Source organism: Acanthopagrus latus, chromosome 20 (genome assembly GCF_904848185.1).
Source record: "Acanthopagrus latus isolate v.2019 chromosome 20, fAcaLat1.1, whole genome shotgun sequence".
Taxonomy (NCBI): domain Eukaryota; kingdom Metazoa; phylum Chordata; class Actinopteri; order Spariformes; family Sparidae; genus Acanthopagrus; species Acanthopagrus latus.
The window spans coordinates 1,889,724-2,178,081 of record NC_051058.1 but is presented as its reverse complement, the minus strand read 5'-3'; the positions used below and the strand labels follow the sequence as shown (position 1 = coordinate 2,178,081).

The following is a 288,358-nucleotide window of genomic DNA, read 5'->3' as shown; positions in this document are numbered from 1 at the left end:
CACCTGGGAAACACCTCGAAAACACACAGACGTCATCATCATGACATCTGCCGTCATGCCTCTCCAGCTTTCTGTGTGAACTACACAGCGGTTCGACTTTAAGGCGGAGATGCTTCGCTCTGTGTGACCGACCATCGGCGGAAAATTGCCGAACCACTGCTGAGGTGTTAATGCGGCTTCGCTGTGTGAAAAGGGTGAGTGTCTCAGAGGGTGATGGTGAATCAGTTGCAGTGTAATTGATGTGCACTCTGTTAGTGAGGATCTTTTTCTTTTTTATTTAACTCTTGATCACCTGAAATTTGTGGGCACACACTACTGACCTAATTGTAGGGCGGAACAGTCTATCCACAGCTGCGATACTGATAAGTCTCCTCTCCTTTTCTGTCTCATTTAGCTCCAGTTCTCCTTTATTTTACAACCAGAGTCAGAAAGTATAGATGAATTAATAATACTGAGCCTCCTCCTGCTTCATCTCTATTTTATTGCAATCAGAGCTCAGAGTCTGTATGTTGATTTAAAGCAAAGTGATCTTAAGCTTAACAACTTAACTGAACATTAACACTTAGTGGAAATTTGCTTTATTTTTATAAGACCTCAGACAATCAGATGATGAATGAAATGTTGAATATGAAATAAATGCCTAAAGCAGTGGTTTAACACGTTTTGGGTAATCACATTTTTACAGGATAGACACCAGTGGATGGTAGCAAAATATCTGAAACACGATTATGTTCCTTCAAAGTGAATGTCTCACCTGTTTCGCTTCAGCATTCTGAGTGAATAATGGCATCCTTTGAATCCAGTTCATCTTGCAAGATGAGCCCTTTCAGACTCCCCAGCGAATATATGCTCCCGGACATTCTGAGACAAGTCTACTATAAAAAAGCAAGACAGCAAGCAGACTCTGGCTCTGAAGATCCCTAAATTATTCAACAATCAAATAATCAAGGAGGTGGGAAACTGTTTATTTTGATGTTCACAGTTGTAAAAGATATTGCCAAAGGTGCAGCAAGTGCCTAGTGCAAGAAAAGCATTTCTTTTTTCTTGCAATTAAATAATACATTAACAGGTAAAGCTATCTACAAATGTTACTATGAAAGGATATAGTGATTATCTGTGCACTGAGTTTTAAGCGCCACAATATGAAGCTCTGCCTTTCAGCGCCCTCCAAGACATCCAACCTGTCCAGTTTCCCCTGACTTCACACATGTCAACACGTTAACAAACTGTTAAAAATGAATCCAGGTTTCCTAGGCAAGAACTTTCAAGGACCTTGAACTTTTCAAACACAACTCGGTCGATTCATTGATTGTTTGCAAACCACATCTTAAAATGCAGTTGTGTTTGAGGTGTTGCCCCTATGATTCTGAGTGACATCAGACCCATTACACAGCAGGTATGAACACAGCAACATCGGATGGAAAGGTACGCACTGAACACTCGGGCTTTGGTACATTCTCACTGACCTCGTACATTCAGATGGCCACAGCACTTGACGTGCTGAAGGGGGATCGGGGTGATCCCCGGTGATGTCAATCCCAAACACATAATGGTGATGAATTTGTGACAGGGTCAGTTTTAGCGTTGCAGGCTTTGTTATTTTGTTCACTTTACTGTGATTTAATGATGTTTATGGAATATCGCATGTCATGTTGTTTTGTGTTTTTACAGGGTTTGATTACTTATTTGAGATTTGTGTTGAATTGCATGTAGTGTTTATTTTTTACGAACTGACCTTGAACTATGGACTCGCCATCCACAGACTAATAAGCACAATGAGATCAACAACATCAATAACTTACTCATTACATTGATAACATCAATGTAATGAGTAAAATGTAGTGAGTGGTTATAAAACTCATCCTTCAGTTCGGAGGGAGACATTTCGTTGTGGACATCAAGACAAAAATACCAAAATGACCCTGTTTGTGTGTTTGTTTAGGTTGCAGGTGAATGGCGAGTCAGTCTTCTTCACTCTATCTACCAAAATGATACCATCAGGTGGTGGTTCTGCCTGCCTCAGCTGTGAACACACTGGTGCTTGAAGATCTGCAGTCAGGTGACAGTCTTTTCTCAAATGGGAAAAATAGTTCAGCTCGATTCTTTGTATGCCGTGACAATAACAGGATAATACTGTGTGTGTGTGTGTGTGTGTGGGTGTGGGTGTGTGCGTGTGCGTGTACGTGTACGTGTACGTGTACGTGTACGTGTACGTGTACGTGTACGTGTACGTGCGTGCATGTTAAGTGTCCCAACTGACGTTATCAAGAGGTGTTCAATAACAGGAATAGCTTGTTTTGTGTGTAAGTTTAAAATCTGGGCCGAGCAAGACGTCCTCGGTGAGCAACGCTGAAAGAAACACCAAGACTTACATATCTGAGGACCCATGTGGTAAGTAACAGTCACCTTCCATTTTCAGACGACATAGCTACAGAATTACTTCCGACGGGTCTTCACTTGGATGAAGAAGACCTTCAACTGAAGTGTTACCTGCAGGGATGAGAGGTAGGGATGAGTGAAGTGAAGATCTTTGTAGGGTTGTTTTTAGCATGGTTTTCTGAACTTCTGGGGGGGGGGGTTATGATATCAAAACCCTCACAGATCTCCTGAAGGTAGGACAATGGTTCAGTGGTTAACGCTGTGGCTTCACAGCAGAGGGCACTAACTTTCTCTGCCCTCTTTCTGTCTGTGTAATCACACCCAATATTTGCCTGGAGAAGCCCCCATATTGTCTGAATGCCTTCAGCTCATTCCTTCCCATCAGCTTAATTCCTCTGGTTATAAATCTCATCCCTCCCGCAGAAGGTGAACTTCAACTGTCGTCAAGTGATGAAGCTTTTAGAGACAACTTTGTCAACAAGCCAGTCTAATGGAATTCGTCCTTGTGTCAGTGTGGGTTTCCTCCAGGTGCTCCGGCTTCATCCCACACTCATGAAATAAAAAAAAATTGACTGAAGTTTAGGGAACTGTCTCATGAATTTCAACCCTAGGCTAAGTTTTAACACTAGTATTAAGTATTTCCTCAGTGTTTGTTTGTGACAAGTTCTGTAGGTGGAACTAGACTACTCAGGACTTTTATATGAATGATGGATCAAATCATGTTAATTCCAGCACATCCATATTAAGTGTTAAGGCTTCACCTTATATGAATACAGACAAGATGGATTCACAAATGCAGACACAACCTCATCAAAGTAATTATCCATCCTTGGAAATGGAAATGCATTTGGCTTGGTGACACTGTTGACCTTACTAAAATCAGAACAAAATCTAAGGACGTTTTCAGACTTGGGGACAAACAGACATTGGGAAGCCCAGCTAGAAGATGATGGATCAGCAATATTGTTTTCAAGGATGTATTTAATCTCTGCATCTAAATATTTATCAGCAGACACACGATAAAAACACTACTTGATTGGTTTTGCCTCCCCCACCTCTATGTCATGCTCCAACAGATGAGCCTGCGAAATTATATCACCAAACAAACTTGGAAAACTGCTCAGCCACCTCTGTATGCTTTGATTCATGCAGATGGCCTAACATATTGTCCAAGTAGCTAAGCGCTTCAGTGTTGTTATGTCGACCACACAACATTGCCTGATCAAAACTGTGAGTGTCTTCTATCTCTGTCGCTGCCACTGACTGACTGGAGGAATTCATCACCATGGTTGAAAAAGCTGCTGACTGAACATGCACACAACTACTCACATTTCCCACACCTAGGTCAACCACACATCACATTAGGAAAACCAGCAATCTCATCACTGTAAGGAAATTGAATGTATTGACAAGAAAGGGACTTGATAGCTGCTAACACTGCTGGCATCATTCTGCTAATGGTTGGCTGTGACATACCGGACCTATCCCCGATCTCCCACTGAAAGGTCCCCGTAGCCAAAAGCCCCAGTGTGGAGAACACCTGCACTGGCACAGGTATGGCATTCAAGCATCGGGTTTCTCTCCTTAACTGAGGCTCCAAATTGTGGAATAATTCCAAAAAGGGATGCCTTGGGAGAAGAAAGCGACTTAAGAGCCACTCATCACTCTCCATAAAAAAGAACTTTCTCAAAATGAAAGAGAGATTAATATTACAGCAGTAAACTGTTAACCCCATTAATGTCAGGGATATATGGTCTGATTACAATTCTCGGACCCCGCCAGATTTACTATGCTGACTTGAAAACTTGCGTACACAAGTCAAGACTTGACATGAGATTTGATCGTAGCCTCTGTTCACGTCCAAATTTATAAATGCCGAGTTTTGCGTGGAAATGACTGTGCGCCAGTTTTCTGTTGTACGTTTGTTTGATAAATGAAGGCCAGAGTGAGGACCTGTCAACCTAGCTTGACAGGGTGATTGTGAGAGTGCTGTAACGACAGACCTGGTCGTGATTGAGTGCAGGGGATACACAGCTGGATACCTGGTGGCTTGACACATGGCAGTAAGTAGATGCTTGGCTCCTGAGCTAGTAGATGTCCATCACAGTCAATGATACTGTGCTCGAAAGGCTCACAAACGGCAGGCGGTGGTTGCAATGGGACAGGCTTAATAACCTGGTCTGGTTTGCAGGGTTACTTGACATCCTTTTTCAGCCGAGGCTAAAAAGTAGCGTAGAATGCTGTGCTATGTCTTCCCGATGCCCAGATTGGTCTTGGGATACCTGCAGAACTGAGCCACGGAATTTAGCTGGTACTAAAACATTAAACACTAGGTTTCCCACACCAACCTCATTACAACTTACACCCATTTCTTCACCAGCACACCACTGTACAGGAAATAGCCATGTGCCCTGTCCTTCACTTCTGTCATAGTGCTTGCGCCCTCCCACAGCTCCTAAATGAAAGGATCTGACTGCTGCTCTGCATGTGAAACAGACAATGGAAAGTTCACACATTGTTCCTCCATCCCACTCACTTTGTCAGGATCACCACCCTCATGGTGACCATCTGGTCCATCACTAGCAGCAGAGACTGGATAAACTACAGGAAGTGGAGGAACATCAGGCCACACACGTCCATCAGCCAACCCATCCCCAAAAATGAGATGACTCCTTTCACTGGCGATGCAAGGCGCACACCAGTGGACACCTCCCCTTGCACCAAATCTGAAAAGAGATGGAGTCTGTGAAGTGGAACAAACAAAACAACCAATCACATTCCCCGAACTAGCACAGAATCTCAGTATCCGTCTCCTCTGCAAAAGGGAGAACAGACGTCAAGATTAATCAAGACAATGCACCGGTGTCTCTTATAAATCTTCAAAGGTTCCAACCCCAGAGGCAGTTCACCAATGATTCAAAGTATTCACTTAATCCAGGAAAACTCAAGGTAGGACTGTTTGTCCTCTTTTCTACCCTTCCCGAATCTCTGGTGATAAGCCTCAGGAACTATCTCATAGACTGAAAGAAAGGCAGCTTTCACTGAGCCATAACACAAGCTGTCTGTCAAAGAGGTGTGCCTCCTGTGCCTTCCCAGTCAACGCACACTCCAACATGGTTGTGTGATCAACATCAGGCCAGCGCCTATTGCAGCCACTCTTTCAAAGAAATACAATGTCTCAGGGTCCCTTTCATTGAACCTTGGAACAAAACGCAGGTTACGAACAAGATCAAAACGTGAGGAGGAGCAAACAAACAGTATCTCCAGCCAACCCCTAGACCAGCTTCCAGGTTCAACTTATCCTCTCTGATCACATTTAACTTACCGAGCTCCTGATCCCGGCTTGCTCTATTTGCAGCATCACACCTCAAATTTTCCAAGGCCAATTCTCGGTCAACTGTCAGATCTCCTCTTCTCAGACTTCTCAACCTCCATCCTATGCTTCAACTTCTCATGCCCCATTTGTAACAGCAGCAACGCCTCCTGCTGTTCAAAGGACAAAGCAGTGCTCTGAGCTACTGGTGAAGACGAACCGGCAGCCTCAGCAACACCTCCCATTTCACCAGGTCTCCATCTCATACAAGTTGTTCCTTGAGTCTTTTGTCACCAATGTCAACCCTGTAGTGGTCTGCAATTTAACAACTGCTCTTTGTATAGATGTATATACAATCTATTCTATTTTGTACCTTTTTGTTATATTGTTTAATTTTTATTGTTTATTGTAATATTACTGTCCTTTGACTACTGTGACAAAGAGATTTCCCTGTTTGTGGGACAAATAAAGGGATCCTGATTTGTGCAGCCATCCATTTTAGAGCCATTTTACCAACCCAGCCCAAAGGGGAGTAATCATCAACACACTGGCTATAACAAAAGCAAACAGGAGCATCCCCTCTATCAGCCTGAACAAAATTAAAGTAACTCACCCCTAGTCTTCATGTGGTTAGTTGCGGCAGGTATCTATGCACTTATGACCACTGGTATGAAGAAGCGACCAGAATCTGGCACCTGGAGGCCTTCAACACCAAACGAGAACAGCTGATTAAATGCTCACAAACCATGACAAATAATGGGCGATGACATAAGAAGTTAAATCAAGGAAATCATAATTAACTTGAACTAACTCAAAAGCAACATAAAAAAAAAAATGGTATGAGGCGTGGCAGTCAGTGAATCAGTAGTAATAATGCATTTATTTAAAGGCGCCTTTCAAAGCACTCATGGACATCGCACATAAGAGCTACAGTACAACAAAAACAGGAGAAAATTTAGTGCAAATGAGGATAAACTCGTGTACACACTACAAGTGTGTATGCGTGATTTTCAAAATAGTGAGTGGTGCGTTGTATGGTGGAAACAGAAACAAATACACAAAATAAGGTGTGTAGAGAGCAGAGTTTCCCCTTTTGTCCTCTCTCTCTCTCATTCTAAAGCTAAAGTGAGGCGTGATGTTGCTGGGAACACCAGGTCCAGGTGTTCCCGGCAACCAGCCACAACCACAACCCATTCTGCTGGGCATCTGCAATACAGAAAGAAAGAAAGGCAAACAGTCCAACGGCCACAAGAGGCATGGCCGGCACACCTTTTATATTTTCATTGCTATATGGATGTTCAGAGATTGTATGCAAACATAATAAAAATGTTTCAGAACAGAATTACCAACTCCATTCTAAGTAGGGCAGTTCATGATAAAATATGAGGTAACAATTTAAATGTATGTAAGAGCTCTGACTCAGAGTAAAGTTCTGGGGTTTTATGATTGATGTGAGTCGGCTGCTACTCATATTAAGAGCGTATGAACCGTAAAAGGAGTAGCGGATGATAAATGTAATCTCAGGCAAATATGTCTCATTAAGACAGCTGAGCCCTGCTGTGACTGGAGGGCTTGAAAATGAACTCCACCTGATCGGGTCTGCATGTCAACAGTCATATCACAAATTAGCAATCGGGGCGCAATGAAATCAGGCAGCAACACAGTTTGGGGACATTCAAGTTTTTTTTTTTTTTTTTTGCGAGAGAAGAACTGATTCTGTTTCAACTCATCATTATGCAGTCAGCAACTGGGCTTCTGGCTGGATCGCGCCCTACTTTTTGGAAATCTCATGGTTTTGACAATTTAGCCGTTAAACCCTTGAGAAACACAGCAGGTCTCAGTGCAACTTTGTATTCTGGTCTTTTAGGCTCCTTTGGGTGAAGATGTTGGGATTTCTTCTATGGTAGTTTTCTGCCCATGTGTGCATGAGCCTTACTGGTACAAAGTGACAGGAACAAAGGCATCACATGGTTCTCAAAGGCTGGCACTGAAACCTTATGTTGTACACACATCATAATCCAATTATGTCTGCTAAAATGCATTTATATGTCACCAATTTGGCTTTGGTGTATTGATACATTTCTGAGGAAATGCCTGGTTGCCTGGATCACATTTACTGGCTAGTTTTTTGGGTTTTTTTCCAGTCTGAGGTGGATTTGAGGCGGATAGTTAACTATACAAAGACAGAGAAACCAGAGACCGGGGTCCTTTTCCATGTGCTGCAAGGTTTAGGAATTATAGCTCTTGGTCATGATGTGAACAATAAAAATGTTAATAATCCTTAAGTGGTAGACACATTTACATTTTCTGTTCTAAATGAATGTGCTGCAGACTGTATCTACAAATGAGCTGCATCAGCTGGCTGCAGACACCGAAAAGCTTGAAATTAAATGTAAAAAGAAACAAATTAAATCAAAATAAATCTGAATATCTTGAAGAGTGCACTGGCTGAACTGTCCATAACGAATAATGGGTTATTTACGAAAAGGAGAGTAACCCTGTTTCAATTTAAAAAGCTGGGTGTTATAGTTGAGATTATATTCTAGGAACCAAATGCAGACAACAGAGACAGAAAGTAGTGCAGAGAAGATTTAATTAACAAACGGAGGGTGATGTGGACGAGATGACGGGGGTTGGGGGTTGCAGGTAGGCAGGCAGGCAAGGAAGGAGGGTTAAATAGAGCCAGCGTGGAGGGACTCAGGTGAACAAAAGTGGTGGGCACCACTAAACCACTGAGGAAGAGGAGGGTGCCATGAGATGATGCAGTTAAAAGGGAACCAGTCAAACATTAAGCCCTGCAAAACCTTGTAGAAAACATGGTAGAAATATGGGATTTATATTTGTTCATAGTCCTATAGTCTCCTTATTATCACATAAGTGATATTGACACTTTTACTCCACTCTGGGGTTTAGCTTCTACAGCTGAGACGAGAATGGGGCTAAAGTCAGCTACCTGAGACTTTTGGGTTGTTTTCGATTTTGACTGATGTAAAATGAATAAAATAAACGTCTGACCGAAACATCTGATCTGCAGGGTAATACAATGGAATAGGAAGGCAGATGTGTACAGTTTGGGGGAATGTTGTCCCAAACTAAATGAGCATACACTGCAAAGATGTTTAAGAGAAATAGCATTCATTTAAATGGATATATATTTTTTCAGGTGTGCCCTCTTTTAGGTGGCTACAACATGTCTTGCTTTCAGTCCTATTTGGCAGCACAATGCTCTGCATTGGCCTCGCGACACCAGTTGTCCAACAGTAACTGCGCCATGGCCGACTCAAAACACAACCGGTGGGTGTTGCCGGATGGCGGATGGCGGGGCAAAACAGGACCGGAGTGCAGCAGACACAAGTCTAGTGGAATTTCAGGGTTAGTCCCTCATACAACCCCACATCAAAAGTCCTCAGCTATCACTTTGCGGCCATATCGCTAAAGATTTTTGAAACTAGAAAGCTCTGAACTTGGACTATTTGTCTAAATACTTGTAGTAAGTAAGCCACAGTCAGCCAGTCTTTGTAAAACCAGTCGCAAGTGTGTTCGTGTGTATGTGTGTGTGTGTGTTGTACACATCCAGCTTTCTTGTGTCTGTAGTGGACAATAAGGCTTTATCTCAGTTACACACAAACACACTTACCTGCCACGTGGCACCGAAAACAATAAGACGTATCAAAGCATGTCCTCAAATGTAACAGCTCAATTCCATTCTTCATTCACAAAAAAATATGCCAAACATCAGAAGTCTGTTTTTTAATGAGGTAGCACGGCACGGAGAAGAAATCACTGAAGTTGTTTACTGTGTTCCCATTTTTAATTAAGCGAGCCAGGCGCAGTGTAGGGTGGAGAATGCGCTCTATTCAGTGGAACGGATACCTCGGCCATGATGAATGAGCTGTCATCTCCAATTGTTGCTGAACCTCTGTCTCCTTGACATCCGGCGATTCCCACTGCAGCTAGTCTGTGCTACAGCTCCACACGGTCGGGAGGTCAAAGGGCACAGCGTCATGCTAATGTGGCACAGGCGCAAAGCCAGGGAACTTCAAGTGTATGTTAAGCTGCGGCATATAGAAAACGCTTATTCTGTAATCAGTGCTATCAAATACAGAGTGAACAAAGCAGGGGAAGCTCTGCATTTGAATTAATATCAAAGCAGCGCTGACACCCAGCTGCTTCTACAAGAGCAAAGTCAAGGAGAGACGCTGCTGCACAGGTCACTCAGAAAGCAGGCTAACAGCCTGGAGTGCGTGGCCATTTCTGGAACATAGCGCACTGAGGACAGCCACTGAGGAACAGAGTTCTTCAGAGCTGTGACAGGTGACATTACTGTGACACTGGCCACTTTCTCTGCGGGGAGCGATCCGTCTTCTCCCACAATGGACATCAAACAGTGTGTCGCTTGAATCTCACGGTGAAAAATGACAACTTGAATCTTAGATCTGACAAGCCTCTGACGAGCAACAGCCTGAAAATCTACGATAACTGCCCCCACATCTTAACATCGCACTTTAGCACAGACGATGTGGTTTTCAGTGGAAGTACATTTTTTAAACAGCGCAATTCTCTTACTTCAGACAGAAGCAGCCTTCTTATTTCTAACTAGCAACTCTTGACAACTGAAAACTTGTAAGTAGTTCTAAGCAGGCTTGGTGAAACGAGCTGTGTAATCAGCATTAACCATGACTTAGTAGAAGACTTTGACTCCTGATGACACCTTTTAACCCTCCACTGAATGGCTACATATATACCATGCAAACACACTGCTGCTTATGCTACATGTCCTTCGCATAAAGTTGGTCTCCTCCAACCATCTCAACACTGAGTGTCCTTCCTATCAGCCTCCCTGGTTCCATTTATATATAATTCCTCAGTGAGACGTCATCCCTGAGCGTTTTTGTCCGCCACTCTGTTTAATCCTGTCTTTGTACCCTGACTGACAACATCCGTCTGTGACTGGCTCATCGACTTTCAAGGGGCTGCTGCAGATTTCCCAGTGTTTTGTTTTCAGATTTCTGACTTTATTTGTTTTTACTTTGTTTAATTGATTCATTTTCATCAAATATATCACCATTAAACAGAAGTTTTGTGTCTGTTATGGCACAAGCGCTGGGAACAGCCAGAAAGGACAAAAGATGAACATTGCAGCAATCGTTTCTCCAGTTATATTTCACATCATGAGTTTTTGAGGCCTTCCTGGATGTGACGGAGCCAAATCAGTCAGAATGTGACATAGACTGCTTCACTAGCAGACCAGGGAAGGCAGCTGAAAATTACTCCATTCTTTACTTCCTCATATTTGTTCTGTCAAATTGATTTTCTTTAAGAGGTTTGCTAAAAATTTCGCTCCTGTCCTCTTCAGAAGGATTCTGTCTATCAGCATGATATGTTTTACTGTGCAACAATTATAATCGCATTATTACTTAACTGTAGTGAAAAGTAATCCTTAAGAGGTTTGCAGGAATTCAATGGATTCCTGCAAACGTCTCTTCTCGCTCACACGTTACTACTGAGCTTGTTAGCTGGGAGTGCTAGTCTTTGCAGTTTACATTAAGCAAAAGCAATCACTGTTGGTAGGATGGTTTTGTCACGATGGGGTAAAAGGGAAAACTATGGAAGGGAAGGTGGACCCAAATGCAGTTACTGGAGGCAAGATAAGGAGAACAAAAAGCGAGCTTTATTGAAAAGCTGTATACAAAAACCAAAAGCGGACGAGCAGGGATGGAAAAACAAAGTAACAACTAAGAACGAGTCAAAGTAGCAAAGCAAAAAAAATCAAAGTCCAACTCAATCATAGAAAACTCAAAACCAAAAACATACCAAACGGACATGGAGCATGGAGCATGGAGCATGGAGCATGGAGCAAGCACAAGACAAAATCCACAAGACAGAATCCAAAAAGCACAAGACAGAATCCAAAAAGCACAAGACAGAATCCACAAGACAGAATCCACAAGACAGAATACAAAAAGCACAAGACAAAAAGCACAAGACAAAATCCACAAGACAAAATCCACAAGACAGAATACAATGACTGGGCGAGGAGTGAAGGAAACACAGAGACTAAATACACACACACTAACGACATGACGAGGCACAGGTGAGGAGAGAGGAGGAAGGAAACCAGGTGTGATAATGAGGGGGAGGAGCACAGAGGAACAGACCAGGAGGGAACAAGACAACAGACAGAGGGAGCCAGAGGGGAGAACTTAAAGGACACATGAGGGCATGGAAGATCAAAACAAGAGACACAAGACATGAGAAGGCAAAACATAACACAAGACAAGATACAAGGATGAAAATCAAATACAAGAAACCAAAAACCAGAAACAAGAACAAAACAAACAGGAGACATGACAGAACCCCCCCCTTAAGGGACAGCTCCCAGATGTCCCTCAATACTAGGGTTCAAAGTCCAAATGAAGCCGGGAGGGTGGAGGGGGTCAGGAGGAGGGCCAGAGTCAAAGCCGGGAGGGTGGAGGGGGTCAGGAGGAGGGCCAGAGTCAAAACCGGGAGGATGGAGGGGGTCAAGGGGAGGACCAAGGTCCAAACAAACATGAGGGTGGAGGCGAGGACTGGAGCCCACTGGAGTCCAGGGACAAAGGCAAAGGCGCAGGCTTGAACCTGCTGGAGGGCGATGACGAAGACGTAGGCGCGGCCTTGAACTCGCCGGAGGGCGACGACGAAGGCGTAGGCGCGGCCTGGAACTTGCCGGAGGGCGGCGACGAAGGCGTAGGCGCGGCCTGGAACTCGCCGGAGGGCGGCGACGAAGGCGTAGGCGCGGCCTGGAACTCGCCGGAGGGCGGCGACGAAGGCGTAGGCGCGGCCTGGAACTCGCCGGAGGGCGGCGACGAAGACATAGGAGCGGCCTGGAACTCACTGGAATCCGACGGCGAAGACATAGGAGCGGCCTGGAACTCACTGGAATCCGACGGCGAAGGTGAAGGTGCGGGCTGGAACCCGCTGGAGGCTGGCGACGTAGACGAAGGCGAAGGCGAAGGCGCGGGCTGGAACCCCCTGGAGGCTGGTAACGAAGGCGAAGATGCGGGCTGGAACCCACTGGAGGCTGATGACCTAGACGAAGGCGAAGGCGAAAGTGTAGGTGCGGGCTGGGACCCCCTGGAGGCTGGTAACGAAGGCGAAGGCGAAGGCAAAGGCGTAGGTGCGGGCTGGGACCCCCTGGAGGCTGGCGACGAAGGCGTGGGCTGAGACCCACTGAAAGCTGGTGGCGAAGGTGTGGGTGCTGCCTGGAACTCGCTGGAGGCTGATGGCGAGGACGTAAGCGCTGGAGGCTGGTGACTGGGGACCACAGGCGTAGGCGAGGGCTGGAACCCGCTGGAGGCTGGCGGCAAAAGCGTGGGCTGAGACCCACAGGTGACCAGACCACTGGCTGGGAAACCCTCCAGGGCCTGGGCCAGACCACCGACGGAGTTTTGCCGGGAGCTGGTGGCCTGGGAGCCGATGAAGGGTCTCTGGCAATAAATGACCTCGGCCGGACCCCTGACCGAGGAGCGGGCACTGGACTTGACGTAGGACTCGGCCAGGCCTCCGACCGAGGTGCAGACACAAGACTTGGCATGGGACTCGGCCGGGCCTCCGACCGAGGTGCAGGAGCAGGCGCAGGACCTGGCGTGGGACTCGGCCGGGCCTCCGACCGAGGTGCAGGAGCAGGCGCAGGACCTGGCGTGGGACTCGGCCGGGCCTCCGACCGAGGTGCAGGAGCAGGCGCAGGACCTGGCGTGGGACTCGGCCGGGCCTCCGACCGAGGTGCAGGAGCAGGCGCAGGACCTGGCGTGGGACTCGGCCGGGCCTCCGACCGAGGTGCAGGAGCAGGCGCAGGACCTGGCGTGGGACTCGGCCGGGCCTCCGACCGAGGTGCAGGAGCAGGCGCTGGACCTGGCGTGGGACTCGGCCGGGCCTCCGACCGAGGTGCAGGAGCAGGCGCAGGACCTGGCGTGGGACTCGGCCGGGCCTCCGACCGAGGTGCAGGAGCAGGCGCAGGACCTGGCGTGGGACTCGGCCGGGCCTCCGACCGAGGTGCAGGAGCAGGCGCAGGACCTGGCGTGGGACTCGGCCGGGCCTCCGACCGAGGTGCAGGAGCAGGCGCAGGACCTGGCGTGGGACTCGGCCGGGCCTCCGACCGAGGTGCAGGAGCAGGCGCAGGACCTGGCGTGGGACTCGGCCGGGCCTCCGACCGAGGTGCAGGAGCAGGCGCAGGACCTGGCGTGGGACTCGGCCGGGCCTCCGACCGAGGTGCAGGAGCAGGCGCAGGACCTGGCGTGGGACTCGGCCGGGCCTCCGACCGAGGTGCAGGAGCAGGCGCAGGACCTGGCGTGGGACTCGGCCGGGCCTCCGACCGAGGTGCAGGAGCAGGCGCAGGACCTGGCGTGGGACTCGGCCGGGCCTCCGACCGAGGTGCAGGAGCAGGCGCAGGACCTGGCGTGGGACTCGGCCGGGCCTCCGACCGAGGTGCAGGAGCAGGCGCAGGACGTGGCGTGGGCCTCGGCCGGGCCTCCGCCCGAGGCGCCGGAGCAGGCGCAGGACCTGGCGTGGGACTCGGCCGGTCCTCCGACCGAGGAGCAGGAGCAGGCGCTGGACCTGGCGTGGGCCTCGGCCGGTCCTCCGACCGAGGAGCAGGACCAGGCGCTGGACCAGGCGGGGGCCTCGTCCGGTCCTCCGACCGAGGAGCAGGAACAGGGGCTGGACCTGTCGTGGGCCTCGGCCGGTCCTCCGACCGAGGTGCAGGAACAGGCGCTGGACCTGCGTGGGCCTCGGCCGGTCCTCCGACCGAGGTGCAGGAACAGGCGCTGGACCTGACGTGGGCCTCGGCCGGTCCTCCGACCGAGGTGCAGGATCAGGCCTCGGACCTGCGAGAGAGGTGCAGGTTCAGGCCTCGGCCGGTCCTCCGACCGAGGTGCAAGAACAAGACGTGGCGTGGGCCTCGGCCGGTCCTCCGACCGAGGTGCAAGAACAAGACGTGGCGTGGGCCTCGGCCGGTCCTCCGACCGAGGTGCAAGAACAAGACGTGGCGTGGGCCTCGGCCGGTCCTCCGACCGAGGTGCAGGAACAAGACGTGGCGTGGGCCTCGGCCGGTCCTCCGACCGAGGTGCAGGAACAAGACGTGGCGTGGGCCTCGGCCGGTCCTCCGACCGAGGTGCATGAACAAGACGTGGCGTGGGCCTCGGCCGGTCCTCCGACCGAGGTGCAGGAACTGGCCTCGGCCGGTCCTCCGACCGAGGTGCAGGTACAGGCCTCATCTGGACCGCCGACTGAAAACCACTGGCTGGTGTCGACTGGGGGCCACTGGCTGGTGTCGACCGGACCGCCGACTGGGGGCCACTGGCTGGTGTCGACCGGACCGCCGACTGGGGGCCACTGGCTGGTGTCGACCGGACCGCCGACTGGGGGCCACTGGCTGGTGTCGACGGGGTTGAGACTGAGGCCTGGACTGGGAGCTCGGCTGTGGCTGAGGCTGAGGCCTGGGCTGAGAGCTCGGCTGTGGCTGAGGCTGCGGCCTGGGCAGGAAGCTCGGCTGTGGCTGAAGCTGCGGCCTGGGCAGGAAGCTCGGCTGTGGCTGCGACCCGGGCTGGAAGCTCGGCTGTGGCTGTGGCCTGGACTGGAAGCATTGCTGTGGCTGTGGCTGTGGCTGAGGCCCCTGAGCCTGACTTCAGGGAGCCAGGACGTGGACGGGTTCGTCGCTTTCTCGGTGGGGGCACTTTGAAGGCAAGCCGGGTTCCCCAAAAAGGAGATACTTCGGCTGTGGCATGGACTGAGGCTGGAGCTGTGGCATGGGCTGAGGCTGGAGCTGAGGCATGGGCTGAGGCTGGAGCTGAGGCATGGCCTTGGGCTGGTAGCTTGGCTGTGACTGAGGCATGGGCTGAGTCGTAGGCTTGAAAGAAAAGTTTGCTAGCCGCTATCTGCCGAGCCCTGCTGATGGGGTTATTAACAAAGTCCTGGTACCAACGGATTATCTCAATGCCATTAACTGCTGGGTCCATTTTATAAGGCCCAGTCATTCTGTCACGATGGGGTAAAAGGGAAAACTATGGAAGGGAAGGTGGACCCAAATGCAGTTACTGGAGGCAAGATAAGGAGAACAAAAAGCGAGCTTTATTGAAAAGCTGTATACAAAAACCAAAAGCGGACGAGCAGGGATGGAAAAACAAAGTAACAACTAAGAACGAGTCAAAGTAGCAAAGCAAAAAAAATCAAAGTCCAACTCAATCATAGAAAACTCAAAACCAAAAACATACCAAACGGGCATGGAGCATGGAGCATGGAGCAAGCACAAGACAAAATCCACAAGACAGAATCCAAAAAGCACAAGACAGAATCCAAAAAGCACAAGACAGAATCCACAAGACAGAATCCACAAGACAGAATACAAAAAGCACAAGACAAAATCCACAAGACAAAATCCACAAGACAGAATACAATGACTGGGCGAGGAGTGAAGGAAACACAGAGACTAAATACACACACACTAACGTCATGACGAGGCACAGGTGAGGAGAGAGGAGGAAGGAAACCAGGTGTGATAATGAGGGGGAGGAGCACAGAGGAACAGACCAGGAGGGAACAAGACAACAGACAGAGGGAGCCAGAGGGGAGAACTTAAAGGACACATGAGGGCATGGAAGATCAAAACAAGAGACACAAGACATGAGAAGGCAAAACATAACACAAGACAAGATACAAGGATGAAAATCAAATACAAGAAACCAAAAACCAGAAACAAGAACAAAACAAACAGGAGACATGACAGGTTTCAGCAAACAGCCCACAATAAAGTCATTGACGTCTCAAAAAAGGAAGCATTGGCACTCTAAAGCAGCTGCAATTGATACCTTTAAATACCAAATGGCGATGTGTGAACAATGTGAAGGTTGATCAGAGTGATACAGATATTTATCACCGACCTGAAAATGCTTTAAGCAGCCTCACAGTGAGTTTCAACCTGTTCCTTCCTCTTTCAGAGCAGATCAGTCACACTGTGGCATGCTCTCATTAAGGTCAGCCTGCAGTGCGTGTGTTCATATGTGCCAGAGGCTTCAACAGTTCTCCATTTCTGCAGTATAAGGTTGAGTTACATCAGTTCTTCATTCAAAACACCTGCTTGATTTGACTCATGACAAACACATTTACCGGTGCAAGTACAAGTCAAGTGGTGTCTGCAGAATACCTGCTGGAGCTCTGACATCGTTTTTGCTGTGCGACCTCTGTGTGGAGAGGAGCAGCACGACCGAGTCTCTTCCCGCTGTTCAATTTATCTGACTGGCTGCTGACTGATTGAGGTCTCAGTCTTAAGAGAAGCTTGGGCATCTTTCCCCACTCCTATCTGTCCTTTGATATTTATCATCTCTTCAAATCTGTGTTATGAAGAGCAGACACTGCTGGTAAACAGACCTTTTCTTGATCGGAACAGAGCATCCGCTGTTACCATGTCATGTCTCACACGGCTGCGTGAGTGTAAGGACTCCGTTTCACTGAAGTGATCCAAGAGCTCACACTGTGTGAATGTAAATCATGAGCAAGTACAGCTGTGTGTGTGTTATCACATTGCAACTACGAAACACTGGCGCGATTAGCTACTCTGCTAAGGCTTATGTACAAAGTGAGCAAAATATGTTCATATATAAAATAACTTATATATTAACTAATAAATGGACATTGCTCGTAAGGGGACTCTCCTGCTGGCTAATGAGCCCATAACCACCAAGTTTTAACAATATAAAATTAGAAACAGAAACACAACGCTTCGACACATACGTGTGAAATCAAATGTATAAATGTAACTTGTGAAATGTAAGAACTGGACTTTATTGTTGTGTACAGAAATGTATAATGCCAACATTCATTCTAGCAATTGGGTTCTATTACATGTAGACCATACAGGTGTGAGGATGCTCATATGAAAAGTTTTTATACATTATTTTCAAGAGGCTATGTCCTCTAGCCTGTGTTGGTGAGCAGCAGATGCTAATGCCTATAAATAGACATGATACACAGTGTGCTCACAGCACAATACAGCAGGACCTTGGCCGACTTGAGTGTAATGGGACGGATCTTTTTTCTCAGCTAGCAGCGTTTGAGCATTTTCTCACATCTCTCTTTCAGTGGACGGCCCCATTAGCACTCAGAGGGCAGACTGCCATTTTAGACTTATCTTGATTGACCTCTAAGATTGGCCCTGTATTTGTCCTCCCTCCCAAGATGAATTTTCCTTTGCCAGAGTGCACGTCATTAAAATGCATCAGGACAGCTTCATTTGCGGACTTTAGCGGAGCGACTTGGGAGCTGGAGCGGTGCCAAAGCCCTTACAATACAGATTCGATCATCGCACCTCAAGTTAACCTCCTTCAGATTGGCCTCCGGCTAACTATGCAGACATACGTGGGGACAGGCGTGAGGTGAAGGCGCCTGGTTGTTCTGCTCTGAGGGGGAGATTTTCTCCTTTGTCTTGACAATCCCTCCTCGTGAGTTTAGCCTCTTCATCTCAGTGACACAGCGGCACAGAAGCAGGCAGGTGGCAGCTGCAGCTTAATTTCAGCCCTTATTCCCCATGATTACACTATATTTAACTACTGTAATAACCACACAGGAACAATAATGGATGTTATACTGGAGGAAAAAGAACTAGTTAGAGCATGAAGCAGAGGTTTTTTTTTTAAAGTAATTTAACAGGGAAAGGGAGCACAATGGACTAACATGGTGTGTGTCTTCATAATGCCCTGAAATGTGGATGATGTATTCAGTATACTTTGAAGCTACAGAGAGGAAAGGTCATCCCACGTGACAGCAGTCAGCTCAGCGATGTCGTTTATTAGATAGCTAAGCATAATGCATATGCAAGAGTTAAATAAGAAATCGCCTCATGCTAATCCAACACCCTCCCTTAGGATGATGAAAGATACGCACTATAAAGCAAACTGGCCAGTACTTATCACCTAATGAATCCAGGGTGCACAAACCCACAGTCTGTTTTTCCCCATCTCCTCAATAATTCATTGCACGAAAGCCTGGAGAAATACCAGGAAGTCAGCTTATTTCCTCTCCTTATCTTCAAAGACTCATGGGAAATAAATGTTTGTCTATTAATATTATGAGGTAATAACCGTGTGTGTGCGCGTGTGTGTGTGTATATGTGGTTAATCTTAACGGCTGAGGCTCAGTGTTGCCCATGGGAAAAATGTGCTGAGTGGACACTGACACCATTACACACACACACACACCTGATTACATCACGCAGCCGTCTTGTTATGTCTCATGGCAAGAAGATCGAGGCAAGGACAGGATCCAGTTCAGGTCAGTCACGGCACATCGGCCAATCAGAACATTCCACCTCCCTTTGACGGAGCACCAGTGATCATGCTTATCTGACAGAATGTGCTCGTCGAGGAAATGAGTGTAAATAATCCCCGCAGAATATTATTTTCCCATCTGTCAGAGCAGTGAAAACCTGCAGAGGTTTTATGGTTTTTTTTTTACCGATTCAATTTGGTGCACTGCTATTGAAGTGAACTCACTCCTGGAAAATAACGTGATTAAAATGAAAATTGGAAATAAAAAAATAATAAAAATAAAAAACTTGCCAGTACTTGGTCATAATGCATAATGCAGACATTTTAATAGTGTCATGTAGAGCTGCAACTCACAATTATTTCCATTGCTGATTATACTGCCAGTTATTTTCGTGATTAATCATTTAGGAAGTATTAGAAAGATTGTGAAAAATGCTCGTCTCAATTTCATAGACCCAAAAATGATGCCTTTCAAATTTCTTATTTTGCCCAGCAGCCAGTCCAGAGACTCTTTCCTTACTGTCACAAAGAAAAGCAGATATTTCTTTCTTTCAAAGTTTCTTTGTGGAATGTCTTTGCTGTGCTTGAATCGTTTAAGTTTGTGGATTCCATTTCAAAAGTAACGTTAGCTACAGCTGATCTCTGTTAGCAGAGATAGGCACTTCACAAAGAAATCCACAGTTCAGCAGCATCAAACAACTTCTATAAATCGTTCACAGGCTTTTATAGACAACAGAGACAGACGTCACATTACAATCTGCTCACATATGGACAATAAAAAGTGATTAATACATATAAATCACTTCACATTGTTACACAGAACCCTCTTAAGAACCTGGAACCAGGTCTTTTTGCTCTACAAGTGGCTGTAATGATATCACAATATCTATCGGAATGGATTTTCATTTGATCAACCAATCAATTCATGTAAAGTGTAAAGATGACTCATCTGTCAGTGATGTTACTGCAGCGATCCAAAACAAAACACTCTAACAGAAATTCATGTGTGTGTGATGAAGTGAGGCACACTGGACTCCAAGATAACGAGCTACGTTCAGCAGTCACATAACTGGCTAGTTTGAGTTTGAAATAATTCCCCACATATAAATGCATCTCAGTCTTTTCCGTGTCCAACTCTGCCTGAATCTGTGACGCCTCCTTTTGAGGAGGTCACCTGAAAACACAAAATCATAATTGTTCCGCTGGCACCATAAAGAAAGGGACTTGGACAATGAAACTGATGCTGGTGGCAGAAGCATTGTCAACTGAAGCAAGTAACGTACTGTAAGCCAACTGAACTTCCAAAGCAGACCAGTCCTGAACTACCCAATGAAGTGAATAACTGAAGATGAAGTTGTTCTACTTAGAGGGACACTTGCTGTTATAACATGGCCGAACCGAGGTGCAGTCAGTGCCTTTGTCCTTCTTGGGAAGTGGCAAAACTGTTCACTGTTAATCACTGCTCCTGTTAACTGTTGTTTGTGTGTCCATGTCTGGGACTAATTTGACCAAGACAAAACTGAGGAACCATGATGTTTCTCTCCATATTAATACACTTAAAGCATCATTATGTAGGAATTGGTATTTAGTGCAATTTGGTGCCGCCACAGTTTCTGAGTGCTACACCACTGCTGTAAATACAAACCCAGCTGAGGAGGAACAGCCATCACAGGGAAAACCAGAAGACATTTTCTCTAGGAATATGATCCACATTCACAAACATGGTACACATATATGTTTAGTTCAACATACAAGTTTCCAACGCGTAACATTGTTATGATGTCATGAGTTTTGTTTGTAGCTAGCACCTTTATTACATCTGACAAACTTTTACAGAACTGGGATTTGGATTTTCTATAGTGGCGTTGAACTCTGTACCTGTAGGGGGAGCATGTTAAATCTCACAAATGAGAGTTTCTACATAATGCTGCTCTAACAGCCATGTATGAGTGAGAAAATGCACCAAACTAAGGGGACAGATTACAATCTGTAAGCCAACATGCCCCACACTGATGCAAATATGTGTTTGCCGGTGATTATCCTCACTGCATATGACTCCATGTCATAACCATAGTAATCTAAATCTCTATACTTCCTGAATTCCAGATCATGTCCTATGGCACTTACAAACCCCATTTGTTCAATCTTTAAAAAGAGTTAAATTTTTACATTGGCATACATAGAAAGATTTTCAAAGACAAAGATTTTCTTATTGCTCTGCTGAAACAGGAGTAAATCATGCATTTACTGCAGAATATTCTCAGTTGCAGATAACATTAAATACTAATGTCATATGTTTTTCTTTTCTGTTAGTAGGATTGATTCATTGTTGTTTTGGCCTCTAATGGAAGGAGTTCATCATCCAAAAAACATGGAATACAGGAGAGCCGGATCCCACCTCAGTGCTGCTGACGACATGATGAACTTCATTTTGGAGAACAAAAGTTGGCTGAGAGAGTGGCGAATTGCTTAGACTCATACGGATAGTATGTCCCACTCATAAAGAAGACCAGTAACGATAAAGTCACTCGGTGGCTCAGTTGCATTGTGGGCAATGAAGGCACCAGGTTTTAAAAAGGGAACATCATGATATCTCTACTCTGCTGTATCCACTCTGACCATTTGTTTTAAAAGCTTATCAGATGGTACGCAGCTTCGTCAGAAGCCACAAAAGGACTTTATATTACTGTGTTCACATAGGCAGTAGAACTCCCGAACACCTGTAAACACTTTCAGGTATGTGCCCTGAGATCTCATATTAGGTTATTTGGGCCCTGTCATTCAGCCCTAAATACCTTATATGGTGCTTCTCTGATGATGATAATGTTGCCAAATGTTCAAATGAGGACGAACAAGATGTAATACTAAATGACCAACATACAAATAGCAATAACACAATGTAAACTGTGAAAGTCTTTCATTCAGAATTTTAAAGCTTTATTATGTGGAAACTGGCATTTTGTGCAATGTGGCGCCCCCTACAGTTACAGAGTGCAACACCGCTGTGGAAAACACAAATCCCAGGCGTGTAACAGTTTGTCAGATGTAATGTAGGTGCTGACTGCAAACAAATCTCGTGACATCAGAACAATGTTACGTGTTGAAAACTTGTATGTTGAGGTGAACGTGTATGTAACACTGTGATCCTACCCTCTCACTGAAGATACACACAGCAGAAACAAGCGACAGAGACAACGTTCATCCTGTCACAACACACTGTATCATCAACATGACTCTGCAGCTGTTATTATGAAGTCAAAACGTTACATAGTGGTGATTTAACTTGTTCATTCTCTTAATAGGAGATAATAAAGCTGCCACAATTAACATCACTGCAGTCTGTCACGCCCTGGGTTGTTTGCTACTTGTGACGTCAGTCCAGTGCCATACGGCTGTCTGAAGGGCATGTTGTTCTATCGCCTACTCCTCCTAGAACAGGATGACACCGTTCCAGTCAGAGGTGTCCGATATCTTCTCTCTAGAACAAGGAAATCAATATGTGTGCACCAGCGGAACAAGAATACTACACCTGCGTTCAGGTGCGTTTGCGTATGTATAATGTGTGAGGGGCTTTTAACAAACAACACAGATTGTGCTCCGATTAATCCGTCATTCATCTCAAATATGATGAACACATTTGGTGCAGTATTGATTGGTGTGTACTAATTAATATTTTATCTAAGCAACAGCAGAGTATGCCGGTCATCTCTACAACCCCTTAAAGCTGCGATGTTTTAACATGAGCAAAAGGCTAAAATGATTCAGTTCAAAAGTGGACCCATATATGAGGCAGGCAGATTGAAGAGCAAAACGCGTGTCTTTAATAATACAAAGCTGATTTCAGTCGACCAAAACAAGCGGGCAACTAAAACTTAGGGAGCAGGCTGAGCCTCGCATATCAGATGAACCATTATACAAGCGCCTGTTTGTCGCTGGTGCCGGGCTGCTTTTTGTCACCTACAACAAGGAGATAACGTGAGGGATGGAGCTGGCCGCGGGTTCCTCTACCTCCGGAGGATCTGTGTATAATCAGTGTAAGAGCCCGGGCTTGTCTACAGATAAGTTTGGAGGACAGACATCCCTCCAGAATGACAATGAGGCAGCAACAGAGAGTCACAGCTGGATGTGACAGAGAGAGATGAATGAGGCCAGAGAGGGAGAGATCAAACCCCTTCAGCACACCTGCTAACACCTGTTCGCCGCTTCCACTGATCCTCCTCCAGAAGCGAGACGCAGGAGGAGAAGTGGACGGAAAGTGTGGGAGTAACAAGAACTGTTTTCATTGACACTTCTTTTTATATATGGATACATTAATGAAATTATAACTGACATAAACTTAGAATGCAGGAGGCTTATTGGCTTATCACTCATATCGTTCAGCTATATCTAAAAGGTTCCTGCGAAATATTTCAATATCATAGTGAAATTCTTCCCTGTGTTTTCAGTGTACCAGTTTACATGGAGAGCTACAGGAAGCAGAGGACTTTGTTATGATAAGGCAGCTGGAGAAGATTATTGATTTGTGATGTCACTGTGTAAACCGTAATGAACGGTCAAACTTCCAAACTCAGCACGTCACTTCTAAAGGTAGTTCAAACCCTTTCGGCTTGCATCCAACAATAGCTACACAAAACATCTAAAGCAACTCTAAACAACACCTCGGTGAGACAGTGTCAGCTGCCGCTCACTACACTATCCAAGATGGTCATTCACATCATTTTAGAATGAATACTAACAGGATAAGTGTATGAATCAGAATGTACGTTGTTCCAAATCTAAGAAGTACATCTGTGGGTGCAGTGTTGGATATGATGTGTGGTTCTAGCCTGCAGCCCGCTCTCGCGTCAGCGTTTGGGATGCTGATTGTCCTTAGCTTGATAGAGGAGTCCCCAAAAATAATGAGAGAAAAGAAAAAAATTGAGGGGGGGCTGCTGGAAACCTTTAAAGGAGTACGCCACCCCCAGGTGAAATTGAGTCACTCCCCGCAGTCCCTAGAGTTGGATGAGTGAGCCAAAGCGTTTTTTAGCCGACCCAGCCATTGTCCTAATCTAGAAACGCCACGGTTAGCTTTAGCTTAGCGTAGTCGCTCTAATCCGGAGTGTCCAGCTAGCATGTTGTTGCAAAAGTGAATCAAATAACTCAAGATTTTTTGTAATTATTTCTCGTGACCTATACATTCATATCGAGTACACATATAAATGCAAATTAACACGAAGGGATTTACTAGACCAATTTATATCTGGAACTATTTGCGGCCACAACACAGGCAAAGCACCGCTACTGGTGGCAATGGCTTGGTCGGCTAAAAAACGCTTTGGCTCACTCATCCAACTCTAGGGACTGCGGGGAGTGACTCAATTTCACCTAGGGGTGGCATACTCCTTTAACATCCAGTGCAGACCAACAGAGGGCGATAGACTGCCACCCTACCCGAGCCATGAAAAAAGGAAAATAACAAATGTATTATTATTATTATTATTATTATTAGTATTATTAGTATTATTATTATTATTATTATTAATTTTGTTTTTGTTATTTTCTTCCTTCTCATAATTTTGTTTCTCACATATTTTTAACAGCGTGCCCCGTTTTCTGACTCAAATAACCTAATGCTGTTTTTCCGACTCTTTTGGCCGCACTGAGTCAAACTGAGCTGCGCTGATTTGCTTTTCAATCATCAGTTTTACTGCGCCGAGTTGAGTCAAGCCAAGCCAAGATGAGCTGCGCCTGCAGTGGACCTGCTCTGGAGTAGGGCAAAGTCGCAGCACGAGTTCGTCTTTGGTTAAAGACACACCTTCAAGCAGGCAGCCAAGCTGTGGTGGAAATACAAATCCCTGCCGCACCGAGTCAAACCGAGTAAAGCCAGGCTGACGGATGTAATAGAAAAACGGCATAAGTAACAGCAGTAGGCCACGTTTGTCCCTTTCCAGCGATTTCAATCTGGCTTAAATCACCCAGACTGCTCTGATACACTTCCATAGAGAGGCTTTGTTCTAACTTCAGGCACAGCGGTGTAATCTGTGTGTGTTCTGGAGGGCTGGCACCAACATGTTTTCATCATATATATAGCGTGGCGTGGTGAGCTCAGGGCGAGGCCGGTAGAGGTGCGGACAGCTGGGTTTGAGAACAGAGGGAAGTTAGATCTCTGAGAGAAAGCAAATTAAATGTGTCTCGCTAAAATGAACTGTCAGTCATTCCTGTCAGCGTAACAATGCATCATATTCTACGAGAATTTTTTGACTGAAGAAGGAGACAAAATGTTTTCTGCACGCGGACGAAAACTTCATCCATCAGTTTATCGTGAACATTCAACATCAAAACATCTGGAGATACATGGTTTTCACTGGACAGGAAGGTGATGAGAATCTGTTATCTGGAAAGTAACAAGAAACTAAAGATGTCAGAAAAGTCAAATGTCTTCCTCTGAGGAGCAGTTAAGCAGAAGCGTGAAGTAGGTTCAAATAGAAGCACTCAAGTAAAGTGAGTACATTCAATTTGAACGCTAGCGGAAGTGTCGTTCTTTTTATTAAACTTCTAAATTCTCAATGCAGAGTCATCATTTGTACAACTAAAATAAGCAGCAGCGGTCCCAGCCAGAGCTTTACACACAGACATCCCCCAAAAAAAAAAAAGTCATTCAACAGGGACACACCCAAATGACAGAACAGACTGCTGAACTTACTTGAATACAGCTAGAAAAAAAAACATCTCGGAAGTTGACAACTTGAGATGTTGCCTCACTGAACCCAGATTCCACTGGCCGCGTCTCTGTTACCTGCTGTGTGTGCTGCTGCTTTGTTCTGTCTTCCACTGGGAGTGTTTCAGAGCAGAGCGTCGTGCCTGGCTTGACTCGCTGAGACTGTGTTCGTTTCATCATTTCTCCTTCCTCCACTTTTGTGCTTCTGCTGTGGTTGAGTAGGTTACAAAGTGAAATCATTTAGTTACTTGTCTGTTTAAAATACGCTTATTGTTATTATTTCCTTGAGCTGGCACATTGCGTCTTATTTTGAAAACTGAGCCGATGCGCTATGCCTTTCTGCTGTCCGACTTCCCTTTCTGGCTTGAATCTGCTTCTGTAGACGTAGCAGAGCATATTCTCTGCGGATCAGAACCACTTCTGGACCTCTGGACCACCGCTGAAACATGCTATGCTAGCAATAATGTGGGCATGACAGGCACGGTGGAAATGGCGGGTAAGATGTTCTGCAGTGCCGTCCAATGCTGCTCTTTCTGTGGTGAGCACAGACCTGCCAGTGATGTACAGAGACAAACCCTGTTTGTTCCTCTCCATCAAACCACACAGCAGCACACTCACATAAACCTGGTTCCTTCATTACTGTCTGTCTGGGATTGATTGCATGGATTGTTGCCACAGCATTATGGCTCATATGAAGGAAGCTAGTACAATGGGATGATTGACTGTAGCTGGTAGAAGCAACCATCTTGACCTACTTCCAGCTCACACAAATACGTGTTGCTCAGCTCGTGTGATTTTTCAAAAATGTTCTTTAAAAAAAAAAAAGGCAGGCATCAAGGGATGCGCAAAACACAGAAGTAATCCATTTTGAATAGCTCAGAGTAACAGGGGTCAGGGGTATTCATGGGCAAATATAAGCTGCATCACACAGGTGTAATTCAATAAAGTATATGAAGTCAGATCACTTCTTGTTCTAGTGAAAGTTTATGTAATACAACAAACAGTTTCTCCCATGACAGCTTCGCCTTCTTCTCACAGCTTTTAATCTTTCCCCTTTTCCTGCTCCTTTTCCAAGCCAATTCTCTATTCTGATTAATTTCACCAGTCGGCGGTTAAAACCGCATGTCTAATTAAGGCATTGTGCCTGTGGAATCTTCTTTTCAGTAATTGCCCCAGTGCTCCCGAGCTTAAGTTGTGTATCTAGGTCAGAGCAGCAGTGAACCCTGTGGTACAGGGAGCTGTATGGTTTCAGGGTGTATGATACTGTGATTCCCTAGATCTTTCCGCCTCTCTATCTCCGCCGCTCCACACCAGTCGATGGGAACGTGCTCTGCTGTTAAACACCATGCTGGGCAATCATCTACAAAGCTGCGCTGTGCCGGAGATGTTCAGAACAAAACATGTGGATCACAGCAGTCCTCTGGGATGCACTACAGGCTCCCGCTAATATGTGTTTGCTTATATTCTAAGAGCTGTAATGAGCTACACCTTTACATTATGTCAGCTATTAAAAGTGTAGGCAATGTATCATCAGACACTCCTTTTCTCCCCCTCGTTCCCATGGGAGCAGGTGTGAAGGGAGGTAAATTGAAAGGTCCCAGGCAGTCATCCAGGCAGCCCACTCGGCTCAGTCGGCTGGGGAATTCAGTGTTGGCCAAGATGAAGAACCAGCCAGCCTAACTAATGTAGCTCAGCCTGCCAAGCCTATACTGTAGCCATAAAAGCCCCTGCTGCTCACATACATAGCAAAATGTTGTTGTTTATTCACAAATCTCTGTGCAAACATTCATTTATCTGCCTGCAATGATGTCATCCACACTGAGTATGAGTACCTGACAGCCATGTATCGTTCATACAGATTGGTAAGATTGAAGAAGAACAGAACAGATTTTGTTTTATCCCCATTATTCCTAGTTCCCATGCCAAGCTCGACGTTAGAACAACCTGAAGACACTCAGATGGACACCATAATAACATTTCAATACACTTTTAATGTCTGAATGTGTAAAGAGAACACACCTAGCGACTGAAGGGCAGTTTCTTCCTTTCACCTTTCTTTCACTTTCTCTCCCTTCCTCTCCCCCTCGAGCTTTCTCACTCATTCAAAGTAGGTGAGGGAACGTCATCACATTTATCGAAAATTACCAAAGGCAAATTCCATGTAAACAGATAGAGAAAGGCAGCACACCGGCATCCAATGTGTCCAGCCTGCTAGCATTCATCAGTGAAGATCTAGGTTAGCAACTTTATGGAGTGAAGACTACTAACATAATCAATTCCCCAGTAACCTCCCCAGGAAGTTCTGAGCCTGGATCAAATGCTACCAGTGTGATCATAAAACATTTGATTCTGGGCAATAAATGCAAAGAATACAAGACACGAAGGTCTACTCATGCCATATACCAGACAACGATTACTTTCCAACAACTTCCTAGTCACAAACAGCAGAAGACAGTCCGACTTATGACTCGTGTCTTGTCACCTTTCTGAAATTTCTTCTACTCTAAAAACTACAGCATGTTAGAGAGAGACATCACTGTCCCTCTGAAGTGAATATAACATAGCAACCCACATGGTAAACATTTCCATGGTAACTGCAAACTCCAATAATCACAGATGTCATTGGTACACTGCAAGATTGTACGATATTGCAAATAAAACATGCTTGTCTTAAAACAATGTTGATACAAGGACTTGTCTCCACAGGAGAATATACCATGGTTTCACAATCTCGGATGGTTATGACATTGTGGTTAATTATCATCACCCTCGTTTCAGAATATAATAGGGATTAACACGCTGCTCAGCTCTATACCTGTACAGCTCACTGTTCTGTTCTGGCACACAGGGCTGCCAACATTACTAAAATCAGCTAGCCTATGCTGCCCCTCATACCAGACGAAGTACAGCCACAGCTGAAAAACTACTGAGAGTATTGAACGGAGTAAGGTTATGTTTTATTCTTTATGAAACTTGTCATTTGGAAGAGGAAACATGAGTTATATTTGGGGTAACAGTTAGCTTTAGGGTGATGCATTGTGAGGTAGCCAGCCACCTCCTTCATCAGCGTGGATTACAGGATGACGAGCTTTCACAAGGATCCCACAGTCAGTCTTTCTCCAAGGTTCTGTCTTTACTGTTTTGCATTCATCTTGAAAAACATTGGCTGCTGTCTCTTACTGAGATGGGATAATATTCAAGGTGAACAAATTCACCCTTAAAGGTCAACTGTGTGGGATGTATGGAGCTTTATTCGCCCAAATGAAAATCGTACTCATAATTAAGTTTTGATTGGTATTATAATCATCTGAATTTAAGAGTTGTTGCCCTAAAGCTGTTTTTTATCTACAGAAAGATTGAGTTCACTTTCACAGAGGCTGCTAATGTATGTTTCTACAGTAGCCCACAACAGACAAACCAAACACTGCGCAAACAGAGGACCTTTGCAGTGTGAGGTGAGGGGTATTCAGTTGGTTGCAAGCTGCAGCCTCAACACTAGACCCCACTAAATCCCACAGAGTGGACCTTCTGTTGAACTGAGTTGGGGGCAGTACAGAGTTTGGATGTTTTCACAGTGCTGTCGTGGGTTTCCTCCAGCTCATCTGGTTTCAGCCCACATTCAGCTCATTCATGAGCTCCAAATTGTCAACAAATTGACATTTCATTTGCAATTCAATTTAATCAGTGATATTTATTTTTGTTGAACCTTAATTTTACCAGGAATATTCCCACTGAGATTCAGAATCCCTTTTACAACAAAGACCTGGCCAAGACAGCAAGTTTCACAGAAAAGAACTGAGCAACTGACTTGAAATTATCAGCAAATGACATCAAGACAATGGATTTGCAGTGTTAGCAGTACATTACTGATTACACATAAGTAATGCCTGTGCATTTCTTTTGTCACCATTTCCTGTCATACAGTAGAATAAGAGTCAGAGACTGAACACATTGTCTCTAGAAAGGTTGGTTTAGTTGAAGGTAAACAAGTCAGTTGGTCATCAGCAAATCTAATCACACAGAAGACACATTCCATCATTGCTGGTTATAGACAGACACCAGGAAAACATAAATGACTAAATATGGGCCAACCATGAGAAAATAACAGAGTTGAAAAATGCCATGAGTTTGTTAAATAAAAATGTGACAGTGTGAAATAAATGACTTTTTATTTGTTGTTGTTCAGTCTTTTTTTATGTGCTTTATACCGTACCAAAGGTACATATAAAATTGCAAGGCAATCTTTCCACAGTGTGTTGATAAAGTGATCGTCATCCATTCGTCTCTTGGTACAGACTGTACTGGCAAGTACTAAAGTTGGTATTAAACATCCTGTCTGATTGTTAATCTTGTTAACCAACTGCAGTGTAATTTCTGGGATTCAGCATGTATCAATGATTCAGGACATTGTCATCATCATCATCATCATCATCATCACAACAATGAAAATCTGTGAACTCTGACATAAGAGTGTTTGGTTGTCATTGTGCATTTTTCGCAGTGAAGGATGAAAGTTAACGACTCAGTTGAAAGTTCAAAATTAAAATCATGTGAACTGATGAACCAGCAAAGTATTGTATGTATATGGTATTTGCTATCTCATCAGCACATATATTGGTTAGAGAATGTTACAGGTACCACTATAAAAGATCTTTTTTTTAAACAATCAGTCCTTGATTTCAGGCAGGGTTAGACAAAAGCAGCTTTGCATTTCTTGCCAACTGAAACAACAACAAATGCCTCCAGTAGATTTAATCAGCTGTGGCTGGCTACGCTGTGTTCACTGCTTCCAGCTGACTTGGTCTGAAGTGGTAATCATGCAATAAGGTCTTAAATATGAATCTGAGGTTTTGGAAAGCATCATGCTAAAAGACTGAGGCTAATGCTAACACGTCCCAGGCCAAACATCCCCACATCCACCAAGTGATGGTCCAAGGAGATGACATGGAAATAAAGAACAGCAATGTCCTAGTGTTGCATTGCAGAGAGGAGTATTTTACACTTAAACTTGTTCAAACATAACCATCTTTGGCTGCTTAGTTTAGTGATGCCTCGCATATTTCAAACAGTGTGTATTCTCTTTCACTTTACAAGACAAAAGGCTTTTAGGATGAGGACTGACCACCTTTTGACAAACATGCTGTTACCTCAGTTAAAGTTGGCTGGAGTAAAATACAATGAGAGACAGACAGAGCTAATACAGTTAGCTTGGTTGATTAGCATGCAGGACAGGCTTCCACACATTGAAGAAAAACAACACACTGGATGTGCTATCCATGAATATTTACCCAGCTATCCATGTCTTACACTTTTCACACCACTCCCCAAGCCCTTTAAATTCTGAGTGTGTCTCTTATTAGAGCCTCATGCAGACAGCTTCAACATGGAGATCTTTTGACAGACGTGCCCAGCCTAGTCATAATTGTTAAGCCATGACTGGACGATCGTTGGACAGGGTTTAGTGGAAGGTCATATCCCAGGTTCACACACACTGAGGCAGCAGTCCCAGATTGCTTCAGTAAACAACTTAAAGACTGACATCCTCCTATAGGATCAGCATGCTCATTGCATCCAGACACCCTTCGTGTCCCCACACGGTCACTGAGCTTTCACCTTGTCGTCTACAGAGTTTGATTGCTTTCTTGCCATTGTCTAGACTACATAATCTTGGCTCAGCCATCCCTTGCCACTCCCACCAGGTTGATGAAAAATCTGGCGGTGCTGAGTTCTTTACACTTTTCATTTCTCATCAACTGGATCATTTCGTTTTGTGCAGCGGAAACTTTGTTTGGGAATTTTTGAGGATGACATTTTAGTTACCATTACCATTTTTTCAGTTTCTACATCAGACTTTCTTCAATGAAGTGATGAAGTGAAAGTCGAAGAAACCAGACAATTAATGGTGGTTTTAAACTACCTTTGCCAGAACGTGAGAAACACCTGTGGAACTGTGGAATATTTCACTAATCTGAGATTTAACATTATAAACCATTATAATGATGTAACCTGATTTCCAATACCAAAATATGCATAGAGGTTTTTTCAGTGCGTTTTTCACCAAATGTCTACCTCCTAAAAGTAAAAACTGATGGAGTGACTTGTAGAGCTGATGGTCACACTAAAAGGAGGTAAGAAGGGCTGAGAAACAATAGGTGTCAGACAATCACATAGGCTCAGGTCAGCCCACACTTACCTGTTGTACCATAGCTGTGCTTACTGTGCTGTGTGAAGAATTATTAAAGGTAGGGTATGTCGGGAATGCTTATTTTAATGTTTATCTCAAAAGAGTTCTTGGACAGAGGGGAGGGAAACTCCGATGACCCTCTCAGCTCCTCTAACAATTCTCTGCAGAGCTTTTTTCTCTGACATACTGCAGTACCATGTTGAGATACAATACGTCAGAACGCTCTCCACCACACCACTGTAGAAAGTCTTAAAGGGACATTCTGGTGTAAGTTTAATCCATGGTCTAACAAACCTTGACATCCAGTATGAACCCCCCTCGAGAGATAAAGTTTGCAGACCGCTAGCTTACGTAGTTTTAGCATCCTCAGAAACGACCGCACAACAACAATACGCTACTGTAAATGGATCGAAGTGTAAATCGCCATCAAAAAGCCACAAATAATGCTCAGAGCAGCATCAAACTTCAGCAACATTAGAAACAGGGTCCCAGCACATATTTCAAGGCAACAAACATTTGATATCGTTGCCGGCTTTGTCGGAAAAGATAGACAAAACTCACCACCCGAGAAGCGTCCTTGTTGTGGGGAAGCGCTGCGAGTCAGTTACCAAGTGCAGTAGAGTCCTGCAGTAATGGTATTCACTGAGCTGCAGAACTCTACTGCACTCTACCCGGTCCAGCATGTTCTCTCTTCTGGTTTTAAAGTCCACAACTCGCTTGAACTTGGGGAAGAGAGCCTTTAAACTGATGTGGTTATAATCCCCTGCCACCTCTACAAAGCTGTCCAGGTGTTTAGTCAGGAGCTCACTGATGGCATCGTGTAGCCTTCCAAGTGCCTCGTTAGTATTAGCTTTAGCATCCGTGCTAGGAGCTGTGTAAACAACGGCTACAATCACTGTGCTGAAATCCCTCAGCAGATAGAATGGCCGGCATTTCACGATGAGGAACTCCACCAGCTGAGAGCAGTGTTTAGTGGCTAACGTAGTTTACACACCAATATTTGTTGATATACCGGAGGTAGCTCATCATCTGAGAGTAGGAATGACAGTACTGCTGATCTGGAGAGGTTAGCCTTTAGCCTAGCATGGATCCCGGCTCCCTTCCCCCTCTTTTGTTTAAGTTTGTACCGCTTCCACCTTCTTTTCTTATGGTTGGCTCCAATAAAATCCCATGCTGGCAGAATATGTCCAAATCACAACCATTCATCACAGTTTTAGCAGCCTGCGTTACCCCGTTTCTTAGTAAAGAGGCTCTGCTGTAAATTTTGCCGACCGAACGTCGTGGATAGTAGGACCTCCAAAACTTTCACTCTCGCTGATCCCTAGAGGGGCCACTGCATCCATGCGCACCGCCATCACCATAACACTTCAATTTAATGTATATTATAAAAATCTGGCTGGCCAAATTAAATCTTATTGAGGACCAAATTGGTCCCACAGGCTCAACTTTGGGCAGCCTTGCTCTATAAGCTAGCTGCATGACACCCCTACAAAACATTGAAAGCCTTTCAAGACGGGTTTTGTAACTTCTCTACCGAGGAGGATAAAGTGAAGTAAAGGTGCTGTTACTGTGTCAGTAGAAGTAGTCATCAATACAACTGAGTTAAGTATAGAAGCCTGAGAAAGAAGCCTGTCAGACCAAGGCAAGTGTTTGAAATGATTGATTGAAAGGCTATAGAAGGACCATGCTGTGTACTCTGATAGCCAATACGTGGTTTTTACTGCAGTCAGCACTGGCAGGTACAGTGTTAGCATGCCTCACAGACAGAACATTCAGGAGTTTAGATCATGTGGATAACTGCTGACATATTTTCTACTTTTTTTGCAGTGTACTTGCAGTTGGTCAGTACAGTTTTATGGTAACTGATTAAAAACGATGAGTACTGTAAGTCCCTTGTTGTAATAAAACAGAATCATCCTTTAAAGGCCAGAAAATTGAAGGGAAGAAACAGTTTGTTTCCTTTGGAAATGTAGACCTATGAGGTAAAGAGACATATATCAAATTATGTGAGTAATTTATAACATGACAATACTTAAGATTCCAACAAACATACAAATGAGACAAGAGTAGTTGATAAGTGCTGTGCTTTAATTGGAAAAGTTATTTGTTTGTTATCTATACACTTTCCATTCTTTACAGTCATGGCTGCACAGAGCCTCCACCTGCATCATCACCCATCATTTGACTGACACAGTTTCCACACCCATGTTCATGTCCAACAGAGGAAGTCATCTGTCAGCGACCGTTGCCTCATTACATAACGCCGCCAATCACAGCAGTGTGCCACATTAACTCTAAATCCCTCTCACTTGATCAGCTTTTCTCTTGTCACTGAAACACTCTTATCAGGAAGCCGTCCTGCCGGGGCGGATCCCAGGCCATTTCTGCCTGATATGCAGCAGCGCTTCATTAAACCGAGAGATTTCAGACCTGATACGAACTCTCAGCCTCTCTGACGGATGAGTCAAGCAGCCAGCACCGGACGGTGTCAGCCCAGTTATGTAGTATCAAAGATTAAGATGGACTGATGTGGGTTTTTTTGAGGTCAGATAAGAGTCTTCACATTTCATCATTTTCAGGCATTCGGCTGAGAAGCCTTCAGTCTGCAGCCATTTCTAGTCTTGTTAGGACTGAAAATAGCTTGACAAGCCAAATGGATGCATGCAAAATGCTCGACTTGATCACACCACTGTGTACTGACACACAGACATAGTTGTTTTTTTTTCCCTCATGTAATGTGCATATTAAGATTTTTTATATATATTTTTTAATTTTTCTATGGAAACATAACACACCAGGTCAACATTTGATAAAACACACTTAAGGAGATCATTACCACTTTCATGTCTGTGCTAAATATGAAGCTATAGAGCCAGGAGATGTAGTTTAGCTTAGCATGAATGGCTCTGTCCCAGTCAGAAGTTACCGCACCTGACAGTTTTGGATGATCAAAGTTTTTAGCTGGTGGTGATCCCAGATCAAGAAATCACGAAAGAACATGCGCATGTACAAGTCCCTTCAGGCAAGTCTTGCCACTCAGCAGTCATCTAAATAACAGTCCTAGGAAGTCATCTCTGGTTAACGAGACCAGGCTCTGTCTAAATGAACAGGCAGAGAGCCAGAACTTGACTTTAATGGTCACCCTGACATAAAAGCTGCATGTATAAAATCACCAGTCGATTCTGAAAAAAATGGCAGATGCACACCATTTAAAGACCCCCGTCTTCCTTTACGGCTCGATCGAGAGAGGGACGTGATGTGTTCTTTCTTGGTAATCCTGTGTGCTAGAGAGATATTCTCCTCTATCAGCCTTCTATTTAAAAGTTTGCAGATCGTCTGAAACTGTTGAGAATCTCAACTGCATAATCACAATTCCATCAAATATGTGTTGAGATATTTCAGCGTGAACCGACCAACACTTAAATCCCTGAAGTCACACCACTAGAATGGTTCAACACATTTTATAGATGATTTTATATTTACTTCCTCATAGTTTTTGTTAACCGTCTTGGGTAGATTGACTGTCTCTGCTCTGGCTGCACAAATAGAACATAAAATGAACTGAACTGCAGAAAAAGAAATCGCTTGTGTTGTTTGCTACAGCCTGTTTAGTCAGGTGTTCCACACAGGGAAGAACCTGGAAGACAGAGGTGTATTTCAGGTATTTTTGTTATTCCACAGTTATGTCCCTCTACAGTGCCCAGCTTGGTTATCGGATGGCTCTTGCATCTCGGCTAGCAACAGTGTCTTATCAGTGTCAGAAACACTTTGTCATCCTGTCAGAACTCACTTCATATTTCTCCTGAGCCCTTGTTAAAATCTTTCACCCTTAAAGCACATTTGTGATTACGCTTCGTTCATATCAGCCTGTCCCTGGAGATGAATCAGGCCTATCTTCATTATGCTGATATTTCTAGAGCTTAAGAGGAGCTTAGCTGCTGATGAGTCGCCCTGTCACAATCCAACAAGGTGTCCCCTCCTGCTCGTACTGTCTTCTCTTATACTTTCCAGTAGTCTCTGCTCTCTCACTTCATTGCTTGTGTCTCCTCCAGTCTCTGTCACTTCTCTTACTTGAGTGTCCAGACAGCCATCCATTCTTTACTAACAATCCTCCTCTTTCCTTCTATTTACACAGCTCTGTGTTGTCCTCTCCTCGCAGCACAGTAATTTCCTTTTTCTCGAGCTCAGACGTATCAGCCCACTCTGCGACACAATATCACACCCACCTTTGAAATTCAGGGTGACTTACAGGCCCGCGTATTATTTGTCCTGAAAGCCGTCCGCAGCCACTTTGTTTATTTCCAGGTGAGACGCGGTGTTTTGTGAGGGGTGTGATAGACAACCGACACACACGCTTCTTTGCTGTCCTTGTTTGGCGACGTGCAGACAGTGTCTGTAAATCCGCGGGCAATTAGGAAGAGTCGATGTGAGACACAGTGAGACACATGCGGGTGATGTGGGAGAGTTATTGAGAGCTGCAGGTGGAGAGAGGCAGCCAACAAAGTCTCACCTTCATGAAGTGTGTGCCTGATGGCTGTGACTGTATCGTATCTAAAATCTCTGAGAATCATTCACGTGTTCAATGGACTGGAACTCTCATCTAAGGGGGCATTTCACCGATTTTCCGCATCATGAATGGTTTACTTGTTGTAGGCAGTGTTAATGCGCTCCACTTTACCGTGCACATCAACGATTGGTTAAGCTATTCATTGAAGCATGGTGTTGCTAATTGGATAAACAGATGACCAGAAACAGATGTAGCAGGATTAAAGGTTAGGTTTAAGTATGTCAGGTGCCTCTTGTGTACAATGAAACAGCTGTAATCATTTGTCAGTAACAGGATGCACCAGCAGTGACACATATCTCACACATATGTAAGTGGGTGTTGTCCTCAGTCATAGAATTTTTAGCGATTCTGTTTAAGATGAAGTGAAGGGATTTTACTAAAAAGGGGGAATGTCATACTCAAAACTGTACTTTGGAAGATGTCTGCTTTATTTGTCTAAGACAGACTGCTGAAGCCACATGTGAGCCTCTGAAAAATGACAGAATGTTTTTTTTTCACTGTGGCTTTTGCTCCTCGTCATACACAACATGCAAGCCGGATAAACTGGTGTTGCGACCCATGCATCAAACATCTTTCATCAATTTGCTAGAAACAATTACTTGTAAAATGGAATGCTATAGGTTAAGGTTCTCATTTGTGATCTGAATGTAAACAGTGCTTGAAAATGCCTCACGTGAGTCCAGCAGCCCTGGCCTGGTATAACCAAATGGCATCAGAATAACATGACAATTTCATAAGCAATTTCACATTATCACAATGCATTTTACTTTTAAGCATCATTTCACACCATTTAGTCTGAACACAGGACCATGTCTCATGTAGAACCAGAACTCAATGGGGATATTTTCTAGTTAACATTCACATTCACACATTAAAAGGCCTTTAATTCATGTGTGACTACGACATAAGTTATGTCTGCAACCTTTTTGACTTGGATCACATATTTAACATAACTTAACTTACTAGGCTAATGAAGTTACTTAACCCAAACCATGACCTTGTCCTAAACCCAACCAAACGTCAACCATTTCACAATGTTAGCATGGTGTTTATTAGGTTTGGGGAGGTTAGAGCCGAATCCGAGAGCGGCAGTCTCAACAAATGGCATGATAGCAGGTCAATTTGACTTGCACAGAGAAACAAGACAGGGCTTTCCCCTTCCCCCCTTCACTATGCACTAACCCTTGGAACCTGCAGTGCTAGCTATATGCCAGAAGCTGTCATTCCCCGGTGTTCAGATTGGCTAGGAGCCACATAAATTGCTGCTATATGCTGATGACATTTTATTTTTTGTAGCACAACCCCATTGCTCTTTACCTGCACTTCTGGGTCAAGTGGAGTCCCTCTCCAGGGTTTCAGATATATATTTATATAAAAAAAAAACTGGATGAATTCAGAGGCCCTCCTGCTTGCACCTCTTTCATCCTGGAAATGTTCAATAGCCTGCCAAAGGAATTACATACTTTTGCATCATTTTCCCTCTAATCTCAACTGTTAGGATTTCATTTTAACAGGCTCATGGAGGATTGAAAGATGGACCCACCTCTACTTCTCTTTGTGGGGGAAGGTGAATGTTGTCAAAAATGTTGTGTTCTTGAATTCCAGTACTTGCTTCAGACCGTCCCAGTAGATATTCCGTGGACATATTAATCAAACAATTTAATCAGTTATGAAGGAAAGGAAATTATGAAGGAAACACTGGTCATTCCCACCGGAGAGGGCACCACCCTGGTTATCAGTTGAGAGCTCCCTTCTCAACTCACTCTGTGTTTACATCTTTCACCATGTTAAAGGCACAATATGATATACCTCAGAATTAATTAGGGAATGGCTCCAATTTAGACATTTACTGAACCAGGCTATTCCAAATCCTCAAGATACAGATCTTACCAGATCTGACCCCCTTGTTGAAATACGTAATGTATTTGAAAAGGGCAAGGAAGCTTCAATATTTTACTTGGCACTACAGGATAGACTATGTGATCAGACAAGATGGTCTCAAACATGGGAGGCAGACCTGAATCAGTCATTCAGCGATGAGGAGTGGAGTGCCATGGTGTGAAACCCTAAAACATCCTCTTGATAAATTGGGACCAAATTATTGCAATTCAAAAAGGCTTTATTGGACCACTGCAAAATGATATGGGGTTGGATTAAGGGGGAATCAGCATATTAATTAACTATGGTCTTGTCCCAGTGTTCAGAGATGGGGGCAAGCAATTCATGACAACATTGTTTTGGTTGTTCTGCGGATCCACTGGATTGAAAGCTCCTTGTTAGAGAATGGAAATTGGTGACTCTTCCTCAGTCCAGTCAATGGTTTATCTGATTAAGTGTAGTGGCAGCCTACGAGTAGTTGACATACAGGATGGTGTATAGGCTAGACCTGTACCACACTGAATGGGGGAGCTTTATTGATCTAATCCCAGGAACATAATTCATTCCGTTTGGAGTGGAGTGACTCGCTGTGAGCTGCTGATGTTGGTATGGAACCCCTGCGGTTCAGTGTTGGTATTTAACGATAGTAGACGATTAAGCTCTCAATCACAGTGTAGTGTAATTGTGTATTATTATTGTTCTTAATTTTACATATAGTTTGTCTTTTTTTCTCTGTTTTTGTTTATGTGGTCTGTCCATTATTGTTTGTTTTGCAGAGCAGAAATCTCTAGTATCATATAAAGAACTTCATGCACATATTAGGGTTATTTGTCACTCGTCATTTTTCCACCTGTGCTCACACATCGTGATCTCACCCAGTGCTTTTCAAAATGTACTTAAACACATTCTAGAAGACCTTTCTTTAATCTGCATACAGTAATTTATCTGCATTCACCATGGAGCTGTCACCACATGTACATTACTTCCTTGGAGTTTAATGTTGTCCACAATGACAGTAATGACCTACCTGATGCAAGGTTAAAGAATTTAAATGAAATGCTCCAACATTTTCAGGCAGCTCAGCATCTGTGTCTCTGAAATCCTGCCTTTACTGTCCTTAGTGGCACAGTAAAATATAGTAAAAACTGACTTCACTACACTAGAGTTTTATTGACAGTAAACATGCTGAAGCGATCACCTCGACAGCATCAATGCTGAATTGCTGCCATAGGAGTGGGAGTATTAAAGCGGCAGCTCCTTACACTTCTGGGGCCTCCGTGACTTAATGTGCTGACGGCTGCTTTTTGCTGCTGGGAGAACAACGAAGCGTTGACTGCCACACAGCTACAGCTGCTAGCATGGAGAGGCGCTGATATAGCTGTCACATGAAGAGGGAACACTGAAACATTAACGGGGTCTCAAGTACCTTCCTGTGGGAAATAACAAAATATACTGCAGAGAAGGATGCAAAGTAGGAAAGTGATGACCTGTGTGGGAAAAGTAACTTACTTGGTTAAGTTCTGTGTGTGTGTGTGTGTGTGTGTGTGTGTGTGTGTGTGTGTGTGTGTGTGTGTGTGTGTGTGTGTGTTTCAGTCTGTCACTCTGTGTGTACAGGCACAGAGCAGACATGGACATTAGCCTGGTTATCTCTGCCAAACACTGAACTGATGGCCTTAAAGCTGGAGCTTTTCTGCCCGCACTCACACTCCCAGAGGAGGAAACCTATTGATTCTGACCCTGTGACCTTTTCTCATGACCTTTACTCTGGTGCCATTGTTTCAGCTCACACATTGGATCTTCCAGTGAGCAGGTCCTGCCCTGTTGCTCAAACACAAAATCACTACTGGGCACATTCATATTGGTATCTGGATTATTCTTGATTGATTTTCCCTTTAAAAGATGCAGTAGTTTTTTTCATTTTGGAAAATCTGCTGATTGACTATATTTCTGTGAGTCACAAACACAATCAATATCACTAACATGTCTGTGTAACAAGTAAATTCATTCATGAACTGGGGCAGGCTTGGTGTTTTACCTCTTGCTGCTAATATGCTCCATCTGATGAATGTAAGCCCCATATACACTCTCCTTTTAGCTCCCTTTTAGCTCTGTTTTAGTCTCCACCAACTCTTGTATTCTTTCCTCACACTGGCAGATAGCTAACAAAAAGAGAATGCTGCACACGCTTGGCTGCTAGCTCATCAACTGAGCACATGGTGAGAAAACCAAATCAATCGTACCAATAACCACCAGCAGGCAGCGACAAACAGTTCAGAGATCAGCGCATCCTGAGACATGCATCTGTTCAGCAGATAAACACTCAAATATGTTCACCAGCTAGCGGCTAACATTATCTGACTGCTCTTTGCTGCTGGCAAGGTTCATCTCAGCTACAACATCAGCTGCCGGCCCCTAAACCGAGAACACTAAGCTCCACAGAGCTGCTAGGAAACTGCAACTGTTGTTACACCCAATTTATTCTACACTACACTTGGTGACTTCTCGGACTGAGGTTACCCATTACTTTTTTATTCTGTGATCATTGCATTTGCGTCCATGATGTGTAGTACATTCAATAACAGGAGCAAGCTGTCCATAACAGCTAACTTAAAGTGTCATTAGCTGCAGACAAGTGCGTTTAACACTTGTACAAGGCTGAATGTGTTCTCTTCTTCCTTTACTCTTATTATTTTTTCTTTTATGTTTTTTTCTGATTGCTCAAGACATTATATTGTAATAATCACAAAATCCCCCAGAATCCTCAGCATTAGTTGATTACCTAACTGCATGGAGACAGATATTCATCAGCCCTGCTCTAATGTCCTCTGAGGCCTGATTGGATCCCACTGAATTTCCACCCAAAACAATCACACAATGAAGCCAAGTGCTCTGCTTTCACAAAGAAATACCACTATTTGCAATTCCAATCAAGTTAAAGCATTCATTATTTTCATCAGCTTCTTACTCCCCAAAGGGGAAATGCAGCAGGCTCGCTTTAATTGAATTAGCTTGCAGCAGCACCAAGCAGCAGTGAGATTGATACAGCAGTCCCTGTGTTACTTGGTCATACATCTCAAGCTGGTGCCAGGGTCCAAGCCAACCGTAACTAAGAGCTTATTGACCCTCTATAGCTGCCATATTGGCTAATATCTCATCTGCTGCATAAAAGAGACTAAATGGAGCTCATGGATGATGCAACTGAGACATATGGAGCATATAAACAGACCGTGTGCTCATGTATGAAAGGAGTTATATAACACTGAGAGATCTTACAGAACACATACAGACTTTCTCTCAGCTGCTGTATTCCTTCTTTAGTCCCATAGGACATTTTTTTTTTCTTGGCGTGTATATGGTAAGTATGTCTTTCCCTTATAGGCTGTTTGTTTTGAGGGAATTCAGACCTGCTAATATTAGTCCTGAGTGATCTGATCACAAGTAGACAGCTCTAAGTCATCAGTTCACAGCCACACTGACCTACATTTGAGTGGCCACCTGTGACCTGATGTAACTTCCTGCTCTTCATGAAATAAAGTCATTTACGTTTACATTATGCATTTTACAATTAGGGCATTTATCAGATGCTTTTGTCAAAAGTGTCTTACAGTAATTCATACATTCACACACTGATGGGGGTGGCTGCCATGCAAGGTGCTGACCAGCACATCAAGAGCAGTTTGGGGTTCAGTATCTTGTCCAAGGACACTTTGACATGCAGACTAGGGGAATAGAACCAGCAAACTTCTGCTGGCTTTACCCCTGAGCCACAGGTGCCCATCATCCATCACTGGGGCAAACCGACACCATGTTTTTTTTTTTTATTCAAAGAAAGAAAGAAGTTCACGTAGAACATTTGCTGAATGCACACATAATGAAGAATTAGTCAGAGGCAGAGTTTCACAGAGTTTATAAAGTGTCTCCTGACTCATCAACTCACTAAACTGACACATTTGTTCAGGGAGTCTGGGGACTTTCTCTATGGGGACAAAGAAGTAGCCTATATTGTTACTGTTTAGTGTCAATGTAAAATGTGATGTGTTTAGATCAATAAAGTGTCGTGTTATTTCATAAATGGAGTGTATATGGTGAAATCAGTGTAGACAGTCTGTTCAAACAGCTGCTAAATGTTGGCAGGTAAGACTTAGCACTTTAGACACAGAAGAAGACAGGCTGGTACAGACATGCTGCCACAAACTGACACTTTTTACAAGGAGAGAAACAACTTCAGCTTCTGATTTAACGCTCAATTTACAAGAAGGAGACGGTGATTTAGAATTTGTCGTAGCTGTTTTGGCATTGGCAAACTCACTGCGAAAAGAATGCGGTCACATTCGGCCCAGCCACCTCTGAATGTGGTGTCCACACATGGACTTAGAACTGTCCACTTGTGATCATATTACTCAGGAGAGATGTGAATACTAAGTATAAGTGGGTACATTTATATTTACCGAGTGGAGTCTAGAGGCAGTTCACTCATACATACAAACATACATATTTTGTCGCCACCACATATGTCTATCCATTTGGGGAGGCATTTTATTGAGTCTGAATGCAGTATCGATCTGTTTATGAAATTAAGGCTTAGCATTCTACATCTACAAGTGACTACAATGATGCATCCATCCATCCATCCATCCATTATCCTTATCCACGGTTGCGTCATGGTGGCAGCAGGCTAAGCAGAGTGCTCAAGATGTCCGTTACCCCAGCAACAGTTTCCAGTTCCTCCTGGGGGATCCAGAGGCACTCCCAATCCAGATGAAAAGTAATCCCTCCAGTGAGCTCTGGGTCTGCCCAAGAATCTCATCCCAACTGGACATGCTTAGAAAACCTCCATAGAGGAGGCATCCTAATCAAATGCCTGCAACACTCAGCTGGCTCTTTTGTACGTGAAGGAGCAACAGCTGTGGCCGAGAGGCAGAAACGCAACCGATCAGAAGTTTTCTCTCAGGAAGTCTTCCCAACCTCCAGCTCCATTCCTCATGCTGCCACCAGTGTTTGGGCTCCAGCGGGAGTGTCCTTCTTAATAGAAGCACCTAATTCATTCCGCTTCCCATGGTGATTTACCTCCTGTCGGGACTGGAGTATGAAAGTCAGGACTGGAGTATTTTACAAAAAATTGTAAACTTCTTTCAAATGTTCTGGGTCTCTTTTGTTCCTCTTGTAAGCCTCTTCTCATTGAACTGCAGACTGGAAAATTTACGGTATTTAAAATGTTGATTAAATTAAACAAGGGTCAAATGACTGTTTGTACTGTGAAAGGGTTGTTAATAGTGACCAACCCACAGAGAATTATCACCCAACTCTGCTGTGCCCCTCACTTATTACAAGTAATTGAATATCTTTCAGATCACCAGTTTGCTTTTATGGCCGACAGCAAACCTCTGTTTGGGTTCAGTGCCACTGCTTTCATCAGCCAGCAGCCAGCAGCCGTTGTCAGTGAAAAAGCACTGATAAAGCCATAGTACGCAATGTGTTGGGTGGAAAGAAACAAGACTCCAAATGAATCCTAATGTGTCTGACAGATGAGACAACTGTTTGCAATCACATTCACAAAAGCAACATCATTATGAGGAGAGAATATGTCACTGATGTGTTTACAGCAAGTTATCCCCATACTGATTTAATATTCATACAAGTGGGGCGCTCTCTCTGCTGACAGGTGAGGCCGATCAACTATCTCGTCCCCAGTTCGTGTCCGATTGTGGACCGTTGTTGCTCCTCTCTGTAAATGTAATAGATCACATCAGTTGAGAGGACTGAATTTGTCTCTTTGTTGTTGGGCTGCAAAACCATACTCGGAGCCCGCTGACCGAAACCAGAACCAAAATGGAACCATCTACCAAAACCCAATCTTACTAGCCACTAAATGCTTCTGGTTCAACAGGTTTTATTCTCTGAGATTTCTGTTCACAGAATATAGAATTACATATATTAACAATCCAATTTATGCAGTTGGATTTTTTTCTGTCTGTCTGTTTTTTTCAAACACAAAGTTTGATATGCTGACAGAGTAGGTTGTGATAGTCATTACAATACATTAGACAGAATGTGTGTAATTTTCCAGTCCTGGTTATCTGGCAGTATTCTTGGCCTTCTGCCTATTATCTGTATCATTTTCTCATCTTTTAGTCATGTCAAAAATCAGTACACCCTTGATCTCTATATGAGCAACCACAGCTGTGCAGCTTCATGTATTCAATCATCAATCATTTGTTACACTGTGTGACTGTGTGACTATTCATAACTCGACAGCCATTTTCATTAAGCAGCCAAGCAGGTGTTCCGATCTCGTAAGAAATCCGTCTGCCGAGGCTGCAGGTCGACACATCCTGTCCCTCCAGTTGCGGCTTCACTCGGGGCTGAAATGTTGTATACTGCTGGTAAAAAAAAAGAGGCTCTCAGAGGCATAATCCCTGTCTGTTCCATCTGGCTTTGTAACAGTAACAGCCTGGCTTTGATTTTTCCTCCCAGTCCTATGACTGTCCTTGCTCTCCTGTTATACTCCTATCTGCTGTGTAATTGGCAAGTGTGCCCTGCCACCTGAGACTCCCGTTAACCTCCCTAAAAAAAAAAACAAGAGGAGAGTGAAAAGAAGGGGGATGAGATTCTTTCTCCACAAAATCAGCTCATGGAAAAGTAGGCCACCGAGCCGACTGGCACTATGATGTCGGCTGCAGTCTGATACAGCTGTTTTATTATTCATTGCACACTTCGCTTTCGTTCTATTGACGATATGTATTGTTGTACAATTTAAGACAGACTTTTTGTTTCCTTGTCATGTAAGGTCTTAGGACATATATCAGATTGCATATTAACTGAAAATATAATGTCAGTCTTTGTGTATGTATGTATGTATGTATGTATGTATGGCAAAATTTGTCAACTAAAGCATGATTCAAATTTTATGGTTGTGCCCTCAAGCTTGGGAAGCTGAAAGTGAACTAAAGCACAACATTTTATTGGAACCCCATTATTTTCATAGCAAAATCCACAAGAGCATCATCTGCCGTTAGAACAGAAAGGATGTTGGACTGAGGTCTGATTCATATGTTAAGTGGAGCATTATCTCAGGTGACTGGAGTGTAAACAGAGTTTCTAACGTTAGCCTGAACACTGTTCGCATCCATGAACAGCTCTCTAGTACACAATGTGCTACTTGTAAACTGAGCTGGGTTTTTTTGTCTAACCCGTAACCCCACAAACTAGTTGAACATACAGTATGTAACTTCTGTCACAGGGGTTTAGTTTGATGACATAGTGCAGCAGCGTGGGATCTGCTTGGGAAAATGTTAAGTACACAACAGTTTAATCGAGAAATGTTACATGTGACATCTTCAATGATGTGCTCTTCGAAGAAACAGACCAGAAGCGGTTAAATCCATTCGTTACGTGTTTGCCGTTGTGTTGACAGGCCTGCCATGCTCAGTTTGTAGATGTCATTTCTAGAACACAGGCTTTTTGTTTGTTCCTCAGTGTTCCCGGGAATATGTAGATTGTAGCTGCTGGGTATTTGCCTGCCTCAAAGGAACAATTATAGGTAACATTTCTAAAGCCTATAAAGTCATCAAATGGGCGCTGATTTCTTCACTATTTCCACTCCTGTGAGAGGCTGCAGAGCAGTGAATACAGCATGTTTAGGATTGATAAATGGTACGGGTTGAACTGGAGCTGGAAGAGCCTGAGCTAGGGCGTAAGGACTAATGACTCCCTCAAAACTAGCTCAGAGGAAGACAGCTGCAACCGCCTCCATTAGCTGGGGAGGTAACGAGTCAGTGATGCACTTTGGACATTATTGTCGGCGGTAAATCACATTTAAGAGACGATGACTTTCAACCTCAGGTGGGATTAGTTTATTAGGGAGAGGAGATCTGACATTCAGCAATGACAGAGTGAGAGACAGACACACATCTGAGGATGCTCCCCGTTCCAACTCATACAGTCCTGCTGACAATTATGGAACATAGACATGCGCGCACACACACAAACACACACACACACACACACACACACACACACACACACACACACACACACATGCATACCCCAGACACTCACAAACAAGCCTTAGTGGAAATGCGCTTTCTCAACCTTGAAAACGATTGTTCATTTCACCAAATGAGGTGCATTAGAGCTGTGAGTCATTACAGGCACTCATAATCAGCCGGAGTGAGCCGACATCATCAGTGGTGGGAAACGTGTAGGAGAAGAGATAACGAGGGTCCGGAGCACAGTGATGATAAGAGGGGACCTCAGTGGCAGTGGTCAACCAACACAGCGCATAGCAGAGGGCTGAAGGTGGACAGGATGTGATGAGCCGTTTCCTCTTCAATGAGCTGGATGGCAGAGGCAGAGGACTACTATGTGTGTGTGTGTGTGTGTGTGTGTGTGTGTGTGTGTGTGTGTGTGTGTGTGTGTGTGTGTGTGTGAGGGAGCTGTATGTCCATGGTGTGTCCACAAACCAGATAATTGAGGTTGATGGAACACACAGGTCAAAGTGGGAAACACAGAAAAGTGAGACTTCATGTGCCTGGAAACATAATGTGTATGTTTGGTGGCATGAAATGTATCATTTGCACAAACAAATTGTGGCTACCAAATGTCATTTTGAACAGTACAGAATGCATATGAACAAAAAACTACAGGCACTGAAGCGAGGCTTTGTGAGCCATGATGTACTCGAATTTCTCCTATATTTGTCACTGAGATCTCAATATTCAGCTCTGTTTACAGATTTCTTGACAGCTTCACTTAACTGCTGTTTACTTTTTTACAAAGCACAGTCATGCCTGTCGTGTGTAAAATGTAATATAAGACATAACATAAAAATTCTGCATTAAAATGGCTAAAATGGCTAAACCTTTGTCATGTTGAGATGTGTACTTACATTACCCCAACTGTTTTTAACAATGTTCAGACTACCTTGTGAGTGGACACTTGTGACAGAGTCACATCAGACACATTTCCGTCAGCCGTGGTGGTTGTTTAATGGTACATTAAATCACCAGAAGGATCGTTTGTGTTTATTTGTCTTACACGTGCACTGTTTATCCGCCAGAGCCAGATTACTTCACTACATTAGCCATTAGGTAACATTAGCCAGCAACAGCATTAAAGGAGAGTGTGCGTGTGTGTTAATGAAATAAAATACATTTCCCCTCAAGCTCCAGTCAGCTGTCAACATTAAAATGTGCTGCGGTCAGGTTGATAAACGGGAGAGAAGATTTTTAATCCCGAAATTCAAAAGTAATCTCTGAGCTTTCCTTCTGTCAGTAAAGGCTACAGATCAGATCAGCATATGATGTGACGTTTCATTCCTCAGGTCTGACTTAGTTCGCAAGACTCCAAGCTGAGCGTGACTCCTCCCAACAAAAACTGCGTACATGTCTGTTTTGTGTTCACTGGGCAGAGACTACATATTGTACATTTAAAAATATTGTAAATGTTGCCATAGCTTGAGATTCTCTATTTTGTGTTAATTACTCAGTTGTTGTCTTCATTTTGTGTGGCCTGAACACAGTCAATGACATTTAAATCGACGCTCTAAAAGCACCGGTGCATATTGTGCTCATGCATTTTATCCCACAAAACATGCAGTGCAGATATTAAATCCTCTTCATGCATGAAATAAGCATGTGGCACTTTGCGTCCCATATTGCCACAGGGAAAATTCATCTGGAACAAAGAAAATGATGTATTTTATTTGGACACTTTTTGTGTGACTACAGCATTTTCCAAGTCAATCTGTATATGTATCTGTATATGTATTGAAAAATGACCCTTTCCTGCTGAGAGTTGGTACAGTCTATATATCGCCCTGATTGATTACAAGCATATCGCTCCATCAAACTCAAATCAGGTGGATGACCAAAAGATCTGTGACCTAAGCACCTCCTGTGTCCCCAGTTCGGATCCACTGGAGGAGTGATGTATCATATTGGTAAAAATGGATGTCTACTACATTGTGTGTTTTGATACTAAGAAGAAGTCACATTTTTTTCAAATCCTATAAATAGGGACTGTTAATTCTGGTTTGGCAAAATATGACATATGAACATCTGACTTGTGATTGACTGTGAAGTTGGGGCTTAATTGCCCTTAACTGAGACTGCAAGGCAGTGCTTCTTCATAGGCTGTGGTTTGCCCACCAATGGCTCCCTCAGTCAAATGCTTAAAGGTCTGATATTATGAAAAACACGTTTTCTCTGATGACTACATATACAAAGTGGTCCTCCCTGAGCCTACCAACTCCCAGAAAAAGGAAAGGGAACTATTCCTGCGTGGTCTCTGCAGCCCACCCACTGGTAATATGGCACTCCTACATACAGATTCAGCTCCTGTCATTACATAATGAAAGCAGAGATGCTTATAGGCCGGCCTCCTCTGCGCAGTTATAGGAGATATCGGAGAGGGTGGTGTCCATCCCCGAGATGAAGTTCGGTGTGTCCAGCAGTAACAGAGCAGTGTTTCGCAATGTCATCGCTCAGAGTTAGACATGCAAATTGTTCTGTTGCTGGTTGTACAAATCAACATGACGTCATGTGTGCGCCCTATCTGCGCCATATTTGTTGTTTTGAAAGGAACAGGAAGTTGCTCATGTTATTTGTTGTTGTCAATTCTGAGGATTCTGATTGGCTTGCATGGCTTTATCCTTCTCCCTACACTGACGCCCACAGGTTTCGCATAGTTATAATGGTGCTCGACGGCATATTTATGCGGGTTGATGTAAATGACAACTTTTTTGAAAACGTTGTGTGCAAGATGTTACTACTGAAAACGGAGGGGGGGAAATATTTGTTTCTGTAAATACCTAGCTGTGTGTGTAAATGTAGCCTGTGTTGGAGACACCACAGCTTTCGCTAGCTGTTAGCCATTAGCTACATGGTAGTAACTGTAACAACACATACAAACATACTAAGTAACATATTCAGACACACTAACCATTCTGAAATGTCCTGCTGTAGCCACAGAGTCAGGACCCTCTCCTTCTAGATCCGTTTCTGGGTCAAACTGGTACTGTTGAACGACAGCATCTCGGAGAGCCATAGCGATACATATATACACATCCACTGTGAACATTAGCGCATGCTACCACTAGCGTAAGCAGCCTCCACTCCCTGAGATGGGTGTGTAGCAGGCAAGGCAGGCATTGACAGACGGAGCTCTTTAGCATGACCTCTGACAGCTGTGTGAAATTGATTAAAAAAAAAAAAAAACAGTAAAATATGTGACCTTTAAGATCGGGGTCTGCTTGGCCCAGTATCCCTGAGAACTGCAATCATATTTGAAAATATCCCACATTCAATTGTATGTATATTACCAATATGCGATAACTAACATGGCTTTTAGGGTGGTGGGTGGGCCTGTACCACTTCTCACTATTGTCACTATTGTCACAGTAACAAGTTGTCATTTCTCATGTCTTCGGCTGCCAAGCGTGAAGAGGGCAATTCTTAACATAACACGTGCTGACCTGAGAGCAGAGTGAGAAGATAAGACGTTCGACATGAATGATGAATGTGGAGAGCATTGATGTGGAGAGCATGATGAAATATGATAATATCGCTCATCCCTGAAGGATTTTGTTTTGTCTGTTATCTAAAAACTGAAACACTCATGCCAAGCTCAGTGCACAGTTGTCAGCACAGGAAGAGAACTGGACCTGACTGAAAGTGACTGATTGCAGTCAATTGAGCAACACTGCTGGGAGTTTGTGGTGTGAATCGGCAAGGTTAGCTGTGTTCAAAGAAGGTCAGGTTAGGCCTGGAAAATGAAGTAATTTATCCTATGTTTAGACTTTAAACATTATGAGGCTTAAACCAAATGTTTAATTGAATATCGTCTGCATAACAATGGAAGGAGATACCTTTAACATGACTTATAGACAGCAAAACAGCACTGGTCATAATCATGATGATGTTGTAAATGATCATTAAAGATGTCTGTCACTGAAAAATCCAAGGTTTTGCAAATACTGTCCAGCGTCAGTGTTATTGTCAGACACAGGGTTCAGTCTAAAAGGCACATGGTCAAACAAACAAGTGCCTATCGCACTGTCTATCACACACTGAAGGTGTCTGTGTCTTTGAGTTTGAATTCAGCTGATCCTCTGACTGAACTCAGCACTCAGCAGAGAGTCTGGATTGCTCTCTTATTTTTCCTCGCTCCTCTCTGTAATGTTGCGCTCATGAGGTATGTTTCCCCTCCAGCTGCAGTCAGCAGTCAACAATACAGACCACATACACCTGACAATGGAGGTCAACTCCATGTATCACTACCTTAGTCAGGTTGATGAACAGTCAGGAAGATAAACCCACTTTTTAATTCCAAAAGTTTAAGTAATCTGAGCTCTCCTCCTGTCACAGCTCCAGGTCATAACGGACTGTGATGTGATTCCAAGTGGATCTGCACCAACTGTCGCCCCCAGAGTTGAGCCCCATCTCTGCCTGACTGGCCCTGCACAACATGAAGCAATAATAAATATTTCAATTAAGCAAATTTTGTGTATCGACAGCCAATGAATAATCTTGCTGCGTAAAAAAAACAAAGCATGGTAATGTACCACCAAAGTATCCACCTTCTCAAACGTAAACTTCTCAACTGAAAGAGCCACCAAACATTGACCCTCAAGTGTTTTAACTCCTCAGCTTTACAACATGACAACATCTGTGATTGTGCAGCTTCAGCACAAGGTGCATGACAGCACTGCCTTCTCCACACATTCTTGGTACTTCACTGTTCTGCATATGAACCATGTATATGAGAGGCATATGTTGATATACGAACCCTACGTGTATGTATATGGGCTCTGTCGGTGGTGAGAGAGTCATTATGTAAATGAATGCATTTCAAGAGTGAGCGGGATGAGCTGGCTGCCAGCATCTGTCACAGTCTGCCTGTTAGTTACAGCTGAGACTCATTCAATACAGACATGAATCAACAATGGCTGAGGGGGGCAAGGACTGCAGGGAGGGGGGAATAGAAGGAGAGAGGAAGAAAGGGAAGGAGGAAGTGTCTCACCTGTAAATTCCTCTTGCATACACACTCAGGGGTATATTTCACTGTCTATGAGGCCTGTCACACACTTTTAATCAAACAAAAACAGCACATTAGACTTCTTTGTATTTATAGAAGAAATCTGTTTGGCAGATCACGGCACAGCATGAAGATCAGTGAATAATGCATGTAAAATTCAATCAGCTAAATGAACCTAAAGGTATTTAACAGCCACATAAAGTGCGAGTATTTATTCAAATGAGCCTATTAGATAATTAAAGAAAAAATGTATCCAGAATGCTGCCATGCTTCTGACTATAAAACATTACTGCTGTCACTGTTATTACCTTCATTATGTAAATCTGTCTGCCTCAATTATGACGTGTGTGAGAATTAACCATTCAGGCTCAGCAATAAAAGAGATCTGTAAAATTGCAATTAACGGTCAATAAAATAAAACCTGTCTCATTACACGGTAATTTCCATTCTTCCATCTTCATCACCCTACATAAACATGTGGAGGTTCCACAGTAAAGGATGCAGATTCAGATGAGCAGAGCAGATCACATGAGAGACACTTTATGTTGCATCCTTCAGCAGTACTGCTTCAGTGCTTTTAGCCAAAACACCTCTGATCCCCACATGAGACGCTCTAGCTTCAGACAAACCAAAATGAAAATGGATGCATTCAGGAACTACAGGTCAAATCATACAGGCAAAAATGTATATTTACGTATAACCAGGAAGTTGCTCAGATGTTGCTGCAAAACAAATGCTATCCAAGATGAACTATTCTTTAAATATAGCTAGAATGCTGGTTGTCCTAGCGTTATGGAAATGTAGGTTTAGACTGGTACATAAAGAAACAATGGACAACACTGAATAAAACTTTGTGTTGACTTATTGACTGATTGCCCTGCTCAGGCAATTTTTTGAAGATAAATGTTCACAGTCTGAGTATAGCTTACTTGATGCGATGAGTGTGTTGTTTATGTGAAAAAAAACACAATTATTAATTATTATTAATTATTATTAATTATTATTAATTATTTCATGCCAGATGAAATGACAAAACATGTAATGACAATATGCTATGCAGTAGCAATGGCATTTAGAGTTCAATGTGAAATAAACAGGGGTATCACTGGGACAGATCCAGGGAAGGCTGGAGCTCCCAGGAAACCTAAATTTCTTGTCAGCACTTGAATTGAGATAGGACCTCACCTCAATCACTCCCCTTCCTGTCATGTGCCGATATAAAACTCAGTTAAAAAAAAAAACTTGGACTCACCCATTGTTTGGTCCAACATAGATGCCCTCCAATGAGGTCCTCTTCAGCTCAGCTCCATGCTCCTTAAATCTCAGCATGCTGCAAGGCCCCGAAGTCAATGGTACCATGGTCTCTCTGGGAACCCCATTCACCATGTCCTCAAGCCCAGAAAACTGGACTTCTGAATGTCTGCATATATACGTTCCACTCAAGGAAGACCTACTGGAAGAAAAGAATGATCATCCATCACATCTCCGGTAACTAAGCAAAACTTTTCCAACTCCTTCCACACAACAAAAGTTGTTACTCATGACAACCCTCACTCCGGTAGACGCTGCAGGAGTGCACTCATGTGTGAAGTCATCATGCCAGCTCTCCTCCATACTACTCCCCATTCCCTCCAATGAATTATTCTGAGTCACACCACATCAGATGCGATGGCGCCGGGTTCCCAAGTTCTCACAACATGTCTCATCCTTTCAACAACCTCTCCTTCACACTACTGGCACTGGGTTGCCAGTTCCTGTCCCCACCACATCTTCTTTGCAACAACCTCTATCTCTCCCCTACAATGTACGTACTGTTGTATGCAGCATGCATACAACTGGGACATACAATTTTGTCATGACGGGGTGGCTCAAACTTTGACTCCCTTGCCCCAATATCCATCACAGCCGTAGCATAAAATTTTATGAAGAACGTACAAAGAATGTGATACTGACACTTGAATGTTTTCATCTGTCCTTTCTAGTGTCCGTCATTCTGTCAAATGAAAGTCATCTGTCAGGGAGTCGTCAAATGTTTGTGCTCTCTTGGCTTTATTCATATTTGCGTCACATGCTGAGATGTATGTGACATATCTTTTGCTGTGCAGAGGATTGTGGGTCAGAATAGCCAGAAAAGCATGCATAGGGCTTGCATACTGCAAAATGTGACCAGATATAGATGAACATCATAGTATTTTTGCATACTACATTACATATACTTCATACTGGAACATTTACATTTACATTTACATTTACATTTAGGGCATTTATCAGAGCCTTTTGTCCACAGCAACTCACAGTAAGTACATTTGTCACAAGAAACAACAACATATCATTGTTAATAAAGTAAAAAAAGGCAAAATACAAAAATTCTAAAGCCCTCATCTGAGCATATCTTAAGTGCGTAAGTGCTATGATTTAAGTGCAAAGGGTAAGAACATAGAAGGGCAAATATGTTATGGTTTTTTGGGGGGTTTTTTTGGAGGGGGTCATGCTATGTCATGCTATGTAGGGTCGAGGTAAAGTCTGAACCAGTGAGTCTTGAGTCTTTTGCGGAAGATGCCAAGTGATTCTGCTGTCCTGACATTAGGCAGGAGTTCATTCCCCTGCTGCGGCATCAGAACAGAGAACAGTTGTGACTCGCTGAGTGACCTTTGTTTGCTCTCAGCGATGGGAGTAACAGACAGCCAGCTGATGTAGTAGAGCAGAGTACTTGCACTGGGGCTTGAGTTCTGTGCAGTGTTTGGAGGTAGATGGGTGCAGTTACATTGGCGGCCTTGAAGGCCAGCACCATCACCTGGAATCAGATGTGGGCCACAACAGGAAGCCAGTGGAAGTCACAGAGGAGGGGGGTTATATGGGAAAATTTGGAAAGATTGAAAACGAGGCGGACTGCAGTAGAGGTTAGGAGTCCAACCAAGAGCGAACTGCAATAGTCCTGGTGGAAGATGACCAGCACTTGGACCAGGAGATGCCTTGTGTCCTTTGTGAGGAAAGACCAGATCCTGCAGATGTTGTAGAGGGCAAATCTGCAGGATCGGGTCACAGCAGTGATGTTGGGGATGCAGAAGAGTCTGTCATTGAGGATTCCGCACAGGTTCCTCACAGACAACAAAGGTGATACTGACATCCTCAACAGTGACCGACAGGTCCATACAAGGGCAGTCTTTCACTGGGATGAAGAAGAGTTCAGCTTTACTAAGGTTGAGCTTAAGGTGATACACAGCTGTCCAAGTGGAGATATCTGCCAGACATTCCGAGACGCATGTGGGTATCAGAGGATGGGGGAAAGAAAGGAACAGTTGGGTGTCATCTGCATAACAGTGGTAAGAGAATCCATACAGATGTGGTCCTAATAGTGAGCCTTGAGGGACATCAGTTTCCAGAAAGCAGGGTGTGGACAAGGAGTCATTCCATGTGACTTGAAAGGTACGATTTGTCAGGTATGATGTGAACCACGTTAGAGCAGAGTCAGCAATGCCAAGTTCAACCAGCTCCCCCAGCTTATTCCCTGCTACACCTTCTGTAGTGGAGCAGCCTCGATGGCCTCCAGTCGAAGGGTCCCAGAACACATGATTAGCCTTCCCATTTCCGAAATCTGCACAATGCCCAGTCTTAACTCTGTCTTTTCGGGATCTGCCGGCCCCAGAGCTGATGTTTAAAGACGCCTTCTCCACACCACAGCTGCTCAACATTTAATCACCATCGTGCTTATACTCAATTGCCCTCTTCAACACCGTACATATATTTGGCCTTAATAATGTATCATACACATCTTATTAATGTTTTTTCCTTGCTCGTGATCAACATCTTCAATTGAATTTTTTGTTCACTTAACCCTCCTGGGTCAACGGACCTGCTGGTGCGTCAAAATATTGTAACCGATTGAAGATGATTATGCAGCAAGACGCAGCATCAGTGAGTCTTGGTTTCAATTTATGTGACGGTGCGACCTAAAATTAAAGACGTTAAATAATGTACGCCACGCTATTTCGCGAATATTGCCGTCACGTTTTGTGTGTGTTTGGAGCAGGAAGAAACAGTCGAAACGGGCTTTTCTCATGAAAGTGGCAAAAGAGTGAAAGTGACAGAGATAGAGACAGATTTAGAGATAGCATGTTTTGAGAGTTGAGAGATTTGTGACATTTAGCAAGTTTGGAATGTATAATTAGTGTGTTGTGTAGAGTTTAGTGTAGTCGCTTTTTTGTTCTGTGTGTCAAAACAATGAGTGTGGAGCAGGCAGTGCAGCTCTTCATTTAGTGGGAAGGAGCTGAGAGAGACCTGACCCTGAGGCATTGCCTGCATTTAATTGTAAATAGTTGTATATAGCTAAAACATATGTACAAATTCAGCAAACAGCAATTTATATTTGCATACTGATTAATAAAAATGGTTTGTTAAACCATTTGCTTGTGGTTTTAAAAAAAATTGGTTTCTAATCTAACTTTTTCTAATGTTTTTTGTGTGATGTTAGTTCCATTGTGTTAATGCAGTATGTCAAAATGAAAATAAAAACTGTACAGTCACACAGGTGAGGTTGTGCTGAAAAAAATCACACCAAATTATGGTCTTCCAGCCTTCCAAGGTGCATGGTTCAGCAGTGAGAGCAAAAGCTTTTTTAACAACTACAAATGTGTGCTCTGCAACTGTGTCAGCAACACAGTATTATATCAAAATCACAGTATCCCAAATTATCCCCAAGAATAATTCAGTCAAATACTTCCAAAAGTCTTCTTTTCAATAGATTTACTGAGTCTGTGCTTTACAGCATTCACATTTAATCAGCCAATGACACCACATGATGCTTACCGTTGATGTGGCAACAAATGGCAACTTTATTAGCATATATGAGCTCGTTAAGCCCCATTGTCTGAAGATCTGATTTATTGTCACGCCTAAAATTACAATCTGGCATATTAAAACAAAATCAACAACAGCTAACAGCCATAGTCCTTACAACTAATAACTAATGTGTTGTCACATGTTGGGTTGGCAAAATAAAAAAAAATAAAAACATTTACCTTACATTGCGCCCACAAATATGCAGTTACCTACAGTTCCCTCAGATATGTAACGAAGATGTATGCCAGAGGGGCTTTAGAAGTGGGTATACGCAATGCTGACTGAAAATTATGTAGTTATATGCTGTATACCTGCACCGCTGGTTACACTCTGCCATAGCTAATTAACAGCAATATCCACACTGCCTTTAAGCTGGTTGTAAACGTATACATCAGACTGTATATTTAATTTATAGGCTTATGCTTATGCAAATACAAACAGTAACATTATTGAACTTAGTTCACAGAAGAGCTGTTAAAGTTAATTACCAGCCTAGGCAGTCGTATTAGCATAACTTCAGGCTATATATATATATATATATATCTGCTTCCTGTTGAGTCAACAAGCTGAAAAGTTGAACGCACGGCAGTAACGCAGCAGCAAACAGGTCATATGAAAGTAGACACATATGTATGCTATCAGACTATCAGACATACTTGATTTCTTTAGATTCTGTAGATAATTTTAGTCACATTTTGTAAGTTTAAATGTTATAATTGTGTAAATGTGTTTTGCATCTTTAATAAGAGTCAGAGACTGGGAATGGTGATAGTTAATAAAGATAAAAAATAAAGATAAAAAGTAAGAGCATAAGCTGTTGGCAGTGACTAAAAAGCACTGAACTGGTTGATGTGATTCATGATTTAAACCCTCTTGATGTGTGTTCAAGGTAAATAAATCTGTATACAACAAACGCGCCACAGTGTCTCTTCTTCTATTATTTCTTCGCTGTAGCAGATATTATGGACTCCAGTTGATCTAGTTTCCTGCGATGTATAGTAGTGGCAGTAGTGTCAGTAGCATGTAAACCATGACTGATGACCACTGAACACAAATTTGACGCGTTCACTTGAGACCTCCAGACGTAACGAGCTGAGTAGCGTCAGCTGAATGCTCCATGAAACAACTGATCTGCAGTCTGTCACTCACACGGGTTTACAACATGTGAGCGTGCACACCATCAACATCGGCTGTAGAAGGTTGTATGATCAGAGGCTGAAAACTGCTGACAGGATATCACTGGACGCCTTACATTTAATCTGCTGGCCAAATTTTTATAACACAAATTAAAATGTTATCCCATATAAAAAGATGTATGTAAATTCATCAAGTTCACCTAAACTCTACAGTTATTTAGTGCAGGCAGACTGGCGATTCTGTTATTCATCATGTTTATGGTATGGAGTATAATAAAGCTGCTCATGTATGTGATTGCATGACTCATCTGGTCACCTGTGATCTGATCACCTGCGTCTTTTACTCCCCATGTCTCTGTCTCACTTTTACTTACTGTCCTGAACACAGTTAATAATCCAGTATGTATTTCAATTCTATTTTTTATATGATAACAGCTTCCATTGCACACATCCTGCTGTAAGTATGCAGTAAAATTAATGAAGCAAGTGAAATATGTTTTGTGATTAATTCTGCGTTAAAAATGTAAACCTGCTTTTTTTAAACTTCAGTATTAACCCCATAAGATATCCACGTTTTTGTGGGCCGCCTGCATAATGTAAATGAGCCACTAACTGTCAGCTCTGCTAGCATCGCTCTTTACTGCAGCACGATCTACCGACTTCTGTTTGTCTATATTTTGCAGCTCAACAACTCACGTTCCCACAGCACAAGTCACAATAGAGCACAATGGGATGTTTTTGACAGCCGTCATTCCATCTGGATTTATAGCTGATACTTATTAGTCAAACATGCTGAAGGTCAGATGGGAATCATTTACTTCCATTCTAATCTAAGAGTGCTGGTCACAACAACATTTTTCTTATAATGATCTTTGATCAAGTAATCTGACAGGCAGCAGGTTCTTTTTACTGATATGACAGTGATGTCAACCTTCAGTGCAGTGTCACATAGACTTTGCCTCCAGGCTCAGCACCATGAAGGCTGTAGTGCAGAGGGATCAGTGTGCAAATGTGATGTCACTTAAGTAAACTAACATACTAACATGACATAATTGACATGACTGAACTGAGTTGTCTTAATGCAAAGTAACATCTTTTCTTAATCAAACCACGACTGACAACAAAAATAGTCACATTATGCTGTAATATGTGAACAGTTAATCAGCAAGCTTTATTTTGAAAGTTGTTTTTCTTTGCATTATAACTAACTTGACATTATAGCCACGCACATGAAAAACTAAGGAGTGTATAGTCATATGGTCTCTGTCACCTGAGTGTAATTATATGATTTTTTTTTTTTTTGCTGGAGGACAGTTCCCCATGTTTGCAGCAGGGTGCAGCTGGAAATCTGCTCTGCGCTGTCTCACCTTGCTATGAAAAATATAAGAATTTTAAAACAAATGAATAAATCACATTTATGAATAAGTGCAAATGATATACGGAAAAAAAGAAATGCTTGACTTTCCCACTAAGCATTCTTTGACCTCCCCTACAAACAGCAGCAGCTCCTCTGATAGTCCATCACCTGAGCGACTATGCCGACCGGCTGTCCTGCGAACATGAAACATCTCCAGTATTTATCCCTCTGCCTCTGTGGCTCCCGCAAGGTCAGCACATATGACAAGGATCTATCTCTCTGGCTGTCCTTGGAGTCTTTCTTCTCATGCTTTCAGGCAGAAAAGAAGTAAAGCATTAGCAGTGGCCTTCAGCAAGATATTCCAGTCAGGGTGAGTCCTCCCTCCTCTACAGTAACAGTATAGATCAACCTGAAGGTGACAGAGAGCAGGAGGCTTCTCAGCCTGCCTCAAATCATGATAATAGGCCTGAGGACACAGGATCAAACAGTGTGTGTGTCATATCCATGCACTGTAACCCACTATTGATTCTCCCCGGTGCCCCATGGGAGTGACATCCACACACACACACACGCAGTGTGGATATGTTGGATGTGATGGGAAGCAGAGGCAGTGCATACATCACTGATATTAATTACGATTCTGGGTCGACGCTGGGAAGAATGCGAAGGGAGCTGAAATTGAACGACAGTATTTGTATCGCTTCTGGGGGTACAGCAGCATGAAACGGCTGCAATGATTCTGTGTGTGTGTGTGTGTGTGTGTGTGTGTGTGTGTGTGTGTGTGTGTGTGTGTGTGTGTGTGTGTGTGTGTGTGTGTCCATGCAATGGGGTTGCGTAGGTCAGAAGAAGGGGGAGGGTAGCAAGAAAAGAATGATGACTTTTAATCTCAGGGGACAAACATTCGCAGTTCTTCGACAGCCTCCTTCTAACACACACACACACACACAATTTTTCTCACCCTTTTTCATATCTACAGCATGTAGTCAGAGGAAATTACTGATGGACATCATACTGCACTGAATATCCCCAGAAAAGTCCGTATACGCACTGAAATAAGCAGAATATTAGCCTGCAGATAAACTGCCGATATTAGCGAAGTATTAGTTTAACGCCCTGATAGATTTCTGGGCCTCTGTCCTGATTGAAGGCCGCCCTGCCCATACTGACCCAACACCAGGAGATCTGTTCCCCTGGTAGCAGTTACATAAATGATAAACTGACTTCTGTGCTCTCGGGGGGCGGGGGGGGTCCCCCTGCTGTTACAGCCCAAAACAATAAGCCAAGTCTGTATGCAGGAAATGCTGATATGTGTACGACTGCTCCACCGTTTGGATTTTTTGGGTTCACACTCAAAAAAAAATTATTTACATACGCGGAAAAAAAACAGTTGGATTGACTCAGTTTGACAGTGGACGGTGGCTGCACGCAGATCATTTGGTTTGGCAGAAACTCGCGAAATTGTGTGAGCGCAACACAAACTGCGTGTGTTCAGTCAACACAAGTAATTAAAAAAAGTGACTGAAATGAGATTCAGCAGAGTAAATCAAACTGAACATTGGATGTTTTATTCCTTCATAACTGCATCACTTTATTCCAACACAACTGAATCCCTTTTATTGCAACACTATTTGTTCACTTTATTCAAACAACATTTGTTATTTAAATATTGTAATGTCAAATACATTTTCATATATGTAATAGTTAAATTACAATTAATCAATTTTGTTAATACACAGTATTTATGCTAAAATTAATTTGAATTCAGTTTAATTTAATTCAAATTAATTTTGAAACAATTGAAATGTAACTAATCAATAATTGTCTTGTTGTCTTATACTATTCAATTTGATTATGGAGTGAAAATATGGAACAGTTACAAACTTTATTCCAGAACCTGGAAAAACAGCAAATATTCACAACAAGGATAAAAAAAAAAAATCAAATATCCTCAGCCAAGAAAAATACAACCCTTCAGATGTGAGTGCCTTAACCTGGTGACACCAGTTCTCTACGTCACCAAACGTTTTACATCTTACAGCTATATCAACCAATGCTGCCTCATAAGGAATACAGTATGTCCTCTGTCAGATGCCGACAGTCAGCCTGGTTGAGGTGGACGCTGGTATCTTTGTCTTTTATAACATATATCTCCACTGTGGGCTGCTCAGTAGACCCCTGGAGGAGAGCGTCAGGATCTGTGACCTGCAAAATCCAAATTCACAAAATACATATATAGAAAAATGTGATTAAATGTCTGCATTCAATAATACTTACATAACATAACCACACTCACAGGCCATATTCAGGCTGAACGAGTTGTTGGGCTTTGAATTCCTCCTTTATCCATACAGTCATAACATGACCACAGTGACACACACGACCCATCCGCCTCGTCCGAAACAGTGTTAACCTGGTCGGGACAGAGATGAACAAAACATGAATCAAAATCAGCAGGTTATAATTCTCGTGTCTCGGCCATGTTTGCAGGATGTGTGCAGCAACATCACAGTGTTGTTTTGTTTTGTTTTTTTCAGAATGTACTCTTACAATAGCGGTGGCTGCCAAAACGCTCTCTAGTGTTTTGGCTTCTGTCCTCTCTTTACAAATGTTTCCAGTCGCCTGTGAGGTTGTACATGTTGAATTCAGTCGATGGCGGTCATACACAAATTCAGCCTTTATCTGAAAAATAGCAATAACAACGGTCATAAAAATACCCTACAGCAAACGTTTAATACAATTTGGCTACTTTTGTCATTGTGACCAAATGGCAGTAACTAAAGTTGTGTTCCCAGTTAACTGGTGAAGATAATTAATTATCATCAACCACCTTAGAATGCAGTCATGAATCAAAAGAAGAGAAAAGGAGTAGTTTGAAACTGTTGCATGAACTTAACAGTACATCTTTTCCATGAAACACACATTACAGATAAGGTTTTGAAAGATACTTTTAAGGGTAAATGTTAGTTTGACTAGTGAATAACATTAACAGGCTCAAGCTGCTCACTCACATGCCTTGTATGATATGGATTTATTATATACATTTTCCAAATATGAGCTTTTCTTAACAAAATACAGCTGTGAGAAGAAAATCTTCCTCTGCATGTTTCATTTTTTATTTTTTTTTTTTAATTTCCTTCACAGATTGACTCTAATTCAATCAGACGCTCATCAAGACTTCATTTTCCTGAACATCTCACCAGCCAGAGTTCATCTTCAGCCCAGACTGTTTCTCAGTAACTGTGTTTGCACGCTGCTCATTACAAACAGCAAATATATTATGAGACAAACATAATACTGCCGGAATCACAATTCTATCACCATGATGAAGGAACATTTTAATGAATGTATTTGCCAAATATTTCAAGATGACATTATTTTTAATTTGTTTTCCCGGCAGCATCCACTTTTTTTAATCTAATATAGTAGCAACTAAAGCATGCATGCTTGCCTTGTTGCATTATTTATGTAGCTTTTATATATTAAACTTTAGATCTTTTCTGACTACTGTTTTGTATAAGGCCCTTTCTTTTTCCTGTGCCTGACGTCACTTCTTGCTGTCGTTTCTATGTAATGGATTTCAGACAGTCATTAGATCAAGCTTCAATACCTACAGCCTAAAGAAGAAACAGAGTTAAAAGTGGCAGCACCAGCAGAACAGAAGTCACTCTCTCCTGATAATTTGAGGAGTTCACTGTTATAACAAGACATTGAAGACATTAGGACAACTAACAACTAACTTCTCTTGTTATATATAACAGTGTCCTATTAATCATGTTAAAACGTGATGGCTTATTGTTATAACATCAAAGATTTCATATTATAGTGAAAAGCGTTTTAAAGCAACTTTAAGTTGAAACAGTTGTATTAATTATCATACACAATGAATAACTTTTACAACTCACATTAGAACAAAAATATATTCATGTTATGACGTGAAACCTTTCATAACTAGTTTTTCTTAATTCTAAAAAGTTCCTTGTGATAATGTGACAGTGTGTTTGTGTGCTGTGATTGTGTGATTGGTCTGTGATGAAATGCTTTGTTATAACTTAACTAACTAGTGAATGGAAACTTTGGAAACTTTGATGGAGATGGAGATGTTGTGGCTGCATTAATGGAAGCAGGATGTCTTAGTTCACAGCTGCTGTGAATGTCATTGTTTCCTATGAGTCCCTCCTGCTCCATATGATCATAGTGAATCGTTGCGGTGGCACATTAAAAAGCCCAAAGAGGGCTGAATACCTGCACATTTGCTCGTGTAGTCGAGGGAGCAGTCTGGAAAGTGAAACCTTTTATATATATATATATATATATATATATATATATATATATATATATATATATATATATATATATATATATATATATATATATATATAAAGTGTCCCCCTGGAGTAAATCATTTATAATGACTGTCAAACAAATCTGAATAAAGTGTAGTGGGAGGCCACCTGAGCTGACTGGAGCGTGTCTGGCTCCTGATCACTGTCAGTGAGTCATGGGTGCATCATCCTGCGTTGTTACAGACACTGAGGCAGAAACTGCGCGCACCGTGACACAACTTGGTGAAAGCAAAGCAGGATTTCATTTAATCCTGAGTGTGTTAGATGTGACGACTTTTACCGCGAGAAAATCCACGAGGAGCCCTGACAGGAGTGTGTGTGTGTGTGTGTGTGTGTGTGTGTGTGTGTGTGTGTGTGTCAGGTGTGGGGGGGTGGCAGCCCTACAAAATGAGAGTGCGCCTCAGTGGAGGAGCAGATGTGAGAGGCGCGCTGTCGGGGCCAGACGTACCGCGATAATTAGCCGCGGGTATATTACCGGGAATAACCGGATTATGAGGATTTGAGCGGAGACATCGCAGGAATCCGGTGTCATACAAGGCGAGGGGATTAAGTCAAGCGCCTCCACTCCTCCGGTCGCCGTCATGGGGATAGACCGGCGGCGGAGAGCGTCTCTGGCTCTCACCTTGAACTTCCTCGCCCTGTTCCTGGCCGTGTCGGCTCTCACCACCAGCTACTGGTGCGAGGGCACTCGGAAGGTGGTGAAGCCGTTCTGCACCGGACCGGTCACCACCAAGCAGTCGTTCTGCATCCGGTTCAACAGCTCCAACATCAACGACACGCGGCTGGTGCAGTACATCTGGGAGACCGGGGAGGACAAGTACGTGATGAGGAAGTTCCACACCGGCATCTGGTTCTCCTGCGAGCAGAACATCAACATGACCGGTGAGTTGGGGAGGACGGGCGCCGGCGCCGGAGCGCGCAGCGGGCTGTGCGCCACGGAGAGGCACGGACGCCCCGCCGCTGCTTCTAGAAACCATTACCATAAAGGACAAACATTCCCGCTTTACCACAGACTAGATCTGACGATTCATCTCAGAAAAGAATTTAAAAGTTAGATTTACAAAAAAAAAAAACACCTGTTCATAGAGACAGGAGGAGTTGATGCAGGACTTTCATGAAAGGTCTCATCAGGTCCAAATATTCAGATCTCTTGTTTTGTCACGACAACGATCCCAACGTGCGGAGATATTCAGCTCAGAGTGAGGCGAGAGAAGCAGCTCGAGTTCGCATGTGACTGTACACAGGTGGTTCTGATGGATCACAGCAGCTGCTGGTGAACTTTCTGTCAGCTGATTAACCCGCTCATCATGCGGATTCTTTTTTAAATGCCAGACTAAAGGCTCATTATTCCCACTCCAGATGTTAATGTTGAATTCAGTGACATATGTGTGATGATATGAAAGTGAATTCTTATGATATTCCCCGTCAAACTGACTGTGATTCTCTCTTAACTAAAACTACACCGCAGCACAGTGTAACTGAAACTCTGTGGCAGTTCAGAGTAGATCAGAACACTGTTTCCTTGTCACTCACTGACAGGATTACCCCGATAATGAAATCCACTACCATCAACTCGCGTGTCTGAATTGCCACAAAACCTTTAATTGCCCGTGTCTACTAACACACAGCATTTACTACAGTGTGTGAGAGCTGGGCCAGCTCCAGATTAACCAGCTGCATCCTCCCCCCCAACTGTGAATCGAGGAAAATGTGTGTACATTATCTGTCTGTCTCCAGACTGCCGTACAGGCTTTTGTTCCGCTGGCAGTGAAAGCCCAGAGAATACTTGGCCAGCACGCTGCTACACGCTGGGCTTGAGGCAGGAGACTCTCCTGACATGTCGGGGGAAGTGGCAGAGAGCTTGTTATTGCACAAACACAGCGAGGAAATCCCTTCACAGATGGCATCAAACAGGGATTTTGTTTTTTTTTTTCTTCCCCCAGATCACAGCTTTCTCTTTGTCACAGAGTGAGATAACTACCTGTGATTCTCTATCTCAGTCTGGAGAATTGATGGAAGTCCCTGTCCCACTTATCAGCATGCTGCAGTAGTGAATGTACTGTCACTGAGTGCCAATGAAGTGTCCAATGTGTCATGTTTTCCAGGTGAAAAATGCAGAAGTTTCCTTTATGTTGCGCCGTCAAACGAACGAGGTAAGAGCACCCGACTCCTCACAGCACTATCACACTGATGCTAAATGGACAAGGAATAACAGCTTGTTGCAAGTATGTAAGTAAGAAAGTAAGACAGGAAGAAAATATGTTTTTTAAGATCCGGCAAGAAATCCGGTGAAAAGTTCTCTGTGCTGCTGTGAGAGTGATGACGGCAGAGAGCTCTCCTCTGAGCACCAAAACAAACCTTTATGAGTCTGAAATCTTTCACCCCTCTCAACGTTCAGGGCTGTTTTCTGATCGCGCCGAGTTAGCCGCTTCCCCCCGCGGAGACCATTTTGGCTGAAGTGGACATTTTGGAAAAGGAATCGAAGACCTTTTGTCAGGGTGATGAAACACTGGCACCGTCTGTGTACCGAGCAGACACTTGTTAGAACGTCTGTCAGCCTCCAAACGCTGCATGGTTTCACTCGTTTTATCCGTAAGCCTCTAATTATAAGAGATATATATATATATATATATATATATATATATATATATATATATATATATATATATATATATGTATATATATATATATATATATATATATATATATATATATATATGTGTGTATATGTGATTTGAACAGGCTTACTGCTGGTTACTTGTCAGGAAAGTTTGACTATCATGTCGTTCCGAGGCAGCTTACAGCTTCCCTGCTTCAAATGAATAAATCTTCGCTTTTCTACACCTAAAGTAATCAAGTCAGCAACATAAAACCAAGGCTGAGCCATCCCCATTACACTGTTTTGGCAAAATCTGTAATTACTGGGCTGCAGTGCCACAGAGCAGTGGGACTCTGTTCCCTAAGTAAAGTGGTTTCCAACAAATCGACTGCTTCCTTTATTCAGGCTGACATTGTGCTCAAGTTAGCAGTTCTCTGTTGGGGAGGGATTGCTTTTTGCCTGAATCAATGACATAAACAACCACACAGTGATTTTCAGAAGACATGGAGGCTGCAGTCGAGGCGTCCAAGAGCAGCGCGTTGATAAAAGTATTGTCTTCATTTAAAAAGTGGTTATTTCTGTAACTTAACTTGCAGCAAGCCTCATTGTGTTCTGTTGCTCTGTCTGAAACACTCTTTTTTAGCTCCTGTCTCTTTAAGGCCCCCTCCCAAATACCCTGCTCTGATTGGTCAGCTCACACACGCCTGAGCCAGCTCCGCTCACCCAGTCTCTGATTGACTCTGTGGTGATTTCAGTTTCAAGTTGGCTTCACTGCTACCATGAATAAAGATGTCAGTTATTCGATGCAATGTGTGACGCGAAGGTGTAGTGTGATGTCACAAAGTCACATATTAGAGGCGGGGCTGTTGATGAGGCGTTTCAGGCACTCTAGGAGCAGTGAGGAGGTGATGCTGACATTGGGCCTTGTAACTTTAAAGACATTTTACGTGAGCAAGAGCCTCCATGAGACACTGAAGGAGAGGAATGAAATGAAATGAAAATTGATTCAGTGACGAAATCACCCTTCCTGCTTTGTAGGGCTGCACAATCAATCGCAAAATACTCGAAATCTCGATATGACTACGCGCAATATCCAACTGCAATTATGTTAGAAAGTTAAAATGTGTCAGAAACAGTGTTTTAATGAGATGTGACAGTGCTGCAGGGATGCTCTGGCCTACAGAGCTTCTTCTCCAGATGTAATAAGACATGTTTGTTCGGCAGAGACTGGAGAAATGCCACATCATCCTGATTTTACTTAGTCTTTCAATGACACTGAAAATTGCAATTTCAAATGTAATCATCCATAGTTATCATGAATTACATCGCAATCAGCTTAATCTGTCAAAATAATCGCAATGTCCCTTTTTGACCGTATCGTGCGGCTGTACTTCTTTGTACGGTCCCTCGGGCTCGGTGCCACCAGGACAAATGCGAGTCGCAGTCTCTTCCTTCATAGCAGACTGATAAAGTCAGACCTTTCTCTAGCACTGACCACTGCTGGGGAGATGAGAGGCTATGTTTGTTAGAAAACACCAGCGGGAACATAATGAGCCTTTTTAGATAATGAAACTTTGCGAGGTATTTTTTAAAGGCCACTGAGAGAAAGAGATCTTCAAACGCCGATATGACGGCTTGGTTGCCAGCTCGTTTCAACAGCGCGATGTTTCCCCCCGTTACACAACCTCAGTCACTCTATATTCTCTTCCAAGCATCCGTCGCGTTCGCTGCGCTCTCCCACATGCTGGTAGCAGATTAAGATATTAGATATATCAAAGCAAAATGAGAGGGGGGGACGCTCACAAAGTGCTCGTAATTGCAGCCACTTTGAAGACTCTGAATGTCCTCTAATGACATTTTCCTGAGTCCTCTCCATTCTCCTACAATATGTTTAATTGGAGATATCTCTTACCGACATGTGGGATTCAATTTGGAGCAGGTAGGAAATACTTTGTTACCTGAAGGACGTAACTCTATTCATAATTCATTAATAGGACCGGATGAATGGAATATTTAGGCATCCGGCGTATCACTTTAGTGATTAATTAACCACACAAAAGCTCCCTGCCCTTGGGTGATATATGTAATTACGCCACAGCTTACATTTCCAGGATTTCAAATCCTCTGATATTTCGCTCCACCACGCACACCGACCTGAGCCCAGGATGCTGGTCATCTCCTGGTGGATCATGTATCCTTCCTCTGACTGTGAAGGTTAATGATATGGGTGACGGGGTCAATAGTCCACCTTTCCCCACTCGATCTCCTCCCATTCCTCCATCCTTTCCTCTCCCTTCGCCCTTGCTTATCCATATTCTTCCTCAATGCCCCATCCCCCCATCTCTCTCTCCTCCAATTCCTATCACTACACCCACTCCATCATTCACTCGAGCGTGGTCACCCCCACCCCCGCAACATGAAGACAGTGTTTTTTTTTTTTTCCTTCCTCGTTGCTATTCCTTTGTCATAACCACCTCTCTCCATAGGAGTGCTGTGGCTGTGCATTGTTGCGGAGTGCCTGTACATCCTCCTGCTGGCCACCGGAGGCATCCTCATGTCCATAGAGGTGTGTCACTTCGGCAACGTCATCGACGGCCTGAAACTCAACGCCTTCGCCGCCATATTCACCGTGCTGTCAGGTGAGTGACGTCGTGATGTTTTTTTTTTTTGCATCTTTGACATCAATTGCAGTCCATTATGACGACGTGAAATCCGAATATTAAATTATCACCGCTTTTTGTGAGCGAAAGTTTGAAGAATTCCCCTCCCAGCGTGTCCCAGTGTCGCAAAGACAGCTTTCGCAACACGACTGAAGCTCAAAACAATATGAATCCCAGTTTGAGCTATTCCAGCCGTCCCACTGTTACCTGGGGATTGTGACCATCAGAAAAATGTACCCATCATTTTACAGCCACTTCTTCCACAGTGTAAACTTTGATGGCCCGTGTGCATCACTTGGTGTTGTAATTCCTTGGTAAACAGCTTTAAAGCCGGCAGTCTTCCTGCAGGCGCGGTTAACTGGCTTCCACCAAACAAGCGGGGCTTTCTCTGCTTTTTGTTCATTACATCTAAACTCCCGCTGAGTCAAATGCAGTTCCTTCTGATTTGTCTCACAGTAATCATCTTATTTCAGCCCCCATAATATCCTGTTACTGAACATGAACCAACGTCTTCCATGTTAATGGGACACTCTGACATTGTTTCCAATGTAATCCAGTGAATACTAATATCATGGCGTATCGCACTGATCTGAAGCTCCTATGGACTTGAATGTGCCGCCGATATCTCTGCCGTTAAGATACTTAGTTACTTGCACTAGTTAGCTGAGCAGCCTCCCTTTTTTCTCAAGTAACCTCCCCAGGAACCTTGTAGAATGAAGGATTCTAGCGATCATCAGCTGACTTTGGGTGACTATGGGTCCACATATAGTGGCAGACAACTGTCAGCTCTCACAGCAAGGAGTAGATGTCAGCATCCCGTCTGTTACCGTGTGCAGAGTCTGCTGTTGGATATGAAGTGGTATTAAGAACTGATTTGATCTTCACAAACAGCATAGTTTTACTGAAAAGCAGATCATAGTGTGTTTGGGGTGGACGGGTCCTGTGAGGTGCTGATGGACAGAGACAGCTCCTCCCCCGGTAGTCTTTTTGCTCGGCCTCTGTCGCTGAAGCAACAGTTGGGGGAGCTTGCGGTGGATGGATTTGTCACCCTGACACTCAGTATCCAAAGATGACGCAGGTAAAGTGTCACTGTTTTCACTCAGAACTTTTAGAAATCGTTGCACATCACAGCATTTATCACAGTAACCCCGGCAGCACATGATCCATATGCAGGTGCAGACTGATAAATAAACGCACCCACTATGTTAGAGAGCAATTGCAAGGACATTAGAATGGCCCTTCCCGGGGTGACAACGAGTGGCACCAGATGACAAAGCCCTGCAGCTGTGCCTGATACACCCTCACTTATTCATTCAGAGCGGCTGATAATAACTCTTCCTTATATTTGTTCTAAAAAATGTATTTTACTTATTGTGTGCTTTGGTGTCTTTTTTGATCCCTGATGATTTTTTATTGAACTCACTGTTTCATCAAGATATCATCATATTTAATTAGCTGTTGAATCAGATTATGAGGCTAGGAAATATTCTTCCATGTCATTATAATCCAAATGTTGATCTGACCAAGTACACGAGGCCAAAACAAATGATGGATATAAACCGATTTTTTGGAAAACATGTATTTTTATTTCCATTAGACCTTAGAATAATTGAGTCCTACTTTTGTTTCCACGCTGGCTTTGGGCCAGTCACATATTTAGGCCAGTCGCAGCCTCTCTGCCCCTGAGAAGATTTCCAGCCGGTTTGTAGCCTGCCTCCCTCTCTCGGCGGAGGACTTAACAATGACCTTCTCTCTAATCCACTCTGTGAAAATGATCCTGACCACCGCACTCCAGGCAGTGAATCAGCAGTGAAAGTTACTCCGCTCAACAGCAATGACTCGCAGCATTTTGCTGGCTTGACAGGCCAGGACCAAGAAATGTTTAAATGAGCCACAGGCTGAAGAGCCGGTACACCCTGGGTCTGCGGGTATGCGCATTATTTTACACATAGAAACATCCAAAAAGTTCTAGTAAGGCTGTCTTTTCATGCTAGAATAGCCGAAAATTCTGGGATGCATGGAGTGATGGAGGAGTCTCTGTGCAGCTGTCAAACTTCAGCCTTAAAACAACCAGAGCAGAGCATCATTTATGGAGCCAATAACATTTTAAGAGGTGCAACAGCAAAAGTTTATTATGTACAGTGTTCTCTAAGGTGAAGACGGCCTTCGAGTCAAAACGCTCGTGCAACTTTAGTGTGTGCTCCAGACTCCATCCCTGTCCTCAGCTGGTGCTGTAACGCTTCCAGGTTGTCGGCTTTGGTGGCGTTATAAACACTCAACATTTTGGCACGTTGACATTATTGCGTGGCGACTGAGAACATCAGTTGCCACACACTTCTGGGAGCTTTCCTGGTGTATAGCACTGGTGTCAGTGAGTACAGGTTCTGGTGCAGGTTTCTGTACAGGCAGGAGTTTACCAAACCTGGCAACTTCAACCTGACCTCACTGTGTTGGGAGATGTATTTTATACCTTTACTAGAACCACACGAGTAGTTTCCCCCACCTCACCCCAGCTTGGCAGTCAGCTCGTAAACAGGAATAGAACTGATTTTTCTCAGTTGTTCAGTCTGTTAAACATTATTATAGATTCCAATACTTTTCTTACTAAGACCTGCTGTAGTACTCCGCCTCTGATTGGTTGCCTTTGTTGGTCAAGTTGGTTTGGTTTCAGAAGCAGAGCATCTTAGCAAGAAAAGCAATGTGATGCATAACAAGACGTCTGTTAGCTCTGTCAGTTTCCATGGGACCACTCTGTATGCCCGCTTATCAGATGAGTAAACAAGTGTGTGTTTTTTATTAAATGATTTTGTGACCAGAAGTCACTTATGTCACCGATGACAGAAGATACTGAAGAGTGATGGTGATGTTAAGTCCAGGGTTGAAAATCGTCAAAATGTCCGTTTCTGTCTGAACTGGATTTAGTAAAGTCATATTCTTGCATCTTTCTTGAGATCAACACGCCTTACCCTCCCTGAAGCATCCAGCATGGTCTCTGTAAAGAAAGGCCCCTGATCAGCAAACAAAGTTTAGGTTGTCTAGTGTGCAACACTTCAGACTCCACCGACACAGATCTGGAGAGACTCTTTTCAGAAACATGGGGTATTTAAACCTTGCTGAGCCTGAGACTGCGTGTAGATCAGTCTGGAGTTAGAGATGGGAGTCTCCCAGTCTGACTAATTCTTTGATTTCAGACTACATACGGAGTCGGCTAAGTCCCCTTTGATCTAAACGGCATGTGGAGAAACGAACAGGCTGCGTAGAAATCCTTCAAACTTGGTAACAGTTGCTCTGTGCCTCGTCAGTGTCCTGTGACATTCATCTGTTGTAAAGTTAACCGAAAACCACATCCCTACTTTTTTTTTTTAAATGTCATCCCACCAAACAAGCGCCTCCCAAGTTACACACATTTACATATTTTACTATAAGCTACAACAGTCTGATTGTAGCTCATTAGAAAACATAGTCTGTTATTATTGTAAGGCATACAGTATCTTCCGCTTTATGATTGGCCAAGATTGACACCAGTAAATGTGTTGCCTCTTGTCGATGGACATGAGTGCATGTGTGTGTTGTGAATGTGAGGTATTACTAAGTGTTCTGCTCAAATGTGATACATAGAATTACCATGTGTCATTTAACAGCTTATTCAGGAACAATGCTCATAGATAATCATTCCTGTCTGGCTCATTAGTATATACATCCATCTCTGTTCTGCTAAGCTACCATTACACTTGTTCATTCATTATATTTTATCATTCCCTGGCTGCTGCTCAAGAATGTGTGTACAGCATTGTGACCCCCTCAGAGTCGAGGCAGAAGTTGATGCTGCTTTGCGTCAGCAGCTGCTGGGGAAGATTTCGGCTTGCGAAAGGTGTAAATGGCGTCTTTGCGAATCAATTTTTGGATCTCAGATATTTCAGAGGCTTGGATTGCGCCGGGAAAGCTGTGTGGAGCCGTTTTGTTGTCGTGCGTCAAGTCCCCGGCCGCTTCAGTCGTTCAGGAGAGTGATGCAATGCTGTTTTGCAACTCCAGAAATGTTTCTGAACTTCACCTGACTTTCCGGGTGGCACACCACCTCAAATTCAGAAACGCACAGTAACGCTCCGACGGCGATGTCATTGCGCATCACGATTGATCCCTGTGTAATATGGCAGTTCAGTGGACGACTCTACCTTAAAGCTGCATTACGTGTTGTCTCTGGGCCCTTGTGGGCAGAGTGTAACCAGCAGCTAACGCCACAGTGACATATTGTCACCTGGGTTGGCGAAGCTGTTGGCAAACAGTTGCTTGTTTACGTATCAAGCAGAGACAAGAGCCGCATCAGTATTCATCTGGGGTCGTTTCTCGGCTCACTCTGCAAATCTCAGTCCCAATATTTACAATTCTTTAAGCTCTGTTTTGGTCTCGATCACCTCCTGAGGGAAATGTCTCACTCTTTAAATGCTCCACTGATTTCACTGACTGGTGCTGGGCTGTGTAGAAGCACAGGCCCGCCGCTGCTGTTTTTGAGATTGAACCAACACAGTGAAGTTGGGGCTGTTAGGACAAAACAAAGGAACTGAAAGATGCTAAAACGCTCTGTAGATTTGAAGCTACCTGCAGAGTTGTGAAGTAATTTCTCTTTGTCTTTGTTACAGCGAGTTACCTTTTCACATTTCGTTCATCATGCTCATTTGGAAATGGATTGGTGCAGCTTTGATATAAAGTTTTCACACGGGCTGAATCGGGCTTTTGTACAGAAGCCAAAATATTGTTGGCGTCCAAACAGACGCAGGCTACAATGCGAACTGTTCCCTAACTAGCTCCCGCTTGCCACTTCTGTACTGGCAGACGATTTCTGGAAACCTTACAAGGTCCTGAGTAAACTCTTAAAAATTCCCTCGATACAAAATCAGGTGCATTTTGCATCCAACAGAGGCAGTCCTCAGATACATATGGGCCATCCTCAGTGTCACATCAGAACAGAAAGCTTATCTTGCAGTGATCCACTGCTGGTGTCCTCATCTTTTCATTTATAGCTGACAGGAGCTGAGCCCAGCACGCGCCTCGCTAACTCAAGCTCGAGCGAGTCGTGTTTTCACGGACCTTCCCTGGTGTTTTGCCCATTCTGACTTTCAGTCAAACAGTAAGTGAACCCGTCAACCCCGTCTGTATGTGTTATGTTTTATTTAATACAGACTCACTGTCTGCACAAAGGGAGCTGTCTGCATAAACGGATAGCTGAAGCCTGTTACTGTAAGTCCAAACTCAGTGTAGGTTTCATCCTCTTTTTTAGCATCATGCTGGCTTTCTAACTGCTTCCCAAGCTTCTCACAAACAGTTTAGTGTGCTTGTAAAACGCGTGAGTTTAGGAAGACATTTAAAAGATGTTTCTGTTTTTTAATGGGGTGAATAGATTGAGAGTGGTTATGGTAATGAGGTGCAGGGGAACAATAGACAAGAGCAGATTAACCTTTATTAGAGCTGCCAATCATCCGGGGACGGTGAGAATGTATGGAGAGGAAGCCCAGGAGTACATGACAGAAGATGAGTGTGTGGGAGAAAGACGAAGAGATCGTTCCCGTCGTCCAGGGTGGGTGATTAACTGACCATTTCTGTTTGGGAGAGAAAATAGCCACTCAAGCTGGAACGTATTTGCATGTTGTATACTTTAATAACAAAGACAATGAACTATGTTATGCCAAGTGGAAGTGTTTCCCAACAGTTTGGGCTTGTGTTCCCTTACAGTCCCTACACTGAGTGATTTCTACGTACATCCTCATACCTTAGTCGTACAGTTGCAGTTTGGTTGGGTTCAGCCACTACGGTTTATGGAAAGATTGTGGCTTGGGTTGAAATGAAGTACTCTGTGTTACGCCACCTTATGCACGAGCATAATGTAACAGAGTAAGTGCAATACATTAAAAAGTTGACTTTCTTATAATGGACACAAACAGCAGTGAATGTCCATCCATCACCCCTGACTTCCTCCTTTGCTGCTGTGATATCTGTTATGGCCACTCGGGGTCACTATCTAGCAATAAATGTAACTACGAGTCGTGATAAGCTGCTCGCACATGGTGGTTTTCTGATGAGGGCGAGCGGGATTTCGCCTGTCCCTGAAGTTAGTTATCGGTCAAGAGAGGATTTGGGTGTAATCTTTGGTTGACAACCCAAAAACAGCGCTGCTGGATCATTCTTCGACAGCTGACTGCGGCGCGTGGTTTAGGAACAAAAATCTCACAGTGTGATTGCTGATGCAGTGGTATCTACAAACCACTTTTCACCGGGCTCTTTGTTCATTCAGCATTTCATAGATAAGAACGTTCTGTTGTGTGTGTCCATAGGTAAATAGTGATGTCGGCAGTCTCGTAGGTGTTTCGTTAATCATTTTGTTTTATTGATGCTGTGTCTGTATACCTGGTCAGGTGGGAGGTTCATTTTAGGTGCGGCTGAGAGGGTCACATAAACTGGAGCAGTGAAGAGGAAGGAGGTGGCAGCTGGGCTGTGAGGCTGCAGCTTTCACTCATATTTTTCATCATGCTTCAGCTTTTTATTTCTTTTTTTTTTCAGTGTAACTTTGCCTCCGTTTCAGTATCTTGCATCTATGCATTTTTTTTTATTTATTTTTTTTTTTTAACCACATTACTCCTGCTCAGTCAGCCTTTTGAACTTTTCTGGTGCCAAGCAACATCATCTGCCCTTTATATGAGGTGGCATCCTGATGCCAGCCAATCCAAACACAACACGAGTTGATGCTGACTGCACTGGCAAAAGTGCACACTGAGAGCACCATTTGTGATTTCACAGAGACACGGGAGTCAGAGCGTCCGCATCATCCTTAAAGTGATGTGTTTTTTCCTGAGGTAAACAAATGCGGGCGGGCTACAATTACAAGAGGGATTTGAATCAAATCCGTCTAAAGTGGCATGGCTTAGTAAATGCAGCACGACAAGGAGCTGTGGACTCCACCCACAGTAGTACACCAGCAGCAGTAGCAGTAGCAGCAGGAGGAGGAGGAGGAGGAGGGGGAAGTAATGAGAGCACAAGCACATCTCTTTTGGACTTTTTTTGCCAACTGACTCATATCACTCTGCTAGCTGTTAAGAGCCCATGAGCTGACAGTAAAATGTAGTTTAATATGCCGGACGGTTTTCGCTAATCACCCTAAATCAACCTGACAGGATAAACAGATGCACTGTGTATTTCTCTGAATTCAGTCTGAGTCATCGGCAGCACTTTATAGGCAGACACAGGAGAGGGACGTTCATGTAAAAACGATCCAACATTATTTTTCTTGCATACCTTCAGCATGATTTAGGAGATAAATTAAATTGTCCACAAGCTTAGGAACATCCATAAAGTGTTTTCTGTAAAAAGTGTTTTTCTGTTTCTGTAAAATAGAAACGCAACATTGCCACACTTGAGTTTGTTTTGACGTTGTAGTATTAGATGCAGTCACCACACAATCTGACATGCCTAAGCACTGGTATCATACAGTCTGACACGGATTATGATTGTGTTAAACTGTAACATGTAGCCATGAATCTGCATCTCTTTCTGATGGCTTGTTACCGTGCAGTTGTGACCAGGTCATGATTCCTTTAGCTTTCTTTTACCTGTCATTGATCCCGTTTGCTTTTATGTTGGAGTCCAAATGTGTCTGTATCCAAATGAGGGAGAATACCATCCCAACTGAGTTTAGTACTCCTAGTGAATCTATTTTTTTTCCCCCGAATAAATACAATCACATAGCACTTCTAAACATCATGATAATGAGGACATAACATTTATCAGAAAGCTTTTCTTGGGGCCTGTGCACAGCATGTCTCCATAAAACAGAACAGAGAGTAAACGGACCAGATGGACAGGGGATTCTGTGGTATATGTTTATTACTATATATATCATTATTATATTTATTCACCGATCAAAATGTCCTTCTAGAGCCTTGTTCTTGTTCATCCATTGATTCATTCCGTCGTTCATGGTTAACCTTGCTGCCCTCTAGTGGCTGTCGTTGGGCATGTAACTTTTAGTGAAAACACTAAAGTGCATTGTCTGTGTAATACATGGGAACAGCGAGAGGAGCGTCTCACCTGTGATCCTAACGTTAAACAACCTGGATTGACACGTATTGACTTCGCTGGATTAATCTGACCTTGTGTGAGCCCAGCACGCATCATTTCCACGTGACACAACGTGCCATGACTCCGGTGTCAGGTTTGTTCCTCTCATCCTGACACAGAGCTGCCTGTGATCTGCATAACATTATGATAATACTGCACTGGGATCTCTGTAGGAATAAACATGAGCACTGATAGGGATGAGATGGGAATTTAGGTGTTTGGCGCTGAATCTGGTGCGCTCTTGTTCAGTCCGAGGATTTGAGGGGCTTATGTGGTAATCGGATTGGTGGCTACACATGCTGGTTTTGATTCCTGCTCTGTTTTATAGGCATTGAGAAATCCAGAGTGAGTAGAGCTGCTTCAGCTGACAAAATCTGGGACGTAACTGTGAAAATAAAAAAATAAAAATTAAGAAACAGTAAATGAAGGGGCAGTGGAGAAAACCAGACAAAGGCTTGAAAAGTAGAAAAGATGTGGAGAAAGGGACTTGATGAAAAGGACAGTGAGTAGCAGTGATTGTGGAGTGGAAGATAAATAATCAGTGACTGAACTCTTAATCTGCGCTGTCATTTCTTCACTGTGTTTGGGTCTGTAGGGAGAGTGATGCTTCCCACTAATAAAGTTTAAAGAGAAGGGTTTTTTATCCTCAAAAAGAACAAAATGGTAATGAACTAATTAAACAATGTCTTTGCACGTCCAGCTTACCAGCTCACTACAGCACCACTACAGTAAGAAATCTTGCATGAATTCCCAAGTCAAAGGCCATTATTGGTTAAATACTTTACAGGTTACGTGAGAAAGAATCCCTCTGAGGAAGCCAAAATGCTACTGTAACAGAGTTTAGGCTAACGTTAGCAGCTCTGCCCTGCACTATCATGGATTTGGTTGAGTTCACAGGAACCCGAACTAACATTATACAAGATACTGGGTCTGTTAGTAAATCCAACCCAATGCATTAAAAGTTTTAAAAAAAAAAAAAAAAAAAGTAGAGCATTGCCATTTAAAGTAGCAGTGTGTGTGCGTCTATATGAATTAGTGAGTGGGTAAAAACAGTGAGAAAGAGGATGAAAGACAAACTTTCTTTCCCAAAATGTCCACTGGTCTGAAGGCTCATTGCTCCGAACATACACACTGTCCCTGTAGTTGTTAGGTCCAAACCCCTGCTCTCCCAAGATTCATTCTCTGATAGGTTAGAGTTCATCGTGACTCCTTCAGAGCCTGAACCGGAGCCATACCGTCTGGCGAGCCACAGAGCAGGATGAGCGTATAAGATGTTTGATATGAAAAATGTTTTTACACAGCATTATACAGAGAAGATGCTTGGGGTCATTTAAAAATGATTACATTCATAGTGTTTTAGTGCACTGATGTTGTTTTGGGTGATGCTCTTGGATTAACTTTTAAACTGTGAAATATACTGCCCCCATTACATACGTGTCTTTGTTGGGTGTTTCTAAGAGATCAATACAAAAGATTCTAGACCAACATATCTATGTCATAATTTCCTTTTTACTTCCTAATATCTACCTAATTACTAATTACTACCTAATATTGGTCAGGCTCTAGATTCCACTAGTGTGTTACTTCGGTGTTTTCAGATCTAACGACTCTGGTGACGCACCAAATGGGGTAAAAACCCATCTAAGTTTTAGATCTGAAACTTGTGACGCTTGCTATCACTTTTGATCCCGAAGTAAATCCTGAGGTCAGCAATGTGATTCCACAGTGTAACGGCTGGGGAAGAATGACAGCAGCCATGTTCCCTGTCAACCTCCAGTTTACTGCGATACTCTGCCTGCCACCAGGCTGGATTTTCATGGTACAATCGAGGTTGAAATACAGCATGAAGGAACCAGCGCCTGTCGTCGCTCAACCAAAGCAGGGATAGGCATCGATTTCCCCGGTCACTATCCACAGGTAACTGTGGCATAACTGTGGAAACTCTACACTGCAAAAGAAAAGTAAGCGAGCGATAGAAACAGAGGTAAAGCCAGAGTTAACAGACGGGCATTCAGTGGATCGAGAGCGCTCTGATGTTGTGTCAAAGTCTGTTCCCTCGCTGATACATGTCTCGTCTTACAACTGACGGTTCAAAACTGGCATTCTTTCTGCAGCTTCAGGAGGAACCAAAACCTGCCTACTTATTTAAACAACCAGTAAAGCATCCATATCTACTCATGATGAGGAAAATCCTCATTGTGCAGCTGGCTGAAGTTTCCATTCCAGTGTATGAAAACTGTTGAATAGCTAGTCAGAGTATAGATCGCTAACCTTGTGATCATTGATCTGAAGCTCAACTCTGAGGCTGTTCTGTCAACAGTTTTTTTGAAAAACAAAAACAAAAAACCAAATATTACAACGGCGGCGCCTGGAGATGCAGCAGCCTGTATTTTATAGACGACACAGAGTTAGCATTACGAAACATCACAAAACTAGTGAACATCTGCTGGCGACAGCCGTCACTGCCTAGAAATAAGGAGCCTTTTTTTAGTCTTCCTCTTTCTGCAATCAAGGACTCATTGTTTGAAAATGACCGAATTTAGAGTGATAAATCCACCCGTGTTATCTTATAAACTGCATGTACGCCCTGTGAGAATAGCTTTGCATGCATTGCAGCAGTGAATGCAGGGGACGGGGCTGAGCGAGCAGTCGATTCTGTCTCTCCTTCACTCTTTTTGTCTCACAGATGTAACACTTAGAGATTGGATGATTAGTATATTCATCCCCTCAGTATATTCCATCGCACCAGTTGATCCTGTTAGTAAGTCATGGGCTGAGGCCTGTGAATCATGCATGAATAAATCATTTATCCACATTGTTCCCCAACCACCAAAGAAAGACGAACGTTGTTTGCTTGTTTGGCTGCTGGCGATCTGTGTTTCTGCTGCAATAACATTCACTGTTATGATAAAATGTTGACTAGTCGTTCTGTTTTGTTGATATGGATGTGAAATATTTCAGCACATCATACAGCTCATTTGTGCGCTTTATACTACGGCCTGTAGTAATCAGTGCTAAGATGTCAAACTACCCCATTACAGGTAAAGGTCTTTTTCTCTGTGGAAGTTAGCATGCTAACCAGCTAGCACCGGTCCATCCTGGCTCTTTATACCACTTAGTACCACAACAGGTGACTGTAGCTGCAAAAGAAGTTTAAAGTGATCGAAATTGCATTTCCCCTTCACTCACATAGAGTACTTAGTCAAATGTATTGCTTTCCATTGCTGCGAGGAAGCTCATATTTAAGGTTGGAATTTGAAATGGTAAGCAGCGGCCAAACAAAACAGAGACACTGATTATAAAAGCTGTCAGAAAATCAAAAAGTGGCTTGACTCTTGTATATGAGAGTAAATGTGCTTTATGACAGATTTAGATGTGTTGATTAGTTTATTTCTCACATCACACACGCACACACACAGGATTGAGCTTCACAGGGTGTATTCAGCTCAGTAAAGTGTAACACTGCCACCAAGTGGTGCCTAGGGAGGAGTGTGATTGGTGTGTGAGGCGGATGTCAGGATCGGTGTCACCTCTCCTCCCCTGAGTGTGTGTGTCTCTGTGTGCTGCAGGTCTGTTGGGTATGGTGGCCCACATGATGTTCACCACAGCCTTCCAGCTCACCGTCAGTCTGGGCCCCGAGGACTGGAAACCTCAGACATGGGACTACAGCTGGTCATACATGTGAGTTCACATACAGCACTCTGCACACACACACATACAAGGCGAGTCTGTGTTACCAGTGATGACACAATGTATCCTTATTCATTTATTTAATACCTGGTGCATTTGATTGGAACAACAACCTCAGAGCAAAAGCACACAATCTTATACTATGTGTATGAATTAACAACTTTTACAAGTTTGATGTACAAGTTGTCAGAAACAGGCATGCTTCTGATCATCACAACAAGCATTGTTTCCCTGTCACACAGTAATTATTACTTGATCAGGACCAAAATGGTTCCAACAGCTTGTTGGGTCTAGAAGTAGTGGTCCATTATCTAGTTCATTCTATTGAAATGAATACATTATCCATATGTATATTTCTCCATTATTAGCTGATACATCAGAATCAATGATGCCCTGGTGAATACAGTGAGAACAAACTGCTTCTCTTTCCTTTAGCTTGGCGTGGAGCTCCTTCACGGCCTGCATGGCGTCCTCGGTCACTACCATCAACCGCTACACCAAAACCATCCTGGAGTTCAAGCACAAGCGCAGGAACATTGAGAAGAACCTGAAGATCAAGCAGAAGCTGCTGGAGCTGGACTCTCCCGAGCAGGTGTGGGACATGTACATCAGCTCGGTGCCGAGCACTGCCGAGGAGCTGCTGGATCTGTCGTCCAACGGCCGCAAACTCTCCAACACCTCCATTTTCCTGGACCTCAACGACCTGCCCGACCCGCAGGGAGAGGAGTACTGCTAGAGGAGCTGCCTGTAGCATTTTCAGACATCAGCAGGTCATTGTCACGTTCACTGTGGGACAATGATATAATTACTGTTAACAAAGTGAGACCATGTTTGGAGGCTCTGGTGTTTCATTATAAGCTTAACAAGACACCGTTATGGTGATGTGGCTAGCGTGATAGCAGACACCTCCGACATCTGGCAAATATGGAGCAACACTACCATTCATCGAGAAGTGTGTCTCTGGACAGCTATATATTGATTCGTTACTCATTTTATCTTTAGCTCAACCAGCTAGCTTGACCACTGTTGTGGGCCTGAACACCAAAACAATGAGCTGAAAGATGCTAAAACACATTGTAGATCTTAGTTGGGATAACCACGTGTGGGTTCGACGCTACCAGCAGCACATTTTACATTACACATCTGTCTGTGCCTGCAAGGATGTCTGTTCTTTAGTGAGTATCAGGGAAGTAGCAATCAGTTCTTCAACAGGTCCTCCAGAGTAATGATCGGTGACTAATAACACAGGACCAATAGTCTTGTATAATGTACCTCCTCAACATCAACATAGTTTTAGGATAAGCGTTCCCAGCTTCTTTGGCACCACATAACATCTGCATAGTGACAGCGTTGTTGCAAACACGGTTCATGGATTCGGCTCCATAAATGCAAAACGTATGGATGTTATGATGCGCATGTAACCTCGTTAAATAAGACCTTCATGTTATGTCAAACATTCGATGCGTCTTCTTTGGAATCGTGTTAGTTAGCTTGGTTACAACAGTCCAACAGCACGGGCGGATTTAGTGGGTGGCAACAGACTAATAACCCACCAGAGTTCAGAATTAGAAACTTGTGACTGTGGACTACTGAAGGAGTTCTGAAATACAGGACAACTGTCCTGAACCGAAGTTCAAGGACTTTCAGATCATAGGCCTGTTGGTTCCTGGCAATTGCCGTCTGCCAGATGGCTGGGAACAAATGCTTAAGTGGGCCTGTCTTTGCAAACATAAAGCCTCCATAAATGTTTTACACAATCAACATTTAATCATGATCAAATAGTTTGAACACAGTACTTCTGCTCAGGCATTATTGAAGCCAAAACAAGCAGTAATAGTTCTTGACCTCTGTGTTTCTGCTCATAGCTCTGCGGAGGGTTGATGACGAATCTTTCCAGCAGCCTCAGACTCATCATCAGAGCCAATCCAGTGAAGTGTGGTCTCAGTTGTTTGCAGAAACTGTATTAGTGTCTCAGAACTGACGAGGTGATGACATATTGATGCTCAAATGTTACATGTAGAACCTTTAAGGACCAGTGCTGAACCACACACCGTATCTTTGAACCACCACATCGACCCTACAGCTGTGTTAGTGGGTGTAACTTACAGTGTACCTCTGCTTAAGCAATACTGCTGTGAATCCAGGAATCCTCGGTGTACAGATGAAGCCCGCTGTGTGGAGAGGACGCTGACCTCGGACAACACTCTTCCATCCAAAAGTAGCACACTCTGACGTCTGCCGCGCCTCTCGGCTCACCGGCCGTCTTTTTTTTTTTTTATTCGCTGTGGAAAACAAAGTTGCTAAAGCTGTGTGTCCGTGACTCTGTGACTCACTCAGCTGTACATACACGTTGCTGGACAGCCCAGTGATAAGAGGCCCCACGCATCGCTTCTAATATGGTGCACATACTGTATATTGTGCCCCAAAACGTGAACCACACAGCGTTAAGTAGTTTAAGAAGCACTCCTCATCAGGTGTTAACCCCCTCTACTACAGTACTGACAGAGTGTCTGTCTCGCCAGGGAACAAGGGTGGGGGTGACAGAGGGTGGACCTGGGAGAATGACATGGATGGAGGATGCCTGCAGGCGATGCTGAGTGCCTTTACCTCCAGCAGCATGCCTCTGACCGAACAGCATGCTCATTTTAACCAGGGCGATGCTGTTTCTGATAACCAATAACTGCTTTAGAGGAAACATGTAGCTGTCTGTGCAAAACTGCCAAAAGTCGTCAGCGAGAGGAGCGCACCTCTTTTGAAGCTCTCTGTGTAACATTTACTTGATAACTTTTCTTATGTATTCTCAGAATTGTATTGATGGAGGAACAGATCGGGATTGTTGTTCTTTACATTTTAAGTGCATTTGAATCTGTACATTATATATATGTGTGTGTGTGTGTTTTGTTTATTTGGTCAATGGAAAGTGAACTGTAATGTAAACAAGATAAAGATTCATTCTGGCTCAGCTTGAATTCTATTCCATCAGCCTGGGTTGCACTACAAGCCGGAGCATGGATCGTGGTGGCGTCTCTCTGTGTAGTGTGCTTTAGTTACTTTCTTGTGGAAAATTAATTGCAACCTTATGTATTGATATGAATACATTTCTATGAGAAGTTATTATTTAAAGATAAATGGGGGGGGAGGGAACAGCATAATAAAGAATGAACTTGTTTTTACCACGTGCTCTGCTTTCCTTTATTGACCACGAGATGGCAGTGTTCTCTCACATGTGCACGCAGGTACGCCTGCGCTTTAAAACCCATTTACTTTCAATGGGATGATTAAGTTTGCTTTTTTTTGTTCATCTTTCAGTGCACACATGCAGGACTGGAATAGCAGACTGGGTTCTGTTACAGACATCAGCTGTTCACTTTGAAATCAGAATCACACACACACACCAACAACATCAGCAATCACAGAAATTCATTCAAATTCAACCCATTTAATTCTTTTCATTCAGATTGTGACAGGGACCACCAGGCCTTCTCTAGCAGGAGCTAGATCACTGGGCGTTGCAGATTTACATTTTGCAAAGAGGGCTTCACATTCAACACAAATCCAATGCTGATTCATTAAGGCTCAATGAGACGGTGGCGCTTTACATTAGGCTCCTCGGAATAAGCATTAGTCAATAAGTAATAAGGCCCTTATAAACACAATAAGCATGATTATTGTTAGATTATTAAATTAAAATCATTTTTTAGAATGCTTAAGAATGAAAAAAAAAATTATGACTCTTTTGAAACATTCATTGTAACATTAAAAATGCATTTGTTTAATCAACTTATCTTCTGCGTCCTCCTTAACATTTTATCATGGTTTTATAGAATTAATACATATGTTATTAGACATGCATTACCAATTAGTTCTGCATTTATTAACATTTAACTATGCTTTTTGTAAATATGCCTTATTAAGGTTGATAAGTCATTTATTGTACATTTATCAGCAGTAAACTATGCACTTATCAGCTAACATTTCCATTGTAAAGCATCTAGAAATTTTAACCAAGTCAAGTGTTATGATGCTGTTATAAATTCTTATAGATTCTTATTAATATTAATAGGCATCACTTTTAAGGACTTTATTCCTCACTAACCAATGCTTATTAAAGGAACCTTAAAGGGGCTCTATGTGAGTCACTGTCATTTACATGTATTAAAATTGTTTTAATGTCCATGTGTGAGTGGATTGTAACGTATCTCTTGGCTACAAGCCTGTGGATGATATGTTGGTGAAGTTTAATGCTGCTGGCCTGTGGATTTCTTTATGAAGGATTCTTTGTGACTGCACGTTCTCAAGTGCCTCGTCCATGTCCTCTCTCCGCTTCACCAACAGAGAGTAACAGTAGTTCACGTTACCTACAAATGTAGTCCGCTTATGTAAACCAAGCACAACAAAGAAGTTCCACAGAGCCCCTTTATTATAATGTTACCAAGACTGGGGAGAGAGATTGGCACAAAAATCCATTGCAAGTCCTTTTCTTAAAAATCGTTTTATTTTTGATGCTTCCAAACTAGTGCAAATACATGCAAACTGAAAAGAGACAACCCTGTCAGCACGCCCTCTCACAGTAACACAATGAAACCCCGACCAGCGATAGGTCGACCTCCGCTCACGGATGTGACCTGGTCTTGTTTTGGTTGTCCTTCAGTGGTCCTTTTACTTCTCTCAGGGTATAGCAGGGTGCTTCTGCAGTCGGATGCTAACCTAAGCCGAGCACATAAATGTGCCAATAGGCAGAGAGGCGAGTGATGCGCACCAATTCCCCTACACCCATTTATCCACATTCATTATTCAGGAATACAAAACCACTCAGTCAAATCTGAGCTCATATAAAGATTCTCTCGCTCATGCCTCTGCTGCTCGCCACATAAAAGATTCATCCCCCCCCCCCCCTTTTCAGGAACGATGCTTGGAGGACAATACGCAATACGAATGCATTGATCGGTTTGAAATTCGTAACTGGTGAGACTTTAGAACAAACAGGTAGAAAGAGAAAGTCATGGAAATTGGGGAATGTGAAGGAAGATGTGTCTGTTCATCGTGCCACTACAGCCTACCAACTAGAGCATCGGGATTACACTGCCGACAAGAGACACTAAAAGCTACACTGCGTATTTCACCATTCAACTTTTTACAGCAGTAACCTATAGCAACCACAGCCACAGGACAGACTGTGCACACGAATGCTTCAATTAACCACCATGCGTAGGAGGAAGTATCCTACCAAACGAGAAAGGTGCACGGGGGACTCCCTTGTTTCGGACCTCAAAAGCACCTTTTATTGAACATCTACGACAGATAAAATGACTGCGTCCTGTCTTTCAAACTCTAGAACAAGACGACTGATTGATAGAGGCGGATGTATTGACGCTGGGCTCTCATCATTAGGTGACATGTCCGTCCGCTGGTCAGAAGCAGCTCTGTTCTCTGAATCTTCTGCGGTCCGACTCTTTGCATCTGTTTCAGTCAGATGGAAAATTCGCACAAAGCAGCGTGACGCTAATCACGGGGTCACTGCCATCCAAAGTCCTGGCCCACCATCTGATAGAAGCGCTGGTTATGTGGCTTATAGAAATCCCTCAGTCTTTGCATCACCTCCGGGTCAATGAAGGCGTGCATCCTCCCTTTGGTCTTCCCCAGGCAGTGAGGTTTACTGCTGCCCTCCGGCTTCTTCAGGCAGGGGAAGCCTTTCGTTTTGTTGAAGTAGAAGTGCTTGTCCGTGACGATCCTCTGGAGACCCAGGAAGTCCTGGACTTTGCCCAGCTCTCCGGCCGGGTCGGATATGAGCCTCTCCCCGCTGACCAGATGGATCTGAGTCCTGGGGAACCAGGCCAGCCATCGCTCTAGGTGCTGGGCATACAGGCCGATCCACAGTGGGCTCCACAGAGAGTCAATCTGACCTGGAGACAAGACAGAGATATCTTTATTCAAACTCACCAGACCTACTGGCACCAAATATCTCATCCAACCTTGACATTTGATACTTTACCCTTTAGCTAGGGGCCTTGTCCAAGGGCTTCCTAAGTCAAAAGACTTTTTTTTTATATTCCAGGAATATATGAACTAATTTTAGACTGTAAACAGGAAGGATAATGTTAGAGAGTCAGATTGTTGTGAGTGTGGGGGACAACATAAGTCGTCTTTGTCTATATTCGTTTACATTTAGGCGAAGTGGTATGCAGACTTTTTTTGTGACATGTTCAGACTGCAGACTGACAGTGGATTACTTTAGTTCTCAGGCAGGTTTTGCAGTTACAATGATGTGAGAGATAAGAGGACGTTAAGATTGGCCTGTCATCCATATAAAGGACACATATGTAAAGACAGAGTTCGACAGATCGCATCAGAAGAAAAAGCATCTTCAAACATAGTAAAAAAGTTAACAGTGATAGGAAAATGTTGAGAAAACTGTTAAATAAAGATCTCAGAAAGTCAGTCTGTATGTCAAACCGTGTTTATCATTTCAACGTGCTAACACTGTTAGCTTTGCAGCTACAGTGGAGATTCTAGATTAACAAAGGGTGTCATTTTTTCTGCAGACTTGGATTACAGCAGACAAGCTGTATGGAGCCATTTCATGTTTTGTTTTTTGTTTTTTTGTTTTTTTTTTCGTTTTAGAACAAGTCTCAAGCTCATTTGGTTGTTTAGGAGAATACCAAACTTCACCCGACAGTCCATCAGCATGGAGGGAGGAGATGATGACTGGGCTTTACTTTTTGGGTGAATTATTTCTGTGAAGGCTTTCAACCAACTGTACACTTTTTTTTCATCAAATAACACCAATAAAGCTGCATCTTCATTGTCCTTACTAATTCTCCTTATACTTTCTCTGATGTCCCAGCAGCAGAATTACTTTCCTTTGTTTTGCCATATGAAAACAATTTCCTATTTAAATATTCATACATTAAAACTACATAAGATATTGTTAATTTCAAATATCTGTTTTAATCTAAACTGATACTAAAGATATCAAGGATTTCACACTAATAGAACTGATTGTGTGGAGCTGATTCTTCTATCCAAAACACCTCCGTTCCCTTTGTCGCGCTTGAGGCTTCACCTGTGATCATGAAACTTAGTCTCACGCTGCCTGTAGATATGTGTTTGGGATTTACTGTTTGATGGTGAGTTACAGTATATGTCTTAATCTGCCTTCACTTGCTGGTACACAGTAAAGAAAAATAAAAGATCATACTGATAAAGAATCGTACCTGTGGTGCGGTTCTTGAAGGCGAGGCTCTCGAAGGGAGGGATGTCGGGGGTCTTGGAGATGATCTGTGTGTAGTCAGATATGGCTCTGGTCACGGGGTCACGGACGACCACGATCAGCTTCACGTCCTGCGACATAGCATGGACTCGTGCTGGTGTTTCCACAGTAACAAAGTAACGAGGCGTCTTCTCCATGACGATCTGTCCGTCCAGGGCTTTGGGCATCATACTTCTGGAAGTGCAGGAAAAATGTACTGTTAAGACAAATTACTGGCAAAACTGTCATGTGTCTCCATTTGGTTTTCATCAGACTGCACCGCAGTTACTTCAGGCTGCCATGCACCGATCTCACAGATTGTTTCATTAGTGTTTCACTGGTGCACTGCACCATCAAATGGAAATATTCTCAATAGACTGTGTTTTATTTTATTTTATATTATCTGCATAATTCAATGAAATGTATGGAATACTGAAGGGGAAGAAAAAAAATCAATATTCCGGCACACCAGAACGGATCGACTCCATTTAATTAGCAGTTCCATTAAAAAGCTTCGTCAGATTCCCTTTTGGAGATGGGATATTGCATCTGTATAGCATTGCAATACAGTATTCATAAACTAAACTTAAAGGAATAGTAACACTTTCGGAAATACTACTGCATATTACGTTGCATTCTTACTCAGAGTAAGATGAGAATATGGAGGGATTAGCTTAGTTTAGCATGGAGACTGGAACAAGGGCAAAACAGCTACATCACTGAGGTCATTGGTGAAGTTCAGAAGTGTAATCAGGCAGATATTAACTGTGGACAGAACCCGGTTAGCTGTTTACACCTGCTTACAGTCTTTATGCTAGGCTAGGCTAACTGTTCCCTGAATCTGGTCCATATGTAGGCAGATATGAGAGTGATATTGACCTGAGTGTGTTTCAAACATTGTCAAACCACTGCTTTAACACTTTGCAAGGTGCGGACCAGCACATCAGGAGCAGTTTGAGGTTCAGTATCCTGCCCAAGGACACTTTGACATGCAGACCCGTGGAATCAAACCAGCAACCTTCTGATAACAAGACACTGGCTCTACCCCTGAGCCACAGCCGCCCACAGCCTTTCACTGAGGTTATCGATGCCTTTGCAGTGTGTTCAGCATTCAGAAAGACACACACACACTCACACACAAACACATTAGTCATTCTCACAAACGTACTGTTACAGGCTGAGCAGTGACAGAGTGTATACACAGTAGATCTCCAGTGATCCAGACACGCAGGCCGCTGACAGCCGTGCTCCAGAAACACAGGAGTCTGGCTCTGCTCACCTCCACCTCCAGCAGAAGCACAGCAGATGGGACTCATTTAGAGATAAATGACTCCAGAGGGCCCACAGGACCGGCTGGGGACTCAGGGACATCTGCCAACACACCTGCCACACACCTGACCGTCTGACCAAACACACACGGCCTCAGCAGCATGGTCACACACAGCCCTGAATCAGCATCTCAGCTTGTTTAAAGTACAAAGATGGACAGCAGTGTTTTTATCTCCTTTACTCTCCTTTAAGTCATTTATACCTGAGATTTTCTGACCACTATCAAATGCATGAGGTACACGTTCAGATTTTCAGATTCCATTTCCCTTTCTGTTCCAGGAATCTGTTAGTTTGCATTCATTTCTGCACAGTCAAAACAACTAGATTTTAAATATGTTTGACGGTGAATATCATGGGGGAATTATCTGTTGTCAATTTTATAATATAACTCTGCAATAATGCATTTATTGCAGAGTTGCAATAAAAAACTGCAGATGTTGCATTTTGACTAAATTCATATTCTGTGAAAACGGCAATGGATTTCACAATATCTCCAAGTTTCTAAAGCGCTACTGCTCAGCCATCAGTCGCCATCTATTTAGTTCAGGTATGACTGGAGGTCAATTGTTGTCTTAAAAAGCCTCAAAATATGTATAAAAACGTATACAAAACCAACCGAGGACTGTTTCTTGTCTGATCCGAAGCTTTTTTTAAATATAAGATTAAAAAAAAAAAAAATCATATTCAACAATGACATCGCAAAAATGATTCAACTCTTAACCTGTTCTCACATTTTTATGTACGTAACAAGTCATTAGAACCAAGACCTTGATCTTTCCTCAGCCTAACCAAGTAGTTTTTTTTGCCTAAACCTAACCAAAGTGCACAACGTATGTCAGTCAAACCGAATATTGAATCAAACATATTATTACTAACTTTGACGCGGAGCCCTTCAGGTGCAGAACTGACACTAAAGTATAGGTAGAGGTCGTGGTTTGACGTAAGAAAGTGTCAGCTCTTCACGAGATGGCATCAGCTCACCAAAACATTAAAGCTGCGTCAGTTCTTCTTTTTATTTTTGATTGTTGTTTTTGGGCACTTTACACATCACAGAGTAACACTAGCATTCATTAGGAAGTTTCGATTGCTGTCACCGGATGAATGTGGGTCAAATATCATCCAACTTTTGTCTCTGGTCAGTACAAACATTAGTAGGGGTTTATCAGAGCCTTTTCAAAGAAAGAGAGATGGAGCAGAAACACTAAAGTTGTCGCCTGATAACCAAAACAATAAGCTGAAAGACACCGAAGCGCTGAGGGGACTGCTGAGTCAGTGATGATTCTCTGTGTGAGCATCACTTTGAGAGATGACCTTCACATTAGGCATTGTCAGCTAACCTGTTGCTAATATTACATTATCCGTTAAAGCCACTTTCAGTTGTTCATTGTTGCTATCACCGTTTTAGATGAGTGCAATGTGTTCATCATTTGATCTTTTCAATGTCTTTTCTGGGTCTTATTGAGAAGAGAGAAAGAACTGCAGTGGCCGCGTCATTTGCGTCCTGTTTGATAGATGTATCAAAAAACAAACAGAGTCAATAAAAAATGTTCCCCATGAGTTATGAATGAGACGTTAATAAGAGACGGACAACAGAAAGAGACAATACATGAGACACAGTGAGAGTGAGGACAGGACGCTCTGACTGTCCTCTGATCTCTGCTCAGGTTTCAGAGGAACCTGCAACATGACCTCCTGTCAATACATCCACCTACCCACCTTACCACCCCCCACCCCCACACACACACACACACACACACGCACATGCACAGTGATTTCATTTGATCTGATCGGTGTGAGGCAGCGCTTACCACCACTTAGCCTGAAGACTTCCCTTTTAACTCCAATACCCCGAGCTGGAGGTGCCACACTGTCTGTTACACACACACACACACACACACACACACACACAGACACACTGCAAACGCACAAATATACACCCATTATTCACTCATTACTAAAGCATTCTCCATCATGCTTCTGGCCTCCCACTGGATCCACACACGCACGCACCCACCCACGCACACACACACACACACACACACACACACACACACACACACACACACACACACACACACACACACACACACACACACACACACACACACACATACACACACACACATAAAAGAAAAAGACACATTCTGAAAATTACAAAACTACACACAAACATTCTGCAGACAAAAAGGGTGGGTGTGGTGGATTTTCCCTTCAAAGATTGTCTGTGTGTGTGTGTGTGTGTGTGTGTGTAAGAGAGGGACAGAGAGAGACAGAGAGAACATTTGCTGGAGTGTTTTAAATGAGAGGGGTGTGACTGATGAGGGAATGATGGGATGGATACAAACGTGCCTCCATTAGCAATCTGTCTGTGAATGGCCTCAGAGCCAAGAGCCCCACACACACACCATTACCTGAGCACAATGAGCTAATCACTGCCCTCCAGAACACCATGAGGACAAAACACAGCTATTATAAATATGCTCCTGCCATAAGATCTGCACACACTCACTAATCAACAGACAGAATAGCCAATAACTAAATATGCCCTCATGCTACTTTTGTCATGAGGAAGGATGAAATGACAGATATTCAGTCATTTGTGACACTGGATGTAACTGAATCCTACACAAGTGACTGTGACTGTGAGTTTTGGTGCTGAGGATGTACTCAATCACCAAACCTTCAGTGTTGCACTGGGCAGGTTAATATATTTCATAGTGGTTTTCTGTTGGTGTTACATACATGTATATTTTAGTTCACAAAAGTCATTTCTGCCTGCTGCTAGCTGACTTTGTGTCCTCCATTATGACTCACAAGACTGTTCTACGAACAAACCTTGATCTGATCTGATCTGATCTGATCTGATCTGATCTGATCTGATCTGTGACTGTGATTGATCCGGAAGGCCTAGAGTGATGTAGCCAAGTAGATAACTACTCTGATTGGACAAGGACTTCACATGGCTCTTCCTTAAGTGGCACGCTGTAGATAATGTTTCATGAGTTACAGCTAGCAACATGGTCAATGAGGAGCTTGTGCAAAAAATAACTATCGTTAATGCAAGGTTGTGTTTTAATGGTGCAGTTGAAGAAACTGAGTCTGAGTGAGCCACGTGAGTCTGGTCACAGTCTGTAGAGCAGAATGATGATCATGGATCATCACTGTGATTAAATAGATTTGTGAAATTATTTCTTAGACTGCTCACCTGCCTCTATATGTAAACAAACATCATTTTCCTCCCATGCAACTTATCACAACATGATTAACACAGATGGGAAGCCAGTGAGGGAGCGTCTCCTCGTTACCCCGCTAGTGACTCCTGCTGGCTGGCCTGCATGCTTGCACGCTGCTGGAGTGGAAAGTGGACCGGGGGTTGTCACAGCCCGTCCCCCGGCAGGTGAACAGAAGCAGCTGGTGACACAATGTGTTCCAGAGGAAATCCCAGCAACAAAACAAGGTGGCTCAATTAATTGGCAGTTTAAAGCCCTGTTTTACCAACATCCTTACATTGCTCATTTGCTATTGAGAGTGAGATCAAACATCCAGTATGGTGAGCGCGGGGATTATCCAGCAGCTTATAATAAGCCTCTGTTTGCCTTTGAGGAACCTGACTTTTGTCGTCCATTTCCCAATATTTCAGGAACCCTCCCTGGTGAATTAACCCGGGCCAGCCAAGGCCACTGGCTATTGATCCTGTGGGGGCTTAGTTTAAGTATGCGTAGGAGGGTGTGGATGGAGTACAACTGGGAACAGTAGGGATTTGTGTATTAAGATGAGTGTGGTATGATGGGGTGTATGAAGCGGGAAGGTGCTGGTGTGAATGTGGAGGGGACGGGCTGAGAATGGTAATGCAGCACGGGGCCTCAGCTGGGACCAAGAGTGGCAGGTGGAGACTGGGGGAGCCAGGACCCTCTGGAGCCCCATCAGTAGCATGCTGTGTCATGTGGTGTGTGTGTGTGTGTGTGTGTGTGTGTGTGTGTGTGTGTGTGTGTGTGTGTGTGTGTGTGTGTGTGTGTGCGAAACAAATGTGAAGCAATTGCAATGAGTGTCACACAGCACAGGAAATATGCAGCAAAGGATTGTGGGATATGAGGGAGAGCTGGATCAAAGATGTCAAAATCTGGTTTGTTTATATTTGATGTTTGATCCAAGGTGGAGACAACAACCAATCAGAAAGCAGAGTACTGACTGTGTTTATTACACACACTCAACTGCTTATTTATGCATCAGATATCTGGGTGCGTCTGTGTTCGTCCTTATGAATGCATGAAAGTGTGTTTTGTGTGTATTATTGGGGGATTGCTCATCCATTTCCTCTGTATGGGGGACCATTAGGGCTCGGTCCATTGTGGCTGTGCCCTGTCCACTTCCAGGAGACATCCATCATAGAGAGGCCCCAGACCCCCCCCCCACCCCCACTTCCCAATCCCCAGAGGAAGGCCTTAATGAGAGCCAGATCGCCTCACCCGTCTGGGCCTTATGGTGATCACAGCCAGTACAGTACAGGGACTGGACCGACCACACCTGAACCCCGGTTACACACACACACACACACACACACACACAAAAACCCAGTGTGGCATCCAAACTTGAATCTCACCACGCGTTAACATTTGATTCCCCTGCTGCAGATCAATACATCTGATTCATCTGTGCCCGCTGCCGATTCCCGCCCACTCAATCCTGCTGGACATCAAATGTTTTGGCAGCCATTCTTCTGTCATTTGCATGGCAATTATATCCCATTGTACAAACACAAAAACACAAGTAGAACCATGTGCTGTGTCACGGCAGGACAAAGCCACCAATGTATGGGTATGAATATAAAAGCCTCCCTTAATGAGGTCAATATGAATTGCAAATTAATCTGTGCCATCAGAGCAGCTGATTCTGAAAGGACGGAGGGATTCTGTCCCTGCCTCCGAGGCATGGTGCCTCCCAAATTAATTCAAACTGAGGTCTCACACATAGGATTTATAAGACAGTTTGGAATTACAGGATAAAGTAACGTTTTAACAATCTCCCAAATATCCAAAAATATATACATATTGCCCAATTTGCCCAGTTGCCACTCATGATACTTCAGCCAAACATTCGCCTACACCTGCACCAGTGTTCTCAATACAGCCCCGTGATAAAAGCGACATCTGTAAAAATGGGCAGGACTCCTCGACCTGCAACCTCTCTATTCTTCTTATACATCTTTGCACTTCTCTTTGTATTGAAGAGGAGTCAAACTGAAGATCCTCAGGGAATTTAAATAGTTTGGACAGTACAACAAACAGAGGAAGAGAAACATTATGGATGGTTTCATTACCTCCACCATTGAGCGTATGTTTTCACACATGTCCATTTGGTGTTGGTTGGTTGGTTAGTCAGCAGGATTAATCAAACACTACTGAACAGATTTCCATGAAGCTTGGATGGAGGATTGGTCTCAGACCAGAACAGACCACATTAACTTTTGGTGTGGATCCAGATAAAGACACAGATCCTGGGATTTTCTCCCACTTTCTTTGACATTGCAAGATACAGTGTTTTCAACTTATTCATGAATTCCTCAAGGAAATACGCATGGATCCTGATCCAGAAAAACAGGCATATTAAGGCAGCTGGTATCTATGAATGAGTACAATGTGATGTCGATCCAAAGCAAATCTGGATCTAGTTGATTTAAATATGTACTGTTTGATCCTAGATTAAGATTGATTAAATTAAAGTGGGCTGTTAGGCCTTGGCAGAGGAATATGATTTTTTAGCTTCTACAAAACAACAACAAAAAAAACATGCTAAAGCATAAATGTAGCTAGCTACAAAGGTTAGCATCTCCAGCTAAACTTGGTTACCACTATAGTTAGCATTAGCATTAGCTAGCAAATGTAAGGCCTATGTTCTACATTACTACATTATATTGTCAGTTTTCAGGAAAAAAAAAAAAAATGTACTGGACCGAAACATCGAGCTAGCAGCTCTGTCCTGGTCCACATTTGTCTTTTTGGAAGTTGACACTCATGCAGGAACAGCCAAACATCATTAGATGACATCGTGTTGGCTAAAATCATTGCTTATTCCTCACTCAGCAGTTAGCTTTTGCTCTGTTCTCTTGGCATATTTTCATGTAGCCCACGCATTTTCAACAAACTTACACACATTACATTGCATTAGCATAATGTCAAACCAGCTAGTTATAGTCGATTAAATCTGCTCGCTGGATGCAGTCTTCATTTCAACCAGCAAAGTTGGCGGTTGGCAGCTCGAAATGCGAGGCTGTTTTGTCTTATCTCTTTGTGAAAATCAAAAATAGATTTTTAAAAATTACAGAAAGCATTGTTCATCCTATTAATTGAATTATATCCTCTGAAATGATGACAAATGAGGATTTGTCCAAAGAAAATTGACAGTCGTCCACCAAAGAACACAACGGTGCTCCGTTCCCTATGCTGTTTTTAAATATGACTTCTTGGAAATGAACACGAGCAGCAAACATTGACAATGTAACCTATCAGGTTAAAGCTGTGCCAGTAACTCAGAGTCAATAATACATCGATGAATGTCGCTGTAAAGAGCAAGAACAAAATAAGACCTGAAGAAGTCAGCCTGACACACAAACACACACACACCAGCCCATCTCTGGTGACAGTCCCCGGGGCTGAGGCAAAGGTCAGCGGGGATGTGTGATGTTGCGGTGACACTGACTTCACCCTTTAACCTCCAGCTCACCCGAGCCTTATCTCTTCACCTTCTGTGTTACCCCCCTGTTCTCACCGTCCACCTGTCATGCCATCTTTCAGCAGCAAACCATCACGAGTGAGATGCGAATTTCCAGCCGAGCAGTTTTAATGGATTCCTCCAGCTCCAGAGAGAGGAAAGGCTGTGTGTAACATGACCCCTGTGTGCGTATGGGGGGGGGGGGTTATGCCAATGTAGGATAAAGCTTCCTGCTAATTGTAACAGAAGCCGAGCTGACCAACGCTAACCGCTCTAATGCTGGAGTCAACCCAAGGTCAGAGCGAAGAGATAGAGCTATCGATCCCAGACAACACAGTGAGGAGGAAACTTCCAGGCCATCTCGGGGCTCATCGCAGCCTTGCTTCAGATCCAATCTCCGCTCGCAGCACCATTAGTGGATCTTTGTCAGGGGCCCTGATCTCAATTGCCCTGGCGAGAGTAAATGTTATTTTACTCTGAGAGAGACGAGGAGTGATTCTGAGGAAGATACGCCATATCTCCTCCTCTTTGGCTGTCCTTGATGGGGTTTGAGAGAAAAGGCATCTACACAGAGGAGTGATGTTACTGCTGCAGCTGACCCTCCGTCTGCTGTGTGGCATCAAAGTGTCGGCAGGTTGCTTTCAGTCACCTTACTAGCTAGTCTACTGTTACTGAAAAAATGGATGAAGAAGCACAGCCGGACACGGCAGCACAGCTCCTCTCTATATATACTGTAAATATGTATAATATTCTTTAATTCACATCAGCGCAGCAAAACTCTGTACACCCGACTTTCCTTACTTGAGATAACAGCTGATCAATCACTCTACTGCAGCGCATGTTACCTCAAGTTGGTTCCCTCCTGAAACAATGGCAGGTAGGAACTAAAACAACTCTTAGTCAAAGGAGACATGAAATAACAACGTAAAGGCTACATGGATGAATAAATACATAAAATAATTGTTAAAGTGCTATGAAAAAATGTGATTGTTATGTGTAACAATAAAACTTAAAGGAAAAGTTCTCCCAAAATGTTGTGTACAGTAACAAAGGTTACACTAATGTAATCAGAGGAAAACGTGTTTTTTGTATAAATAACTTCCTGTGCAGTGTTTCCGATGAGACACACTCAGTGTGGTCTATAAGAAGACAGTGTAGCTGCAGTGGTCCGTCACAAGTAAACGTGCTAGCAGATTAGCTCACTAGCATCAGGCCAGCTCAACCAATGACATAATATACGTAGACACTTCATGGCGTGCTGGAACGTAATCCCGCGTCGCCGCCATCTTGGTTGGGTCTCCTCACTGTAGGCTAGCACCAGAATCCGAATCAACGAAGAGTGAGCAACTATGTGCAGTTTATGCTTGCAATCACCAGCAGAGTATTGTTACCAGATCGCAGGGGATTACCTTTTACAAGTAAATTTTTTTTTTTTTTAATAATTTTTCTGACAGCGCCCTGTATCATAACTAAATCTCTGCCGTTTGTAACCGTGTGAAAATCCAGTAAAAATTCGGGAGGTTATGATTATTGTAGTTGTGGATACACCTTCCTCAGTAGAAATAAATGCAGGGGGGTCACATTGGAGACCCATCCAAGATGGTGGCCGCACTGATACTGATAAGCTCCAATAGGCAACGTCAGTCTATGAGGCGTCTACGTATATTATGTCTATGAGCTCAACTAGCAGGTTGTAGCGTTATGACAGATGAGCCTCCCATTACAGTTTCCAGGGGCGGGATCATCCTCAGTGGACCAGGAGTTTTCCCTCCACATGTGCTTCAGTAAGTTCTGGCTGATGTCATCATGATCACAGCAGTTACATAACAGAAAGAATAGACCCAACTACAAAAATAACACCCAAGTAAATAAGGCAGAATTATCCTCAAAGACAGAACAGTGTGTGTGTGTGTGTGTGGGTGTGTGCGTGTGTGTGTGTGTGTGTGTGTTTGTGTGTTTGTTATGAAGTGGTGTGAACACATCATTAACTCCCAACGAGTGACCTGCAGTCAGAGGTCAACTGGCAAAGCTGACACTGATGTCAAGTGTCTCGACATGCAGCGAGCCCCATCTGGTCCGAGGGGAGGACGTGACAATCTGGTGTCACATTCACATCACCTGGTGCGACACACACTCACACACATGCTGGCAGAACACAGAAGCTGCAGGAGCTTTTCCAGAACCTCCCGATTTTACAAATTCTCTGCCTCTGTGTACATCAGATTATAGGGTACTTCTGTCTGTCTGTCTGTCTGTCTAGTCACATTAACCTAAAAACAGAAATTCATCCCCTCACTTTATCTCATAGGTTGCATTTTTGCTGACACGCCACAGAGGCTCCCAGAGCTGAGCCACTGACACTATTGAGCCCCAGTAATATACTGTAAGCTGTTAGCAGGCCGCCCTGTAGGCCAGATTTGGATGCATTTTTAATCTGCCCCAGTTTGGAGCAGTGTGTGGGTCTATAGGTGCATTCACTCACAGAGAAAGCTAAATGAGGGCCAGACATCTGATACATCTTTCCTCAAGCACTGTGACTGACTTGAATCCGGTTCCCCTGGATCTCACTGGTGTGTGTGTGTGTGTGTGTGTGTGTGTGTGTGTGTGTGTGTGTGTGTGTGTGTGTGTGTGTGTGTGTGTGTGTGTGTGTGTGTGCTCTGAGCACATCCAAGTTTTCGGGGAACAGGCTGAGAACAAAGCCACATGACAACAGTAACATCTGGCTCAGGCTCCAGAGATGATTACTCTGCTGCTCTGTGACAACTCATCCTGCAAGGCCTCCCTCTCTCCCTACTGTACACACACACACACACACACACACACACACACACACACACACACACACACACACACACACACACACACACACGCACAAAACACACACAGACGCAGCGAGCACCGCGGGCACACGCATGCACACATGCACAGATTGGCATAGCCAGATGGCAGAGTCTCTTTGACTGTCACCTAACCCTCCGCGGAATAACTGTGGTTGTGTCTGGGTATGCAAAAAATAAATAAATAAAAATAAAACACAAAGAGATTGATTTGTTGTGTTGTCCTGCACTCTGACGCACACTTCAAAATCTTAACTGCACAAACACACAAGTCAAAGTCATTTATTCTCATTTGTTCTCATTGAGTTTTAGTCGGGCGTTGTTTTGCACCTAAGACAAACTTCCGGCGAGAAAAAAAGTGTCTCCTTTTACATAAGGCAGGAGGAATAATCATACAGATGATCAGATTTGGCCATTCGTTGGGACATTAAGTGACTTTGCTGAGATAGAATCTCTGCGCAATGTGTGCGTACCTGTACCAGTCCAGTCCTCGTGCGTAATGCCGGTCGAAGAAGTGCGGCTCCGACCCCAGGGCGCGGATGTCCGGGTGGAGCCGCAGAAACTCCAGCAGAGCCCTGGTGCCTCCCTTTTTAACCCCTATGATGAGAGCCTGGGGCAATCTTCGCGTGGCGGTCCATTCTTTCCCCGAGCTGTTCGCCTCCAGCCCGGGATGAGGGCTGGACGCGCCCTCGCCAGCCGGGGCGGTCACCTCCCTGGTTCCGTTTCTGTCGTACGGCCATCCTGACCCTGCTACGAGGAACTCGCGCGAGGGCGCCTTGATCTCAAAGTTTTCCGTCAGCTCCGACTCGCAGCATCCGGTGAGGAGGTAGACCAGGGAGAAGCAGAGGATGCTCAGAGAGGTGGCGATGGTGAGCCGGTGGAAGAGCCGCCGCAGGTCCGCGCTCTGGTGGTGGTGGTGGTGGTAGTGGTGGTGGTGATGGTGGTGAGAAGCGGCCATCCCTCAGAGGTCCATGTGGGATGGGGTGCCATTCTACCACAAGTTCAGCTCACATCCCTTCATACTCTGACGCCCGGCGGTACACTCTTGGAGAGTCTCTCTCAGCGCGCTCCGCTGCCCTCCTCCTCCTTCATGCTGCGCGTCCGGAGCGCATAGGGACCTCTCTCTCTCTCTCTCTCTCTCTCTCTCTCTCTCTCTCTCTCTCTCTCTCTCTCTCTCTCTCTCTCTCCCGAATCCAGCAATCAGGGGAACTAGTTTTTTTTGCGTGACATCCAGAGTGTGAACCCACTTACTCACCCTCCCTAATGACGAGAGAGAATAAAGCTGTAATATCCGAGCCGAGCTTTCTCGCTTTCCACGCCACACGATTACTCTGCGTGTCTCCAGCACCACGGCTCATCCCACGGGGATTCTCTCTCTCTCTCTCTCTCTCTCTCTCTCCCTCTCTCTCTCTCTCTCTCTATGTCTCTCTCTCTTCCTGTCTGTCTGTCTCTCCTTCTCTGTGTCTCTCTCTGTAGATTGGAGGGTCATGGCCTGAGGCTGCTATAACTCCAGTATCATTTACTGGGGGAACCCCTGATGGGATGGATCCAGTGGCGGACCATGGTCTTGCCCCTTACCTCACCTGTGCCCCTCTCATCCAATTTCATTGACCGACTAAGATTCTTTCACATACTGTGCTGTGTCCTCCTCAGCTTCTGTGCCACTAGAATCTGTGGGTAAACAAGTGAACTGGGTTATCACACCAGGACCGAGCGCATAATTGGCTTAGCGGTCAGACAGTGTTAGTCTATGTAGTGCAGCTGCCAGAAGTCTGATCCTGACCCGGGAGAAGGGCCTGCGTGACCCCACATCCAGACACCACGTCTCATATGTGACAGTCACACCAACAGCACAATTAACTAATTAAACTAAAAACGAATTTACAATAGAGTACAACTAACTTGCGAGCTACCATTAGTGCTATCTAGCAAACATTAACGTGATATCTGAGCCAAATTTTGACTATTCCAGAATATAACTTTTCCAGCTCCTTTAGACGTACTGTTAATAAAACAGTTGCTTTATTATTGATTGATTTCCACTGTATTGTTTCCTTACCACAAATGAAATGCTGACACCTGCAAACAATGGCCGCCGAGAGAGGTTGGTTGGGAGATCAAAATCCCATAATGCAATTCGGGATGCAAATTTACAGAAGTAAACCTGTGAATCCCATTTATGGATCCAAGACGAGGTGTGCGGATGCTTTATCACGCACATTATCAGAGGCGCGCGTCGTGCGGCAGCCTCCTGTTAGGGAGCTCTGCAATGTTGGCTTTTGTTATTGCAGAGTGCGGCGCTAAGGTACGGATAATAGCTCATGGGAGACTCATTAGTTCCCCCCCCCCTCCACCCACACGTGCACACGCCGGCCCGTACAGACTCGCCAATAACGCACATACTTCATGTTCCATTTGGCTTACCCCTGTCATTATCCCGCAGCAGATGTGACCCGTGCCTTTAAACCACTGCATTGTCCTGCCGCGAGAGACTACACTGATCTGCCAACAGCAAGATTAAACTTCGTGGTCCAGAGAGAGAAAACACAAGCAGTCACCAGAGAAGACAGGATTTACTGTGTACAGAACCTGCGATGTAAGGTGTGAGCTGTATGTGATGTGTACATGGTAATTCATTTGCATGTCTTTACCTTAAAAAGTTTGAGTATGAAATCGTAATTTCTTTCATATTGCTCCTTCAATATTCAGTGAAAGTATGGTAGGCCCAACGATCCCCAGGTTGCACTGTCAGGTGGAGGAGTTACAGTGGCGGAGGAAAGGCTGCTCTTGGCTCGTGGTCGTTTTATTGAGTTTTGTGTCAGAGGTCTTACTGAACCGAATCACGTGTATACCCACAAACGTCTCATCAATACATACTTTCTCAAAGGTCCATTGCAGAGGACTTAATGGCATTTATCAGTGATGTTGCAGATTGGAATGAACAAAACAGCTCTTGTTTCATTGGTGGCTGCTAAAAATGGGAAGAATGTGTAAGCCCCCCCCCCCCCCTTGGGTGAGTGTTTGGTTTATTCTTTCTGGGCAACTGTAGAAACCAAATTCCTATTTTCAGGTGATTAAATAGTGATGAGAACAGAATTATAAATATATTATTCCATTCCATGGACCTCCAGTCCCAAGACAGTTGACACGCTGGACAATATAGGTCTAATCTAATGTCATTCCACTGTATATTTGTTCAAGTCTTTTATCAGTAAGATTTTTCAGTTATTGTATGAATGCTGTCAATACAAATACAGCGATCAATCAGGTAAATTCATGTTGATAGTGTGTCCATAATCCAAGTCAAATATAAATAGAGTAACAGTGACACACTCATACCAGAGGATGGTACGATTCCTTCATGCAGGCCATCTCCGGTGGTGTCAGTTACCAGTGTTTTGTCATTTTGGGATGTTTAAAATTAGTTTAAATTATGTGCTCTGCAATATTGCACACTTAAGCTGGTTGAGTCTTATGGGTAAGACTAGTGTAAGCTAACTTCTCCCAAAATATGATACAGTGAGGCGTTTCCCATCAGGTAACACTGATCACAAGGGTGTGATCAGAATGCCTTTGTAATATCTGGTTAATGGTAATTAATGGTCATAAAAACTACTTGGTTAGGTTTGGGAAAAGATAATGGTTTGGGCTCAGATTAGTGGATAGTAATATTACAACCTGGCGTGGCATTGCGTGGCGTGGTGTGGCGTTATGATGTACACCTATGCTGCAAGTGCATTATATAAGTATGTGTGTATGTAACATGAAGTAAGTCATGGTAACGACAGCAGTCTGAAGTCAGTGCTGTGCTCCACTGACCCTGAAATGATAATCATTATGTGCCCTAATTACTCAGTAAGACTAACCACCAAAGTCACCCTCAAGCATCTCCTTATTGCGACATGTCATGACATTATGAAGTGAAAGATGAAGTGTCTGCATATTAATCTACATCTTTCCGATTATTTCCTGTTTATTTTATCCTCTAACCTCCCTTCATGGATCACGAGGCAAGGTCATCAGGAGAGCTCGTGGGTCTTTTGTCTGCAGTCGGCCAGCAGATTGTTCTGTGATGAAGTGGTCGTCTATAAAAGCGTGACCCCGGGGTCAGGGCCGGAGCCCAGGCAGTGGTCCATTATCCCACACAGGGCCAGAGCAGGCTGATTAATATGCTCCTGCGTCACTGTGTCTGAAATGAAGAGGTCTCAGGTACGTGTATATTTCTAAACTCACCATGAGTCACTGCGTCAGTCACCTGCCGTCCATCCTGATCATGTTGTTGATGTCTGTGGCTTCACATTTCCGGTCTGTGTTGGAGCGTACTGCATTGAGATCCTCTTCGAAATCAACATATTTGTCATCAGCGTGCACCTATGAGTCCTTTACAGGGAAGCTGTCTGCATCCTTCATCCCCTCCCTGAGTGACAGTCTAATTAGAGTTAAAGTAATGGTGTTTATAATCAAGGCTAAATTACGGCCATAACTCACTCTGCGGAGAGCGTCGTACCTTCAAGCCGATCACAGGCACAAACTAATGAAGCGCACTCACTGACCACTGACCCCATCATCCATTTCAAAAATAAGGACCTGGTATTAACTCACCACCGCAGGCTAGGTCAAAGTGGGGTTGTGGTGCTCTTAAAGGGTCAGTTTCCAAATTACAAAGAAAGCATATTTTCCCGCTTACGCCGCGTGGCATGGTGCCATGTAGATATAGTAAATTGAGAGGAAATGTTGTGATTTGAGTGAACTGACCTTTTAAAACCAGCCTGTCACTAGTGGCATACGTCCTGGTGTTCTTTTTATGCGTTATGGCCTACTTTGAAGTACACATAATCGTTCTGTGAAGCCGTCAGAGCAGAAATGATCAATAAGTCACCATAAGACTGTGAGTAAAGAACAGTCCAGCGGGGCAGGTACTGTGAACGTATCATCAGGTTTCTGAGATACATGCGTAAAGGTTAGAAAACAAACCGAGGTGACGTGAACATTAGGGTTTCTTTTGTGCCATAAACTGCAAGAAAAGGAGAAGAATCAGGTGGCATCATCCAGCAAGGAGAAAAGTAGTCTGGCTCGCCGGCTGCAGACTTGTTGTCCTAAGTCACCATTGGCCGATTATTTCAGCTGATATTCTTTTCTCTTTCATTTCTGCAGGAGACAACAACCTCAGAGCTAACAACCTAAATGATAGTGAATGGAAAATTAATTATTAAAACCCAAACCCTGGTCATTAATGGTACTAACTTATGCAAGCCAGCAGCTCTTACCTTTTCTATGCAGGGATTTGGCCATTTTAATGCCTGAACGTGACCAAAACGTTTCCCCCAGCACTACTTGAGGGCCACCGTGGTTGAAATCGGGCTTCACGTGGCTACAACAAGTTGTGTAAGGATATAAAAAAAATACAAGCCTGAGTGTTTTCCCCTGTACTAGAATGATAGTGGCTGCAGCCAGAACTTTGATTAATTATACCTATATGTAATTCAATCCTGGATGGCACAGGTTTGCCTGTGTAGTGTACATTGCAGTCATTTGATATAATTTATGTGACACAGCTGGTATATCGATGGTAAACAGCAGGGTTTTCATGCAACTTGATGTTACTAGTATAACATCCAGACTGAGCGGGTTCTAAGGTCTGAACTCAGGAAGACTTCACAAATTTCACATATGCTAATGTCATTTTTTTTATGCTAACGTTAAGCGCCAGATGGGGCTCCCATGCTTTAAGCTCATGTTGTCTATAGTTACATACAGACACACGTAGGTTTGTTTTCCTGATCACTTTGTGTATTCTCTGAGTCGACAGGGTTAGCAATCCAACCCATGTCTCACTAATCTGCACAGCTATACACTTTCAAACTGCAGGCAGGACGTAACATCAATCCTTCCATTCAGTTTATGTGGAGAGCTGATCCACAGTCAGGTGACCTTCGTCTTCATGGTCACAAAAGGTTTAGGCAACAAGACTACTTGGTAAGATTTAGGATAAGATAGCATTACATATATAAACACCAGTCTCGTGTTGTGCTGGAGCCATCCATCAGCCCCAACCTGCACGCAAAAAAACAGGACTTCAGTGTTTGTACTGCATTCCAAAGTCCTGGTTTTTGAAGTAACTGGGCTGAGCATTTATGGTGTGTAGAAAGTTTCAGTAACGGAACGATGGGTGCCTTCTAAAAATGTCCTAACAACCATGTTACTAGCGAGCTCCTGTGTGTACATAGGCTATTATGACAATGACTTATATATAACCGCAAGCAAAATGTTAATTAAATGTAAATGGGAAACTAATCTTCAACAGTCTCTTTTTCACCCTTCAAACAAATGTTCAATATTGTTTCTTTGCTGAATCGTGTCAACATGCTCTGAATCTAAGTATTATTGGAACATTTTGATTTTTTTTTTTTTAGGGCGTGAAAGAGACAGTGAGTTGTTTTTCATAGGTCACTTCACTGACGTTTCTGTCCACTGGATCTGGAATGAATAGGTGATGTAGTAGTGGCCTAATTACTGTCTACAGCCTTGATGTCCTGCTTGTGTCCCTGAATCGAGGCCTGTAGGGTCACTGAGTGTTGCCAGAGCCACACCCAGATCAGAGGCCTGCACCTCCTGCTCCCCCAGCACCTTCTCCACCTGTCATTGATCCACACGCTGGCAAAGAACCCACACAGTGCCCCGATGAAGAGTGAGCGTGTGTGTGTGAGTGTGTGTTTGACCCATAGGGTGAACAGGGATGAGAGGTGCCAGATCAGATCAGAGCACTCCAAGAAGGGATAAGCTCTACTTATGCTGCTTTGGGGAGGGCTTTCTGTATGCGTGTGTGTGTGTGTGTGTGTGTGTGTGTGTGTGTGTGTGTGTGTGTGTGTGTGTGTGCGTGCCCCCAGGTCTTTTCATGTGTATATAGTTTTAGCTTTAATGAGCACGCTGCTTCTTTGACCCCTCCTTGTCGTGGCTGCAGTGAGGTCATCGTGCGGTTGTAAAACACAGGTCGCGGCCCGCTGATCCACCGAGCTGTTTCAATGAAGTCAGCTGTAGGCCGTGGTCAGGTGCTGTTTGTGTGCTGCTTTTCTTTTTGTACAGTCAGTAATTACATTTATTTCTCATCAGTGAAAAGTGAATACTTCAGCCACTTGGATTTCAGCACTTCTGACAGCAGCTACTCCTTTTTTTTTTTTTGCTGAAAGATGAAGATTCCTCTGTGTCCACAGCTGAGTCTTCTACTTATTCACATTTATTTCCAAATCTGAAAGAATTGGACTGTGTTACACCAATCACTGTAAAAAAAAAACTGAACACACTTAAAGTTGTTTATCATAAAAAGGTGGCCATTACTGTTATCAAGAGGCGCCCATCAGCTCAGTTGGTAGAGCAGGAGCCCCATGTACAGAGGCTTTGTCCCCACTGCAGCCTCCCGGATTCGAGTCCCGGCCTGGGGCCCTCCGCTCCCACCTCCCCACCCCCCAATCCTGTTTCCTGCCATCTCTAAAGCTGCGCTCCTATCAATAATGCCATACAAAGGCCAGAAAGAAAAAAAAAAATCCTGTTCTTGAAGTGCCACAATTTCTAAAGATGAATGAGTAAAATTAGAACTGTTTTGTTCTGGTGGTTTTCTCAAGTACAAGTCCTCTTCATTCTCTGCTCAGGAAATATTGGTGACTTGGCAGTTGGAGGAACTCCAAAGCTTGAATGGGCTTGAAACTCTGCCAGTTGTGTAAAAAAAAGAGTGCAAAACAGCTTATTACAACCCCATATTTACATTTGTCCCCACGTAGCGCCCTCTATTGGCTGTAGTAACACTTTTTTGTGTCAAGCACGAAACCAGAGTGAACTGGGGTAAAATGATATAACTTAAGTTACATATGCAATATATGTACAAACATGACTTTGTTGCAGTGGTAACAGTTATTCTAATTCATAAGTCAATGTTTTCCTGAACCTGACCATGTAGTTATACCACCTAAACCTGACCATCCACGAGCACAGACATGTCATACATAACATTGAAAAATAACCTAAAGAAACGTAAAGTTGCAACAAAATTAAATGTAGTTTCAACTTATCTGCATTTTTTTACCCTGACGACTGTGAGATCATCAAACACCACGAACACTTGCGTCTTTCCACGTAGATGGCAAGCTTTACAACCTTGTTCCTTTGAAGCATATTGCGACCTTTGCACTAAACACTGTTTACCTCACTGTATCTAGACTTTCCAGTGCCTTGCTCAGGGGTCGTGGTTTGTCATGCCCTCTCCAGAGCTCAAGACGAGGCAGGAGGGTTTAATAAGCTTGCTCCGTCGACCCTAATCTGCCCTAATGCCCTGCTGCTGGTGCCAGAGCCACTATCAGTGTGACTACATCTCCACAGTGCAGCAGAGTGGGGCTAATCAGCTGAGCCACACCTTCTAACCCCTTTAAGTTACAAGATTAACACTGTTGAAGGGATGAAGGATTTTTCACATGGAAGACTGGACTACATTTACGCGTTGTTGAGCTGGAGTTGCTGCGCGACTCTCTGTATCAACAGAAGTGTTTTCTCCATGGATCCTAATGGAATAATAATGAATTGTAATTGCAAAGAGCCTCTCTCTGCGTCTCCATGCATTTTTTGGTATTGACCCGTCTGCAGTCAGCTGAAGCATGAACACCTCTCATTCCGTATTGATTCAGCTTTTACAAGGAGTGCCGGCGGCGTGATGTATTTTTCCGCACTGTTTTCTGCCATTAAAATGTATTATCGGGGGCAATTGTAGGCACATGCATGAGCGCTCATCGACACACGCACGCACACACACACAGCTGATAGCACCCAACCTCAGCGAGCCGCGCCCGCCGACTCTAACCGCTAGAGACAACAGGTTAATGTCCCGGCACTCAGAGGCAGAGTGTGCAGAGAGAGACAGGGGAGGGAGAGAGAGACAAATCAGGAAAAAGAGATTAAGACTACCTGCTGGAAAGCCTGTCCTCATTTCTGCAGGCTTCGAGACACATCTGCTAGCATTGTTTAACATCCCTGTCGTAAAGAGAGACGGATTATTGCTCCCCATGGCCTCTGAGAGGAGGGAGACTGTGTAACGACATGGACGTTATCCCAGATAAATCTGTTATCCAGGGTTTGTACAGGGATACTCGGTGCACGGAGATTAAAGACAGAGAAAGAGAGGATAGTAATATGGGAGTAATCCCATCCCGATTTCTGTTTCACCTTTTGTAAGAACCTGCTCTTGTGGAAACAGCCTCTCCTCACGAGAGCAAGCCCACGAAGGTGTGTTTAGAAAAGCTCATTTTGAGGCCCATTGACATTCTGTACAGCTAAAGGATGTGACATCGATGCACGTCCTCTTTACTTTTCTCATTCCATGGAGAAAAATTAATCCTGAGAACCACTCGTATGGATTTGTTGGAATAATTATGTGCTTTGTCTCCAGGCTTTCACTAGATTACAATTAAAAAAAAAATACTTTATTTTGGGTATGAAGTGATTTAACATGTTGTGCTGTTTGGATCTCTAAGATTTGAACAATAGGACTTTTGTTCACACTCATTATCATTCATTTATTTTGCTTCTTGTGACCCATTAATGTTCCATCTGACAGTGTTTTTCTAACACAAACCGCATTGCAGGGCGCAGGCTGTATATTAGCCCATATTCAGTTGTCAGATCACGGAAGTGGGGCATGTTTAACCACCATTTATAGTGCATGGCTGAACTGGGGATTAAGTTTTCCCTTTTGCATCCTCTACTGCTAGATTAGCACCCCCTTTGACCCCTAATCTAAGAGGGATTACACTCCTGATGTATTTACGTACCTTTCATCACATGTGATCCTTCCCACAACTGTTGATGAGTGAAATATTTGGAGAGATTCTCCTCACACCTCTTTGAAATCCACTCTTATCAGGATATTGGGGCGAGTCATTTCAGGACAGGGTATGATTTCTGATTATTCCACAAAATTTGACTCAAATCCGGATCATTTTTTTTATCAGCTAGTTCTCATCAAGATTCTTTAATCTGCCTCCAGAGGCTGTTTTTCTGATGCTATAATGTAATTACCAGTCTAGGTGTTGAGGGTTGGTGTTCAGCACAGTCCTTCTCTTTTTCTTTCCCCTGACTGTGTCCTGACAGCAGCAAGTAGCCACAGACTGATGACCCTGTCCGTTCAGCCAGCCCCCGGGGCCTTCATCTCACTGGCTCTTAATAGAACACACACATGGACACAGTACACACAAGTGAACACACACACAGTGACACATTCGGCCCTATGGCGGTGGAGGAAGCGGATGTTAGAGGCACAACATGGCTGTAGGTCTACAGTGCGCTGTCATACCCTCCTGCTGCATTTATTAAAACATGGTTTTCAGGTCTGCTCACAGCACAAAACATCACAGCAGTCACATATCTCTGTCGAATATTGGACTGGAGAAGTGAGAGGTGAGGACTAGCCAGCCATCCTACTAACACATTAGCCGTCCAGAACATGCTCGCACTGTGATGGTCACAATCATGGAGCTATAAGTAGTGGACACAGCTCTCGAGGCGGAGCCCTGGTCATTCCTATGGAAGCTGCTCAGCGGCGCATGAAGCCAACAAAGCTAGACTTCCTGAGTTCTTCTGCTGAGTCTCCACACTGTGTGGTCCACAGGGCGCGAGCACTAGAGGCCTCTGCCGACCGAGCTGACTAACTCCCGGTTTGGCACCCAGCTAACCAGAATGAGGATAGAATTATTTATTCATGTGGCTCTTCTAGCCTTTCCAAATGTTATCAGACCAGGTGGCTCAAATTATGACAGGGAGATGAGTCATTTCACGGGGGCTGTGACGCTCAAAATAATGCATCCATCGTTTACAGCCCCTTCTTTCACAGTGTTAGCCATTAGCAAAAAGTATTTTTTGGGCCGCAAGGCATCACATGACGCTGTAGTTTCACAGGTCGGCCACTACGAAAATTTGCTTCAAACCCCGACCCACTTCTTTGGGGCTTGGTTACAATTCCTCTATGAGCTTCTTTCTGTGTGTGGACTGAGCAGTTTAACCTGCCCCAGCATTTTATTCTGCAGATCCTACATTATGTAAAGGCAACATGTAAGAATATTAGTTATTTAGCACACGCTGGAATCAAATGGAAATGTATTGTGTTGCAGATACATCTACCGAAGTGGCACTGTTAGCAGCAGTAGGTGGTCGCCCCAAAGTGATTGCTGGCTCTGTTTATCTTGGGTATGAATTTGACAGGTGGCCACTTCATGCGTATTGCACCTTTAATTTGGTAAAGCGTTTTATTGACTAGAGAGAAAAGATGTCGAGATAATATGTTTACTGTCAGTTAATAAGCTTTTAAGCTGAGTTGCTAACTCATTTTTGGGCTCATTTAAAGTGTATGTAAATGATGGAACTGTACAATTGACTTCTCTTTGCAAACCAATCCTCATTTGTGAGGCAGACAGAGGCAGGTTAAATAAAAGCGGATGGTCGGTTTGAAGCTATGACAGCTTGTTCCATTTAAGGTTCTTCAGGCTCACTGTTCACTGCTGCTGAGTGTTTTGTTGGTGATAAGCAACTCACATTTGTGGGTCAAAGAAGTCAATCATAATATTAATCATAAGAATAAGAATAATAATAATACTTATTATGTGCTGCTTTTGAGTCAGTTGCACTGTAACTATGTGATCAGCACAAGACGACGTGAAAACACCATGAACTGTTTTTTTTTTGTTGTTGTTACTAAATGGCCTCAATCCCACCGGCACACCACAGTTCCTAATTATGCAGTGAAAATAATCCATCTTGTAAAGAGGTTAAGCATGGAGGACAGCGTTACACATTTTTTTCCTTGTGTTGTCTGTATGTGTGTATGTGTGTGTGCGTGTATTCCCCTGTGAATGCCAACTGTAGGGAGTGTATTCCCACTGAGACAGAGGCCCATCTGACTGAGCTGTGACATATGCTACTCTCACCTAATAGACCCCCACAGAGACTCTGTTTACATGTATCTACACAGACACCAGCAGCTGATGGCGCTCTCAGTTGCCCTTATGAGGAACCATGTACAGTCAGTGGCAGAATGTTGTGTGGATGTGTTTACTACTGCTGACTCTATCTCTGTTTCTGCAGTGCAGCCCCACACACAAAGAGTTTTAAAGATGATCCCTTCCTTTAATCATGGAACTCAATTTGTACTTTTACTGAGATTTGAGATTGAGTCGGTGTCTTTCTAGACACAAGTTGATCTGAAGTCGAGGCAACTTTTTGCCATTTTGCCACCTGAGGACCAGAGCTGTGGGTTGTGCACTCTAGTCACACTGCACTGATTGCTTTTTAGACTCTTATTTTCTGTAGGCCACATGGGGGCAGTAGAAAAAAGTTGTAAACAAATACCGGCATATTATCACCTTACAAAGCTGCTATGGTGAGTGTGTTAGCAAGCCAGCTGACAGAGCGACATTAGCATTCATTTGGTGTTCATGGCCACCTGATCCAGATCATAACTATGTGGCTCTCTGGCAGCTAAATGCTCAAGTCTCTGCTCCGGAGCAGGTCCATCGCCAGGTCCATGAAACCGGTGATGGAAAAGCAAATCGGCGCAGCTCAGTCTGAATCGATGCGGCCAAACAGCATAGTTGGAAAATGGCATGAGAGCTGATAGGAAGATGAAACACTTGACAGAGCTGAGAGAACTGCAGTCAGCTGATAATTATATATAGCTTCCCCACTGCATATAGCCATCAGACATTATTAATATACAAATATAAGTTTTAGCATCACATTGGCTAAAAACGAAAGAGACCTTTGCTCTGTGTTGATGAATTGTGTACTTACATCATTCCAAGTCTTTCCAACAGTGTTCAAACCAGAGAAATCAGTCATTTCCATTATGAATTGTGGTTATTTAACAATGGAGACAACATCGTTATGATCCCTCACTGATCCATGAAGACACAATCATCTGTTATTTCATTGTTGCATGGAAGACCCGAGGGGGCAGAAATGTGCCATTCTGTGCCTTTAAGGATGTGAGAATTTAAATGGATTGCAGCAAAAGAATAAAAAAAACTACTGCTCTGGGAAACAGTATAATCACAATACTGGCATTATTAGTCTATAATGAACAATGTGTCGGATATGAGTACATGATCAGTAGATGGACTTATAGACTTAAATTTCTTTCGCGCTTTTCCAGTCTACAGACCGCTCAGTGCTTTACAACACTTGTCACATTCACCCACTCACACACACACATTCATACACTGATGGCAGACGCTTCTTACAAGCGTTAAATGAAGCTGAGTCATATTGATGTGCATGTTTTTTTAATGCCATAAAAGCATTTACACTTGTAAATGTCAGCTATAAAAAAAGGTCTGTTACTGAGGGTGGGGCCTAAATGCTGCTCTTTGGGATTCAGGTCCTCATGAGGGGGTGCACAGGCCGAAGGTTCTTGGGTTGAACATGAATAAAACCTCTCAGGTGTTCAGCAGAGAGAATTCAGTTTTTTTGATATCTTCTGGTCTGTGAGCTCACATCACTTCTATTCTGCTCAGAAGACTCACTACATTCAGATCTCCTTCTGGTTGCTTCCTTTGATTGTATTGAAAACTATAAGAAGCAAACACTGCATGTGAACACTCAGCTCAAGTCAATCAAGATTATTCCTGTATCCAGCTTTGCCCCTAAGATATGTTTGCACAGCTAAAATCCCAATCTGCCAGTATTTGCCCTCGTCCATGTTGAGGAAATGAGAAAACAATATCACATGATTCTAGTCCAAGAATATGCCTTATTATTATCATACACACCAAACCCACATGTTTTTAATATATGAAAACTGTTGTTGTAAAATCAAAATGACAAAGTTTGCACAATTTTCTGCAAGCGTTGCTTTTTTTTTTATTAAGACACGTGTAAGCTGCTCAGAGCTCGGCTTGCCATTATCTACATACTCTAATACTCCCACAGAGACCAGAGTGGTTTGCCATTATTTCAGCTAAGCAGAGGAGATCCCAGCCAGCAGTCTCGCCATCGATCCCCAAATCCCCTGAGTCCAGCACAGCTTCTACCACAGTCCCGGTGGTGACCACTATTGCCAGGCCTCGTTCAGGACTAATAACAATCCCAGATTTATCAAATGCTGATACAGTAATATCAAGCTCCCTGCACTGCAACACCAAACACAGTAACTACATATGTAGTCAGCAGTCGGTTAAAACCGAAATTTGACTTAAGTTGACTCTGACATCAGCAAAAATGTGTCACTTGTTATGTGTCACTTGCACATGAAAACAACATGACATTTTTGAAGTAACTAGACTCCAAAACAGAGCTTTAAACCATAGAACCTGCACTCTAGAACATGTCAAACAGCCTCACTCAATGAGGCAAAAGTTAAAGCCATTTATGATGGAGAAGAGAAGCTCCTTAATCTCCTGCTAAAGCTAACGCAATTCACATTATTACTTCATGCAAAACCCACCTTACTCCACATCTGATTGGCTGCTTTTTGTGTTTGTTTTCTCTGCACTTGCCTCAAACTGTTTACTCATAGTGTTGGACTGATTTTTCTTGTGGTTCTTATACAGTGGTTACAGAGCTATGGTTTCCCCCGTAAACACAGCGACCTCTTCAGACTCGAGCTTCTCGAACATACAGTTAGGAAATGGCATGCTAGCAAGCAATCATGCAACAATTCTCTTCAGAGCCACAGCAGAGGCAGGCCAGCATCTGTGTGAATGGAAAAGCCAGAACTTGTATGAGGAAAACTGTCATCCTGTCTGTCCTACCGACTGTTCATCACATTTCTGCCCAAAAAGGAATGGCGCTGATCATGTGACGCAATTGTGTTGTTGCGGTTACTGTCTCTGGCAACTTGAAAAAATGACGGTGACGGTCAGCCCTGCTGACAGAGACTTTGGTGAACTTTCCCACAGAAAACATCCGCCCTCGCCGAGAGTGACAGAGTCAGACAGCATCCTGCTTACTGATGGCGATTATGTACATAAGTAATTTAGAGCGCAACACGTAAGTTTGTCACTTTCCAGGATGTTTGATGGGTCAGGATCTCAATCACAACACATTATAATATCATCCATATGATTATAAACACTCAGCCGGTACATGTTTAGATTAACAGGAGGACACCAGAGGAAACATCACAATGTGTACCGTCATGCCTCTTTTGATTCCGCTACACCTGAGTGCTGTATGAAATGACACACTGAAGCTGCTTTACACCAGAGCTGTTTGCTCTACTGTGATCAAAAACATAGGCGGAGAAATGGCGAGCCTTCACAGCGCTGATGACGCAGAGTCTCTGTGTGAAAAGGGCTAGTAAGTTCAAACTGGCCTACTGATCTCCCTCTGATTCTCCGGTGGACTACCAGGGCACCCATGACTGTGTGGACATGGGAGGACGGCCAGGCCAGGCACTTGGCAGTGGGCAAGGATCCCAGCGATCTGCCTCCCTCCTGTTATGGGCTTCCAAGGCCACGAGGAGGATTTTTCTGTAATAAAATGCCTTGCCTGGTTTGAACCTCAGTGTGTAATAATGCAATGCAGCTGAAATGACGGAGAGCTCCTTAATTTATATTCAGTGGTAATGGTGTTTTTGCGTAATATAATCAGTTTAAAGAAATAATGATGTTTTAACCATTTACCTATATTACCTGTTACACAGTGTGCCAGTCTATCAGAAAAACACATGTTCACACATGATCACACTGTGATCATGGCTGTCGGCCAATTTATGTTCGCCAGCTGATTGAGCTATTTTATGTTTAAAAGTATGGGAAAACATGTTGAAATGTACCTTTAATCATCTGTAAACATCTTCTCATGCCAAAAAGAAATCTGCTGAATTATAGCTGAGTGAATTGAAGCACATGTACAAAGCAGAAGCCAGATTCTTTGGTCCATTATACAGTTGGGTTCCAGTAACTTGTCAAAAAGATTATCCACCTGGCCACATGGCCTCCATTCACAAATCCAAAAGAACCCTTCCTGCCTGCAGCGGCAGCGCTGCCCCGGTCAGCCAATCAAACGGCACAGTTCTACTGGCAGAAACACAACGGTTACCAGCCGCTCTTTTCATAACCACTGATCCGAGACCTGTTAGTGGCCACGTTAAAGACACACACAGACATGCTGGACCTTTCAGTGTGTGCATAAAGAAACATGCTGTCAGCCCTGTGCAAGAGAACAAAAACAGATGATTAGAAATCCTGCCTCTACGTCCATGCATGCCTTCCCTCTTTATCCCATGTTCCCTGTATTCCCACTCTGACCCCCCCCACCCCCCATCCCCACCCCACACCCGCCACCCCCCACCCCACACCCGCCACCCCCACCCATGTCCCCCTCTTCCATCCATGTCCCTCTCTGCACCCCCTGAGCTGAACCTCCTTCAAGCCTGTCTACACTAACTGTCAGCTCCAGCTAGGCCCAGAGCAGAAGAGTGGGAAAGAGACGGGACAACATAACAAACCATGGGGAGCATAAAGTGATGTGACTGACTGCAACACTTTAGGATTGCCAGGGCAAACAGATCTGTCTCACATGTGGAGGTTAAGCAGCTTGCAGCGTGTAAATGCTCTTTGACAGGCAGTCTGGACTGTTGGTATTGACATGTTGGTATTTTGTGAAACAGTATGTTGGTTCAGGTTTGTGATTTTAGTTTAGGCCCACATTTTGGAGGGTATAACAAGACTGTACCGGACCTTCATCGCACACCCACAGTTTGGTAAGGATTTAATCAGCAAAGCTACAGGGTTATGTTGAGGAAAACATTGTGGTTTGGGTTAAAAAAAAGTTATTTCTTCTTCTTACAAACATACCTCCGTTGCATAAGTAACTTATGTTACATTATGTGTGTGACCTAAGTTCACTATGTTAGTACATTTAAAGAGACAAAGAGCCTCCAGTCTCCTGAATCAAAGTCCTGTCCTTCCCCGACTTCCTCTCTCTCTCTTTGTGGAATTTTCACTACATTTATAATAACTAGAGGTTCCCCGAACTGCAAATGTTAAGAAGGGGCTAAATAATTGGATTTCATAGTTGACCAATACAGTTGTTTCTCTGATGAGGACATGCTGGATACAAACTTAAATCTCATAACTTCTGTTAAAAATGTACAAAATAAAGTATGAATAAATGAAAAGAGGGATATCTGTTCCATTCATGTGAAGGAGATCTTTACCCAATAAAATAATCATGTTGATAAGAGCTAACAAGTTATACTACATACAGTACATACATAATATTATTCTTTATTCCCCCTTTTTACAGTAAGTGTTAGCTATCTGCGGATGATCGATTAAATTCAACTTTTATTCTTCTGCTGTGTGCTGGTTCAAATCCTACCTTGAAAACAGAAATCAGTGCGTAAGGATTAAGGATGTGGTGTCACCTATTCTTAGCTGCAATGTTGGAGTGCCTCAGGGCTCTATTTTAGGTCCATTCCTCTTCAGGTTATACATCAATGATCTGCCTTCAGCATGTGGTGGAGCTGACGTCCAAATGTATGCAGATGATACAGTAACATGGAAAAAACTATGAAGAAGCTACTCATAAACTCACACAGGTAATGGAAGCGTCACAAAGTGGCTTGCAGATTCTTGCGTGCATCTTAATCTTAAAAAAACAGTCTGTACGATTTTCACAAAAAGAGCTGAAAGTGATGTATCTCAACAAGATTCAATCTTTGTATAAGAGGAGAAGTTACAAGTGGTTTCCAGCTTTAAATATCTTGGTGTCATCATAGACTCAACTCTCAGCTTCAAAAAACAAGTTAAACAAGTTGTTGCAAAAACAAAATTTCACAATTTTGATTTATCAAAACTTGGTTAAAAAGCAATCAGACCTGCCATCATACCTAGCCACTGTGTGCTTACCATGTCTGCCCTCATCTGCTTGTCTTCTGTCTATCTGTCGGATTGGGCTCCTTCAGGTTTTATCCCTGTCTTTTGTAATGTGATTCATGTTTTAATGTATTAACTGTCTGTGTTGACTATCGGCCTATCATTGTTTTGAATTACTTTTCTGCTTTGTATATGTCCTATTTTGCATGATGGCACCATATTCCTTCCTGTCTTTTTTACTGTGGTCTGTGTTGTCATGTTTTAGCTATCTGCGCTGACTGTCTGTCTAACATTGTGGGGGTTTTGTTTTGTTTTGGTTTGGTTTTTTTTCAACTTTCTGCTTGTTTATGTCCTACTTTGCATGACACTGCCGTATTTGTCTAAGGTTTTTACTGGTTCAGCTACTCCTGTTCATATTTTACTTGTATGTTTTACTGTTGGTGTTTTTTAATGGCTAACTTAACTTCTGGCCAAGGGACAAAAGTTGAAAATTAGCCTTCTGGCTAACATTGGTACATTTACAGTGATGTTCATTAATGTGCACTGTCCCTGCAAAATAAATAAGCTATAATAAAAAATAAAAATAAAAACTTTTTAAAAAAACTATTGAAGCCATCTATCCTTTTACAACATCAAGCATTTCTCACATGGAGGCTAGTTAGCCTGGCTTGCTAACACCTTTTGTTCAGGCTATTTGAACATGTCTGCAGTATGGCTAAGAACGAGGCTTTCTACCTTGTGTTGATTTGTTGATGGCCAATGAGCAGACTGCAACAGTAACAGGTGCTCCTGTGACCCCCGATGTCAACCCATTCAGACTGCTGGATGTGATGTAACACACTATTTTAGGGTGACCAAATGAGAATGGGTGACATTCAGGACAGTAGAGTTGGGGGGTGAACGTGGTCACGTGGACTCTATTACAGTAGAAGACTGCAGTCAAAACTCAACGCTGACATTAACTATGTTTGTTCAGTCAACTGTCAGTCATTAGGAAAAAGAGGCACAATGACTGTGTTGTATACAACAGTGTTTAAATCATTATCTGTTACATAATATCCATTTTTACCTCAGCCAAGGAGGTTGTGTTTTCACCCGTGTCCGTTGGTTTGTTTGTTTGTTTGGTGTTCAATGATTTCAATGAAACTGGGAGGGAGGATGGGTCTCGACCCAGAAGGGACACCATTAACTTTCTCTGCTGATCCAAGTAAAGGGATAGATCCAGGAACTTTTCCTGACAGGATTTAACATTAAAAGGCTTTTTTTTATTACATTGTGGTTAATTTCTCAGGGTATAATGCGTGGATCCTGATGAAAGAAAGCAGGTGTATTTAGGTGGCTGGTATATGAGTGAGTGCAATTTGATGCAGAGCCTACATCTGGTGATCTTAGATGTTGGTCAAACAGCTATTGTTGGTTTGAAATCTAGAAGGATACAGGGCTGTCTAGTCTGATACTGGATAGAACTGTTTTGGTAACTGTTGGCCCTTGGCAGAAGTTTGCTGTCTATTGAGTGCTATTCTAGTGTTTTATTCACATTATCACTGTGTGGTGTGTTAGATGACACCTTCTTTGTGGCTATCTGCCTGCAGCTCAACTGCACATGGCTTAGAAACACCACAACAGCCATGATTCAATGCAGATGGCTTAGCTCTCAGACTTCTGAATTTTAGCCAGTGAGAGGCAGAGTAGTGCCCGTCTGTGAGCAACAGAATGTTTATTTAATTTAATGTTTTCTTAGGTTATAGCGAATCAAACTTGGGTTTAGTCAAATTTTCAGGACAAACAGGACAGGCTTCAGGATTAGCAGCAACTGCCTGAATTTATGAGTGTGCTGGGACTTCTGGTCACCCTATGCTCGCTGTATGTGGTGACATTAACAAAGATATATATATAATTTGCTCAAAAAATAAATGAATATGTTGGCATTTATATATTTATAAAATGTGACATTTTTATGACAAACACGAGACATTTTAAATGGGACAGTAAATAAATAACTGAATTAGTACAACAGAAATAAGGAGGTGAATTTAAGCACAATATCTACCTATATCAAATTTTATAAATGTATTAATGACTACATATACCGCAGACAGATATTGCACTGATCAAATTACAGTACTGACATCATCAGTCAGTAGCAAAAACATACATGACTAGAGAACATATGAAGGTCACCGTCACAAATAAAGAGCATGAACACTGAGGAGACTGTACACATATTTATTATCAAAATATAGATTTAATTTCAGTTCAACATAAATAAAGTTGTTCAGTGGAGATAAGACTTAAAAACCAGCGGCTCAAGGAGACCAAATCAAATCTACATCGTGTGACAGGGCACTACATATTGAAATTTCAGTGATCGTGTGTGTGTGCACAAGTACGTTTTTTCTTGGCGCGCAGCTTATGTCAGGCATCACTGGTTCATCCAGGGGTCACTCAGATATGATCCTCCAGAAGTTGATAGCTATGCTGAAGCACACACGCAAGCTTCTTCATCATTGTGAGGGGAGGCACTGAGAGGCACGTTGATGTTTTCTCCTTTCACAGAAAAATCCAATCAAGTCATCTGAAAGGCTTCTGCTTCTCCTTGAGCCTTGTTGGGTCAGAATATGGTGGCTCAAGGAGGCCAAGGAGGTGAGGCTCTGAGCCGGGGTCAAGGCATCCAGAGACGGCAGGCTTTAGAAATCCCTGCTCGCTCGGTGCCCCTTCTGTTTCATTAGCCACCCCCTCCCCCCCATTATCACCCCCTTCTAATTTAGATGAGGAGCGGGTGTCAGCGTGTGTGCATGTGTGTGTGCGCGTGTGTGCCTGTGTGTGTGTGTGTGTGTGTGTGTGTGTGTGTGTGTGTGTGTGTGTGTGTGTGTGTGTGTGCGTCGTGTGGGGGTGGGGGATGGTAGTGTTGGGACTGTTTGCCTGTGTGAGTCAGGCAGATTCCAGTGATGCAACTCCTCCTTTTCTTGCTCTGAAATAGCAGCAGAGCTAATGAGCCCACTCTAATTGCACAGTGTCAATATTGTTGCATTTGGATTCCCATAGCTCTCATATAATATGCACAAAGAGGGATGGCTCATCAGAACTCAATATGCTGGAGCTTCACAACTTAGCCAGGGCGCATGAACACTGATATCATGTTGCAGTCGGTCACTGTCTGTATTATTCTGCCATTCTGTTCAAATACATGTGTCAGATTAAATGTCCATCTCAGGAGAGCTCTGCTTTTGAAGTTGCTGCCACGGTGACTGTCCACTATTTAGGTTTATTTGAAATATTTCATAAATCCAGGGATACGGTTAAAACTTGGTTTTACTTGGTTTTCTGACAAAAGATAGAAAAAAACAGTCCCTGCATGATTTCCTGAGGTTCTATTGGAATTGTTTCTGCCTAAAATGCCTGATTTTACAGCAAACTGCAGTCCATGATACAATGTTATTAGCTGTTTTATTGCAATTAAATTGCGGGAGCAAGTGGAGACACACACATACACACACACACTAATACTTTGTCAGGCAAGGCCAGGCAAGCTGAGAGACTGTTATGTGAGAATCTCATGGAAAAGTGAAGGGCTTTTTCTGTCATAACTTTGACATAGATATGATACTTAATGCAATGGCCTCCTTTGTTAATTGATTGTCCTGACTGGTAGCAATCCCAAAGTAATCAAGTTACATTACCTTCACATTGTTTTAATTGGATTATGTTACTGACTACATTTTTGAAGAGATAATTAGTAACTGTTCCTCTGTCAGTTAGGTAATGTACATAAGTGAAAATGAGTCACAGCTGACTGTCTCTCACACCCTCCACATGGAGAACAGCATCTCCATCCAGCCCTGAGCTCATTTGACCCAACAACCTGTCAATGACTTCCTCCCTTTGCAGACTTACTTTGCTGCCATAACATTTACTATGGCCACTAGAGGTCGCTACCTAACAATACCTGTAAATATGGTGTGTTCCCAGTGTTCCCAGTGTTTCACAGTGTTTCACAGTGTTCTCAGTGTTCACAGTGTTTCACAGTATTCACAGTGTTCACAGTGTTTCACAGTATTCTCAGTGTTCACAGTGTTTCACAGTACTCTGTGTTCACAGTGTTTCACAGTGTTTTCTGTGTTCACAGTGTTTCACAGTGTTCACAGTGTTTCAATGTTCTCATTGTTTGACAGTGTTTGACAGTGTTCACAGTATTCCCAGTGTTTCACAGTGTTCACAGTGTTCCTAGTGTTCACAGTGTTTCACAGTGTTTCAGTGTTCACAGTGTTTCACAGTGTTTCAGTGTTCACAGTGTTCACAGTGTTTCCAGTGTTTCACAGTGTTCTCAGTGTTCACAGTGTTCTCAGTGTTCTCAGTGTTCACAGTGTTCACAGTGTTGCCAGTGTTTCACAGTGTTTCACAGTGTTCACAGTGTTCACAGTATTCTCAGTGTTCACAGTGTTTTACAGTGTTCTCAGTGTTCACAATGTTCGCAGTGTTTCACAGTACTCTGTGTTCACAGTGTTCACAGTATTCTCAGTGTTCACAGTGTTCACAGTGTTCTCAGTGTTTACAGTGTTTCACAGTGTTCACAGTGTTCTCAGTGTTTACAGTGTTTCACAGTGTTCACAGTGTTCTCAGTGTTTACAGTGTTTCACAGTGTTCACAGTGTTCTCAGTGTTTACAGTGTTTCACAGTGTTCACAGTGTTCACAGTGTTCACAGTGTTTCACAGTATTCTCAGTGTTCACAGGGGTTCACAGTTTTCTCAGTGTTTACAGCGTTTCACAGTGTTCACAGTGTTCACAGTGTTTCACAGTATTCTCAGTGTTTCACAGTAACAGCCCAGATAACACACTTTTGTCAATGGACAGTAAAGTAACACATGAAGTTATTTGTGTGTGTGATGGACAGTAAGATTTGGTTATTTACAAGAGCAGCAGTAAAGTCAAGCCATCAGTCCAGCACCTGACATTGAACACTGAGTTACCACCCGATACATTGACTGATTATAGGCAGACAATCAATAGAGAGACTGGAGCTTTATTAACATCTGCAGTTAGACCCAGTCAGATCAATAATACTCTGACACGTTGACATTCCAACAAGGGCTGCTCTTGAGTCAAAATCAAACTCCAAAAGGAGGTGACAAGCTCTGCGCTCATCAGATGAATCCAGTTCTATTTTCAGTACAACAATGCAAGCTTCAGTTCGGCTTTTATTGCATTTGCACATAAAGGATTTCCGGGCCAACTGTAATGCTTATTCCCTGAAGTTTGGACTGATTTGAATCTCACTCCGACAGCCGCCGGTCACATAATTATATCCATGATCCCTCTTGATTTGAGGGTCATGAGAAACATTATAATGCTTTTCAGTCCAAAAGCAAGAAAATTGAAGGATTATGGTAACCAACATTAAAAGTCTCTAATCCGTGACTGGCAGTGCAGTCTTATTCTTTGTGGAGACTGGTGTGTGTCTGTGAGAAAGTGTTGCAAAGAGAAGAGACATGAGAAGCAGTGCATGCTGGGATTTATAAGAGATTAAGGCAAACTTTCCCTTAAAGATTAAATATGTGTAATCTTTATACCAAACAAGACTGAGGGATTAGGAAGACTTCTATGACTAAAAGAATGCCTTTCTCAAGATGACGCCTGATGCTGAGATTATACCTTGAAAAAATGGTTTAATCCTGTACAGGTTGCTCGCTCAGGCTGACACGTTGGCTCTGTCAAAAGTCTTCCTCAGTGTGTGGTGGAGGCAACTTGTAAAAGCTTTTTCAGAGAGCAACTTACGTGAGTCTGTCCTCCTCAAAGAGTTTGAATGTTTACTGAATCAGCAGATGTTGTCACTTGATTCCATAAATGGATCGATGTTTTACCTCACTCCAATCAAGGGGTGAGGACAGAGTGTGTGAGGACAGAGTGTGTGAGGACAGAGTGTGTGAGGACAGAAGGTGTGAGGACAGAGGGTCTGAGGATAGAGGGTGTGAGGACAGAGGGTCTGAGGACTGAGTGTGTGAGGACAGAGTGTGTGAGGACAGAGTGTGAGAGGACAGAGGGTCTGAGGACTGAGTGTGTGAGGACAGAGTGTGTGAGAACAGAGTGTGTGAGGACAGATTGTCTGAGGACAGAGGGTGTGAGGACAAAGTGTGTGAGGACAGAGGGTCTGAGGACAGAGGGTGTGAGTACAGAGGGTCTGAGGACAGAGGGTCTGAGTACAGAGTGTGTGAGGACAGAGGGTCTGAAGACAGAGTGTCTGAAGACAGAGGGTCTGAAGACAGAGTGTGTGAGGACAGAGTGTGTGAGGACAGAGGGTCTGAGTACAGAGTGTGTGAGGACAGAGGGTCTGAGGACAGAGGGTCTGAGTACAGAGTGTGTGAGGACAGAGGGTCTGAAGACAGAGTGTGTGAGGACAGAGGGTCTGAAGACAGAGTGTGTGAGGACAGAGGGTCTGAGTACAGAGTGTGTGAGGACAGAGGGTCTGAGGACAGAGGGTCTGAGTACAGAGTGTGTGAGGACAGAGGGTCTGAAGACAGAGTGTGTGAGGACAGAGGGTCTGAAGACAGAGTGTGTGAGGACAGAGGGTCTGAGGACAGAGAGTCTGAGTACAGAGTGTGTGAGGACAGAGGGTCTGAGGACAGAGTGTGTGAGGACAGAGGGTCTGAGGACAGAGTGTGTGAGGACAGAGGGTCTTAAGACAGAGTGTGTGAGGACAGAGGGTCTGAGGACAGAGGGTCTGAGTACAGAGTGTGTGAGGACAGAGGGTTTGAAGACAGAGTGTGTGAGGACAGAGGGTCTGAGGACAGAGTGTGTGAGGACAGAGGGTGTGGAGTGCAAAAGAGTCAGAACAGGTGCATTCTTGGAACCCATACGTTGTCAGTTGATCGTGATTTTGCTTTTCATCACACAATTTTTAAACCAGCATGAGTTCGTACATGCAGGTTTTTTACAGCCAGGAGACTTTCCTGTCTTTCCATTTATTTTTCCTGTCTCATTCAGAATGTTATATAAGTCCTCTGCATGTAGTCGGATGAGGTTTATGATCGCTGCCTGCTGTTTCCTGCTTTTGCGCTGTATTTGTTTCTAAACCCTGTTGAGAGCTGCACATGCTCAGTACTGCTGACGCAGATCTGGAAGTGACGCAGAGGGAACAACCACTGGTTACTTTCTTTTGAACTTCGGCAATTTGCTTGACAGAGAAAGATGGGAAAAGTATGGACAAGCCAGCATCCTTAAAGGTACAGTGTGTAGGGAGTATTTTGCTGCATCTAGCAGTGAGGTTCTAGATTATAGCTAATATAAGAAGTGCACGGTTAGCTGACCACTTTCTTTGAGTCTCTGGTTGAAAGTGACTACTTTTAATACCTTTTTCATGCTTGTTTGGGTGAGCCTTGACGTTGTCGCGGTTGAGACTGATAGATCGGCTGTGCTTCCAAGAACGACTGATCTGCAAAGAAAGTGAGAAACGATGAAATAGACGTTGGCGTTGATTTTTGATGGGAGGAGAAGTGGACAGTGACTGTTTAGTACAGCCCAGATTTGCATGCTGATTGCTTTTAGTCATTTTGGACATGTGTGACTTTACAGTTACATCACTGTGCAGAATACAAACACCCCGAGCAACGACAGATGGACAGAGAGAAGCCCACTGTCCAGACATTACCTTAACACTCACTGGAGCAATAATGTCTGCTATCAACCAATATTTTAAAGTAAGAGCTGGCCCCTCTGGTGGTGTATGTGAAAGCTTAGGGAATCATTACCATGGCCTCTCCATAACCTCCATAAGTCAGGTTAGTGTCAATAACCTGAGCTTTAAAAATTGATAAGGGTGATCACCTCGCTCATGGAAAGCCCATTTGTGAGCAGCAGACGTCCCTGTGAGGTGCTTCTCATATATAAGTCATGGCTCACATTCAGGATGCATCAGTCTGATTATTGCTCCAGGACAATCATCCTCGCCGTGTTTGGGCCTTATCAACATATTGCTCACCAGACAGATGATTGAGAGAAACTATTAGGCTCAGATCATTCTCAGATATTACTGCACACCTCGATGCTTTCTGTCTGATTTACCTTTAAGCTGAAATGAATCGGACAAATTTCATGGCTGATATAATACAACAATCTCTCCGGAAAGCTCCCGTCAAACCATCATTCACGTGTGGGGCTGACCTCCAATTGCACGCAGTGAAACATACACGATCCGGCGATGCTGTGTGACATATGTAAATGCATTAGATCAAAATGCCAATTTGGAGAGTCCAGCTGAGTGCTCTGAAGATCTCCTTCCTGTCTGACATGTGGAAATGTCATCGTGCTGCATTTATTCATGTGAACATTAGAGACACATTCCTGTCCGCCGGGCCCCGGAGACAAAAGATGTTGAACTCCCCCGAGGAGAGTGACCTGGAGGACAGGCTCACGCATACCAGCTGGACTTTGACGGCAGTAGTGCACCCACCCTGCTGGAGCCGCCTCTCTCTCAATGTACTCCTCATTTACATCACAGTTGTTAAAATAATGGGCTTTTGTCCTGTGACATTTAATGTGTGATTGAATGTAATATGAATCTGGGAAACGTGTTACTTTATACACCCAGTAATCACCAAATGAAATACCCATCGTGGTCAGAGCACATGCAGCAGCATTGATCCCTCCATGTAATCCTTGCAGGATAATGCCAGCCTGTCCTCCGGCCCTGAACTGATTAGAGCAATAAATCTATGAGTGACATGGAAAACACTGACGCGGCCCGAAGAAAGGGCTTTGTTATACATGAAAACAATTCTATGTTAATTTTCGAATTGTTTCTGTTTTTCTTTGCAGTGCGTGAGAAAATATTGCAACGTCATGAGAAAAGTTCTGAATTTGATGACTATCAATCAGTAACTGCATCGGTGACAAAACAGTGTGAGGTATAATTTATGTCTCCAAAGAGCAAAGACCATGCCCGGCACAAGAAACTGACTGTGAAAGGATATCTGCAAAGGCTGATCCCTCCAGCCAACCAGAATTCTTTATACCTATGTGATGCTGCCATCTGGAGGACACATTCAGCCAGTCAGCCTCCTGACATTGTAGAAAATAATGCATATGGATTCAATCAAGTCCACATTTGTCTTAAATGGGAGTATTGAGACTCTGTATTTGTGTAAAAGTAATAAAACCACGATGAAAAAATGATTCCATTACAAATAAGGCCTGCTCTCAAACAATGTAACTCGTGAAGTATTATGAGCTAAATATGTAAGACTTATTACACATGTTGCTTCTGAAGTGCATTTTAATGTTGCAGCTGGTTAGAGTGGGTCTGTGAACCTCTTTACATATTGTGTCATTTGTAAGGCTGAGGCTTGTGATATATGTGAAACAACAATCTTACAGATTATTACAGACTGTGACTGTATTGTAACTTGTAACTATATACACTATATTACCAAAAGTATTCGCTCACCTGCCTTTACTCATTCTATGAACTGAAGTGCCATCCCATTCCTAACTCATAGAATTCAATATGATGTCGGTCCACCTTTTGCAGCTATTACAGCTTCAACTCTTCTGGGAAGACTGTCCACAAGGTTGAGGAGAGTGTTTATAGGAATTTTTGACCATTCTTCCAAAAGCGCATTGGTGAGGTCACACACTGATGTTGGTCGAGAAGGCCTGGCTCTCAGTCTCCGCTCTAATTCATCCCAAAGGTGTTCTATCGGGTTCAGGTCAGGACTCTGTGCAGGCCAGTCAAGTTCATCCACACCAGACTCTGTCATCCACGTCTTTATGGACCTTGCTTTGTGCACTGGTGCACAGTCATGTTGGAAGAGGAAGGGGCCCGCTCCAAACTGTTCCCACAAGGTTGGGAGCATGGAATTGTCCAAAATGTTTTGGTATCCTGAAGCATTCAATGTTCCTTTCACTGGAACTAAGGGGCCAAGCCCAGCTCCTGAAAAACAACCCCATACCATAATTCCTCCTCCACCAAATTTCACAGTTGGCACAATGCAATCTGAAATGTACCGTTCTCCTGGCAACCTCCAAACCCAGACTCGTCCATCAGATTGCCAGATGGAAAAGCGTGATTCATCACTCCAGAGAACGCGTCTCCACTGCTCTAGAGGCCAGTGACGGCGTGCTTTACACCATTGCATCCGACGCCTTGCATTGCACTTGGTGATGTGTGGCTTGGCTGCAGCTGCTCGGCCATGGAAACCCATTCCATGAAGCTCTCTGCGTACTGTACTTGGGCTAATCTGAAGGTCACATGAAGTTTGTAGCTCTCTAGCAATTGACTGTGCAGAAAGTCGGCGACCTCTTTGCACTATGCGCTTCAGCATCCGCTGACCCCTCTCCGTCACTTTACGTGGCCTACCACTTCGTGGCTGAGTTGCTGTTGTTCCCAAACGCTTCCATTTTGTTATAATAGAGCTGACAGTTGACTGTGGAATATTTAGGAGCGAGGAAATTTCACGACTGGATTTGTTGCACAAGTGGCATCCTATGACAGTTCCACGCTGGAATTCACTGAGCTCCTGAGAGCGGCCCATTCTTTCACAAATGTCTTGTTTCACAGTCTGCATGCCTGAGTGCTTGAATTTATACACCTGGGGCCAGGCCAAGTGATTAGAACACCTGATTCTGATCATTTGAATGGGTGAGCGAATACTTTTGGTAATATAGTGTATGTTAGATGTAGTGCACGGAAAAGGATAATATTGATGTAGCAGTAGTATGAAATGTATGACAGGGCACAACAATTAGAATTTCATGAGCAGCTGAAGTTGTTTAATTCAACTACAATCTATATTGACATTATTTGGAGGAACTGACTTTGAAAACCATCTGTAGGGTGAACCTGACTGATAGGATTGAAGGATGTAACGTCTGATCCTGTCTGATCAGCCTGGATGTCCAACTGCGAGTTCTTCATGATAACATTTTTGCTGTCTTTGTTTTCTTTTTACTTTTTAATGAGTAATTTGTATTCAGATGTGAAAATGACCAACTGACTCTGACCAACTTGAACAGGCAACGATTTCTTTAAATATTGGATACTTGTATGTAATCTAAATGCCCTAAATGTAAATGTAAAAATGACTGTTATTTAAGAGAGGAATTTAAACCACATACATTCAGATAGATAAGTGTGAAAATAAAATGGTTAAATGCAATACATTTGGTGGTATTGAAATGTACTACACACACAATGTAAACACATTGAGGCGCCTCACAGCCTGAGGAAAGAAGCTGCCCAGTAGTCTGCTGGTATGGGTTGCGCCTGTTTTGACTTGCTTCCAAAGCCAGTGCATGTGCTATGGCCAGATCAACACCTCCGTGGTAGGACATGACGGTGCTCATCATGCTTTTGTCCACAGGGGCCGCCAGAATCAACACAAAGCCAAAGCTCCTTGTAGCTGCTTTAAGTTTCAACATGAAGTCTGCAGATGCGATCACATTTCCTGCTTAGATGTTCAGTGTCTTATCAAATCCAAATCAGGGGCTTTCATTTGCTCGAGGCATAAAATATAGATACTGACATAATTTACCTCAAAACTCCACTTATAAATTTTACTTGAGTAAATTGACTTAGTGTGAGTTATGCAAATGTTTGTGCATCAGCTGCATCTGCACACTTTGCATATGCTTACTGTGCCGGACTTGATTTTTTTTTTTTTCCATTGCTCAGGAGGAAAACCTAATTCAGTCTGCAAGAGAACTATGACCTGGAAGAACATTTGTTTTCCTGTAAGACAATAACCTGGAGCATACAGTGAAAGCAAGGTGAATGTTCTGGAGTGGCCTAATCAAACCCAGATCTCAATCCAATAGAGAATCTGTGGCTGGACTTGAAAAGGGCTGTTTATGTCTGATCCCCGTGCAGCCTGAGCAGTTTTGCAAAGAAGAATGGAGCAAAATTGCAGTGTCCAGATCTGCAAGTCTGACTGAGACTTATCCACTAAATTATTTGACATTTGGAGGAAATCACTTTGACATTAAAGGAGTTTTTTGCGTGTAAATTCAAAAAAGCCAAATTATATATTGACCATGACTCCACTTATAAAAGCAATAAAATTGGAAAATATCCAAGGGGTGAATACTTTTTATAGGCACTGTATGCACACTATATTTATGTATATGTGTGAAATAACTTACAGTGCACACCAGCAGGATGCAAGATACATGTTTATTACATGGTTTGATTTGTAAGTAGATTTCATCTACTCTCAGAAATAGTCTGAAACACAGACTTTCTTCAGGATTATAACTTTAATTCAGTTAGCATAAACTAATGGCCAAGTAAAGAACCTGAGGCACCACCCTGTCCCCAACCCCATCCTGAGGTCTGGGTCCTATCACCAGACGGTGATAAAGCCTGTTGTCAAGTGCATGATTTCTGAAGAGTCCATGCTTTATTTGCCATCTGTGTCCTACTCCATCCTGTACTTCAGCCTCTCTCCTACTGCATCTGCTCAGCCAGGACTGAGTCCTTCACTCCAGCACCCAGCACAGCAAAGAGGAAGGAGGGGATGAGGGAGCGGAGGTACAGGGCCACTCTGGGGATGGGGTGGGCCAGCATGACCTCCGTCCTCTTCCTGTTCACTGTTTGCATAATCTCATCGGCCAGGACTGAGGGCCGCACACCGTGGGTCATCTGCTTGGCGATAACTGTGGAAGAACACGTTCATTTAGAATCTGTTACTTATGAGCGACTATACTCCCTTCACCAAAAAACAAAAAATGCATCATCAGCTAAGAAACATGTCCCATTAACACACACATCTGTGTAATGATTTATCAGATATTACATGCATCACCAAATGGTGGATTGTGGTCAGGGTACAATTTCTGATAACTGAAAGAGAAAATGCAGTAATCTCCATAGAATGTTGCGTTTTTTTTTTTTTTCTCCCAGCTGCGACTTCAAACTTCAGGTGCAGCTAATCCACTTAATACAGTCATTGTTTACCGATAGTGTCACTCAATTGAGCCAATCAAATCGACTGTGTACCACAAGTGATATGTGGGAATGTGTATGGAGGAAAACTTTACAAAAAGAATGGACATCCCAATTCACCGTTCATTCTTGTCTCATATGTTGTGATCAACAAGTGAGAATGTTAAGCGGCACCGCGAGACCGAGCACGGATCATCTGTATCATATGTATCGACAGAAGTCTGAGGTGAGGGTGCACAAAATAACTGAGCTGAGAGGTGACAATTTTATTTGATAGACAAAGGGTTGGGCTATTGAGACATTGTGAGGTTCAGGAAATTTTAATTACTAGACCTCTTTGAATTTTAATTGGAGACCCCTGATATATCTCACCCTGTCAGTCACTTTCATACCAGCTGCAGTACTCACATGCAGACAGGGGGTTTGGTTTAGGGCTGGCCTCCTCCACAGGCGGCGGCTCAGAGGCGTTGATGAAGGTATGACTGATGGTGCTCACGACTATCCCATACTCCTCCACCTCAGCCCGCAGGCAGTCAAAGAAGGCCTGCGCCGCGTGCTTAGATGCAGCATCTGATATACATACACAAGCACAAAGAGGTGTAACTCGGCTGTACAGAAGTCTCATTCCATACATTGCAGAGGACACACTTATTTTGATTGTTTGTCTGTGATGTGACATGAAGCCTCCCTGTTCATCACACCACAGCACATCTGCCTCTTCAGCAGGTTTGGTAGCATTTCATTTCTGAGCATGTGTAAGTGCTGAAAGGAAATAGTGAATGTCATTTTCTCAAATAATGCAACCTTTTCTAGAGAGTAGCTCCAGATCAAGATCTGATTAATTACAGGATGTTTACAAGTCCTTGTGGTTTTACCATTGTCTGAACACGTAGGGACACCAGGACATTCTGATACTTAATACATTTCAAAAAGCAATACCGTAAGTGGTTATTTGACTTTTTTAATAGTCGGCTACATCAGACAACAAGCTTTTGTGAGGTTTGTTTAGACCTCTGCTGTGTGGCACACAGGCCCTTCTAAGCTCACCATAGTGTTTGATTTGGCCCACCCTCCTTCACAAAGAAATCCACAGTACGTTACTTCAACACATTATCTACAGGCTTGTATAGACAACAGAGAGAGAAGGGAAGGTCTCACCTCACGTTGCAATCAGCTCCCATGTGACCAATACGGGTGATAAATACATGTTTATTTACCACACATTGTTACATAGAGCCCCTTTAAATTTTAGTTTTGGTCCTGCAAGGAAATTAGTTTGGGCACTCCTGGTTTATTTTCACTTTGTGTCATTCACGCAAATGTGGACGTTGTGTGTTCATTCTCTCACAGCCAATGGCCTGCCAGCTGTACAGATGTCAGCTGTAAGGTATAGCTAGCAATGAATGCACCTGTCCTGCTCTGTATTTCCCTCCAGTCTCTTTCCTTTGAAGCAGATTTAAACAGACATCACACTAATTCTTCAGTGCCGATACACGCCACCCTCAGTCTCATCTAATCCTGTCGTCACATTGGCATTGTGTTTAACCTCCTCTAAAAACGGACGTCAGTCTGACACACAGTCACTGATGTAGGCCCTTTGTGCTCTCACTTGGAGCACTGTCCCAACACACACATGCGGTACTAATGCAGTTCAGTGCAGCAATCCTGTAATAAGGTATACTTTGACAAAGGTTCAGTTCAAAGTGTTTCTGCTATTTAGCCTACCATCACTGACACACATGGGGTTATACCTCTCATTATAATGTAATAGAATCCAACAGTACCATAAACTACCGCCTTTAAAATGATCATCAAGCTGAATCCACACCCCTCCAAAACAGTTATAACCTTCATGGACTGTGGTGTTAGACCGCATTAGTTTTAGTGGCAATCAGCAGATGATGATGTGATCTTCCACTTCAACGACTGTCAGTGTGTGTGATGTCTATACAAAACTAATTCCCAATACAATGCATTACACAAGGAGTAACTCACTACTAATGTTTTTCACATGTTATTTTGATCACTAGATATACCTCCACTTTACTGCTTACACAAAATATAAATGTTATAAAATAAAAACATACTTGAGTACAATTTGGGCTACTCTACCCACCTCTAATGGCTAGATTTCACAGCAGGAGAGTATGAGAATATAATTTTTTATGATTTAGTTGAACAAACTCTTTAAATTTGGTTGAGGAAAGATCAGAAACGTTTTGTTGGCAACTCACATGAGCTTCTGAATGGGATAGCCAGTCTTCCCTGGATGCTGTTAACCAGCACAATGTGCCCTGATCTTCTTGAAATCATCGTTGGAAGAACACCTGCCACATTATAAACACAACACTGAGAATCAGTTTCATACAAATAGTACGGACAGCATGTTTGTTGGCGTATTATTCAGGAGTGTCTGGCCCACCTTTGGCCAGAGTGCTGGGGCCGAAGTAGTTGATGTCCATGATGTTTCTGTCCACTTCCAGGGAGACACTCTGCACCGGGGCCTTCAGCTTCACGCTGCTGTTACAGATCAACACATCCACACAGCCGTAACAGTCCACCACCTCAGCCACCACCTCCTCCATGCTGGGCATATCACTGAAGTCCACGATCACCAGCTTTGGGGCAAACGTCTAGAGACACAGGACTGTATTACTTCACTGCATTACTGTGTGGACCATATATCTTATCAGTGTAACTGGTGTGTTGATGCTATGCTAAGATAATCACCTGTTGGCTGGCTTCATATTCGGCATACAGACATGTGAGTGGTATTGATCACACACTTTTATAGAAAGACACTTTAATATGTAAAACTTGTGGAGTAACCCACCATTTTAACAAACGAACTAGTCACTGATTTTTTTTCTTTTCTTTTTTCTTCGTCTGAATCGCCTTGGATAATACGTACAATTGACTTGAATTTGAATTCCAGCGAGAAATATAACCCGAACTGTATACAACATATTGACAATGTATATTAATGGAGACTTGGATAATGGCATTTTCCTTTCTAAAAACCTTTTTTTTTTCCCCACACATGAAGAAAAATCCGATCTACACAGCTTAGTTCCTCAATAATGGCACATGTTATCTTGTATGTTCAGAAACAAGGTGAGGTGGTGGATATCATTAATATAATTCTGTCCACAGTAATGACTACATGCAAAAGTATCCTCATTGTATGCACATTTTATATCTTAGTTTACATTTTGGAACAACCTTCAAATAATGATTTTAATGACATTTTAACCACGTCTCAGCCTATGAACTGACAAACAACTAATGACAACTCATGGAAGTGTCCTGTTGTATGACATATTGATGGGGAACAAAGGTAGGGCAGGTGTGGTAATTAGCAATTAACAATTCATGATAGTAATTATTAAAATAAATCTTCAAAAATATTAATTCAATAAATAAAACGGGGCACCGTTAACAGTACAGACTCAAAAGAAGGGTTCACTTTAGATTAAAGGAACGATGAAGGAAATGAGCACTGACCATCACAACCAGCAGTTGCCACTAAGCACTGTACTGCTCTGTACAATGTAATAAAATGTATTAATATTAGCTAATTGATCAATAACCAATAAAAATCATCTTTCATCAAACTACAGCAGCTACACAATGAAGCTAAAACACGAAGATACCTCAAACAGCATCCAGTGTGTCTGTGTGTGTGTGTGTGTGTGTGTGTGTGTGTGTGTGTGTGTGTGTGTGTGTGTGTGTGTGTGTGTGTGTGCATCAGCAAGACAAAGACGGAGAGAGGGTGAGCCAAGATGGCCGATGCCACCTCTTGGATGACGTCACGGAGTGTTCAAGATGGCAGATGTGGTCACGTTACACCAAGGGCTGGTCAGTTGAGGTGACCGCCAGAGGCTTGAACAAACAATGGCAGAACAGTGTCTGTGGACTAACATGTGCCTTTAATCACAGTGTGGTTTGGACAGAGCGAGACTCTGATGTTCTGAATTTGGTGTAGGCGACCACAACACACACGTGTCTGATGGTATAGTGGGGTCGCGGAGAGGCTCAAATCAGTTCATGGTGAACATGACAAGCATAAAACACATGCAAGCTGTCGACAGTGTGTCATAGGTGAGGCTTATTTAATGTCGGTGCAGATACTAGAAGTTAGTGTGTATTGTAAGCTCCCGCGTTCACCTCCACTGACCAGCCCTTGGCGTGATGTGGCCACGTCCGCCATCTTGAACACTCGGGGACGCCATCTTCCAAGAGATTGCATCGGCCATCTTGGCTCTCTCTCTCCATGTTTTACTGTACAGAGCAGTTTTCTGCGATGATTCGTGCATGGCTTTGTGGTAACTGCTGGTTGTGATATATATATATATATATAATATTTAACAAATATTGACATTTAGTGAACTATTCATTTGGGAATGTCTGGTTTTTAGTCCCTGATTCTAGGGTGGTGGCCAGTTTTATTGATTTAATTCACAGTTTTCTTATTCATTTTTACAATCACTATTAGCAATTATTTATTACTAATAACCACACCAGTCCTACCTTTGTTCCCCAACAAAAACAACATAACATTTTATATTGTGGTCTGGACGTTACATTAGTATCTGCTGCCATACCACCAGACAACGGAGCAGCTGCGACATCAATGGTCATTAGTTCTTTTGTTTGCTAATTAGATTATATTGTCATCTATTTATGTGGTCTACACTTATAAACACATCTGCTCTGGCCTGTGTGCAGAAGATCTACAGGGGACGGTGAACTGTCAGAGAGGATATCCTGCTATTGTGTTGGCCAAAGGCGGAAGTGGTGATCTGGGATGTGGTGACCAGCAGAGGACTGTGATAAAAACTAGGACAGAACCTGCTGTTGTTCTGCTTCAACCTCAACCCTCCGTGTCATGTCAGTGTCATGAGCTCATTCTTAGTGGCTATTTGAGGGATTTTTGTGTCAAGTTAAGGCCTTTGCTCCCTCTTTATACTGCTTAAGTTTCCAGGGTGTATTAATAGACATGAGATAGTGGTGTTTACTGGAGCAGCCATAGTGAAAGATTTGTTTCTCAGCTGAGTAGCGTGCCAAAAAGATGACTCAGCACCACAAAAAGAGTAATGGTTTTAGTTTGGAAGGGTTTACTCAGAGTTTGGCATGTTTATGATGTTTCAATCTGAGGCTAGTGCTGGCATGCGCTATTTTTTTTATTTCTTTAATTTCCTCACCTCTCTGGGGTCCGCATCATTAGTCAGAGAGTCATACAGAGACTCCAGCTTATCCCAGCTCGTCCCACACAGGATCAGTCTGGCACCGCCCTTGTGGAAGAGATGGGCACACTCTGGACGGAGAGAAAAAAAATCATTGCTATTTGATTTAAATAAGTTGTTTGACATTTTGTTTAAAAAAAAAAAACAAAAAAAAAAACAAAAACTGATTTGCTTTCCTGCTGAGAGTTAGCTTAGCTTAACATAAAGAGAGAAAACAGCAGTCATTAGTGAGCTTGGCTCTGTCTGAAGGTAGACAACAGTGAAATAAATACTGCTTCGAGCCCTCTACACATCATCATGTGTGGTTTTGCTTATGGTTTTGGGTTTTTTTTTTTGTTGGAGTTATATAAGAAGAAGATACAACTCTGATGTCTGTCTGCACTAATTATGAAGCTAGAGCCAGGGGGTTGGCAGGAAACAGCTCGCCTGGCTCAGTTCAAAGTTAAAAAGCCTGCCTACAGGCGCCTACCAACACCACTAAAGCTCACTAATTAACATACTGTGTCATTTGTTTCCCACAAAAACCATTCTGAACAGAGCTAGCTATTTCCTCCCACGCTCTGTCTGTATGCTAAGCTAACATCCTCCTGCTGTGGCTTCAAATTTAGCGTGCAGATGTTATTTGGCGTCGACTGAATCCCTGTGACGTCACACCAACAGCAGCAGTCACTACCAGGTGGACAGCTGGTGTTTCACTTGAATTACAGAGATTGTAAATTGGCAAACTTGCTCATGTTGTCATCATATCCAACCATAACTGTAACGTTTGAATAAATACCTAAATCTAAATGTTTGCTTTAGTGTAGTGTAGCTCTGCAACAGTGGCACCCTACTGCTTTTAGACTTTCTGCTGCTGTAGTTTTCTTAAGTCTGTGGCCCAACTGATCGGATAAATTCATCCAAATTTGTGTCAACATTTTAGATGGACAAGATGAATAAACCTGTACATAGCATCAGTAAAAATCTAATAAAATTGTATATAAGTAAAATGAGGCAGTTATTTTAAAGGAACATTGTGACTGGTTGTAGAGATCTGTTCCTCAGACTCTCTGCAAGTCAGCAAATAAGTCTGTCGGCTAAAATGTGAAACTGTTGCTATAAACACGGAGCTTAAAGCACCTGAGTGTACACTGAGACTGTCTCCATTACTAGCAAGCCATCAGCAGCCAGACAGACAGACAAACAGACAGACAGGTAGGTAAGCAAGCCAGCAGGAAGGCAGATAGACAGGTGAGCAGACATATAGGCAGGCAAAGAAACAAAGAAAGGTGAAAACAAACCTCCATGACAATGAAAGTCAAGTACAACATTTGAAACACAAGTTGGATCATTTACCAGTTCCCACTCCGGACACAGCGTCAGTGATCACCACCACTTTGTTTCGCACTAAGGACTTGGACATGAACTGCATGACCTCATTGTAGATGTAATACACCCCTGCTGCAACGACTATGAGCAGGGGCAACACCATTGCCGAGGACAGCGACATGTTCTGTGGAGGAGAGAGCACAGGGTGAGTGCAGGGAACAGCTACAGAGCCTACTGACCTGCTCCAGGTGGGGCTCATTTCTGGTGTAAACTTATACAGTGTAAGTAACAAGTACATCAAATTTAACTCATCTCAGTTACCGGAAAGCTGTAAATCAACTCACTAAATTATTTTCTTTATCTAAACTGCCTCTTCGTGTTTGGTATTGATTCAATCATGAAAACCTATAATGGATGATGGGTTTTATCAGGACTCAACTTATCAGTGTACTTCAGGAAAACACTTAGTTTTCCTAATGTTTTGTAAATTCAGTGCATGCTTTGTGGTTGAGACTTAGATGATAAGATCGGTACCTCTCTAAGACGTGTCTGGTAAATGTGAAGCTTGAGCCAGCTGCCAGTTAGCTTAGCTTAGTACAAAGACTCCTAACAGGGAAAAACACCTAGCCTAGCTCTGTCCACAGCTAGCTCTGTCGACTATTTAAAATGTAATATCTGAGTTATTATATCGAACTAAACTATTCAACAAATTGTATCTAATCTCCAGACAAACATATGTAGGTAATAAGTTGTTTTATGTTATATGCCAGACTTTCTCTTGGCGAGGCACCAGTCTCTCCAACCCCACAGCAACTTGTCCCAACTGGGAAACAGCACATAGCCGACCAACCCCCATAAAACCACAACATGTCATATTTATACTGTTTTTGTTTGTTTGTTTGTTTGTTTGTTTTATGGAAAGAGCATTTCAATAGTGAGCTTCAGTGGTGTCTATGGATACAGCCAAACAAGCTAGCTGTGTCTCTCTGATTTGTTTGTGCTAAGCTAACAGGCTGCTATCTCCGGCTTTACATTTACTGTAAAAACATGAGGATGGCATTGATCCTCTCATCTAACTCTACAATCTAAGTGGAAAGGCATATTTTCCTAAACGTAAAACTTTCACTTTAAAATGGGCAACAGTAACATGCGGCAGCCAGATAAGTCAAACCAACTGTGCAACATCTTGGAATAGTTTCCAGTATTTTGGATTTTTACTGACAAATTATACTACTTGTGCTCTAAATGTGTTAATGCCCCAGAGGGAATCATCTGGTGGCCTTGATAGCATACTTACCATGTAAAGTGAGTTTGAAGAGAACAGCTAAATATATTCTGGCTCTGCGGCTGCCACTGAATGCCTTTCACTATGTCACCTCCAGGATGTTGTCATAAGATACCCCAAGGGGGGCAACTGAGGAGGCTCACATTTATAAGCAATGGATGACCTTACTTGCCCTGCTTTACTTGGGAAAACACATTGAGATAAGGACTGATCCGCATTAAAAGTAGCATTTAAGATGACTCCAGAGAGACCCACGTCCCAGCTCAGCCCCCTGTCTGAGCTGACCCATGACTGGATCCCAGTGGGTTAGTCAGCTTGATAGTGCACATCTATAGCAACCACACACCAGACACACACACACACACACACACACACACAAACACCTGTAATCTGTGTTATTCTTGGTTCACTTACAGCTCTGACAGGGAGTTAATCGTTCAGCAGGGCTGGCTGTTGTTTTCTCCAGGTTTAGTTAGGTAACAGAGGCCCTTCTCCACCCTCTGTGTCCCTCGTCCATTTACACAGCTCTGGTCCTCTGTCTGTCTCTCTGTCTGTCTGTCTGTCCACTGGAACTGCTTATAATAGCCTCTGCTTGAGTCAGCCATTAATAAACACACATATGCAGTGAATAGTATCTGAGGCATGTTCACTTGTTGCCAGCTTGAAGGGATGGTTGACAAATAGGAGACTCCCTTCCACTTTGTGTTAAGTGTTTCATTGTGCTGATGTTTTAAAGAAGGTCTAATTTGTCCAACTAATACATAACATTCCTTAGTACTGGATACTAAGTAGAGTTAATAATTAACCACACTTAAGTGCAATTCCAAGGTACTTGTATTTCACTTAGGTTTTTAAATTTTATACTACTTTATGATTGCAGTTCAGCACATTGTAAAGCTAAACAACATTATTTTTTCATATCATATATATTACATTATTTTTTTTTGAATTATATATCAATACATCAGTAATAGTAAAACAATGATAAAAATATATTTAAAATAGGACTAAAATGGGTTATTTTCCTCCAAATGAGAACTTTTAGTTTTAATACTTTTGAAAATTTTGCTGGCAATACTTTGCATTTTGTGAAAAGCAATAAAGTAAATTTACTAATATACTCCTTTTACGTAGCTACAACTCTGAGGTACTTTTATTTTGCTTGAGTATTTACATTCTATACTACTTTAGACTTCTACTCAATTACATTTATCTGACAGCCATAGTTAATAGTTGCTCCTTAATATTTTTTATAAAAAAAAATCACATGCACATTTTATACAACATGTTGTATTGTTATGGATTAAAATATCCAATTGTATATGAAATGGTTAGTATAACTCATCTTGAGCAGCAACAATATTAGCCCATTAATGAATCAAGGCATAGATCATAATTTATAAATAATAATGTATGAAATCCATGCAGTTATGCATGATGGGTACGTTCACTTGCAAACTACTTCAGGCACCTTTAAGTCTAGTTGCCTATGATATAGCACTTGACCTGGATGACTAAGAACCATCATCACCTAACTTTAAGCACATTGAGCTGCCAATGACTCTCCTTAATTAAAAATGTCAACACACAGTAAGGTGGAGCCCTAGCCTCTCCGTGGGCGGCGACACTGAGCAGTTATCGCGAGACTCCACAGAATTCCAGGAGCCTGTGTGTGAGTGCTCGCTCCCCCTCGCTGCGTTGGGAAAGAAGAAAATAAACGTATTGCTGCTAACCAGGCTAGTTATGGAACCAAACCCTATATACTCACAGTGCTGTTCGTGACTGAAGAAGAGGTGCTTCCCCTGCGTGCAGCCTCTCTACCTGGAAGAAAAGCGCAGAGACTCTGTTTCGGACCATCTCATGAAAAAAGAAAAAAAAAAAAAAGTCAAGTTACTGACGCCAGCCAGGAGAGGATTTCATTAGCTACTCTCTCTGCGAGCTTGCTAACTGGGCTAACCGTAGCCTAGCAAAGGATCACTGGATGAACTTCGCATGGGCTGACTGCTGCGACTGGGATAGTAGGCTGCTGTGTGACTGCAAGCTTTCTTTCGGGCTGGGCCCTTCACGTGGGAGTCTGTTGTTACCTAATGAACGCTATCGCCTCGGAACGTAAAGGCGATAACAGTGTGCAAATGTTGTTTTTGGGGCGCACGCCATCACCTTATTGATCTGGAAAGCCACTGGCAAGCTAACAGGATATTAGCCACCTTTCTCGCCACTCCGCTTTGTGGTTGCAGGCCATGGACTGAGAGGCATTCATCACTGACTGAGTGATGAGAGGGCTGGCTTGATGGCAGCTAATTATTTATTGGGAAGCAGCAATTGGATACAACTAAACAGACAAAAGAAGCGTTTGATTTGAAAGCTGTTCAGGAACAGTGCAACTCCTGTTTTCTTTTTTTCCTTTTTTTTTAAGTGTTTAGTTTTAGTTTTTTGTTTTTAACTTAATAATGCATCGGAGTGCTGGAGCTTTTTCCAAGTTGGGATAGAAGAAACGCACACGCAAACAGCGGGATCAAACTCCACTGCTGACACAGAAGTCCCCCCCTCAGTGTTTGCAAAGAGCTGAAATATCATGTCGACCGCAAAAGAAAACCCCTGTAGGAAATTCCAGGCGAACTTCTTCAACAAAAGTAAATGTCAGAACTGCTTCAAACCACGAGAGCTGCATCTGTTGACGGACCAGGACCTGACCCAGGTAACCAATGCATGCTAGGAACAATAATGACATGACTAGGTTACCCTGTGCCTTCAGCAGTTTAAGTATCTTGAATGATTGCCTTTTCATGAACTGTCGTTGCTGCCAAACTGGAAAATGATTATCGGCTTGACGGTGACTAGCTTGTCTGGCTCGTGAGAATGCAGGCTGGCAGCTACATGCTTGTAGATTGAAAAAAAAACAAACAAACGCCTGGCTTGCTTTGAAATCCGATATGTTTTACATTTAAACTGTTAATTTCCACTCTTCTACTGAATTGGATATCAAAGGGGATTGTAAAGAACGGCAGCATATATGTGGTATGTTTAATCTTAAAGGACGTCCTTAGCAACAGTATGTTAACAGCTAAGGTGGAGAGAAGGGAGGATTAGTTTGGTGTTTATTCTGGCTGGAATACAACACATCTGTGGTTTCTTCACCTCTGTCTTATGCCTGTCTCTTTCCATGTGACCCAGCCGGCCTGGTGAAAGTGAATTCCTGTGGATCTATTCTGACTACAATGGCTACATTTGCCTGCCAGTTTGGTCCCTGTGATTGATTGTGTAACCATTAGCTGTTGTTTACCTGCAGTTGTTTGTTTAGCGTGTGTATGTCTGGCAGACCAGAGTCTGCTATGTTGGAAGCTAATGGGCAGAAAACCCCAGATGAGATGAGTTAAGCTCCATTCAGCTGTGGAGATCATACTCTGAGCATGTTTTCTGGTTCCCTGTATCTCTCTCTCTCTCTCTCAGATCATTAGTTTAGTCTCCGTCGTATCCTGTAATTGATCCCAGACATGAGGCCTGGATGGGCCCATGAGCACAGCTTTAGAGCCAAACAGCAACGTCAGCATCCTCTTCTCCTCTGAGAGCGTGTGGGGGCACACACTTGCTTTCTTTTGTAAAAGTGTGTATGGCTTGCAGCGCTCAGTGTATTGCAGGTTAAGGGCACAGAAACACCAAACAGACATCCAAGAATTAGTGGCGACGAAAGCCGACTGTTGCGTCGCCTCATGTGCGCTGTGTCTTGGCTGAAAAAGCTGCATTTGAACACACCACAAAGACTGCAGGCGATGGTCACCTGTGAGAGGGGAAATACCTCTCATGCCACCAGGTAGTGGTTATCTGTATTCATTATTCACTAATATTGCACTTCTAAATGAGAATGTGTCTGATTGAAAAATTGCAATTGGCACTGAGTGGTGGAGGCTAATAAAAGGAGAAACTGCACTAAATGGATGAAATCACAGACGCTGCAGTGACAGACTGAAGGGGTTTTCCCTTTTTGTTTTTCTGTTTCTCTTCTCACCAGCTGATTCACTTAGCTTGACAGCCAATCAGTGATTTCTCTCACTGACGCGCTCGACAGCCAATTCTTCTCACTCAGTCAGCTGAAAAGCCTCTGAGAAGCTCTGACCAGTGCCAGTGGTGCAGGACACACCACAACAACTAGGGCCACAGGCGCTTGTCGATAGCCCCGACATTGGCGGCATGGTGTATTAGAGCCTAACCCCTCAGATGTGTGACTCTTTATTGAAGATAGACGGCTTATAGTTACATCACTTCCTCTAATCTCCCCGTGACCTGGAGCCGGAACCAGAGAGGCTTACTGTCCTGGCCTTTGGGAATGATACACCATCAATCCTTGATCATTGCTGTTGCCCGAGTCACCCACTTGCTTTTGAAAATGTCTCCAGTGTGTCAGCTATCCAAACAGTTCGCAAGGAGCTTAGTTGCACAAGCAGATTTTGTAATTATTCTCTCTGGACAGTCCTCAAACCACTACGCACCAGGCCATTAGTGGTGTAAAGCTGTGTTACATAACCTAAACAGCGATAAACTTGTGAGCCCAAGCAAGGTAAGGACTGGGCTTTGTAAAGTGTTCCCAGTGTTCAGAAACTGCTACAGACTGACTTACAGGAGACAAACCCAATAACCTGGTCAAAAGAAAGCTCCTGTAAAGCTGTTAAAACCCCATGAATAGGTGATTTAGCTAAGTGAATTTGAGCCCTAAATTAAATGCAAAGTATTCAGAACTTAAGGGAGCTGGAGCTTGAGAATGCAGCTTTGAAACAAATAGCCCACGTGGAAAAGTTATGCAAAGGGAAGAGTGCGTCTGACTGTCGCAAGGACAGTATCCAATATAAACAATCTCTTTGTTCAGCACAGCTAGAATAAAAGGTGGGCTGGGGGAGGGGCTGCGGCCGGGCCCCAGTGCATTCTTTCATTTCAGTCAATGTGCTCCAAAAGGAGTTTAATTTCTCCACGAGTTCCAAGTCTGTAGTCACAGTTTTCACTCGACTGCATGAATTGTTTGGCCCTGGAGAGCTGAGATGTTCGTCAGGCTCGATGGGCCATCCCTGTTGGAGAGAAGCGATCACGCTATCCAGGAAAGATAGTGGGAGGCAGGTCAGTGATGGAGGATGCAGGCAGGTTAAGGTTTAACATGTACGTGGGAGACGGAGAAAGACGGGTGATGGGACTTCAGGAGTGGGAGCAGGAGTCGCAGGGAGAGAAAGGAAGTGTGTGGTTGGGAAATCAGAGTAAAGTTTCCCAGCGGCTGCTGCTCAACATCCCACCCCAAGTGCTTCTAATGATACACAGTGGAGTCAGACTTTATGCAGCCCATAGCTTTAACACGGACCAAATGTTCCAACGCTGTTACTGACTGCAGGCTGTTCTCAGAGTGGTTTTCATCGCTCAAGGACAGACGCCATCACTTCATGCCAGATAGGCTGTAAACTCGTATCTGTGGCCCTGCTCCAGCAGTGTTTCTGTAAGGGCCTTGTGTGTATTGGATCTCTGTTGTGATAATGGCATGAGTTTCACACCCAGCTGTGTTTGTCTTGTCACCCGCACCTGATCAGTGACAACAGCAGCACTCCTGCTGCACTGAACCTGCTCTTCTCAGTTACAGGTCCAACCATGACCAGGTCCACACCAAGGCTGCATCGATGAGGCTCCTTATTATTTTCACAATTAATTAATTTGTCGATAAAATGTCAAACAAATTCCCGAGAGCTCAGCGATGTCTTCATATTGTGTTTTTGTCCCCACCAACGGTCCAAGACCTAAAGAAATGACCTCATCAGAAATGAATCATAACTGACAAAGAAAGCAGCATGAAATTGACTGAAATGGTTAAATCATAACAAGCTATCACACAGTCTTAAAGCCAAGTAAATCTCACAGTGTTTGCATTCTGTCATTCACTTTTTTTTTCTATTTTTTTTTTTCTCAGTCTGTAATGAGACCAGTAGTAGCACCACCTCTTAGGACAAGACACACCAAACCGACATCAAAGAACTAGGGCTGATGAAGGCGCTGGCCAACTATCTCCTGTCTCTCATCCAAAAAGCTGCACTTGAACACACAGCAAAAACTATAGATGACATCCAGCTAGCATACATGTTAGAGGAAATAAAGCAGTTTTTCCATCATCGCTCGCGGCTGCAGCAGGTCAAACCGAGCTTTGCCAATGTGCTTTTCCATCACTAGTTTTATTCCGCCGAGTTGAGCGAAGCTGCTCCGGCAGTGGACCTACTCCGGAGTAGGGTCAACTCCTGTCTGTGTAACAAACCTGAGAGAAAGATGTTTCTAAAAGTCACTGTTCAGCTCTCAGTACTTTTGTAGCTTCTCACTGAACCTCTTTAGTTTCTCTCTTCCTGTTGAGGTACTGCTGGTGAGAACATAACGTTTCCTGTAATGCTGCTTCACAATAAACGCTTTAATGCCTAAGTAATGGGGGGCTTTTGTTTTGAAGAAGTTGTAGAAAATGAAATGTGTTCGTAACTGAATTAGCGGGGCCTCTTTGTTAGCAGTTATTCTAGTGCTCGGCGGTATACTGGTTCACACCAAACACCAGTGTATATTTTCGTTATGATATGAATTTTGAATATGCCACCATACCGGTGTATGTGATTACACAACGTTCGTAAAGCTACGCCGCACGACACTGTTTCAGAGTGGACCCATTTCAGTGTTGCGCTTCTAAACAGGCATGGTGCGACTGCAAGGCGTGGTGAGGGTTAAAAAATAATGCTCTGGTGTTACGTTATGGTGAAGACGGATAGGATAGACATTGCAGTTCATGACTTCATCTGCGGACATCAAGATGACCAACTGGAAAGCCACTGAGATCCGGGAGATGCTAGCTCTCCTCGGTCTCTGTAGCTGTCAGCTTTTTGTTGTAGTGTTAAGCTACTAACGGTTGCTACTGTCAAATTAAAAGCTCCCCGCTAAGAACCCAGTTCTAAACTCCAATGGGGTGCAAATTCAACCTGCTTCCTGTTAGCTGTCTGTTGCTTGAGGCAGCTAACAGAGGGGGTGAGGCGCTCTGCAGCACGCTTCTTTCAATAGCGGGGATTTAACATCGGCGTGTGTTTGACTAAGGAGGCGAGAATATGGGCCACGGGTCTATAATTAAGTAAATCTATCAAGTGTCATCACATTACCGATTTTCCGATGCATATGTTGTATGTCACTGTTCACGCGCAACTTCATGCTTGGATGAAAAAAAAAAAAAATACAGTGATATACACTTATGGTGATACTGCCCAGCACTAAGTAATTCCTCTGTAGTACTGAAGGAATAGAGACAAGTGCACCATTGGTTAAAGATAAATGAGCTGAAGCAAACCGAGCAGAGCCAGGCTGGCAGATGTAATTGGAAAAACAGTCTAAGTGCCCATTCCACCAGGTGACAGTAGTCAGTAGCCCTTTTCACACAGAGATGCCATATTATTGCCGAACTGTGTAGTTATAACACCATCAGATTGACGAACACTCTCTCCGCACCGCCAGCTTATGCATTCACACAAGTTCGGTTCGCCAATGCTGCGCCTCTGATACAACCTGTGGAGGCGCATCAGCACCGTGGCTTTCACACAGAGGAAGATGCAGAGAATTGGCACAGGAACCCCCGGCAGTGTGAATGGGGCTTGTATTTGTCATTCAAAAGGGGAAACAGGAAGACTCGGGACTGCAAATAGACAAAGGATTGTGATGATATATAAGCATTGGTCATTTTTACCCCATTGTTGCGTGTTCTAATCAAGAATATGTCTGATTCAAAGTTGCAAATGGCACTGGCAAAAATCAAGAAAACTTAAACCCAACTAAATTGGTGAAATCATGGATAATATTGCAACAGGCTCAAAGGGCTTTCCCGATATCTCTTTATCTGTTCCCTTTGTGCACCGATTTCCTAACCCAACAGCCCATCAGAAGGATTTCTCCATATATGCAACATACTCAGCCAGCAGAAAATCCTCAGTCTAGGGCAAACTACTGCCAAAAATGAGGGCCACAGACCCTTGCAGATGACTCTGACATTGGCTGAAGGCCCCTAAATTGGACCGTCTTCATTCATTGAGGAGGCTACTGTGTCGTCTTGGCCAATGTGCCAGCACTGAAGGTCCCAATAAACAGCTGATTTTGACTCAGCTTTATTCAAATCAGATACATGCAAGTGCACACTGTCATACAATACAGTGTGTAGTACTGTAGTGTAACTTTGCAGTTGTTAAATAAGTGAAGAGATGAGCTGACTTTTCCAGTTGAGCCACATTAGTTTGGATGTGGCCTGAGAGGACAGGCTCCCTGGGGAAGGGGCACTGTAGGGTGTGGACTGCAGGATCAGTGGACAGGAAGTTTGGTCCATTGTGTGTTTGTGTTGTATTTGATGTGTGCTTGCTCTTGTTCTTTCTGAAATAGCTGCTCCATGTTTTCTCCCCCACTTAAGACTCTGTACCATTTTTAAAGTTGTCTGTCAGGAAATCTCAACATGAGATAAGTCGCCATCTGTCTAATTAACAGATTGATTTGATTTATCTGGGTCACGACATCCTGCATCTCCAAAATAACCTTTTTTTAATGGTGTCAGCTCATCAAACTTGCCTTCATAGGTGCGTCCATGCAAGTTCAAACACAGCATATATAGATTTAAGGCAGGCATGCAGTGACATGGAGCAGTAACAGGGCACTCTTAGACTAGCATACTAATAATTGGATGCTTCCACCTTCCAGCAGAGACATTTCAGGTGAAGTGTGTTGAAGAAGTGGGGGGAGTGAGTGCTGGTATGAGAGCTGCTCTGTAATGGTTTACACTTAAAGCAAAGAGATTGTCAGAGAGCAAAGAGCAGTCATTTTAAAGAGCCTACCTGCTGTCCAGTGGGAGCAGGTTCTATCTTTGAATGTTTCCATGGCTTTTAAACATTTCTACCTTTTGGGGACTTTGGTCATTTGTGGTCAAGGTGAATCGTATGTGGGTTTAGATGTGTTTTGTTTACTGAGTATGTTGCTGGTTTTTCATACTGGTGGAAACAGGAAGGAAAAGCAGTCAGGCATGTCATCAGACAGAGTTGATTACAGCAGAAGGCTGCAAAATGCCTTGTGAGAACAGAGGCAACATCTGGACCCCAAAAGGCTTCTTTCTCATATTTACACCCTCTCTTGCTCCCTCCCTTCCCCCTCAGCTCACACTCTTCCAGCTTTAATGATTACCTAAATTGCGTTTTTTCTCTCCCCCTCTCTCCTTTACAGGCTAAACCTATTTATGGTGGATGGCTGTGCTTGGCCCCTGAGGGAACTGACTTTGACAATCCTATGCAGAGATCCCGGGTAAGAGCTTGCATTATACTGTATGTTTTTTTTTTACGAAATGGTTGTACACTGTTCCCCCCTTAAAGGAAACTTTGCTGATTTTCAACCAGCTTTGTGTGATTACAATATGACCAGTATGCATACATGAACAATGTCAACCTTCCCCTTCCCTCCATGTTGGCAGCACCCAGACCAAAGGGCACCATAATCCAGCTGTTGTTGGAACTACAGATTGTACTTCTGACTTTCTGTACATCTCCACAGACAGACCGTTCAAGAAGAGGCTGCTTACAATCCAAAACTCAAATCAATATGTCAAACAAGGCAGTACTTACTAAAATTAATCTAGATTCTGTTACAGCATTGCCTGTTTTTTCTCGTAAGAGCGAAAACCAAGCACCAACCAATTCACAGTATGTCACCCACCAGCTAGAGTATTAATTGGTCTGGCTTGGTGCAGTGGTTGTTTTTCCCTTTAAACCACAGGGAATACCACAGCCCTTTATCTCTTTTTTCCCCCTTCCATATTGCAGCAACTTCAGATTATCTTCCTCTTTTATTGCGTAGCCAACCAAATCTTTCAACAATGAAATACTTCCTTCATTGATGGAAATGTACTAAAGGAAGAATGCTTGTCACCGCCCATTCTGCAATAATTAAAATGAGGCTAAACGCTAATATTTAATTGTTTTTGGCGTATTGAATAGGAGCAACTGTCTCATAAATCCACCTACTGTGTCAGACTAATCTCATAGCATGTTTTCCCTCTGACAGAAATGGCAGCGGAGATTCTTTGTACTGTACGAACATGGCTGCCTGCGCTTTGCCCTGGATGAATCGGTGAGTAATGCTGATACTAATGTGATCTAGTCCACAGTTCACACTTCCATAGTAGCCACATTGTGAAACTGAACCCAAAGCCTGGAAATGCTGTTAGAACCGTTTCACACGTAGGTCAAGTTGGGTTCAAGAGTAACTTCAGAGTCTTGATTCATTGTGATTTATGAAATTAGATGTTTTGTTCGCTGATATTGTTGAGATTACTGTGAAAAGTGTTTAATGGTGAATTTTTTATTTGAAGAATATGTAGTGACAATATTCCAGAGACATTATGTCAGAGCATCTGAATCTGAACTGAGAGACAAAAATATGTTGTTTTTTTAAAGTAAATGTCTTGAAAGTTGCACTGTTTGTGACACCGAACCTGCATTATTTAGATCCGGGTTTACTAACTTGTATTCTACTTATTCCCTGCCCCTTGCTGGCACAATGCTATGTTCTTCAGCACATTATGGCTACAGACTTTAGATCCGTAGAATAGCCTGGAACTGATTGACTGTGTATTGCTTCAACTCGTATCATATGGTTCATCTATGGTTGATATGGTTGCCATGTGTCCTTTAGTGTATGCATCACACAAATCATTACCTTCCTTTGGTGCATATTATGGACAGCTGGTCAAACTCTTTGTGGTTTGTTTGTGATTCTTATGTCCATCACATCTGTCAAAGTATGTTTCCAGCTTTAACCTTTTTGTTGTGTGTGTGTGTGTGTGTGGTCATTAAATCAAATTGGACAGGTGTGTGTGTCTGAGTTGCAGGATGGAAATACACAGAGTCTCGCTCATCTAGTGTCTCATCTGGTGTGTGTCACATCTGTTTAGGAATATGATGAGGATACTGTAGAGTTAACATGAAGGTACAGTATGAGTCAGCAGTATTGAAAATATGCTACCTCACCACAAATGTTCCCTTTGGCTTTAAAGGTTTAAAGGGAGATAAACTAGGATTTTTTTTTTTCCAAGTATGATGCAGTGGTGCTGCAGAATCGGACTCTGCTCTAGCATTTGATATATGGTAACTGAGACTGGTGTCACCATCAGAGCCACAGATAGATCCCAGAATTGTACAGTGGGTTTGAAAATTGTGGAAGTCACTGTAAGCCTGTGTTTGTGGTGGTAGTGTGTCGCTAGGGGAATGTGACACGGGTGACCAAACCCATACCGGCTGATCAGGCTGGAGATTAGACTGCTTGTGTGTAAACACTGGGGGCCACACACTACCAGCCAGCCTGCCAGGAACACACACACATTTACTTTTACATGTCTTGTGAACAGGGCTCAAATTTGGCACCAATCACCAGTCAAATGCCGGTTAGATAAGCAAGCGGTTGGTAGATATGCTTCACGAGGCAGCAAAAAAAAAAGTGGCTGGTAAACATTCACATGCCATTTAACTTGTGGACTTAGAAATAAGTTTAGGCATAGGGCTGTCACGATTTTAATTCTATATCAAGTTCAATTATTTCAGTCACCAAAATTCCAAGCAGGAGGACATTTCTCTATTTCTTTCCCAGCCTTGCCTGCCTGAGTGTGTCTGAGGAAAAAACACCACGATACGGTTAGCTTACTGGTCTTCCAGACAAGTTTCCTCTGTGCACAAAGGCGCTCAAATGACTGGTACTATAGGTATTTTTGGCATCATGAAAAATGTTGAGTTTATTTTCGTTTTTACCCTAATTTTACTCAAGGATAAAATCAAGCTGTTGTTGTCAAAACCTTTGAAAGAGGCATAAAACCACTGTTCTGCTGATGTTTTTCCCAACCTAAATGTAATAGTGTAAGAATGGCATAGCCTTAAGGTCCTGAAAAAAATGTTTAAATGGAAGATCAGTTAGAGTGAAATGGAGTGAACACCTCACAAGATATTTACATGTCTTGGCTCAGGATCTTTCAAATGAGCCTAAATGAAGGATAACAGGGACTGTTTCACTACCAGGTTTTTACATGTAACACTAGCCCCATTCACCCTGTTGTTGGATGTGGGGATCCTGCGCCAATTCTCCTCCTCTGTGTGAACGTCTTGGAGGCGGCGAGGGGTGAAATTTCGTACTGATCCACCTCTGGAGGTAGTATCAGAGGCACAGTATTGGCGAACCAAACCAGTGTGAGCTGGCTGCACGTATCGAGGGCATGTCGATCAGACGGTCTGATAACTACACAGGTCATTCACTATACTGAATAAAAAGAAATGTCCCACAAAGCAATGTTACATGACCAAACAACAGTAACATAGGAACTGTAACTGTCTTTGCCAACTTATACGAGGAAAAAATACTGCAGATATACGTGGAGAAGCGTCCGTCCTCCCACCTGTCCTACTGACTCATTTCTGCCCTAAAAATAGTGTCTGTCATCGGCAAAAAAACCTTTACTCACCAAGTGTTTGTTGAAAATAAATCACAGTGACGGTCGGATTTCAGTGAACTTTCCCCCAGAAAACAGCCTCCCTCCCCGAGAGTGACAGAGTCAGACAGCGACCAGTTTACTGTTGGCAATTATGTAATTTAGAGTGAAAAACGTTACTTTGTCACTTTCCAGGATGTTTGGTGGGTCAGGATCTCAATCACAACACATTAAAACAACATCCATATGATTATAAACTATCCGCTGGTTTAGATCGACAGGACTCCGAGGAAACACCTCGAAAACGCACAGTCGTCATCATCATGACGTGTACCGCCACGCCTCTTTAGCGCCGGCTTTCTGTGTGAACTACACAGCGGAGATGCTTCGCTCTGTGTGAATGACCAACGACGGAGAATTGGTGAACCACTGCTGCAGCGTTAATGCGGCTTCTCTGTGTGAAAGGGGCTACTAAGACTCTTTGGGCGGGAGTGTTTCTATAAGTGAGAAGGACAGTGGGGAGAAAAGAGATGAGCTGACTATGTAACATCCCTGCCGTGCCGCTGTGAGCCATTTGAAGTCACATATGGTGGATCTCTTTGTGTTGCCAGTGATGACAATGGGAGGAAACTTGGTTGTGCGAGTGCGCGTTTCCACTGTGTAATGTGTTTCCAGTGACACCCAGGCTGGTGTGCAGTTGTGTTTTCCTCTCATTGTAAGAGTGATTCCAAAACTGTCTGCGCCTTTGTCCTTTCAGTCTTTCATGTGGTCCACAAGGCAGGAAAAGTGGGTCAGGGAAATGGCTGCTTTGTGCTCTGGACCCAGAGGATAGGAACTCCAAAACCCTGCAGCTGATAACAACACATTAACAGTCTTGATCTCATCGAGCTCATCATTGTTTACTAAATGGCCCGGGCCACCAGCTGAGGGCAGATATGATTTGTTTAAGGTCAGGGTTGAGCTCTGCATTCACATATGCCATTCCTCTCATGTGGCTTTTATACAGTGGAGAGATTTACAGGAACCACACCTACCCATTCTTTGTCTCATGATTCTTTTGATCACATTATCTTCACACAGTACATTATGAGAATGTATTCACATCTTCAGCTCCATGTTCAATAGCTGCCATGTCAGGACCCTTCAGCAGGGTTCAAGCTTACGGTCACTGAAGCCTCCCCCTTCATGTCCATGTTTTGTGCTGACTAAAAGTAAGACAATCCGTTTGAATTTGACTGTGGTCAATAACTGTCTAACATTATCAAGATGTTATAAGAAAGATGCCAGAAGTGGATTTTGTCCCATCCAGAAAGACTAGTACTTGACAAGATTACAGGATCGTATTTACTAATAGAATTTCTTCACAATTTAGCAATGGTTGGTGTGGCTAGCTGAAGCAGAGAGAGCTCCAACTCCGAGGCGAGGTGGCCAGATTTCAGTTGTGGTTGATATAAAAAAAAGAATCCAGACATTTTAATTTTTGATTCTTTTCCCACTTTGAATGTTCTGTGGCAATTGAGGGAGAGATCTGTGAGTCTCTGAAATGGCTTACAAACATTACATGCCCTCTTCTTCACCCCAAGGCCTGCTGTAAACTCCAGCTTGCACCATGTGTACCCAATGACTTTAAAGAAATTGACATTTTTGCTTATTTGCTTATTCCCTCTTGCCAGGGGAAGATCAGTACCACGCCCATGTCTAAAGCCAACAATCAAGCTAAGCTAGCTTAGTTTACCTTGAAGAGAAAGTTTGTAATTTTTGCTCGCTAAATTGTTGTCTTCTTTCATTTATTAAATGTGAATGGCTTAATCAGTTAAAACATTCCAGCAGCTGTTGGGATGTAAGATGTAAGAACAGAATTAACTTAATGTATTGCATTTAATGCCAAACTTACGGGAAGGCTGAAATGACTTATGATTTATCCTAGCTGTTTGCTCCTCACACAACTCAACTCTTTAAATCACACAATTTGTTAGGGACTTTGGGGATGCTGTGGTTACTAGTCCAATGTTCATGAAAGACGAGATCTATTTTTGTGAAGACAGAGAAGTTGTAATGGATTTTGTTAGCCACAGCCCAAAAGTCATTCAACTTGCAAGTTAAGGCAAGAATAAACACCCTTACACTTAGTTGCAACAGACAGCATGTTCACTGACATTGGTACCAACACAGACGGGTTGAGAGAGGCCAAAATCATTATTTGCCGATGTGAGCAATCTGCGGGCGGAAACTAGAGATACTGCTTTAAAGTAGTGAAGGTGCATCACTTCAGCCTACAGACAGGCATAGAAAAATTCATGGACTGCTGAGCAACATCCCTCATCCTCATCCACCCTTGGGTGTGTTACAGAATTAATGACATGGTAAATGATTTAAAATGTACTTTTAAATTAGTTAGTCTGCTGATTGTTAAGTTATGAATATGGTGAGTTCATATATTCAGTCAGAATGGTTGTTCAGAAACTCACAGTTCTAGTTACAGAGCACTGAGAACATCTACTGTATAGAAGGTATTTTAAGTCGTAATAGAAATTAAAGAAAAATAAAAGCAATTAAAGAAACATGTTAGAAATAATTAGGACATAAATAAACTTTAAAAAATTCAACTGAAAAAGAACATTTAGAAATGCAAAAATGATAATCTGAAGACGGAGGCTAAAGTGAGTAAATGAAAAATGGCAAATTTGAAATGCAACTGCTGAAAGTGAGGGCATTTGTAAAGATAAAATTGTAAATGGAAATAAAACAATCAAACCATCAAGTGTTTAATTCAGAATGGGGAACAGTTAAATGGAAATGTGTTCTCAATGAAATGAAGGAGACATAATCGGAAGATTCTTCTGTTATTTTAATGGGATGATTCTCCTTTTGATTGTTCTGTGTGTGTAATCAGTCCAGGATCAAAAGAAACGTTTGTAGTATTATGTGGTAACTGGGAGCTGACAACAAGCTTCAGATGACCAAGCAGAGAAGTGACTGAATCGAACGTTTTTCCCCTTTTCATAATCCTCTTTAAGAACAAGGTCCGGGGAGCGATGACATCGTCTGCTATTTTCTCCCAGCAGACAGCAGGGTGCTATCTGAAGCAGTGGTCTCTTAGAGCTCAACTATTTTCACCACGAGCAGAGGGAAAGATGCTCTCCCATCTAAAGCAGCATTCCTCCTCCAATGCCCTTATTTGGTGAACTGCAGTGAGCTTGCAGCCTGGGAGCACAGAAAGCAGGAGAAAGGAGCTGTAGCCCCTAAAAAACCACAGAGGAAACGTCAGATATGCCCCAGACCCAGACATTCCACACACGGCCTGCCACAGCAAGCACCCAGCTCTGCTGATGCATCAGACAGTTCAACAGTTTAGGGAACAGTTAAGGTACATGTAAGACTAATCAAAGTGGGATGAAGACTGTGAATGGATGGATGGTTACACCCACTGTCATTGAAATAAGGATTTTCCACGAGAATGGAAATATTCCGAGGCCACCCTGAAAGCTTTACAGTTAAAAGGTCAATGACCATAAGAACATACTGAAGGAGGGGTCAGAGGGGAACCACTTAGCACCAGAGCTGTTTCTGTCCTACGACATATTTTAGAAAATTGAAAGCAGTTCTGTAACCCACTGTATTCTGTGTTTTGGATCCACTGTGATTCTCAAAGTATTTCCATCACTGCAGGCATAGCATTGAAGCTAGACTGGCCATTCCTGCCTGTGAGGAGTTTTGATGGAGTATGCTGTGTCGAGGCAAATGTACCTTATAAAACAGCAGTCTCCTCTCCAGAGCCCGCTGTGGCGGACTTGCCTTTGGCCCAGCCTGTAAAAGCCTCCTGGAGGATTTATTATTATTTATGGAGTGGGTGTTCTCCACTTAATTCTAAAGCTGGCTCTGTTGTTTTTTCATGCTGTTTTTAAAGGTTTTTTTTTGGAACGTTTACCATCGGGCATGGACTCCAATAAAAAGTAAAGATTTTAGCATGGGGTAGTTACCTCAGAGACAGTTTTCTTTTTTAGTGTAAATTGTGTTACTTGTCAGTCCCCTGTGTGTTGTATTGTTTCTGTGTAGTTCAGTGTCTTGGTTTGTTTTATAGCCTCTTGTGTCACGTCAGCCACAGGGACAGACATCTCAAGGAAAGCCTGTGAGAAAGTTGTTGGTTTTAATAATATCCCATCACAAAGCTAAAAATAGTTAGGCCCATGGAAGGCAGGGACAATGGGAGGATATGGAATTGGCCCAGTTCTGCAGAAATCAAATCCACAACAATTAATTTGCTTTTGAATGGTAGCCTTGGCAGAAACTTGCACTTTGTTTTGGTGCCAGTTGCAGAGGGCAGTTTCCAAGCAACAAGTCACTCTCAGGACTGGGATCAGCTGGACTTAAGAAATCCAGGCTCCACCTAACAGCAACACATAACACAGAAAAGTCACCTTCTGGCTCTGTGAGCGTCATCTCAAACACTGAATAAGTGGATAGACGGGGCAAAGTGTCCAATGCTAAGGTCCCCCAGCTGCAGCCAATAAAGAGATAAAGTTCTTTGGTCGATAGAACTTTATACAGCTGTAGCCTTGAGGGATGGACGAACTTGAAATCTTGTTTCAGTTATTGATTTTTCGGCTCATTAATTTCTAGATAAAGATATTAACTCTGTTTTTGAGGGGCAGCTTTTAATCAGTTAATCCATTATTTGTTAGTTGTATGGTTTGAGTCAACTGCTACTGCTAATTGCAGCCTTTTATATCTTTCTGGGTTCTTTATTCCTGTTGTGGACAACACAGGAAATGTGAGGACATCCATCTACAGACAAATTGACAATGAAAATAATGGTTAGTTGCAGCTTTTTTGTCTTATTAAATATCAGAGGAGTGAAAAATGCGTGCTATTGTTTCCTAAAGCATGACGTCATGAATTAAATGTTGGTTTTGTCTGAGGTCTAAAACCGGAGGATATAGAGTTCATCACCTAAAATGAAGAACCCTGTTATAGTGCAGGAACTTTTCAAAGGGTCCAGGAATCATGTCAGGAATTCAGTAGCCTATGCTGTTATTGCCACCGGGGAGTGCAGTTGCAATAAGGAGGTGTACTTGGTATGCAAAAGTGTCTGGGTGGGTGGTGCATGTGAAGGGGCATCCACATGAAGGCCCGGACCGAAGTATTGTAACAAGACCTATAGATAGATACAGTAGATCACTACTGAAATCCTCTAATTTGAAAGGCTAGAACTAGCAAACCTGTGGCATATTTGCATGGAAGTGACTCAACTCACTCACTCGACTGTTCATTACAGCTTTAAATCGGCTCAATTTTTACAACATTCTACAGATGTAATGGATATTTCTCAATCGTGATGCATCGAGAATCAATTTGCATTGAAATTGTTGACTGCTGAATTGAAATCGAATCATGAGGCCAGTGAAGAGTCACACCTTTCTACAGATGTGGTGGAAATGCAAGAGGCTCAAATTACATCCTGCTTTGGTTCCTGTGGTTCCATTGTTATTGGTCAAAAAGGGCTTATTAGGGCAATAGATTTATATTGTGTGTGTGTGTGTGTGTGTATGTATATATATGTGTATATATATGTATATATATATGTGTGTATATATATGTATATGTATATATATATATATATATATATATATATATATATATATATATATATATATATATATATATATATATATATATATATATATATATATATATATATATATATATATATATATATATATATATATATGACAGTCTTTGAAGTACTGTATGTTACCATTATCATCTTAGATGACTGTGCTGTTGGCGTGGCCACCGGTTTCACCACACAGTTCCACACTGCTACTTCTTCTCAAACATGGCGGTTTCTTTCTAGCGGAGGAAATTCTTCCACAGCGTCTGAGTTCTAAAGTGCGATGCGGTGTAATTGCCATATTTGGCAGCCCCCGGGGGTTTATGGGCAGATCTTAATAAAGCTGGATCTGTGTTCAGTGGCCTTAAAAGGAGCTGGAAAAAGACCCAGCACCTGTTTTACATCTGTAGCACGCATAGCCCAGCAAAGCCTGATAACAAAGCTGCAGGATTCAGAACAGATGCAGAGAAGGAAGTTTAGGGGATTTCTTCCCTCTGATGTTAACGAGACAATAAGTTATCAAGTTTAGATAACATACAGAATATACAGGAAGCTGACATCTGTGTATTGTCTGTGGCTTTTTGAATATATTTCTGTTTTTTGGATGTTTCTCAATGTTCTGTGTCGTAGCTGGTGTACAAAGCAGTCACAGCTCTGCGTTCTTCACTGATCACAGACACAAAGCAGCTTTAGTCTGGCATCCCATTGCTGTCATCTCCCCCTTTCACTCAGTGTGTGCTGTAACTGAAAGGACTTGCCTCGTAACCATGGCGATCTCGTGATAACATTGGAGTGTCCATACAGTAGAAAATCTACCTTTTAAGAAGAGACGCAGATGAGGAATGAGAGCCTGGAAGAGAGCTGGTGTGAAACCTGTTGAGCAGAGTCCTTCAGAACCTCTCTGTCTCAGCAGTCCCTCCAGGATTTTGCGTGTGACAAAAACAGCAAGTTTCCCCTTGCTCCTGCAACATCATTGCAAAAATCGCCTAAAAACATTGCACCTTAAATTACATTTGAAAAGCTGCTACAAAATCAGGCATTTCATGTCCTACCATTCACAAAGAATCCTAGAGGGACTGAGGGCCTTTTAAACTATTTGAAATGTGACACAGATAAAACAGTGTTTAGTCATGAAGTCACCCATCCAATATGGAAACAAACCGGTGACTCAGGCATTCCATTGACATTTACATGTTTTCCACATTTGTACTCTTTAATTTCCTACCCCTATATTATGGACTTTCTGCATGTTTGTAGTGTTGCAATACTTTTGTTTAATATACTTGCTGAATACTGAGTTTCAATTAAAGTTGGAGCAGACAACTGGATGTCGTTCAACCATTCATTTCATTATCGATTAATATGGCAATCATTTTCCTGATTAATTGTTTAGTTGTTTGATGGAAAATATGTTTCCAAGCAGAAGATAACATCCCTAAATGTATGTTTTGTCCAGAGCCCAACGTTTTTCAGTTTACTGCCACAGAGGAGCAAATAGAATAGAAAATATTCACATTTAGGAAGCTGGTAACAGAAATGTTTGGACATTTTTCTTTGTAGAAAAACAAGGACAAAAACAATTAATTGATTATCAGTACAGTTGAGGATTTTTGTCACCATTTTAAGGCAATTAATTGATGTCTTGACTTAATGGCTGTTGCTCTAGTTGAATCATACAGGCCAATACAGGCTAATGCCTCCTGTTGTGTCTCCTTTAGCCAAGCACGCTTCCTCAGGGCACGGTGAACATGAACCTGTGTACGGACGTCATAGACGCAGAGCCCAAGACTGGCCAAAAGAACTCCCTGTGCATCATCACTCCGGACCAGGAGTACTTCATCAGAGGAGAGAATAAAGAGATCATCAATGGGTAAGTTGTCTTAATGCTGAGGGGGTTTGTAAGATTGGATGTGAACACACCATTATCAGAAACACTCTCATCTGTGTCAAGGTGGAGTGAACAACTGGTGATATACCCCAGAACCAACAAACAGAACCAGAAGAAGAAACGTAAGGTGGAGCCCACAACCTCCCAGGTAATGCTTCTGATCCTAAAATCTACTGTCACAGCTTGATTTCATGTTGCACTTTTCTTGTTTCATTGTTTGTTTTTGACCGTTTGACATGTTCATGTGCAGGAGCCAGGACCCGCCAAAGTAGCAGTGACGGGCTCTGGTATCCCTGAGGCTGATAAGGTTCCCGACTCGAGCTCCATCATCTGGCAGGAGGAGCTGAACCAGAGAGAGGCCGAGGGTGCTGCTGTGTGGGCCGCTGCTGATCTGCCTCCAGGATCACCGCTGCTGCTTCCAGGTACCGAGGAATAACATCCTTAGTTAGAGGAACTCTGTATGGTGTTTAAAGTTAATGAATCAAATAGCAAACACGCAACAAATTCAATAAAAAAAAGGGGGAAAGGTGTTGTGTCGAAAATGAATTACAGTAAAGTAACAGAAAGTTAACTTTCTCATTTTGTTTTTGGTTCTGTCTTGTCTAGGTGACTGTGCCTCTGTAGCGCATGGCTCTGACGCAGGATCAGTTAATGGTGATGAGGTGGACCGGGGCAGCCTGGCACTGCATGGCTCTGTGCCTCAGCCCCCTAGTGACCTGCTGTCCCCGACAGGTTCGTGCTCCAGTCTTGGTGGCATCCCGCGCTGCCTCTCCCCGGCCCCCAGCGACCCCTTCCCCTCCGGCAGCTCCCTGCTCTCTAACGGCTCCCACATCAGCGGCTCGGTCAGCTCTCTAGACTCGGATGCCAGCGGCAGCACGGTCACCAGCACGGACAGCCACCCGGCCAACCAGAGGGGCGGTCACTCCTACAGCCACCATGACACGCCGCGATCCCGACGGCTGGAGGCCGAGGCCAGGAAGGCGGAGAAGAGAAGCCGATTCAGAAGCCCAGACCGGCAGGAGAGGGAGGCAGTCCTCAGCCCCGAGAGGAGGTCAGTGTCTACTCCATAGCAGTATTCATTTGTGTTCAACAGTCCATTCCACTTTCTTTATCTCAGTAGTCCAACCATAAACAACAAAGTAGTATAAACTGGTATTTACAGACTGAACTTGCTAAGGACTGACATCATTTTATTTATTTGTCTTCTTTATTTATCCTTTTTCTCTACCTCTTCTTCTTGTTAATCTTTTATTAGATAATGATGATAAACTAGGGGCCATCTTGTGGAATTCCAGTATATTTTGTATTTGTCCATTTGTCTATTCATTTTGGAACTGCCTTGCTTCTGTGTAGCTCAGCATTTTCATTTGTGTGTTCATCTTTTCTTTTGCGAAAACAATTTAAGTATAACTTATATATTGCGAAAAATGTCCCTACAAAGTAGTAGAGCTGAAACATTTAGTCAGTTACTAAATAAGTTTGTTCAGACCTCCAAAAGTGCAGTTTAAGTGCAGAATAATAAGAAAGAATTCCTACAGATACAGTAGGTCCTCGCAGGTCTGTGACCTGCTCAGGCCCCAATAAGGGAAAATTTGCCACGTCTCGCATGAGGCCCATTGTCTGGTTCCAGGTTCTTAAATGTGAGGATTGGTTGCTTTTCATTGTCAGTGATGACAGTAAATGAAGAAACTTTGGGTTTGGACTGTTTTTGAGGATGTAACTTTGGGCTCAGGAAATCTGGAGTCTTGTAGACTAAACACAATCTGATATACTGGTCAGATTAACCAACGATTAAACGAATCATTAACAGCCCTATTTAATAAGGTACCCTCAGCAATTTAGTTTGCACTTTCATGAATCTGGGGGAGTCCAAGGAGACATGCTTATTGCAGTGGAGGGCAAGATATCATGACTCCTGTCTGTTTAAGAAATGTTCTCCAAAAAGTGTAAATCCTCTACTTCTATCACACAGAATCTTTCAAACTATTATTCGGGTACATTAGATGTTACTCTTATATGTGATAAACTTGTATACTCCAAGTGGGATAACTCCAATGACATCAGAGGACTGTTGTTTCTAAAAGCAGACTTAAGTGATCTTAATGTGCAAAATCCATTCATGAACAGCAGTAAGTGGCTCTGCAATCTTTTTGTCCGTTGTATCATCTGTTGTCTCACTATAACAGCAGTAAATAACAGAAAACACTTGAGATGAAGCTGTTGAAAATAATTGTGACGGACCCACCCACGCCTGACTGCCAGCCACACTCACACACACAGATGTTTGGCTCCAGTCTGTATTTTAAAATGTTACACATTAAACAGTCAATCCAGACACTTACAGTAATGCAGTATATCAGACTAAATATCAGAGGAGACTCTTTATTTTCTTCTCCCAAACGAAGCTTGAATGAGACAAAAACGACATATTAACACACAGGTCAGGCTGAAGAGGAAGTGATGTGCGTAGCCTGATACACCTTGCTGCTCTTGCTGACAGGTGAAGTCTTAAATCTGCCTCTGATTTAACCTGATGAAGCAGGTTAGTGGACGCTTTCCCAGAATCCAGCTCCATGCTGCAGACACTATGCTCTGGAAATACTTGAGCCTCTGGCTTATCCTTTTAAAGGCATTTGTACACCCATACACATGCACACACACTAACAGTCTAGTGACGCACATACTTCTAAAGCTTTTGATGTGCACACATACACTCTCTGAACTGCTGTGGTCTTAATGGAAGGGAGAGGAAGCGTCTGTATTTGGTGAAATGAAGGCATTGAGGGGTTAGTGATGCCCTTTGAGTATCCTTAGATTTGTGTGTGTTTAGAGATATAAATGTGTGTATACGCTCCGCCAGTTTCTCTCTTTTTCTATCAGCTGTCTCGCATACTGTAAGCATACACTGTATAAACACACAGCCTCCATACTTTCCATTCAGTAATCTGGTGCCGTTGGCGAAGAGGTCACGGGTCTCACACACATACACACCCCAGAGACGGCGACATTTCAAACAAACAAAGTGGGCGAGGTGGGGGTCATCTTTTTCCTCCCACAGCCAGCTTCCTGCTCCATTCAGCCCCTCCGTCCATGCCAGGCGTGAGAGGAAAAGGAGGAGAGGAAAACACTGCCCCATAAACACATTACTGGTCCACTTGAGTCAGTATGGGGTTTAAGTGAAGCTGCCTCTCCCCTTTGTACAGACCTGCCCACTCAACAGCAAGGGACCATGTGACTGTAGCCCCCGAGAATTATGTGATGCAAAAAAACTTGTAGACATGTAATGAACACAAATTCACTATAGGATCAAGGGCTAATGACATCAGCATTCATCACTTGCCCCATTTACACAGCCCTTTCAAGGTGGGAATCTTTCACCGGTATCCTGCCGTGGCGTGTGAAAGTTACACGAGCCGAATCAGGGTACAGTTTTGTTCTGCCTCTGATCTTGTGGTGTTCAGTCTGACGACTAAACAGATCCTTCACTCATCAAATAAGCATGCTGTATGAAATGACACACTGGAGCGACTTTATGCCAGTGCTGCTTGTTTCAGTGTAAATGAACAAAGGCGACGTAGAGGTGAGCCTTTGTTGTGGTGATTATGCAGAATCTCTGCGAGAAGGGCTAGATGCATAGTGTGAGAGACAGAAAACACAATATGTCTTTCACATGAGAACTTCTTGCCTCCCCACAGCTCTCCAGTGGTGTTACCACTTCTTCAGACACACCAGGTGCCAAATATCATACAGACAACGTGATTTGTCTTGAAAGACTTTGCAAAAAACTAAAACTGAAACTTAACTTGATCTTTGAGAGACTAGAAGAGGCAGTAAATGAAACTCAGCAGCACCCTGCTAGTGAACACGTGCATACTGGTACACACTCCTGACATCTGCATGTGTGCGGAGTAACACGGTTGGCCAGCGTGTATGATACAAACAATTGAATTGTTCAGGGACAATTGGATGTGACATTCTCATTGCAGGGTTGTGATGAAGCCCTCTTGAATCCCTGCATGTCAGGGACATATATCTGGCATTTTGCCTCACACTGTCCTTGTCCTCCTCCTCTCTCCTTTGTTCCCTTTTAAGGACTGCAGCTTTGGCTGTACAGTCCCCAAATAAGGACAGCATTTAGGAGAAAGAGTAATATCATATTTCCCACTGCCTCCCACCTTCTTCTTCTTCTTCTCTGTGATGCAGATTCCTCTGTCATTTAACACACTCTCTGTGTGTGAACATGTCTGATAGGAAGCTGATAGAGGCTGTGTTTCTTTTGTCACCTGTGGTCTGATGCTCTTTGTACCCAATAAGTTGATCTTTTTTTATTAAAAAGCCGACTTCTTCATAGCTCCGATGTCTATGATTTAGCGGTTAATTTAAAAGCAGATACCTGGGCAAGGGGTCTATATTATGCAATACAGGACTCTTATGCTGTTTTGCATAATATTGTGGCCTTCATATCTGCAATGGATCTCTACTTTGACATTTAGCTACTTCAGTACAGATGATGAAGAGTAACATGTATGAACTGGTACGACATACTGCACTTCCCCCAGGGTGTCCCAGCTCAAATTCTTTTTTTCTTTTTTTTTATCTGACTGCATTTACATAGTGGCATTGACAAAATTATTCACATGCAGTACAGTTGGAAAGAAAACAAGGAATCGTGCAAATGTCAAGAGCTGTGTAGTAGATTTTTGCAGATTGTTTAGATTCTGGTGTAATCTTGTTCATGTCTACCCAAAATCATTTCTATTTGATCGTGAATTATACACAATTTGTCACAACTTTCAATTTGCAGCTGAAAGTAGTACTTTGAAATGAAGCTTGCCATGCTGATGCTGGTCAAACATAGATCTGTGCACGGCTTAAGTCACAGAGTAATCATGCCGACTAGTGTTAATGCTGGAATGAGGGATCGCTGGAACTTTCCCAGGAGACTGGGTACCTTTTTTAAAGACTGTCCAGGTGGAATTTCCAGAGCTGAACTTTTAACTATTAGTCATAATCACAGCAACAACAACTTGTGTACAGCTTCATTCACAGAATGAGTAGTTGACCTCACTTTGTTTGGCAAAAAGGTGGACATTTCTTGGAATCTTGGAGTTTTAATGTATAAGACATACTTAGACTTTGTACTGACTTTAAAAAGGAACAGAGAAATAAAGTATTCGACAGGGAGCAGCGACTGACAGAACAGAGCCAGTAAACATGAAAACAAAATTGTTTTAAGGTTATTAAACAAAAACAATCAATTAAGTAACACCCTGCAGAATGTCAACCATGTATTATCATCCAATCAAATCTCTGTATTAAACAAAAAGAACGACATGTGACTGTGCTGTTTTTCCTCGTTAGAAAATGTCTCAAATCTTTCCATCATTTTTAAATCCATTATCAGTCTGATTCTCCTAATCATCCCGGTTCTTCAGATGTGGTGGAAGCACAAACAGGAAATAATAAAGCTCCCACTTGAGTCCTGGAACTATTGAGTTAAACAGGACACTAAAATGTTCTATCTCACACCATGTCCCATAGACTTTTATGCCTTTTCAGTGTTGTGGACAAAATGTAGAAGAGTAATGTTCAAGAAATACTGACTGGATTGTTATGTGTGTGTGTGTGTTTGTTGGATCTGCAGTCGCTCCGGTGTTATTGAGAAGTTGGAGGCCTTGGAGCTGGAAAACCCTGAAAAAATGGAGGTGGAGGAGTCAGGGAGGAGTGGAGCCAGACAGGGCCGAAGTGAGCACAGACGCTTCCACAGAGAGGTAACACTGCAGTGTGTGTGTGTGTGTGTGTGATCCAACAGTGCCAGCACTGTGCAGCAGTTTACAATAGATTGGGTAAGACTGGTAAACAGTGTTTTCAAACAACATCACATGTGAGCTTGACCTTGGACCTATCAGCGTGGTTTTTGCGTTTTTTTTTTTTTTTTATGATTTTCTCCCGGCGCCTCCCCCTCTCTTCATTCTTTTTCCCTTCACCCTCGCCCTCTTCCCTCCATCTTTGCCTCTCTCTGTCCTGTCTTTGTTTTAGTTGTAGGTCAGAGGTCAGCAGTGTGTGCTGTATTCATTTCCAGTTTCCATTCTGTGGTGGGATTCCCCTGGTGATTATGCTTCCCTTTCCCACCCTGGTCCTTGGTGCTGGGCTAAAACCTCTCAAAGCTCAATTTTAGGAACACTGAGAGAGAGCCAAAACACTGATACAGTCTTATTCACACTGATAAACACTCAGGTTTTTTGTCGTGGTCCCAGATCTTTGTCAGTGTTCAAATGAAACCACCACGTATGTATACAGATGAAGATGATAAAAACTGCTTGTGTGCCTCGTACTGCACGCACAACTAAGCTATCTGTTATTCTTACTGTTGCTTTCAAACAATACACACACACATACACACACAGATTTGGAGTTGATGAGTTTAGCCCCAGGCTATCAGTTTGTCTTTTCTCACTTTCTTTGGTTTAATACAGAGTTGATCCTCACAGAATGTGTAGATTTGACAGAGGAGGAGCAGTTGACATTTCTCTAAGGCACATTAGTACCCATCCAAACAAACCAAATGGATGATGAACTATAAATGTTGTGATTTTTGTATTTCATATGTTGACTTATACAAAACATCATTTTTTTTCATTTTTCTTTCTTTCTTTATTGAGCATATTGTAAGCCAAAAGGATTTCAGCTCACTGACCTTACAGAGGTATAGAAACATTACAATACAATGCAATACATTACATCAACACTTTCATGTGTTTGTGTGTGTGTGTTTTTAGGAGCAGAGGCGTGACGTCGGTCAGGGTCTGGACTTCCCCTCCGCCCTGCCTCCTTTAAGGCGAGCCAAGTCCCTGGACAGAAGGACCACTGAGTCAGTCATGACGGTGAGTGTTTCCAGCCTGGTCACGGTCCAGGGTTCAATGCACAGCATCTATGACTGTCAAAGGTTAGGATTCATTTAAACACATTTCATCAACATGTTCTTCATCGGGACTGCGGGAACCTTTTACATGAAAGCAGTTATTGGAAAGCACACAATGATAATGTAAAATGCCAGAATATATGTGTATAGTCGGTCGCTCCTGCACCACGTGTAAAAGCTACATTTAGCATTTTATGGGACACACGGCCATCAGCATGTTACTGTCTTACAAATGTGCTTTGACTAACAGAGCACAACACTTACAGTAATATACTCAGCCCTGTAATCATCCCTGCGGTTTAACAATGTATTTTCTCTTTTGATCATTCCTACTAGAATCCCGCAGATACATTATTCAGAATGTTCTGTTACCATTTATAATTTGGCTACAGCCTTCTGTACTGCTGTTGCCACTCCAAAATCTCCACTTAACCCCACTAATCCATTTTTAAGAAAAGCAAAGGTCTAAGATTAAACCACCTCAATATAAGAAGCATTTTCCAGAAACTAGATAATGTTAACATTCTATTTCTACAGTCTAATGTTAAAATGAAAAATATCAAAATATTGATACTGGATATTTGAAACTCTTTTCTCCAACAGCAAGTTAACATACATCCTGCGCTGACTGAAACATGACTTAAAGACATGAGTGACTAAGATGTAGCTTTAATGGTTACAACTAGTACAGAGTGAAGGGCAGGAAGAGAGTTGATTGTGGGTTGTTTGTTTGCTTCATGTCTTTGTTCATGTTCGACGTCATTGGACCTTTTTTTCCTCAGTTGTTTCCTCAAGTCTTTAATAAAGGGTCAAATGAATGAATATAAGTGTATAACTATAACTATACAAGAAATGGGTTTGCTTGTTTATTTTATATTTCATCCTATTAAAGATATATATTTTTTGAATGCATGAAGGGGCTGCAATCTTTTTCATAGGGTCACTGTTGAAAAATAGATTTTAATCTCTAAGGCCTGTAACTGGTTAAATAAATGACACATTGTGCAACCCTGCTTTGTACTGAGACAAATAAATGACCTTGATCCCTCCAATACTCTCCCTTTAAACTGAATAGCTTCATGCTAAAAATGTGACTTTCTTCACCGGGTAACTCTGTCTGTGTGCTGAGTGGATACTGAACAGCAGGTTTATCAGGCTTGAGGTGAACAGTAAGGCTGAACCACACAGTGCACATGTGGGCTGTGGCAGGGAGCCCAAACAGGTTAGAATGTTTTGGAAAGCTGCAGAGTCAGGTGGATATTCTCTCTGTGGCTGTCACTTAAAGCAAACCCTCTTACTTTAGTAACTGGTTTCAGTGTTAATTCAACAAATGTTACTGATCACAAGTTTGATATTGATACCTGTTACAACTAACGATTATTTTGTCCTTGATTCATCAATGTGTCTTTAATGTCAGTAAAAATGGCTTGTTAGCCTGACCAACAGAGAAAGCAAATAGCTAGAATGCTGTAGCTGGAATTATATTCAAACAATTAATGGTGTGGTTGGTTCAGCTTCACTTCTGAAACCAGTTTAAATGTGCATCTCAGACTGCCAGTTTTTTCCCACAATGCTGCTGCATAGGAGCTTGAAACATACCAGAGCCTTAGTAGAGGAGACTGATAGATTAGAAGATGTAGCTGATGATAAGATGAGGCTTGGCTTCAGATTTGTTCTAATTGTTTTGACAGAAACCAACACTTGTATGTTTAAAGTCCTTCTGAAGGCCAGTGTGTTTCAGTTTGTCTCTTCTCTCCCAGACAAAGCCTCTCCTGTTCTGCTAAGCTGTAGGATCCAAGGTCAGCATCAGTGCCAGGTCTGCAGTGTGCAGGGAGAAAGAGGTCACCGGGTTGTTGTTGTGGCTGAAAGGCTAGATTCTATTAGGTAACACAATTAGGAGAATTAAATATTGAGAGAGAACTTGTCGCCCCTCAACAGCTCTGCTCTGACAGTTTTTATTCTCGAGGTCTGCTTGGGACTGTGGGGCATTTAGAATGAGCACAGCTGCAGTATTATATGAGTGTAAGAAGAACACACAACATGGCCTGTTTACTATTTAAATTGAGCAAAGGAAAATAGCAAAATAGTAGATCAGTCATCACATTTCAAAATCAGTGTATGATTTCTGCTGTAGTTAAAATGTCTTTTTCCTAATGTTTGTGAGGGTGTGGATGTTGTAGGCCAAATCTCCGTGCTGCAGGGGGCAGCGCAGCCCCCTCCTCTTCCTCTCCTCTCCAGGTTATTCCTCTTATCCTGCTCCATCTGTGTGCAGATTTTGCCCGCTGCGTGTATTCATTGCACCCATCCTGTGCCATGTGTATTGTTTTCTTTCTGTCGGCTGGAGGAGCGAGGTGTGTGTATGCGTGCGTGTGCGTGAGAATGAGAGAGTGTATATCACAATTTGCCACTGCTTCCTGAGGTCACCATGCACAAGTGTGTGTTCCTTCCACTGTGTGGAGTCACAGCAGATACATCAGTACTAAGCACTGAGCTGCATCCACAGCTGGAGTCACACAGACTGACAGCAGATGTGGCAGAAGTTGCTCCTGACCAGTGGTCCTCAATACTCTGATCTGATGTGAATGTGTGTCATCCACTGGTGGGCTCAACTTCTACCCCCACCTGACTGACTGAGCATGTGTTTTTGAACAATGACAATGAATTTTTTCCTGATATTGACATTTTACCAGGCGTATTTTTTTAGGAATTGGTTCTGGGTACTTTTTGGTTGGATCCTAATTCTGTATTTTTTTTGTGATATTCTGAGAGAAGTGGTGGAAATCTATTTTAGCACTTTGAAAAAGAATATATTATATTTACTATATTTGCCTTTCTTCTGAGGTGCTCTGCATGTTGAACATTTTGACACGCAACATTTTTTCAGTGCTATTTCAGACTTTTTCCTAATACTTTGTCTTTTTTTTTCCCTAGCCGGATTTACTAAACTTCAAGAAAGGTTGGATGGTGAAGCTGGATGAGCAAGGCCAGGTACTATGAACTCTTTAATCTGCCCCCCTTTTGAGATTGACCGATATTTAAAGGTCCTAAAGCATTGATTGTGCATCACTAGTGGTCGCAGTTCAGAACGAAAGATGAAAATGCACCTTTTTGTGATATACAGAGAGGCCAGCTCAGGGCAGGGTTTATTGACACACTGGACATTCAGTATGTGACAGCTTCTCATCGCCTTAACATGCTCTGTAGATGTCAGTGTTTGATTTACTGAACAACTTTGTCTTGTCTGTGTCCATGTTTTAGTGGAAGAAGTACTGGTTTGTTCTGACAGATCACAGTCTGAGATACTATAAGGACTCAATTGCAGAGGAGGTGAGCTTATTTGTCCTTAATTGCATATTTCTGTGTTGAACAGATCTTTGTTTTATTTCATGTCTCTTCTCTTTGTGTTACCTCAGGCCTCTGACCTCGATGGTGAGATCGACTTGTCAACTTGCTGCAATGTAACTGAGTACCAGGCTCAACGCAACTATGGCTTCCAAATACATGTAAGAGGCAAATGTTTCTACTGTCACTGTTCTTTTATTCCAACATTAATTCCAATAATGAACGCATTATGACCTGGTTTTACATATCCCTTTGATAAAGGGAAAGCCTCTTCGATTCACATAGGCAGTGGAACTCCCTGACACCCGTAAACATGCTTTAATGTGTAATATGGTTAGCCTTTTAGTTGTAGTCAGAAGAAATACTGAAAATATCTCACCTCTGTATTTGTAATGTTGTTATTATATTATTGGGAGGGAGAATGATTGATTGATTGATTGATTGATTGATTGATAATGTTGTAAATGTTTCACATTATCTGTGAAGAAGCTGTTAATAGATAAACTAATGAGATTGGAATGTCTGTTTGGCAAATGCAGTGAATGAAATGCATTACATCACCGCATTAAAACAAATACCAAATTTCCACTGTGCTGCAAAGGCTTAATATGTGCAAACGTGTTAAACAGTTATTTACTACTGTATAAATGCTATAGCAGAATCACTAATGGAATCATAAATCACCCAACCATTGGTCCAAAAACAAACTGAACTTTAAATGTATTAATTTTTATTGCAGGGCTGTTGTATTGCATCGAGGTGTGTATAATTTGTGGGGTTCACAGAGTTTATTGCATGGTGCCTTTTAATGTTTAGACCCGGGAGGGAGTGCATACTCTGTCGGCCATGACAGCGGGGATACGCAGGAACTGGATCCAGGCTGTCATGAAGAATGTTAGACCGTCTACTGCCCCTGATGTGGCGAGGTCAGTACGATCACTTCCGCACTACACAGCCTCTGATCTGAACGAAACCTGGATGTCCACTGGAGGCACCAGTTTCATGGCTCCATCCCTGGTCTGTCATATCTTCAAGCAGTTTGTAATACAGTCAAGTTTAGATGATTTTTACTGACATTTTTACTGTTTTACAAACATATTTTAAAAATGATTGATTATGATGACAGATACTTTGTCACTGTACTAGATGCGTAGAAATTAATGTACACTGTCTGAAGTCTTAATTTGGTAGGGTGAATCTAGTAGCATTCCTTCTCATGTGTCATAGAGATTTGACATAAACAGAGAAGAAAAACTAGTTTTTATGTCTCCGGACAGCCGTGGCTGAAGGCATCATGTTTTTCAGCCTGTCCGTCCGTCTCATCTTTGTGAATGCAGGACTTTATGAATGTCTGGAGGGAATTTCTCCAAATTTGGTACAAATGTTCAATTGTATTCAATAATGAACCAATTAGAATTTGGTAGCCAAAGGTCAAGTTCACTGACCTCACAAATAGGTTTTGGCCATAATTCATGAATTCAAACAGTAAGTATGATCAGTGACTATGATGAAGTTATGACATTTGATATCTAAAAGGTCAGAAGTTAAATGCATGGTGAGATCATAACATTCTGCAAAAAATTCTCCTGCCATTATTAAACACCACAGCTCAGGAACAGCAACTTGACTACTGTGCAGAGGCAAACCACCACAATGCTGTCATTCTTGTTTTGTGTCTATGTAAAGATAATGTCAGTAACTAATGAAGATAGCATTGTATATTAAACTTGTCCTTTGGGGCATGGAAAATAAGCATTTTGAAACTAAAACTTCCTCACCTGCCTTCTACATTGCCTTTCAGCTTAACTGAAGATCATGGCTCCTTCTCTCCTTTGGAGGGTCTGGTCAGGCCAGATGTCACCCAGGACTCCCCCTCCTCTGAGGCCTCATCTGTGGAAAGAGAGTCAGCTGGGGGTGTCACAAAGAGCCGGGCGCGTGAACGCAGAAGAGAAGGCCGCTCTAAGACCTTCGACTGGGCAGAGTTCAGACCCATCGCTCAGGCTTTGGCTCAGCAGCGGGCACAGGAAGCTGAGAGCCTCCATGCAGACCTGGGAGAGCTGGAGCGCAGTCGGAGAAGAGAGGAGAGGCGGAAGAGGTATGAGTCTGTGACCAGCTCATCGGAGAATACATCCACCACAGAAGGAGGGAGGACGGACTGTGAGAGTGCAGAGGGAGTCAGACAGATAGATTCATTAAGTCCTACATCTTTGGAAAGGCAGCAGAGAGTGGAGGAGGTGATTGAACAACACTGGCACCAGGTGGAGAATACGCCCATCCGCGATGAAAGGAGAGTGCCTCTGCCCACTGCAGTGCAACCCAGAGAGACTGCAGAGCTGGAGCAGCTACTGGAAAATTACAAGCAAGGGGTAGGTTTGCTCATTATGTGTCTGTCTCCTGGTCTGTTCAGTCAATGTCAATAGGGAGTACACACCCAGCAAGTTGCAGATCAGAGGAACATGAGAAGCACATGACATTAGACATAACAGTTTTATTTCAAGGGCATGCAAGTTCAACTTTGGCAAACAGTACTGCTACGTTTCCTTCATCACAGTGGCACATTAGATAGGTTCCAGTCTTCGTAAATGTTGTAACTGGTCATGTGATTTCCTATTTTTAAGCTTTAAAACAAGAAGAATGCATTTGATTCAATTTTATCAACCCATCTTTGGATAAACTATTAGAGCAGGAAATGTAATTGTGATTGATCAATATTGTGAATCTGTGTGCAATATAATTAGTTAAACTACAGGTTCATATTTTTGTTCTGCACCGTATTAAACTAAATATGATTTTCCAAGAATTATCCATATATGACATGGATAAAGTGAAACTGTTACTAGTTGTTGTTGTTTTTTTGTTTGTTTTTTTACCCGACATTACTATACTAGTTGCCCAGTAATTACTTGTCTGTATTCAAATATGATATTGACGTCAGAAAGTGGTGTTAAGTTTAACAACTGCATTTTAGATCAGTTGTGGTCATAATGAAATGAACTGATCGTAACTCATGTTTGAATTTGTAATATTTAGCTCTACACTTATGCTTGGATAACAGCTCTGCACTTCAACTTGTGAGCTAACAAGTCAAGACAGCACAGTCAAGAGCTTTGAAGATGGTTACAGTTTTAACCAGGACATTCTGACAACTCACAAGTAATCTGAGGCGATCACATTTCCTGTGTATCATGTAGGCCCAGTTCATGCTTTAGGAAACAGCCAAGAGTTTAATTTGTCTTAGTTTTGCCAATTGACAGAATGAACAGACTGGTTAAGACATTGTTAGTTATGTGAGTCGTAGCCTAATTGAAATCTCTTGTTATTTGAAAAATACACTCTTTCATGTGAATTAATTTTGACATCAAACTATCAATGTTCTAACCTGAAATATAGGCATTTTAATCTTTTTTAAATTATTTGAAACTATTCAAACATTCTTGCCACCATCCCTGCAGATAGAGGACCTGAAGGCCCAGTTGGAGAGCTGTCACCAGCAGCTCCTTGATTCAAACAAGCACAAGCAGGAGCTGGAGCTCCAGCTAAGAACGGCTCTGGAGAGAGAGCAGGACATCCGTTCAGGTTACATCTCTCCGGTGAGTTATTGCACTCTCTATATTCTCTGTGCAGTTGCATTGCACTGTATGAGGGGAAATCCTGTAGTGGATTTAATGTGTATATTCTCTGTTGAGCATTTTTTTCTCCTCCATTTTGTAACATTCTTTGCATGTTGTATTTTGTTGTAAGAAAACATCAAACAAACTGACCTTGAAGCAACGAAGTGGCTATAGATATGTGCCTTTGCATGAGTTTATTGCATGTAAAAGAACATTGATATCTTATTACTACATTGGCTTCTACTAGTTAATCTCCTGTCTCTGTCATAGGTCTGTACTGTAGCTGAATTCATGCTAGCAGTTACTTCAGTACTGTGCTGATTTTGGACTAAGGAACTCAGGGTTCGTAGTTGCTTATGTGACTCTCTGAGGAATTTTTAGCTCTTTGTGAAAAAGAGAAAACACTGTGAATTCATTATCTTTTAACTCAGTTAAGAGGAGGTCATGGGAATAGCAGTGGCTCCTTACTTGCACATGGTTTGAAATGTGAAGATTAAGATTAAAAGTGCAAATTAAGTATGGAAAGAAGGTAACAGTTCATAACAACCATAGATACATGGTAAATGTAAAGTTGATTAACTTAGTTACTAGTTAGTTCACTGTTAACAATGAAATGCTTGATTAACCATTTAATGAACAATTGTCAAGGGTTACAGTAGTTTGCTATTGATAATGTCATCCATATATAATGTTTATAGATAAACTACAGTATTCATTGACCATCCACAAAGTATTATGAACATCAGTTATAACCTTAGAACAAACAGTTGTTTCATGAATGGTTTATAAAGTATTTCATTGAAAAAGCTATTAATGAACTTTATTTTACAATAATTTTACCATTTATTAGTGATGGTTATTATGAAGTGTAGGAGGGAAAAATGATAAAGATTTTTTAAATTAAATTAGAAATAGATACATTATTAATTTTACATTATTTCAGTTAAAGAACATGTCGGTAGTCTTGAGTTATAGCTTCATTTTCTCTAGTACTCAACTAAAAATTTTATCAACTTTTTTCAGTTTGTATAACGATACTTTCCTCAACAGTCACTGGCACAATAAGTTAACATGTTGAAATGTTTGGCCAACATGTATGGATAATAACCTCTCGGCTTGTTTTCTAATTATTTGCATGGATGTCAGATTCTCATCTTCTATTAACTGCTGTACAGACCATTCATTTGTTATTCTGTTAACAAAAAATGCTTATTTGTAATGGCATGAATATGTGATAATGGTTGAATTTGAAGTTGTGCTTGTTTGTGGACGTATGGATGGATTTGCCCGAAAGAGGCTGAATGACGATTTCTTTAGACGATTTAGTTTTTTATATGGTTTAGCTAAAGGCAGACACTGCTGTGGTTTTTGTATTGTAGTGTATACCATTGTTGTTTTGTTTGTGTTTTAGAAATAGAAAACTAAAGTGACTTCTAATGAATCATGCTGAACGTTTGAAAATACATTTGAGGGCTAGATTTTAGCTTGATAATAATATTCACTGTCTCCACTCAGAAAAGAATTTCATTGGTGCAAGACATGAGCTTGGACCAGAGAACCTCTGAATTGTGTTTGTAGGACCTGGTATGCCTTACATTCCTGAGTAAACCATCTAGCTGAAACTAATATTGCATTACTTACCACATGAAGTAACTTTTAACCATTTAATGTGCATGCTCTGTTGTGATTAACTAACCCTGGCCATTTAATTGCTTTCCTTTGCTTTGAATTTACACCATTAAAACCTAAGGGAATTTTGAATTTGTTTTGAATCACTGTTAATTCACATCATTTGAGACTATCAAGTGGGAAAGCTAATTGTAATGTGACTTTTTAATAGAAATAAAGGGGGAAATGATTGGTAGCTAACCCTGAATATTATTAGCAAGCTTTTTGTCTCCCCTGCTGTATGTTAACCAAATGTCTGGTCCCCTTTTCCAAGCTGGAGCACCCTTTGGGTCTGGAGGCTGATGTGACGCCCCAGACGAAGAGGCCCGAACTGGTTAGTTCTCAAGCACAGAGTTTAACAAAGAAGTACCAGGAGACCAAAGAGCTCCTGAAGCTGCAAGAGCTGAAAAAGCGCAATATGCAGGCACAGCTTGGCCTCTCACTTTCTCACCTCCCCATCAAGGACCCTTACTTTTCTGACCTCCAAAAACCATGCATTCTGGAAGGTCCTCTCCCTGAACCTGTCCAAAAAACTGTTTGCTTCTTGCTTCTAGACAGCACAGAGGCAATTCAAGAACTGGAAGACTTGATTACTGATAAACCGCTGACCCTTAAGGAGCTGACAAAGTTGTTGATGTCCCATAGTTGTAATCAAGAGACAGCAAGGAAACAACAACTTCAGAAGCTGTTGGAGACATGGAAGCACCAGCAAGAGATAGAAAATGAAACATTAAAAAAGAGTTTAGCCAGGGCAGGTGACAGTATTCGTGAATATGAATCCCGTCTTCTAACCATGGAGGATTTGGTGGGGAAGGTCCGGAAGCAAACATTCGAAGGTCTTAAAAGTCCCTATGGCCCCCTTTCAGAACTTGGAAACCACCCTGAGTCAAACGAGATGACGATTGGAATGCTCTCTCAGAGGGTTGAACTTTTAACAAGTGAAAACGGGGCATTGAAACAACGTTGTCAGGAGATAGTGAACCAGCTGACTGAGGCGGACAGGGAAATAGATAGACTGAAGGCCGAACTGATCAGTCAGCAGGGTGGTAAACAGCATCATCTGACCATGGAAGAGCTGAAAAGACTGAAGGCTGAACTGGCTGAAAATCAAGCGAACGCTATAGACAGGGAGTATTACGAGAGGGAGCTGAATGAGAAATCCTTGAGGCTTCATGAAGCTCTAGTTACATTGGAGGAGCTTGGCAACACCCTAAAAAACACAGAGAAGATGCTGCAGTTGAAAGAGGCCACTCTGAAAGGTCTTGGCTACAGAGCAGATTATGAGGATGTGGAGTTGTCTCCTGAGAAATATCAACTCAAAGAACTGCTTGAGGCCTCACAAGTAAAGTTATTTGAGGCAGAGACAAACTTACAGTCTACAGAGCAGCGCTGTTCCGAACTTGAAGCCAGGAACCGTGAGCTAATCACAGTGAACCAGGAATCTGAAAGAATCAGTGGAGAGAGGCTTAGAGAAGCAGAAAATGAAATAAGAATGCTGCGAGAGAAGTTAGAAATGAAGACAGGTAGAGTTGAAAAGACAGTTGGCGAGTGTGTTGAAGCAGGAGGGAAGCAGGTTGACGATAAAAGACTTTTAAAGCAAGTAGTAGAAGAGATTGAGATGAAGTCTGAGGCGATTAATCAGGTTTTAGAAATGTTAGCGATGGTAGATGTTAATGTAGAGAAAGTGTTGAGTGATTTAAAAAGCACTTTATTCTCTTCATCGAAAGAGGAGCCAGACTGTGTGAGTCAGAAAGACATCAAGTTGGTAATAGAGGCAGAGTTCTGGAGCCAGCTGTTGGGTTCAGCCAAAATAAAACCAGAAGAAGATGAGCACAGCTGTGAAAGAAGAGTGGCAGAACAGATGATGGCACAGAAGTGCTTGATGCTCTTGAATAGGAGGATTTGTCCTCAACCAGAAGTTGAGAGTGAAGGAGTGACAGAGGCAGATTTTGCAACAATGTACAGGTGGCTTGATAATGAAACAAATGCTCTCATTCATAAGGATTTAACAGAGAGCTTGGAGGCAAAGTCAAACCTTTTTAAGCAGATTGCATCCAGTGTGAAGTTGGGCAAAGATGACAAGCTTCTGTCTTTGGCTCTAGCAAGCTTTGATTTCAGTCGGGAACAGAAGCAGTCCTCTGAATATCTGAGTGATACCCTTAAAGAAGCCTGCATGTCTTATGTGATCACTAGGATGACAGTCCAGTATGAGAAAGCACTAAAGCAAAAGCACACAGAACTTCAGATTGGTAGCTTGGATTGTCCACATTGTCCTAAATTGAGGGAAGCTACCAGAGATCTCAAGTCCAAACTGGCAGATCTTCAGAGTCAACTGTCCGAGGCTTCTCTGAAAACCAAACCTGGGCATCAAACTTTAATACAGACTGAAGGAGAGCCCATGGACTCATTGGATAAATACACTGAGCTTCATGAAATGATTGCCAGGCACAGAAAGGAACTACAAGAGGTCAAAGAAGGCTACGAGCAGGAAGCTGAAAAGTTGAGGCAGGAAGTGACAAAGGCCAGTGAGATACTGCGTGTCCGTTCGGAAGAAAATGTGAAAGAGATCGATTCGCTGACAGACTGCATGGAGAACCTGAAGAAGAAGCACGAGATGGAAATGGAAGAGCTGAGAGGCATGATGAGTCCCGCAAACCCAGAGGAGAACTTGACGGAGCAGGACAGACCACTGCATCACGACTCGGCACAAACACCCACCCTGAAGGAGCGCATTCAAGAACTGGTGACCCAAGTCTCAGTCATGACCCAAGAGATGAGACGCCGCGAAGAGCAGGGAGACACAACAACTCTACGGCTGAAATACGAGAAAGATCTGGAAAACCTGAAGGTGGAAGCGCTCCTTATCCTTGCCGTCGTCCATCTGTGATGCCTTGTGTTCCTTTGTGGCATTCCCAGATCCCCCTTCCTTCCCCAACCCCTACTCCCCTTCCTAACCTCGCTCACCCTACTCTTGCTCTTCGTTTAGTAAACCTCTTGTCTTCAGTGTTGCATGATAACTAACCTAATTTTGGTCTATTTGGTCATCAATGCTCTAGTAGTTGTGCACTGAGGAACCCATTTGGTAAAGTAACTGAAACATTGTCCATGAAAAAAAAAAAGACAGATACTATCAGATTTTTAGACACCACCACATCACATCAGTCTCATCTCCTCTGAAATGAGTTCCTCTGGTCATAGTTCCAATGTGCTCATTTATCCAACCCTTTGACTCGGCTAAGCCACCTTTTAAATGGTTATGGGCAAAGAGTTTAACACCTTAAAACATTTAAATAATTAGATTTGTAGACACTGATTATTAGCTATTTTGCCAATTATTATTTACAATAGTGGCTGAAAGTCAGCATTAGCCACTAGACAGATGCTGGTAAAATACACAATTGGTTAGGAGATTTCCTTCACTTCACTTGAGTGGCTGGTAAGAATGTGCACAAACAATTTGACCCATTTAAAATTCAGCTATTAGCTTGATTTTTACAGGTCTGATCTCTTTTCCTTTGGCTGATTCTACTAACATTTCCCTGAATAACTGTTGATGGCATAACATTTCTATTCTTGGATTTAGTCATTGCAACTCGAGGTCTACTTACAGGCTTTTTCTAGCACACTCATGTGCTTGCCACAAACATCACCAGCAAATGGAGTTTTTTGGTTCTAGTTGTCGTAACCAAGTAACTTTTGGTTACAAATGTAGGCTTGGTATTTCTTGCTATGATAAAGGGTCTTTTCACCCACTTCTTAAAAATAGATATTCCCTTACTTATCTCATAGTATTTGGCAAAACGGATTGTTTTTGTTTGCTGAATACGATGGAGGCGAAAGAAATGTTTTTTCCCCTGGTTCAATTCAATAAGAGCTCAACAGCAGTGTTTCTCCCCTCGTACACTGTCATGACAATGCACAGAGCTGACTGTAAACAGTACACAGCACTTTGTACCTTTGATAAAACATAGTTCCTTATGGCTACTGCTCATATGGCAATATTGTCTCTGAAGTACCTTGTTGCGGTTGTAGTTTTCAAATTAAAAACACCTTGACTATTAGTCAAACTTCAGTGTGTGTGTTAATGGTAAGGAAAATGTCACCCAGTGCCACAGTGTGGATCATTGGTGTGTTTTTAATAGTATCGAGACTACATGGAGCTGTACGGTACAGAAGAGGAAAATACATCAAGCTTTGACACATGATAAATGTTACTTGGATGATAATAAACATAGCACCAAAAGTAAAGAAGTTTGTGTTTAGTAGATTATTTATACCAGACCAGGCTGGTGACCAGCATGAGGAGGAGATGCCAGGCTGCTGTGGCTGTGTATGGTTCTTCCACACGCTACTGTTTGTTAAATTAAATGAAATTTGTCAAAATCATAAATTGTAAAATTGCCAGTATGTCTTATTTCTTCAGACTTCAATCATCCAATCCACTAAACAACACCAAACGAGTCAATAGCAGAATAAGCTGTTTGGCAGAGAAGATTTGGCAAATTTTTAATGGGCGCAACCCACATGCTCAGCTCCGCTGCTCATCCTACAAATGCATTTTGCTTACAATTGTGGCACCTTTTTAAAAGGGAAAGAAACATACTTTCCAGTGGTATAAGTGTTGTTGCCGAGAAGCATTATTAGAACAAAGAAATAATCTACCAAACACAAATTTCCTTTCTTTTTGTGCTCTGTTAATTTATATTATTAGCTTTGTTTTTTTCATGGGATTTGGTGATAGTAAGATTAATATATCACCAGCCCATCTTTTAAGTAAAGGCTTATTTTACATTAAAAGTCCTTTTAATGTCGTATTAGTTTAAACCTGGCAGTTAGAAATCTATGAGATAGGAAGATATCAAAGTATAACAATTGAGACTAATTGTCCGGCTGGTCTGATGAGACCGAGTGGTGACTTTGTGACATGAAGATCACAACTTTTTAATGTTTGACATGTTTTTGAAAAAGTGAGTTTTCCTCATGTTTGACCATACTAGAATCTCAGATAGTCAGGTTGTCTTGGTTCAGTGAATACTCTGCAGTGTCTGAATAGTGAGTACATGGCCCCGCCATGACCTGACACGCAAGATACTTCGGCTGACGTGCTTCTAAATAAAGCTTGTTCATGGTCTGATGTCAGAGCAGGAAGTTTATATTCACTCAGTGGGGGAGACTTTTCAGCCTCTCACTGTAGGTTCCTGGGTCTGAGCTCTCAGGGGGTTTGATCCCTGTGAAAACAGATGGACTGAACTCCATTTCCCCTGTTTGGCTGGCCGGGGCACAGCCGTCGACTGAGTCCTCAGATTAGTTGCAGTGAATAGAGGACGGAAGCAGGACGAGGTTTTTATTAGGGCCAGTGTAAAGGCCATTGGAATCCCTTCTTGTGGAAACTTGCGCTGTAGTTGTAATAGCAGTGTAATGGCTCTTTCTAAAAGTGTGCTGCTGATAAGGATCATGCTTCTCGTTTCCTCTCGCCATACCACCCAAGGGTGCTAGTCTGGCATGTTGACCTCGCACACCGAAGATACATTTAAGTGCAGCGTCTCAGACGCCAAGCTATTCATAATTGCTTTATGCACTATTAGATTAACCCTGCATTCCACCCGAGATTTGGCCCATAGGCAGATTAGGATTTGAACATTAGCTGCAGACTGTAGCCACTACTCAACAACATGAGCTCAGTTTGCATCACCTGTGGATGTTTTGCTGTCGATGGTAAAGGGCAACGTATACTTTCTTACACCCTCCGCTCATATTGTCGCTGCATTCCTTCAGTACTGTGTATCCTGTCATACCTCTTAACCCTTTTTGTACTCACACAGGCTCAACTTGCTCATGGCTAACAGACTGTAACTTGCAAGTTACTTGCTGGAAACAGACGATGATCTGCATTGGCTAATGTTGTAGGGCCCAGGGGTTTTTCCTGCTCAGCATGAGGAGAACCTTTTGGTCCGTATCCAGATGGCCCAAAAACTCACTGTTGCAAAATGGTTTCCTGTCTCATAGGCCACCTGTGAGCGGGGCTTCGCTGCAATGGAGGAGTCCCATCAGAAGGTGATTGATGAGCTGCAGAGGAAACACCAGAGAGAGCTGGAGAACCTGCATGAGGAGAAAGAGCGACTGCTGGCAGAGGAGACAGCAGCTACCATTGCGGGTAAATCACATCTTGGATCAAATAACCTGCTGAACATGTTAGATTAGCACTGAATTGTTGGTGCTGTCAATTCTAACCAGTACAGTTCAACTAGAATGCCTCATCTGGACCCTACCACAGTAACAACAGACTTTTACAATGAAGTGTGAAAGTTGTACTGTATGCGTTAAAGGACTTTTTTTTTTTTTCTTTTCTTTAGCAATTGAGGCAATGAAAAATGCACACCGGACAGAGCTGGAGAAAGAGCTGGACAGAGCTCGCAAGACCAACAGCAACACAGAAAATGCAGACATAGAAGAGATCCGCAGACAGCATGAGTAAGTTTTCTATAGCATAGCAGCAGTAAGGTCTTAAAGTGAAACTCTTGCCAAAAAGCAACCCAGGCTTTATTTGTGATGTGTATGAGTCAAACCTTCATGTAAATGCATAATTATGACAAAAGAGACACTTCTAAGATTTACAGCAGTTTCGTTTTCAGGCAAGCAAATTTTCAGTGGAGTGCAGGGGCACTCTTACTCTAGCATCAAAATCACTGTTTTTAAAATACCAAGAACGCTCGACACAACATGAAATTTTGCTTGTAGTATCACCAGGGTCTCTACACATGAACACAAGCATTGAGAACATTGTTTGTGTACACAGAGTTTACTAAAAAGAAGGTTTTGAACAACTCACGTTAGCTGCTGCATCTCTGGTGCGCCGCCGTCATGGCAGACAAAAAGTGTCGATCCCTGAGTGTGACCTAACAGGAAGGAGGTCCATCATTACTCTCCTTCCTGTTAGGTTGCAGTTAGCCTGGTTTACCAAGGAACTTCAATCATTAATGATACTCTTGAAATACAAAGCTGTATAAGGAGAGGTGTCAGAGGGCATGATGAGGACAAGTACAGAACACATCTTCTAACCAGCAGTAACATTTAATATGTTCAGTTTTAACACTAAGAGCCAAAACATCATGTGATGCTGTGGATGATAGAGAGGTTTCCAGTTGACCACTCCAGTATGGACTGAATGCAACATAACCTGCTCATTTCTAATGCCAATGCTGCATCCCTTGAGTGATGAGCCGGATCAGGAGTACAAGGCAAACTGACAACGAGATTGTTACTTTTCATGTCCTGTAAAACACCTTTGCCACCCAATGTGGAGAAAAAAACACAGCTTTGGTGTTGGGTGTTTTTCATTTTTCAGTGCAAGGCCAGGTAGATGAAGCTAAGGCTGTCCTCTTCAATAGGTATGTTAGATATGTTTGATATATTGGTATTGACTATTATTGTGTCAGTATCGGTGCATATGCTGGTGAATAGTTGCAAGACACAGTAGTATTTAAATGCCAAAGAGAGAGAGAGATTTTTCTTTCTTGTTTTGTAAACTTGATATTGTGATGGCATCAATAATCCAGCATGTGTCAGTCCATACTTAATCGTTGTTGTTCTTCATTTGCTTTGTTAGACTGTTCTTACCGCGTCATTTAAAATGAGCTGATAAAGTGCTGAAGCATCACATTTTGTAGCTGTCACCCTCGACCTGCTGGGACATGCGTGGAGGTGTGTTCCAGCTCACCTGCCTGTCTGCAGCACGCTGTCACGGTGAAATGCTGCAGGTGTTGACAGTAAATCAAAATGCACTTCATTAAGCTGTCTGAAGGGTTTTCATCGTTCAGCTGTTAAGGTTTTCATTTACTTCATAGTCTCAAGGGAACATTTTCTTCTAACTTATGTAGTGGCTGTCTGATCCCAGAGCTGTGTCATTGTGGCTAAGGGAGGATGAAGAACTCGTGTCCCAGAATGTGTCAAATTTAACCTCGCCACATCATCAGGACAGCGCAGACTGACTGGTTAACCAGACCAGAGCCTGAACATTTAACTGTATTTGCAAACGTTTTCCCTTGAAGCTAAACTGTCGTTATCAGATTTTGTTTCAGTGTGGTGTTGTGTTGTGTTTCAGGGAGGAGCTGTGTTCGTTCCAGCGGGAGATTGAGGTGTTGTCGGAGCAGTATTCCCAGAAGTGCCTGGAAAACGCCCACCTGGCCCAGGCGCTGGAGGCCGAGAGGCAGGCCCTCAGGCAGTGTCAGAGAGAGAACCAGGAGCTCAACGCACACAACCAGGTGCAGACACACACCTGCGAACAAATATTTACTGAGAGACACAGCGTGCGTCAATACACTGTGTCTGTCCTGCTAAACTCTGCTCCTTTGTGGCATTTGTAGGAGCTCAACAACCGTCTGGCAGCAGAGATCACCAAGATGCGCTCCATGACATCTGAGGACGGAGTTGGAGACACAAACACCACAATACAGGGAAAAGAGCTCTATGAGTTAGAAGTAAGGTTCAAACAAAAAGTCACATCAAACAAAGCAATAAAATCAAACATGTGCATAAAATCCTGAACGTAAAACACTATTCAATCACACCCCACCTTCAAATGATGTCACTTGTGGTTCAAAAAACCAAATGCCTCTTGAGGCTCCAAATAGGAGTCTACAAACCTTGTCACAGTGGGTTTCCCTTGATTCTTACAAAGTTTTCTTTTGTTTTCCAGGTGATGCTGAGGGTGAAGGAGTCAGAGGTCCAGTACCTGAAGCAGGAAATCAACTCCCTGAAAGACGAACTCCAAGCTGCCCAAAGAGTATGTTTGTTTCCTCTCTGTTCGAACAGTGATTGAAAGGCCTTTTAAATTAGTGACATCCACAATTTCCTGTGTGATATACAACACGAATAGCCTTTGTCTGAACTGCCAAACAATGTGTTTCTAGGACAAGAAATATGCAACAGATAAGTACAAGGACATCTACACGGAGCTGAGCATTGTCAAGGCCAAAGCAGAGCGGGACCTGGGCCGGCTCAGAGACCAGCTGCAGCTGGCTCATGAGGCGCTTGGCGAGCCTTCACTGGAGGAGGTAGAACGAGGAGGATACGGTATGAATGGAAATAAACACAGAGGGACTCATGCCACAGCAATCACGTCTAGTTTGGTACCTTGAGCCTGAGTACATTTACGCCGAGAGCTACTGAACACAGTAGGATAAGCCAAAACCCAGTATCGCCACAATGAAAACCGCCTTTGTTTGTTCACTCTGAACCAAGAAGTGCCGGCTTAAAGACGCTCCAGAGCGTCATTTCATACAGCATGCCGGCGACCCAGAACAAAGTACGGTGGTACTCGTCATGACGTTGAAATCTGTCTGTTTTTTGTTTCTATTGCGTTTCCTCCGCTGGAGTTGCAGAACGAATCCGTCCCCCGTTCACCTCTGTAACTTTCATACGTAGAGTGAGGTGGAATAACGGAGCAATTTTCCCACCTTTAAAAGGCAGAGTGACACTAGACAGATGGCAGGAAGTAAAGGAAGAGAACATGCAACGATGGTCCTAAAAAGGCCATGGACAGTACACACAAGAGCCCCCCAAGCCTTCATAATGTTGTGCACAATGTGTGTTAAGAGTGAGTGTTTGTTGATGTGGTTCTTCCACTGTGTGCTGACTGAACTGTCACTCAGTGTGCCTGAAGACTGCAACCTCTCTGTTTCCATTCATTTACCCTCTGACACTTTTTGAACAGATATCATGAAGTCCAAAAGCAACCCTGACATCCTCAAGATGGCGGCTGCTGCAGCCAAACGCTCAGAGCGCACCATGAGGTCAAAGGTGAGTTTCCTGGCCAGCTGAGATCAAAACGAATGCTTCATCCCACCTTAGAGTTGATTTTTGTGGAGCTTGCGTCCCTCATTGTGCCATCATGCTTTAGCAGCAACACACTTTGAGTCCTCTCTGAGGCGTCCCACCAAACATCACTTTCAAGTGACTCACTCCCATCTACTGGTCACCTGCAGCACTGCACGCAGCACTGCATGCCCACTGTTGCATCATGATTGGTTCCTGCTGGGCTGCATTGTATTGCTCCATCAACACTGCAGTCTTGGGATTGTGATGCAGATAAAACACCACAGTCATCTAACACACACTTGCTGGTGTGTTTCCCCCTTCTGTCCTCAGTCTGTGAGTCGAGACAAGCCCTGGGACAGTTGGGGCTGCTGAGGAAGTGCACGCCTCCTTCCCCTTCTTCTTTTAGGTAAACCAAACCAGACGCAGCCACGGCTGGTTTAAGCACATTGTCCCGCCCTTCACCTTTAAGCACTCAGTCAGCCTGAGTCACTTCTCTACAAGCATCCCGCTGCACAGACGCTTGATAGTGAAGGACGGTTCACCACACTGTCCGTTATTATGAGTGGGTGGCTTACAGATTCAGGGTGTACGGGACTATGGCTGAAATTTAGCAGTTGAAATTTAGCTGAAATTTAAGTCTGGCACATTTACACTGATGCTTAATGCATCAGTGTTAATGAATGTGCATTGTTCCAACTAAATAAATGAATAATTAAATGAAAAAATGACATGAAAGGGTCATACTATTGAGCCGTTTGTCCAACAGAAGTCCAAAAGATTATCAGGCGAGTCAAATATGTATCCCAGTATATCAATAAGTATTCATCCTTTTTTAAAATCGTGTTAAAAGACATATAAAGCTTTACATTTTACCTGAACCTCATTCAGTTGATAAAACAATGTAAACGTTGAGTTGTTTTTATTTTTCCTTGTATGTAAGTATGACATGCTTATCGTATGTATCCATGAGACATGGATGATTTAACTGTACCTCCAATAGTGTAGTTTGACGATGAAATATGTAATGCTCTGTATGTTAGTGACCAGTGTTTTCAGGTCAGCTAGCTAGCTAGCTAGCTACAGAGTCTTGCTCCAGTCTGCATGCACACGCACCTTCAGTCCAGCAACTGCTGGCCTGCACAGTGCTGTAGTAGCAGTACTCTTACCACGCTGTAAAAATAAACATCATCTGGAATATGTTCATTCAAAGTATATTATTCATATATATATATATATATATATATCATTAGATGAGCGTTACTCATACAGTCTTATAAAGAGGTTTTATTGATGTAGTTGGAGTCAGCTTTGATCCATTTCATATTGGACACAACTGATTATTGTTATTATGGATTAACCTGCTGACTCAATCGATTGTTACTTAAAAATCTTGAATAGTGAGAAATGCCATCACGCTTACCCCGAACTTATAGTGACACCTTCACAATCCAAACCTCACAAACCTTAAAGGGATTCCTATAATGAAATCAACCAGTGTTCACGTTTGTGAAGCTGGAACCAGTGAATATGGATAAATGATGAGACCAACTGCAGGAAAACTAAGGAGAGACAAAGTGAGAAGAGCTACATAACAGAAGAGTACAATAAATACATCTATACATCAATTATATTTACTCTTCTATTTACACACAATTTAATTATTTAACTAACAGTATTATTTATCGGTAATTTGGGGCTCCATAGAGTGAAGCAGGGTTTGTAGTCTATGGGCTGACATGGTTCCATGTTAGAGACTGAGTTACTGGGTGTCAGCAGATCCACACAGACCAAAGAGAAGCCGCCTGCTCAGCAAAGGTGTGACTTGTCCTCGTCATTATTAACATGTGCTTTTTGTCTCCCCCTCCCTGCAGAGTCTAAAGGAAGGGCTGACCGCTGAGCAGAGACTCCACCTGTTTGAAAACAAAGACACTAAGGAGTTCTGACAGTGACGCGTCACGGCTTCCGACCTTGCTGCATGTTTAGAAGTCCACTATATTTTAGCTCTGTATGACTTATTTAGTAACACTACACACTGGTCACAAAACGCAGATCATTTATTATTAAAACATGGTATGAAGTTTGATTTCATGTCTAGATTTTGCATTCCATGCACTTCAGTTACTGTGACATTTTTGTATTGTTTGTGTCTTATTGTAAATACTGTTTTTAATTGAGCGTCTGTCATGCATACATTAAAACTATGACTGTGTAAGCTACTGTTTTAACTCCCCAGACTGTTGCTAGCCAAAGGCAAAAACGTGATGTTTAATGGCTAAACACGACTACATGTTGATGAGTGTGTAATAATTGCATAACAAAACCATAGGAATGAGTGTGGCGCTCCGGCTCCGTCATCATTCCAGCACAGATGGAGGCGCTGCTCTGTAAACCAGCTATGGAACAAAAGTGCTCGTCTGCATTAGAAAACAGGTCCCTACCATGTCGCTTCATCGCCTCACTTCTACATTAACATCACAGATGTTGAAGAAAGCTGAATGCATATGGATAGGCTTTACTGATCATAATTTAAATATATATATATGAAAATTTATATAGAGTTTTTTTTTTTTTTCCTCACTGCAATCATCAGTCCAGCTGTATAGGAACTGTTGGAGTTGGTTATGTTTGTAGTTGTGTTCAGTGGCAGTCCCTTTGTATTTATTTAAATGATTGGGATTTTTCTTTCACATTCCCATTCCTCTGTACTCTATTATTGTAAATATAAAGCAAATATACACCAACTGACTACAGGTTTATTAGCAATAAATATTTTTGCACCCTCTGTTGTCTGACTGTTTTGAAATGCACCTGTTGTGTGTGATACTTACATTAACACATTCATCAAATTAACACAAAAGTAACACAAGATTGGCTATACAGTTGAAAGGAATGACTGTGAGCCTGTGAGCTTATGGTTACTCAGGAGCAGGGCTGTCCGTGTGGGAGAAAAGGGAAGGCCACGAAGAATCATCCCTGCAGGAAAAAAACAGCATAGACCAGCACCGAAACACAACATATGCTGGTCTTGCTAGTGACTTGTCACCACCGAGACCAGCATATGTTGTGTTTTGGTGCTGGTCTATGCTGGTTTTTCCAGCAGGGATGTTCATCCTATAGAGGCTACAATAACCACAGTTGATTTTTACTCACATTATTAAAACAATACAAATATAAACACTTATTGGTGCTTTCACAAAATGTGGTTTTAGTCATGACCTGAGAAATCTACCGACTTGCTAGCCACTAGCTAATCTGCTGGAGTTCATTTTGGTGTTTTGCCAGAAACTGGCCTTAAATTGTCAATTAATTAATACATTGGATGGTAAAAGAAGGAGGATGAAAGTGGGAGCTGGCGAATGCTCTATACTTGAATCAGAATGTAATGAGCAGGGTGAGGAGTGTTAGCAGAGAGGCTAACTTTATTAGCTAAGTGGCAGCTGGCATTAGTAAAGGACTCAACGCCACTTGTGAGAAACAGGATACTTTGCATGATGGTGGAGATGTTGATGTCTTTATATAGGAGAGAGGGATCATGAGCATGAAGCAGGTTTAGGGCCCCATCACTAGAGCCTCTCAGGGGCCCGGACATGTGTTGCTGGGTGTGCGGGGGGAGGTAAAGGCATGACTGTGATAGAAGAGCACAGTGCAGCTGTGGCAGGACAAGCCCCGGTGCTACTGATGACAGTGATGAGGTGGTGTTTCATACATGTAGCCTTCTGATGCACTGATGTTGCTGGCACATGTCCTGCCTCTGGCTGCAGAGCGGTGATGACAGTGTCCTACACGACCACAGGTGTGTTTACTGAGTACATGCAGCAAACAGCTGGTGAAGACTGAACGCACACGATGAAAATAAATCATCGCCCTGTGATACCTGTCAGCATCTCTCGCCTCTGATCTGAAACTACACCTGATGCTTACAGAGGGAGTTCAGAGCCTTTGTTAAAGGGCATCTCCAGTGATGTCACTCAAGTTGCACTGTGGGTAATGTAGGCACCAGGTTTTGAAAAGGAGGAAGACTGTGTGGAATAAATAGGTGGTATCTCCGTTCTGATGTATGGACTAAGAATTGTTTCAGACACCGAATAAAATGACATGACGAGGAAGAGATCAGCACCAGCACCCTGCTCCAAAAGGCCTCTCTGATCCACTGACAACTGTTCACTGCGGCTCGGTTGTGTTTGTCAAGCTGCCCACAGTGAGACAGCACGCAGCTGACAGTAATGTCCAGTACTTAACTCGTCTGGATTCAAATCACATGTCAACCAAGCTTCATGTCTCCGAACAGCTGGATCACAGGCAAGTGATTCTGACTGAAACTGAACTAACTTATTTCTTGTTCAGACGAACTGTGTGTTTAGGAATACCCGCCTGCTGGATATGTGCTTTAATTGTACTTTTAATTCGTTTAATTTAAAAGAGGAAAGGAAAAAACACCGACGCTCGTTGTTTTATTGTGTAAGGCTGAACCGGAAGTATGTGGCCCCACTCTGCTGCCAATTGACACATCGCCGCTGACAGAGAAGTGTGTTCCTGGAAAGTGTGTGGATCTTGATTTAATGTGGGCTCTTGTCTGTGTGCGGTGCTATCAGGACTGGTCAGAGTAGAGGAGGCTGGTGAAAGAGATGCAGGGCGGGACGCACTTTTAACTGGACGTTTAAAAACGCTGCGATCTCTCCCGTCCGGGTAAGTTTGGATGAGCAGCTCCGCTCGGCTCGGCTCTGCCCGGCTCAGCTCAGCGCCTCACCTCCGCTCTGCCTTTGTTTCAACCAGCCGGGCCTTGCTCCGATGCGCTCCGTTCTCCTAAATGGAGAGAGCGTTACGCCAAACTCCACTAAAAGTAATCCCAGTTTAAATAATACATCGGTTACCGCTGATATTTGTCATCAAATGGAAAGGAAAGTGTAAATTATTGAACCGTAAAGACACTAGCTCCAATTCGGAGCTCATGTTAAAAAGCGAAGGACACCATTTGAAACGATATTTAACATTTAAAAATTGGTTTGACCGTTGTTTTCCCAACAAAGTTAGTCAGTGTCACTGTGGGCAATAACGAACAATGTGTACCACGGGGCTATAAAAGTTGGCATTTTATCGCAATAATGAGCTTACTGGGTGAGCAGACATCGCCGAAATGAAAGACGGTCGCTATCGATTATTAAAAGTTGTAAAGTCACGTTCTGTGGCGCATGACTCTCTGTCGTACATGACAATAACTTCAAGCTGCCAGATATGTCATGCAGTTCGGCGTATGGCAAGGTTACCGGAGCTTAGCCGGGCCTAACTAGCTAACGTTAGCCGTGGCTAGGCTAAGCTAACTACTGTTAGCATCACTGAACTGTCAGCGTTGGTGGTTAAAAGTCATCCGGATGTCTGGAAAGACGTTATCCGTTAAAACCTAACAAGCTGACATGTGATAAATGTCCAAAAATATGAAGATAAACTGGGATGAAGTTAATTGTCAGTTAACGTTTGTTCTCCAGCGTTAATTAAATTCAAGCACACGTCGGTTCCCGAGCTAATGTCAGCCCTCTGACTGCAGCTGTCAGGCTTCAGCTTTTCGGTCCTCTGCTGGACGTCTCACTGTAAATGTCATGCTAAACAATACAAAAACAAAAAGCAGTACCTTAAATAACACACCGACAAAGTGAACTAAAGTTGTGGAGCTCTGTCAGTCGTCAGAAGTCATTAAACTATGACCTGAAGGAGAGCATGTTGTGCGGTTGGATAGGAGGCTCAGTGTAAATGAGTGATGATACAGCCCATTAAATGAATCTGAGGGCTGAGGTCAAACTTTCACCGCTCTGTCCTCTCCTGTCTGTCCACTGCAGGTGTTATGGAGCAGCCACCTGGGAGCCTAGATGATCTACAGCCTCAAGAGCTCTCCACCTCCAGCATCGCCACCGTGATCGACGTGACCAGGCGAGGGGAGGACTGTGTCCTCAACGGCTCGTCCCTCGATGCCCTGCGGATGGTCAAGAGCCCCGGCTGGTACCCGAATTCAGGGACCAGCAACCCCGGATTACCCTTCTCAGAGACCAGCTCGTCGGACCTCACGCTCCAATCAGGGGATCAGATTCAGCCAGATAACGCCTTCTCCCGCACTACAGTCACCCTGTCCTACGTGAGCAGGTCTCACGTCTTCTCAACTCACGACTCACTGTCTCAGCATTCGCCTCGGTGCGGCGTGCCGCCCATTAGCAAGTTGTCCCTATACCCTCCCTGTGACTTAGACGAAGGGCTTGGGGAGACTGGCTATGCACTCAACCAGCATTATGTGGAGCAGGTCGACAAGCCTGTTGATCTGGCCACACAGACAGAACTGTTTGACTCATTGTCTCCGTCTCAGGTGGGACCAGACAGCGATGGGGGAACGTGTCTAAAGCAGGAGCCTCCTGAGGTCAATGGTGGCGTCATTTGCATAGACGAGGACGAGCGTGTAGAACAACAAGAGGGACAAGGTGTGTCTCTGGAACACAGTAGGCGTTTGGAAAATGGTCAGGCTGATAGCTGGTCAAGTTCAGGAGTATGTGCTGAATCCTCGCCGGAAACACTCACCCCTGCTGCAGGGGAGGACGAGGAGACGGGGGGCCCCGAGGTGCTTTTTGTCATGTCTAAGAAACCGGATCTAGTGGTCTTCCCGGACGGTGTGGGCGCTAGAGACCTGTGTTCACTGAGTAGGGAGTACATCAGTCCTCTGGAGGACCCTGTCTCGCCCTCTGCTACCTCACAGGACGATGTGGAGGACGTGTTCGTCCTGCCTCAGGCCTCCAGCTCTCCCAGCGGCGACAATGCTCATCTAGAACCAACTGATGAAGTTGCGTGGGATGGCTTGAGCACAGAGACAGGCATTCAGCCAACCTCTCGCATTCGCGATGGCATCACAAGGTTAGATTCAGGCATCGAAAATAATCATCCTGGCCATAGACGGAAGGCAGCGTTGGAGCCTTTGATTGACTTAACAGATGATGTTTGTGTGTCAGATGTTTTGGAAAACAAACCCGAGACCGTCTTTCCTCACATGAACGGGAATGTCAAGGCACAACAGAGAACTTTAAAAGAGAAGAAACTGCCAGTGCGTTCTGGCAGAGGGACACGTTTAGAAGCGATAGTCATGAACATAAACTCAAGCAGGTATAAAGTGTCAGGACGCATACGCACCAGTAGGAAAGGAAATGCTTCCCAGTCGACAGCTAGTGGTTCGAAGTTGGGCAGCGCTCAGAGGAACGACACCCTGCCCGCAAGGAAAAGGACAAGCAAAGCGAAAGCAACTTTCTCAGTGAAAACAAAGAAACAAAAAGCAGTAGTTCAATCAAAGAGGGGTAAAACTAAGAACATGAACACTGGCAGTTGCAAAGATTCTACCTCTGATTCTCAAATCAATCATACTAAAAAGTCGCATCACAGCACACCTCCAAAAAGCCCTCAGTTTGCTGTGCACAAAAACTCGAAGAAGGAGCCGGGCCCGCGTTCTGACCCTGACCCCTCAGTGGAAATCCATGTGGAACGATTGTCCCCCCAGCCACCACCACCTCCTCCACCACCACCACCACCACCAAAGTCTCCAAAGCAAAGCCAAGGCGCAGCCAAAGGCAAGGCTAGGTGTAGCAAAACATCCCCCACTGCCAAAACGAAGGGGCCTCGTACTCCCAAGAGCAGGCGAAAGAAAAACACACAGAGCAGGTCTTCCTCCATATTCTCCCCCAGGGAGCCGGAGATCAAGCTGAGGTACGTCAACTACAAGGAGGAGAAAAGAGACTTGCGGTTGGACAGCTTCTCCCCGTACGTTCGCGTGAAGCGTCAGCAGTCATCGTCATCACTGTGTACTGTAATCAACTACCCCGAGGAGGGGAGGACACAACACAAGAAGGGCCAGCAGGCTCACACAAGTGGCTTTATTTCTGCAGTCATACCCAGCACTTCCTGTCTCCAGCTGGGCCGGGTGTCCACACACAGCCAGCACCAGCGCTCTCTGGTATGCTGCCTCTGTGGACAGTCGGCCAACGCCATGGACTTGGGGGACCTCCACGGCCCCTACTACCCGGAAGGGTTCCAGCCAAGCACCAAAACACCAGCCAGCATGTTGGGCCTCAAAGAGGACGAAGACTGCAGCGATTCAGACTCTTCGTCCTGCAGTATCAGGGGCAGGGGGAGGAAGCGTGCCGTCCCGCTCACAGCTCGACCCCGGCGGTGGACCAATGGCGGCACCAGCAGCCCCGCAGCTAAGCGGGCTCGGGCGGACCCCGGCTCTGCCGACGTGGAGGACTGGTACAGCCCCCCTGTACTGCCGCTGGAGCCCTGTGAATACTGGCTCCACGAGGACTGCGCCATCTGGTCCGCAGGCGTGTTCCTGGTAAAGGGCAAAGTCTACGGGTTGGAGGAGGCTGTCAAGGCGGCCCAGGAGACGGTAAGACTGCACTTAAAACCTGTAATATGATGGTATGGTTACGGAGCTGGAATTGAACAAAACATGAAGGAAATAAGGTATGAAAAGTCTGCATGCCTGCCAGATTTTCTAGACCAACAGATCTGAGCTCTCATAAATCGAAGCATGAAGAAGTGATAATTTTGCCAGATAGAACAAGATTAGAATTTATTGGTGCCACCACGCAGCACCAAGACATTGTGATCTGCACAGTATATCAGATGCAGCATTGCTTCAGGGGTTCGCTTGTGCATTCCAAAGAGGGCTCCTCTTAAACAGCTGAGCTCTCTGCAGTGATTCTGCCTCCCTGCTGGTTCACAGTCGAGCTGTCAGCATCACATTTCACTACATGATTACAATGGCCTAAAGAATTCACAATCACGATATTATCGCGATTTCTATATAGACGCCACACTGATCTTTGTTTGTGTTTTGCATTTTGTCCCTTTATTGTTAAATGAATTACACTCGATAGAATGGCAGACATGCTTCCTTTGTGCTCAAATTCATCCTTCACTGCCCGCTGCATCACTTCTACAATTTCTGCAAGCCCTTTTTAATCCTTTTTCCAGATCACACTCTACTCATAAATGAATGTTTGTGTGAATATATACGGTCTTGGTGAACACAGAAAAGTCCTTCCTGTGAGGAGGACTGCAGGGTGAGGTTGAAAGCTCCAGGGGCACATTTAGTTAAAAAAAAAAAAAAAAACAGCTGCAGCTGGATTGTAATCACTCAGTTGCTGGGCAAAAAAGACTTTTAACTGTCTGCCAAACATCCAATCATTTCGTCGACTAATTGCCTCAGCAGAGAACGCGTGAGAAATGAGAAAGATATTTTCTGGAGGGAAAGTCTGCATCCGTATGAAACCCGCCGCAAGTGTATCTTAGTGTATCGCTGAAGTGTATCGCTCAGTGTTGCACTGCTTTGTCTTCCTTGGACTGCGACTGGAGCCATCATTAATGTTGATAATAAAATGTGCAGTTCAAATTGTCTGCTGTTAAAGCTGAACACTTAAGGCAAGTGTGCACTCAGGTGATTCTGTCCTAACCATGCTTCTTCATAATGAATCATTTAGGACATTCCTATGCAACACTGATGGATGAGGACCTGGAGGAAGTGATAATCTGTTAATGAGTTGTCTACAGGTCCTCTGGTTCTGTTAATAAGCTAACTTGAAGGACTTACAAGTACCTGATTGCTGGTAAATACAGCCGGAAGGTTTGTTGAAGGAGCCTCCTCCGGTGTGGATGTTTCACTGGAACAGTTCACACAAAAAGTCAAATTCAGTCATCATCTCCTGCCCCCATGCTGATGGAAGGTGAGGTGAAGCCTCGAAGTCAAGAAAACTTGACAGCAAAACGGCACCGTAACATTGTCTTTAACCGCTGAAAGAGCTGGAGACCTGTTTTAAAACATTCATTTTGTTTTTTTTCTTAACTCAACATGAAACGCTTCCATATATTGCTTTGAAAAGATTTTTTCACCCTCAACACGCTAGCTCATTTAGTATTCAAAATTGTGTCCAGGAACACTGTTTGCAGACATGTACACAATGTCGTCATTTGACCTTTAACCTTCTGTGTGTCCAGATGTGTTCAGCGTGCCGTGACCCAGGTGCCACACTGGGCTGCTTCTTCAAAAACTGTCCCAACAAGTACCACTACAGGTGTGCTCTGGAGTCAGGTGAGTGCTGCTCTCTGCCCTCCGTCTCCACACATCACTAGTGAACAAAGTGCACCAACTTATCCATATGCATGTTTACAGGTCCAATGTGCACAGCTAACAGATTTCTTTTTTTTTTCCTTGAAGTAGCACTGTGTAGCATTTTTGTCTCTACCCGACTGCAACTCAAATACAAGCTTGTTTTGCTGTCATGTTTACATAGACAGATGTTATTGTATGGCTTTAAAGTAGATCTAAAGCTCATGTTAACCCATGCAAAGTTGATTTGAACCGTTTCATAGTGCACCTTTAAAGATCAGCCAGTTTCTTTGTAGTGCTGTTAGTTTTGTTTCTTTTGTCCAAGTTTAAACTCTGATGTCTTAATGTGTACCTATTCATTTCTCCTGCTGAATGCACCCGCGACTGGTGCTTTGTGTGAGTGTGTCTGAGTTCATGTGTGTTGGTCTGTAAATGGCTGGTTTGTGAAGTGTGGTTGGCTGTTATCTCTTCCGCTAAGCCTGAACTTGCACGTGTGGGCGTTTGAACCCTATGGGTGAGTCAGCGTGGCATCTTCATCTCCGGTTCTCTTCTCGTTCACAGACTGTGTGCTCATTGAAGAAAATTTCTCCATGAAGTGTAAAAAGCACAAGGTGAGCAAAAAAAAGTAACTGCACTTTAAAAATGTCCCCGACAAGTGGAGGCGTTCAAGTTGTTTAGAAACCATGAAGAATCAGGTGTGCTTCTTCTATCGGATAAGACCTCAGACTATGTTATTAACTCAACTTCTGTCATTCCTCATCCCTCCCCAGAACAAGACATTCAAAGCCCCCCCAGGGAGCCGGTGGGATGACAGGTGACAGTTAGCAGAGACCTCATGAGGTGAGTAAATGTGTTTGGAGAAATGACTCTTCAGTCTCTAAACCAGTCTGCACACCAGTAACACACCAGGGGTCTAATGAAAGGAGGTCAAGTTACACTGGAGACTGAAAGTTAAGTTTCATCTGTCTGTGCAGGGTCCCCAGCTGTATGGGAGTGCGCTGCTAAAAGGCTGGAGTACTCGATTTAGTTATCAAGCAGAAATGCCAAACATTAGGTAGAACATCCACGACTGCTGGTCATACAAAAACACAGCCATTTGCGGATGTTACCATGTTACCATGGTCACAGGCACTTAAAATCAGCCCGACCTCAGTGTGTTCGTGTAGACGGCAGAACAAGGGTTTGATGCACAAACATATTTACTTCCTTATGCCACCTCATTAGCTCATGAAGCATCACTTGCAAATGTGAACTACTAAAAGATAATAAAAAAGGAGCAGTTCAGTTTTTACATGGATGAATGGGTGGCATATTGTTTATATTTAACTAGCCAAACTGACATTTTAGGAGCACTCTGTAGTTTTGATGAAGTAATGTTGATGAGCAGAGCAGCGCAGTTCATTGGCTGATTTTTTTGTTTTTTTGTTTTTCTGCCTCAACAAACTAGTTAAAGGGATATTTCGGTGTAAGTTTAATCCACGGTCTAACAAATATAAACAAAACTCACCTCCCCAGGCTCGTTGTGGGGAAGCCCTGCGAGTCGATTACCGAGTGCAGTAGAGTTCCGCAGCTCAGTGAATATCATCACTGCGGAACTCTACTGCACTCAGTAATCGACTCGCAGGGCCTCCCCACAAGAAGGAGGCTTCTCGGGTGGTGAGTTTTGTTTATCTTTTCCGACAAAGCTGGCAACGATATCAGATGTTTGATGCCTTGAAATATGTGCTGGGACCCTGTTTGTAATGTTGCTGAAGTTTGGTGCTGTCCTGAGCATTATTTGTGGCTTTTTGATGGTGATTTATACTTGGATCCATTTACAGCAGTGCATTGTTGTTGTGCGGTCGTTTCTAAGGATGCTAAAACTACGTAAGCTAGCAGTCCACAAACTTTCTCTCTCAAGGGGGGTTCATACTTGGTGTCAAGGTGTCAGACCATGCCTTAGACTTACAGCGGAATATCCCTTTAATAATCAATTAAATAAACAATCAGCTAATTAAATAATCAAACTCTTTTCACGACTGAAAAATCATGACTTTAAGGACAACACAATTCATACTGTTTTACTTTGTTTATATGTGGCGGACCCTGCCACCTCTCTAAGTTCATTGTTCTTATTTTCCTCTGAGAGCAACTTATTTATTTACTTACGTACTTTACTTCCTTTACTTACTTATTTGTTCACTTATGAACATTTGTATCATTACCTCATTGATATTGTAAATGTTAAAATTCTTACTTTGAATTTCTTCTCAAAATAGACGGCACCCCTTGTTGAAATAAAATACAGTGAAGGAAAAGAGACAAAAACAGTTGTTGACATGTTTTGATAAGAATAGTGTTATCCAGGAGGACTCTGTGAAGAGCTGCCTCAAAACTTTTGTCCTGTTTTCAGAGAAAAATGTCCTGTTGCCTAAAGACTTAGTGGAACTAGAAATCACTCATTGTAGTTGCTGTTACTCAGCAACCAACCACAGAGTTTCCAATCTGCTTCCTGTTAACACTAGCTGGTGCATGTCCAGGTTGGAAATGGTCATGTGACGCGATGCCTTCTCAGGTGTGTTGGTGTGTTGAGAACTGAAGCGCAAACAAATTTGTTCAGGTGAATTCATCGCTGAATATGGTTTTTCTGTTTATTCATCCAGATACTCACCTGCAACAATCCAGTCTGCTGGCAACCATGGCGACCGCGGACCAGGGTTCTTCTGACTGACAGCTCGCACCGTAAACCTTAACTTCACCCTCTGCTCTTCAGCTGCACTGCTCAGCCCGAGCCTGGCTCAGTGCACACCGGGGAAACCTTCTCAGCTTCACACAGAGTAACATGATGGATTTGTCACTTGTGTTATCAATTTGTAGTTATTTATATGGAATTTGTTTTCCTGGATTGAATATGAATAACAATCAAAGATATTTAATTTTTTTTTTTAAAGATTTTGTGAGTATTTGATTATATTTGGTTTATTTATTCCTGGAGGTTTTCTTATCAGCTTGTTTAGCAGTTGTCAAAGAGGTTTGATTGTGTGTTTTTTTTTAAGTTATAGCTTAAATTCAATGTTCAAATGGCAAGCCAGTGAAGGAGACGCTGGTTTGGATAACATACAGGACAGAGAAAGGGCTGAACGTCTGAGATATGACAAGGTACCTGATTGGATCAGAACACATGGCATTAAGTTTTGTTTGACAGAGTGGTGCAAAAACACCCAAACGACACTTGCACTGAATGTTGGGCCCAGTCGATGATAATGAGGGGACTGAGTGGTGTGTGTTTGAATGTATTCTCCCTATGTCAGGAGTTTTTGCAGGAAGTACTTTTGGAGCGGCACTCGACACGTAATAGACCTCTGCTCCGGCTGCAGTATTACCCTCTTCAGCTCACTGCCCCGCCCCTTTCCCGTCGTATCGCTCGCCTCAGGCTGTGGCTCTCTGGGGGTCCCAGGTCGTCCTCTGAGTTTCAGAGACACATCTGGCCATCAGGATGAGACCGTGTCATTTAACTTAAAGCACTTTGGCCTCCCACTTCAGGCTGGGAGAAATGACATGTGCCCATGTAGTGTTCATCTACACAGCCCTTTAAAGGAACAGTTCACCCTAAAAGTAAAATTCAGTCATCATCTCTTCCCCACACACCAACCCAGCTGAAGTGTCGTAGTCCGCAAAACATTTCTGGAGCTTCCCAGCGGAACAGCGTTGCAGCATTCTCCTAAACAACTGACGTGGCTGGAGACTTGATTTAAAATGGATAAAAAAAACTACCCAAAAGACAACAAACTGCTCCACACAGCTTGTCCAGAAGCCCCGAGATCCCAAATAGATGTGAGAAAAGACGTTTTTTACAGATGTGGTTGAGCTGCACCCACTTTAGACTCAGTTTTCTCTCACTTTGAGTTCAGCAGCTACAGTGAAGATTTACCTAAAAAAAAAGGGGGGGCTAGGGGTGTAAAAACACCTTTTCAAATCGGTGACAATGCAGCATCGCTGTTTCACTGTCAAGCTCCAAAAATGTGTCTTGGATTGTGAAACTTCACCTGACTTTCCATCAGCATGGGGTGAGGAGATGATGACTGAATAACAATTTTTGGGTGAACTTGAATAAGCTGTAAAGGGAAAAGGATTCCTTTCAATGCAAAATTCATCTGCTGTTTACTTTGACCTCTCTGTCGGAGCTGCAATTGTTTTTCTTTACAGCGTCATTTGAAGAGTTGTTCTGTTGTGAGTGAACCTCAGCTGCTTCAGCGGTGTCACTGAAGTTTAAGAAGGATGTATGTTTGCAGAATCTATGGTTTACATTTATCCTTATTTTAACAGGCCATGCTAGTACTAAGTTTCTTTTTGGTTTTGTCTCTTGACTTGGGCCTAAATGGTGAGTTTCCACCAGAACCTTTGTAAAAAAAAAAAAAAAAAGAAAAAAAAAAAGCCTTATCTGACATACAAGGGGTATATACAGTTTTTCCTATTCTCACTAGCTTGTGGTGCAACGACAAATCAGTGGATGTACGTCACCCTCCTTTGGACATCCTGATGACTGAAGGCAGCTTGCATGCACTTTTCTGCTGCAGACTTTGTTGTAATAAAAGCAGGGGCACAGGAGGCCGAGTCCTAATGAATCCTCGGGCACGCAGGTACGCACTGACTCTCTGGGACTTGTGTAAACCTTGTACTGAGATTAGCTCCCAGTGTTATTAGTATCTGCCCAATCTGGCGATGAGGCTGCAGCCTGTCAGCCAGCTGTGTGTTTATAGAGAGAAGTCTATATGTGATCAGTGTTGGTGTTATATCCGTGTACTTTTGCTTAGCACCATTAGGGGCAGCGCTGTGCTGTCTTTAGACCAGTGTGTGAGGTCCATCATGAAGCCATGGCTCGACGTTAACGGACAAACACACACACACACACACTCTTCTTATCCTGGAACACCACGTCTATTTAATTTGTGCCATCCTGATGTTTTGTGTTTTAAATTTTTTGCAGTGATTTCTGTTTGTTTTTTTTTTTTTGTCTTTTTTTGTTTTTTTTTAAAGAACAGGTGTGAGCCTGAAATTTTCCCTGTATTTTTTTTATTTTTCTTTTTTTTCCAGCTACAGGTGGTTGTTTGCATTGTACCAAATACAGCTTTTGGAATATGTTTTTATTCTTTCAAAACGTTTGGATTTTAAAAACAATATTTTGTCCGTGTGTTAATCTCAGGGCTGAATTTCAGATCTTCTAATGATTTGAATTTTATTTGTGGTTTCTCTCTTTGGTTCATCGTGTTAACCCCCCCCCCCTCGACTGGAGCAATGATACATGTAGCAGGATGTGGTCGTCTCCTCAGATGCAAAGCCTTCTGTCCTGGTACACACTACTCGTCACATTCCGACACCTCCTCCGTGTGTCTGTCAGTGCTGTGCTGTTTTTAGGTTTAACATGGGATTAGGACTACCAACTCGTGTCACTTTTTTTCATCATCTTTTATTTTATGGCAACTTTTTGTACCATTTTGGTCGCCTCTCAGAGCTTCAGAGCTCTTGTAACTGTCCAAAATAAATATTTTTGTTCAACCATGGGGTTTTCTCTAAGTGTTGTGTTTCAGGATGACTGGTGGCAACATTTTCTGTGTGATTCTAATTATCTTTAATTATATATTATTTTATATTGTCTATATACTACTATAGCTCCAAGAGTACTAAGACATGTAAAAAATGATACAGAAAAATGTATTAATTATGCCTTAGGAAATTACTATATATAAACATATATGAACCAGTTAATTTCAAAATAAAACAAAAATATTAATAATTGTATATATATTTAAAGGTATACTAGTTGACATTTTGCATTAACAGTGGATCAAATGTATATAAAGTGACAAACCCATCAGTCCTCTTCACAGCATAAGTCCTGCCTGGTGGCAGGAGGAGAGCAGCAGGTGGTGCCAGTAACGATCATTTGATTCTTTACACCTGCTGTGACGTCAAAACGTCTTCTGTTAAACAGACTCAACATTACTTTAAAGTCTCAGTTCTACAGAGTAATGTGGCATCTGTTCGCCCAACGTTGTGGTTTTACAACATGCGACTGAAAAGTGTCAGTTTAACATCCAGATGATCATCACGCTGTGGTGCCTTCAGCTCCACCAGAGCAGCGAGGCCCCTCTCAGTTCACCGTCTGGGTGTCAAAGGCCACAGGGTAACTGTCTGGTTCAGTCTCACCTCAGCTGTCCTCACCCAGCACCCAGCACCCTGCAGCTAACGGTAAAGAGGCAGACTGACGCCACAGACACGTGAATGCAACACTTCTGACTGCTCCAGTCGGTCTCAGTGTTGGAATGAAAGATTTAAGAACTGCAGTTTAAAACAATCGGTGAGCTAAAAATGAACCAACAGAATATCAATACATGACAGTTAACATGATTTCATTTCATTTCATGTTGCTTTGCAGAGATATCTCACTAAGTTAGCATGCTAACTATCGAGCTAGCCCTTAGCTGTTTTGTTTGAATAGTAACAGGAAACATATATATATTTTAAAAATACAAAAAAAATTATATATATTTTTTTAAATAACTGGGTTCTTATTTTCTAAATGATTTTATGCTAATCCTAAAGCTTCATCATATTCCATATCTTACACACTGTACTGTACTGCACTATATTGTATTGCACATACACAAAATGAATCAGCTCTACCTGTCTGACTCCTGGGTGGGAGACAAAAAAAAAAAAATTCCCAGTACCAAAGATGACTCCAACAAGAATTCTCATTTTATTGAGTAAATCTCAGCGTACAGGAAGACAGTTGTATTGCAAAGACAGAACCGGACACGAGTTCTAGTGCTGTGGTCATCTACTCACTAAAACTCCACCAAAATCATAATGCTGTGAAATATGTCACTGGACGGTGGAGACACTGGAACTCCCATCACAACACATTACATCATGGATGATGTGAGGAGGCAGCAGCCGCTGATTCAGACGCTGGAAGGAAGAGAAGGGGAGGTGACGTATCCCGTAACAACTTGTGTTTCATCCTAAAAAAAACACCAAAACACCCACTGTAACATTCTATTGTCTTATTGTTGCACAAATCAACTTGGATGGAATTGTGCCAGGATTAAACTGAACATGAAATTGTTTCTTTAGTATCGGTCAACATTGTTTTAACGTCTCGGCCATTGTGTCTGAGAACTCTCTGAATCGGATGAATCTGCGGTGCACCCGCTGTTACCATCTCACACAGATTTTAGTGGCGGAGCCAGCGTGCTTATACCAGTGGCTGCAGCAACTACACACTTTGTCACAGAAGTTTGTACCCTACTCAGTTTGTTCTGCACTGCACGCTGCCACAGATTAGTCACAGATTTTGTATCACTGTTTTTATTCACATTTTATTCACTAAGGCAACGGTCTGCCATTACAGAGAGATCATAATGAATGGACTGTTGTAAACAAGGAAGTGGAAGTTAGAGAATGTTTGTTAATAAGAATAATGTGTCTAAGTCTTGAAAATGACCACCGAATAGTCCTGTGGGCCGAAATGATGATGAATTTCCTCGTTTCAAAGAAGAATTATGAGCGTAAAGAACCCAGAACACACTCAGAACACTTCTTCTCTGGAAGACATTTGTTTCCAAACTCAAAATGACCCTGTGGAGCTGTGACATTCTTAACAACTCCACGTTTGTGCCAGAGACGGGGGACTCCGGTCTGCAACTTAAGGGAAAGGAAGGAAGCTTTCATTGTGTGTTTTGTCATACTGAAATGTGTTGGAGTGTTTAAGCATCTTTAATTTGTGTATACAGTTCTGCCTAGTTCCAAAAGTCAGACCTGTGTCAGCAGTGGAGAAAGGTTGGACTGCACCAATTATTATTATTATTATCATTATTATTGGGACAAAGTGCTCTGACTTGTTTGTATTTCTTTTAATCTCTTGCACATGTCTAGCCATGGTGCCCCTACAAAATCACATCAAACTAGCGACTTGATTTATCAGTGGGAAGGTGAGCTCTGGCAGCAAAGTATCTAAATCCCATCAAAAGAAAAGCGAAGAGCTGCTAGCTTGTTTGGGTTGGTACTAATAGCGACCAGGAGAGCATTAGAGTAACTCGCTATTTTCGGCGTGTAGGAGGTTGTTGTTACTTCCTGCAGAGACGGAACACTTTGAAAACGCTAACCCACAGGCAGTGAGAGGAGGCAGATGAATGCCGGCTGACATATTCGGCTAATGCTAGGCTTCAAACCCACGGTCTACATCCGGGGAGACGGAGTACTATTCTGCTGACAGTCGGCGGCGGTAACATACCAAGAAATAGAGCAGTGTGCCAACATAATGTGTCTGTTAACATGAAAACCTCACTGGGTTTCAATTTTAATAAAACTCCTGCACAACGTACAAAAAAAGTTGGCTAACTAGCTTAGCTGTTAGCAGGAGAGGTCCCATAAGGGAAGAAATGAGTGATGCAGGCGTCAATCTGGCCTCTGGAGCTTTTGATTCTAAGTTCAAACGTGGCATAACATGCAATATTCCTTCTTTGTGTTAAAGTTCTAAAGGCGCCTGGAGCCAAACTGCACCGTTGTTGCTGTCAAATATGGAAAAATGCAAAATGGAGGAAACCAGTCGGCTGTGTTCAACACATGATCATGACAGCAAATCCTGAATGTCAAGAAGCGTTTTGGATTTGACGCTTTGAGGCTAAAACGCTCGCAGAAAAAGGTAAAACTGTTTTTTCTGCCTTTAACATAAACGCCTGCGGTGGCAGGACCTGAACAACAAACGTTAGTTTGATGCTAACGAACAGCGCGACCACTTTGTAATGTATTTTGGGATTCAGCTACGTGGGTTCCGTTCAATATATGATGAGCAAATGACATAGAAGAGGCCGTCGCTGGCAGCACCCTGGCTCCGCCACCGCCAGATTCCCAAAACGTATCACTTGACTTCCAATCAGACTGAATAGTTTGTTGTTAGTATGGACGTTTGGTGCACTGTAGATACATCTGCGAAGTGCTCGGGAGAAGGTTTAAGGGGGACTACTGAGGAGAAAGAACGACGCGAGGAGGTAATGTACAGGCCGAATGTAATCCCTTGTTCGTACAGTCATGTGAACTCAGTTGTGCCGGAGCTCACACGCTATACGCTGCAGAGCCAGCACATGCTTGCCTGCAGCTGGCTGATGGAGAGCAAGCGGCTGCAGCAAACAGCACGGCTACAGTGTCTGTATCAGGCCCGTCCTTTGTACTGAGTCAGAAGGCTGCCGATGAGGTCAGAGATTGTCACAAGATGTAGTAATTTGCATACTCGCTCGCTGACATGGGCGCAGCTTTGATGAGCGCGGGCCGAACCGAGTCGAGCTGATCCCCAGTCAGGCACATCCCAGCCGAGGCCCGCGACTCTCACCGGATAAAGAAACGCGTTGTTTGCAGCTATACTGCGTCTACGGAGTACTACAGCTTGTGACAGGAGAAACAGAGCAGGTTATTCACAACAGAGCTTTAGCACATACAAGTTCATGCAGATTTATGTCTGGAAAGCGACACACAAAACGGCCATTCCTATGAAGATCCAATGCTTTTTTTTTTTTTTTTTGTCTTTTTTTTTTATTTGTCTTCAAATTATTCCGGTAATATTCGTGATGAGTCAAAGAGAGAAACTGATTACTTTTTTGCTGTTAATTTTAAACTTGGTAAAAAAAACAAAAAAACAAAACAAAACAAAACAAAAAAACATCTACGCCACACTACTTCACTAAAAGTGGCAATTCAGAAGCAAAAAAACTTCTTCTAAAAATTACATCGTTTTAAGTCCCTACCTGCGGTTTTAAATTCAAGCCTCTTGCTCTACATCCTCATGCTTTGCTTTTTTTTTCTGATCTTGAAGGTGATAGGATGTACACAACATTAATACCAATACAAATACAACACACTGAATAGAAACAAATTGCTGTTTTGTTTTGTTTTTTTTTTTGTTTTGTTTTTTTTAGCCCTAGGATGTCTCAGGATACCATGACGGCAATATTCACTCTGGGACATAATGCAAGAAATTGTGCTACGGCCAAAAATTTCACGTCACAACAGTCTTCTTTATCTTTTTTTTTTTTTTTTTTTCCCAAAAGTTTTTGTAAAGCCGGTTCAAATTTCTCGTAAAGGTAAGTTTGAGCTACTCATCATGCATTTACAAAAGGTGACTCTTCAACCTCTTCTGTTTTTTTTTTTTTTTTTTTGTATCTCCCCCCCCCCCCGTCAGATTGAATTGCAAATGCTAATTGATCATTATTATTTTCAGACGATACATTTTGCTAAACGTTTCAAAGAAAACAGCGATACAAACAGAATCTTTCGGGGGGAAAAAAAAAGCCTCAAAGAAAACTAAAGCTATACAAACAGAATCTTGAGAGTGAGTAGAAAATAGTCTTTCAGTGGTGAAGTAGATATGTTTGACACGAAGAACAGAGACATCGTGAGCCTTCTCTCGGTCTAGTCTGACTTCATGGAAATATTCTGTCTGGTAACCCACGTACATAATACACAGCAGTTCATACCAGTATGTACTGCAGCCACGGAGAAGTGGACTTGACGCAACTATGGCAGAACATGAAATTACGATGGGAAGTTGAACAGAAAACGAAGAAAGCTGCTTTACAAAAGAAAAAAGAAAAAAAAAAAACAATAGAAAAAATAGAGTGTGTAGTATTTTTAGATTCAAATAAATAACATTCTCAAAGCAAAATAAATCCGCCTCTTTAGGATTCATACGCGGCGACACACACAAACAGACACACTCACACGTTCACGTTTGTGTTACACGGAAAACATTAAAGCCACCGCTCGCTCCTTTTCTCCTCCTCAAAGGTTTCCAGTGAACTCTTGTTTCAGTCCTCTTCAAAAAAAATCCAGGTGCTTTGTCCCCTTGGCTTCGTTACAAATGACGACCGCTCACGTCCCGCAGAGCTCACACAGCACTCTCCGCCCTCCGTGCCTCTGTTTGCCGTTTTTGCTGGAAGTATTGCTTTAAGAAATACGTTTTGGTCTTCGTTCTCAGATGGTTTTAGTGACGGAATCTCGAATGGAAGCGATTCTTAATTTTTCCTCCGGGCTTCAACCAAACGCGCCATCAAAGTCAGAGTGTATACGAGGCTTCTGCTGGAGTCTTTCCTCTTTGAGTGAATACTGTCCAAGACTTCCTTGTGTGCTCTTCCTCCTCAAGATGTTTAAAAAAGAACGTGTTAATATTCACTTTCCGCTTGTTTCTTTTTTTTCCATGCATGCACATCTACGTGGTTGGATGAGAGGTATAAAAGTGTTGTCCTGGTGGGTCGGTGACAGCTTTTAACGTCCGACGCGCTCAGACGCAGATTTCGATGGGCGTGGCCACGAGCATGCGACCGCCAGGCGAACTGTTCTCTCGCGGCATTCGGTCGTAGCTGTTGGTGGACGACACTGAGCTGTTGGTGGAGACGGATACGAAATGGTGGCCGCCACCTTGTTCCATCATCCCGCCCTTAGCCGCCCCGCCGCTTCCCCTCTCTACAGCCGCCGGAGACAGGGGAGAGAGGGGGGAGAGCGGGGAGAGCGGGGAGAGGGGAGATAAAGTCTGCTGCTTCATCCTCTCCACGAGGAGCTCCTCGTCTTCCTCTCCCGACGAGGACGATGAGATGGTGCCCTCCACCTCTCCTCGCCCCCCGCCGCCTCCTCCTCCTCCTCCTCCCCCACCGTTGCCAACCCTCTCTCCCCCACCGCCGCCGCCGCCGTTGCTGTTCCCGTTGCCATTGTTGTTGTTCTCTGCGTCCAGCATCCAGGAGTGGCTGAAGTACCCGAAGACCTCCTTGACGGAGCAGCGGCGGTCCTGCTCCACGGAGAGCAGCCGACGGAACATGCGGAGGGCCTGCTCGGTGAAGCGCCTCCACTGGGATGGCACCGTGTTCGTCCGTCTCCTCTGCCAGCGGATGAACTCCTGGTAGAAGGAGTCGGAGGGCAGCGCCTTTTCCCAGGGGAAGTTGCCGGTAAGCATACAGAACAGCAGCACACCGAAGGCCCAGACGTCGGTGCTGTAGTCCACGCAGAAACCCTCGTGGCGGGACACGTCGCAGAGCTCCGGCGCTGTGTAGGGGATGGTGCCGCTCACCTGCGGGGGGGGGGGGAGGAAACTTCACAGGTCAGCGCCGTGGTCAGAAAAAGACAGCATTAGCGGCCGTGGGAAAAATGCTACTCACTCTTTTCACCGGCGAGCCAGCGCGGCGTGTCATGCCAAAGTCGGACAGCTTGACCTTGCGGCACTCTCGGTCAAAAATGAGGATGTTCTCGGGCTTGATGTCTCTGTGGACCAGCTTCTTGCAGTGCAGGTAGTCCAGCGCGATGGCCACCTGGTGAACACAGCGCTTTGCCACTGCCTCAGGAAGACCAACCTGAAGGAACAGACAAGAGGGATGTAAACACAAACGCATCAGTGTGTTGGCAGTTTTTGTTGCAAAGCAGCACTAGTGCTATGTGTTAAAAGTGCAGTTAGTGGTTCTAGACGAATGTAATGTCACTCCCAGGTCACCAAGTGCTGATGCTTTGGGTTGACGGCTCAGTTGGAGCCACTGTTCTTAATTGTCGAGTTTCAATCCAAGGTTGTGAGACTCAACAAACAACTAACTCAAAGCGTCAGCGTTGGATGACCTCGTTCCTCACTGATCTTGCCCACACTTAAGATTTTTTTCTCTTACGAGATGAGATGGAGCACCTGTGGAGGAATGATATCGAAGAGGTCTCCCGCCAGAGCGTACTCCTGCGCGAATACATAGTACTCATCCGTCTCGAAGGCAATGCCAAACATGTTGATAATAAAGGGGCAGGGAGACAGGTAGAGCGAGATGCTGTACTCCCGCAGGAAAGACTTCAGCTTGGTTGTCTTCTTCTTCAGGAACTTCAGAGCCATTTTTGTTCCTTTCAGGGCAAAATAGAAAGGAAAAGCACCTTAGAGACTTTTATGTTCCCAGAGACCTTTTGGCTTACTTACAGCAGCAGGCTCTTGCTGTTTTAAATATGCATGCGTGCGAGTGTTTCCCCTTTACCTCTGATCTTGTGGATGACCAGGTCCACCTTGCCGTAGGTGCCCTTGCCCAGCTCCCTGATCACCTCGTAGTACTTGTTGACCTCCAGCCTCTCCAGGTTCTGGGCTGCGATCAGCTGCAGCTCGTCCAGGATGTCCATGTTGGCTCGAGACACTAGCGGAGAGGAACTCATTGTGGGCAGCGCTTCGGGTGGATGGAACAGGCAGAAAACCGGGGAGTGGATGCTCAGGCAGGACAAGAGCAGCAGCAGCAGCTAACACCTGGTGTCAGTGTGCAGAGACAGCAGAGGAGACGCAGTTCAATTGAGCGAATTCTTGATCTTAACCAGCCGATCAGTTTTTAACAGCCCCTTGGTTTTGAACGCAGACAGAGCGATACAATGTGAGCTACAGAGCCGATGTATCCCCTCTGTTGTCAGTGTTCAGCTGTCCAACTATTAAGGCGGATTGTCATTCGTTTGCTATAAACCTATTTCGACAAATAACATTACAATAAACAGAAAAAATCATTTTATGACGACACAATAGAATTCTAAAAGAACTGTCATCATTGTTCTTATCAGCAGCCGCGTTATTCATCACAAAGGTTACAAATAGCAAAAGGTAAATAAAAATGTGACATACTAATGAAAGAATAACGACAATTAAGAACAAAAAACTCCATGTGTAACCTGTGAAACAGATCCCACGTTTATCAAGTGTCAGCATTCCAACAGTTCACATTTTGACAGTCACGCATGAGAACAGTTCAAGTGATTAAAGATGAATCTAATTAATAACAAGCTTTGTGATCAATTATTCAAAATTTATCACACATACCAATATGTAAGCATTTTCAAAGCAAATGTTGGCAGATGAGTGAATCAATGAATAAAAGGACATTCTGAACAGAAAAATGAGGCATTAGTTGTTGTTTTTTTTTTGAAGCACAGCTTCAGTGAGTTTTTGAATATTCACGATCTTTCCTGACAATGTTCTATCATTTTAAACAAATTAATTTTGTGCGTTAGCTTAAATAACCTGGGACTACATGACATCCACCAGGCTTGGCTTCTGGTGTAATAATAAAGGCTGATTTATAGGTAGACTCATGATTACAAAGCTGCTGTCAGCATCTGCACAATTGTTTTAAATGCATTATTTTTATGTAATTAATCAACTGAAATGAATGCCTTATATTGAGATGATATAAAATGAAATACAGAATATGCGTGTTTGACAAAATGACAGTGTTTGTCCTTATAGGTTAAAATATTGGCAATTAACATTACTGTAATTCAATTCAATTCAATCCACTGACATGTTCAAATTTTCTGCGTGTTATGATGAGGCTACATGCTGTATGACACTTCTGCCGCGTGTGTCACATCACGTTCACACATTCTACTGTTAAATCAGGTGGCAAGCGAAGGTGACAGTGGAGGGAATGCTGCGAGGCCGGGTCAAGGCATTTGCGAGCGTGAATGGGACGATTTCCAGCTGTGTTAGCGGTAACCAAACGTGTTTTACTCAACCCATCAGGTGGTGTTTGTGCCTAAACCCTAACCAGAGCAGGAGTACAGCTGAGCTGCCACCACATACAAGTGAAAACTGAAACTAAAGAAATGTCAAGTTTAAAAATAGGTGCAAAGTTACACGTAACATATTTGTAGTAGACACATTCACTATCATCCAGAGTTGTCTGTGGGGGTATGGACACATGGAGGACACATATGGGACGCGGCGCGCAGCATGGAGATGTACCCTCATACCATGTTTGTGATATTTCTGTGGTTTTTCAAGGTCAACAACAAGCCGTGGATGTTGCAGCTCACAGCCTGTTCTGATCTGCAGTATGATAGTTACTGAAAATGCTAATTATCTGCAGTGAAGGCTTAAGTAATTCTAAATGCTACTCGCCAAGGGGGATGCCAGAGCTGAGCTGTGCGCTGAGTCACACACACACACACACACAGCAAATAGCAGTCCTTTCGAGCAAATCCATTCCCTGCTGCAGTGTGATTATTCTTAGTGATTGCTTTCTTTCTTTTTTTTTCTCCCTGAGCAGCAACTGCCAAGACCTGAGCCGCTATAGATCCAGGCACACGTAGAAGAAATATAGGAGTTTACACAGACACACACTCACACACACACAACACACACACACACACAGTTACATAACCTGAAGAGCTTGAAGCTGCCTCTCTCCGTCCCAGAGGAGACGTTGTGAATCTTCCTTCCTGCAGTTGCTCACAGAACATCCAGCAACACTCGGCCTGATGCCACATTTATCGTCAACACAACATACCTCCAGATGACATTTACATGATGTTCTCCCCAAATCCTTCAAAGAGTTAAATATAGTTTCAGGATGCAGAAAAAAAAAAAATGTGATTGTCGTGTTCAGTCACCAGCTTTGTGACTAAGTAGGCACACACACACAAACACACACACACACACACACACACTGGCAGGCTGGATGAAGCACGTCGTCATCCCCTCGCAGGCCGCTGTGTTCCTCTGTGGGAGTGTCGCCTCTTTTGTGTCAAGCGGACAGAAAGAGCGGCTGACGGCAGCAGGTGAGGAGGGATGAGTCAGTCTGGGTGATAAATGGCGGCACAGAGACGATGCGCTGCAGCTCGCTCTCTGCCTTGAAAAGAAGCTCTCACACACACGTGTGATCAACACACACACACACACATATACACACGCAAGAGGGAGGACAGGGGGTTGTAAACAGAGAGGGACATTTGTTTCTGTCAAGGGTCAGAAGTGCTTACTGTAGCACTGCAGGACACATGCAGCACCATGTGTGTGTGTGTGTGTGTGTGTGTGTGTGTGTGTGTTCTGCAGAGGATCCCAAGATAATACCCCTGAATATATTGTTGGACTTCATGTATCACTTTAAGGTGTGGTATTTTTACACGGCAGCTTGTTGTCATGGGAACCACGATGCCTCGGCTCAGTGTGACGCCTCACATCAGTCCGTGCTGCTGTCACTGAGGCAGCCCAGTCGCCCGGATAAGAATGTGGGTAGCTATCGTTCACATGTGTCTTGTTTTGCTTTACATTTCCTCCCATCGATTCATGTCCCGCCCACTGTCTCTGTCTACCTGTGACTCGTCTGTTATCGGCCCGTGTGTGTGTGTGTGTGTGTGTGGGTGTGTGTGTGTGTATGCACTGTCATAAACGTCATTTAAAGACTTTAACATCAGTCGTCTCACATTCAGCGGTTACAACCTTCCCCTTGCTACAAGATATTACAAAGTGAAGCACATTTCTGTCTGTGATTCATATATTGTTATAGACTGTTTTACTGTTTGATGCGCTGTAATTGTTCTGTCATCATTAATAAACATACATCTGGAGGCAGTGTTGATACTGAGTGGATTAAGCCAGTGAATTAAATCCACTTTAAGTCTGATGAGCTCGGCTACATTAAGATTGCAATCAGTCAGTCTGCCGTCTCCACCGTCTCATTCGATGGCAGTGAACACACAGGCGGATTTCCTCTGGCACTTTAAACGGACACACGTGCCGGAACGCGACATGAGACGGGACCGACACCGAGCTGATATTTGTCATCAGTGTGAAAAACAATATTGATGGATTATTTGGACCAGACAACAAAGGGAAGACACAAACATATCTTATGATTAATGGAGGCAGTAAAGTTGGCAGGTCCAACAGATGATGTGATCATATGACCTGCTCAGTGTTTTGTCTGGTTAGTTATGTAATCAGTGTGTTTTTAGTTTTCATTGTTTAAATGGTTTTTTTTTCAAAACATGTTTCCAAAATGTTAGAAATGAGTCTTATCATTTCACAGGTAGACCGAGTGATTTCACAGTAATGTTCGGTTTTAAACCCAAAGTTCACATTCGAAATAAACAGCGTTTTGAATGGACGGCAGCATTTCTGTTGTCTGTCAGGCAGGATGAGCTCTGCCAACCTCAATCACACATAACAGTATTCACACCTGATACTGTGTGTGTGTGTGTGTGTGTGTCTACCACAAAGAGAGCTGCGTCTGTATTTATATAAAAACAGATCCGAGTCATAGCAGAATGAGTCATCAGGTCAGGACAAATGTCGGCTCTCCGTGTCGAGTGGAAGTCTGGTATCCCACTGTGTGTGTGTGTGTGTGTGTGTGTGCACGCTGCATCACAATAGCTGTAATGCACACACAGCTGCATCACACCCCTCGCAGGAACAGCTGCTGAAGCAATTGGACAGCACCCAACCAGTGCTTGAAATCTGATTGGATAGTATACATGTGATGTAACAGTGCAACGATGCACTGGAGCCTCTTTTCTTACCGTGTTAGTAAAAAAAAGTTGGCGCTCAGGAGTAAGAATTATAAGAATTATAAAACTTGATTTATATTGCACCTTTCATTAAAAAAAAAAAAATGACAAGCTTGTGAAATAAACGCCACTTCTGAATGCTGCTGCCTTCTGTCAAAGTCACACACATTCACAAAAAAATAACAGCTTGAATGAGCGAACCGCTTGGGTCATTAGATGCCCGTCTGGAATCAGAACCAAAAGCAGGAGAAATTCTGAAATATGCTCCACAAGCTTCCGGTTGTATGCCGATACAGGCTGATGTCTTGATACCTGATCAGCTGTTTGCTGTTGATCTGTCTCCAGATCTCTCACATCCTCTTTCCCCTGTCTGGTGCCTTAAGGCTGCACTCAACAGTATTTCTTATCAACAACTGGGCAGATGACTATGTGTGATGCGAAAGGTGCCACTTGTTGAAACAAGCTCACTGTTTTGGAACCTGAACCGGCAAGTGTGTTTTTACGATGAACCATCTGGGTAAGGAGCTTCTAGAAACTACAAGCAAGAGAAACGGGCAGGCGAAAAAAAGAAAAAATACACTTGGCAGCTGACTGGATGAACCGTCTGTCTGTCACGGGCTAACATCACAGAATCAATCAGATCAACAGTAGGAGAGCGCTACTAGCAGCACCCATTTTGCTAACGTGTTCACCACAACAAGTATGCGAGATGATGTTGTGTCGATGTTGTAGCCTGACCGTTAGCTTGGTCTGGGGCTCCTCTCTAAAGTCAAAATCGCTGTTCAAGTTTTTTCCCCCCGACATGTGTCATCCTCCATATCAAACTATATGTTGGTATCAGCCAACAGTGTCAAAACAGCTGTCTATAACTTCCTGGAAAACTCGTTAAAAATGCCGATGACTCATCCTGCACTTCGGGGAGGATATTAATTAGTTGTCCAAGCAAAATAATTGGTAATGAATGCAGCAGATTACCCAAATCAAGGGCAGTGAAGAGTCTTTCTTGGGGCCGACTGGAGCTGATGAGATGGTTGATTGTTTTGGATGAAAGCAACGCGAAGACGGTAACTTGTGCTAAGATAAATGATGACGGGCACTTGTCACCAATTTGTCACAGTCCGTCTCCCGTAACCCTTCAGCGCAGTTTCCCCCCCCCTCATCCACCAGGTGCCCTCGGCCTGTCCTGCCTCGCTGCATCGTCTAACCACGCCACCCATCCGCGCACCTGGAGCCGCTTCCTTTGTCCTCTGCAGTTAACCGTCACCCACGCTCACCTGTTCCCACTCCCCCCCCCCACCCCCGCCTCGCAGCCCTGCAGATGTCAAACCCACTCCTTCCCACAAACACTCGCCTGTTCACATGTTAGATGTCCGTTTGCGCCAGTGTGGTCAGATTCACCTGTGTACCTGTCTTCCGCGTTTGGGTCCAGCCCCTGCAGGTCAGCATACCAGCCCTGACGAGTTTTTCGACATTTAATAGGCCAAATAAAAAAAAAAAATCCACCAATAAATTACTTGATGAGGCAAACAACCGCTAGTTGCAAACCCCGATAACATTTTTTTTTTAATCCAAAGGTTTCATGACAATCCTTGTGCACCTGCACACTCCCACAGGCTTCCAAGATGCATCACACTGGAAATACAGAATACGCCACGCTCCCTTCAGCTGACCACAGATCCAGCCTTCCTCCTCCTCCTCCTCCTCCTCCTCTTCCTGCCTCCTCTCTCAACAGACGCTCTGTGCCACCAGGTCCAGCACTCGACCAGGGGCCGCAGCCGACTAAATCCCAGACTGCTTATGCAACCAGAGCCGAGCAGCAGAGCACTTTCAGCGAGCCAAGACGACGGTCACAGCCTCGTCCGCCCCCGCCGATGCAGCCACGCCGCCCCCCCCGCGCAATTAGAGCGACGCCGTCTTCATCCGTCGTCCATTTCAGTGACCTTCCAGTTTTTCTGACGCGAAACATACACATTCCCCACCGTGTGAGGAGCGTCAGCAGCACGCACGTACAGCAATTGTGATTTATGGCCACATTCGACCGTCTGCTTGATCAAAATGATCAAAAGAGCGACTGCTGGACACACACATAGTCAAAGTGTGTGTGTGTGTGTGTGTGTGCGTGTGTGTGTGTGTGTGAGCAGGCACTGACAGGGAGTGGTGTACGCTAGAGAAAATAATGAGGGAAGAGAGCGAGGGAGAGCGGCACACAATGACAAGGACCGTTGAGTAGCAAAGTGCCAGCAAGTGTGTGTGTGTGTGTGTGTGTGTGTGTGTGTGTGTGTGTGTGTGTGTGTGTGTGTGAAGAAAGACAAAGAGTATGATGGCCAATATTGCAACAGCACCTTCCGACATATTAGCAGCTCAAATCCCCAGAGGGGCAGATTTCATAAAAATGATTATTCAGACCTCCTCTTCCGATGCCTGACCTCTGACCTCTGACCCCGAGGAATCCTACGGGCCTAAAACCAGATATGATAATAATAAGAAGAAAGTCAACAATCTCACAGTGACGCTGGCCTTTAAAGGGAATTTAGAAACATCTTCTGCAGCTCTGTCCAGTCTGAGGGAAAAAAAACCACACAAAAAACAACTCTGGATGATGTCGTAATGGTGTCGTCAGGCGGTCACTTGAGTCCTGTGTTACAAACAGGCGATGATTTTTGAAATGCTACGTTGCGTCGCCATATGAAAAATATGGAATCAAGCATTTTTCGATGTGGGGGTTTCCAGTGTGGGTCAGAACACATCGGTCACAGCAGCCCCCAGGTTGCAAATCTCAGCTGGAGTTTTTTTTTTTTGTAACGTACTCGAGTTAAAACATGGAACGAGGCGTTTGACAGCACACAGGTTCCCATAACAACGATTTAACTCATCTACGCGTACAAAACTGTGTGGAAAAGGAGCATTACCTCATTTTTTACAAGCCGATTAGCAACTCGGGACATTTGAATGTCTTTATTCATTTGACGTGGACAGTCACCTTTAATAAATTACAGTCAAAGGGGCAGCTTTGGCCTTTACGGCTAGTTTCCAGCTGTAGTCCCCAGTTGGTTATCAAGACTGGATGGCGACGGGGTTTAGGGGATGACATCTATGAACAGACTGCCTCGCAGGAGATAATAATGAGCTAAATCATGGTCTCTCTGAGATTGCTTTTAGGCCAATGTGTCGTGCCTCGTTCACCTACATACAATCAAAGCCAACTTAAAGATGACTGCACATGACTACACGTGGAAACCAGAATCTCTAAATCCAGCTAATGTAGGCTATTCACACATGTGACTACAAGAGTAGCGTTCAACGAGCATCGGTCCTCTAACCCAAAGACGGAGAGCACAGGGAAAAGGCTATGGCTCTGTCCAAACGTAAAAAAAATACAAAATAAAAAATCTGCCAGCACCTTTCAACTTTGTTTCTTGAGGTCTGGTTTTTTCCAGCAAAGAGCAGCAGAGGCTCCAACACGCCGCCAGTGTGGCCAAGATAGTGTGAGACGACAGCAAGTATCTCCCCGTGAGGAGACAACGCATCCGCCGTGTTAGCAGTGAGCGTTGGTGCGATTGGCAGGTGGGTTTTTACTTTTGGACACAAACAGGTTCGCTGATGTGCCGCTCAGTCTTCGTGCCAAGCTCGTATTTAGCGCACAGAAAGGAGAGTGGCACTGATCTCTAAGAGAGAAAGTCAGTCAAGCTCCAAAGTGAAAGGGAACTCGTTCAAAACGCGTCCAGATTAATGGTGTCGAGGGAGCTGTACAGTGCTGGAGGAAGCGGCATAGGCCAGCACCAAAACACAACATATGCTGGTCTCGCTGGTCACCAGCGAGACCAGCATATGTTGTGTTCCGGTGCTGGTTTTGGTTGCTGGTCTATGCTGTGTTTCCAGCAGGGTAGCCAAAAACATTTAGCTCTCGGACTCATTACACGGATACAGTGCATCTCTTTTTACCCGTGTGACTACTTACATGTGATTTAGCATAACCTTGCTCATCAACACCAGCTGATGAGGCTGAATTGACATCGAACAGTCTGGAAGCCTCATTAGGTCGTCTCCCGTTTTCCTGTCAAAGCTGTACTTTCATGCGATGAGGACAGAGTTACCGGCGAGACACCTGCCGACGAGGGCCGCTGGACACCGGAGCGTCTAGGTGACCTACATTGTGATCTGTGACTCATCATCCTGAAGTGGATTTTGTACGTGTGCCAGTGTGATGTGTCTGCGTTTAGGCGCCATCGAGGGCCTTAAACCCGCTTTGATCAGCTGCGTCTCGGGCTTAGCACACGCAAACACCCGACCTTCCACTGTGGCCTCAGCAGTGGAAGCGACAGAGGATTATTGTAACAGGCACCCAAATGACACCCATGAAACCTCAAAATGATTGAGGATTTCATTAGCAGCGAGTGTTCTGAGGACAATAGTGCAACATAATGCGCGCACGCAGCCCTTCAGTCTGCTGAGGAAGACACAGAAATCAGTGGACGCTGGCCCAGCGAGCGGCGTGTGCGCGGAGGCAGCCGGGATGTAAACATGGTGGTCGGTTGTCATTCGCCAGACATCCGCCGGCTTCGGCTCTCTGTGGGGCCACGTCATGCCGGATCCCACCTGCAGTGTGTCCTCAGACAGCACCGACTCTGAGCACCATCACCATCACTTAGTGCAATGGAGCTCAGGAGCAAGTGACAGGCTCGCACGCACACACACACACACACACACACAGAGCTGCTGCAGATAGGGGGGGGGCATCAATAACACAAATTCTACACAAATGTTGTAAACAATCTAAATGGCTCAAAAGCTGCATTTTATGCAAGCGCGCGCGCACGCACGCACACACACACACACACAATTAAGGGCCAATCACAGCATTGTTTTCAGTGTACGCTGCTGCACAGAACAGGCCTGATCGGTTCATACACTGAACACCAGAGAACACAGTGTAACACAGCCCGGGTATTACAGCAGCTGCTGTGTACGGGAGGAGGGTTAGTCCGGGTCCGGGTCCGGGTCCGGGTGCAGGTGAGGATGGATGGAAGCGGGTTTGTTCCAGCACTCACCCTTCACTTGGTTCCCATATGGGGGCTGTGTAGTCCGCCCTGTCAGCCCGGGCTGCTGGTGAACACACGGGGTGATCGGAGCGCATACTAAGGCCAGGTGATCCGGGAGAAACGCCTGCTCTCGGTGTCCTGTGCGAAGCCTCCGTGCAGCCGTGAGACGGTGGATGTGTCGCCGAGCATCCTGCAGCCTCCTCCGGCTCTGTGTCCTATTGTCTCCGCATCGCTCTGTCCTCTAGGATGGGAGGAGAGGAGAGGAGGAGAGGAGCTGCCAGTGGGGAGGCGAGGAGGGTGGGGGGGGGGGTGAGGAAAAACCCTCCCCCTCCTCTCGGCTCTGGCCAATCGCAGCACTGCTCCGCCGGGAGCCGCCGCTGCTCGCTGTCTCCGTACAGACTATGCTGCTTTCGGGGCCAGTCGGAAATATGACAACACGTGCAGGGGTGTCGCTTCATTAAATGCTAAACTTGTCCTGCAGGTGTTTCATTCCTCACCATGATCATCCGCTGTGTCACAGTCTGTGACTGGGACGACATTACTGAAAATAAATAAATAAATAAATAAATAAGAAAAATCCTATGAACATGACAAACAAACCTGATAAAGATTAACTCCATCATATTTCACACCTTAATGTGTGTTTACAGGTCTCCTGAACAAAGCAGTATGAAGCCTTCTGTGGCTTCAGCTGCATGTCTTCTGATAAGCTGACCCCTGTGATGTCACTCAGTGGCTGAGTTGCATTTTGGGTAACGTAGGCTCCAGGCTTCCAAAAGCGGTCCACTGGTCTATCATTACACTCCTCTGACACTGTTGGGCTCATTCTGGACAGCTGCGGAAGAAACTGGTCACAGCAGGGGGATCACGTCTGGTGTTCAGGAGGCCAGAACACACGGTGGACATTGTTCCAGCGCAGGGAAACGCTGATCGGACACTTTCATCTGAGCAGCCTTTTGGAAACAGAAGTGAACTCTGACCCAGGTAAGTGGCTGGTCACCGACATATTCCTGCTGGGTTTTGATCACACACAATTTGAGCGCAATGTTGCCATGTGATGGACATTTTGGCCTCCTCTATCTGTGTGCCTCTATCAGCATATCTGCTGTCTGTCTCTACTGTGCGGACCGAGGTGAAGACAGACTTCATGTGACCGTCTGTGAAAGGAACGTAAATCAGTTCATCCCATTTCTTTGGCAGAATTAAAGATTACAAACTGCGACTCTTTCTTATTTATGTCTGTTCTACACCTACTTGACCTTGTGAATGCTCGAGGCTACCCACGATATCTGTTCTTCTGTGAAACAAATCTTTATTATTTTTATCCTGCCCACTTTTTTCAATGTACTAACTTCATTCAAACATCCACATATTCAGGATATTCATATATATTACTGCTGGGGCTTCTGTCATCGATATCATTCAGAAACATTCATCGTTTTCTGCAAATAATTGCCCATTACAATGACTGGAGGACTGTCCCACATTTTCACATTAATTTTGAAAACTTAACTACTCATTCAGTCTTTCAGTTGGAAGGAGATACCCCACGTTTGGCCTACATTTCAGTTGTGATTAAAATTTTAAATCCCATTTAAACTTTTCGAGATCATTTGTAACAGTCCCTTTGTTTAAGACTTGCTATCGTGGTTTTGGTCTGATTTTCGTAACCCCTCTGGACCGATGGCAGGGGATTCAGATCACCTGTGTGCAGGGTGGTGGAGACTGACTCCTGATCGAGGAGTGGAAGCGGCTTGGGGCATTCCAAGGTGTGGCTATGCTCTTTTGCAAAGGCTTAAAATACTACATACATACTCCCAGCTCAAAAACACATAACCTTTCAGCCATTTCTCCATTAGTGTGCATGGGGCAGCCACAGTGGGGAGGGTTCACTCCAGCTAAACAAACACCAGTCTCACACGGGTTCATGACAGCGCTGCAGTGTGGCTCCCTGCTTATTCTCACCCAGCTGTTATCACTCTTCTGATAGAAATATGTTAAAGCCACCAACTCAGTTTGGCATTAGCTCGTCTTACAGTTAGGATCTATTTTGTCTTTTATCTGAAGTTGTATTGTTTCGTCGGGAACATTTCATGCGGTTACCTTGGCAATGTCTCCCTTGTCACAAAGGCGCCTATACCCTCTCTGGGAATTACATGGTGAAAGATTTTTCAATAAAAATAGACTATAAATCAGTCGCACACATTTTACAAAACACAGCTCTTTAAAAATGCAAACAATCGTCACTACCATGGCAAAAAAAAAAAGAAAGAAAGAAAGAAAGAAAAGATTTTGTTATTGCTTCAATCCAAACATCTTTCTTAACTCATATTTATGACCTAAGAGGTCTGAAGATGGAGTTTACAAGCTGCACATGAATGCCTCACAAGTGCAACACAGAGGGGGCATCTGTGCAGTGGAGAGGAGTCCCTCCTCTAATATAAATGTGCTCTTATTTTGTGGAACAACAAATATCACCTGGTACTCATCTCTGTTCTGTCTGCTGTGGCTCAATATCTCTGACCAAAAATCACAAGAATAATTCACAATGCCGCAGCAAGCTAAACCCGACTTCATCTCACTTGATGATTGTTTGCTCACACTGTTGCTATGAAATATGCTGTAAGGTCGCTGCACTGCATCTTAAATAAATAGCCGATGGTTGTTTTGTCACAAGCTCTTGCAGCATTTCATGTACAGATTTGCAGTAAATAGCCTTCATCCTGATCCGGAAGATGCTGCAATCGGCACATTTCATACATTTAGTGTGACTGATTCTTTGTAGAAAACAGCCCTCTGGTTACTGAGTGGTTGCATCACAGGATGAAAATAGGGAGGTGCTGTCCCCTGAGGCTGTTCGGATCTCTCCACCAACACTTGTCACATGGCTAATAAGTGCCCTGTTTTGTAAGGATTACCATCCCACAGCAAGAGCACGGGCTCTGGCTCTGATGGGGAGATTCGAGGACCATAGGGGTCCTTTTGGGCAGTTTTAGGAAAACAAGAAGTAGGAAATATCGGTTTACTTTTCACACAATTTGATGCTGGGTTGCTTTCTCTACGTTGTCACCTCCCCCACAGAATCTGGCTGTTTTTCCCTGCAAACAATGTGTAAAATATCTCAGAGCTTGAGTGTCAGATGGCCTTTTCTTTGAGGAGTAATAATTGTATCAATTGAGATCTGAAAGTGTGAGTGATCAGAAGTGCGTGAGCATCGTATAGATGTTCTGTATGGTTGCACAATTACGAGGAGAGATGGCAGCCGGTGAGGGACCTGTCCAGTCAGCTGCACTTCCACTAGATTTAGCTTAAACCTCAGCTAAAATCGCTTCAACTGTGACAGAATCCCTCTCTGCTAATGATGCACAAAAAAATGTCTATAAGCACATTTAAAGGAATAGCTCAACCAAAAAGTGAAGTTCAATCATTATGTCATGATGCGGACACAATCAGGTGAAGGTTTGTACTCCACCAAACATTTCTGGAGCTTCACAGCAAAATAGCACAGCATTGAACTTGTTTTAAAGCAACACTATGTCACTTTTTGACTTTATAATAACCGCATCAGATTAATGTTGACGGTACAGCGTCTTGTAATAAGGTGAATGGTGTTTCCGTCACTTGTTTCTGCACTACTACTACTAACACCATGTTTGCCGTGCTGAGTTGGACCGGGCCAGGCCCACCCTGCCTTCAAGTGGGCTGCTGTGATATTTCGTGGCTGCAGCCAACCTAAATCAAGCAGCTCCTCAAACAAACGTGTGTTGCAAATTGGTCCTCAACCCAAGTCTGTGCAGGGGGAGCCGAGAGAAAGATGTATTTTAAAGGTGCTATTTGTGAAGACTTTTGAATCACACTCTAAACTATTCAAAAACTGACGCTTTGGGCTGGCGGTTGACCCATCCTACATCCCTAACCCAGAGTGTCATTACTTAAGCTGAGAGCGAGACTCAAAAATCAACTTTTCTTTCACATAGCACCTTTAAAACTCAGTGCGCTCAGCTTGCAGTATGTTTGTTGACTGAACTTTTGTCAAAATTGTGCACACACTTCAGATATGGTGCACAGACACATTCATCTAAGCAGCTACTGCTAAGATTTCGTCTTAAAAAGGGTGTAAATGAAATATTTTTTGATTTGATTTTTTTTTCTCATCTTGAGATGTGGATTACAGAGGATGAGATGTGTGGAGCCATTTGATGTTTTTTTTTGGTTGTTATTTCAGTTTTACATCAAGTCTATATTGTCCGTAAGCATGGGGAGAGTAGGTGATGACTGAACTTGACATTTTGGGTGAATTTTCCCTTTAAGAAAGATGAACAGTGCTGTGGGGCTGTTCACACATGAACCAGGAGAGATTCAGCTGTCAGAAAAAACACTTTATTCAATTGGAATGCTGCAGTAAAGGTGAGGTAGGGGGAATAAAAAAAAGCTAAAAACATTAAGTATGCCCACCGTCGTTTAAAATTGTGCACTGACTAGAAAAGACACAGCTGCAGTTTGTTGGCAAAAATATCTTAGACAAATTAAAAAGGAAAGTGCACATTTTTCTCATTAGCTGGAAAAATTACAAACACTCAGAGCAAAAGAACTAAAAATCAGTGCAGTCAGGATGAACTTAAAAAGGCATATGAATGTTTAGGCATGGATTAATGTAGTGCAAATATTCCCACAAAACATACAAAAGACTCAAACAAAGAGATATAGTGCCAGGTCTTTGGTGTGGAGATGCTGCGCCAGGTTCTGAATGCGACACAGGCGAACATTCTGAGCGTCTCCCGCGCTGTATACTCTGAATATGTGATAGCGCTCCTTCTCCTTCAGTGCAAAGTCCAGCTCGTTGGCAGACATGTGGATGAACGACTTCTCTTTCTTTATAGTTGACTTCACCTCCACGTACACCACCCTCTGCGCTCCTCCGGCTCCAAAAGTGAGCCTGAAGTCGTAGGGCTGGCCGCTCTCTCCGCTCTGATTGCACCACAGGATGTGTGCGGGTCGCCCGGGCTCGCCGCCGTCTCTCCAGTGGCATAGGAAAGAGTTGACCAGCTGCTCCCCCCACTCCCCGATCGCCGCGTAATCCACTGCGTCGTCGGACAGCACCACCTATGCAAGCACAGCGCAGTTTAGAAAAGCTAACTTAGTTACTAACTCTCAACTGATGAGAAGCCCTCATGTGTGGTCAAAGTACTGACGGTGGTGGGTCTCTGGCAGGTGAGTTCCATGTCCTCCAGTGTGGCCTGTGTGTTCCAGTGAGGGAAGTCCAGGTTCAGCAGAGGACGTGAAGTCTCTGCAGCGGCTCCCTGGAAAACGCCTGAAAGAACCACAGCCTCAGGGACGACGCTGACAGAGAAGCAACAAAAGAAGGATGAGTTAAGAGAGGGAGGCACGGGGAATTGGGATAATGTAAAAAATCAACATTAGTTTTCTTCATTTATTTTTCAGATTGTTGGGAGTGAGCAGAAGAAGCCTACAGGCTGTTTGGAGCCAGCTGGTCGCTGGCCGTCTCAGCAGGCTGTGCAGATGGAGGTGGTGGAGCTGTCTCCTCTCCAGCCTCAGCTCTGTCAGACTCAGTGGTCTCACTCTGGTGACTGCACTCTGTCGGTGACAGACACAACCAAATGGAGGAATTTAACAAAGGATGTTCTCAATCTGTGATTATGGCATCGTTGAAATCTTTCTGATGGCGTGACTTCTTCTTTGTGCCACACCACATTAGTACTTAAAACTAGCTTTGAATATGCAAAGGAACAATTATGAATAGGACAATCTCATTAATTCAAACAAGACTACTTCATGAAGAGATAGCTTGCTCTAGTAGAGTAGGTTTGCATTACAATTTCACTGTGAATGTAAGCTGGTGCTGGTATTTAAAATGCTGCCAGACCAAAGAAAAATGAAGCAAATAATATCTTCCAGATATAAATAATGTCTACAATCATGTCATCGCTTCTGAATGCATACTTCAGCAAGCATCAGCTAATAGTTGGAACAGTGTAAAAACTGAGAATAATAATAATAATAATAACAATAATCTCCTTAGCTGCTAAATGCTCCTCTGTTTTCACTAATGTCTTCCTAGGTTGAAATCTTCACACTGAAAACAGCCTCCTGCTGTGGCTGGAAACAAAGTTGTTTAGTTTATGGGCCAGAAAACCAAAACAAGCTAGAAGAGGCTAAAAGACTCTGTAGAGCCAATTCCCTGTGGGTTTATAACAACATATGACCCTTTACAAAATGACAGACAGTAATCTGATACATTGTGAATACAAATGTATAGATTCGTGCAGCTTTAAAATCAATATTCTGTTTGCAGCAGCTACAACTCCAGGAAGTCATTCTAAACCAGTATGAATAATGTGTAACCTGGAGCAGGTGGTGTGCTGGCGGTCACAGGAGCAGGGTTAGGTTGGCCTGGCTGGCTGAGGACTCTCTGAAGGCCTGGCTGGTCTGCTGGTCTGATGCTCCTGGGTGGCAGCTTTGGATCACTGCTGCTGCCGCTGCTGCTGAGAGTCTGGCCGACAACACGGCCGCTTCCTCTGGGGCCCGCGTCCTTCTCCAGGGCTCCGTCTTTAGGTGCAGCAGGAGGGGGCCACATCTTCATGACAGCATCCACCACACCACTATCTGCATGAACTGGTGGTGCAGTGAAAATTGTGGGAATTGAGAAATGTAGTTTTGCATGGTGAAGAAAAAAACAACTCCTTCTCAACTCACCTGTGCGACTGGCTCCTGTGCTCAGGATGGGTGCTCGAGGAGGCCAGCAAATCAGCGTCTGTTCCCCATCCTCTTGTGCAGGGCGAGGTGGCTCCTCTGGGGCGCTGCAGGAGGAGTAACTCCTTGACAGCACTGGAGCAAAACATTTTTCAGTGAATTAAAACCACAGTAAAAAAAAAGGAGGAGATTAGATAAAAGCTATATAACACCAATCATACATAAGCCTGTTTTGAGCCATATGAACAGACTAGTGATGAAGAAGTCTTTTGATCATATTAATCCTTGCAGATGTACGTCTGCGTGTTTATATGAGAGCAAGGGTGTGTGTGTGTGTGTGTGTGTGTGTGTGTGTGCATTATGCTGCAGTGAGGGATCTGCTCCTCTCGCTCTTTGAGCCCTGGCAACAGCTGCTCTTTTATGTCGCCACATACAACAGTGAACAAACCCAAATTAGCATATGAGAGAACACACCAGTTGTGTGTGTGTGAGAGTGTTCCTGCAGGCTGAGATAGAGAAGAAGAACACTTTGAATTTTATGAAATGGTAATGGAAATCAGGGCAAGTGTCACCGAGAGAACTGGAGAAAGTGCAGCTGTAAGATGTCGTCTCGCACAGCCAGAGAGGAAGCAGCTCCGTGTTGTTAGGATTCATCTCAGGCTGCAGTTACAGCTCCGAGTTACAGGCTGATGTTCTGCGTCACACTGTCATTCTCTCACACATCGACACACACTGAGCTGCACGTTTTAGTCTGCAGTCTGTTTTCCCCACATTCTGTATATTTTAACAGTGCCGTCTCCTGCGAGTGTTGATATGTTTTGTAGAAGTATTGTGTATGTTTCAAAGCCTGAGACATATTCTTTCTCTGTGACACAAAGCTCCAGTGCTCAAAACACATCAGTGAGTCACACTGTTGCACAGGGTACATGTTCCTTTAGTAAATTTAGTCCCACTGTAATTCATTTTCACTCAGTCCCACACCAGAGCTCCAAAAACAGTTTAAACAGAAGTAAGATAAACCTGTTCCACAATTAACACGGTTATTTACACTGTTACTATCATCTGTAATTAACTATACAGTTACAATTATTATCGTTTGTAATTAACTATACAGTTATAGTTATTATCATCTTAAAGAGTCTATATTCAGGCTCTTCTGCAAATATTTACTCTCATTAGAGAGATGCTGAATGAAGTCAATATGCATATTTTCAAATGGGAAATTTGAGTTTTTTTGCCTAAATTCATAAATAAATAAATAAATAAATAAATAAATAAGGTTTGTGTTAGAAAGTGTTCATACAACTTTTACATTGTTTCCAGCAATTTAATCAAATTAACAATTGACAAATAGACTGCTGTGATATTAGAAGACGGTTCCTCGGTGCTCTCCTGTTAATCAGATGCGTTTGGTAGGAAGGTTTCTATTATTGTACATTTACTGTTAGTCAGTGTGCTGACATTAGCTAACAATGTCCGACATCAGCTACTGTACTAGTCATATGAGAACAAGTGAGGCTGTATCAGCAAAGTCACTGAGTGTATGTGGTGAACGTGTGTTTTACGCTCAGGAACTTAACTTGTCATTTGTAAAAAGATTATTCTATTCATTGTGCCATAAGTTATGTTGTCCTGCTTTAAGAGCAGTGATGAACTCTGACTGTGTGCCCTCTGTACCTCTCTCCAGGTTAATATCAGGTCTGGGGGGCTCTGGGACCTCCCACACCTCCTCATCACTGGGCAGCTCTCTGATGTCCTCCTTGTGCAGGAACGTCTTCAGGGATGCTGGGTCCTGCACATACAAACACTGCTAATGACTGCTGTGAAAATATGCAGCAAGGTTGAGCTCTAATCTCAATGGAGATTGATACTGTATTTGTTTTAGATTAATGCCTCTCAAGAATTGTGGCGTTTCATTATTCAGTTTACAAAACAGGGCTGTACCTCAAACATAAAGGTTTAACATTGAGGACCACAGAAGATCTCTTTAAAATGGTAATGACCAAATTAACCTGTACATCCTGGGATTGTTTGATCAATTCCCAGGAATAATAATAATAATAAACACAAGCTAAACTAATAAGTGGATATAATAATTCGAGAGGCAGATCTGGACTCATTTATCCCCTAAGCCTCTCTTATCTGCGTCAGTCTGACTGCAGAGTATTAAATGGCTGTTACGCCTCAGAATCACATCATTAAAATTGTTAATCAAGCAAGTCAAATATTCCAATTTATTTTCTCTGGCACATCCAACATAGAACTTGAATCAAACAGCTGTGCGTTCTCCAGATTTCAATATCAATTTTAAAACGCAGCCCTGTTCTACTGAAGAAGAAGCGCACATGACAGGCTATTGAACGGAGAGGGATCAAAGTTTGACCTCTCGACTCTATGATTCAATGAGTCTCTGCTGCTCCACAGAGATGAGATGTAATGTAATCTATTCTAGTCTATTAGTTCCAACTGTAGTCAGCTCTGCACTGGAGGGGTTCCAGTGTGAAAGTGTGACAGAAAAGACAGAGAACGACAGGGTGACTGAGAGCGAGCGAAGGCCCTTTTCCCTGGATTAGTGATCAGTGTTTGAAGGGATCATTTATAACTTACATCGAGCGAGGTTATCAGGCCGTGCAGAAAAGTTCTCAGAAACAGCTCTTTCCCTTGGATGCTCTCTGTGCAGAACAGTTTCACCAACTCCCTGAAACACACAGACACACACACACACACACACACACACAATTACAAGGCTCATACAAACAACATGTACAGGAGAGAGCATCAAATGGATTTTATCATGCAATTCTTTATAATGGTTGCTCGAAAACAAAGGGTTGAGCCCCCTTCAAAGCTGTGATAAAATACTGATTAAAACTGATTCATGTGTAATCATTATCATATATATAATCATATTCAATAGTTATTTTTTAGATGTGATTACTCACAGCTTGCATGCTTTACATCTAACTTCTCCAGCTGAGCTCCCAGGTGTGAATGTGTTGAAAATGTAGGAAATTCACACAAGTGTAAATTTTTGTGCTTCGAAATAATTGGACTTTACTGGAGAATTTTAGTTTTCTGTAACTTCATACTCATATTTCACAATTTGGAGGCAAATACTGTACCTGTTACTCTTACTCAAATTTATTTGAAAACTTTACTGACTAGTCATTTTTCATTTTACATATTGCATTTCAATCATTTATTTTGTTGGTAATCAGATACTGGAGCACTGGATCTGGAAAAGACTTTTACTCAACTACTATTTCTACGAGTGACTTTTTAACATATCTTTACACACCTATGACTTTTAGGTAGTTTTGACATCACTGCATGAGTTACAGCATAATGAAAACTCGAACTACTGCCTGGCTTTTTTATGTCTCTGCTTTAAAGCCACACACACAGACACACGCACCTGCAGATGTCCAGCTTAGCTGAGAGGTGATCTTTCTGGATGTAAAGCTCCTTCTTGTCCTTCAGCAGACAGTTAACGTCACGCAACTCGACAACGTCACTGTCAGCAATATCCAACTGGTAGCGAATGTACAGCTTACCCACCTGTAAACAATCACATGGCAGCTTCAATCAGACAGACATTAGTGTGCAGTGTGTTATGAGCCAAACAAAGCAGTCCTGACTGCTAAGGGAAACAATGTTACAGTACTGAGAAGAACGCGGACTATGAAATTCACTTGACTTTCCATCAGCATGGGGGAGGAGATGATGATGGGGTTCCACCTTTTGGGTGAACTGTTTCTTTAACATTTACATCGGGGGTAAGAGATTCTCCATCAACCTTAGGCTGCTGAGCATCATATTTCATTACCAAATGAGCCAGTTGTTCAACTTCTGACCTGTCCAAAGGAAAGTCGCTTGATTTTCTCTCCGATCTTGTTTTCAATCAGCTCTGGGTAGACTTCAGACAGCTCGTCATGGTAGTAAAGGAACCTCTGGATGTAGGGTATCATGGTGCGAACCATGGCCTGCATAGATGGACAGGGTCTCAGATTCTCAGTCTGTGGCTCAGTCTTGACACACTGGGACAGCTGACGGATCCCGCAGATCTCCAGGAACAAAGATCGGTCCCTCTCGTCGAAGGTAGGCACAGTGTTAGCTCGTTCTCCCATCACTATAAATATAACAATATAGATCAACAGTCAGGATTTGTATGTGAACCTGGATTATGTTTGTACAATCTTTTCTACTGAGTGCTGTCAAAGGTCAAAAGTACTCATATAACAGTGGCTGTATTCAGCATACCAAAGCTCCCAGTCTTGCTCCTGTGAGCTGTCGTCTTCTCTGCTGGTGGAAGGTTGAGCAGACAAATCTGCTTGTGAGGCTTAAACACTTTTTCCAGCTCTTTGTTGTCAGCAATCATGGGTTTGCGTGCCAGATTCACCCAGCTATTGTCCTTGGTGGGGAAGACCCTCTTATCGGACACCATACCTGAACACAAAGCAAAAAAAGACAGTCAGGGTCAGGATCAGGCCTTTTGTGTGGCTTGCCTCCCCACTGTTTACATCCAGCGTATCTTGAATGCCGACAAACATGCTGAATGGATTTGTTTTCTTAAAAAAAAAAAAAAAAAATCAGCAATATTTGAAACATTTTAAAGTCTAGACTGTTAACATCCATGTTTACTAGTCTTCCTCCTTGCCTTCTTTGTATGGCTGGAAATATATTAATACAATACATTCATCTTGATATGAGACTATATAAGTTCTTACATTTCAGATATTGTTATATGGTGATACCTCATAAGTGTTGTCTTCCCATGATTTTAAGTATTAACAACTCAGTCATTATATTCACATTACTAATGATTATTTATGAAAAATAGAATTGTGTTAGTATTTTGTGAAAGTACCAAAATCGCGACAATGTTGCAGGGGGAGACATCAAGTACTAAAATATCGTGATATTTGAACTGTCGCCCAGTCTGAGCATTTATGAAGTGCTTTCAGGGAGATTTCAAAGTATCAAGATATAGATAAAGTATCACATTATAGCTTAAAACTATCACAGGCTTGTACTCAAAACACTTTCACTGCAGAGCGTCCAGCTTCTGCTTTCACACTCCATTGTAAAGTAATCTCAAACTGCAGCATCTAATTCCTCCCAGCTGTTTTCAACACAAGCCGCACTCATGTTTGCAGTACATAATTTGCAGTAAATACTCAGACCAATGGGTGATCTGATAGACACACAGAGTACATGAATGTGTTACTCACCCTTCAATGAGGAGCAGTAACCATGATTGAGTTCTGGCTGTGCAGTGTTTTCCTGCTCACCAGATACTGGAATTGTACACTTTTGAGCTGTTGAATATAAAAAAAAAATTTCTTATATTCTATAAAATTATATTTAAATGAACGTAACAGGTTAGGGTAGTCAATAGGGAAACAATTGTTGAGCAGAGAGATAACAGGCTGCAGACAGATGGACATAAAGAGTAAGGAAATGTGTGAGTGACTGAATGAGAAACTCTCTGAATCAAAAGAATATAAATGTCCTTACCAAGTCTGGCATAGAGCACTGACACATCCTGTAGCACCTCAGCAGTTGGTATTTGAGATGATGAACAGATCAGTTCCAACAAACCAACATACTGCTTCATATTGGGACTGCGTTCCACATCCAGCAGCTACACATAAGACATACAATCACAGACGCATAGGTTTTGTTTTTACATAGGTTATATAAAAAATGGGGAAGTTTGATCTTAAAATTGGCAACCAACAATAGGGAGTCAGTTTATTAAAACAATATACACAGCAAAGTGCCTTCATAGTTAAATCTGTTCCCAACTAAACCCTCGAAACCTGCGCATATTGTTTTGATATCTGAATATCTGTAAATGCCTGGCGACTTACAATATAATATGTTCTCCCAAACATTACATCATCAGATGTAAGTTGCTGTGACTGTTCACTAAAACTTTCCCACGGAAAACACTTGAATAGTAACTGCTTAGCAACAGTAATTAGCCACAGCAGGACTGTGAAGCAGTGTGTACTTGTCTGTAGTAAGACAGCAGTGTTTCCCACAGAATCAGACTTTAATTTTGGAGATGGCTGTCTAGCTAGGGTGCTATTGCACATGCACACTGGACATTTCCGTCGACCGAGTTGGGTATTACACTTTCAAAGCCCCAAAACTTGAAAGAAAAAGTGAAAATAATGGGTTAAACAATGTGTTCATCTGCTCTAACATAGGCTGCAAACATAAGCAATACTTGCTAACTAGCATTGTTTGCTAGAGAAGCAATTTTTCTATGTTCAGAGTGCACATAAATAGCTAACAACACTAGTTTTCGGGGTTACAGGTAACTCAGAAAAAAAATAGTATATAATATTTAAACGTTAGCAGCTCTGTCCTGCTCTGTCTTGAATGCTGAAATTTACACTTCAGCAACCCTAGATAGCATTATATTTGACAAACACATAAGTGAGTGCTCATTCATTTCTCTTGTTCACAAAATTTAAAACAGCATGTTTTCTCTATTACTCTTACAAGCGTTAGGTCTGCAGCCACAAAGTGTTACATTCTTCCTCACCTTGCATGGAATACTTGTACTCAGTAACTTTGCACTGTGATCAGAAAATTACTGTTTCTTCATTTCTTGTCTACTACATAGATCATCAACTGGTGGGGATGCTAACGTTATTCCTGGGAAATGTAGCTTTAGCCTCAGTCTTTGAGCTTTATACCACGTACATGAACATGAAGTGTTTGTTTAAGATCGCTTTTATAATTATTTTTATTTCATAGTAAATCAGCTGGAAAGTCAAAAATGTTTTTAACCAACTCAAAAGCTAATGCTAGCTTGATTAGCTAGCTAGTTGTAGCTGATAATAACTGTCAGCAACAGATGTCATTTGAGTAGGTAAATTAAGGCCAGCTGTCTAGAGATAAAAGCAGCTGTTGCCCACCTGTATCTGTAAAGGACTCATTTTAACAAATTTGCCGTCATTATCAAAAAACTGCGCAAGAACAAAAAGAAAGCTTGATGGGCATAGAGACAGTAACTAATGGGGAGTTGGGCTTAATGAAAGGCCAAAAAGCTATGAGTCTAAGAAAGTTTGTATATATGTAAGGGAATGACATGACTATAAGTAACTGGGGTAAAATGAGTAAAGACTGAGACATGAGATCTTTTCAGGAGATCAGTAAAAGAGCAGCGTACTCTGATGAAGAAGACTCTCATGCCCTCCAGTGGGCTGTAGAAGGGAGCCAGGAACTTAGGCTCTGGCACCGGGCTGTCTGGTCTGCGAATCAGCTGTTTGTAGCGCCGGAACATTTCTGTTGTGTCACTCCAGCATACCTCCTTCATGTGGTAGAAACGTCCTGAGCTCCACTCACCATTACGCCTGCAGGGCAGAGTTTGACTTGTAGGGACTACATCTTGACATGAATATGAACAGTTGAGGTGATATGGCTGACACTTACCTGCTCTCCTCTACATAAACAGCAGGGTAGTGCTGGAACAGCTCCTTCAGGGTGCTCTGGGAGCAGTTCAGAGATAGATAGGTGTAGACGTTGTGGATATGTTGAACTGTGGAAGTGAAATTCGCCCCCTCCAACTCTTCCTCATACGATTTCTGCTCTTGGGAATCTGCTTCTGGTCTGACACACCACTGCTTCAGGTAGTTAATCAGAGCATCAACTGTGATATTTTGTCTCATTCCTAGTAGAGGGGAAATGGGAGACAAACAATTGTCCACCAAAATATTCTGAGGCAGTTACGTAAGAGACAAACAATAACCACAGCAATGAGAAACAGATCTACACAACAGTAGGCACTTTTTACCAAGAGCGCTGGTGAACTCGCTGGGGTGTATGTCCACATAGCAGACATGAGTCCCCAGCAGGCTGGTGACCTCAGGTGAGTTCAGGTAGACTGAGTTTGGACGAAGGTACTTTCTCTCTTGCTTTTCTCCTTCCTGTGGCTGGTACGCTGGAATCCATTCAAGAGAACACAGGAAGTGGAAGAAGGAGGACTTGGTGCTTCTGATCACTCGACCATCACCGTTGATCACCTCAGCTGTGATGTACTGAGAGTAGCGGTGTCTGGGAGAAAGGGAAAGGTTTTTAAATATCTATGCATCTATATCTATCTATATATGTATCTATATCTAAATATATATATGTTATGATTGTCTCATGTTAGATTTTGTCTCAAACTATTATATGAAGCCTAAATATATTTATGTTTGCCTGATTCTAACTCTATTTCCTTTTCATTTTTCTAGAAACAGGCTATAGAATATGCAGAATTTACAGAACTGAATCTAAGAAATTCATTTTGTTTTGTGTGAATTTTATTGTGAAATGTACCCTTTTGGAAATATGAGACTGTGCTACCTAGTGGTCTAGAGGACTTACTTCTTAATGTGATTTGGCCTGTTCTGTAATCTTTGAGATGTACCTGTTTTTCTAGCCAGCTCCTGCAGTACATTTATCTGACCAACTTTTGTATTACATTTTTATTGGTATACTATTTCTATTGTGAACATACAGGCATTGATTGACATATGAACTTTACCTGTTATGTTGTTAAAAAAAAATGTAATAAATAAAATGAAGTGGGGTGGATTTGTTGATCCGGGTGTGTTTGATTGCATTTTGAGGGACGTCTGTCATGGAGTGGCCTGATCGGGGCATGTGAGTCCACAACCCTACTTAAGGCAGCTTCCCCCATTGTCTTGTAAAATAACCTGATGAAGGCCTAAGTACCAAATTGTTGTTATCAATAAACTTAAATGCAAGTGAAGTGGACAGTGTGGGTGGGAGTCTTTTCCTTTGACAGGATATATTTCATATAGGATCCTATAACTTAAGGGATCCTGTGATTACAAAGCATGATCTGAAGTTGTAACTCAGTGATCCGGATGCCTCTTGTGACGGTCAACAAAGTGGCAGAACTGTGTGACCTACATTCCTCTGCAATATACAGCAGTCCGAAGAACTGCACGGGTTTAATGGTCAGAGTTAAATGCACTGAGAACTCTTATCGACGCTCAAAAGACCAATTAACTTGTGTCAATCGGACCAGTGTAATAGATGTATATAGTGTATTTTCAGCCTCGCCACTTGCTTATTTTATAGTGGACTGGGTTTAAATCTGTCCTGAACATCCAACAGACCCAAAGAATCATTTGCAACACGTAGTTATTTCAGTAGTTCTTGTAGAATGACATTATTTTTGGCCCAGGTCATCCACCCCTTATGCAAGGCTCAGTACCAATACTGGGGATCATCCCTCCGGGACCTACATACATTGCTCTAAGTCACTGTTTACATGAGCACCGGGAGGAGTCGATTTCCAGTCCTTTCTTTAGGCTGTAAACAGTCAAACTGTGTTTGTGCTAAAGGGCTGAACCAATGTTTGGTGTTGGAGATTGAAAATGCTGATCAAAGAGATGCAGTATCCGCTGGACTGTTTCTCCGACACACACTAGAGAGAGACTCACCAGGTATCAACATGTGTGAGACAAAGAGAAAGAAACATCATACTTGAAACAGAAAAAAAAAATTAAATGTCAGTGGCAGTGAAGAATACTGCAGCAACACTGCAGAGCTGCCTCCTATTTCCACACAATTTGACCTTCCCCTCAGTACATTTCTGCCAGAATCTGTCTTTTTTAAATGGCTCACTGCAGGTCCAATCAAGTGCAATATGACTGAAGCAGCCGGTAATACTTGTCAAGCAAGCCTGTTGTATTATTTTAGATATCTATGAAAAAATCTAGTCGAAAGGGGCTTTACCAAAATATCTCATACTAATGACCTTATGCTTTATTCAACAATTTTTTCTCCCGCAGGATAAATTCACACTTGAAGGTTAACAAGCATCTTCACTTGAAAAAAAAAAAAAGTGCTCCATTGCTTTCAAGATGTACACAACACATGGAAAGTCTTAAAGTATCTCCCAGAATGTCTTGGACCTTATTTGAGTGCTTCAGGCTTGTTGTCTAGTTTGTCATTACTGCCGACTAAAATTCAGATTAACTGTAGTGTTTGACTTCCAGGAAGCCAGTAGTTCTATCTAATCTTTCATAGTGTCTGCTGTGCACCAGAATGACTATGTGAGCTCGACTGACCTCTCCACCTAAACTGCCATCGTCTGCTTACACAAATCTATAACAGTAACTCACGAGATGAGGCAGAGCTAAGAGCTCTAATCCAAACAATTTAATCCCTAGACTGATCCCGCTGGCGACCTCCAACAAAAGCCATACAAAAGGCTCATGTGTTGCTCAGGCCGAGAAAAAAATCAGGGAACTGTAAAAACACTGTCCCCACTTCACTCCAGTAAACACTTAATGCCACAGTAAAAATGCTGAGTTATTGCCTGACACTGACTACACCATTAAGCCATAGGCTACCTTAACACAACAGAAACCCCTCCAATGCACCTGCTTCTCAATTGTGAAAATCTTCACCTGGACAGTATATGACATAGGAGGAGAAATATTTAAGTGAGTGTGTGTCCATGTATGTTTGTTACCCAGTATTCCAGTTGGCCGTCAGCAGCTCCAGTAAGGCCATTCTTTGCTGCAGGAGGCAGGAGCCACGCAGCTGAGCAGTGGCCAGGGCATAAAACTCATCGCAGGGGTAGTCATCGAGCACACAGCCCTCCTCTGGAATTTGGTACCATGCTGCACTTTCCACTGACCAGGGGCTGGAGGCCTTGCGGAGGAGGAAGAGGAGGAGGAGGAGAGAGAGTATGATAAGAGAGACAAATACTGCTATTGAACTGAAATACTATAAAACCATTAAGCTGCAGTCATATAATAGAGGGTCAACTGTGTTTTTTTCAGCTGAATTACTGCTTTTTCTTTTAAGCTGCAACAGCATGGCAGGGTGTAAACTACACACCACACAAGTGATGCAAACAGAAAGGGGTAATGGAAGCAGAGGCAAACAGTCTCTGCTTCAGTGTTAAATGCTGGAGAAGACAGTTAACTGCTTCTGAACCAGATGGTATCGTCCAGTGTAGTGACTCCTCAGTTGACAGCACTGTTAGCAGACTTCACTCCCTGACGGACAAATATTTATTAGGGATGCATGGTAATGGAATGTTTGTATTATCGTTGAGAAAAAATAATGGAGCCAATAATACTAATCCAGATTGCTTTCATTGACCTAACAAAAATGTCTTTGTTTCGTTTTTATAAGTTACAAAGTACTTTTAATACAGTATGACCAGTATTTTATATCTTATTTTGTTACATTTGATAAGTATGTATTTGTAACGTGTGCCCATCTCTGAGTTATATACATTTTTAATCTGTGAAATTCTTAACTGAGTTTACTTTATTAATGATTTATCCTCAACATCACTAATCCACAAACTATGGTGTATTGGTATGAAATGAGGTATGAAATTTTAAATCATCTATCTTTGCTCACTATATTGTAGCCTTCCTCTTAAGCATAAACTTAAGAATTTGAGTTGAAGAAGGTAATTATCAGTTATCATACTGGCAGAAAAAAAAATCCATCCATCATGCATGTTTAGATCTTATAGCTGAACTATGAGCACAGGTGTGATCTTTCTGACTGTGTGAAAATAAGCTGTTTGCAGTTTTTTGATTCAATTAATTACACACCGTGACCATTTAAATATACTTTCATATTTAAACCTTAAGTACATTAAGTAGCAAATAAATCTATATAATTCAGTTTTGTCTTTCTAAGTTTTATAGAGGCTTGACTCAACCACTGATCAACTGACTTACACTAATAATTTTACTTTAAATTTTGCTCTGGTTTCTTTATTAAGTTTGTATTCAACATTATACCATATTAACTGCATTAAATGTACTGAAATAAATGCAAAAATGTCACAAAAAAGCTAGATATTATTTTGGCCGAAGGATGTATTTCATCTACATGTCCACTTGGCCCGTGACTCCAGAAGCTCATTTTGGACAATGGAGTTAATATTATATTTGTCATATTTGTAGGCTAGGTGCATTTAAGAGAAAACATCAGTGGTAAGTGTTAATGTAAACATGTGTAAATTAGGGAAAAGTAATGAACAACAATCAGGTGACACATAATATTTCAAACTTCCAACATAATAATAAAATATAATACCTGATATACCATGCCTTCTTAAATTATTTTCTCATTGTGTTCTGTAAAGTTTGTTTTGCTCTATAAATTAGTTTCAAGCTTCTTCACACATTAATATATCATGATTTAACACCAAACAAAACACTGCAATGATAACCACAGATAACAAGTCACTTGCTATCAAAAATTCACAGTTCAGTGTCTGCACCTTATGTGTACAGTGTTTTTAAGCAGGAATGATGTAAGTATCATATTTTTCCATATGACGAGAAGGCAGCATAGGTCAAATAATGACTTATAGCATCATGATGAACCCACGTGTCATCCTTGCAAGCTGTGGCCCAGGCTAAAACAGGCACCAAGAATGTGAACAGCACAGCCTCAGCTCTGTCTGTGACACATGCCATCACTCACCTGCTTTTTTAACTTATCCTCAGGGCAGCTATTAATCCCTCTAGTCCTTGTGTGACTCATAATAGTTAATACCTTCATCTTTTAATGACTAACTCATTCATCATGATGAGTCACAGTTAGTTTGTAATATTTAGTGATGGTTGCGCTCTGCTTCTGGTGTCCATGCAACCAGTAAATATTGTGTCCTTGCACGACACATGCAGAGCCCTTCATCATCTGGGCTAACAGGTGGGGCTGTCATGACCTTGGGTCTGCTCCTACCGACGGTATAATTGCATTTTGTGAGATCTATAAACAGCTGAGTTAGCAGTGTTACAGTGTCTTCCTCACCAGTTCTTTAGCAGTGAGAGTTCGTTTGGTTTTGCGGATGATGAGGCCGTCTCTGACTCCCAGTCTGCTGAACAGCTCTCTCCATCCTGCTACATCACCGTCTGTCTGCACGTAGCACGGGCTCAGCAAGACCCAATCACAGCCTGATTGAGGAAAAAAAAACAAAAAACAGACAAGCAGAAGGATGACTGTTTACAGGAGGAGGAAAAATAAAGAAATACTGTACAGGATGCATGAATCAGATGAGCATCAAACAGGTAAGATGAGAAAATCAAAGACAAGAAAGGACTCAAGCATGATGACAGGAGTCATTAGTCATTAGTCAAATCTAACAGCCTGCTTCACTAATTTACAGCCAACAGGTGAACCCCTACACTGCTTATCCAACACAAACAGAACCAAAGCTTTCAGGGTTTCTGGCAGTTGTTGATGGTGAACAAAGCCAAGGCCTGAGAGGGAGGAATCACTAGCAAAACAGTGTTCCCAGTCTGCTTGGCAGCAAACAAAATGAGTCAAGATAAAGTACTGTAACGTCCTCTACCAGGTGGGAATTGATTACAATGGCTTCATGGGAAATATGGTACAGTATAATACAGTAAAGGATGAGTATCTTGGCTGATCAGGGGCATTTATTGTGATGCTCCTACTATCTCAGTTAGCTCTAGGTTCTGTAGTTTCTTGTTTAGGCTCTTCTCTGGTCACAAAGTACATGAAACCCTGTGAGGCATTGGTCCTAAAAAGTCCACCGGGGTTGGATCCACAACTTTTGCTACTAGCTGCTCCTGTTGTAACCGATGCTTTGATGCATATTTTTAATCAAACTTTAATAAGTGAAATTATTCCAACAGTGTGGAAAACTGCGCTTGTTTCTCCATTGCACAAATGTGGTTCTGTGGACGACAGAATAATTATCACCCAATCTCTAAACTGCCTTGCTTGGCTAAAATATTAGAGCGGCTTGTTAACAGTCAATCGAACTGAATTAAGCTTTTAACATTTTAAATCTTCATCAGTCAGGCAACAGATCTGCATACAACACTGACAGCAACAACTAAAGTTGTCAACCATACTGTCCATGCTTTAGATAATAAACTGGTCTGTACTGCTATTTTTGTTGACCTCTCTGAGGCAGTTGACACACTGGACCACTCATTCTTTTAAAGCACCTTGTAACCATCGGTTTGACAGGAAATCCCTTATTTGGTTCAAAAACTGTTGAATCTTCTTGATGCAGTGTATCATTCTGTATTCTATTTTATTACAGCACTGCATGATTTTTATCTACAAGGCCCTGCTGCATGTTTTACCTCACTATTTTATCAGTTTTCTCATTTAGACCTTGTAATTTGCACGCTTGTTCACAAGAGTCCTTGATTTTAAACATTCCCACTGTAAGGACCAAATTGGGGAAGACTGCTTTTCAGGTCAATGCCCCTCAGAAGTGGAATGATTTACAGCGTGCTCTTGAACAAGATCATCTTATTTCTTTAGATAATTTCAAATGCCTATTGTTCAATGTTCTGCAGTCTGAATGTTATTGTGAATTGCAATTTTACTGTGTATGTTTATTCTTGTGGATTTTAATCAGGGCATCATTGGAAAAGAGAGCTTGCTCTCAACTGAGCTTCCTTGAATAAATTCAGGTCATTTTAGAGGCTAAATTTGCATTTTTACTTACAGTTTTAGTCTGACTTCTGATGTATCTCTTGTTTGAAGATCAGGAAACACATCATTTTGTATAATGATCTAGCTTATTTTACAGTGACTGACTTTAATTACTGGACACACCGGTGGACTGTCGGCCCGGTTTGTCGGGCCCTTTAGCTGCTAAGTGGCGACCCTAAACTAACAAGTAGCAGCTGTAATATATTTAAGCGGCAGTCATACACTCTATGTCATAAACAGCATCATCAGCAAGGACCTTACACAAGATGACAATGAAATCATGTCTGCAATACAGGCACTCTGCAGCAGCTACTTTAAACAAACTAAGCTGAGAGTATTTTCTGTATAAATGCTCTTTATGTATTGTTTATCTTTTTATCTTGATAAAATCAGACCATCATTAAAAGAAATCTTGGGAGTTGACTGAAGAATATTACCAAGCATAGCTTTCCAACATAGGACTGATCTCACTCCCTATATAAAATGCTCTGGAACTGTGCAATGCACCATTGTTTTATCCTGTGAAAATAATATAAATATATATAATAATATAATATATAATAATATAACAATAAATTAGATGAGTATAGTTAATTGCAGATATGCAGCATTAAATGGGAACAAAACTATTTACATTATACAACTTAACAGAAAAAAATGCTCAAACTAATGTGTTTAAAGGACGTATGAGCAGAAATGTAAAGAAGAGAACATCAGTCTGAATTCCATGACACACACACACACACACACACACACACACACACACACACACACACACACACACACACACACACACACACACTAGCCTGTTCAGTACTCCCAGGCATGTCATACTTTCTGTAACCCACAAAGGAAGCAACCCCTCACATAATCCCAAACTACTTTTCCTACAAAGGCTAATACACACAATATCTGATACATGAACATGAGCAACGCACAGCTGACACAGAAAAAAAGGGGAGATGGCAGCTGGGGACAGGAAGACACAAGTTCTGCTGAAAGTTCTGAATCTTTTAGCTAGCTTTAAATGGCCAACATGGACACTGAACAATAACCAGAGAAGATCAATGAAGTTTATCTTTCAGTACATCAACCAGTTTACAGAAACTGTGTGTGTGCGTGTGTGTGTGTGTGCATCCGTGCGTGCATGCATGTGTCTCTGTACCAGGCAGTCTCTTTGGTAGGTTGATGTTTCCATATTCTTCAGAGAAGTGTACGCGTTCATCGGCCGGGCACAGCAGACCCCTGCTGGTGAGGACGGGTACTGCATCATCTGAGTACTCCTTGCTGGAGGAGGCATGCAGCTTGATGAAAACCAAGTAACTCACCACTACAGCCTCGGGTTTTGTCTGGTGGTGGAATAAGTGGAGAATGACAGACAAGAGAGAAAAAAAGGGCAATGAAAGAAAGAATGTGAGACATTTTGAAGGAAAATACAATGTAGACTCCTCCCTATCCACTGGCTCCAACCAATGCTCTCTCAAACTGGCTGCTGTCACCCCCATTCTCAAAAAATCCTGGATTAAACCCTGACATCCCAAACAACTACTGACCTCCAACCTCCCCTTTCTGTCCAAAGAACTGTCGCCCCTCAACTCAAGTCTGACTTTTCAGCCAATAACCTCTATAAACCATTCCAATCTTGTTTCTAATCCAAACACAGCTGTGCTCAAAATACCAAACAACCTTCTCCTCTCCTGATACTGGCAACAACAATGTTTTCATCCTGCTTGAACTCTGTGCAGCTTTTAACACCACCATTAACCACTTGATCATTCTCACCAACCTCGAATCCACTTTTAATATCTCTCCTGGTTCAAATCTCACCTTACCAACAGACACCAATTCACCAGCATCAATAACTGCAAATTCTCCACAGCTCCCCTGTCCCAAAGTGTTCCCCAAGATTCAGTTCATGGACACCTCTTCTTCCCGTACATGTTCCTCTTTGGTCACGTAATTTGCCATCATGGACTTCAGTGCCACTGCTTCACAGACAACGTCAAGCTCTATATATCCACCAAAAAAATCTCCACTGTACCTCACTAAACCCTGACTACTAAATCATGGAAATAAAAACCTTCAAAACAATTTCCTCAAACTGTGATAGAGAAAAAAAATCATAATTTTTAAACCACCCACAACTTCTCCCTCACTACACGATGGCTCCCCTCACATCTGAAACCTAAGTGTGATCTTTGATCAAACCCTCTACTTTGAACAACACTTAAAACACCAAAACAGCCTTCTTTAACCTCAAAAACTTGGCCTGCCTCGGTCTACCCCTGTCATTCACAGCTGGAGAGGCTCTCATCCACCCTTTCATCACTTGCAGACTGGATTGCTGCATCAGCCACCTCTATGGTACAAAATCCACAATACTCCAGAACTCTCAGAAATATCCCTAAATCTGCTGCTCACCCACTCCCAGACCTGAGACCACATCACTGCTGTTCTTCAGAACCTCCACTGGCTCCATGTCCATCAGCTAATCCACTTAAAACTTCTCCTCATCATCTACAAAGCCCTCCACAACCTGGCTCCCCTTACTTAGTTGAGCTCCTCCACCAGCACACTCCCACCTGTCCATAGAAAACCTGCTAGTTAAAAAGAGCCTTAAATCATTCTCAAATCCAGCATAGACAGTACAGGACCTTCCATTTGCTGCTCTGTATTGCAGGGTAGATGTGCTGCTCCAGCAGCTTTTGAGGCTCCAGTTCATGAACCCCGAGTCTTCTCAGTAGCTCCCGAACCTGCTGACTCTCTAGAGGCTCCACACAGCTCAGCAGAGCAGGGTGAACAACATTTACATCCCTGTACAATGCTGAAAGAGGTCCTGTGAAAAGAGAAGAAAGCTCGATTAACACCACCACAAACCACAGCCTAAACTAATCTCAGGATCCACGACACAGTGACAACACATTTAACATTTTCTTAACTTTTCCGTATCAACATACAGTGACACTGAAATGTTCCATTATTCCAGTTCATTTAATAATCACACTCCCGGAAGAGACTATCCTGCCTACAGATGTTATGAGAAGCCAAAAGCTGCTGTAGTAACAAACTGTTTCTTTGTAAACCTTTTAGTACTGATGTCTAGACTTATTTGAACCTGGATTTTGGAAACAAAGAATCCATTGCATGAATAAATGTCTTATGTCCTGTCAGTTGTTTCTTGGGAATTCTAACCCACATACATCTAACTAAAAACCACAAGTGACCTACTTTTCCACATTCTTAGACTGGCATCTGAAGGATGCCCACTGAGCTCTGCCCTGCTAAATATTTTAGAAGAACACTGTTTATCTCAGCTAAAGCCATCACACACACATCTCTGTCTACTTGACTTACCCTTCTAGCAAAGCCTGAGGTTTGTGCAGCAAAAGGCTTGCTCCAGCTACCCATACTGACCTGAAAAACAGCTGAGCTGCTTATATGCAGGAGCAGCTCTACAATGTTTAACTTAAGGGTCTTGGTGAGTGTTTCACGAGACGATGTCACTAACAAAACTATTGGCTGTGTAGTCTTTACATTATATATTGTATATATTTATATTTCATTAGTTTGTCATCAAACTAATGAATATAACTTTATTGATTCTGATAATTATCTTTTAAATTGACAAACATCACATGCCACAGTATAAGAGCCCAATCTATGATGACCCTGGCAGTTTTCATATGCTGAGTAGGACTCCACAAAGGTAAAATGAGTGGAGATCCACTTGAATAATCTGTACATGAGAAAAACAGACATTGTTTTTCTTGTTTTTAAGCCATAGAAGCAATAAAAGCAGCTTCTTGCATTTCTTAAGGCAACACTATGTAACTTTTTGACTTTATAATAACAGCTTCATGTTGATGGTACAGTGTGTTGTGACAGGGTGAATGCTGTCCGTCACTGACTAACCACATTTCTTTTATGAGTTAATTAAAGTCACCAAGTAATCTGCTCATTTACCAAATCCAATTTTTCATATTCTTGCTGCTCGTGTGAGGCACTGAAGTGAGATGATACCGTGTGTGGAGGAAGAACACTTAGGGTGAAGCAGAATCAATCAGTCCATAAGCACCTCTGAGTTGCTTATGAGGACACCAGAGCTGTTCCACAACATGACTATTAAAGCCAGCAAACTGCCGTGGCAGAATGCTTACATCAGAATGTGAAAATTAATTATTCATGGCTGCCATTCTTAAACTCTGTGTTCCGTTCTTGAGTGTGATGACGCACAACACTGGTGGCATGCCTCCGCTTTTGTGTCTTCCAATGTGAGCGTCTGTACATCTGCCTATTCTTAGAAAGGTAAAGTTTGCATACACCTACTTAGCTGCCCTGACTAGTCTCTTAGAGGCTGGCACACTCACAGACAGACTGCTGTCGGAGAAGGCTCTGTGAAAAAGAACAGATTTAAAAAAATGTTTTACAGCATGAATTACCACTTTAAGTGACTTTCTCGGTCCAAATGTACCAAATAATTCATTGTGTTATTTTGTTTCGTTTCATGTATCACCGCATCACTGCTGAGGTTTATGAGCACAGATGGTGTTACATTTGCACTGCTCACCATTACCAGGGTGATACATATTTATCTATTTTTGTCTACATCAGTTTGTTGCATTTTTGGAAACCTGTGAAACTGTACTGCCCTACATTCTGATGGCGTTTCTTCCTCTATCTGTGTTTTGCTCTTGCTGTCGGGGTTGATTTAGCACTGTGCAGTCAGGAGGCACATGCATAACCATGAGATGTTTGCAGGTGCTGGGTGATAATTACTGTATCTCAGCTTTGTTGTATATTCTGATGGGTTATTACATTACACCTTGTCCTAGTTTTGTCAAAAATATCTATGTAATACATACTGATTCTCAACTTTTTAAAGCGTTTCAATACTATTTTCAGCAGTATCAACAAGCAAGTACAAGCTGGGTTTTCTTGCCCTCTCTTCTCTTTGGCAGTGAACTAACACACACACACACACACACGCACGCGCGCACACACACACACACACACACACACACACAAGCACCGTTCCAGTGTTCCACTGATTTTATGCCTTCTCAGTCTTGCAAAGAAAACACAGTGTGTGATATTAACAAAGACATGCATACCTGTCCACAATAAGGCAGTGAAATTGAGTTGTATGTCAGTATTTTGGCACACTTATTACAACAAAGTTCCTGTCTTCTTCTTATGATGAGATGACAAAGTGAAAAGCAATGCCGGAGAACCTGATAATGTTAATAAGGGAGTTGGTTACCTCTCTGGAAAGTTGGAGGTGTGAAGCCTGTCCCCTGTAGCTCTTTATCTAACAGCTCCTCCTAGTTTCAATACTCCCACAGACTGTATAAGTCTACTCCCACATATAAAAAAAAAAAACTGACTGCTGTCAAAAAAATGCTGAAAATGGCTGTTGTTTTTAACGGTAAACATGAACTTGGATGAACAATAGCGGTAATGAACTCACGGAAAGAAAAAAATCTTGTGATAGCCTACTGCCATGTTTTTGCCATTTAAATGTTTTTAATGCGAAGCTACAGCAGTAAATTAACTATCTATCAACACTATCTTGTCAAACTACAGTGACAGAAGGTAAATACAGTGAGTATAAGAAGTTGAATGAATAATGATAGTTTACTATAAATATAGTAGATTGTAGAATGAATAAAGTTACCTGTCTGAGCTTGAGCTTTATTTTTTTTGGTTTTGGTTTCCTCCATTGGAAAGAACACGCCCTCCTCGCTCAGTGCCACCACACGCCCATCAGCCAGGGGGATGATGGGTAATTCCCTGAGGGTTTGCAGGACGGAGTCTGCCTCCCCGTAGCCATGCTCCAGAGCTCGGTAGTTGCAAACCAGCAGTCTAGCCAGCTTTCGCAGGCCATCATCTAGAAGACAGTGGTTGGTTGATTTACTGAATGGTACTTACTTTCCCACCATGTTTTCAACACAGTGTTTTCAACACATCACACTGTTTTAATGTCATGAGTTTTGTTTGTAGTCAGAACCTAGTCTGACAAACTGTTAAACACCTGGTATTTCTATTTACCACAGAGGTGTTTGCACTCAGAAACTGTAAGGGGGGCCAAATCTCATCTGTACATAATGTTGCTTGAGTCATTTTATAATTTTTAGTCAATAAAATCTCAAACAGTAGTCTTAAAATCGTTGCTTCTGTCCAACCAACAGTCCAAAACCCAAAGACTCTTCATTTGCTGTCATAAATGAGAAAGTAAAGCAGCAAACCCTCACATTTAAGAAGCTCAAACCAACACCAATTGCTTGAAAAATTACTAAAACAGTTAATCAGTTATTGAAACATTAACAATTTAATCAGTGATGTTTGACAGCAATGGGTTCCAACATCTCACCCTATCTATATAGGAATGTGTGTTTAATAGTAATTAATAGTGTCTATTAACTATTGTCTAGTGACTATTTGAGCTCCAAGGGAAATATTTATTGACAATGTGGTCAACACTGCATCGAAAAACATAATGTAGATTGAAAGGGTTATTTTTTTTAAATACAATAATGTAAGCCTTTAACTACATAAAAGCTGTTGTGTGTTTGTAGTGAACATTACTGGTATGCAACCTAATGGATCTGAGCTGCTGTAAAATCACCCTAACTGCCTCTGAAAATACATGTAATGATGTTTGTTTCTCCGTCTTTATCTCTTCCACACACCTGAATGGATGCCTTCCACTCTCAGCTCCTTGGCCATGGCTGTGGTTACCGTAGAAACATCAGATCCCCGCAGGTATCGGACTCCTAGGTGAGTGAGCAGGGAAGTGGACGGGCCCAGGCTCAAACCCGGATGGAGATAAGACAGAGACAGATGCCTTTCGAGCTCTGCTCCGCCAATCACGTCGCGGATCACGGTGTCCTGACAGACGGCCACTTGGGAAGGCAGCTTGAACACAACCTCACCAGCTGGGAGAGAGAGCACAAAAGAACAGTGGTAGGGTCAGACACAATGTTTTCTGTTTATGGTACGTCAAAGCTGAGCTCAGAGCATATTAGAGATATTTTTGTTTTGTTTCTGCTGTTTGTTTTGGTGTGTGTGAGTAATACTTGAGCTGAGAGTAGGCAGGAAGGCCTTGCCCTTGAGCAGTTGAATAATCTGCCCGGCAACAGGCTTGAAGAAATCCAGCACTTCATCAGGCAGGGGGATGAACTGCAGGAACTGGCAGAGGCCCTTCAGCCCCTTGAACTTTGGGTGGTCCTGGAATAAAGAGCAAACAAAACACTGGTTTAAAGGAAACATATAGATGAGGACAACTTAGTTTTATTAGTTCTTATGACTGTATTATGTTTTGGAAATCCTACAGTTGTGACTTTTTCTCCACATACCAAAATTTCAGAAAGCCTTTTTGTTTGTGTTATTTTATCCAAGCTACAAACACAGACTCATACTCATGCGTTTATACACAATACCCCTTTTCATGTTGTCTGAATAAATGTATTTTTGTATAGTACAGACATCAGTATGATCAGAGTCATGTCATACTTGTCTGTTTTAAGTCTTTCTTCTCATTTACTAATTACTTGTGGTCATTTTCATTTTGTTAATTTCCAATCACTGTTAAAGCTGCAGTCTGGAGTTTTGAGAAAAAAGTGGGCTTAGCCAGAAAATTTGAATGGTCACAGGTCCCAGGTTCCTCCTTCCTCCTCTCTGCTTCGATGCAGCCCTGCCTTCAAAGACCCTCCCACAGAAGAGCCTGCTGTGCACGAGCAGGCTTGTAACCACGGTAACAGAGGATGCCAGATAACCAAGACGTGCATTCAAAATAACAACAACATAAGCCCTAATTGTTGTGTAATGACGAGTGCCTCATGCCGATCATTGTAGTAACCCGAGTAACAAACAATATTCTTCACATCGCAGTAGATGGAGTTACCAGGTAATCATTACCCAGTGCAACACCATGCTGCCTTTCTGAAGCATGAATAATGTTATTTTTCTAAACCAATTCAACCACTTCAGAGCATACTGAACACAAACAAATGTTATAACTGCCTGGTCACTTCAAAGACACTTTTGCTAACCAACAGCCATAAAGACAAAGCTAAACACCGGAGTTAGCATACAAGCTAACAAGCTAGATTTAGCAGCAAGCTACGTAGCTCAACTGCAACATGGCCTTGTGGTTAAAACATAAAACATACAGTATATCAAGCAGGGGTCCTTGTAAGCAGAAGAGTCCTTACAAATCCCACCACTCCCTCCACCTCTGAAATGACGCTCCAATATCTATCCTTGTTTTCAATCTGGCTCGGTTCAATTCTGTGTTTGTTTTTACACTGCTTTTCTTTGTCACTCTTCTTATTTCTTCTCTTTGAAGTGGGCAATGGTGGGACATTTTTCGGCTCTGTTGTTGTCTGTTCTCCGCCATTGTTTACAGTTTGAGCTTGAACATATCTGACCAGGTAAGAGCAGGCACTGTGTGACGATGTCACTAACAAAACAATGTCACTCACAGCCACAGACAGTGAATTTTTACACAGCTGACCTGTATCTTATTCTACTGTCAGATCATAATGACAATTTTAGTAAAGTAGCTAGTAGATCATGTTGACATCATAGTAAAATTGAGCCTTGACCTGTTGGATATGAAAGGTAATCATTTAATCCCCAGGGCCCTTTTAAAGCATTTCAGTGGTTGAAAGGGCATAATTCCTCCTGTTCCCTAATATACTTACTGGAATTACTACCAAAATAAAATCAGTCGCATATCATACTGAATTTACCATAAGACCTGCTATTGCAATATCTTTTATAGTTTTATTCATAAATTACACCTCATCACATTCGTTGTATCAATGATTTGTTTTCTTCCCACCGGCCTGCAGATACAGTATCATCTTACAGTGAAGACGTCCATGGCATGGAGGAAGAGTTGAGGTATCTCCGAGCGAAGCGACTGGTTCCAAGAACTGTCTCTGTCAACGTCTTCCCGAGAGGAAGGGATGTCAAAGTCACCTGGAGAAGAGAATCGAGAGAGAGGAATGAGCTGTGTGTCCACGAGCCTGCAGCTCAATAATTCTAGACTCCATTCTCACCTTGGATGATGAAACGGAAGCCGAAGCTGCGAAGGGGCAGGTAAGCAAACACGGGCTGTTTCTGTGGCTGCCATACAATGTCGCTTTCTGTGTTGCTGCTGTCAAGCTGGAAAGCCAGGGCAAGCTCGGTGGACTCCACATCCTCTTTGATCTGAAGGAGAAACAGATCAATGTCAAAACAGATGCTGCAGCTCACAAACAAACTTCTTACAGGAATGGAGTTTGATGCCTGTTCAATGGCTGCTGGGAACCTGGAGCACAAAATGTCTTGACATATTTTCTTTCACTCAGCTTCATTTCTAATCTTACATAACCTAACTGAAGGTAACGCAGCACTGCTTCTGGGAAATGGAAGAAGAAAGGTGAACGAAGAAGAGAGGCAAACAGGGATTATAGGAAGGTTTCAGACTGACACATCATTAAGATCTGTTTGGCAGTGTTTTTGTGCTCATATGGATTTCTTTGTCGTATGTTCCAGCTTGATGTGGGAGCCAGAAGATTGCATAATGTGGCAATCTGGCAAGATGGCATTACTTTTACATAGCAACATTAAAAGGATGTCAGAGAAATACAAGACTTCACTGAATTTAGTTTATTTCCCAGGAAGGATGAAATCTACAAAACAGATGTCAACTTCTTCCTCTAAAATCCAGATATGATCTCTGCACCTGAAAGTGAATCAATGGACTGAGAAAGGAATGTTGGTGTAGGTGCATTACCTTCTTAGGATGCACCATAGTTTTGACCACTAGCCAGTGGTCAATGCCCTCAGTGTGCTCCACCTCCAACACATTGTGACTCAGGTCTTTACGTGTCATCCTCACGAGACGCTTCTCACTCTGCAGAAGCAAAGAAGTGGAATCATGGAAAGCAGGTGATCCTTCATGAATTGTTTTAAGAGCCCCCAAAAATGACATCATCTTTGTGCATTTTCAGAGGAGCAAGATTTACCTGATTGTAGATGATGATGGAGCGCAGGCGGTGCAGAAAGAGCAGCAGAGAGGGATGCACATCGTGGAAGAGATTCCTGGTCTGATGGCTCTCAGAGCGCAGGGGAAGGCAGATCTTTGTGGTCCAGCTGATGAGAGAACACATGCAGTTAGGTAGTTAGTGTGAATATCAAACATGCAGCTTTAAAAGAAAATAAATTCCATTTAGTTTTTTGTTTTTTATCACCTAACATGGTTAGAGGTTACTTTTTAATTTTTTGTGTACTTTAAACAAAGATATTCAGTATTGGCTGCAAGCAGCTCAAGGAGTAATATTCTTTAATACTTTGTTTAAAATCTGCACCATTAAATTTTTTATTTTTTTTATTTCAACAATGGATCTAATCTGGGGCGCCGTTTAGCTCAGTGGGTAGAGCGGGCGTCCCATGTACAGAGGCTTTGTCCTCGCTGTAGCGGCCCCTGGTTTGAGTCACAGCGTGTCATTCCCCCTCTCTGTCAACCTGTTTCCTCTCATGTCTTCAGCTGCTGTCAATAAAAAGCCAAAGGCCTAAAATATATTTTTTGTGAAAGGGGTCACTTTTAGTAACAAACTCAAGAAGAGCTAAAATGGAATTGAGTAGACTACAGGCCAAGGCCCAATCGTCCCTTTTTGTACTCAATCGTATAAGTCCTTTGTAAAATAGCAGCTGGCATCATTTTGAAAGATAGGATGACTTGGAGGATGAGGAAGAGCACATTTTACTAGCTGTTTTACATCTAAAATTAATATCTAACACTTGTTATAATGTTGGCAAGCAGATATATGGATCAAAAACTAGCTATTCATAATAACAGTTAGCAATTTAGCCTTTTGTGCTTACAACTGCTATATATATGCTGTACTGATGGTTTCACCACTCACTGTCACTGTTGTTATTTTGACCTAGCTGTAGATGAAGGTTGGAGACCAGTCAGTCCAGATCAGTATCACCTTAGTTAATGCAATTCTTTTACTAATTTTGGCCAAAAGCAGTGAAAACATATTTCTTTGGGACAAAATTTTGTTTAGTTTGGACATTAAACCAGAGGAGTTAAGATTATTATTCCTCTGTGGTGCAACCAAATATCAACAGTTTCGATATCAAGCTGACTAGTTTCAACACACTGTTAAGTGAGGACCTCACATTCGAATTAAGACAGAATGTACGCATAACTGGTTCAACAGGCAGATACATTTTTCTCATCGAGATCCATGCATCATTTTCTGAGAAATCTAAAAAAATAAATAAATAAATAAAAATGCTCCATCTCGCAATGTTAAACAAAGACAGAAAAAACACCTGGATCCGTCCGTATCTGGATCCACGGCAAATGTTATACTCTGGGCCAAAACCCATCCTCCATCCAAGTTAGGTGGAAATCCGTTCAACCAACAAATATATGCCCACATATCAACTAACTGTGCAGTTCTCTCAGCTCTGTGACCCATTAATGTTAGCACATAATGAAATGAAATCTCAGCATTGTTCTGAAATTTATGCCAATATGACAAGCCAATAAGATTTAATTATGTTCATGAAACACAAACCATTTATCAAGTAGTTTCTTCGACCACGCTATCTGTGGTTGATTAACTAGATGACTAAATCAGTCTCAGCAAGGCGAGGTGAGGTCTGAGGCGAACTGTTGAATCGATTCTGAAGAAAGATAGTTGATTTTTGAGTCTTCAAACATTTAAACCAATCAATTAGTTTGATCATGTACTGTTAATTAGAGGCATTATTTACTAAAATAACCTAATTGTTGGAGAAACAGATTATCAATAGTTTGGATAATTGATTGCATCTGCAAGTGTCATGTCTCGTGTTTGTTTTGTTCTTGTTTCTGGTTTTTGGTTTCTTGTTTATGATTTACATCCTTGTATTTTGTCTTGTGTTATGTTTTTTCCTTGTCTTGTGTGTCATGTGTTTGATTTTCCATGCCCTCATGTGTCCTTTAAGTTTCTCTCATGTTCTCCCCTCTTGCTCCCTCTGTCTGTTGTCTTGTTCCCTCCTGGTCTGTTCCTCTGTGCTCCTCCCCCTCGTTATCACACCTGGCTTCCTTCCTCCTCTCTCCTCACCTGTGCCTCGTCATGTCATTAGTGTCTGTGTATTTAGTCTCTGTGTTTCCCCTCACTCCTTGTTTGGTCATTGTATTCTGTCTTCTGTTCTCTGTCTGATCCTTGCTCCTGGTTCTTGTTCATGATCCTGATTCTTGTTCATGTTCCTGTTTGGTAGGTTTTGGATTTATTTTGTATTTTGTTCTCTTTGATTTTGTACTTTGACATTGATTTGAACTTTGTATTTTTTTTGCTTTGCTACTTTGACTCGTTCTTAGTTGTTACTTTGTTTTTCCATCCCTGCTCGTCCGCTTTTGGTTTTTGCATACAACTTTTCAATAAAGCTCGCTTTTTGTTCTCCTTATCTTGCCTCCAGTAACTGCATTTGGGTCCACCTTCCCTTCCATAGTTTTCCCTTTTACCCCATCGCGACAGCAAGTATAAGAGCTGACATGAAAATTTAAATTTGACGTTTATATAATAAATAGGACTGAAGACCATTCAGCATGTTACAATCTGAGCGCAGGTGTAAACAATTAAATGAGTGATTGCTCATTTCCATTACACTGCTTCAGTTTCAGGCTCTAGGTGTTGTTCATTGCTCATTGTCACACTTCCAGGAGTTCACGGGACACTTTAATAAAAATGAGAGATTGTTCGCGGTATTGTACTAGAAACACCTGTGACTTTCTTTTTACTTTTCATAGGTAAAACTGTGAAAAGTCAAAATGTCTGCTGCCACTGTTTCTCAATCATCCAACCTGTGCTGGTTTATGTCCTTCAGCTGTGTGTTCAGTGGCCTCTCATCCTCAGCCCAGTGAGGCAGGATGTATCCCATAGGGCCACAGGTCTTGTCAAAACGCAGGTGGAAGCCGTTGGAATGAATCTCAGGACAGTCTGTGACTTTAAACACTGACTTGAAGCCGATGCCCTTTTGTCCTGTTACGAGTGGAGGGATCAGGATCATTAACACATCACACTAAGGCAAGTTCACATTTTATAACATCACATATTTCTCTATATTTTTAGGTGACTTCTATTGACAAACGGTGATTTAAAACCCCGGCAGGGCACCATGTACACATTTACCTATGTATCCATATTGGTGTTTGCCCTTGGTGCTGCAGCCCACATCACAGATGGCCCTGATGTTACTCTCCTGAAAGCCGGTCTCATTGTTTAGAATGGTAATGCAGTCTTTCTCCACCACAAGGGCCAGCGCTGGAAGGAAACCCGTCTCTGATGGGTAACTGTTGTCATCAGCATTCTGAAAATTAGAAACAGAGAGGTGTGAATACGTCACTTAGATGCACAGAGGAAACCTTGTTTATTGATCACATCCGTCCAGGTCAAAGTAATCACTATGAGCAGATGAAATTTTCTTTTCTTTATTACTGCAGATTACCATCTAAATTACATTTCTAAATTAACGGATTAATATGAAATTAAGAAACAGACAGCTTTCCCGTTTACTGAATTTTATTGACTGTTTCAAAATACGCCGCAGCCTTTTTTAGACTTTTTGTCATGATTTGAATGTGCACGGAGCACCAGCCTAGGGTAGCCAGCTAAGCAGAAAGGTAACAACAAGGGAGTAAGTTGAAATGAAATATATCGTTACTGCACTTATTCTCCCCATACAGATGCAGACGCCTCAATTTTCCCCTCCCACCCAGAGGCCTTTTGGCAGCCAGCCAACTGCCAGCTGGTTCCCAGTCCCCCCTTCCTCCTGGGTGTATCTGCCTAGATTCCACTGTAAACACGCCCATTCATTCAATTGCATGGTGTTACCATAAGATTGCGATTCACTCACAAAAAACATATGCAGGATAAATACCATTTAAACCAAAACCCTATTATTCTACATAATTATATACACTATATATTACATTTATGTAACTGACTCCCAGAAGTGAAAATATACTGAAAAAAGATTGATTCCAAAACCCACAACATGTTTTTACCTGACCTGAATATTCTGCTTCCATCCATTCAAATTTGTTGGCGTTTAGCCTTCCAAAAACAACATTTTCAGTATGGCGTCAAACAAAGTCTCCTCTTGGATTTCCACATACACTTGACTTGGTCTAGCAGTAATCTAGCAGCATGAGACATTACATTTATATAACAACTAACTCTCAAATCCCCATACCACTGCATATAAAGTCAGCCACTCAGCTCACAGTTTTTCCTTCCTGTCAAATCATCAATTCCCCATCCATATTACTTTCACTTCCACGAAGAACTGTCAAAAAAAAAAAAGAAAAAAAAAAAAGGCAGCTGTATATGGTAGCCAAATAATCATTAAATATGATCTGTGTGGGAATCTATTATATATGTTGCATATTGTATGCCTATGACACGGTAAAAACAGCTGATTTCACACTGAAGTAATGCTTCAGCTTCTATCATCACTGCTCGTCCTGGTGATAGATAAACCATTGCAAGTGGTTTCCACACATTACGTTTTGGCCCTGCGTTTACTACATCATCGCCAGGGATCTCATTCTAGTCACAGACTCCACCAGGTCAAAGCACAGACCTGTCTTATAAATTGTTTTGCTTGGATTGGTAGAATATACACACTGTGACTTTCTTTAATCCGTTTTTCATAATTATAACTGTATCTACCACTGATTTCCTGAATTGATTTGTTTCTGATTCCTTTTGATTCCTTTTGCTCTGGGATAATTCAGTTACAGTATCAATTTTTACTTGGCTCTGAAAGCAATTCTGAGAGATTAATGCTATAAAAAGGAAAACCCCAAACCTGGTACATTATAAAAACATATTACTATAATCCGTAGGTGATTTGTTAATTTTTAACATTGGGGATGGCCCAATGGGAGCACCACCCTGCACACCTATGTACACCTCCCATAGTACATTGTTGCAGGACACCTTAATGTTATGTGACCATAACTGTGACATTTCTAATTCTACAATTTCATTTTATCTAGTTATCTTCCTTCTCTCCCTACTACACTTGTCTTTTTGTAACTGTATATACAGGATGGAGAAAGCCACTCCAGCAGAGTGCATTTCAACAGAGGGTAAAACAGCTGGTGTCAGGAAATGTAACAGCTACCTTACTTATAATCATTAGTAAGGTAGCTATAGGTAAAGTAAGGCAAACTATAAACCAGCACAAAATGATAATTACCAACATAAGCCACCATGTTCTGAACAGACAGACTAAAAACACTCAAAAAGTAACATTTAGATTCAGAGCATAAATAGCAAACTTACTTTTAATATTAACAGTCAGAAAAACCTCATCTCTGAAAAAACATTACTGAAAATGAACATGTGCGTCTGCTACAGATTTCCCCCCCCCCCCCCCCCCCCGCACGGCATCATACCATGAATGTATAAACAGAACCCCAGCAGGAATGTTTCAGAAGCCTTTTGCCTGCCCGACTTTGTTGATCTGGTCATTTTTGATTCATATACAATCGCGAGTCTGCACAGGGTGTTTTATTTTGAAAATGGATCGGATGCTCTATGCCGTTCCTGTGTCTCTGATTTCCTGTCAGCATGATTTGCTCTGTGCAGAACCCAAAGCAGCCGTGCCCCACTTGATCTGCTACTAGCAGATGGAGAGTGATGGCAGGTTAACAAGGGGGATGCTTTTTGGTAACTTTACTAACAAGGGGGACTATAATGGAATTTCATTAAATGGTGTTGGAGATTTGTGGACAAAATCTGCCTGAAATGAATGAGATACTGTTGTGACTTTAGTATGTAAGGGATAAAAATGGGGTAGTGAAAGAACAGGACAGAAATGGCTGATGTAGGCATATATATTTCAACAAAGGAAAATAAGACAAAATAAATAGAAACTTTGCTGCATCAAACAATTCCATGGCACTTAAATGCAGCATGGAGTGCCTATACTGTGAGTGTGAACATCCGACACAGACAAACTTTTAATCACATGACTGTTTTGGTACAAACAATCTGTCAATATGGCAGAGAGCCTCATTTACACTGAATGACAAGGCAAAGGTATACTAAAAGAATGATCTCTGGATTTTATGACTCGATATCGGATCATTCAAATGAAGACTGATGTGAATTTTAAATCCAACACTATTCATGATAACTTGGTATATCTGATAAAGATGTACTAGTGGCAAATAATAAACATTTCGCTAGATTTAAATAATATAGAAGCCACCTGAATGAGTTCCAGGACGAAGTGTGTGTCTTTGCTGTATAGTTCGGTGGAGAGGCGGTCCAAGCTGCGGCCCAGCCTGTTCTGGTGGACCTGCATCAGGCTCTGGCCTTCAGCAGTCAATTCCACGCCAATACCAAACTCCCTCTTCCTGTCAGAAACAAAAATGAGACAAGAGAAAAAAGTATAGATAAGCTGTGGATACACTGTGGGTAACTATAAAGGCTGACATCATGAAAACAAACCTGATATCCTCAATTATAGCTCTCTGGAAATCTAATGTGGTCTCTGACTGGCAGCTGGCAGCATCCTTTTCATTAGAATCAGACATTTCTGACTGCTCCTCGGCCTGGCCTCCTTCAGCTTCACTGCTGATATCTGAAGTCTCTCCATTAGGCAGTGAGGTCAACTCATACAGTTCCTCTTCATCCTCTCCCTCATCAACCTCGACTTCTTCATTGCCATTGACTGGAAGAAAACAAACAATTACAACCAAAGAAAATCAAATTGCTAAGTGCTTTATGTAGAGTACAAAAAAAACAACAAAAAACAAAAACAAAAAAAAACATTCCTGTGAAGGAGTACTACTTTCACTAACCTTGTTGTGGGCTCTGGGTGAGAGGGGAGGAAGCAAAGCTGTTGTCAATGACGTTGTCCTCAAGAAACTCATCTTCGCTCATATTAAGAGCTGACAGACTGCTGCTCTCAGAATCTATCAAATTAGACTGAAAAAAGAGACGCAAATTAGAGGCCAAGTGAGCTAAGACGAGAACAGAAACAAGAACAGTTACACTGAATGTTAGGTTGGAGAGCTAGGTCACCTGTTCAGCCACAGATTAAACTAAATGACAGCTAGAGTTAGCGCTACTTGCAGATTTAGCTTACCAAAAACACCAGCAAAGCAACACAGCACACAAAATAGACACAGCAAAAACATCAGTTAGGTCAGACCACTGTGTCAAACTACATATTTTTAAATGCCATGGCTAAAATAAAGGAACAGACCAGTTGTCACTAGTTGTCTGCATGAGTGTGACTGTTCTTAGCTTAAAGTCAAGGTGATTGGGTGTGTAACAAGGCTACCATATACAGTATGTGCTGTAACATTACATATCGGACAAAGCACAAGATGCAGGGCCGAGCTGATTTATAACTTCTGAAATATAGGATATACTTGGGACCTTATTAAGGAGAGAAACACCTCATATCTCAAGATTTAATTCTTTTTCAAGCAGCACAAAGTCTACCAATTCTTGTGAGGCCTTGCAATTAAGCACATAATCAAAATCTGAATCCAGTATCAAATCTGCCTCAAGAATCTGATTTTAGTTTTGAATCTGTTTCAAATCGGAATCCATTCAGATGCATTTCTGAATGTATGTAGGCCTAGGCAACTAAGGCTTTGAATAACTAGAACTCATACAATTCTGCTGATTTTGTAAGCTGAGAGGACTGAACTACTACTACTAACTACTACTACTACTACAACTACTGCTACAACTACTACTAGTTACTGTTTACCGTTTGGGTAAATACATTCTGATATTAATCTAGTGATAAAAACACAATAGTTGGATTAATCCCAAAAATTATCGATAGATTAGTCCATTGATCAAAAACATAGTTGATCGATAAAAAAAACAAAAATGTTTTCACTGTTTTTTTTAGGCCTTTAAGGACTACATACAAAACTAAAATTAAACTTGAATTTGTTCAAGGTTACCATGCTGTAACCCTGAGAAGTAAATGTGTTGATCTAACAGCTTTTGGTGAGGTGGTTTTAAATGTTGTATGCTGTTTTGGCATTACACTACTCAGATATCACTTTTCAGCTCCAGTAGGACCTAAAAATGTGAAAAGATAACTTCATGTGGATCAGATGATTTCTTTTCCCTAAGAAAGATGAAGTCTGTATGGTTAGGACAATCCATTTCCAAGGTTCATAAATGTAAGTATAAGGATTGCAGTAGTGTCGATGTTTCTCTGTTTGAAATATGACATTTTCTGATTATTCAGACCTTGGCCTGTTCCACAGAAGCTGTAGGCATGTTGCAGTCCTGGATCTGTGGTGGGTTCAGTTTTTTCTGGTAGTCTCTGACCCAGGTTGTGATGCCCAGGAGGATGCCCAGTCGGTGCAGACAGTTCATGTGCCTTGGGTCAGACTGGGCCGCAGTGATCAGGACGTGTTTAGACTTGGCCTGGCCCAGGACAAGGGAGAAAGGCTCCAAAAAGACCTGAAAGTCACATTCACACAAAAACATACACACTGTTTCTTAATCGGAGTTGTAAGAGTCCATTTGCTAATAATGCTTTTGAAACTTTGTTATGCAAACTCCTGAAACTGAAGTGTGTCTCAAAGACCAACAAGCCAGGGAAGCTGACTTATCTATGTGGCCAGACTGTAGTTCGCACGACAACTGTGAGACTGATCAATACCGCCTCCTCAATTCAATAAAACTGATTAACTTCACAGGCTATAGCTGCCCACTCTTTTGGTCAAGGAGACCCTGAAATGGTGTCACAGTTTATGTGTTTGCTTTTTAAAAGCTGAGCACCTTTCATCAAAATATCACAATGGATCAAAGGCAGCACTACTGGGTCTAACACTGAAAAAACAAAGTCTGCCACCGGCAAAAAACTTTAACTCACCGAGTGTTTGTGATGAAAATAAATCACAGTGACGGTCAGCCCTCCGGACCAAGATTTCTGGGAACTTTTGCCCAGAAAACGGCCTCTGTCCCCGCGAGTCAGGGAGTCAGACAGCGTCTTGTTTACTGATGGCGATTATGTAATTATGTAATTTAGCACGAAAAACACAACAACTTTGTCACTTTCCAGGTTGTTTGGTGGGTCAGGATCTCAATCACTACACATTATAACAGCATCCATATGATTATAAACTGTCCGCGGGTTTAGATTGACAGGAGGACACCTGGGAAACACCAACGTCATCAACATGACGTGTACCGTCATGCCTCTTTAGGAGCGCCGCAGCGTCGGCTTTCTGTGTGAATTACACAGTGGAACAGCGGAGATGCTTCACTCTGTGTGAATCACCATCGGCGGTGAACTGGCCAACCACTGCACCGGAGATAATGCGGAGACGCTGTGTAAAAAGGGCTAGTATATCTACTCCATACATGAAATGTTTGTTTTATGAATTGACAGCGAATGATGACACCTACTAGTCTTGTGTTAAGCCTAACTGCACAGACTAGCTTTCAAACAGAGAGAGGTGGTTCTTGGATATCACAGCTTGAATTACATTCTCCTATTTAGCCTTATTATAGAGCTGTGTCTCAGAAGTCCAAGCAAAACTTCAACATAACCAGGGTTTTCCCTCCTACGATAACCTTTAGGCCAGCACCACCTGAGCCGAATTAGTGTAATATCTAGATCTCCAGATCTAATTGTTGTAGTCTGTCCCTGGCGGACCTTTTTTGTTTAATCATTCCATTTTCTGTGTGATGTGTATTTATTATACGCTTCAACCTTTTTCATTTTTATACACAGATAACCAAGTTTTCTCGGTGGAGGACCTAAAGGGCTCCAACCAATTAGTGTCTTCAACAAACCTATGCAAAACAATGATAACTTCTCTTCAGCAATAACAGAGAGAATATGCATTGATCCTGTAATCTGACAGGGTCAGTGCAGTGTGACTGACCTGTTGCAAAAGAGCTTGGCACGTTCTGATGGGGATTCGTGTCAAACACGCCAAAAGGAATTTGGCCACTCTGTTGTAACATGACACATCCTCTTCAGCTTGGGACAAATCTAAAGAACACAAACAGTATTTTAGTAATGGTGACACACTCATTCAGCCATTGCAATACAACATCTGTAAAGACTTTCCAGCTTTGAAGTGAATAAGAAAGGAATCACTACCTTCTTTGGCCACAGCCGCTGCTAGGGAGCTCTGCATATGATTGGCCAGGAGGGCTGTCGGCGCATTAATGACCCCGTCAGCCACTACCATGGACACCAGGTGGCCGGCTGTGCCGATGGGGTCAAGGATCATGGCAGCATTAGAGAAATGCTTGTCCCCTGTGTGTGTGGTGAGTCTGAGCAGCAAACCTGGCATCACCTCCAACGCTGACAGGCCTGTATTAGCTGTAAATTGTTTAGAAATAACCTTTTATTTTTACATATCATTATCTAACAATATTTAAAGTGAAAATCCACAGAAATAAAAATTATATATTCCATTTACTAAAACTTTTAGTCATCACATTGGCGTGTTTGAGAAACACTGAGAAGTATCAAATATCATTGCAGATGAAGAAGCATAGTCCATCTGTCAACAATTTATAAATTTGATGATGCACAGACACACTGTGGCTGTTTCCTACCTGCATTGCTTTCGATGAAGTCTTTGAGGGAGCCATGACGTGGTTTAAAGATCAGCTCCCACTGGCTCCAATCACTTAAATCCTCCAGCAGAGGGCAGGAGAGCAAACTGGCCAGAGCCTGATCCTTGGACATCTCACCCTGGAGTCCTACTGCCTCACACCCATCTTCAGCACTGTTTATAAGAGGGACATGGGGACAAGAGGACAACATAAAGGGGGACACGTTCAGTTCCATGCTAGGATTTTTATGTTTTAGTATTTTTTTTTATACATCTCTTCAAAAATGACTGAGAAAAAATGGCAACATCACATTCGGGTTATGTTTCTGGCAGATGCAGTTACTTCATTCAACACTTGGCCCCTTTTAATCTGATTCTCCTGTATTTACTAAATTATTTTCTTATTTTCCTAGCCTATTTTAGCTGTCAGCATCAAGTTCCATACATCATTTGATTGGGGAGAACCTTCAGTTTCAGTCCAGCTCATTTAAAGTCCTAATTTTACATTTGCTTTATCTGATAATGGATGAATATACCAGATTTTAAAAATATATACATATGGTTTTCATTGTGAATTCAGAGAAGGCAAGTTTAGCTTTTTTTAAATTCAGAGTTAAAACCATTTTGTCTAAAATAATCTGAGGCATTTTTCAATGGAAAAACAGGTGTTATCCTACATTTCATTGACCTTTCATACTGACCATGTAGATGTGTCCAAAAAGAGGGTAAATATAAAGGTTATTAAATGATAACAGCGCACACTAAAGCAATGGTGATTATTTTTATTTTTTTTCTAAGAAATGTATGATTCACTGAAAATGAACAAAACAGGCTTAGCTACAACCACTGCCTGCTGGACCAGAAGGAGAAACTACATGGGTTTCCTTAACAAATCAATGCTGCAGAACATGACGTAATCACTATCACTGCAGAGCCCCTGAATGCCCAAAGAAGACAAGTGATACAACTGAAAAGCTGAAACTCTGCTGATTTCAAGCTTGAAGATAAGTTCAGTCAACATAAATACTGTGCCGCACGCGTAAATAACGTAAGATGCCTGTTATGACTTTAGAGACAGCTTTACAATGAAATATTAACCCTGATGATGTTCTATTGCTATCCTGAGGTTATTGTTGGCCTGGCCACACTCATTCACAAATGTTTCTTAGTCTGGAACCTCTCAGTTCATTTCCAATCTCCAAGGGCTGTTATCAACATGCACAGACCAAAATGCCTGCTCTGTATGCAATCTGATAGCCCAACAACCAAGGGCAGGGTAGTGAAATGTGTGACATGTGACATGCAATAGATCGATGGAAATCCATCTGGTAGGGTGACAAGATGTATCTGACAAACAAATCTGCTAAAGGAAATTAATGATGATGACCTTGTAGATTTGCCTGGGTCATTTTAGCTTGGTTTGTGACAGAAAAGCTGTCTCTCTGTCCATCTCTTACCACACTGCTAACCTTGATTTGCAGTATTTGGCGAACAGAGCTGACTCGTAGCAGACCGGGCTCAGTCCTCCTCCAGGCAGCCTTCTCTGATGCTGCACAAAGCCAGCCAGCATTTGCAAAGCGCCAAAGCCAAGTTCACGAGTGTCCCGCACCCTGTAGTGGGACCTCAGTGCTAGCTCAATGTGGGAGAGCTGGGAACAGAGAGGTGGATGTTAATTTTCAAGTCAAATTGTTGAATTCTTAATTATTATTATCATTATTATTATCTTTTTTTTTTTTACAGAGACACACAGATAGATCCTTAAAGTCTGGCCTCATCAACACGCCCACCCAGCGGATGTCTGTCTCATTACATCAGATGACATTTTGACCATAATCCCATTGACATATACTCTTTATAATGTTAATTTTAGCACAAAAGTTTGCACAAAACTGTACAGCTTTGTAGTCTAAAACATACATACTTGCTGTAGTATTTGTTATAATATTTCCCTCTTTTACTCTAAATTTATGGTCTGGACTGCAGTAATTGGCCTTCATTTTTATGCACCAGACACCACAGCAAATTCCTTCCTCTAAAAAAGGAGTGACATTTTATCATCCACTATTAGCCTGATGTGTTTGTAAATATTGTAAACTTTGTAATACACGTCTGTACTGCCCCCCATTCAGGGGGACTGTTCCTTTAACAGGATAAAGAGCTTTGTTAACGTAGTTAAAAGTGTGTATGTTTTGTGACACTTTTATGCCTTTTAATGCCTCACTTCATCTGGATCAGTGGAGGTTATGTCGCCACACTGGTTGATGAACTCATACACGTCTTGTCTGGTGGGTCTGAAACCACTGCCGGGTTCCATGATGCCACTACCCAAGAAAACAGTAGAGCCCACGGTGTTCTGCAGCAGCTGCGCACAACCAGAGACAAACAGGGTGAAAACAGTGTGCATTTTTATCTATTCAGTGTTGGAGGGTCAGGAGATCTTTTCAGTGGCCTAGATTTATAATCCATACTCATACAGACTCTAAGGGCTCTAGCTTACTGCCTGACGCAAAGTGACACACAGTGCAGCACAAGTGTAATTGCTAGTTTCAGACCTACGCAGTTTTCATTTTCACAGCCAGTGCCATATTGTGTAAATAGCAGGGCTATAACGATATCAAAAGGTCATGGTACAGTGTAATCCCCCCAAAATAGTCCAAGATATGATATTTATCACAATATTTTTAAAAAGGAGGAAAAAGATCATCCTTAAGCTACAAATCTGATGTGTACAGCATTTGTTATTCGGATAAAGTTTTTTCTTTTTACTTTTAGCAGTAAGGCACTTCTGCTTTCCTTCTAGAGTAAAATAGAGGTAGCCAGCCATGACCTACACACCTGCCTGCTTCACCAAATGAAGCCAACAAGAGGTGGAGAAGGGCAGGTCTTATGAGAACTTATGGGACCCATTATACTGGGAGTCTATCTTTCTGAGGTGTGTGACTGCGCCATCTGCTGTTCAAACAGTATGATTGTTACTTACCAAGGAGACCGGTTGTCACTAATTGGAACCCATATCCATGCAATATATACACTCACCGGCCACTTTATTAGGCACACCTGTCCAACTGCTCGTTAAACGCAAATTCCCAATCAGCCAATCACATGGCAGCAACTCAATGCATTTAGGCATGTAGACATGGTCAAGACGATCAGAAGAGCATCAAGAGCATCAGAATGGGGAAGAAAGGTGATTTAAGTGACTTTGAACGTGGCATGGTTGTTGGTGCCGGGCTGGTCTAAGGGATTTCAGGAACTGCTGATCTCCTGGGATTTTCACGCACAACCATCTCTAAGGTTTACAGAGAATGGTCCGAAAAAGAGAAAATATCCAGTGAGCAGCAGTTCTGTGGGCGAAAATGCCTTGTTGATGCCAGAGGTCAGAGGAGAATGGCCAGACTGCTTCGAGCTGACAGAAAGGCAACAGTAACTCAAATAACCACTCGTTACAACCAAGGTATGCAGAAGAGCATCTCTGAACGCACAACATGTCGAACCTTGAGGCAGATGGGCTACAGCAGCAGAAGACCACACTGGGTGCCACTCCTGTCAGCTAAGAACAGGAAACTGAGGCTACAATTCGCACAGGCTCACCGAAATTGGACAATAGAAGATTGGAAAAACGTTGCCTGGTCTGATGAGTCTCGATTTCTGCTGCGACATTCGGATGGTAGGGTCAGAATTTGGCGTCAACAACATGAAAGCATGGATCCATCCTGCCTTGTATCAACAGTTGAGGCTGGTGGTGGTGGTGTAATGGTGTGGGGGATATTTTCTTGGCACACTTTGGGCCCCTTAGTACCAATTGAGCATCGTTGCAACGCCACAGCCTACCTGAGTATTGTTGCTGATCATGTCCATCCCTTTATGACCACAGTGTACCCATCTTCTGATGGCTACTTCCAGCAGGATAACGTGCCATGTCATAAAGCGCGAATCATCTCAGACTGGTTTCTTGAACATGACAATGAGTTCACTGTACTCAAATGGCCTCCACAGTCACCAGATCTCAATCCAACAGAGCACCTTTGGGATGTGGTGGAACGGGAGATTCGCATCATGGATGTGCAGCCGACAAATCTGCAGCAACTGCGTGATGCTATCATGTCAATATGGACCAAACTTTCTGAGGAATGTTTCCAGTACCTTGTTGAATCTATGCCACGAAGGATTAAGGCAGTTCTGAAGGCAATAGGGGGTCCAACTCGGTACTAGCAAGGTGTGCCTAATAAAGTGGCCGGTGAGTGTACATTGCAGTGAAAATAAAAAATCTCAGTCAAGTCCACTGATAAAAATTTAACCACCTACAATTTACTCAAGTGCTGGTATTTCCATTTTCTGCCACTTAATTGTTTCCACTCCAGTAAATTTATTTTATAACTTTAGCTAGTTACTTTGCAGATTCGGAGCAAAAGGGAGTTGGACACCTAAACATACGTGTGCCCTGCGACTATTTAAATAGAGCCGAAAGAGTAAAATCAAATATTTTAGACATGTACTACTACTTGTACCTGACTGTGTTTTTTCAGGAACTCCAGAAAGCTGCCTTGCTCTAGAGAGCGGAAATCTTTGACCTGAAAGTGTTTGATTAACTTTTCCTCCAAAGACGCCATGTGGTTCAAAGTGAAGGTTGAGTTCTGAGAAGACAGGCTGTCTTTAAGGTACTGCTTCACTTTGGCTGAGAGACAGAACAGATTCAGCATTAATGGCATAATGACATTTTTCAGATTAACCACATATGTGTGGCAGAAACATATGAATACCTTCACTGGGGAGAGATGTGGTGGGTTTGTCCTCTGTCTTCATTTGTTCTGTGGTTTTGGATGCCTTGTCTTTTGGGACCAGATCCTGTGGGACAGCCAGGGAGCCACCACAGATGGCCAGCTGAAACAGAGCCCTTGCTAGCCGGTTATCTGACACCTGCAGCAGGAAGCTCTGGATTTGCTGCAGTGGCAATGACATCACAAATCACTAATGAGTTGTGTTTCTTTGGGACACCACCTCTAGTTGTCTTGAAATATAATTGTTGACAATGCAAAAACAGGAAAATCATTCAGTTATGAAGTTTGTTTTAAAAAACATGCATCAATTTGTCCAAAGCAAACACAGACTTAAAGTCATCATCAACACTGTCAATTAATTGCTAATTTTCAACTTTTACATTAATCTCCAAATATTTTGATAATCACTAAATCAGTTTGAGTGACTTAAAAGAAAAAAAAAAAAAAAAAGTCAAAGCTTTCTGATTCAAGCTCCCTAAATTCGAATACCTTCTGACAGTATAATGTATACATTTGCCTTGTGGATATTTTTCATAATTTTCTGTAATTTTGTTCATAAAAATAAACATCTGTGAGTTGCAGCCTGACTAAAAGTAGGAATCATATCTTTGTCGCTGTGGTGGTCTTGAATCTTGAAGCTACAGCATATGATGTGCTTCCAACTTTAAATCTTAATGTTGGAATTAATGGAGGTGTTCTTGATATGTTGACCTGGATGTTTAATAATGAATAATTAATTTACTGTCACAGACTGTGGATAAGGATGATAAATTCACCAGGATAAAGATAATCCCAGAACATGTACAAGTAGGTGGCTGTCAAAATGAGTTAAGCCACACATATCAAGTCTCACCAGTATTCACTGGCTAAACTTTTTCTTACGCCTTCATAAAGGATTAGGATATTACGAAAGGTGACATTTTGTTAATGAGTTGGGAACTAGAGAGCACCTCTGAAGCCCACAGCTCAAGATGGGAAGCTTAATAGAATTATCATCCAGAGGCATAAAGCAGCAAAGACTGGGATTACACAAAATTCCCAAACTGCCACTGAGCGAGCTCTTTCGATGCACCTGAGGAAGCACTGGATAATAGAAGACATCTCTCAGTGCCTAGCACCCACCTTGGCCATCCTGGGACTGAACACCCCCTCTGCGTTTGAGAAGACTGCCAGCACAACCTCGGATGCTGTCATGGAAACGTACTTCTTCCGGAGGTCGAAGCTCCCTGTGGAGGAGATGGAACTTGCTCCTTGCAATGGCTCCAACACACTTTTCTTCATCTTCCTCAGTCGCTCCAGTACCTCCTCCTCCAGCTCCTTCTGGATGACCTCCCTGGCTGACTCCAGGATAATGTGCTCACAGCGACTCACTTTCATTAAGGTCTGAGAAGGAGCATCAAACAAGCTTAGAATTATCTACCAATAAACTTATTTTTTTTCTCAATTGAACCACTGTATTTCCACCTGATAGGCTGTATCACTGTGGTTAATAGTTATGGATATGTGCCAAATGATTTTCCAACAATAATCTGAAGTGTGTCAGTACTAGAGTGTCCACAGGTATCACTTGGGTTCTACCGATATGGTTTTTCCAGGGCCAATGAGAGGTCGAATGTTAAGCAGCCATGACTGTCCCATCCCTTCTTGTAATGATACCTCCTGGCCTGAGAAACGATAGTGAGTCACTGTAGACTCTTGTGTGTCGCAGGAGATGATGAAGAAGTCAAGCATCATAGCAGCAGAATAGGTGATTTTGGCTGTTCTAATAGTTGTTGTTGCATGGTGCAGTAATACTGATTTCAGTGTTAAGTATGATGCAGTGTTACACAATGACTATTTGAGAAGTGGATGAATTTGAGTGATGGATTTCAAGGCTACCATTTCCAAATTTAAACTTTTTTTTTTTTTAAACTTTAAAATGATCTGTATACAAAATTCATAAGCGCTGAGCTTAGATTCAAACAAATCTTTATAAATGGAATTGAAAACACAAGTTGATGAATGGTAAAATGTGTCTATGCATACAGTTTATACAAAATCCGCAACAACAGAAACCTAATGGGAACGCTGCCATGAAATTTACTGAGCACATTTATGCTGCTGATTGAAAATCTTCTGTATCCCTAACAGTGTTTTCAATTTTCCAGCAGGTCATGTCTCTTACCGATATGGGCAGTGCAATGCTGTGTATCCTGATGCCCAGCTCGTAGGGAGATTCACAGTTGTAGTGATCAGCCAGATACTTCATAAACTCAGCCAGGTCTACTTTGGGCTTGCTCTGCTGCCTCCTAAAAATGCGGAGTTGCTAAAGAATGGAAATAGAGTAGATGTTATTTTTTAAAAATTCAGTAGTAGGAATGCATGATACGGTTTGTCTTCAGCAATACAGATAACTAATAATTAACTGCTTCTCATGGCTGATAGTGATAAAATAACCAATAATTCACAGTTTTGTATTTTAAAAGGCAGACCTGGAGTTTCTGCACACCGGAGGGTGAGAAGGGCTAAGATTGGTGATGACAAGCTTGACTCTCTAGGCTAGTGTGGTTCTAACCAAGTGCAGCAGTTTAAAGTCATGAGGGTGAAAACAACGAGTTCCTTCACTTTTAGCACATATTGGTGGATCACAAACCAACTTTAAAGATCCCTCCCTTCAGTGTTTCTTCCTGTCTAACTTAACATTCTTCATCAGAGAGTGGGAGCATGGTTAATAGTCAAACATATTCATTACCATGGCAAGCAGACAGCCATTATAGCAAGATCAACATCACTAGCATGGATAACTGATAGCATCAATATTAGCATGGGCAAACAGCAGGAGTATTGGCATTGATTCCATATTGTCCATATATTATTCCATATTTCTACATTTGTGGCTTATTGACACTGTCAGGAAAGGACTTTAAAACATATTAAATATCAAATTAATCTCAAAATACACTCTGGGGGGTCTGTAAATGTACATTCTACCCTTTTACTGTACATACATCAGTAGTAGTCTGTAGAGTATGTAGATGCTGCACTTGCTGTCTCAATAAAGGCAATTTGGCTTTTAATCGGCTATTATTTCGCTCATAACTCATTACAGTATGACCACAGACCTAGCCATTTCTGTGTCTGAAATGGATGTTGATGTTTTTTCCTGCTTCAGATGATTTGCTCTATGCATTACAGCAGGGGTACTCACAAAAAATTCAAAGAGGTCCAGTTCGAGAAAATTTGCTTGGGTGAAGGTCTAGAACCTCATAATGTCTGACTTGCATTATGATTCCGTGCCATATACAGTAGCTTATATTGAAGTAGGGTCGAAAGCACTTGAGACACTGACATAGCCAGCTAACTTCTGGTTTAGGGCCTGACTAACTTGAATAGGGATAAAATTCAGTCATTTGGCTCTTCTAGACCTTCCAAATTTTACTGGACCAAATGACTCAAATATTTTTTTTTCTGATAGGACATCTTGATGGTTGACATGCAATGGAGATGAGAGAGGGGGGATGATATGCAGCAACTGGCAATGGTTAGACTCAAACCCTAGGCTGCTGCAGTGAGAAAAAGGCTTCTGTACATAGGTCACACTCTCTACCAACTGAGCTACTGGGGCACCAACAGTATTCCGGCAGTATTCCCCATCAATTTGCGGGGGTTGTGAGCCTCAAAAACGTGTATCCACCATTTTATAGACGCGTCTTTCACAGTGTTAGCTTATAGGAAAAAGTCTTCCTGGGCCAACTTGACCATGTAATTGCACGGTTTGGCCACTACGAAAACTGTCTTCAAAGCCTGCCATTCTTCCCGGGGCCTTGATCTCAATGATGAGGCCAGCTGTCTTGTTTTCAGACAAAGTTCCAGTCATGACAACCGTGTTAAATACTCCTCCTCCTCTTCTTCATTGGTTTTACCAGCGGACTAAAAAACACTCGGCAGAGCTCATGCATGTGTGCGTGATGAGGTGGGTGGAGCTGCAGGGCAGATTTTTCTGTGTGCACTGTAAAATTATATGGTTGATTGGAAAAATAAAGGGGATTTTGGACTGTATCTCCCTGTACCTGGGGCCAACAGAGAGCCTTTGAAAAATGTGCCCTTAATTTTAGTAAAAAATAGTGTTTACCTCGAGTTTCCCCTATTTTCTTTTTGTTAACTCCATTTCACATCTTGAAATTCTTAACCAACTGTATCAACACAATCTTAAAACACCTTTTAACAACTGAACAGTATTTTTTTCCCCTCTTTTGCCTCACTCCCCCAATTTCTCTTGTTTAGTGAGCGAAGTGAGCTTCAGCTTTTCCTGCCAGGATTTTAAATGTGGGCTGTAATGGTGTCAGAGCCATCCTCATAGATGTAAGTAAGTGCTCAATGTGAGCCTGGAATTAAATTTTGTTAAATAATGTTCACAGTGGATAAAGCTGCCTTTACTTTTGGTGCCCTTAACTGGGATTTGAATGTGTATGTTTGCTTAATAGACTTTTTCTTCGTCTCACACTGGCACTTTACATTATTGCTTTTAATAATTGCCACGGTATCAGAAAATATGAGACATACTGGTTTTAAATTGCACATGGGAAGAATCAACATGCTAGAGTCAATTCTCGATTTAAAGCATTGTATTCATTGTCCATTTTTCTCTCTTTCGAGCACAACATGTGAAATACCTCTTCTATGATTTGCATTTCTCGCACAGATCAGACACTTTCAGATGGTGGTGGGCAGTTGATGTAATCTTGTATGCCCAAACAGTCTACCATGAATAAAACAAATCTTCAACAGAAAGTGTTATTAAATAACTATATGTGGCTCAGTAATAAAATGTCAAAACAAAAATGTGACTCCGATTATGAATATAAACCTGTAAACCTTAAATCAAAAGCTCAATCTTCGAAAAAGTACAAAATATGTTTAAACTGTAATTCAAAATATGTCTGTGGGTGAAAGACATCAAAATAAATTCCTCAGTCATTTGCCACGTAAGTCATACCTTTAAGATGTCTACTGTCTCAATCTGGTGGATATCATCATCCTTTGTATTACTGTCAATCTTGAACATGCGGTGGATGAGGGGGACTTTGCAGAGGGGCCCCAGGTTCAGCTCCTCGTAGTGCTTCTTGTCCTTCAGGCCAGCCAGTGATTGGCCTAGCTCATACAGGGTACAGATGGATGTGACTGTTCCAGCAGACTGAAAGAGATATTTTTTAAAAGAAAACTTAAGTATCAACCAAACTTGCAGGTTAAATCCAGGTTATTAACGAATACTTGTTTGCTCACCTCTATGAACATGTTGATCTCTCTCATGGTATACTGAAGATCTTTGAGAGCTGGAATATTCCAAGGTTTTATCCTTCCTGCTTCCAAAGAAGGAACCTGCATCAGCTCGCACACCCTGGAAATCACCTGGATAGAGTTTAAGGAGACATTGAAGGGACGATTCGGAAATTCAATACAGCACATTAGTTAGCTGCACAGATTAACAAAAGAAACACTTTGAGGGTTACCATCTACCCTGTACGCTCTACAGTTGTTAAAAAAAAATCTGTTTCAGGAGCTTCATCAGCAAACAGTACAAACAGTGGCCTACTGCAAGACATCAGTTGTGGTCATAGCCCATATCCGATCAGCACAACAGCCAGCAACAATTTGTCATGTTTGACAGCATCTATAATCTTTAACTTGGGACTAATATAGCTCCAAAGTGGAGTATATGCAAAGGAAAAAGAATGTGACCCTACATTACCCACTATGCAACTCAGCCATTAAGTGACATCATAGGAGGCAATTTATCAGATGACACTGGCTTCCTCTGGAGCCACAAAAGGCTTTTTACTACTTTTGTCATCTATGGAGAAGTTCATCCCAACAGCTGTAAACACACTTTAATATGGAATGTAAAATGTAATAATAAATTAAAGCTGCGAGCAGCGTTGGTCGGGCCCTCGCAGTCCACGCACCTCGGGGCATGCTGCCGTCAGGGCTTCCGCACGCAACGCCTCGAAGAAGCCGTGTCTTTATAATTTGGTGGCCTGCTCCCGCTGGCATTAAGTAATGCACGCTGAAGACAGAAAAAAGAGCGTGTACTGCTGCATGATTCCCCAGACAAAGACTGAGTTGATGGTCCGCTTCTGGAGCTGGCTGACGAAAATGTCCACATGAGGTATAATGCAATGAAATAGTTTCGGGAAGAAGCTGAAAGTATCATCGTCCAGTAGCTGAAGAGAATTTTTTCTCCAGTTCTTCCAGCTGCTCTACACTGTAGCGATGATGTCAGGCACTCTAGCTCACGCAATACACACCCATTATAAAATCACAAGATAGTCTAAAAAATCCTTGAAACTAAAACTTTGATGATTTGAAAACCGTTAAAGATTGTTAGAAACTGAATACATGCCCAATAGTTCAAGGTCTTCTGACTCTTTAAAATGTGGAATAGTATCTGTAGCTCAAAGCAAGAAGCACAACAAGAGGTTGAAAGGCGATGAGTTTTGGAGAGGATTTTAAGATTTTCCCATTTACTTTCCATTCAAACTAATTAGACTGCGACCAAATCGCCACCTATTGGCCGATCTGCACCAAATTTTACACAAAGCCTCATCAGTCCATTGCACACAATTTTCAACATTTACATGATAATCAGAAAGTATTTTGTTAAGATGTACATGATTGTCTGCTTTCTAGACAATTTGCAGGAATTTGTTGTTTTATATTTTGGCTGTTTTATGGACTGTCAAAATTCTTTTAATAACTTTTTGTCGGGAGGGTCCATAGATGCTTCACGCAAAATCTAGTGCAAATTGGTCAAATTGCCTAGGAGGAGTTCAAAAAAGTAGGTTTTGCATTTGTCCCAATTTTGCGAACAAAAAGTTAGCTCAAAAGTGGGCGTGGCCTACAACAAATAATTCAGCTGAATGCAGGGAATGAGTAGATATAAGGTTTAACAATGTGTGACACATTATGTGTGAGTTATGGGCCAAAAACGCTTTCACAAAAAAAAAATAGCGCCACCTGCTGGTCATTTTTGGTGTGTAAGTTGCAGGGGCTAGTCTATACCAAGCCTATGAATTTCATTTCCACAAGTGTTATGGTGTGGGCACAGGGCCAAATATAAAATTAAACTGGCACCAGAGTGCCACCTAGTGGCCGATTGATAAGCATTTTGTGAGATATGCTCAAGAGGCCAGTGGCAATAAGTATACCAAGTTTGGTGTCAATCCGCCAAACCGATGTGGAGATATAAACTATTTGAATTTAAAGAGCGCCACCTTGTGGTCATCGCCTACACTTTTGCAAACATCCTCAGGAACTCATGTCAAAGTATTATCTTAGGTCTCATGTCATTTGGACACACCATTGTGGAGATATTTAACACTTCCTGTTTGGGAGGAAATCTGCAGGAAGTTGTTATTTAATATCTTGAGTATTGTTTGGCCTATCAAAATTCTTTTAATAACTTTTTGTCAGGAGGGTCCACAGATGCTCTATGCCAAGTTTCGTGCAAATCGGTTAAATTGCCTGGGACGAGTTCGAAAAAGTAGGTTTTGCATTTGTCGCAATTTTGCGAACTGAAAGTTAGCACGAAAGTGGGCGTGGCCTACACCAAATAATTCAGCTGGATGCAGGGAACATGGAGATATAAGGTTTATCAATGTGTGACACATTATGTGTGAGTTATGGGCCAAAAACTCTTCAAGTGAAAAATAGCGCCACCTGCTGGTCATTTTTGGTGTGTAAGTTGCAGGGGCCAGTCTATACCACCTCTATGAATTTCATTCCCATAAGTGTTATGGTGTGGTCACAGGGCCAAATCTAAAATTAAACTGGCACCAGAGCGCCACCTAGTGGCCGATTGATAAGTCCTTTGTCAGATATTCTCAAGGGGGCAGTGGCAATGACTATACCAAGTTTGGTGTCAATCCGCCCAAGTGATGTGGAGATATAAACTATATGATTTTAAAGAGCGCCACCTTGTGGTCATCGCCTAGACTTTTGGACAAATGCTCATTAAGTCATGTCAAAGTACAATCTTAAGTTTCATGTCATTTGGACACACCGTTGTGGAGATATCCAACACTTCCTGTTTGGCAGGAAATCTGCAGGAAGTTGTTATTTAATAACGTGAGTATTGTTTGGCCTATCAAAATTCTTTTAATAGCTTTTTGTCAGGAGGGTCCACAGATGCTGTGTGCCAAGTTTCGTGCAAATCGGTGAAATCGCCTGGGAGGAGTTCGAAAAAGTAGGTTTTCGACATTTTGCGACGTAGCGAAAAAAAACGGTAGGCGGAAATGGGCGTGGCCTATACCACGAGACTCAGCCCACTTCACTGAACGCGTGGATATAAGGTTTTTGAATGTGCACAAAGTATATGGGAGTTATTAGCCAAAACGCGCTGTGCTTAATAACAGCGCCACCTAGTGGTGGAAATTCAGGACGACAATAGATTATAAAATTTTTCGCCGGGTGGGACTTATATTCCAAGTTTGGTGAGTTTTGGGGTATGTTCAGGTAGTCAAAAATGCAATCATTTCGTCCGAAGAAAAAAAAAAAAATAATAATAATAATAATAAAAAAATAAAAAAATAAATAAAGAATCCCTTGAAATACAATAGGGTCCTCGCAGGGGTTCCCTGCTCGGGCCCTAATAATAATAAACCCTTTAATAAATGGAGCTGTCCCTGAAGCATACCATACAGATAGGCTTTTGTTTTTTTCTAGAAGCACAGAGAATACCAACAAGGAATGCCATCTATGATGTAAATCACCAAAGGCTAGGGAGAACAACTGGTTTTGATCTCTAGTGAAAAATGTGATACTGATATTTTATTATGTAATTTTCTATTATTCATTATTTCAATTATTGATATTTACATACGGTTATATATCCTGAAATACTGTAATTTATTTAGAGTATTTACTGATCTTGAAAGAGTTTTTTATTTTGAGTAGTTATTTATTCTGACATATGGTATTTTTCTATATACTTTTATTTGTTTGCAACAAATTGACCCATCAATTAACCTTTGTTTGACAAGTTTTTAACCGAACACCCATGTCAAATGCCATGCCACCCACCACAAGTACATAATCAACCTGTGGGACACTACCTTCTCTTTGGTAACCAGCTCTCCTTCTGCAGCGATGTCGCGTCTCACATCTTCCATCAAACTGTTGACTGTATCCTGATCCAGGACTCTTTTCCTCTTCCTCCCTGTGAGATCCTCCTCATCCTCCTCCAGTGCCTCTATTGCCCGCATATTAGCTCCATGTACCTCTCTCAGCTGTGCATGATATGACTCTCTAAACACAGGGGCACCACCCTCTTTCTGGGTTGCACCTCTAACTTTGCGCTTCTGTTCTTTGGTCATGCTCACATCTGCCCCGAGCACTGGAAAGTCAGAGCTAGAGAGAAAGCTGGATGCGGTGGCTTTCTGTTGCTGCTCTTTTTCAGGCTCTCTTGTAAGATCCTGTGCTGCTGTGTAAAGATATGACCACATATGAGTATTTAAATGACAAAGTTCATTTTGTATGCATGATTTTGAAAGCTGTCTTATTTGGCTACCTGCAGTTGTCTCCACCACAGCAGTCTCAGAGTCTGTCATTGTTTCAGACAGAGTAGGTGGCCTCTTATGGTTTGATGCTTCCCAGGTGTCATACAGAGACATATACTGTGTGAGAGGGAGTTGTTCGCCAAACTGCTCAAGATAGTACTTCTGTAGCTGGTCCATTGATGGAGCACTCAACCGGTACTTTGCTATGACCTGGAATACATTAATAAACATTACAGATCAGTGCAAATATAGACAATGGTTATTACTTTGTGTACTGTACAAGTCAAGGGTCATGCAAAGTACAATTACATTCAATAGCTCAATATATTTAAACTTCTGAGGGTTTGTTTGAATCACTAATGAGTATAAACTTTTGAACTGAGATCAGCTGACAAACACAAAATACTTTGTGGTAAGCGGCAGCCCCAATATGCACAGTGGTTCCTGCTACCGCTGGAAATGACAGTTATTTCAAAAACTTGGCCAAAACAGACTATTTTGAAAGTCAAGGTGTGAATTTAATAGATGTAGGTGCAGGTACTTACTGGGACTGTGTTTCAGGGGGGCTATTGAGCCATTTTGCCCCACCCATGGCCAAAATGCATCAATTACATAAATTTTTACCATTTTTCTACGTCATGCTTAGACTGTTTTTATGCATGTTTAGGGCCTCAAAAAAGCAACTTATTTTAGTTGTAGTAGGAATAATGACTCCTTGCATTTCAAAGGGGTCCTCACATTATTTCGGTGCTTGGGCCCTAATGTACTTCAAAACAGATCAGGTCAAAATTACAAATGCTAAATTGGCCAAATATTTTGGAGTATTAGACCATGACTCCACATAACGTAATCTCTGCATCTAAAAATGATGGCAATTTCCAAACCCTTGACTTGGTTTTACAAAATTTCAGAGCTATGGACTAGGCACTAACACCACCTCTGTATTTGAAAACCAGTGAATGTTTTCTTTCCTCAGATGTCTTATCTAAATCCCGATTTGATGAAACTATTCTAAAGTGACTCCCCTGCTTACATTGCTCTTTAGCCAACTTAAAGTGCTATGGAGGGCTAAGGGCAAAAAATATGCTATTGGGCAGCTATCGACCCCCATTTCTCAGTCTCACGGCAACACTGCCTGCATTTCTCAATTGGTATCTCACAGACCAATGAGGTTACATGTGGTGAAGCATGATCTGATGGATTAGGTTGGTGCTACTTTAACTTAATCTGCATATTTTGTCCTGCTGCCCTAAATACTTATTAGTAGAGCTGCAACTAGCAATTATTTTAATTTTCCATTAATCTGTCCATTATTCCCTCAGTTAATACATTTGTTGTTTGGTCTATAAGATCTCAGAAAAGGGGGGAAAATGTCAATCAGTTTTTCTAAAAGTCCAAGATTTTTTATTTTTCCATGTCATTTTATTTCAATATTTCAAACTGATTACTCAATCATTACCGCCATGTTTGCATATCAATCCACAACAGTTTGAGTTGGAAACTTTGGGGATTACTGAGCCTGTATTTCAAATGAAACTACATATTTGAGATCTGTTTTTATATACTATCATCTGACTAATGGAGTACCACAATTTGGTAAACATGGACTTTAAGCTGTGAGGGTCGCATGACAGCTACTGTGCTCACCAAACATCTGAATGGGTTGCCTTGTCAGGGGAAAATGAGTATCAGTAAGCACATTACATTCTTACAATGGCTACTTCTATAACTACCTTCTGACACTTTAACAAAATACTCCTTGTTATGGCAAACCAGGTGTCCTCCTGTAGTAGACTGTTGTGCTACAATAATAACAAGTGTTGATATCAAATAGAGAATTTGATTGTGGGGTTTCCCTTTGAGGTCTGCTGGTCCTGGTAGCATAGTGGACCAGTGACTCAACATCTAGCCTGAGATATTTCTACATCTTAAATCTACCTTCCTTCTGTTAAGGGACATTGGTTATTGAGATTTTTATGATGGCATTTTTTGCGTATACATGCAATGTCCAAGTCTCTACAAGCAATGAGTTAAAATAGAATTGTTGCTTCACTGTTAAATGCAATCAAATGTAAAGTCAGAACAAGTATGAACAGTGTAAACACAAAACTGACAAAACACTCTTTGGTCTATATATCCACATATCTGTCTACAAAACTGACCTCTATGACCCTCTGGTACAGCTGCTGTTGGGTCAATTCCTTAGCTTGCTTGGGCACAGTAAATCGTGTGTAAACAGGAACAGGACAGGGGGTGGAGAATAAGGAAGATAACGGAGGAGCTAAATGGGGAATTGCTGCCTGAATGGTAGGCACACCGTCAGAGGTGACATCTACCTGTGGCACAGTGACAGTGGGAGTGGCGATCAGTGATTCAGTCCCCTGTGGTCTTGCAGGCCTGCTGTCCTCATTATCTTTTGTTGACTTCCCTACAGCTACTGGCTGACTTGGCGGCCAGTGGATCTTATGAAAAACCACCTCCCCTCTCACAACTAAATCTTCTTTCAAATATGCTACCAGGCAGGATATAGTTGTGAAGCCCAAAGAGGCTAAGGCCAGATTATGGCGATATTTCTGGCTATAGACAATAGCCACCTTCTTCAGAGGAATCCCTTCTGGATGCTCTTTTATCATGTACACAATATTTTTCAGAACCTCATCAATCCTAGTTATGTCTTCTGTAGCCTTTGCTGATGCTCCAGCTCCAGCTTGACTTTCATGGTAGTGGTCCTTGTGAAACACCAGTTCCCCCTCCAGAACCAGATCCCTATCCAGCGAGGCTAGCAGGCTTGCCATGGAGTCAAAGCCTAGGGTGGATAAGGTCAGGTTCTCATGGTATGTCTGGCTGTAGGATACAGCCAGTTTCTTCAGGGGGATCCCAGAGTTTTGCTGCACCATGGCAACTATATTTTCAAAAACCTTTGTATTCTTTCTGTCTTTTGTAGCTTTTGTTGTTGTCCCAGTTCTAGCACTCCTCCCATGACGGTGGCTTTTGTGAATCACCAGTTCCTTCTCCACAACCAGATCCCTATCCAGTGAGGCTACCAGGCTAGTCATGGAGTCGAAGCCCAGGGAAGATATAGACAGGTTCTTGTGGTATGCCTGGTTGTAGAATGTAGCCAACTTTTTAAGGGGGATCCCATCTGGATGCTGCTTCACGAGGGCGACAATATTGTCTTGGTCCCTCTCCATCTTGAGTAAAGCTATGAGAGGAAAAAGAGACCATAATACACAATCACTGTACAGTAGTGTAATGGTAGTCTGTGCTTTTAATAATAGCTACAGAAAATGTGGTTTAAGTAATGTGCTAAATAAAACACACATAAACCTAAAACAGATTAGCCCAGGGAGAATGAGTCTTAAAGTGAAAAAAGGAAAACTCCACTCATATTCTTTGCATATTTATTGGCCATTGGTAATAAAACTTGTATTCATATCATACATCAGGGTATAGACTGTGAAAGTATATGAAAGTACTGATACACTAAATTAAAACCTTATTTGATACCTGTTCCTATATTTTTCAAAATTGAAAATAGTGTATGGTTGTAATAAAATCCCACAGCACACCTGGAATTGTGCACACCAGCGTGCCTTGCCACACCATTCGGGAACCACCGGATTATTCTATAGCCACGGCATTGTGTAGTCAACACTTACTTTATAATGATTTACATTTAATTTAAATTTAATTTAATTTAATGCTGGGAAGGAGAATATGGCAGGTAGTTTAGAATTAGCAACAACATTTCTCCAGCTAGCAGTGCTTTATTTAAAAATAAACTAATGAAACAATAAATATTTCTTGCTTTTGCTCAGAGACTTTCTTTAAGGCTTCAATGGTCCTACTGTCAGACAACGATTGCCTTAATGTTTAGCCACACAATTTCAACTGAATGTGTGAAAGTGTTCTGTGTTAAGGCTAATCAAGTGATATTCTTTTGACCAGTTGTCCTACAGCCAACTTTTGTCACCTGTTAAAACCTTGAAGCAGGTCTCGGAGTGAAAGCTTTGACGATTAACAGCTCCAGTACTTCAGCCAAGTTTGATGCCAGGTGAACACCGGGTACCGGGTGAACAGTGCTTGCATTTGATTTGACAAATTTGGTACCTGAAAGCTTTTTTGCTACTGAATGGTAAAGACTCCCTTTTGTCGGAATTCAAAGTGTTGTAGCTTAATGTACAGCCATGGTCAAATCTCGTCTGTAGTGACAAATGCTTAAACTGCTTTATTCTATCAGTAAGCTCCCATCACCTTATCTATCTCATCAGAAACAATCCCTCTTTAAAACTATGAACTATGGTGGGGTATAAACAGAAATGTTTAAGTCCTATACAGTTCATGAACATTGGACTATAGAACCAAATTCTTACTTCAAAAAAGTTACACAGGGCACCTTTAAAATCAAGTAGCCATTACACTATAGTCAAGGACAGTGATTAATGATGTGGATTATTTTCAGTAGCGTACATATCAGCCAGCAGTTTTCATTGATACCACAAAGTTAAAACAGTTGACACTTGTCACCTTATTAATGACTTAAAGTCCAGACTCTTCAATATAAAATCCATATACTGTGTTCTTTAGTTTGTTGAACCATGGCATAAACCATGCCATGAACATGAATAACATTCCAAATATATATATATATATATATATATATATAGTTAATAATGAAGAATAAGGAGAGATTGTATTCATCTTACCTATTCTTTCAAATGACAAGATATGTGGTTCATTCGCCTCAGAAGCTGAAGTACTGTGTATTCACCAGCAACCTTCCTGTTCGAGCTTATAAATGGTCCTCCCTCACTCCCTCCCTCCCTCACTGTATTCCTTTCTGACCAAAGTTAGACAGAAATGAAACTGAAACTAACTGGCAAGCTCATGCAAATCCATTGCAGACTTTGACCTGCAACCACACTCTCATTTTCCAATAAATGGTAATGCCTCACCACACATGCAAACCAAATAAAAGCAATTATAAAGCAAGAAAAGCAGCTGGGGTTCCATTTGAGCAATATACTGCCTGTCTTTGATGACACAAGTGTCTGAGGCAGTAGTTCAGTGAAAAGTCTGCTTTGATGTTCAAATGACAGACACAACACTTATGACACAATGTTTACTAGATGACATTGTAATGGTCTGTAGGGAATGTCAAAGACAAGACAGATGAGAAAACAAGATGCGAGGCAGGAGGTGAGATGTGACTGAGGGAGCGAGGGAAAAGAAACCAAGCCTTTAAGTTTCACATTCCTGGCTTGGCCCAGCTGATTCATCTCAGCTGCTGCTGTAAAATAAGCCATGTGACTTTAAAACCAAGCCAACGCTTAATGTATGGCAGAATTCTGTGGACAACTCAGGTTTTAAATAAAAAAAAAAGTTGATATTTGTAATAACATCAACACATCTCGATCCCCTTTTGCATGTGTGGGACAGTTTTGTGTCACACAGTTGGTTGAGATCAAAGTTTGTAGTCCAGTGTCACAGTTTTCCACGTAAGTAAGTAAACCAAGTACTTAATATTCATTTTAACCTGCTTACGATAATCTGGTTGTCAGCTAATAACACTGTTAAAGCCCTCTTGTGAAAATATGTACCTAAGGAAATGAAACTCTGGATAAGAATGAAACTTTGTCACTGTGAATTCAGTATCCACAGTGTGGATATTTAGGCCAACAAAGTCATGTGTTGGCACGTCTAGCACACCACACCTCTTTTGGTAATGGCATTGTTTCTGCTTCTTGCAAAACCAGACTGACTGGTTGCTGAGAAGTACAGTAAAATAGTTATTTAAACACATGCCATTTATTTCCTTTCTGACTACCAGTGACATTAAAACAAAGTAGATGGCAAAATCTAAATAGATAGTTGCCATTATATTCAGTTCACACGTAAAAACAGCTAACATCATGGTGATTATCATGTAATAAAGTCCTCAAGTAGAAGACAAATTAGTCAATACTCAGTACCTACTGAAATGTTACTTTAGCGTGAAACTTAAGAAAGACAAAAGAAAAAGTAAGAAAAAGATAAAGTAAATGACACACAACTGTCTTTTTTAAATTTGGAGAAAACTGGAATTATGTATTTATTCATTTAGCAGATGTTCTTCATCGGGTAAAGAAGTGAACGTACACCTGTATTTAATTCTGATAAAATGACAAGTTATCATCTCTTCATTAGATGACCTACCACTTCAACACCAGGACAACATTCCCAGTCTGTATCTCTCTAGCGCAATTACAAAATATTGCTTTAAGTTTGTATGGTATTATAGGAAGAAGGAATTTGTCGTTTTGTTGTGTGCTTTTTTGGACTCTACTTCTCTGTATCCCTTTACCATGCAACACTAATGAGTATATTTACATGCACACAGTTTGTAAACTACGATGGCAGAAAATACTGTGTGTTTATATTATTAAACTTATTGGCAACACACAACAGGCACACTTACTGCTCTCTGTCAGCTCAGTGGCAGCTCGGTGCTCTGATGATTGTACAACCACAGCCAGCTGCACTGTGTTCTGTTAATTCATCTGTAAATTACTGGTTAGTGCTATTTGAAAGCCATATTCTTGCTATATATATTACTCAAGTACATGTAACAGAGTATATGTAAAATCTATGAGCCAGAGATAATGAATTTTTTATTCAAAACATGATTCTTCCTTGTCAAGTCTGGCACCAACACCACCCACAATCCAACACAACCACTGACAGTTTAGTCAGAGATGTAGGTGTGTTGTGCTGTGCTAGTAACATGCTTGCAGGGAGAGGAGAAGCTAATGTCTTGTTACCTCACTTACATCAACGTCACAGTTTTTTTCCCCCCAATTTCAAACTTGTAGTCTTCAGCAGACACTGAAGTGACGTCACCTAACACAATTTATCAGATTTTGTGCAGCTCCCTCTGGAGTAATCTCTACAAATCGATATTCTGCATATGAATGCAGAATCTGGCAAAGACCTTGATATCAGAGGCATTCTGGTTTCCGTATGTAGTCCGAGTAGTGTTGACCAATCACGTTTGAGCAAGATTTGGTTTCATGCAAGTTGCAACAGTTGTGTGGAAAGCAAAAGAGGAGGAACGCATCAGCCAAGATGTAATCTCGGAACCCATGGTGTATCCTTTGACAACGGTTTAGAAAAAAAATCTAGGTTTATATAGCCATTATCTTGATATCTGCTGGCTACACTTGAAGCCCCAAAACATTGGCCATTGCACCCAGAGGCTAAAACATCATATAATTGGGTTTTAAGATTGTCTCTGGAGCAATCAAATCATTCATACAACTTTTTCAAATATGCAATAGTACTACCATATAGTAATAGTAAGTTAGTAAGACCAAAAAGACCGATATGTAAGGCTGCAATCAGACCGAAACTGGCGTTAAGTTGACTGGAGTGTCATTCCACGGCCCGATTTGTGTGATGTCACGTTGTGAACTTTTTAACCCCGCTGATTTGCCTATAGTGATTGGACTGGCACCCACTGCGATCTGTGCCACCGCAGCCTTAACAGACTACCCTGAATGGGAGGACCTGCAATCTCGTCAAAACGCAGGACTGGTCTGAATGTAGCCTAAACTCTGTGGATTTCACCCTGACTAGTTCTACGTTAGAATTTTACATAGTTCCAACTCATTTTCCCTTGAAATGTTCAACTAGCTGGCAACGGTGTTATTGCATTGCTTAGCTGCTCTCATAGCACATCAAATGTTATCTGCAAATATGAATTGAGTCCGGTTGGGTTGGGTTGGGTTGGGTTATGCAAGGTATGCAATGGTTTGAAAGCTGATGGTTATTGCGACATGAACATCTTTCAAAATGTTCTACTGTATTAGTGTTACATAAATTGTGTGTTTCAAATTTGTCAACAAACCCTTCAGTTCTTTTAAGGTGTACTGTAAGCCACTTATACCAACAACTGTGTCTATCATGAACCCATGATATTTTTTCAGATGGTTATCATTCTATGAAAATTGCCTCCTTGTACTAGTGTAACTGTGGCCCACAGTCTCTGCAGACAGATTTTATCCAATGTAATAAGCTATTCACGAACAACGAAGCAAGGTATGGAAGATGTGAGTGAATACACCGAATACCACTGTGTGCAATTGAGGAAAGAGTTCCAACTAAGTGGACTTCTGACAAAAACGTGCCACCCGCAACATACCTTGCAGTGATCAGTTTGTGACTGTGTGGTTAGTGCATCGTCTCTTCTCTGTCCTCGCAGTTATGGCTCCATCTTCCAGCAACGGGGAAAGCACAAACAAGGATAATGAGGACGAGAGTGTAAGAGAGAGTGAGATGACAGAGTGCAGAGTCAAACATTAGACCAGGAGTCACATTTGACAAGTAGTGACACACAGAGGTTTCCCACCTACACCGAGGGCAAGCGGTAATGGTTTGGCTCGGCCATGTGCCATATAACGGCTGGCTCCCTTGCAAACAGCTGAAATGCCAGGCACTATATCTACTATCTACTATCTAAAACTTGTTCTGAGCAGACAGAACACAGCTTTAAGTAAAGACAGCCGTGCAATTTAAAAAAAAAATACGCTATTAAGTTACACTGTACAGTGACTTACAGCAGTCTAAGTTACCCTTTGGAAGACAAGATGTCAGAGGAGATGGCACACAGACTTTTGCCAGTCAAATGAACTTCACAACAAACCCGACAACTCGCTAACAGCTGAAGACTCCTGTCAAAGGTGAACAGACATTATCTGACCGGACAGCGTGTCGACATCGAAACGGTTAACGTTAACTTACACCAACAAGTGTAGTCCACCTGAATGACGTGCTAGTGTTATTTTACAGTCGAACACAAACTAAGTCCGCTGTTTAGGTTCGTCTACGGCTTCTCCAGATACCTGCTATAGTGCCAGACAGTTTCCTTTAGATGCAGTGGTCCATTGTGTGTGTTCTCCTTCATTCAACATCCTCCTCATCAGTGAGCGCGATGAAGGAGATCACCATGGCAGTATACAGTCAACTGGGCCGTTTACTTTAGCTAGCGGATACTGGCTAACGTTAGCAAATAATACCAGACGCGAGTTATAACGTAAAATGAATAATATAAGTCCAGAAGTGACGAGTGTTAAAATGACCATGGACACAGTATTGGTATCTCCGGAACTTAACATTTGTAGAGTCAGGTGTGAAATGGTACTACAGTCAGCCCGCAAACTCGCAACATTTTCATATTGTTAGCCGCTACCAGCGTTTACCCAGCTAGCGCCGTGGTGCATTCACGCATACGGAAAATATAGGAAATGCAATAGTCTTCGCAAGAATAATGATCAAGAACAAACATGAGTGGCCTGAATGTTTGTCATTAAAAGTGATATAGGTCTAGCGCTCTAGAAATGTGTCTTAGCTGGACACTAAGACAACGAGACCGTCGAGTTTACAAGTTCCACAGAGATCTAACTGAGGATAAGTGTTGGACGGTTTTTCTTGCAGGTAGAGTGAATGCAGCAAAGTGACGGCAATATTCAGTAAATTGGACCTGTCTCATGCATAAGACATGCCTGATAATAATAATAATAATAATAATAATAATAATAATAATAATAATAATAATAGCAATTATTATTATTATTATTATTATTATTATTACTATTACTATTACTATTATTATTATTATTGTGTGATAATAATGATAATACTAATTATTATTGTTATTATTGTTATTATTGTTATTATTATTATTATTATATAGGAAGAAGAAGAAGCAGAAATCGACATGCATATTTGAATGAAAAAATACATTTGATAGCTGACACCACCAAATGTGCCCTCAGTAATTCTTAGTTTCTGTATGTTACTGAACATGTATACAGTACAGTTATATACCAAAAAATGTCAAAAAGCTTAACAAAAACAGAAATGTATGCATAATGCATCAATCAACACAATAATATAATAACTTCGTTTAGCTATGAAAAATAATGACATTATTGTAAGCACAGCTGTGTTAATGATTTTACACGATAACGGTTAATTGTTGTTTGATGTTTGTTTGTTGTTTTGATCGAATAAAAATGAACACTTCAAATCACTACCCTGGTTCCATTTGACAGCAGGGATTTTCCACTCGTCCAGTGCCCAATACAATTCAAATTTTTACTAGAAAAGTTATGAATGGGGACCAAGCCCCACTGCGCATTCATTCCATCTTCGAAAAAAAGAAAGAAAGAGAGAAAGAAAGAAAGAAAGAAAGAAAGAAAGAAAGAAAGAAAGAAAGAAAGAAAAAGAAAAGAAAAAGCAGCTTTCCTGTGTCCTTGAGACAATTCCATGTCCCTGGTTCCCACTGACACCTGCTGGTGATAACCAACATACTACAACTGAGTCTGGCATAGATGGCAGTATGAGAAGATGCACTTGTGCTGTAATGAACAGGCAAAAAAACATACTAATAACCTAAAAAGGTGATTAAACATATACAGGACGAACCAGACCCTGACGCGTAGCCGATAATGACCGCTGTTCTATACATTATCCTGCTTATTACATGGCTACTTGCCAACACGAAAATAAACTTCACACAGTGTGTCTTTTTACAATTTATTTGTTATCATTCATAGTATTTGCAGCAGAGAAATATAGTTCGCCAAACTGACAACACAGACGTCAAACAGAACATTCTACAGAACACAGCGGATCAACCGTCGGCTGAAATTACATTGAGCTAGTGTCAGCCAAGCCCATTAATTTTTGCACGTTGAACTGTACATTGCCATTAATCGTAAAATGTGACAAGTAGAATGGGGCCTCTTTCGGGATACTGAAAGAGATGTTTCTGTCTTCATCCCTGTTTTCTTTGGGGGGGCTGCTATGGATACACCTAAGAAAAATGATGTCAGGCAAAAAATGCTTGACATTTCAAATCATTAATATTATGCTATGTAACTAAAACTCACCAGATCTGCTACTGCCAGGATGAGAGGACAGGACTCCACTTTTCCCTGTCTGTCAGGGACGAAGTCCAGTAGCTGCTCAGACTGGCTTAACATCTGTGCCCGGCCACAGACATTATCTCCCGACTCTCCAGACCAGCCTGAGACAGCAGTTGGACAGTGGTGCTGCGCAGACTGTGGTTTGTGTACTTCCTTGAAAGGCCTGCTGCATGGCTGATCTTGAACAGCATTTGCCCCAGGATATTGTGTCCCATGGCCTCCCGAGAGTATCAGACACCCTGCTGGTTAAGGAGCTGCTGGTCCTTTTTCAAAGGGAGATGTACTTTTTAAAACTGGCGACAGGGAAATTTGGGCTGTTAGGTTCAGCGAAAACACAGCTACGATAATTCTCCTCGCACAGATCTCTGGCATGGACAAGGACTACAGCTGAAAATTAGATTTATTAGATAAATTACATTTACAGAAATGTCGATTAATGTGCATTGTCCTTTAAATAAATGAAATGAAATCGAGTAGGCCTTGCCGTTGGCATTTTGCACTGAAGGATAAAATGATCATAGCACCTCATTCAGAGACTCTGCACTACAGTTAAACAAGTATGAGGACATGTTTTTCTCCACCAACCAGTCTTTCAAAACGGACATGGCCCATACCAGGCTCTTTTTTGTGTTCAGTTCATGTCGAACCTCTCCTATTTGATCAGCTTCTCTGTCCTCCGAAACTATGTGCCATTCTGCTTTCCTCTCTTTTTGTTTTACCAGTGACAACAACTCGGCCTTTAGCCTATATATATATATATATATATATATATATATATATATATATATATATATATATATATATATATATATATATATATATATATATATATATATATATATATATATATATATATATATATAGATAGATAGATAGATAGATAGATAGATATAGATATAGATATAGATATATCTTAAATATATATGCTTTAGACTCTATTGATCTGTCTACAAGAAAGATAAAACACTGAAGAACAATAGGAAAACTTGACAGAAGTTTGTTGGTTTTAATGGTTGGTTGGTTGGTTGGTTTTCATTATTAGTATTCAGATCATCTTCTGCTTCCACAAACCTCAAGAACCAGACAGAACATCTCAGTGAACAACAACCAACTGGATCATCTTTACAGGTTTCTGTGCAACATTTTATGGTGGAATGACATTCATGGGTTGTGTCTTAATCCCATACAAATTTGTGTTTGATGTCATTCATTTGGTCTTTGTAAACTGCATCAAAGTACTCTGCTTCTGCCACGGTTAGTTGGTTTTTCCAATCTCCGGCAATTCCTGAAACACAACATGCAAGATGATCATAATGCAACTGAGGAAAAGACGTGTGGCCCCATTTTAGGTACAGCTTTTATGAAATTTTCTATATTTCATAAAGATAGTGTGTTTGGCTCTATACTTTGCCCCCAAATAACAGTGGAAATTAAATCAAACAGTATACTGTATGAAACATTTGTTGAAACTCACCTTTCCTCATAAATTCAGACTTAGACATGTCAGTAATTTTAGGAGGAACCAAAGAGAAGTTTGAGCTGTTCGTCTTCATGTTCTTGAAAAGACATCGGTCTGCTATCTTCTCGATCACCTCATTGTCCAAAGGTATCTCCAAGAACTGAGCCATTCTGGACACAGAGTCCTTCAGGTCCTGCAATATATATATACACACACACACACACACACACACACACACACACACACACACACACACACACACACACACACACACACACACCATGTGTGTATCCTTGTGACATTAGAATTGTTTAAATGTGTTTAGAATCAGGATCAGAATTTCCTTTATTTGTCCTGCAAATAGGGAAATTTCTTCCTTGCAGCAGCCAAAGGACAGTAGTATTGTAATAAACAATGATAATAGTAAAAAATAAACAATACAGTAAAAAAGTAAGAAATAGAAATAGACTCATAATTCTCATTCTATAAGACTCATAAAATTGTAAATTCCTTGCCCCCCCACCCAGACCTTTTATCTAGCACCATCAGCAGGACAAAGTTTCTGCTGTAGGACCCGCCAACCCAGATGCAGACACTCAGGCAGAACAAGTCAAAGGAAAAGAACTTAACTGTTGGACAAGTGGAGAATCAAAGCTCTGAGTTCAGCTCAACCACAGTCTGATCTACTGGCCGTTGAGCAGCTCCACTGGATCAGTTGTGGTTAACAGCTTTTTTGCTCAAGGGCACCCAAGCAGTGGTAATGAGGGAGGGGCAAGCACTGCCTTCCCCACCCACATTAGTCCCGTCTGTCTGGGGATTTGAACTGCCAACCCTCCAGTCACACTTTGCGTCTCTAACCTCTAGGCTACTGCACACTGCCCAAACCCCAAAGCACTGTCAAATGTCTCACCATTATCATCTCCTCATAGGAGATGTGCATTATATGCTCTTTATCCTCAGCATTCAGCCAGCTCTTCACATGATCAAACCATGAGCCATAGGCAACTAGAAGAAAACGAAAAATCACAAACACTCCAATATCATAACTGAACATCCAGCTATCAGTGAAATGCAGTTCAGGTTACTGTCATTTACGTTATTGTGTGTTATGACGAAAAAAGTAAATGTCTTTAAATTAGTTTGAGAACGACCTTTTCCATCAAGGAACTTGTGTAGAAACTTGGTCTGTGGACCTGGGTTGACATGATAGGAGGCCTTCTCACAATAGTGAATGGCAGATGTGAACACATCTTTGGGGTTTCTCATGACATTGATGACCTGGAACGATGTTGACACATTCATCATTAACATGGCTGTTTGTATGACACCAAAAGGTAGAATGTGCATCAATGAAAAGAATGATGATAATAATCAGTGACAAAATGTATGCCGGATGTACCCTTGGCTTCACTTTGAAGAAAGATGGTGGCATCATGTTGTACTGTAGATGTGTAGCAAACATTCGTGGAGATGGCCTCTCTTCAATGTTTAGGGAACAGGTTAGGAGATCCTCCAGCCACGGAGCACGATCCCAGTTAGGAGACTGGAGACAGGTCGGATCTCCTCCATTGACTATCAGAGGGACAATCTCTTGTGACCATGTGGTACCTGAGAGCAGCACAGGAGAATTTCTTTGACTTATTAGTTTGATATTTGACAGATGTTTGATATTATTTAGATCTACAGGTACTGAGATACTTTACATTTACAGATTTTTAGTGGATTGCCTTTAACTCCTCCCATTAAATACACCCTCCATTAGAAATATATGAGTGATGGTTAAATACTTACGAAGCGTAATGTGAAATAACACTACATTAAGACATGTATTTTGAAAAACAAACACATATTGTAGTTCATGTGTAATGCTATTCCTAAATCCTGAAGTACACAAACATTTGGAAAACAGTTCAAATGCGTACCTGACTTGGGGTATGCTGCGATGATGATATCATCCGGCCGAAAAGAAAACTCCTCAAAGTATTTCAGAGTCTGTGGAGTGTGTATTTCTTTTAGGAGATAAATCCCCTTGTACATGGTGTATAACTCTGCTTCAGTCATAGTCCAGAGAGAACATCTGGCAGATTTCCTGTGGATTCTGCCACGCTACTGGTAAAACATGTATGTCAGGTTAACCCTCCTGTTGTCTTCACATTCTGTATACGCCCCTTGTCCTCTGGCTCAAAAATGCCACACCCTCAGTAAAGATCTAAGATAAAGCAAAGTACTGAAAATAAAGCAAAGTGATGGATGGCCACAATAGGGTGGATGCTGAATAATCTTTTTCGTTTGGAGTATTTTGTCTGTAACAATGGTGCTTGTATACTGCGTTATTCATTTTGGCAGGTATTTTTGTCTTAGTCTGAACCTGTAGATGTAAAGAAGGAAAGAAGGAAAGAAGGAGAGAAAGAAAGAAAGAAAGAAGGAGAGAAAGAAAGAAAGAAAGAAAGAAACAGCAGCTTTCCTGTGTCCTTGAGACAATTCCATGTCCCTGATCCCCACTGACACCTGCTGGTGATAAACAACATACTACAGCTGAGTCTGGCATAGATGGCACTATGAGACAGTGCACTTGTGAAGTAAACATTTGATTATGAGTATGATCAACATAGCTATGTGTGTGTGTGTGTCATATGATTGTGTATTTGACATCTTGCTTTACACTCCATTTGTCAATAGTCCCACTAACTCTAAGTTTGCTGTCACCTGCCTTCCCAACTCATGTCATTGCAGGCCCCGCTTCTCGTCCCTGCTCTGCATTACCTGCTGGTTTGATTCACCTGGACTGCCCCACCCCCATACTCACCTGCTCCTCATCAGCTAATCAGCCCCTCAGTATATGTACTGGTCCTTTTCGGTCAGCTCTCCAGCATACAATATCCTGTTTCTGCCTGACCTGCCTGCCTGCTTTTGGACCTGGAATACCCAGCCTGCCCCTCGTTGGATTTGTTTGCCTGTATGACTGATCTCCCGGTTTTGACCATTGCCATTGTCGTGCTCTTGGGTTCTACTCTGCCAGTACCAGTGAACGTTACACTACTGATCTGCCTACGAGAAAGATAAAACATTGAGGGACAATAAGAGAAACTGACAGAAATGTGTTTGTTTTAATGTAATTTCATTGTTAGTATTCTGATCATCTGCTGCTTCCACCACCCTCAAGAACCAGACAGAACATCTCAGTAAACAACAACCAACTGGTTCATCTTTACTGGTTTCTGTGCAACATTGTATGGTAGAATGACATTCATGGGTTGTGTCTTAATCCCATACTATCAGGTTGGGGGTTTAAAGGGGAAAACTGTGGAGGGGGGAGGTGGACCCAAACGCAGTTACACAGGAAGGCAAGGATCAAGGGGAACAAAAGGTGAGCTTTTATTTAAAAGCTGATTACCAGCACCAAAGGCAGACAAAACAGGGGCAAGAAGCAAAGTAGCAACTTAAAGGCAAGACAAAGTACAAAGAAAAAAAAAAATTAAAGTTCAAATCAAACATCAGAAAACCAGAAATCAAAATCCAGTGAACACATACCATGGGGACATGAAGCGCATGAACAGGCAAAGACAACCAATGACCGGACAGGGAGTGAAGGGAACACAGAGACTAAATACACAGACACTAATGACATGACGAGGAACAGGTGAGGAGAGAGGCGGGAGGAGGCCAGGTGAGGTAACGAGGGGGAGGAGCACATGAGAAACCATGAAGGGAACAAAACATACAGAGGGAGCCACTGGACACGTTGGATTTCAATTCAGCTGCTGCACTCAGAGAAGAAAAAGAGTATTTATTGCATATATGAATATGTATTTCAAAAGCATATAGCAAACAGACTTTTTCAGACGTTATTAAAATGGTATGAGCCAGTCCAGATGTGTTTTTAGTTTGCAAATTGTTTTATCTGAGAACAGGCCTTCAGTTTCTATATGGTCATATTAAATGGGCGCATTGTGCAATATTTATTTTAGAAGTTACGCATGTAAGTCAATTGTCGGCACACATTTTCTTTGGTACAGCCTATACTTTTCAGTAAAAAAGGATTATAATTTGACATGCTTTGATATCATCAGCATATATCCTGCATATCATTTATCATCAATTCTGAAATTTCAAACATTTGTCTGGTAAATTGAAAACCTGCCAGTCATGTTGTCCGGTGCCAGTTTTTTCTAGCGGAGACCCTGATACAGCCACGTTTGCATAAAATACCAAGCAAATTTTACGGCTTAAAATTTTTCTACTGCTTCATTTTGTCAGAGCATGACACGGTGTAGGCTATGTGGTGCATGGATGTGAACAGCTGATCAGTCATGTGGACTGAATGTTCGCTATGTTACAGTTCTTTCAGTAAATCTGTTTCCATTAAACATTTTGTGCATTAACTCTGATTCACAAAAGACCAAATAGAATAAAAAATAAAATTTTGCATACGATATTCTTACAAATGTTTCACGACAACATGGCTATTGTCCCCAGAGGATAAATTGTAAATTCCTTGCCCCCTTTATTCCAACCCTGGCATTTTTGGCTTAGACCAGCCCCTCATAATTAGTGGAGCACAACTGACTAATAACTTGTGTATGTATTCCCTGAAGGAATGTATTTTACTATTATCCCAAACCTAACTGTAATTATTGTGGTGAGGTGTGCATATGTTTACTCACTTGACTGGGAAAAAAACGCTCACAAACCCTTTCAATCCTATGAACAACTGTGTTGCACCCCTGCTGACTTTAGATTATCAAGTAATTATTGTGGAAAGCAAATAAATACATTTACTCAACACATAGTTCTACCCCCTTAGGTGTATTCTATTTCAAGCATAATGCATCCTCAGCATCCTAAATCTCATAAGTTAATCGTCTATTGTTAACTCCACCACTTTTGTCTGCTCTGTGTGGTTCAATTGATTCTTTTATCCTTTTTACTGGAATCATCTCTAATATGTATTTTCTGAATTTCCCTGATATAGCACCTCAATTCTAATTCTTCAGCTTAAAAGGTGCTCTCTCCTTATATATAGCTATAACTTGCATTTGCGTCAGGCTAACAGGACTGCTTTACAAACTCATGCAAAGCAACTATGTCGTAAAAGCATTTGACACTGTCTTACTCTCATTTAATGTGGGCATACTTTTTGCGTATAACTCTTT

General features: G+C 42.6%; 8 protein-coding genes and 2 long non-coding RNA genes across 18 annotated transcripts; 4 read left to right on the top strand and 6 right to left on the bottom strand.

The window, feature by feature from the left end:
* Positions 1–60,519: 60,519 nt before the first annotated feature.
* LOC119009271 lies at positions 60,520–64,349 on the bottom strand. Its single transcript, XR_005071675.1, has 5 exons — positions 64,100–64,349; positions 63,646–63,879; positions 61,228–61,359; positions 60,974–61,090; positions 60,520–60,882 (listed from the first exon to the last, which is right to left on the bottom strand). It is a non-coding gene; the product is annotated as an uncharacterized LOC119009271 (long non-coding RNA).
* On the top strand, positions 63,359–83,230 carry LOC119009270 (germ cell-specific gene 1-like protein). Its single transcript, XM_037080351.1, has 5 exons — positions 63,359–63,905; positions 65,129–65,176; positions 68,109–68,261; positions 79,958–80,069; positions 80,514–83,230. The coding sequence occupies exons 1-5, from the start codon at positions 63,605–63,607 to the stop codon at positions 80,812–80,814; spliced, it is 915 nt and encodes a 304-aa protein (XP_036936246.1). The 5' UTR covers positions 63,359–63,604; the 3' UTR covers positions 80,815–83,230.
* Positions 83,231–84,591: 1,361 nt separating this feature from the next.
* On the bottom strand, positions 84,592–99,303 carry hs3st3l (heparan sulfate (glucosamine) 3-O-sulfotransferase 3-like). Its single transcript, XM_037081627.1, has 3 exons — positions 98,675–99,303; positions 87,293–87,522; positions 84,592–85,981 (listed from the first exon to the last, which is right to left on the bottom strand). The coding sequence occupies exons 1-3, from the start codon at positions 99,157–99,159 to the stop codon at positions 85,593–85,595; spliced, it is 1,104 nt and encodes a 367-aa protein (XP_036937522.1). The 5' UTR covers positions 99,160–99,303; the 3' UTR covers positions 84,592–85,592.
* A 28,892-nt stretch (positions 99,304–128,195) lies between these two features.
* Positions 128,196–139,109, bottom strand: dhrs7cb (dehydrogenase/reductase (SDR family) member 7Cb). Of its 3 annotated transcripts, XM_037081018.1 has the most exons (10): positions 138,985–139,109; positions 138,593–138,645; positions 138,414–138,517; positions 137,239–137,412; positions 135,567–135,723; positions 134,190–134,302; positions 131,408–131,618; positions 131,220–131,312; positions 129,394–129,555; positions 128,196–128,696 (listed from the first exon to the last, which is right to left on the bottom strand). In XM_037081018.1, exons 5-10 carry the CDS (start codon positions 135,718–135,720, stop codon positions 128,488–128,490), a joined length of 942 nt encoding a protein of 313 aa, XP_036936913.1. In that variant the 5' UTR covers positions 135,721–135,723; positions 137,239–137,412; positions 138,414–138,517; positions 138,593–138,645; positions 138,985–139,109; the 3' UTR covers positions 128,196–128,487. The 3 variants fall into 3 exon arrangements, with proteins under 3 accessions (XP_036936913.1, XP_036936914.1, XP_036936915.1); XM_037081019.1 differs by lacking the exon at positions 138,414–138,517; XM_037081020.1 differs by lacking the exons at positions 137,239–137,412; positions 138,414–138,517.
* Positions 139,110–139,369: 260 nt separating this feature from the next.
* On the top strand, positions 139,370–184,949 carry LOC119009600 (myosin phosphatase Rho interacting protein). Of its 4 annotated transcripts, XM_037081014.1 has the most exons (25): positions 139,370–139,522; positions 146,065–146,142; positions 146,899–146,964; positions 156,638–156,789; positions 156,871–156,955; positions 157,058–157,229; positions 157,414–157,858; positions 162,452–162,578; positions 163,587–163,691; positions 166,661–166,717; positions 166,988–167,056; positions 167,143–167,232; positions 167,888–167,997; positions 168,873–169,437; positions 170,524–170,661; positions 172,625–172,684; positions 178,357–178,504; positions 178,704–178,821; positions 180,452–180,611; positions 180,714–180,827; positions 181,046–181,132; positions 181,260–181,422; positions 182,063–182,148; positions 182,497–182,572; positions 184,038–184,949. In XM_037081014.1, the coding sequence occupies exons 1-24, from the start codon at positions 139,400–139,402 to the stop codon at positions 182,536–182,538; spliced, it is 3,360 nt and encodes a 1,119-aa protein (XP_036936909.1). In that variant the 5' UTR covers positions 139,370–139,399; the 3' UTR covers positions 182,539–182,572; positions 184,038–184,949. The 4 variants fall into 4 exon arrangements, with proteins under 4 accessions (XP_036936909.1, XP_036936908.1, XP_036936910.1 ...); XM_037081013.1 differs by lacking the exon at positions 182,497–182,572; XM_037081017.1 differs by lacking the exons at positions 139,370–139,522; positions 182,497–182,572 and adding an exon at positions 139,789–139,842.
* Positions 184,950–186,641: 1,692 nt separating this feature from the next.
* Positions 186,642–197,833, top strand: si:dkey-94l16.4 (transcription factor 20). Its single transcript, XM_037081630.1, has 6 exons — positions 186,642–186,852; positions 187,998–190,573; positions 192,184–192,277; positions 192,857–192,906; positions 193,066–193,135; positions 194,938–197,833. The coding sequence occupies exons 2-5, from the start codon at positions 188,003–188,005 to the stop codon at positions 193,111–193,113; spliced, it is 2,763 nt and encodes a 920-aa protein (XP_036937525.1). The 5' UTR covers positions 186,642–186,852; positions 187,998–188,002; the 3' UTR covers positions 193,114–193,135; positions 194,938–197,833.
* A 1,176-nt stretch (positions 197,834–199,009) lies between these two features.
* On the bottom strand, positions 199,010–214,931 carry bsk146 (brain specific kinase 146). Its single transcript, XM_037082545.1, has 5 exons — positions 214,654–214,931; positions 205,321–205,580; positions 204,990–205,192; positions 204,478–204,669; positions 199,010–204,389 (listed from the first exon to the last, which is right to left on the bottom strand). The coding sequence occupies exons 2-5, from the start codon at positions 205,490–205,492 to the stop codon at positions 203,610–203,612; spliced, it is 1,347 nt and encodes a 448-aa protein (XP_036938440.1). The 5' UTR covers positions 205,493–205,580; positions 214,654–214,931; the 3' UTR covers positions 199,010–203,609.
* A 4,071-nt stretch (positions 214,932–219,002) lies between these two features.
* Positions 219,003–280,034, bottom strand: wu:fj29h11 (protein NO VEIN). 3 transcript variants are annotated; one of them, XM_037081182.1, is made up of 48 exons: positions 279,659–280,034; positions 278,959–279,030; positions 272,942–273,981; positions 270,791–270,989; positions 270,336–270,703; positions 266,509–266,634; positions 266,222–266,419; positions 263,411–263,551; positions 262,369–262,629; positions 261,229–261,409; positions 260,977–261,143; positions 258,690–258,830; positions 257,938–258,116; positions 256,470–256,642; positions 256,006–256,230; positions 255,785–255,894; positions 254,136–254,351; positions 252,716–252,842; positions 252,363–252,585; positions 252,121–252,268; positions 249,030–249,207; positions 248,702–248,879; positions 245,865–245,991; positions 245,633–245,752; positions 244,914–245,064; positions 244,721–244,833; positions 242,925–243,075; positions 242,538–242,783; positions 241,523–241,735; positions 238,503–238,684; positions 237,014–237,197; positions 234,184–234,326; positions 231,866–232,047; positions 229,166–229,425; positions 228,805–229,042; positions 228,542–228,725; positions 226,873–226,999; positions 226,587–226,673; positions 225,616–225,801; positions 225,210–225,484; positions 224,771–224,913; positions 223,963–224,053; positions 223,033–223,147; positions 221,359–221,490; positions 221,008–221,277; positions 220,116–220,239; positions 219,837–219,984; positions 219,003–219,747 (listed from the first exon to the last, which is right to left on the bottom strand). In XM_037081182.1, the coding sequence occupies exons 3-48, from the start codon at positions 273,968–273,970 to the stop codon at positions 219,334–219,336; spliced, it is 9,174 nt and encodes a 3,057-aa protein (XP_036937077.1). In that variant the 5' UTR covers positions 273,971–273,981; positions 278,959–279,030; positions 279,659–280,034; the 3' UTR covers positions 219,003–219,333. The 3 variants fall into 3 exon arrangements, with proteins under 3 accessions (XP_036937077.1, XP_036937079.1, XP_036937078.1); XM_037081184.1 differs by having other exon boundaries at positions 270,336–270,700; XM_037081183.1 differs by lacking the exon at positions 279,659–280,034 and adding an exon at positions 279,374–279,522.
* Positions 279,369–282,220, top strand: LOC119009694. The gene is made up of 2 exons (XR_005071797.1): positions 279,369–279,496; positions 281,714–282,220. It is a non-coding gene; the product is annotated as an uncharacterized LOC119009694 (long non-coding RNA).
* A 518-nt stretch (positions 282,221–282,738) lies between these two features.
* Positions 282,739–286,932, bottom strand: LOC119009692 (sulfotransferase 2B1-like). Of its 2 annotated transcripts, none has more exons than XM_037081186.1 (7): positions 286,737–286,932; positions 285,128–285,197; positions 284,605–284,813; positions 284,357–284,483; positions 284,116–284,210; positions 283,221–283,398; positions 282,739–283,031 (listed from the first exon to the last, which is right to left on the bottom strand). In XM_037081186.1, the coding sequence occupies exons 1-7, from the start codon at positions 286,737–286,739 to the stop codon at positions 282,922–282,924; spliced, it is 792 nt and encodes a 263-aa protein (XP_036937081.1). In that variant the 5' UTR covers positions 286,740–286,932; the 3' UTR covers positions 282,739–282,921. The 2 variants fall into 2 exon arrangements, with proteins under 2 accessions (XP_036937081.1, XP_036937080.1); XM_037081185.1 differs by having other exon boundaries at positions 285,128–285,314; positions 286,737–286,773.
* Between the last annotated feature and the right edge of the window lie 1,426 nt (positions 286,933–288,358).

Bases quoted from the DNA above. Each gene is read 5' to 3' on its own strand.
- bsk146 (XM_037082545.1), bottom strand. From the start codon at position 205,492: ATGAGTTCCTCTCCGCTAGTGTCTCGAGCCAACATGGACATCCTGGAC. The intron at 205,193-205,320 runs GTAAAGGGGAAA...TTGCCCTGAAAG, and splicing joins GGTCATCCACAAGATCAGAG to GAACAAAAATGGCTCTGAAG. The intron at 204,390-204,477 runs GTGAGTAGCATT...CCCCCCCCGCAG, and splicing joins CTGGCTCGCCGGTGAAAAGA to GTGAGCGGCACCATCCCCTA.
- LOC119009270 (XM_037080351.1), top strand. From the start codon at position 63,605: ATGGGGATAGACCGGCGGCGGAGAGCGTCTCTGGCTCTCACCTTGAAC. The intron at 65,177-68,108 runs GTAAGAGCACCC...CTCTCTCCATAG, and splicing joins TGCGCCGTCAAACGAACGAG to GAGTGCTGTGGCTGTGCATT. The intron at 68,262-79,957 runs GTGAGTGACGTC...TGTGTGCTGCAG, and splicing joins CATATTCACCGTGCTGTCAG to GTCTGTTGGGTATGGTGGCC.
- hs3st3l (XM_037081627.1), bottom strand. From the start codon at position 99,159: ATGGCCGCTTCTCACCACCATCACCACCACCACTACCACCACCACCAC. The intron at 87,523-98,674 runs GTACGCACACAT...CTGCACTTCCAG, and splicing joins CGAGGACTGGACTGGTACAG to AAGTATGATGCCCAAAGCCC. The intron at 85,982-87,292 runs GTACGATTCTTT...TCTTGTCTCCAG, and splicing joins CTTCAAGAACCGCACCACAG to GTCAGATTGACTCTCTGTGG.
- LOC119009692 (XM_037081185.1), bottom strand. From the start codon at position 285,266: ATGACTGAAGCAGAGTTATACACCATGTACAAGGGGATTTATCTCCTA. The intron at 284,814-285,127 runs GTACGCATTTGA...TGCTGCTCTCAG, and splicing joins CGCAGCATACCCCAAGTCAG to GTACCACATGGTCACAAGAG. The intron at 283,032-283,220 runs GTGAGTTTCAAC...GTTGTGTTTCAG, and splicing joins GTCTGAATTTATGAGGAAAG to GAATTGCCGGAGATTGGAAA.
- LOC119009600 (XM_037081013.1), top strand. From the start codon at position 139,400: ATGTCGACCGCAAAAGAAAACCCCTGTAGGAAATTCCAGGCGAACTTC. The intron at 156,956-157,057 runs GTAATGCTTCTG...GTTCATGTGCAG, and splicing joins TGGAGCCCACAACCTCCCAG to GAGCCAGGACCCGCCAAAGT. The intron at 170,662-172,624 runs GTGAGTTATTGC...CCCTTTTCCAAG, and splicing joins GTTCAGGTTACATCTCTCCG to CTGGAGCACCCTTTGGGTCT.
- si:dkey-94l16.4 (XM_037081630.1), top strand. From the start codon at position 188,003: ATGGAGCAGCCACCTGGGAGCCTAGATGATCTACAGCCTCAAGAGCTC. The intron at 190,574-192,183 runs GTAAGACTGCAC...CTGTGTGTCCAG, and splicing joins TCAAGGCGGCCCAGGAGACG to ATGTGTTCAGCGTGCCGTGA. The intron at 192,278-192,856 runs GTGAGTGCTGCT...TCTCGTTCACAG, and splicing joins CAGGTGTGCTCTGGAGTCAG to ACTGTGTGCTCATTGAAGAA.
- dhrs7cb (XM_037081018.1), bottom strand. From the start codon at position 135,720: ATGTCGCTGTCCTCGGCAATGGTGTTGCCCCTGCTCATAGTCGTTGCA. The intron at 131,619-134,189 runs GTGAGGAAATTA...CTGTGTCTCTAG, and splicing joins ATGATGCGGACCCCAGAGAG to ACGTTTGCCCCAAAGCTGGT. The intron at 129,556-131,219 runs GTGAGTTGCCAA...TATGTATATCAG, and splicing joins TATCCCATTCAGAAGCTCAT to ATGCTGCATCTAAGCACGCG.
- wu:fj29h11 (XM_037081182.1), bottom strand. From the start codon at position 273,970: ATGGAGAGGGACCAAGACAATATTGTCGCCCTCGTGAAGCAGCATCCA. The intron at 258,831-260,976 runs GTACAAGTAGTA...GGTTGTGCGCAG, and splicing joins TCCTGAAAAAACACAGTCAG to CTGCTGCAGAACACCGTGGG. The intron at 219,748-219,836 runs GTCAGTACTTTG...GTGCTTGCATAG, and splicing joins CCTGCCAGAGACCCACCACC to GTGGTGCTGTCCGACGACGC.